Source organism: Hippopotamus amphibius, chromosome 8 (genome assembly GCF_030028045.1).
Source record: "Hippopotamus amphibius kiboko isolate mHipAmp2 chromosome 8, mHipAmp2.hap2, whole genome shotgun sequence".
NCBI classification, from domain to species: Eukaryota; Metazoa; Chordata; class Mammalia; order Artiodactyla; family Hippopotamidae; genus Hippopotamus; species Hippopotamus amphibius.
Genome location: NC_080193.1, coordinates 132410801 through 132656261, shown reverse-complemented (window position 1 = coordinate 132656261; position 245461 = coordinate 132410801). Strand labels below are relative to the sequence as shown.

The following is a 245461-nucleotide window of genomic DNA, read 5'->3' as shown; positions in this document are numbered from 1 at the left end:
ATCACAAAAAAGTTAGAGTCAGTTTTATAGTATGAGGTTGGAGAAAGAAATCCTATGACCATGAAAAAACAGCCTCTAATTCAAGATTCTCCTTTACCTAAACTGTTTTTTAATAGGCGCCAGGGCCAAAAGAAAAGAAAAAAAGTACTTTTACACCTCCCAACTCCTTGAAACACCACACTGAAGGAAAGCTAGCAGCCAGCAAGAGAGCAAACCCGGGCTCTACAGGAGTCGCTATACCTGGAGAATGAGAGCAGAGACTGTGCTTAAGACACAACACGATGGGCTTGAAGGGCTCAGATGCGGGTGGAACCAGCTGTACCACATGCCATGCTCTGCTATCCAAGTGAGACCCAATCCTCCTGTCTCTTCCACAGAAACGTGATATATTATCTACCACCTCAGGATACACACCCTAACCTACATAGTTTCAAGCAACCCCGGTGGGAATGTGGGGAACTAACTGGGAAGGATGGTAGCACTTGCTAAGGAATGCAATTTGATGATGCACGTGGAGAATGGAGCTAGCCCCAATGATTTTGCAAACGTGGTATTTTGCTTAGATCAAACAAATCTTACTATTCTGGTTCAAGCATTTAACAAAATGCAAAGGTATTTATTGATTTTTTGCCAAGGGCCCACCCCCTTCTTAGCACAGGACCTGCAGGACTATCTCTGGTGTCATCGTGGCTCACACACCTCATCTTACGTGCACGTATTTAACAAGTGTAGTAGCTAATTAGAGACCTAAAATACAAAGTACAGGCACAGAAGGCTCCTCAACTCCGTCTTCTGTATAGAAATTCTCTCGTCAAGAGGGTGCCATGACAATTTAAAACTTCTGTCGTTTGTTTCCTTCCTAAGTCACATGTCATCAGGTGAAATCTGCCACCGATGATAATGCGGTGTTGACCAAGACTGCAAAAGACGGGTGTGAGTATCTGTTTCTCTTGCTTTGATTACTGTAAATTTATTACCACCAATGTTGAAAACCGGGAGCTACGTATTTTGACAAATTTTATGTTGACAAATTTTAAAGTGCTATAAAATTTGATAAGCTAAACCAATGAACAATGTTTTGAGCCGCTATATATATATTTTTCTAGGCACTGATCAAACAGTTCATTGTTCCAAGTCTGTCTGGGGGCCAGTGCTCTGGATTATTCTATACAATTTCAGAGAACCTTCAGAAGCTCACACAGGCCTTTGAGCACACAAAACCGAGAGGCAGTGCTTCTAAACCACAAATGGGTGCTCCACATACCTGTGTAAAATGTATAAAATAACATAGGCATTATAAAATTTGTGTTAAAACTGGTAACAGCTTTACTGATTTACTGACAATGAAAATATATAGCATTTTTTCTATCAGAGCATTTATCAACACTTGGCAACCCTACACTAACTTGACATGTAAGATGATCAAAATGGATTATGTAATCTTTCCCATTCATTTCTATTGATTTTAGTTATGATAAAATTCATCAGTGTGCCTGGGAACGCTGAGGCTGAAAGTCTCTGGCTGACAAAAAAAAAAAAAAGAAAGAAAGAAAGAAAGGAAAAAAGATTCAACAGAGTTGTAATAGGATGAATGTAATTTTAGACTAGGATTGCACAGATACAGAAGTCGTGCCCTAAAGGCTCCAGCAACAAATTAATACAAATAAATCTGGCAGTCTCATAAAATTACATCGGTCTATGCAGGGATTCACTTTTGAGATAAAATTACAAAATTGCAAGCGAAAAGAATTAATGTGTGAGGACAATTAAGAATACAGTTCGTGAAAATATTTTCAAACTTTTTTAAACTTCAACAGTAATCAAAGTTATTTCTCTGACTGCAAGTAACATCAAAATGCCAGTAAATGGACCATTTTAATCAGTTTTATTGATTCATGCTTTCAGTTCTTATTCAGTTAAAAACAAGGCACATTAAATACATCCTCTTATTGCTCTATAAATGCATGCAGCTCATTCTGTATATCAAAAGTAATAAATAATGGTGATAAAACACCAAGACAGTTATAAAAATGACAACCCAGCCTCAAACACAGTATTTAACAGTCCAATCTAGAACAATAACCCAACACAATACATAAAAAATGCCATATATGAAAACATGCAGTGTGTATATCGACTCCAGTACTGGGCTTATACTTGATATTCTTTAAAAAGCACAGTAGGACTTTTTCACTCCCAAAAAAGGGTTGACATAATGCAAAACAGTGCAAGTTATTAGCTTCATTGCCATCAATGTTATTACATTCATATGCCAAAAATCTTTACAAATACATATAAATAGGAAATAAGATCAATGATCATTCTTACAGTATGTTTAGTAAAAGAATGAATTTTTTGTTGTTGTACAAAAGAGTAAGCTACATATTTTGAAAAAGACAAAACAAAGCTAGAAACTAAAGCAGAATAGGGAGCATGCATTTAGTAGTAGAAATCCTAAAGTGGCACTCAGTAAAAATTGATTGAAAGCAAGAATATTGCAAACAGCATGATGGATATGAGGCAGACAACCTTGGCTTAACAAATAATCCAGCCTTATCACTACTGTTATGACTGTGGAAAGGGCTATTGAAAGGAGCATCCAGCTCGCCACCACAGATGGAGGTTCCTTCACCTGAATCCCCTTAAAGGCTCTTTAAATAAATCACTTGATGATAAAAGACAATCTCTGCACACCCCACACCCACCCCAACAGAATCAGTTAATACCATGTTTATACAAAAAGAAAAAAAAATTCTTTTGCGCTTAGAATAGATTTTGAATCACACTCACACCCCTCCCCCTCCCCCCATTTCTTCTCTCCTTTTCTGAAATCAGGTGAAGAAGCTGCACAGGTTTAATTAAGAACTTACACAAAAATGCGGGGGTGCTTTATTCACAGTAAAGACTTGGAACCAGCTCATTTCCAAGACAAGTCTCTGGGATTGGTGAAGGAGCGTATGTTTTAGAATTAGCAGATTTTAAGCAAAAGCAGATATGCTTAAAAGAAGAAAAGTGCGTTTCTCTTTGTCCTTAAAGGAACTTGACTCATAACACAGCGTGCACAAACAAGGCCTTTTTTCAAATACAGCTCTGCCCAGGCCAGTCAGGTTATAAGCCCAGTGCCTACTGTAATGGATTCAGGGAGGATACAAGGCATCGTTATCTTGATTTAACTAGAAAAGGAGAGAAAGAGAGAGAGCACGAATGTACGGTTTTGTGGTACATCATCTCTGATGTTTTAAAGGACAGCTCTTCTATCTATTAAGGGTCACTGGGCTCTAAACAGTGAAAGTATTGTCTTGATAGAAAAACACTACATTACAAAGCCACATGTTTCTATTATTAAAAAAAAAAAGTGTAAAAAAATTCACACCTTAAAAGAAAAAAGTTCACAGTGATACCTGGGAGCGTCACTTTCGCTGTTTTAGGTCTTCCTTTAGGAAGTGGCGAGTCTAAACTTCATATAAAAGCAAAATGAGTTAAGGTGCTATCTTAATTGTTTATTTCCGAGGTGGGGGTAGGGGCTTACGTGAGTGAACCTCCAGTGTGTAATTATGGCAGACAGGCTCACACCCTGCTTGAATGAGGCATAAAGATATTTTACAGTGTTGACATATATAGAAATAATAGCACAAAAGTATTTTATGTACCAGTTTGAAAAATTAAGATCTCAAGTCTGGACGATGAAAACCCGACAGTAAGTAAAGGGTTATATTTCCCATTTCATACACGATATGATCTTTAAAAAAAAGTAGGTAATTAACTTCAGAAGAGGAAGTACAATGAATAAACATTCAGATGACCGGCTAAAATGCAACCAAAGTATTGCAAAATCATACCAAATTGGCCCTTTAAATTCAGTATGCTACATATTTACTAAATTCTGGGCGGTTGATTTTTGTTTTGTTTTGTTTTGTCTTTCTTTGAATGTGTATGTGTGTGATGGGGCAATGTGTATGTGTGTGTTGAGTGTGGTTTTCTTTTTTTCTTTTTGGTCGATTGCGAACTTTTCCATTGAGTACAGAGGGAGAAAGGCTTTAAGCAATTAAAATAACCTTGAACATTGCAATTTTATGCCTTTTTACAAATAATTATAACTAAAGTTAACTAAAGGCTACTTCTATCCCCTTTTACTACCTGTTTACAAATACTCCCCAAAATGATGCAATAACCTGAGTGAAATAGGTCATGTCTGACAGTATCACATGCTCCAAGATCTAGGATTTGGGGATTGAAAATTGTGCTATAATATATGGATATATAAACACAGGTTTTTAATCCTTAAATTTATGACTACTGTAAAGATCTGAGAAATTTAGTCTCATCCCACTGTATCCAACTTGCCACTTAAATGCTGGTTTGAAAGTAAGAAGAGCAAGGATCTTCCTGGCAACTGTAATAGTCAAAGAAAAACCAGCAGTCACTGGTGAAAAAAAATGAATTGCTGAGATGAAACTATCACTGCAACTCTCAGCAAATGTCAATGCTATCCTTATATCTTGTACCTGTGATTCTGGAAGCTTTCAGTTTCTCTTTGAGACTTGCTCTTATAACCAGATCTAAACTTTTTTCTTCCTTCTCCAATTTCGCCAGTCATGCTCTAGATATAAAGTTTGGATGAGGAAGGCAGACAAGCTGGAAGAAATAAAGGGCTGAGGGGTCTCCAGAGACACCATTGTTTTAATAGGTCCCACCCCACTCAATTTCTTTTGAGAATGAATACTATCAACAAGCTTAATGGCCAGAGCTTTGTGCAAATCATGAAATGTTCCCAGCTTCTTTTTTCAATCTCTGCCAAAATAGTCTGCCTCTAAATCTGACTTAGAATAAATGAATAAACAAACAAAAAGGGAGCATATCCAGTCTAACAGGTCACAAATGAATGCAAAACATTAAACCAGTGTGCACTGAAAGTGAGGGAAAAAAAAGATAAAATACACTCAAGAAGCTAGATTGAATGGCAAATACAAATAAAGCGTATATATGGACATCCTAAAGCTTTGGAATGTTTTCCAGTGTTAAAACGAGGCAGCTATTCGTGTCCACTATTTTGGAGTGGTGTAAGTCATCTCTGGTTTGTTACATGATGATTTCTTGTTCCTGTGTTTGTTGGCTGTGGATTTACTGCTCAGACTCACAATCCTCCACAACTTCGGTCCACGGGGATGGGGACTCGTCTGTCAAGGTTCTCTTCTGCAGTTTTCATGAGTATAGCAAGCCGGCTTCCAGACACCCTTCCTTTTTGAATAGCACTCATCAGCTTAAAGAGAAAATAGGCAACAGATTGAGAAGGGCGGCCAGCTTACTCCCTTCTTCACGGTGTTTTAATGGTTACCTCTGCAGCAGGCGGGGGGCGGGGGGGGGGGGTGAGGAGGTGGGGGTAGTGTTGGGGAATTAAGTTCCCTCATTGAAAACCATAGCAGGTACTACAGCTTACTTAAGAAGAGTACAACTTTCAAACATTTCAAAAAGGGGGAAAGGGACAGGTATTTTGCCACAGCTGCAAAAACTACACTGATCTAGCAAATCAGAGTGCCTTTAAATGCAAATCGAATGCATCACTTTTGGTCCCTGAATGTGCTCAGAGCATATATTTTTTTTGAGCAACTCAAATATTGAATCTTTAATTCCATTTTAAAATCTTAAAAAGGAATCTCAGGGATTGGACAAAGACAAACCGTGACCTATATTTAACTACTCTTTTTTGGTGTTACTGTACTTGACAACTTCAAGTCCCCCAAATCCAAATTCCTTAAAGACTTTTTAAAATAATTTACATTTAAGTCCTTGAAAATGGACCCAGAGATCTACCTTAAGAATTAAAAGCACTCCACAGCCCAGATTTTAGCTAATTCATTTTTATCCAGTGGATAAAGTCAGAATTAGTCTTGAAATTACATGCAGTCAGCGGGCAAAGGCCTTTAATCTGGAAGGCACTGTGCAATTATGAGCACGGGGATTTTTTTTTTTCCTTTTCAAGTTGATGTGGTTTTAACTATTTGCTTCTCTTGATCTCACTTCCTCAATCTTTTCTATCTATTTATTTTTTAAAGAACTGGTTTAGTCGTTCATCAGAAATATATATATATATGTAAATCCTCAAAATATTTTTAGGGTTATAGTTTTGAGGCTAAAGAGATACATTTCTTAAAAAAGACTCTGAGTAAGAGTCAGAGGCCTCTGCCAAGGGGCTGGATCAGAATTTCCTGACCTTATTAAAAGCTGTTTCACAAGCTATTGCTTATTAGAGATGGACTCCTACATGCAGAAGCGTCATTAGAGCCCAAACCTAAAAATAACGTCATGTAACCATACAGTATCTATAGAGAGCCTTCCATGAAGATTATTTAAAAATATCTACATTTAAAATGGTGTTTAATGGGATAAACATGGGCTCTTAATCCTCAGGGAAGGAAAATATTTTATTAAAAATAAAACAAAACCCTGAAAAGGTACTTTGCACCTAATGAATGGTTTAATAAAGGATGCCGACATCAAGACAGAACAATCTATTGTTTATTGTCTTGCCTCTGATTCCATGAAGACCTTCAACGTTTATCAGCACTAACAAAACGGAGAGAACTGGAGGTTTTTTTCTTTATCCATAAAGGTTGTAATGACGTACCTACCTTTAAAAACTCAAAGTTTTCTTCAAACATTACATATATCTTAAAACCATATTATTAAAAACAAAACAAAAAACAAAAAAACCACCACAGTATAAGCAAAAAAGAACATCTGGGTGTGAATATATTTCGTAAGAAATATGGGCAGCATTTTTTAAGTTGAAAATTATACTATGTATTTGTACTTAGTAGAAGCATGAATAGTCGCCTTCATTTAGAATTGGACAAGAAATACTCAATTATTAAAAAGATGCTACAAGAAAACCTGCAGATGGTTTAAATTATTTTCTATGTGTTTAACTCTACTGCACTCAAGAAAATTACTTAACACCCAAACCACATAGCGTATCCATAAAATTAGACTCATTGCTTCTAAGACCCTGGGTCTTTGAACCCTAAATGCTGTCATTTATTTACAATCTATATGAGATGAAGCATTAACTATTTACTTGAAGAAAAGTTTTCCAAAATCCTGAGATAGACACATTTTCTCAAGGAAAAAAACAGACAAAAAAATGTATGAAATGGTTTTTAATTCCCAAGCATACATTTTTAAACTCAATTTCAAAGGTCCACTTAGTTAAACACTAAGCTAAAGAACTAAACATTCTTTTTTGTAATGCTGGACACAACCTGTGAAAATTTTCTGCATTTAGATTCAACAATGCTCTTGTCTGCAGCTCATCTCCAGAGAGACAATTACCATTTCCTTTGCCTTGATCTTGTTTGTTTAACTTGACATAGTGAAGAAAGGGCTGACATTGACCAAAATCCCCAGCATTAATTTATTTCATGTTCAGCATTCATCATTGCCATGGTGCAAGCAAGACCGGGCATTCATTTGAAATACCTGCCCAAGAAGCACTACAGAAAAAACCCAGCTGCTTGAAAACCAATACACTCTCCATAAGAGCAGAGTCCTACGGACAGTTACAAATAACGTATGGGTTTGTTGAGTTTCTTTCTTATAAGGAACTTTTAAGGAATGATGTGTAACATCCCATTTGAAGGGAAAGTAACAAAATTTACTTCCCTTCTGGTTATGATTACACAACTGAGTCTCGAGTAAATGGTAAATTAGAACTAGAAATACTTGAATTACATGGTCTTCACCCCAGAATATAGATTTCCTTTCTTTTGCTTTTCAGGTTCATTATAATGTAAGAATATAAGCGTTTTATTTTGGGTTCTCAAGTGAATGTGATTCTCAAATGAATACAACTCTGATTTCTTTAAACTTCCTCGATTAAAAATATACTTTTCACGTAAGAAATAAAGAAGGGTCTGGCGGTGGTATCCCACAGCATACTCTTTATAAAGCACACTTCTGGTTTTAGCCCTTTAAGCCAGAATTAACTTAGACTTAATCCAAATTGCCCAACACAACAGAATGTGTCTTACAAAAAGCAAAAGAACATGCACCACGTAAAGCCTTATCCTCAAGGGCAGACATATCAACCTTTGCTGGCTTCAAACTTTCTTCTTTTTCCAAATGAGGTGACAACTGTGTGGACTTCAAAATCCATTCCTGAATATCCACTGATGACCAACAGATAAAAAGTAAATACACGTGTTTCCTTTCACCACAACTCACCTGCAAAAATTCATTGAGTTCAACCTGTCCATTTTTGTTCAAATCTACTTCATTCAGAATTTCATGTAGTGTATTTTCATCCATTTGGACACTGATACTCTAAGTAAAAGAAAAGCACAAAATAATGAAGTTTTGTTAAAATTTATGCACATCCTGGGACTTCCTAGGTGGCGCAGTGGTTAAGAATCTGCCTGCCAATACAGGGGACTGGGCCAGGATGATCCCATGTGCTGCGGAGCAACTAAGTCTGTGCTTAGTTGCTACAACTACTGAGCCTGCACTCTAGAGCCTGTGAGCCACAACTTTTGAGCCCATGTGCCACAACTACTGAAGCCCACACGCCTAGAGCCTGTGCTCCACAACAAGAGAGGCCACTGCCATGAGGAGCCTGCACCCCACGATGAAGAGTAGCCCCCATTTGCCACAACTAGAGAAAGCCCTGTGCAGCAATGAAGAACCAACGCAGCCAATAAATAAATGGATAGAGAAATAAAAATATTTTAAAAATTATGCATATCCTTTTATCAATGTTACCAGCCTTTCAAAACTTCAGAGAGAAATTTAACTTATAGAAAGCACTCGATGAGAAAAAAAATTATCTAGTACAATCTTTACATTCCTCTGCTATCAAAGATATTGAACCAAAAAATAAAATTACCTCTAATACACGCTGAACATCAACAATGGTAATAAAGCCTTTTTGGTCTGCATCAAACTTATGAAATCTCTTCTTATACCTGGAACACAACATTGAATAATGGAAAAATATACTTAGGTAAGAGAAGACAAAAAAGAGAGAGATATAGAAACTTATTAGATGTACCTGTCAATGTCTGAAGGCAGTAGGCTTATTTCAGAGCGATCTGTTAACTGTTCTGATCGAGATTTATAGCCCATTTCATAATATAGAAACTTCTTGGCTGTTTCAAGTTCTTCCTAAAACACAGACACACACAAAGTTCAAAGATTTATGGAAAGAATTATTGATTTTTTTCTCCCTTTGTTTTTTTCACTTGGTTTTCTAAAATGAAAGCTCATCCTTATTTTTCTGGTCAGGACAATTTTTTATTTCCTCCAATTTTATTGAAGTATAATTTCATTCAATAAAATTCACCTATTTGGGGCACACAGCTTGATGTATACTCCACAACGATCAAGATATAGAACATTTCTATCTCCCCAAAAAGCTTCCTCATTCCCATTTGCAACTGATTCCGTCCCCTGACCTCTAGCCCCAGGCCACCGATCTGATTTTGTCACCAGAGTTTTGCCTTTTCTAGAATTTCATATGGAAGGGTTCATATAGCATGTGGTCTTCTGTGTGTGACTCCTTTCATACAGCATGACAATTCTGAGATTCACTCACGTTGTTGCATGCTTTAATATTCTGTTTCTTTTTACTGCTGAATTTTCTTCCACAGTATTGACTAGCAAAATCTACAGGCCCAAAGCTTTATGGTTTGGTGACAAAAGAGCAATTAAAAGTGAAGGAGACATCCAGGACTTGAACAGCTATTATAATGTGGCATGTGGTACCAAGACAGACACCACGGGGTTAACTCACTCTAAAATTCTGTCATTAGGATGCTGGTAGTTGGGTAGAAATTATAGAGTCATGAAAAGAAACAAGTTATTCTATTGAATAGTTACTCTTCCTGTTTTCAATGTCCTCAGCTTTATCTGATACCACCTATTGCTGAGAACACTGTCTTTCTTAGATTTCATCACACCAGTCTCCCAACTAAGAACTTCCAAAATGACTCTACTGTGCTGTGTATCGTTCACAAATATCTCTTTCGTCTCGTACACACACACACACACACACTTCTCCCCACCATGAGTATACTTCTCAACCCCACTGATGTGATTTACTTTGGCCAATGAAACATGACTGGATATGACATATGTCACTTTTGAGTAAAAGCTTGAGACACCAGTGCACAGTTCTGCTTAGCCTCTCTTTCTCCTGTGCCACAAGAAAGGCATGAATCAGAGAGGTCTGAAGTCAATCTGAAACTTGAAGAAGAGCAGCCTTCAGGTAATATGAGTGAAAAGTAGTTCTGAAATTATTATATAGCATAACCTAGAAAATGCTTATTAATACAAGTTTTAAATTCCTCAGATGTCCCTCTGAAAGGATTTTAAGTCAATGTGTAGACCCAAATTCTGGTCCGCAGAACAGTGCCAGCGCAAAATGAATCTAGGAAAATAAAACAAGGGCACAGACTCTTGCATGAAATGTGTTTATATTTCTTTGCTTATGTCAGTGACAAGACCCTTCACTCCTTTTTCTTTGGGAGATAATTTTTTTTTCTGAGATTATGTCCTTCCTACTTTCCTTTCTCTTAGGAGACATATATATTTTAAAATATAAATATATGTATATAATACATATATTAGCTGAGAGAATTTTTTAGCATTTCTAACTTTTCATTTTGCTATGTAAGAATATTAGGAATTTAATTTTTATCATATATTATATGTTTATTATATTTTAACATATAATATATTTATTTTATTACATGCACACATACACATGATATATAAGGTATACCTAAAAGTTGTCTTTTAAGTCACCACAGGCATTCTGCACAGGCAGATTATTCTTTTCACACAAGAAAATCCAATAGTTATAAATAAAATTATTCTTCTATGGTGCCAATTTTGCCTCGTCTTTTTCTACAAAACTGGTTCAAGATTCGTCTTGGAAGTGGCATCTTTGATACGTCCCTCCAAGAACAAGCTCTTCCTCGAGTCATGTCCCTTTATTACCTATGTGATTTATCCATACTCTGTATCAAGCAAGGAATCACGGAACTTAAAGATGGAAGGGCTTTTTTCCTTGGAAGTCACGCAAAGGACCTCCGTAACCCCACACTTCCTCTACAACATTCCAGAAATAGAAGCATGAGGTCTCCATCTAAAGAAGAGCTCCAGCAATAGGGTGGTAACTCCATTCCACTGAGAGCAGCCCATAAAGGGAAGGCTCCAATTGCTAAAAATATTTATGCTGAGATTAAACCTATCTTTGCAATTCTTAAAATTTGTTCAGGATTAGTGCAACTTTTCTACAGTGAAGTTTTTTAAAGTCTAAGGTTTTGTTGTTTTTTTTTTTCCTGTATCACACCACAACGATTATCTAAGGATAGAGCTTTCCTCCTTAAGAATTTAAGTCTAGAATTACTCTCCTGCATAAGACATGATTTTAAATCCCTTCACCAAACCACAACTAGTCTGTCATATAATAAAATGATCTGAAGACAACGCAACACTCCAACAGAGATCTGGCAAGTACCTAGAAAGAAGTAACTATCAGCGTCATCAATCTACAGATACAATTTCTATTAGGCAGCTTAAGACTGTAATTGCATGTGGGGGCAGCCATGATCCACTGTTAGCGGCTATGCATTCACAGTTAACAAAAACCATATTTCTTTTTTGTATGTGCTTGTCAAATTCTATCATGCGTGGATGGAGTTTTTTTTTCTACCTAATGCAAGGTTTGCCATTCATCTCTATTAAATGATACCTAATGTAATTCCATCCATTACTTCAATTTGTCACCATTCACTCTCTCTCCAGTTTCTTATACGTAACCAGAGATGTATGCCATCAATGTCATTATCTAGGCACTCGAACCATGGTAGACTAGGTCAAGACCAAAGACAGAGTCCTCATGACCTGCTATCAAAGACCTCTTTTGGGGACAGTGATCCATTTGACTGGCTACAAATCCACCAATTTTAAAAGATATCACATGGGGCTTCATAAAATGCTTTCTGGACTCCAAATACATTATCTCTGTAACATTTCCTTGATCTAACAATCTTGTTCCTCTTCCTGAAAAGAAAATGTGTCTGAAATGATTTTTTCTAAATAATTCATTACTACCTTCCAGTGATCACTACTTCTTGCTAAATGCTGATAAAACAAACTTAAAATGCCACAACCTAGAAAACTGCTCACGACCAATGCCAGGACCACTAGTTTACAGGTTACAAACTATATTTCCCCCCCTTCTCCCTTTCTGGAATGTGGTACTACATTTGCCTACCTTTTGTCTTCTGGTGCTGTTCCTATTTCCCATAATATTTTAAAGCTCAACAGTAGTTAAATAAATCCCATCTGCAAATTCTCTGAGTACCCTGAGGTATAACATTTCTGGGTTGGCATACAAACTCATTTAGAGCAGCCTCCTATTTGAATGTCTATTTCCTCTTACCAATATTTATTTTGCTCTTCTCACAATGAAAATCATTCTCCTTGACAAAAAGGAAAAAGGAAAAAGGAAAAACAAACTGGTACTAAGCTATGAGTTGAAAGGTTCTCTCCCTTCTCTGGCGGTCAAGGATTTGGTGCTAGTCACCTTGAGCAACGATCTAGGTTAGGCCTTATTTGCATTCTTTTCCATTTTTAAAAGTTATTGTTGGTATTTCTAGCATTTTTGCCAATATTTGGCCAAATCCTGACACTATTCATAAACATTCTTATTAGTCCTGGATACCCTTTCATAGCTGAGTACCAATCTTCCATCTCTTTGATATTTGGTGCTTATTAGCTTGCTTTGTCCATAGCCACTCCATTTCTTCCCTTGCTTCCCCTTTACTCTCCTTGGTGGAATCAATTTTGAAGTAATTTCTTTTTGTGAGACACCCTCAATCTACTCAAGTGGTCTCCTCTTTAAAATCTCCCAATGAAATGTATGTTTTGTCTGAAGTTTATAAAATCTACCTTATCAAATAATACAGCAACATTTCCCAAAATACATCCTAAAGTAATACAAGCCTCCCTTTCTACCAGCCCTTCCAACAAGTGAGAGTTGGGTCTGTCTCCAAATAAAATGCCTTTTGGAAACTGACATGCACGTATACATTTTAAAGGCACCAAATAATCTGCATTAAAGAAAATGGTTTCATTTGTTTAACTCAGAATTTCCCAAACTCTCACTCCCAAACCATGTAGTCATCTTTTCACTGATATTAATTTATATATTGATATTTATAATTATGTATTAATTTATATAATTGTGTAAAACACAATTTGGCAATGTCACATTCGCTAAATGTCTTCACCAACTCCTGTATCAATCCCCAACTCCCCTAAATAATGCCTTCCTCCCTAATCAGTTCTTCCAAGTTGGTTGCCTTTGGTCTTGAGTAACAGTTCTCTAAATCTTTATATAAACTTTGGAAAATGCACACACATTTCTAAGATATATTATGTGCTGTAGCCACTCGATTAAATTTGAAGATCCTTGAAACCATGAGCTATTTATTATTCCCCTAAAATATTTGGCATAATGCTTAGTACACAAGTCACTCATTACGTATTGACTGGTAAAAACAACCACAATTCATCTACAGAGAGTTATTTATCACCTTGTTCCTCTTTCACTTTTGCAGGTTAAGTAATCCCAATGCTTTTAACCTTTTCTCAGAAGTCCAGTTTCTAACCTTTAATTCTTTTTTCCCCCTCCTTTGTTCTCTCCAGACTGTTCACAGTTATCATTAATACTCCTATATCTCAGATACTGAGTAATAACTTTAGGTCTTTTATTTCTGTTATTTTGTTTGTTAAGGGGGATGGGAGAATATTTCTGGGTACATAAATCTGCTCATAAAATCTAAACCGAAGTTAAATCTAATTTCCTCGGGAGGGCCGAACACAAGCGGTTTAGAATTTTCTTCCTCCTTCTTACCTCCTACAGCCTGAATTCCTGGCACACAGTACCTTCCTGCATATTCAAATCATTCCAACCATAATTTTTACAGGAACACGTTATCCCCAATCCTTCTACATGGTAAACATGACTGGCGGTAGCACAAGAGTAAGTTTCATTCTTGTGTTGCCTCTGTATACAGCTTTAATTGGCCAAACCAAAACTTAAAACCGGAAGAGTATAAACCAGTCCTGCCAATGCAGAGGCAACAGGGCGGCGTGGGAAAAGGCTACGGTCTGGGATCAGAACACCTGGTTTCAATCCTTTTCCACAAGCTACTGGTTGTATGAAATCTCCCTGGGACTTACTCCCTGAGCCTCTTTCCTCAGCTATAAAATGAGGGCAAAGGTTGTGCTTGACAGCAGTGTGATCAGGATTAAGGGCTCTTTTCCAACAGTGATTTCTACCATCACTACACAACATACATGGCATTAAAATTACTGCAGGAGGATATTTTAAATGTAGGGCCATGGTTTCACCCCTGAAGACTCTGACTCTGACAGGCAAGCCTTAAAATCTGCCTTTTTTCCCTACTGCTCCCAGTGACTGATATGTAACCATCTTCAGGAATCTCCACCACAATGAAAATGCTTTAAGGACAAGACCTACACCCAGTCCTTCCTATACCTTTAGCATATGACATACATGCTCAAGAATGTTCATTCACTCATTCAACAGACATTATTTAGGGCTTTTTATAAGCCAGGTACTGAGGGTACACAAACAAAACAGATCACGTCCCCTCCCTTGGAGAGCTTATTTCCGGGAGGAGAGGTTGACAGGAAATAAATAAAATGTGTGGTGTGTCAAATGAGAATTGATGCTAAAGAGAAAAATATTAAGGAAGGAGTAGAAAATGCCATTTGGATTGGGGGGTACTCTTTTATTCAGCCCAGGGAAGGGAGACGTCCCTGGAGTGGAGACCAGTAGGAAGTGAGGGAGTCGGCGATGAGGATATATCCAGGGAAGAGCATTCCAGGGAAAGGGACCAGTAGGGCTTGAAGAAAGAAAAGCAACTTGATCTGTGGGTTGGATGGAGTAAATAAATGGGAGGAAAACTGAGGGGGATCAGAAAGGTGGTGTCCAGATCACAGAGGGCCCCTATTAGAATAATCCACGTACGAGATGCTGGTAGCTTGAGTCACAGTCATAGCAGTTGAGTGTGTTAAGAAAGGGTTGCTTTTCTCTTTCTGACTTACTTCACTCTGTACGACAGACTCTAGGTCTATCCACCTCATGACATATAGTTCAATTTCATTCCTTTTATTCCAATAAAGAGCTTTAAAAAAAAAAAGAAAGGGTTGAACTCAAGCCATTATTTGAAGACAAGTATGATAAGGTTTGCTGATGGGTTTAGATCAAGTATGAACGTAAGATTTAGGCCCAAGCAACCAGAGAGTAGAACAGGTATTTATGACATGAAGAGGTCAGTAACAGCAGTAGTTTGAGGGAGGCAGGAGGAGACCTGGGAGAGATGGTGCCGTGGACTGAACTGTATCCCCCCAAACTCATATATGGACGGCTCAACCTCCAGAGAGATGGGATTTGGAGATAGGGCTTTGGGGAGGTAACTAGCTTTAGACAAACCTTGCTGGAATTAGCACCCTCAACAGAAGACACCAGAGTGTTTGCTCTCTCTCTCTGTCTCTCTCTCTCTCTCAGAAGGCAGCTGTTTCAAAGCCAGGAGGAAGGCTCTCACCAGAACCCAACCCTCTCACCCTGGCACCCTGATCTCGATTTCTAGCCTCCAGAATTGTGAAAAATAAACGTCTGTTATTAAAGCCACCCGCTCGGTGGCAGCCTGTTGTAGCAGCCTGAGTAGACGAGGACAGGTGGTGTTCAGGAAGCAGGGAGGGATCGACGGTGTCAGAGCCACTAACGGGTTGGGGAAGAGGATGACGAGAGCTGACAGCACGGAGGAGACCGGTGAGTGTGACCAGAGCCGCTACAGCAAAGTGGCCACAAAAGAGCCTGAATGGAATGGGCTCAAGACAGGCTGGGGGCAAGGAACTAAACCAGCGAACACAGGAAGTATTTTCTGAATAAATACATGAAAATGCCTCTGCATATCACAATACTTTGGTTTAACTAAAAGTCACGGCAATCTTCTGTTTATTACAAGACGCCCACGGCTGTATATGTGGGTACCTGAGCCTCACTGGCTTTCTTTTTTTAATTTGGATATAAATATAAAATTTCAAATGACACAAATCAATAAGCATTTGGTGGTCAGGCTATAAAACCACCATTTCCTACCAAAGGCAAACTTGCAGGAGTGTGAATTTCACTGTAGAATATAAACTAAGAATGTTTTCAATGAAAACCAGAAAAGGTTCTACCCACAATCATTATTATTGTACTTTTTCAGGAATTACAACCACAAATTTGAGAACATTTTTCTATAAGGGATTTTCCAAAAACCACCAAGAAGAATATTTGGTTACAAGGATATTTGTTACAAGAATTTGTTACAACAAGATATTTGTTACAAGAATATCTTTCCAGTTCCTAAGGCTTAACAATATTAAACACAGGCACACAGAAATTGGCAGGCAATCTAAAATCACCATCAAAAACTAAGCTGGCCTCTACTAACAGATTAAGACATTACATGTTTATAATGGAAACTGCAGTGTTCAAGATGTCTATATAATACCTCTTTTTTAGAATCACTCCAATTCAGTTCTCTGCCCATCAGTTCAACAATCCTGGGTAGGGCTTCCTCTGCTGCCTGGACATTTAGAAAGGCCAGGCGAGTACGACGGGAAATCATATCCACTGCAGTGCAGGCGTACTCCTTAATCCCATATTTCACCTGAGTTTGAATTAAAGTAAAATTATTAATGTAGGCCCTTTTTTAAAAAACGGGGAAACAAAGCTTCACTTAAAATCATGCCTAGGAAAAGTGACACTTTTCTTTACATACTCTGGTTTTCTAGCAGGCATGAAACATAGCGACATCATACAAGTTCCCCATCTGCCTGCCAAAGGAGATTTGGAAATTGGCACAATTTGGATAAGAGTTAATGCCTTCTCCTTGAATAGAACCTGGCCCAAACATGAAGAAGAACTGCCTCACTTCTCATTTACCATCCACAGTAATCACCTCTTTGTGTATACATGACATGGAAGTTGATTTACATAGCCGAGGAGGCAAAGAACAAGTATTTAAAAATTATGATCTCAGCTCTTTAGGCCGTCCAAAGTTTTCTGTCTCAGAGGAATCACAATCAGATCACAGAAGTTTTGCAAACAATCAACAACAAAATGTTACTGGACACTCATGCTTTTAAGGTGTAGTGAATTATAAATAAATATAAAGTGTCAAGTCAAGATATGTCATCAGGCAGAGCGTGAGTAGTACAAACTTGAGGAGCTACAAGTTCTCAAACAGGGCAGACAACCGTGAACCAGTAAGACCTGGGATAGCTCCATGGAGGAGAAAGAAGTCCGTATCTTCTATTATTATTGTCACCACTATCAACCTCACTTCAGAGGTGAAATCAAAATTTTGTAAATGAAAGATACTGTGCTGGGCAGGCATTTTACTCAGAGTTTTAGCTGATGTAGGTGCCCTAAAACTTAGATATGTATGATTTCTCAACAGGATGACAAGTGAACAGATGAAAGGTATCCCACAGCAGACAGAAAATTCCCACGTGGCCATTCACATACCTCTGCTTCAATGTACGGAAATTCTGATACAAGACGCACTCCAACAATGGGCCACCGTTTTCCCGTCACACTTGCCATTTTGGCCACCTCAAAAGCCTTGTCACCGTAGGTGGCGGCAAGATGCTGGGCCACCTAAGGAAATGAAACTGCATCAGGCAGGTCCTTTGAATATCAATAGCTTCTAGGTACAGAGCAAAAAATGTTCATGCTTATCTTGTCAGTATTTTTTACAGCCTGTAACTAATAATCCTAGGAGAGCATCAGATTTTGATTTTGTGGGAGGAAACCACTTGGGCTCTGAAGGTTTAGGCCAGCACTAGCTCTACTACACATGTATCACCGTATCGGTAACTGATGAAGCTTCAGCTTCATTCTGCTCCCAGCATCACTTCTGAAAAACAGCCTTCCTTGGGCCCTAGATAGAAAGAATTTGGGAGGTCCTGTCTGCTAGGAACAAGCCAAACAAACCCCAGATTCTAAAATAGAAACCAAAACATGCATTGCTTTTTAGGCAACTAAAGCAAAATATGATTTTTTCCCCCATTATTTCACTCCCACAGTACACAGACAGAAATAAACCCAGCAATAGGAAACTCGAAATCATAGAGGCCACGTGCTTGCCGATCCTATTACTGGCAACAGTGAGATCAGGTCAAGAGTAAGGTGATGTGGCAACGCACGCCCACCTCACTTTCAAGTCCGTAATCCTGAACAAGCCTGATGTAGAGTGTGGGGCTCCAATCTTTGCCCCCTTGAAGGAAAAGCCCAGCTGTTCTGCTTGGTCCTGCTTTCAAATTGTGGGTCTTGACCGCAGCATTTATGGTATCTTCTGCCATAGATCGATAGGTCGTCCACTTTCCACCTACAAATACATTGATAAATAATTCGTTAGGTTACCACCCCTTGTTTTTCTTATAATTAACCATTTATCAACTTATTAATAACAAAATTCACCTGTTGTTTATAACAAATGTGGTGAAGCAATGCATACGATTTTACTCAGAATCATAAAAAGAAAAAAAAAAGTCCCAGTTCATTAGCATTAAAAGAGATTCTGGTATGAGAATTTAACTCAAGCTGCTTTCTAAAGCACACCCAAACAACAAGGTAATATCCCATACCTGCTATAGTGATGAGGCCGCTCTCACTGACATCCACAACGTGATTTCGAGAGATAGACTGTGTATCTGCAGACTTGGGATCTGTAACAAGGGGGCGAATACCGCTCCACGCTGCCAGGACATCCCCTCTTCTTACTGGGAAGGATCAATGCCAAGGGTTAAGAGGATTACTGAAAGACATCTCAACAAAACTGAAATAATTACAAAGCAGAAAAGAGTTCTGTAAAAGGAACACACGAAGATGTACTTTTAAAGAGAGGAAAAGGCCTTAAATATTAAGAACTAAATGAGTGGGTAAGTTACAAGAAAAATTCAAAGAATTATTTTGTTATGAAGATAATCTGAATTGGAAAATCACTGACATGGGTCCCAAAGAGGAAACAAAAGAAACAAATGTTAGCAACCCTCAGCTGGGACAATCTGCACTAGTTACAAAGAACAACAAGTGACATTTCCTCCTAGAATATATCTTGCTATCTCTGCTCAGGGAAGACAAAGATACTTACTAGGAGCAGAGGGCAGTCTGGATTTCAGATCCCACTCACCCCTTGGTTGTGTGTTCTTGTACAGTGAACCACCTATATATTCAGACACAACAGACTTTGAAAAGTACTTATATACCTAGCAGACTCTGGTGTAAAGGGTTACAGAGACTCTTTGAAATAACTGGAATACTGGACTAGTCAAAAAAAAAAAAAAAAAAAAAAAAAAAAAAAAAGCACCTAAAATGTATAGGGGAAAGATCCTGAAAACAAATAACACTGCGTAAAAATCTCTCCATCTTGATCTCAAAAGGAAAACAGATTTCTGGTAAAGATAACTTCAACTAAGGTAATCTGACATATTTTAGTTTAGCTCCTTAAGGGCCACACTCTAAACATGGCTCTAATCCAAAAGAAGAGGTACCCATACACCTCTACAGGGGTGTTTAGTCAAACCCATATCCCAACAGTGAATCTGAAACAATGGGAGAATTAAACTCATAAACTGGTGAGGAAAGCCTAAGGCTTACAGTCCTGTTAACTGGTGACCACAAGGGTGTCTCCATGCTGGGCTTCCACCCCTAGGTCTCTTCCTCTGACGGGTGCATCCTCTTCAACAGGTTTAATCCTGATGGCTTCCATGGAATGGGGGTTAATTCCTGCTCCACGCAATTCCACAAAAGTCTTGTAAAACCTCAACATAAATCACGCAATATTTTAATCTTAAAAAAAAAAAAAGCTTAACTAGGAAATTACCACTATTTTCCATTAGAGTTCAAATTGCCCTCTGAGTCAAAAATAAAACTTAGCCAACCACTTAGAACGTCATTGTGGTCACTGCAAAGTCTGCAGAGTGTGTCTCTGAAATTCCTTAGGTAGCCACGCTGATCAGGAATTTGGTTTCAATTCTTGCAGCCTTCTGACTAATCTTAAAATTATTTGATGGAAAACTAGACTTTCTAAATTTAAAGCACATGCAAATAATCTTCGTGGCAAATGCTCTATCTTTTCTGGTATAACAGGCAAAAAAATACATCTATGCAACTGTATTTTCTGAAACAAAAAGACCGAACTAAAACATTTGAGTTTTTCATTCATGGAGAAAAATGAAATAAAACATTATGTATACTGGTATCATTTTTAATCCTTACTTCCTTACTTTTGAAATTGATATTCAAAAAAGAAAAGAAAACACTATCAGGAAGAGTTCATTACATGTCAGGAACCTTAATTTATTTTGCTTGATATCTTAGCATTCAGCTTTTTAGCCTGAGAATTATATCACATGAATGTTGGGATATTTATTTATTTAAAAAGATACTTTTAAGGATAATCAAATTTTAAATCATATTTCAAGTGTGAATCAGGCTTTATGGCCTGCAGCATTTTTATGTTAATAGACCAGAGTGTGGTTGGGTCAGGTGCTCTACCATCTATCAGTTTTCTCGCAACCTTGAGATGTAATGATTTTTATGGATTATTCAAAATGTCATTTGCTGCAGAAGAATAAAGCACTTTTTACCTCTCTACCATCCAAACTAAGTAATGACCAGTCAGGGCTATGGGTATAATCTAGGTCCACAGGGCACAGCATAGCTAAACACATGAAACATGAATTCTAACCTCTTGTAGAAACGACAGCAACAAACTGAACTAACAGGTTTCTCTCTTTATTACTTATTCACCCACAATGGAAACTTTGTACACTGCTAAACAAACTCTAACTAAAATTCTCTTTAGAAAGAGATTCAAAAGCAGTGGACAGATAGCATAGTGAACCTTCCAATATTGCCAGGAACTTCTACAGCCATATTGTAACCACGGGGGGAAACAACTGTAGGATGAAGCCCACCTGGAGGGTGGTGGAGCGGAGAGAAATAAGGGCCCTTTGCTGAAAACATTGCTCAATCACTACATTAATCACCTCTTGAGGCTTCTAATACCTGGAGATCTTCTTTTACGAGATAATACATTCTTTATTTTATAACAACAAAAAATACAAACTCAATGACCCTAATAAATTATTTGCTTCTCTAAATGTCTATGTAAATGCCTCTAGCTTCTGTAGAGTGGCACTGTCCCCTAGACATTTCTGCAGTAATGGAAGTGTTCTGTGTCTACACTGTCTAATTCACTAGCCACTAGCTGCACGAGGCTATTAAGCACTTGAAATGTGGTCCATGCAACTGAGAACCTGAATTTCAACTTTTATTTCATTTTAACTAATTTAAATTTAAATAGCTACACGATATGCACATGTACAGGCTATAATATTGCATAAGGCAGTTCTAGAGTAAAACTGCCAAGTAGTAGATCTCAGACTTGTCCTGGTTGGTCATCAAGCTGGGTATCTCCCCCATGGCCACCCTGCCCATGTCTCCAAAAGAGCATCCTTTCAGTGAAATTTGACTGTGAGAATATAATGTGCTGTCATAGTATGAGACCCCACCCCCACCACAATACTTCACTGTTGTAATATGTTCCATATTTATCATTTCAAAGTATCCTCCTTTCCTGCTAATCTCATCAATTCAAAGAAATGAAAATATGTTCACTAAATTAAGCACTCCTGCCCGCAAGTTCTTACCCAGAAATCAGTTCTATCATTTAGGTTGTCGCCAAGAGTGGATAGTGAACATCACCTACTTTAACTCTCCATGGTGTAACATGTGAAGAAAATAACTCAAGTCTTTTATGCTTCAGAGCTCAAAGATTCATCTTGATTTTCCTGGTCCTCAAACTGTCAGGCTAGCTAGACAAGATGGCATTACTGTTGCATCTTCCTTCCCATGTTGAAAGTCTTCTGCAATGTCAATTCTAGTACTTCTCGATACCTCAAACACTGTACCAAGTAGGAGTCATGTACAGTGATCAATAAATACGAAATGGCGTATTAAAATATTCTCTGTACTCTTTATACCAAACAAGAGCTGACAACACAAAATCCAAAGCAATACTTTGGCCTCTGAGCCAATATGCTAGACTTCAGGTTTCGAATGACTACATATTTAAACAATTGGATATCCTCTTTTAAAACAACTGAACATTTTAATAAAACAAGAGGACAGGAAACAACACTACTCTTAAAGTTGAGAAAAATTCTCATTCAACACCACTTATGAGAGAGGCTCACCCAGTTGACTTTTAAGTGCCGACTGCCCAGATGTCAAAAAACCCATGAGTACCTCCAGAGTATATAAAAGTACTTGTCAATATTTTCAGAAGGATAGTGAGGAAATAAAATAGTCCTTCTACCATCATGTTTAAAGAATTATTTTCATTGCAACCCTGATAAATAACTCATTCAGGTTTTAGTGTACAAAATATATAAAGAATAAAATATAAGTAGTAAAGCTGAATAGACATTTTTCACAGCTGGCTGAAAAGACTAAGTGCAGTGTAATTGTTTCCAATTATAAGTCATATTTTTATTCTTAAAAACTTGTCAAGATAAGTGTTGGTTTTAAGAGTTAACAGTAAATGGAGCCCACAGGAAGTGACAAGAGCTAAACGTGCGGCTTTGCCTCACATCAGCTATTCAGCCGTATGTTTTGGGGTACTCTTTCTCATGTGCGCCACTTTCAAAAAATCAATAAAAAGCATGTGACAATATCTAGATGAACACAGGGGAAACAGTGTCAGAAATCAATACTTCTCTACCAGCACGTTTAACCTGCGGAAATGAAGTGTTAATCACAGAAATAAGATACCATATTACATTTATAAACTAATGAAACTAGAAAAAGCAAAGCTTGTGACACTATAATTAAACAGCTGGAAGACATCCAAGCCTGTGTAAGTTGATAACCCTGGTACAATCTCTGGCAGTGAAAAGGCAGGTCTGCAGTGAGTTGATATGGCCAGCTCCGTTGTTAATTGAATAACAGGCCATCTATAAACACTACTAATTGCATATGTGAAAACCTGTGTACAACTAGAGAAGCTGCCTAGAGAAGCACTCCAGAAAAACTACATGGATAAAGCACTCTGCAAATCTTCTGTCTCCCTCAATCCCTTTAAGTCACAGCTTAGTTTCACCACTGCATCCTTCTGATTAACCTCTACACAGCAGACTTAATGATACATTTTTCAAAAGATCATTTTTCTTCCTAACCCAATACACACCACACAACTATCAATTACCCGTTTCAGAAAAGAACAAACAAGTAATCTAGAAAATTCAGCCTGTGAATGGAAAGCTTTCTAAATTGTAAAAGAAGACATGGTCTTATTCCCAACAGGCAAAATGCTTTTCAGAATTGTTCCGACGCATTTTGCAGAAGTGTGGCAGCTGCTGTGAACAGCATGGAGTGTTAAGATTTGACACTTTTTTTTTTTTCTTAAGGATATAGCCATTTGGGGAGGCTCGGAAACTGTTGTCAGAATTTTACTTATTCATCCATTTAATAAATCTTTTAAAAATGATTATTTCAACCCCAGTGAATATGAACCATTTCAAAAGTACTGCTCTAGGATCTTCACAAAGTTTTTATTTTTTAAATCTGTAGAGGAGACTGCTTGGCCCAAGGGATTGGTTATGACAAATGAAACCTCCTCTACTTTAACATTCAAATCCAGATAAGGCCAGCTGAGAGCAAAGGTGTCTAGCAGCTTCCATGAAATGAACTGAGAGACTTAATCTACTCCCTAGTGGATATAATATCACATCATGCAACAAACCCAGGACTACCAATTGGAATACAAGTATTAGAGCTAGACTGACTTGTTCACTACATCATGGTACCAACATGAATGAACTATGGGAAAGAAACTTAAAGTCACTGGGCCTCAGTTTCTTCATCTATAAAATGGGAATGACAAAATAAAACTAGCAAGGTTGTGAGGAATCAGAGATAGTATAAGCAATATGCTTGGCAGAATGTCTAGCATAAAAAGTGCTCAATAACAGTAGAGTTTTAAAAAATAAAGCATGCATTACCCACTGCAGACAAACAGAAAGATTAAAATATGTGTAGCAACAGCACGTAGTCAAAAAAACCTGAATGACGTCTGAAGCTGAGTTTCTCTTTCACATTTCATCAGTGTAGAAGAGAATATCGGATTTCACCAAAATTCCTTGGAAAAAATACAAATTTGAATGTCTTTACTTTAGATATAGACATCCTTTAGCTAACTAGCACTCTACCAAGACTGAGGGCAATTCCTTATCCACTCTGAGGCCTCATATACTCTTCAGTTCAGTAGAAATAAGACTGAAAAGAAACCATAAAGAATCATTGCTGGTTAATTGCTTTTAAAAGGATAAGTTGATAAGCAGGAAAGGTGTGATAGATGGTTAGCACAGGGAAATAAATGAAGTACATGAAAGAGCTGTCACTTCTGCTTTTACCCTGGATGTTTGCTACCTGGAGAATTCTTAATCTTAAGAGTCCTGAGACCACCAGGGGAAAGGCCTGATTTACAGTGTTCACATATTAATTTCAATCCACTTTTACAAAATTGACAAGAACTCTTTGTTAGTCTCACCAATTAACCTGACTACCAAAAGATATGCTAACTGAAAAGACCTCTATAGAGCAAGTAGGTCCCAGCAAGTATTACCAAGTCTTCTATCTACTAAAAAGCAGAATAAAAGTGAGGGTACAGGCTCAGTCTCTGTTCCAGCCCAAGGCTCATTTCACTGGTGGAAATCCCCACCCATGATATGGGCATGGTGGCCTTTTGGAACCTACACCTGTTTCCAGCACATTCAGCCTCTCAGCACGTATAAGCAGTTAGATTTCTTCTTAGTGCATTTGAACTTTAAGAACTTGGAAACTGTCAACTATAGCTCTCTGTTCTTGAATTAATTTTATTTTTTGCTCTAACAACCTAAACTTCCTGCTCTTGGGGCCCAATATAAACCCACTTTTTTTTTTTTTTTTTTGGGCACATGGGCTTAGTTGCTCCATGGCATGTGGGATCTTCCTGGAGCTGGGATCGAACCTGTGACCTCTGCGTTGGCAGGCGGATTCTTAACCACTGCACCACCTAGGAAGCCCAAACCCACTTTTAACAAACATTATTCCCAGGTAAATGTGAAATGAAACAGGATTCATTAACAATAATCAATACAGTAAAACACAATCATACCCAGATGAAGCTCCTCCTAGCTTGCAAAAGGCGGGGGGGAGGGAAGCACCACGCTGAAATTGCAATGTATTTTGCATGTATAACAGGATATTAAACAGGGCATGACTATTTCTTAAATAACCGTGAGAGAGAAAGAGTGTGTGTGTGCGTGGGAAAGACTATAAATTTGCCACACAGATTTCAATTACATGTCTTAAATACATTTACACTATTATTATAGATATCCAAAGAGACTCTACTCAAAATGAAATTACATCCATTACTTGAAATTAGAAGAAAAAAAACTATACAATATGGATCGATCAATTCAACTAGGAGAATCCCCTAAACCATTTTTAAAGCATTTTGTTTCGTTTGTTTGTAAACATGTGATCACATAATGAAAAACATTCTTCAGGGAAAAAGGATTCATAGATGCTGGTGAGTCACATGAAGACAAAAATTGTGCCTTTGCATGTCCTCCACTGAAGCCAACATTACAGGAGACTGCTGATATAAACAGATGAAGACTCTTTTTCAAAGATCTTAAACTTTCTATATTAATATAGAAAGTTTTCAAATTGCTATCAGCATCAAAACCCCTATTACTACTTCATTTTGACTTAAAACAAACATGAGTGGTGTACCAGATGTATAACAAGCTTTGTAGCTGAATAAAGAATTCTTACCCTTAAGGAGCTCCAAGTGAAAATATATCTTAGATTATTACCTATTGTATAATGTTGTGATATACTAGACCAATGTTCTAGGGGACTAAAAAAGATAGGTGGCTTCTGAAGTATAAGTAGTATTTTGCCAAAACGAGAAGCTAGGGGAAAGGACATTCCAGAGCAAGACTTCAACCTAAATAAACAAGGCATGAAGGTTTAAAAGTACATAACCTGATTGGGAAATATGTAAGTAATATAATATGATTAAACTACTGAATGCACAGAGGTAAAGTAGTTGAAAATAAACTTGCAAAGACAAGTTGTAAAAAGCCGTAGACTGCATATGAGACAGTTTAAAATTTTTCCTGAAGTTAATGATAAGACATCAAAGGGATATTTTTATGCAGGGAAGTGATGATCAGAACTGTGTTTTAGAGAGTTCTGATGGAAGGACCAGACTGGGTGGGGACAGAGACATATATTGAAGCCAATTAGGGGGCCGATGAAACTGTTTCAGTAAAAAATGACACAGATGTGAACCAGGGTAACGAAAGTGAGAGGCGATTTACAGGATACTTCAGATTGAGCATAGGTGGGAATTGGACTGGATGTGGAAAGAAAAGGATCAGCAAAGATAAGCATGCCATTTCTAGCTTGGGTGACTAGATGGATGGTGAGGCTATTAATTGAGATAACTAAATAATACTGGGAAACGTTTGAAACTAGCCTAGATTTAAAAAATGCATTATACCACATATGTCCACTGGAAAAAACTCTACGACATCCAAGTTAAAAAGAAAGCATGTTCAGGTTAGCACTGGTAAGAAGTAAACTTTGTTTTTCTCAATTAAAACACGTATACTTATCCTTCTTAGCTAAATCCACTGTTAATACTCCAGTTTCCACACAGTAACAGCTCACTAAATTTCTTAGAATACATATCTTTATCCTCTCATTTCTCTGATTAACTATTTCCTACGGATATCCTAGGTCTGTAAATCAGAGCTTCCCAAACTCTAGAAATTAAATAGTGATGCAAACATTTCATACTCTTCTGGAAGAGCATGGGTGTTTAGAGCTCCCGTTAATGGCCAGAAAAGGACAGTATGCACTTCATGTGAATGTAGCAAGCAGAGGGAAAAAAGGGCAACTTCTTCTTATTGTGTTATAACTTGGCCCTCATAAACCTTCTAGAAGAAGTGGTCAGCACGTTAAGAGTTAGAGTTGGCCAAGTGTGAAGATGAGTCAGACTGGACACACGGTAGTTACCCAGAGAGAGCTGGAATGGTTTGAGAGATACAAAAGAGGGAGGGTAAACTTAAAGAACTGTATCAGTTACCTTCAACGTCACAACTCAAGTAGTTACGCACTTCATTCAAAATGAAGTTGATGTCTTCTTCGGAAGGAATCGGATGGTGTGTGACATCAGTTGGAGTGTCGGTAGTGCCAGCTATAGTCATCTTTTGCCAGGGTAAGAAGAAAATAACTCTCCCATCACTGGTCGCTGGGTCAAGAAGTCCCATGCTCTCTGGGCTGGAGTAAAAAGAAAGGTGATATATTTCTGAAATTAGCTGAAGTTTGATCTTAATCCGCATTCTAAAAACATTTTATTCACTAATTCTCACATAAACAAACAGGAAACACGTGAATTATTATTTTTATTGCCACTACCCTAATCTAGAAATTCCTAAAAGAAAAAAAAAACATTCTGATAACACAAAAGGAATGCAACAAGTGTGATAATAATAATATGCCACAGCAGAACGAGGCACCCCACTCCGCAGTGCAAGGTGAGTTAAGTGGATTTCAATTTCCGGTTGTTTGGGTTTTTATATTCCTTGGACCATGCACATCAGATAATGTCAGCAGGATCAATGTCTATAATTTGTTTTATGATGGTCAGTTAAGGATAGCTCTTCAACCTTTTTTCAAGTCTATGAAAAGTATTTTCCTGGGACATTTGACATTTGGCATATCTTTCAGTATAAGGTCTCAGAAGTGAATAAGAAAAGTGAAGGGTCTAACTTTCTAGAAACTAAAATGTAATCAAAAAGGTCTTTATTCCTTTGTGTCTGAATAAGCTTGTACCACTTCACCAAATATGAGATTTCTTACTTTATTTCAATTTTACTGAAATCTCAGGAAGTGCATCCATGAGGAAAGGGCTCAGTTTTCGACTACTGCCTAAACAACAGTGTACTGGGGTAAGGTCAGAAAGGAGAGCCATATCTTAGCAATGCAGATCTTTAAATAGGCAGAAGACGCCAGTGTATTATGCTACTAAATCAAGGTTCAAACATGCCTCTTCTGACAGACTATGTAAAACCTTCAAAAATATAAATGAAGAATTTTTCTAATACCCACTTAATATTCTAAAACCGAACTGTAAAACACACCTGAAAGAACAGGCAACTATAAATAAACATTAACAAAACCTGTCCATTTGTGTTATTAAATCATTAGAAACTGTTGTTTTAATGGATCCATTAACCATTCTAAAATTTTGGAGCTGTTGTTAAAGTGGTAGGGGGAATCTGAAAAGCGTCCCTTTCAAATTGCTGGACACTACAAATCTTCAGATAGCTGTTTCGATTTGAATGAATTCTCATAAGGAGCCAATGTTAAAGGTATTTTCTGTAAATATATTTTCAGCTTCTATTAATAACATTTCTGAAATAGGAAACATAATTCTATTTGGTTTCAAGAAATTTCAAGAAATTCCTCTTATACTTACATATTGTAAAGGGCATACAGTCAACTATGTTTAACATTCCCTTAAAATCAAAAAAAAAAGAAATGAAATTCAGATTCAAATGTGTAAGGACGAGAGTCTAAATACCAAACCAAAAATGACTTTTTTATGAAAAAAATCTAGTCAGCTTAGCTAAGGCATCTTCTTCATTTGAACCACAAGGAGCACTAATATTTCTTTGCAAAGACCCATCAGCCCCATGAAATGCCTGCCATGTCCACACAGCCTTACAGAAAGAAATCACTGTCTGCAGCCTACATGAGACATAGGAGAGAACAGGCCTCAGTTCTTCTATTTAGCACATGGGAAAAACACCACAGAAGTATGTCAATCATTTAAACCTTCAGCTAAGATCTCATCTTCACTCAGGGTTACTTGCAGGAAATAATTTTACTTTTCAAAAATACATTGAAAACTACAAATATCAAGTATTTTCAGTCTCTATGTGTATAGTTTTTTCTGTGTATTTGCCATAAAACTCTCTAAAGATCTTAAAAGAAACTAGTTAAAGTATGTTTTTGTAAGCATGTAATTTGATCCTGGGTTGATATGCCCTTAGATTAAATCAGTTACTTCATGATTAGAAACTGACTCATGAGTTCAAACTTTCAATTTGGTAAATAGTACTATATTGAAACAAGAGGATAAGTTCTATATTCTAATATTTAAGGAACAAATTACATGTTGGTATATTTTATATATGATTGCAATATGGATCAGATATCATATGATGTGTCTAAATAACTCAATAAACTTGATCAACTTTAGCATAAAATTATAATATTCAGCAACCGAGATATGAAATGCTGTTAGAAAAGCACAACTACTGAATCCTTTAAAACCTTCCAGAGCAATAAAAGCAGTTTAAAGGGTGAACGTGATGGTTACCAACACACACATAACTGGAACCTGTAGAGAATCAACTGCTTAAGTGAAGACATATGTGTCAAACATAAAATTAACAAGCACAGAGGGAAGACAAAGCTATGAATGAATGGTATAAAAATTTAAGAATCCACTTGGAAATACCTCTCATCAGTTCTAAATTACCCAATTCATAACTCGTCCTTAGGGAAAAGTTTGTTTTCTTACGAAGGATTAATTCTGCAAGGTCGCACAAAAGTTCGAAAATGGCTATCAACTATAGTGATGGTATATACAATGTGGTGAGGCATAGGTCTTTTCTCAGTATGTATAATTCACTTGACATCAGCAGGAAAAGCTTGCTGCTAATTTATGTGTGTGTCTAGGATTAGGTGTAATGAACATTTTTCTCATGCAGACCACTGCTGTCCTGAAGTACCCTTATTTAAACTGAAATCAATTTATTAACTACTTAGCAATCAGTGTTGGAGCTGGCAGTATGCACACACATTATAGAAAAAAAAGTGACCTCTCGTCAGTAGTGAAAAAGCATCTGTAGGCTGAAAGGAGGAGATGATTATTTTCATGTATTTCAATCATTTGGTGTATTGTTGCTGCTTTTGTAAGAGCATCTACCCACAATTCTGATGAAAACTCCAGATTTGTTCTTAATGTAAAGAGTGCCTTCAAAAGTAAATGATTTCTGTGTGTTGAGTTTTCTGAAATTAAAACAATCCAGAGAGAAAGAGAGAGAGAGAGAGAGAAAGCTGCTACAAGATAATTCCACATGTGGAATATCAGTTAGGGTCATAACAAGCTTAATAAATGCCATAAAGATACTCTGAAAATAAGCCAGCAGGATACACGGCATACCTGGTCCTCACTCTCCACGTAGCCGCCTACGCTCAATAAACCAGTGGCTCCTGACCTTGCTGCATTGCCAAACTGACCAGGTTCTAGTTGAAACGCTATACCTGAAGTTATCATCAGCTGGTTTAGAGGGCAGCACCAGAAGGTCTGACTCATCTCTGAGGCCCTAGTAGAGCACTTGAGTTATAGCTGTTGAGGGAGATTGACGGAGAAATCCAGAGGACCATTTCAGTCTGAGATCTCCTGACCCCACCCACCCAAGAGAGTGACTTGATATGGAGAACAAAACATCCCTCTGACATGCCAGCGATACGGCTGCTCAATGTCAGTGCTGAAAGAGGGACCAAACGCTTAACACGGCTTGTAATCCCAAACCAAGGGACTCATCTGCAAGAGCCTGAACAGGAACTGGGCTGCCAGACCAATCCTCTAAGGTTTCCCACAGGATGTGTAGTGGTTGTGGTTCAAGGTGCTAAATATGGAGATACTAATTTCTCCCAAAGTAGAATGAGATCACTTACTGCATCTTAGACTGAAACAGACCCAGCTGTGACTAACACTTTCATGACTTATGGGCAGGGGCTCAAAGATAATGCCTAATTTTTAGGATTAAGGAAGGCATTCTATTTTGAAAATACTATTATACATGGAAGTGATATATATTTATATTTCTTAAAAACCACCTATCTGCTCTGTTATTAGCATATTATAAAGCATAATACAGAATGTATGTGTAGCACGACTTCCTTCATGAAAAAAAATTTAAAAGGATATACACCTGTGAAAATGTAAACATAAAATTTTATGAAAGGAGTCAGAAAGAAGTATTATCAAAAACTGAAGCTGGGGGCAGGAGGAAAAGAGGGAGGCTTTCACTTTTCATTTTATGTCTTTCTATTTTTCTATAGTGATTACTTTTGTTTATTTTTATCTACAGGGGTTATCTGGGCAGTAAAATGAAGAATCATATTTTGTTTCTATATTTTAATATCTATTTAAAATTTCCTTATAGGTATCATATTAAAATTTTAATTTAAAAAAGCAACAATCTCAATTTGGGCAAGTTAACACAAAAGTGTTTGAAGGATTCATTCAAAAAATATGTACTGGTCACTATTATGTGCCAGATTACGTACCAGGAGCTGGGGAAATAGCAGTTAAGAAAACAAGATAAAAAGTAAACAAAGGATCATTGTCAAAATGTATACAAATAGGTACTACCGTAAGATGAGGAACCAGAAGCTGAAATAAGCAGCTTCCCAAAGTCGCAGAGTTAGCGAGAGGTAAAGTGATGAACAAACCAGGAAGTTCTTTACCAAGGTATTACCTGAACTTACTCTTCATACTGCCTTTGTCTATGTACTAGAAAGAGCAGAATGCCTTCCCATTTTAATGACAGGCAAACTAAGGTTTGCAGAATAAAATGGCTTGTCCCAAACAATGTCATTATTAAATGGCAGAAATAACATAGGGAATAATACAGAATACTAATAAGTGTTCTCTGACATCATGGGACAATACTGAAGAAGACACGAAACACAATGCATAGGAAAATATGTTGACTCAAGTAAGATCTAAACAAATATAAGGATTATGGTGATGTGTGTGTCTACAGATTTAGGTATTACATCTGTACTCTAAGAAATGTTAAAAAAAAATAATAAAACGCCTCCAAAAAACTTACAAAGTAGCTGGCCTTGCATATTTTTATCCAACACAAAATAAATGTATATAACTGTGTCTGGAACTGTTTTTGAAAACTTCTCTATATACAAGAAACATCTGTAACATGTACATATATTTACTTCTCTCCTTTTCATTTGAACTAAACTTCTGCTTAGTAGTTTTTAAAACTCTATTAAACACCACTGCATAAGTTTTATTATTGAGACTGGAAGCACCTTGGCTTCTCCAGTCCTATGTTAAAATACTAATGACTGTCTACCAGCTACACATAGACATTTAGAAAATAGCAAAGAAACCTTGGAAGCTGGTGGATAAGAAATTTCATTAATATTCTTCTCAGTAGAAGTGTAATATCTTTATCATTAGAAGTGTGTTTGGTACAATTAAGTATATCTTGGACTCTTTTCAAGAAGATTTATGTACTGGAAAACTGATAATTAATAAGGCAGCATCATCTATTACATAGCGGGATAGCATTCTAGAAGAATGCAGATATTCAATGAAATATCATGGATCTGTACATCAGTTTTATCAAATATTAAAGATGTATATGTCTTTTATGGAAACTTATTAAAATATGGAAGAGACAGCTCTCATCCTAACCACATTACCTAGAAATTCTTACCTTTTACCCATAATCACATCACCTAGAGATAATCACCATTGGTATTTAATATATTTCTTTTAATCTCTTTTCTATTTACTTATATAATGTTTAGATCTTCCTACACATACAACCTTGTATCCTTCATTCTAAACTAATATTGCATCACTAATGTTTTCTTAGGAAACTAACGTTATTTATAATTATAATTTTTAATGACCATATAGTAACTCCCCCTTGCAGATACACCATAACTTACTTATCCATTCTTCTAAGGTTAGAAACTGAAGCGGTTTGTAATATTTCTTAACTACAAATAATGTCTTAATGAATACACTGAGCATAAATCATTATTTCACAAAATTATGCACTAGTTTGCCTATTAGGTTTACTACGTATGGAAATAAAAATGTTCCATATGCAGCATGGACACACGAATTTTCCCCCCAGATGTCTTGAAATGTATATGAGGGGGTAATCATTATCAATTTCTTAGGATCATATAAACATTTCTTTTCTAATTTACTAAAATAAAAAAATATTAAAAATTCAAACACAAAAATTGTGTAGTTTCATGTGCCTATCACCCAACTTAAATGATTTTCAATTAATAGCTGTTCTTATTTCATCTCTATCTTTATTTCTTTACCTTTAATTATCTGTGTTAACATAATAAATCAGAAATTATAACCAATTTTTACTTGCTATAATATTTTCAAACACATTTCAAAAGTTATAAACATAAGAATACTTGAGTGGTCCTCATTTTCAGATTCCTCATAAGCAAATCTGGGTATTTTACAAAATTAACTTTTTTAGTGTTTTACTGAAAATGTCCTTTATGGAAATTTTTGCAAAATTAATTTCAGGGTTCTAATGAAAATTAAAATTCAAAAATACTAAGGCTTAGCCTCTGATGGTTAAGTACACTGAAAAAGTACAAAAATAGATTCCAAATCACTTAACTCGTAGAAAGAAGTATTGCCATAAAAGCTAACAAATACACAAGACTGATGTGTACTCTGTGTTCTGGAAGAGGTTTTGTTTTGTTTTGTTTTTGGGGTTTTTTTTTTTTTTACTAATTTCTCCTCATCTTGAACAGTGAGCTAGACCATCTATTAGTAAGAAAGGTGTGCTACAAGAATAAATGTTGACAGTTTCTCGTGGCCCTCATTCCCTGGTAACAATGGCCGAGTGGGAACACGGGTACCTGTAATAACCAGGCATCACGATGTGGACGCCAGCACTTGGCTGGCAGATAGCGGCAGCGTCCTTATCATCCATTTTGCGCACAGTGTCTGTGAAAGGTCCTGTGGCATTGATAACACACTTGGCTCTTACATCAAATTCCTCCCCTGTGAAAGAAAAGCAGCGTCAATCACACACCCTGTTTGTTCCTCTGCTCACTGACACTTTGGATTATTAATTCATCTATGAACTTAACCTATGGCGGAGTATATTGTATGCCAAACTAAGTGACACGGGCAACCAGAGTCACTGAGAAGCCACACAAAAGGCTTGCATGTGAGTGAATTTACCGAAACCAAGTCCAAACTGCAGGAAGAAAAGCATGCTACTTTTTCATTTCAGCTTTTATTCTAGTTTGCAAAACGCCCAGCATTAAAGTGCCAAATAGGAAGAGAGTGAGTAAATTAGCCGCTTTCTCCTTAAAACTCAGATGTGTGAGCAGTGTTGCCGTGAGACGATATATTTCACAGGGCTGGTTTTGAAGGAAATGATGTAATTTTGAAATTTTGCCCACAAGGCCCTAGAACTGGACAGGCATGAAAATCTCACCAAAGTTAAGGTGATGGACTTTAACGACATGTAAAGACACTGCTTATGTGACTGAGAGGATACTTTGAAACTTGGCACACGCTGAAATTTCTTAATAACATGTTTTTGTAAAGAAAACAGGATGCATTCACAGCTGTGGGAATTTCCTGGGCATTTAGTATTATCACAATCATCATTATTGTTTAACACAAAGAGGAAGAACGGCCAGGTCCCATGAGGGAAAATTTTCATGTGAAACTAGTCACTGTTGATACTAAGGAATATAATTAATAGGACTCTGAAATCTGCCTTCGCTAAAAGAGAAGTGACAGAAAAATTATCATTCAGTCACTACACAGGCAAGGCAAGATGCTAAGAAATCCCTCCCTGCCAGAGCCTTTGCATACCTGTGAGGACATCCTTGCACCGCGCACCACTCACACGCTCCTTCCCTGTCTGGGGGTCTGTCTTCTTGAGCAAGCTCATGACCTCCATGTAATTGGCAGTGGCAGCCCCGTACCTGGCAGCAGTGAGAGCGATGGCTAGGTTCATCCGTGCGTCGTTGTGTTGTCCTGCAGCAGGGGAAAGCATCAGAGGAGGGACAGGAGTCACCTCGAGCCACGGACGGGTGGTACAGAAGTGTGTCACAACAGATATGTCACATCTGTCCCTGTCACCCAGAATATACATGATGGCTGGTCAGCTCTCTAGGGCATGATCTGAAAATACATGGTGGTTCTCGGTCAGGCATTTACCTGCCGCTTCTGCAAGTGCATTTTGCGTACCACAAAAGGACGAAAAATCTCCCTTTCCTACAGAGCTCACATCAATTATCTGAAAGTTAAGAAATAAGTAATTATTCTCTCAGTTTGGGAACATATGTGTATGTCAGACTTTTCCTGATACAGACAACCCGTATGCATGAAAGCGAAGCAATTCAAAACTTCAGAATCTCTGACACCCCAACTGGTGCTGAGTAACAGTTTTTATGAATACACGCTCTATCTAACATTCAAAATCAAGAGCTTAATCTTCCGTAGAGAATCTCTCAGTGTTCTATAAAAGGATTTTTCTGGGTTTGAATTCTGATCAGAGCTGCTTAAAACGTAACATTTTCTAAAACTGTACATAAAAGGTAAGAAATTAAGCAGGGCGAAATTTAATTACAGAACAATTCCTACCTGTACTGTTAAAGATTTATTGCTGAAAAATCCTAGTTAAAGAAAACGAAGGGGGAGGTGAAGGGGGGAAAGATGATTAATCACTTTAAAATACTGGCATCACTAGAGACTTTTTCTATTTATTATTGCCAGTGGAGTTAACGCTGACCAGGAAGAATGACTCTACAGTGCAGGGGCCAGGTTCTCTGTGCCCTGAATAATTAATTACCCAGGGCTAGATGTATTGAAGCAGGGTTCAAATTCCCACACACTGGGATCAGTTCTATCAAGATAATACTGATAAAGGGATGAATTTATAATGGATATTGTTGTTGATTTATGTTGCCAGCATACCAAACATTTAGTATAAATGGTTTATGTAAAGTTTCTTCCTTGTGATTCAGTCTGTGCAGGGCCAGAAGCACTACACAGGTAATCGGTTCCAGCTAAAAGGGCACAGTTATAACGAGAGAATCAATGACAGGATTCTGCCGCCCCTCCCCACAAACCTCTTATTCTAGAACCGCTGAACTAATGCAATCAGCCAAGAACCTTTCCCTCAAAATTAAAGCCTCTGTCAAGTACAGAACATACTTTAAACCTCAACATGCAAAATAAGGAGTTATTTTATCCAAAAATTAATAGAATGAAAGTAGAAGAAAGAAAACAGCAGCAGCAGCTCAACGATAAGTGGGAAGAAAGAAGGGTAGCATTTCTATCAATTTCAACTCGGCACGACCCTGAAGGTGCTAGGTACATTTAAAGTTTAAAGAGAAGATCTATAATGGAATTTTTATTTTGTTTCTTTGGACTGTTTGTATACATTTAACTTTGTGAAGCATATTCCAATATTAAGTGAGCCCTATGTTAATAAAAGTGAGTTTCTTAAACTTAACTTTAAAGAGATCACACATCTAAATTGAAGAAAGTATTCATCCCACCCAAACTTTCTAGTAGATTTATGTACATAACAATGAAACACCCTACAGGTAGTACAAGGAATCCAAGTCATGTTCCTATGGTAGGGAAACTCTCACCCATCCAAGTGTGCCTTGATTTATACACAGGAGGAGTCTCTGGAAAGTTACGTGAGAACCAAGTATTTTAAATCCTATTTGATGTCACTGTTCGAAAGGAAACAGGCAGAAATCCCATTTATTAAATGACAGATCCCTTTGTAAAGTGGTATATATATTTACACGATCATCTGGTAATGAAACTCTAACTTTTGAAAATATAAAATCTATACTTTTGTTTCTATACTAAGATATGCCTCGCTAATTAGCTTCCAAATCCCCATACTTTTGAAGGTAAATAAGATCAACTTCAGATAAGAGTGTGAGGTGGAAACAAGCTCCTTTGGTCCTTATTTTGCATGCCCACCCTGATACCCAGTAGCACTTGCCTTGACTCATCAAAAATGTTACTTATTTATGAAGGCCCTCTCCTGCCAAAATTCTTCTACTCCCTTTATTCTTGCTGTATAGGTTTGTCAAATTATCTACAACTCCCTGAACGTGCATGTCACTTCACACCTTCTTGCCTTTGTCCACACTTAATTCTTTTGGCTGGAAAAGCATTCTGGGAGCTCTGGACAACTCCTATTCCTCTCTCATGAGCTGATTCAAATATCTCCCCATGAAGACTCTCCTTATCTGAGTCGCTTCCCTCCAAGGTCAAGTTGTTCATTCCATCCTCTGCATCAACACTGTACCTTGCACATATCATTTTTATAGTCTTTATGAACTGGTCATACATGTATCCATAAACTTAAAAAAAAAAAAAAAAGGCCTGAGTATGAGTTCAGGCTCTGTGACAAATGCAAGGAAGCCAATGGTGAGAAAGATACAGGGAGACCTCTGTTCTGTAAGTAACATCTCACTGTAATTATTATATGATTTTCATGTCTCCTCAGCCCAGTCATAAAGTCTTACTTGTTGATCTTTTCTTTTCCTCGTTAATACCAAGCATAGAACAGGTATTCAATGAGTGTTAAGTTTAGTCAAATTCCATTTGATGTGTTAAATAAACAGGTTTATTTATAATCTTAGATTTACAGTCTTCTAGATTTATATAAATCTTACATAATTATATAAAATTTTATAGTCTTTATAGATTTATAGTATTATCTCTAACCATAGAATGGAATGCTTTGTCTCAAGTTAAAAAAAATTTCAGACATCAGTAAGTTGGTGGCAATAAACTTAAGGGGAGCAGGGAAACCCCAGAAACGTGTAAAATCTAAACTTAAACCCAAACCAGCCCTTATACTGAAGTTGAATACGTGAGACAGAAGGAGAAAGGGATGTGAATGATTCCCTCAAGGCTTAACCCGCAAGTTGCCCTTTGCTCTGCAGAGGAATGCAAACACAGTTATTATAAGCTCCTAAAAACTGAGGAGTTAAGTACTCTGACTTCCCTCTGGGTCCAGGAGCTCACACCTCCACCCAGAAGTCCCCTCTTCGCAGACATTCAGCTTAATTCATTGACCTGCTTGGATTCAGGGCAGACCTCCCCCTCCCCAACCCACAGTAAATTTACCCTTTACCCTGAGATACCCAGATGCTCGCAGTGCATGCTTCCTGTGATAAGTGGTATAATTTCACTACTCGTAACTAAATTCCCTCCAACTCCCTTTCCTGACATTTTGAAAGGTATCTATCTATATATGCCTCCTGTAATTTTATTCCTGGAGAAAAAAGTTTTTGACAACACTGCATATCATTAGAATGCAATACAATAATCTCAACGCCCCCACCCAATTGATCTGCTTATTAAGTTTGGATTTTCAAATCCTTTTCTTTAGAGCCAGGCAACACGATACTATTCACTGATCAGTGAATAGCTTTACATTGGCACTTACGCAAGGACCCAGACGGGGACTGTGAAAATCTGTTTCCTACTCTGTTCTCCTTTTGCACTTGAAATCTTACATATGTGCACATACTGAACTTACAACTCAGATGAGAGGAAGCACATAAGAGGTGGAACTGTAACTGTTTTCTCTTGTTTAGAAAAACAAAATATAAAATCTACCCACCAAAAAGATGAAGGTCAGTGGTGGCAGAGAAGGATTTTGCCTTAGTCCGCAATGGCCTTGCACCCAGAATAGTGAGAGATATTTTAAGTGAAAAACATTTTAAGATGTAATTTTCTATAAGATAGGCCTTAAATATAAATATTTTGGATACAGAGCAATATTGTTCTCCTCAGAGGGTGTCAAAGTTTGGCAACTAAGTTAACATGCAAAATAACTGAAAAAAAAGAGAAACAATCACTGAATGTGTAAAGGGTATGAAGAATGAGTAAACGTGAAAAAACCCCACATAACAAATTACCTGGCATTTTCCTGGTCCTTCAGATCTAAAATTCCAAGATGCTCTGAAATTCTACATACAATCTTCCTTTAATCCAGCCTACTGTTAAATGGCCATCTACACAGATAGCCACAGACCTATCTACGGACCCAGAAACCATATAGAAAGTCTAACTGTTAGCAAAAAAAAAAAAAAAAAAAAGTTCTTAATTAAAATAACACCGTCCATAACTTTAGCATCAATAAAAAACCACCACTGTGGAAATGCTCAGAGTATTTCCTTCCACCTCCCCGTGCCCCAACCTGGGTCTTATGCAGTCACGTGACTACTTCTAGCAGAGGGGAAAAGGATGCTTGTGTGAAAGAACACCTCCCTAAAGCTTCAATCCCATTTCTCACAAAATTCATAGGGCATGCTTTATCGTCTCAGACTGACAGTGAGTGACACAACGACTTCTGAGGAAGCTTCTTAACAGTCTGGCAAAGGTAATTCAAAGGCTTACACACCAAACTCAAGTTGATTTAATATAACCATTACACTTAAAATTTTCCTTTCTCATGGGAAGAGTATAGGTAGAGGAAGAGCAAAATTGGGGGGTGTGTGTGCGTGTAAGGGGATCACTAAATTCTGGTTTAAGCACATACGATGAGTAAGCTTAAAAAGCCAAAGGAGAACATTCTCTTCAGGTAAATTATAACACCAATGCAATTTCCCCTAAAAGTAAGTGATTTATAAAAATGATTATTTGTGTGGGGAATGCAGGGGATCAGGAAGATACATGAAGCAGTTTAGGGAGAATGTACCTTACAAGACACAGCCCTGGGCGCAGGATGATGAGGTCATAAGTTTTGAGTGAGTTACTAACCTGGCTGGGGGAATGTAGGTGATGCACTGCATTCCTATGGGTTTCAGTGTCCTATAAACAGAGAGGAGCTGGGTGGGCACCTCTGAAATGATACAAGGTAGGTAATGGCTACTCTTCAATAGCCACCTATCTCTTTCATGATTTCACTTCAATCTTTTCCTCATCTCTGATTTCTCTGACTTTGGCCCAGCATGTTTAAAAAAAAAAAAGACTGAGATTAATGAAGACCCAAATATAGGTGTTTTATAAAGGAAATCAGAAAAATAAAATGAGAAATCATATTCTTCCATTAGATCTAGAATTATAAGGAAATACTGATTTGATTAGCTTTATGAGTCACATATTATATTGCAAAAGTTGTCCCAGTTCTTCACCCCTCCCTGTATCCATGCCCAATGCCAAGAGTCCTCACAGTGTCGGTTCCCACTTTGCCTCTGGACCCAGCCACGTGAAATTGTTTTGGTCGAGGGAATGTGCGTAGGTACGATTTAAAAAGGAGGCTCTGCCAATGCTATGAAAATGACACACCCAGGCTAGCCTGCTGGTACCAGGAGGACAATGAGAGGCCTGTGGTGAGTTGCCCCAGCCATCCCAGCCCAGGCCATCCTACATCAGCTGACAGGCAGTGAGTCTCCGCTGAACCTCCAAACATGCCTGCAAGTCCAGTGGAGACCGGAAGAATCGCTGAGCCAACCCCAGACAAGATCCGAAGAACAAGCTGGATGAATACTCCAATGCAGGAGCAATAAATCCTAATTGTTTTTATACTACTGAGGTTTTATGGCTGTTATGCGGAACTGTGGCAACAGATAACGTATATAGGCAAAGTAGCCAATTTTCTAATAAAGTCAGTCTCAGCTTAAAAACAGGTTCTGTCTTCGAGCCTGCATTCTAAGATGGCTATTTAGAACACAATTTTCCTACAGAAATGCTATAAATAGATGGTGGTAGGTGATTAAATTGTGGCATAAAAGCTATTTGGTGCATAGGGTACCTGAATAAGGAACTTCATAACAGTCTCGATGCCCACCACCCCTTACACTCGCCCTAAATCTCCAGGCTGGCCAAAGTGCTCAGCCTTGAATAAAACTCAGCTCTGTCACACCTCTGACTTTTCACTCATGGTCTCCCTACTCCATAGAACATCTTACCCTTCCTGGTAAACTCTTTAAATGTTCACCTTTCTTTCATGAAACCTCCCCTGACTCCTCTCAGACACGACAGCCTTCTCTCCTCTGTGCTTCTGTGGCACTATGTACATATCCTCATTACAGCACCAACTATTTTCCAAATAGTTGCATTCAACATTCACTCATTTATTGAGCATATACGTACTACATGCTTTTAAATGTGCCAAGGATTAAGCTAGGGGCTGGATTTACAACAGACACCCAAACAGATATAGTTCCAGGCCTAGGGCACCTTGATTCTAATAATACGTTCCTAGAGGACAGAGTACATCCTATCCAATTTTGCTTTACCAGTACCTACCATAGCATTTGCTACTTGGTGGACATTCAGATATCTGTTGAATGAATGAATAAATGAATGAACATGATTATAGAACATAATCACAGGTCAGAGATTGTTCAAATATAGGAAATGTGCTCAAGCCTTAAAGATTCTAGGAAGAGCCCCTAACCCCTAACCCCACCCCCACTATAGCTGTGGTCTCCACTGAAACAAGGAACTATTTATTGTCTCTCTACCTAGCTACTCGGCAGACGATAGAAGCAGGATGTCTTCTACCACACAATTTTTGGTGAAAGTACAAGCAAAAGAAAAAGGCCAGTGATAAAGCAAGCAAGGGCTTGCTGTATGGTCAGCTTCCTTTAACAAATATTGACTGAGGACATGTGATGAGCCAGGCATGATGACAGGCATTAGGGACCCACTGAGTAGTGAAAATAAGCCAACTCTGGTCTCTACTCTATGGAATCCCATCCTAATGGGGAAGACAGGTAAAATCAAGTAAAACAAATTAATAAGACAATTCAAATTGCAATAATGGCAACAGAAGGGGAAACAGGAGTAGGGAGAGCAACTCCCTGGGGAGTTAGGAAAGGCAGGGCAGTTACAAAAAGTGGTCAAGATAAGCGAGAAGTAGAGAAAATGCAGGGAAGGAGAAGAAGTCCTAACAGCAGGGCCTATAAACTTTAATCACTGCTGATATGCAGTTATATCCAAAGCTTATACGAAGCATAAACTATCAGAAATGTGACTATGGTACTAGCACAACCACATTTGATTAAATAGTGTCTTCAAAGTGAATTTTTGTCATTCATACCTTGAAGTAGTCACCTATATTTTATACAGATCAATACTTATCAAGAATTAGGTTTAAAAATCTTCCTGGGCTGATGTATATTTTTGCAGGAAATGTCTTCTAATATAGACTGGTGAAACTCAAAATAAAAGCATAATATTCAAAGTTTATGAATTGGAGTAATTTGCTGTCACTTATCCATACTACAGTTCTCTGGAAGGGACACCTGTAAGCCCTGAGCATGTAATCATTTTTATTATTAAATACAAAGGTACAATTAAATACAGGCACAGAATGTGACCTGCATCATAATTCTGCCCAGCCCTTCTCTTCACAATATCCTTCTCATTATCGCGGGCCTTTTGTTCCTTCATCTTTCTTTTGTCTCACCCTAAGTTCTCGAATAAGCTATTTACAATCTGAATAATTAGCAATCAGCATGGATCTGTGGTCTCTGGCCCCATGTAAACGAAACACTGTGAAGTGCCTTAACGTGACATATTTAAGCACATAAAGTTTCCATACCCTCAGGGCTTTGCTTTCTTGAAAAAGTTTTAAATGAATCTAATGAAGAGTAAGTTTTCTACTCTTCAGATACTTAGGAGTCTAGCTAGATTTGAATGAAAATAAAACCACATTTAAACTGCAAACAACAGAATGCTTTGGGTATTCACTTGCTCTCATCTGTGCAAAAATGTCTATACATCAGTTTATGGTGAAGACCCCCTCCCCTCCCATAAAGAACAATTAATTCTCTCTCTAGCACAAGTCAAAAATAGGTTTTTATACTTTTAAGAAAGAAAAAAGAAAAAGGAGCAATGTGACAAAATTTAAATGCAATGAAGTTGAAAAATCAGGAAGCATGACACACTATAGAGACTCTTTTACAGACCATACAATTATGCGGCCTAAAGCCACAGGTCATCCTCCTTGGTTGGTTGTGAGATGCACCAAAGTCACTGATAAGCACCTTTGAGAGCAGCAGTCTGGAACGCTTAGCATCTTAACCCAAGATAACTGACCTGAGGATGCTTGAGATTCATTTCTTTAACAAATACTAACTAAACACCTACTATGTGCCAGGCAGTGAGCTAAGTATCACTGTGGAGAGCAGACTGAAACGGATTGGCCCAGCTACCCCAGGACTCTGAGAACAAGTTTACAGTCTAACTTGGAAAAGTCACAAGTCCCAAAAAGTCTCTCCATTTCTTACCACTTTTCCTTTCTCTTTCCTCTGCAGTTTTCTTAAAATATCACCAAGCATAGTGCTCCAGACATACCTCCTTTTCTCTCTTATGTTACAGGAAGATTTGCAAGGCTTCGTTTATAGGAGTGTGGGCTTAAGTTCAAGCCCCATCTCTACCAACTGTGAAATCTCACGCTGTTTGCTTCATCTAAGGTTCTAGTCACTCATCTCTATGGGGAAATGACAGTGGGATTGACAGACGGTGAGGAGTGAGATAGGGAATGTATATTATGACATTATAGCTCTCAATAAATATTAATTATTATTATTAAAAGATTAAAAAACTTACTGAAAAGTCAAGACCACTTTGTACCTTAATTAAGGATATTGCTACTGCCCAAAATAGTTTAAAAATAAAAACAAAAAAAGCTCTGTATATTTTCTAGTTCTAAATGGTTTCTTGCTCATCAATTTGGCAAACTTTTCCTGAAACCTGTAACAACTACTCTCTAATCTCTGCACTTCCTGAACTCTGTCTGCTCTTTTTGTTTCTCTTTCTCTCTCTCTTCATGTTTTACCACCAACGAGCAAGGTATTCTTTCCCATGTGCTACAAAGGATAGGAAGACAGGAGAATGGTTTTCAATTCAGAAGAAAAATAGCGTTGACAGGATAACAGAGTGTTTCAAAATATTAGAATTGCCAAGTCTTCATCCAGAGGACTTCATTTTCTTTTAAAAATGGGGAGCTTCTGCCAGTTTTTACAAAGGAAATCAACACTTGCTATAAACTGAGAAAAGTCAAAAGACCCAAGTTCTAATGCCTCAAATAGCCACTAACTGGATACGTGTCTGAAACAGATAACAGTTGTCTGTCTGGGTTTTGCTTGTTTGTTTTTGCTTCCCAGCATCCAGCCCCCTTCTCCCCATCATATAAGCCTTGCAAGAGAAGAGGCAGAGGCGACCCCTTCCCCCAGGACACGGACCTCTAACCCCGCTCTGCCAATCAGATGCTCTCCACATAGACTTCAACCTACAGCTAGTGACCCAGAGAACCGAACGTGGAGAATTCAAAGGTGGTGGCAAAACAGCAGCAGTGCCATCCCATTCTAGGGGTGCAGGGACAGAGATGTGAACAGCGATGGCAGACCAAGACACGAGGGGGAGTAATCAGCATTAACGTCTTCAGTGCACCAGTTCTAGGATAGGATTTCACCTGTAGCTTTGGTTGCTGCAATCATTTATAGTTTCAGCAGCTTTCCTAGCCTCTCCGCCTGTTGTTCAAGGTCCTCTCGAAAAGTTCTTTTCTCCTGAAGTCAGCCCAATTTCTTTTGCCTGTGATTAAAAATCTGCACCAGTCCCAAGCCCTGTGCCTCAGTTTCCTCACTGCTGGAGCCACAGAGGGGAACTTCATGATCTCTCTGGTTCTTTCCAGCTCTACCAATTTTATAAGCTGCCATCCCAAAATATCTAATAAGCCAACTGAGAACTGAATTCTATAACAAAGGGAAAGAAAGCCTTCAATGGCAAACAATCAACCTCTCACAAAGGACTGGCGAAAGTGAGTAAGTGAATCTTTTCGCTTACCAGAACCACCTTCCAGGCCTGTCTCCTCATTTGTGTGTGAGTACATGCACACAACTTTTTACAAACCTGCTGGAATGGCTCCACTTGCCCCAGAGGTGATTCTGAGTGTGAGCTACATAATAAACACATCGAAACATGTCCTAAGGACCAGCTGGGGAATTCTAACTGGAAGCAGCCTTTTGAGAAGCTTTATCTGTTGTAAGTGAGTCCTGTATCTTATCAGATTTCTCTCTCTAATCACAGGAAGATTCCACACCTTATCAAGCTGTTATCAAATCAGTCTGACCAGAGCTGAATGTCCTGATTGAAAAGAATGTGTACTATCACATGAACAAGAAAAGCAGGCTCTCAGCCCAGAGAGAGCACTGGACCTGGAGACAGAACACCTGAGTCCAGGACACAGCGACCTGATGCCGGGCACATCCCTGTATCCGTCAGAGCCTGTTTCTTCACCTGCAAAGCAGAGTTAATACCAACTTCTTTGCCACTGAAATGATCACGTTAGAGCATACGTGGAAGCATTTATAAACTGGGAAGCACTGTGAGAATGAAGCTATTATTGTTAATAAAGATTTTCCTTCTACTAAGTTTACCTTCCCTCTCCTTTTGTTTGAGATAATCTTTTACTTGTTATCCAAATCGCAAGCGTTTCTCAGTTTTCAGAATAATACTTCTCGGCAACCCAGATTCAATGTTTATTGAGAAACTTAATTTGGGGCTTGAAGTCCAAAAAAGGAAGAAAAATAAGAATTTAATTCTCTTTTTAACTACAAAAACAAAACTTTCAGACTTCTTTGACAAATATATTTTTAACAGATATTTCAAACTATAGTTAAAAAAAAAAATATCCAATTGCTTCTGCTTGAACTTGCTCCATACTAAAGCAAAATCCTGATCTTAATTTGCTCATTTAAAAAGATTTGCCCTGCCGGAATTTTTTTTTTTTTTTTATGACAGCAATCATGAGTCATCTGATTCACAAGGATGTTTTGTTTCTCACAGGAATTAATAAATTAAGGGCAGGGACTTAGTTCTACCCACCCCAACCATCACCACCACCGATTTACCTCCAGGAAGGACAATAGTGCCAGGCATGTAGGAAGGCGCTAAAATATTTGTTGTCTAAAGTAATCAATTTATAATTCAATAGTCTGTGGGTTCGGTTAGTGCCCATCAATTCAGCAGAGCCTATCACCCTGAGAGAAGTGAAAAAATAGATATTGTGAATCTTTACAGCCAAGATCAAGTGATGAGGCAGAAGACTAAGGTGCAAATACTGTGAGAACCAGCTTAACAGGGCTCTTCCTTTAATGTCACTGCCTATCTCAGAACAGCTAGTAGAATATCTGACATCTCCCAGATAACAAAACATGAACAGGAAGTTTATACTCAATGTAGTTATCAATGAAATTATGTCAATATTGCAACCACAATACCCTGTCAGATGCTCTAGCCATATTTTGAAAGCCAACAGACTTGTTCTTCTGGAAAGAGGAACACAACGGAGAACAAAAAAAGACTAGACATAGTAAGAAAAAAAGATCTTCTACTTTGAGACAGTAGCTTGAGTTGTAACTTACTGATGACTCAGTATGACTGTTCATACTATTCAAAAAATTAGAAAATAAACTAGATAACTGCATTCTATTATCTAATTTGAAAATGTTTGTTTCTAAGTAAAAGAAAACAATCCAGTTCCTGACACATACGTAAAAAAGTTTTGTTTCATTGCTCTAACCTTCAATGAAACTTTAACTTCTAGCTGGCCAACATACATCTCATATAAAATTTGAATATGGACAATGTATTAGATTATATTGAAAATTCTCTTTAATTTAGTTGGGTATAATAATGGCATGGTAGCTTTAAACTGTTAAAAAAATACACAATAATGCTTATCATTAAATATGCTTTAAAATGCTCTAGGTGTGGGGATGGCTCACTTTTTCTGTAAAGGCCATTTGATCTTTATTGACCAACTCGACTCTGCTGTTGGCAACACCTAAATGAATTAGCATGCCTGTGTTCCAATAAAACTCTATTTTATGGACACTGAAATTTAAATTTTATATAATTTTGTGCCACAAGATTTAACCATTTAAAAATGTAAAAACCATTCTTGGCATACAAAATAAGAAGCAGGTAGGGATTTGACCTCTGCTCTAGGAGGAAAAAAAAAAGAGAGAGAGAGGGGAGGGAGAGAGAGGGAGGGAGGGAATAAATAAAATAAGAGAACCTGTGAGCTGATAATTGTTACAGCTGGAGATGGTACATATTGGTTCAAAATCCTACTTTCCTTTGTGTATGTTTGCACGTTTTGATAATAAAAAGTAAAAATTTTATAAATCAATGAAGGGAATCCTTTCACAACATATATGTATATCAAATCATCATTGTATACTTTTAAATATCTTACAACTTTATTTTTCAATTATACCTAAATAAAGCTGGGGGTGGGGATTAAAGCTTTAAAATGGAAAAGAGGAAGGAAGGAAGGATGGAGGGAAGGAAAGGAAGACTTTTTTTTAAGCTCTTTATTGGAATATAATGGCTTTACACTCTTGTGCCAGTTTTTGAGGTACACCAAAGTGAATCAGCTGTATTTACACATATATCCCCATATCCCCTTCCCTCCCGCGACTCCCTCCCACCCTCCCTGTCCTGGCCCTCTAAGGCATCACCCATCATCAAGTTGATCTCCCTATGCTATGCAGCAACTTCCCACTAGCTATCTATTTTACATTTGGTAGTGTATATATGAGGAAGACTGTTTTTGCTGCCACCATCACCATTACGCTAATGGGGTTCCCCATGACAAATCTGTAGTTAACTGGTTCACGTGAAGCTTCCTCTACCTGCCACGTGTTGTCAAACTTTCCACACCAACAAAACATGGTTGTTTAGAACTCTCTCTCGGGGGCAAAAAAATAAACTGACTATAGATCTAATCAATGCCCCTGTACTTGAGAAAGACATTTCCAATATTCTACACAGTTTGATTCAAATATGCACTCAATAAATATTTAAGAGCTTAAACAAGAAAATATTCAGTAAATAGGCCATAGACTCATTTCTGATAAACTCTTACATAAATTAAAATGAAATAGTACCATTAAAACAACTTTTTCACCAAAAAGGTTTCAATGAAGGTCAAAAAGTTTTCCCTTTGTCTCCGAAATTCTGGACACACAGCAAGACTCAAATGTAAAAAACTAACTAAAAACAAATAAAAACTAACCACGTCCTCACATTTCTAATCATTTCCTATAATACAAAAAAAAAATACAGCTAGATATTATACAATGCCACAATGAACTGAAAATACATTTATTAATTTTACTTTCAACTTTTAAATACAAGGCTGGGACATACCATAACTATTACTAATATTTTCACTTTTGCTTTAAAATTGAAAAGTAAAAAAAATACCATGCTCCAGCAAGTAGAGTTTCTTGCCCATATTCCCAGCAATTCTCAAAGTATTCCTGGAAATGCCAGTCAGTGGTTACTGTCAAAGAAGGGTCATACTAGTTTCCATCTGAGATGGTCAAGGTACCCCTCACCCAGCTATAATTACTGACAACCTTCAACTTGCAGGCTCAGCCCTAAGCAGTCCCTGAGTGAATCCTGATGGCACCTGGCAATATTCGAGGAGTCCCAGCCCTCCAGAATTAGAATCTGCCCGCAAACGCTTATCTGCCTACCGAGACTCCCTAGTCAAGGGAATCCCTGGTGTTTACCAGGCTGCAGTCTCTCCTACCATATACACCAAGCGTAAGAGTCCCCGCCCAATATCAGACTTGTGCTCTATGTTCCTACTTGGAGTAGACCTCTACTCTCATCTCAGATTGGTTGGCGGGAGCTCTGACATTCTGCCTAGTTCTTCCTTCAAGGACTGGCCCCTCTCTCTGTTCATTTCAAGGAAATGCCTAGTTTCCTCCACAGATCTTCCTTTTCCCAAAGAATCCCCAAAATGCTGCCATGCCCTTGACTCCACGGCACATCACTTCCCTGCTCAGAGCCACTGTCAGTCTCCTGCACGCTGATGAGGACTGGGCTGAGGAGTCCTGGGGTTGCCAAGTCAGCTGAGACGGGGGTTAGGACCGCTAGCCACTCCCCTTAGAAGACTGCTCATAGCCAGGCTAGACCTTGAGCCTGCCTGTTCCTGGTTCACGTCTCTGCTTCTATCAACCTGCCTTGGGAGAGACCTGCCCTCAAAAGTTATTGAAGGGCCTCCATATTTTATGGATGAAAAACAGTTTAGCAGATATAGCCAAGGTTTAGTGCTGCCACACATAGCTACCTATAAAAGTAGATTCTGCGAACTTAGAAAATAAGAAAAAGAATCACTCATCTACTCTTTATCAATACCATAGTTCAGGATACAAATTTAAAGTCTATTTTAATTATGAGCTTTAAGTTCACCTGGTCACAAATAAAAAATTTAAATGTCAAAAATACTGAATTCTAATTAAAAACCTAAGCCTAAGAATCAAAGACCCAAATAGATTATTCACCTTAAGGAGAGGCCAAATTACAATACATTACTCCATTAAAATACAACTTAAAATGCAGCATTTTAGTCTTCAACTTAACATACGTCTCAAAACTTCTGAGGAGCACTGCACAAAGACGCTTTTGTAAAACAACCTCACAGAACTTTGATGTGACCGTATGTTCATTAAAAGGAAGTATTACTACTTACATACATAAGGTACATAATGAATTCAGTATGTGTCTAGAGTTGGCTAATGCCATTAAAGCACACGCCAACAGCACAGACTATAAATCAGAATGCGATTTGTCAAAGTAAGATCTTAATATGATACAGGTTAGAAATAAATAAGGAAACCACTGACATTCTGATATGGAATTAGTGAGGAGAGCTAAGCCCAAACTGAGACCAGGTTGCAGTTGACATCCTTTTGTTCTATCTATAGCTTTGGCTATTCCTCTCTCTCTTCCACCTGGATAAGTACAAAATTAGCATGCACCAGGCATTCTTCACTCCCCCAAGGCTTTATATCTCTAACACTGCTTTAAAGACTGATATTCTTTCCAAAATGTTGACATAAGCCAGTTGGGCAATTACAGATTTTTTAAAGCCCACATTACTGAAATTTTTAAAAATCTAGATTTTTCTTCAAACAGAATTTGTAAAACACTTGACATTAGTTTACTGTCACTTCCAGATTGAGGACAATTTAACAAAAGACCAGAAAGAGCTGACATATATAGTAAATAAAAAGGCCAAGCCACAAAGACAACTATCAAAAAAATATAAGAAAATCTAGTTAGTGAATACTGGAGTTGTCCAGAAACTGTGAGCAAAGAGATGGGTACTGCTCCATGTATTATACCTTCTTTTTCTTACCTCTTCACCTCTCTTTCACCGCCTGGGTTCCTTCAAATCACATCCAAGACCCTCCTGTTAACCACCCAAATATGGCCCCTAGATTCTGAGTTTCCAGCATCAAATGCTGTTTTTATTCACTGGATGCCCACTGCCTACAGAATTCAAACTTGACTCCTTAGCGTGCCACACCTGGTCCTCCAGCGTACGGGCCCTGTGTGCCACTCCACACTGCTACACCTGATGCTTCCTGTACTCTGCGTGCCTTCATGCCTTTGGCCACAATGTTCCTCCACATCTTCCCCCACTGACTGCACCTGTTATACTCCTCCTCCTTAAATTCAGTTAAGTATCACTTCCTTATGGAAGCTTTTCTAGATCCCCACAACCACCTTAGGTATATGCCTCTTACAGAGTTTCTCATATGCACTACAAACCATTGATTTCATTGTCTGTATCCTCCAAAGAGCTTTTGTGTGTGTGTGTGTGTGTGTGTGTGTGTGTCCTTGTTTTATTTATTTTATTTTATTTTTTTGGGGGGGTACACCAGGTTCAATCATCTGTTTTTATACACATATCCCCGTATTCCCTCCCTTCCTTGACTCCCCCACCTCGAGTCCCCGCCACCCTCCCTGCCCCAGTCCTCTAAGGCATCTTCCATCCTCGAGTTGGACTCCCTTTGTTATACAACAACTTCCCACTGACTATTTTACAGTTGGTAGTATATATATGTCTGTGCTACTCTCTCGCTTCATCTCAGCTTCCCCTTCACCCCCCACCCCCTCCCATACCTAGAGTTCTCCAGTCCATTCTCTGTATCTGCATCCTTATTCTTGTCACTGAGTTCATCAGTACCATTTTTAGATTCCGTATATGTGAGTTAGCATACAATATTTGTCCTTCTCTTTCTGACTTACTTCACTATGTATGACAGATTGTAGTTCTATCCACCTCATTACATATAGCTCCATCTCATCCCTTTTTATAGCTGAGTAATATTCCATTGTATATATATGCCACATCTTCTGTATCCATTCATTTGTTGATGGGCATTTAGGTTGCTTCCATGTCCTCACTATTGTAAATAGTGCTGCAATACACATTATGGTACATGTTTCTTTTGGGATTATGGTTTTCTTTGGGTATATGCCCAGGAGTGGGATTACTGGATCATATGGTAGTTCTATTTGTAGTTTTTTAAGGAACCTCCAAATTGTTTTCCATAGTGGCTGTACCAACTTACAGTCCCACCAACAGTGCAGGAGAGTTCCCTTTTCTCCACACCCTCTCCAACATTTGTGGTTTCCAGACTTTGTGATGATGGCCATTCTGATTGGTGTGAGGTGATACCTCATTGTGGCTTTGACTTGCATTTCTCTGATGATGAGTGATGTTGAGCATCTTTTCATGTGTTTGTTGGCCATCTGTATGTCTTCTTTGGAGAAATGTCTATTTAGGCCTTCTGCCCATTTGTGGATTGGGTTATTTGCTTTTTTGGTGTTAAGCTTCATGAGCTGCTTGTATATTTTGGAGGTTAATCCTTTGTCCGTTGTTTCATAGGCAATTATTTTTTCCCATTCTGAGGGTTGCCTTTTAGTCTTGTTTATGGTTTCTTTTGCTGTGCAAAAGCTTTTAAGTTTCATGAGGTCCCATTCGTTTATTCTTGATTTTATTTCCATGATTCTAGGAGGTGGGTCAAAAAGGATGTTGCTTTGATGTATGTCAAAGAGTGTTCTGCCTATGTTTTCCTCTAGGAGTTTTATGTGTCTGGCCTTACATGTAGGTCTTTAATCCATTTGGAGTTTATTTTTGTGTATGGTGTTAGGAAGTGTTCTAATTTCATTCTTTTACATGTTGCTGTCCAATTTTCCCAGCACCACTTATTGAAGAGGCTGTCTTTTTTCCATTGTATACTCGTGCCTCCTTTGTCAAAGATAAGGTGCCCATATGTGTTTGGGCTTACTCCAAAGAGCTTTTGAAGAAAAAGAAACGTTTTGCATTATTCTGTATATCTCCAGGAGGTTTCAAATTGCCTGGCTTTTACATGGTGCTAATATATGGTTACTCAATAGATACATAAATAAATAAAATTGCTAGTCATAGAAAAAAAAAAAAAACTACCAATAGTATCCTAACTAGAAAGATATGAATCTACACATTATTTCAACTTGCTGCGCAAATGCTTTCTTTGCACTCCTTCCAAACATCCAAAGACTAATTTAAGGCCATATCTTGAGGAAGAAAGTCAGAATTAACAAAAAGAAAATCTTGGAAAGTGCCGACGGATATTCATTTTTACAGTCTACACATACACGGCAATCATACAGCTTAAGCCTAGACCTACAGTAGGCACGCTTCAATTCAGAAGCGACACATGTCAACGTTCAGTCAACCTCTTCCCAAGAGTCAGAAGGCAGAAAGTTCATCAGTGTTTATGTGGAAACTTTTTTGCCTGTTTTTTGTTTTGTTTTGTTTTCTTTTGTTTTTCACATCTGAGTCCTGGATGGACTCAAAGGCTATGAGGTGAAACGTAGGCTGGTCAAAAAGCCCTGCAGTTCTGGGTGCTCCAAATTCCTGCGACTTGGTTTCTGGGTGGCACTGTCCTCTGCTTTGTAAACTGCTGTTGTAGCCAGAAGAACAATCTCAATAAGAGCTGACAGGATCTGGCCCTTGTGTTGTCTCTAAAATTTCAAGGTCAGTATCTGTGAAAAATGGTTACAATGCCATAATTCAAACAGAATTAAGAGGAGGAAATAGTCTGAAATTTGTAGCTCAAAAAGTACACACAGTGAGGGAAGACCACCTACTCAAAATCTGATGGTGGGGGAACACTGGGGGAGGGAGGCGTGTTGGGAGTCAGCCCCCAACACAGAGGGCCCTCAGGAACACCACATGCAGGCAAAGCCTTGAAGATACTTAATAACAACAAGGGAAGAAGACACGTTTTATACAAAAAGTCTAAATCAAAAGGTATGGGGTGAATTAATTCTATTCACGTTTGGGGGGGATAGGGAGAAGAAAAGGACCAAAGATACATTAAGCAGCAAATGCAGCAAATTAAAATAATTAAACTTCAGCAAATAAGGTATTTAACTGCATCTAGGTATTTATATACTTTAAATACTACTCTAAATTGTATGTTTGTTTCATTATGTTTGTGTTAATAACGTTTACACTTGGCTCCTTTTAAATAGGATCTTTTGCTACTTAAAAAATAGACATAATTTTCTCTCTTTATTCATATACTGAAGGATCATGAAGACATGAGGTTTACACAAAAGAGACGAGAAAAACAAATATACAAATAGAAGAGGGAATAGGTAAAAATATATACTAATATTGCTTTACTCAAAACATATATAACTCCCATGTAATGTTATTTATTTTTTTAAATGTTTTTTGAATAGGCAACTATTGAAAAAGATAATTTGGGTGTATATTATTCCCTAAGCAGACAGGTGTAGTGAATTTGTCTGATTTGTAGATCTTAACTGTATTCAGATTACTTTTTAAGTAATAAGGTATTGATACCCCTTCTTTTGCCAACACAGATTTGAGGTAACTAGTGAGGTACAATGCTTTGGACACAAAAAATTATTGAGAGAGAGAGAAAGAGAACTCTCTGGAGCCTCTTCTCAGCTGTCCTTCAGTCAGAATTTGTCCTCTGTAAGGAAAAGAAAAACTGCATGAATTCCTAAGTCCACTCATTATTGTACTTCCCAGCTTAAAAGTGAGAAGAATTTAAAACACCTGGGAAATAGGAAGTTTCTGGTTTACTGAGAGGCTTCGGAGCTACCTATCTCAAGTTAATTCAGTTACATATTAATCATCTTTGACATAAAGACATTAAGTACAAGTTATTTGATTTGTTCTTTTTTTTTATTTTTTTTTTATTTTTTTTTATTTTTTGGGGGGTACACCAGGTTCAATCATCTGATTTGTTCTTAACCTGATAGTTGTTCATTTAATCCTTGTGTTCTTTTATCATTTTCTCATCAAAGGCTTATTCTTCTGAATAGACAGTAAATTACACACTGGTAATACTTTTCCAGTGAATGCAAGAATATCTCTGGTTTGGGATAGTAGACAAGCAGTAGTTACATAATGGGGTGTGTGTGTGTGTGCGCGCGCGCGCGCGTTTAACGTGCAGAGCTGAGTTTTTTTTTCAAAGAAACTGGTAGTGTGGCTCATATTTTCTGTGGGTGGATATAACGATCTAAGGAGTGTTTTACTTATATAAAGTGTGATATGAGTAAGTATTAATAGTAACAATGAAACCAGTTTGAAATTCACATTCTAAAATAGTGGTCTATTTGGCACCAGAGAATATAGTCTACCAAGGTGTTAGTTTCATTTATAAGAACTACGTACCGATGACTTTTTTCAGTTTTCCTATATTATATTACCAGGGCTTGGCTGTAGAATTTCTAGTTGAAACTAACAGGGGGGGCGTTAATTGAAGAGATATTTTTATTACTGCTATTTCGCGTGAGGGTAGATACCAGCCTGGCATTCCGTTACACTAAGAAAGCCGCTGTGTGTCATGTGCAGAGCAATTAAAAATGGATTTGACTATTGTTTTCTTCTTTCTTCCTTTTTCTAAACATTTATCTGGGCAAATGCTCTTGATCCCCTTGAAAGAATTCTAGAAAACACATTAGAGTGGGTAGATCAGTGGGGACTCTGCCAATAGATACGCAAGAGTGGGTAGATCAGTGGGGACTCTGCCAACAGATACTTTATTAATAAAGTAGCAAGAAAAACAGTTCCTAAAGATCAATCGCTACAGCTTTTTTATTTCCTATTTATTTCCCCATATTCCAATGGCAATTATTTCCTTCTCCCTTTCTTTCCAAATATGATCTAAGAGACTATATTTATGAAGGAGAACTACTTTGAGACAAATGCACTAGATAGTTACTTTAAGCTTCAATATGCAGTACATTTAAATATGGCTCCTATTTCTTGGGAGTGTGTTTTCCCAATGTCTCTAAAACAAAAGTAGAAAAATCCCTCAAACTTTTAAGTCTTAACCATAAACTACGATTAATTAGTTTCATGTCTAAAATGTTTTAATGCACCATTAATACAAAGAATATAAAAATAAAATTATACTAAGAAGTGTGTAATTTCATGTATTAGTATAAAACAGATTCATCTATATAAAAGACTATAATTAACATGAATATTTAGTCTGAAGACTGGCTTTCAACACAAGCAGATGATATGTACTTGGTTTTAGCAAATTTAAACAGATCAGAGAATAATGACAATAATAGCATTTGAGACTCACAGCCTAATTTTAATCTTCCTATACAGATAAAACTAGTATTTGCGCCATTGTTTTGTGGTGTCCAAAGAAATAAAATAAAATTTCATTTTCACTTACAAAAAGAAAAATAACTTGAACATATGGTTTATTGATGGCCAAAGCTGTACAATGAACATATTTTGATCTAAGCAGCTAACATAACTATAAAATTTAATTCTATGAAATTTGGTTCCCGGATCCTTTTTAAATTCACCTTTTCAAAACTCTGTGGCTCCTTATGTTACTATGGAATGAAATACCCATTACATTAGGGGAAAAGAGCAAAGCATTACTATTACCTAAGAAATGGAAGGGGGAGCAAAGAAAAGTGTACATAAAACATATACACATGCACACACAATAAAAGGATATGCCAAAATTCCATTTTAAAAAATGTTATCTTTAAGGAAAAGGAGGAAATGATGTGGAGTGAACAGGGAGAGAAGCTAGCCTTATTTGAATAGTCTTTGTTTTTATTTTGACTTTGAAGTCCTGTATTTTAAATATTTTTTTAAAAAAGCACAGCTTTTAAAAAAAGGAAATCCCTGAAGATCTAAAACAAAATTAAAATGATTTTATGTACTGAGTTGATGGCATAACCACACTGATAGAAACTATGTAAAGTAGCTTTAAAAGACAGTAATTTATATATTCCCACTGGCATGCACTCTGAGAGCAATAATAACAACAACAAAACGGCAACAACAACAAAACAGCAACAACAACAACAACAAAATCTTAAACTGGTTTCAGTAATAATATTTTTAGAGGTATGGTTGATGAGATTAAATAAAAGCTGTGTACTCATGAATTTAAAGTATGATTATGTCTGAGAATTCATCATATTTTTCTTCTTTAAACAAAAGACTTTTCCTAACTCTTTTACAGAAAAGCCTAGAAATGACCAATCAGTAGCAATGAACATCTGCAGCAAACAGATTATGGTCTCTAATTACCATTTCCCACAGGAAGGAATCAAAGCTTATTGGAGAAACGGCTACTTCCAGGTCTAGGTCAGGAAAGTTACAAGATTAGCCTGGAATATCCTGTCATATCAGATAGCACAGCAGTCATCATACACCACTGACCACCTACCAAAAGGGCTCAGGAGTCAACTTGAGAAGGTGCCCCGCGGCCAGAAAAAGAGTAGTTTGAACATCAATAACTCTATCAGACTGACACAAATCAAATACATTTAAAATCATGAGTTTAACTGATAACCCAAAAAATCTCATCACATGTGAAGGATACTAGAAAACTAACTTATTATTATTGAAAACTAGCATATAAATGGAAAGAATCAAGCACTTATCCAGCAATTTTATACAAAAATGTACCTCAAGGCAGGCAAAGAGTTGATGCAGGGAAATTATAACCATTTCAACTAATAAATGAAGTAGGAATGGCAGAGTTAGAAAAGCACCATTTTAATCCCTTAACCCTAATGACATACTGAAATTGATCTATGCAATAATTATGACTTATTAAAAAAAAAAGAGGCAAGAAGACTTGTAACGGAGATGCACACCACCACCTGTAAAATATTTTTGACAAAACAATTTGACCCAGCCTCCTTGTAGCTAATCACTAAAGATGTCCCACCCCAGCCCCCGAAATAAACTATGCTTCCTATTTTTCTTGCTTTTGTAATGTCCCATCTCTTAAACCTGGGATGCCCCCGTGATTCACTTTAATTAACAAAATGTGGTAGAAATGATATTGTGTGACTTCCAAGGCTAGGTGAAAAGAAGCCCTGCATTTAAGACTTGGTCTCTTGGTACTCATTGGGGTAAGCCAGCCACCACATAAGAAGTCTATGGAAAAGTCCAACACAGTCATGTGGAAAAGCCACAGTGAGAGAGAGATGCAGGATCAGCCCCCAGCTGTTCTAGCCTTCTCAGCCCAGGAGCCAGACGTGTTAAGTAAGAAAGCTTTCAGAAGGCTCCAGCCTCAGCCACCACCTCACTGCAAACCATAGGAGGAATCCCAGGTGAGAAACACCCAGCTAACCCCATCCATCCTCAAAACTCTGAGAGTCCACTGGTGTTAATTCTAAGCCACTGTTTGGGTGTTGTTTCTTTTGTAGCAACAGATGAATGGGACAAGCCTAACAACCACTATACAGGAAATACAGGGGAACTGTTAAACAAAACCATGAGGAAACAAGGGAAGGGATGTGAAACCTATTAGTTAAAAAGAATAAATTGGTATATGTAAATTTGAATTAGGATTTTGTTTGTCTTATGGGTTTATTTATTTATTTATTTTTGACTATTCAGTCTTTGGCTTTAATCAATGTTTTAGAGAAATAAAAAGTTAAAGCATTTTATTTTAAGATGAAGTTATGAACTGCTCCCTATTATGGGTTTATTTTTTAATCATGAGCCAATTAAGGTGATGACACTATAGGTGACATGTGGTCATGACCAGATATTTGATCTGGAATTATTGTTAAACATTTTAAGTGTGGTTGGTATTTTAAAGAAAGTTCTTAACTTTAAAGATACAGACTGAAATATCCATGGATGAAACATTTGTTACCTGGGGGCTGGGGGGTAGCAAATAGGAGTATAGATGAAGTTAGGCCATGAGTTTAAGTGTTGAAACTAGAAGTTCACTTTATTATTCTCATTACTTCTGCATATGTCTAAAGTTTCCCTTAGTAAAAATGCATATACTTTGTTGAACTATCAATATTTGACTGTTTTGTTAAAGCGTATAACGGACTTAAAACCTAATGTTAGCTGAAAGAAGCCATGATGTTATAATCTTTATTTGGTAAATTTCTTTTTTTTTTAATCAAGGAAAAAAATTACTTTCACATCCCTGCATGTCCAAAATATTGATCCAGATATTTAACTTTGCTTCTGCTTCTCCTGGGAAATAGGGATCATGATATCCCATTCCAGTGTATACGCTCAGTTTGATCAAATAAGATAATTTATGAGGAAAAAATGTTTAGAAAACCATACTCTGCTACACAAATGTAAAACATTATTGGCAGTAGGGACCACATGTTTGGCCCAATATTTGGAATATATGCAGTGAACTCTCTCAAGCCTTGAAAGCTCAGAACTCTGTCCTTAATCTGTCTGGCCCTAATACCAGGTACAGTGCTTAGAAAATAGAACCTCCATAAAGATTTTTTGAAAAAAGAAAAAGATTTTTTGGATGAAGGAGTAAACTGGAGGAAAGAGGGCATGGAGATTTTTGATACACTTGCTTTTGGCTTTGATTCTGCATCTTTTCAAAAAGGGTCAGTTGAGCAACAGAGTGTGAGAGGTAGTATCTTACTGTGAACCCACCAGAACTACTCATATTTGTTCAAACAACATATACACATTCATACCCTTCTACTGGTGTATTTTAGCACTGTTTTTAAGCTTTTATATGCAGAATACAACATGAATTACTATCTCAGTATGCTACACCTGATCAAATCTACTTTTGTGTGCTTTTGATTTTCTTAAAAAAAAAAACTAATTATAAGAGAATAAAAGCCTGGTATTTAATACATGCTGGTCAAGTGAGCAATAAACAATTGCAAACTTTCCTAAGGGGCTATTTTGCTCTGGCTCATCACCAGGAAGCTAAAGCATATGTTGGATGTTAGCCTGGACAGACACAAATGTGTCCTATTTATTCAAGGTTTCCTTTGAAGCCACAATTTATATGTTTTGTTTCTTAGGGGTACATGTCAAACTTCATTTAGCATTAGTTGGTATCCAGATACACTGAATAGCAAAAAGGCAGCATTCGGGGGCAAAATATATGCCTGCTATATGAACAATAATGTCAGTTTCATTTATGTAACTCACAGAAAACAAGAGGAGAAATACAATGGAAAGCTGACTGTAGGAAATCAAGATAAAAATTATTCGCTTAAGTGTAAAACTGCATATGGACAGGGAAAATATTAAAACAAATAGGTTTCAAATCCATGTCTAAGAGGTAAGTTCTTTTAAAATGTGCTCTTTAACCCTTAAATTTCAAAGATTATATACTTGTATGAAGCATGTTTGTATTTGTATGCACAGTATTTTCCTTTTTTCCCGAGAATGTTTGCAAATTTTCTGGAAGAATCTGAAAATTTTAAATATACAAGGGAACATTTGTGGAACTGATGCTTCACTTTAGAACATTTTGTGAAAAGTTGAAATTTGATGATGATACGACATGCATAAAATTGGCCCAAATAAAACAATTAAAATTTAAATAATTCTATAGTTATAAAGTTATTTTACCTTTATTATTCATTTGAAGCTCAAAACACTTTATGAGCAAAACATTATAAGCCTAAATTCATAGATATGTAATGTGGGGTTCAAAACTCAATAAAGTTTGTAAACCTAAGTCAGCTACTTCCATATTTTTGACTGCTTCGACTACACTACAGTACTCTGGAAAGCAGTTTTCAAGTATGATCGTGATGCTTACAACCATGAGACAAGTTGTCATGCCACTTTCAACATATCTTTTCTAAGACTCATCCCTGTTGTTCAGCTCAGCTTAATTCATTCACTTTCAATGCTCTATTTTACTCCATTATATGAATACACTATAAGTTACTTATCCATTTGTCTCTTGATAGGTATTTGAATTATTTCCCTTTTTGAAGTTATTCCCAGTGCTGCAATAAACCTTTTTTGTACATATCTCCTGGTTGCCACATGTAAGAGTTTCTCTGGGACATATACTTAAAATGATGACAGATTACTGACCCAGTGGTTCAAAAAAGAAAAATCAAGTTGAGTATTCCAGAAGTAGAGTAAATGTCAGCATATAACTCCAATATGGATATTTATTTATAAATTACATACCTGTACTATTGTACTTACGTATATTACAGACATTTAAACCATATGTAAAAACAGACAGTTCTAAGGAATTTGATGGAAACAGGTCTAAGTAAAAGTTCTGTTATGTTCTTCCTACCCCCAGTGGATGGTCTTGTGCAACCCAGGAGGCTCACACAACCACTTTAGAGTCACCATAATAACCTCACAAGAACTGCATTAAGGAGCACAGAGACAAACCCGCATAATGGCACTGCTATTTTGTTTGTAAACCCATACTATTCGGCTATTTACTCAATCTATTTCTGTTCTGGAGAAATCAACGTGTCTGTCAGATGTAAAGCAGGTAACACCCAATTATAGTTCAACAGTTGTGTTTGCAAATAATGTAAATGAGGATTAAAGGCACCATCTTTAGATCTGACTTATGTTCCAAGAACTCAATGGAAAAACAAAACCGAAAACACAAGACCAAAAAAAACATCACCTTTGTGTTATTGGGTAATTGATTTTTTTTTTTTTTTTTTTTTTTAGCTTTCAAAGGAGATAAAATCAACTCCTTAAAAGACGAGTCTTTAACCCAGGCTTTCTTTTATTAAAGTATACAATTGCGGATGCATGCCTAGAGGAATAATAGTTTGTTCCTAACAAAAGAGGCTGGATTCCACGATATGCCTTTTGCCAAAGGCATCGTTCCCCAAAGCACACAGCTAACTGCATCTCCTGCTGTACCTGTAACAATTTAATTGTATAAGTCAGCCTAGTCAAGCATCTCCAGCTCATGACTGGGAGACATGAAATTCATTGTCATTATTGTCCCTGTCATTTTGGATCATTATATCCTGCTGCAGAATTTTCCTCACTTCAGTGCATTTTTACCTCCAGGAGCCAGGGATTATAGCTGAGGTTGGGGTGGGGGCAGGACCGTGAACTACATTTACCTCAGGGGAGCCAGAGATTAAATTGGCTTTGCTCTCTCACGAGCTGAATTCATCTATTTGTATGCTGTGAGTTTTAGGTTGGAATAAAAATGAATATTCTAGTGAAACCTGGGCTTTAATTCCCCCTTTGAAACAGGGCTGTAACCAACTTTTATTTACATTAGGAAAGCCAGTGTAATTTCTCGTAGGTTGCTATTTTCACATGTGCGTAAGGAATACTTAAGGGCATCATCGGGTATGAAATAACAGACATCTCTCTCTGTCACCGCCTGGACTCTCAGAAGGAAGAATTTAGAGCTGTAATTTTGTTCTCCAGTTTCATCTTACAGAAGCTTAATGGGGGGATCTCATGGTTTTAAATATTTAATGATTTTTAATTATATCTCATTTTCTGTGCACTGGATTGGATGACTGAAATCCAACTAGAATGGCACCAAAGATTTTCTCTGGGAGCAGGGAGACTGAAGTAAAGTTCACAGAGGAAGATGAAGTAAGTTTCTGAGGAAACTGGCTCCCCCAACCACAGCAGGCTCACATAACCTCACAGCCTGTCCAGTCACCCGAGCCTGTCGTGCCTTAAATACTTCTTGCTGAGGTGGGAGAGTTGCACCAGCCAGGGCACTCTCTATGTGGAAACTCCCTGATCAGAGGTAATGGCCACGGACAGGGTCCAGCTGGTGGATCTCGGGTAGGACATGGAGAGGACCAGAGAGGAAACACTAGGACATGTCTCAGGCAGAAAACCAATGAGGTTAACGGTACTGTTTTCTCTAGCAGAATATAAAAAGAAAATATAACCTGGTATGTCACTTCCTATCCCAACTTTCACTTCATATGGATTTTACTGAGAAATTTGACATTAACTTTGTCTATACTGAAAAAGGTGGTAGTTACTCCTCCACCTATGTGAGTTTGTTTTTCAGAGGTTAACAAAATATGGCAACGGACCGTACCCATGCCAAGCACAGAACAGCCACTATAATTAGTACATTTAAAAGTAGTGGTCAAAGATATAAACTTCTAGTTATAAGATAAATAACTTCTGGGGATGTAATATACAGCACAGTGATATAATACTGTGACAGTGATACTATAGTTAATAATACTGTATTGTATATTTGAAACATGCTAAGAGAGTGAATCTTAAAAGCCCTCATCATATGAAACAAAAGTTTGTAACGATATATGGTGATAGATATTAACTAGACTTACTATAGTGACCATTTGGCAATATACACAAATATTGACTCATTATGTTGTACACGCAAAACCAAGATAATGTTATATGTCAATTATACCTCAATATAAAAAGATGAGGAGAAAAAAATGTATGTGGAATTTATTTCACCCCCTTTATGGACTTTTGTGGAGGAAAAAATTTTACCTTAATGCTACGCAATGATCATCACTATTTATTTAAGAGAAACTGTTTGCAGGAATAATTAAGAAAAAATTTTTGACCTTCGTATATTTTGTACTTCAGAGGGAATATCTTACAGCCTTCACATCTCTGTGTTGAAAAAATCTTAAAGATTTTCTCAGTCACTTAATGGTGATGTTTAGTAGTCTGTCTGACTATATTTTAACACCATTATATTTCATTTTTCATTGTTGCTGAATAACTGTGTGATGGATAACTAATTAGAGTTTTTAGTTAGCAAAACTTCCCGTAGATTTTAAAAGTTCATTTAGTTACCTGTGCCACTTTTTCATTATGATCAAGATTCTCCAAAGGTGGGAGTTATAAAAATTGTTATTTCTGTTCACATTAAAATGGTTAATTTTATGTTATGTAAATTTCACCTCAACAAATTATTTTTTAAGTTTAAAAAAAGTTATTTTACATAGCCCAAATGCATTTTGAAATCATTTGGGACACTGTTACTACATTCTCATAATGATTATTTAAGAAGAAGAATATTTTGTTGATGTTGTTAAGAAAGGTTTATCTTATAAATTACAATGTTTAGACTTCAACTGCAATGGTATAAGCTTAGGAAGAGTTTTTTCCCCTCTAAGTACTTTGGTAGCAGGATGATAATGTTATTTTTCTGGTTGAAGGGTTAGTCATCCCTTCCTTTCTCTGAGCATACATTTATCACATTTAATTCCATTACTATCTGCTCCTTTCCACCTTATTTCCATGTTGGTACTTAATTTGCTCATTACACCATTAGGTTTAACAAGAGTTGCCCTATCTGTGAATACAACTGTGAAACCCTAGAACTACGCAGTTTCACATCGTTGTTTTGTCTTGCCTCACGCATGACATAGTTGGACCTGCATCATTTCAGAACAAGATTAAAAAAGAAATTATTTCCAGTGACTACAATTATTTTTACTCTTTCAAGACTTGGGTTTCATGGTCAATTTTCAAATGTCAATTTGAAATTATTTTAAATAATAATTTTTAAACTTTTCAATAATCTTTGCTGAACTCATAATTTTGCAACCTATAACAAGCTAATGCTAGAGAAAAGAAATTCTTCTTCCTTTTGATTCTTATAGGATAATGTTTCTCCTGCAGTATATGACATAGATTTCCCTTAGTTTCTCCATGTAGAATCGATAAGAATCTATAACTCATAACATCAAACCAACGTAAGACAGGATGGCACAAATTCAGATATGACATCCACTAACATTCCTCTCAAGGAGATTCAGGTCTGCACAAGCTGAAAAAATAAAAGTAACAAATAAGAGCAGTTTGTGTTCAGTATATCACCTGGTAGAGAAAATAGCCAAGTACTTGAGAGAGTTCACACAGGAGGGATTAAAATTAAAGAGGCAAAGGGCACAAACACTGCTATGTCAGGATGGGCAGGGGGCCATTTGCAGAATGCCTTCTTATTCCTCCTGCACCAAAAACCTCTTTAATACAATCACCCAACAGACTACAATGGATTAACGTTAAGGGTCTGAGGCAGAGAAAGAAAATTCATAGTTAAGATTGTCCTTTAACATGTAGGCTCAATCAGGGGCACCAAAAAAGTAGTCAAGTGCCCCCTGCCTGCGGTGTTTAGATGCTGGAAGGCACTGTAAACTGTGAATTTTCTAGCTTTTAATGTTTGTCCAAGACCCTTAGCATTTTTCTAATATTGTTGCTCCTAACACACCTTCTTGAGTTTGTCCCCGCTGCCCCATGTGCACATTCACATTTTGCATTCATACGTGAAAGCCTGAAAGACAGCTCAATTGATTTAGAAACCTGAGAAGAAGGAAAAAAGGTGGGGGTAGCCTTAAGGATATCCCATATTATGAAGCATAAACATCAAAGTCTCCTGGAAGAACAAAAACCAAAAACATTTCTTCAGGTTGAAAGTTTAGATATCTAACACTAAATACAAAAGATCACATAGTGGGGGTAAAAAAAACCTCTCTAACCTATAGGGCCTAAGCTGTCCTTCCTGTCACAAAACTTCTAAGACTTTTTGAACACATACAATTATCTGTGTCCAGCTATATCTTTATAAATAGACATCCTTGGACTATTTTCCAATTCCATTCACCCTTTAAAACTATAGTAAAATTTCACAAATGGCTTTTCCTGTGTTGTTTTGTATTGTATTGTGGTCCATCAAGAGATATATTAAGTGGTTAGTTCCTTCAAATAAAAGTGTACAAAATTGTATTGTTCACACACACAAAGAATGAATACTGAACACATGGCAAATGGGTACTAGATAATATCACTGTTAGAAAACATCTAACAACAAAAAATAAGCATTAAAAACTGAGGGACTGGTTTAACAGATGCAATATTCATCTACCTTCATCACATAAATTATATGTTAAAGAATTGTGTCCTGTGCAAAATACAAACATGTCAATTTCAGCCCAGGGGGCATTCTTCTCTAGGTTTATAACCCCTTGAAAATAGAGGTTTCATCTAGAAAACCTAACAGATCCTCAGCTGCTTTCAACATTATAATATATTCATAAGGCAAGTGTTCACTGGCAAACACATAACAAATTAAATGGCATGAAGGTGGGGTCCAAATTCACAATGATGGAAAATGGACCAAACCAACCATGAGATACAAAGTTGAAATCAAAGAAGAAAAGGAATATTCAAAAACAAGCAATATTAAAAGCAAAACACTACTTGGAGTGTGGGCATGTGTGTTTGTGTGTTGTGTAAGATTAACATTAATTAGAATGCAAAACTATCCCATTAAGAGTATGCTGTAAGGGTCATGAGTGGGAGAAAAATATCTTGTAAAAAAAAAAAAAATCACGTACCATCATAGTAGACAATTGCTCCTACCAGTCTGTCCTTCTGAAGCATTGGGAAATGCTCAAGAGCTCTTGATTTGCTGAGGACATAACTGCTTTTCAGGCAGTTACTTCCAGCAACCAGATCATATAGCTTGATTCCTACCCAGTAGTAAGGTAACTGCCACCACCTACAGCATAAATAGGGGACAAGGTTTCTTTAGAAACAGAGTATAAGATATAGAATGTCACTTTAAGATATGACACTTTTTATGAAGGAAAGCAAAGTATATCTAGAAGTGTACTGAAAAAGAAACAAGAGAAGTACCTGACTGTTCTGACACCAGCCCAACTGAACTATGTATGTAAATGAATCATCTCTAAGGTAGTGGTTCTGGGCTTGACTGCATATTAGATTTCCTGGGGAACATCAAAAATAAATATAGATGCCAGGGCCTCATATTTCTAGAGATCAATTTAACTAGACTAGGGCAAAGATCAGAGTGACCCTAATGTACACCCAGGGCAGAGAATCATTGGCTTAATATGTCCTAAGCAATCTATGACAAAATATAGAAAAAAATTATAAAATCTGCTTCTAAGCCCCGCACCACTCATGCTGCTAACAGAGTTACGTAACCCTGTATCTCCTATCACCTGTATTCCAACTCAAGTCAACTTGATGGATGGCTCTAACAACATTCAGAAAATTGGGTTTAATAATTTATGATAATTTGACACCTCCGAACCAAACTTCAGTTTTGGTTAACTCGGAAATTTAAAATGACACAAAATGGCTTAGGGTTTGGAGTTGATGTATGTCAGGTTCCGATTTTGCAGCAGGATTCTTTCTGGCTCTGCATTTTTCCCTGCAAATGACCCTCTTATGTTCCGCAGTGCTAATGTAGCTGCTCGTCTATATATGCTCAGAAACTGAAGTAAAAAAACTACTAATTATAAATGCAGAACACAACCTCCTTTGCCTTCAAGATCTAGCCCTTAGGAGGGGGTCAGCAGAGAGTAATTTAGGAAAAGTCACACTTTTTAAAATACAACAAGGGAAAATATTTTAAAAGGATTAAAGATTAGGATCAATTAAAATTATATTAAGAAATACACACTGAGGAACTATTTCCAGTAAAACTGTGTTGTTCTATTGACCTCAGATAAGCAAAGAGTATACAGATGATACCAAAAGGCTTACTTGTAAATTGGAAGCATTATAGGCAACGGAGCTGATAAATGGGGAGCAATTTCTAGTAGGTTGGCTCGCTCATGAAGGGCTTCTTTTACCATCCTGTACTGAAAAGCAAAACAGAGAAAATTAGTTTGGCAGTAACAGATCATAATATTTTCAAATGGCAAATAGACACCCTGCCAACTGATTGATACACAAAAACCTCTCTATCTCTGAGCGAGGATAGCTCCCTCCTCATCAAATTTCTAATAATACATCATGCTGTCAACCTGAAAGATTTTTTAGAAACCTTAACTGTATTTGCATAGGAGAAAAACATGCTGCCAGAGTTCCCAGGTGTAAGATATTTTCCTGACTTGAGTTACAAGATTATTGTAACAATTTATCTTGCATTCTCTGTATTGTCCCTTTTCTCAGTCCCCCATAATATTTTCTCATGTAAGAGATAACAGATTGTTCAAATTCATGTTAAACGTTTTCCTTCTTGTCTGCACTAGCCCAAGCGCAGATGACACTTAGGAGCTGCACAGTATTTTATAAATTATCATTAAAAAGCTTTTGTCTTTAGTTCTCATTACGCCTCTCTGAAGACCCAGCATTGCTATCATAATACTAATCTTACCAATGAGAAAACTGAGGCTCAGAGAAATTAAATAAATAAGCTGAAACACATCACAAGTCATCTGATTCTAAACCCTATGCTCTTTTCTTCACGTCCATCATGCTGCTAAACAGACACGTAAGAAAAGGAGACAGATTCAAAACTGACAATGTCAAGTAAGTGCTGCTGTGTTTTTCATGTACGAAAAGCAGATAGGGAGTTCAGCTGATTTTTTTTTACCCCTCTGGGAAATGTCATCTTCCACACTGCCTTGGCAGTTTTCAAATGGTGGCAGACTGGACACAACAAAGTGTGACATAAAAAAAAAGCATGACTCAGATCATCTTTTCCTTAAGAATATGTCAGTGACAATATGCAGTATGACTGCATCTGCAGTTAAGAGGATCAGTTTAATATTCCTCCTGTATTACAACACAGTTTCCATGAAAGTGCTTGGGAAGCAACAACAAACAACAACAACAACAACAAAACCCACAATTGTTAAAAGGTAACACACCCAAAAATGATTTTCTAAATCTGCTACTTTGACATGCCTATGTAGAAAAAGTCCCTGATTACCCATAAACATAATGCTACAGCAAAAAAACTGTCACACCTCTCCTGAAAGACACTCCAGCAGAATACACTAAATAGGTATTTTCAATAGGAAGAAATGTTAAAAGCCATAAAAAAAAAAAACTGATTTAATTGGGTAGAAAAAAGCATCGTCGCAATTTTTGTTTAACAACCAGCATACACAATTACCTGCTCAATATCCAACTTCATGATAGCCTTCTGAAGATATCTCACACCACCATGGATCAATTTAGTGCTTCTGCTGCTGGTCCCTGATGAGAAATCATCTCTTTCTACAAGGGCTGTTTTTAGTCCTGTGTAACCAGAAAACCAAATTAACTTCTTAAATTACACAATTTGTATGTAATTCATTAAAGGCACTCCTCCAGGGTAGAGACAATCACAAGAAAAATTACCCTGAACATGGATAAATTTGTATTCAAAGTGCAGTACACTGTCTATATTATAATGAAGAGATTTTAGTCTCTTCCTGGGGGAAAAGTCAAACCAGAACTAGGAGCATATTAAACTGTGAATGAATCACAACTAGAAAATATTACAGTGCAATTTCATGGCAGTAACATACTCTGGTGTGTTCTGAGGGTCGAAGGGGAGGCTGGCACCCATCTTTACCCATGTAGAGTTAACTCAGTATTGTTAGGATGCCTTCTGGAACTCACATTCATCCCTCAAGAGGCCAGACGTGTGCCAGCCTCTCAACTCCAATCAACTCTAATGCGTGAACCGTGAAGCTGGACTAGCCCTCTACGTGCCAGTTCCTTTTTCTGGAGTGGCGTGAGAGCGGGTATAAAATGGGAAAAGCGATCAAAGACATCAAAACAGAAGAAGAAAGAAGAGAATAACCTCTGATGTTGAGGAGTTTATAGTCTAATTGAAGACATGCAACACAATATTGTAGAATTACAAAGAAAAACACAAGCCAGGACAAATGAACCCAGTACAGAGCATCCATGAGTAAAGAAAAGACAATATTCTTGGTAAAGGTGAGGCTGAACAAAGACAAGTCATTTCTAGACATCATCCCTCCCAATCGGGCTTTCTTTGAGGGTTACAATAAATCTCTTTGGAATGAAGTAAGTTTTGTTTTGTTCAGTTCTGTTTTCTTGCAGAGACATCCCTGCCTCTTTAGGACTGGGAGGACCAATAGTACTGTGAGTCCCATACACTAGTTAGAGATGAAATCCAAAACTTCAAAAGACCCCAAGTATACATCAACACCAAGCCAGGAGGAATTTTCATGGCCTGGCATACTCTTGGGGGAATAAGAGAATGTCATAGAATCCAATTACAATGAGAATATGCAACTGGAGCAGTTTGGGCTCACAAAGCTCATATAAAAGAACTTGTGCATGTATTCAATTCAGAGCCATTTATTACATTTAATACCAAAGGGTCGTTTTTATAACTTTTAACAGTTTAAATATCGTACCCAAATGTCATCATAAAATCAGGGCAATTCCCTTGACTCAAAAGGACAAAATATTTGGAAACTATGGAGAGAAAAGTAGAGAACTTTGACTCAAGGGCAAAAACTGCTAATGCTCTAATGAACTAGCAAAATAACACAGAAATTACAGGTATCATAGACCCAAGTCACTCTTTTTAAGCATTTATGCCAGAAAAAAGATCTGTAAAATTCTCAGCTATGAAAACTCTAGCAATGCTTAGTAAACTTAGTGCAGGATGTATTACACACAGAAAAATACATCATGTTAGTACATATTTTTTGAGAGCCTAAGTGCCAGGTAAAGTACTAGTGTTCGAAATGAAATAGACATGGACCAAGCTGTCAAGTAGCTCCCAACCCAAAGAGAGGCAAGTGAACAAAATGAAGCAAAGTTTCATAGGTGTTACATTTGAAAATGCAGAGGACTCTTTATCCTAAAGCGGGTCAAAAATTAAATTCAGGATATAAATCCAAAATTGCTTAGTCGAGATTATATTCGCAATCTCTTAAGAAAGCACTGTCTTGGTGAGTTCTATCACCTTTTCTTAGTAAGTCCAACACAGAGAGTTCTTCCAGCACTAAAATATACCATTTCTCTTCAGTTGAAGATCAGATGAGGGAGTTGACTTTCAAATGGCATTCAAGAGCTGAATTATTTAAAACACACCTCTCTTCCAGTCTTGTAATCAGTCATGGCATTGAGATGCCCACACCATGGGAGGCAGGGACATAAAACTGAGAGAGGATAAGCAGCCTCCCATCCAGCCCATGGCTCCCACCTGCCTGTGGGAGAGGATGCCTTAGTCCCCAGTGAGCCCCATTTCCTAGTATGTAATCCCCTACCCTGGAGTGTGGGCTGGACCTAGCTGCCTTGCTTCTAACCAACAGAATACAGCCACGATGATGGCAGATCACTTCTGCGGTTAGGTTACAAGAGACTGTGACTTCCTCCCAGACGAAGTAGCCTGTCTTGTTCTGAGTCAAGGAACCAACAGAGCCCTTGGTCAACAGGTCACAAGGAACTGAGGCCTCGGACTAATAACTTGTGAGGATCTGATTCCTGCCAACCTCTGTGTGAGCTGCTAGGAAGCACTGCCGCTTGTGAGAGACTGAGAGTCAGAGGGTCTTGGGCTAGGACCCAGGCAGATTCCTGACCTACCGACACTGGGTGGGAATAAATGTTCTTGTTTGAAGTCACAAAATTTGGGGGGTAGTTTATCAATGACACCATTCCCTGTGTGAACAAGAACTACAGCCAAGGTAGGGGTTTTTTAATTGCATCTGTGGATGAGGTCTTAGAGAAAGGCTGAGTCTACAGAGGAGGATGTGTTCAAATTGGTGGAGGGGAGGAGGAAGGGAGTTATCACTGGCAAAGATCAGCTTAAGCAAGAGAAGCAAAGGACTGAAATGGCCCAACTTATTTAGGGTCTGCTTGTCACCCGGGGCTGAAGTGCAGGGAGACCATCTAGGGGACCACACAGTGTGAGGGAGGCATCCAGCCTCACAAGGCCAAGGACGGTAACTGGAGAGTGATTTGAAGAGAGAATTCTATGGGAATGTGGTATCAGGGTGGATGTTTTTTTCTTTCCCAAACTGACACAGTGTAAGGCAGGGAACTGCTCTAGGAATTAGCAAGCCATCTCAGGAGGATATTTCAGGATATTTAAGTGAGAGCTGACACTTTAAAGCCTCAAAACCGCTTTTGCAAGAATTGGACATTTAAAAAAGTTATTCACATGTACTTATGTGAGAAACCCTAGTGAATACCAACAAAAGTTAAAATGAGCTTCTCTGTCAAACCAGGCTGTTTTCTCTTGTCCCATTATTTCCAGTGGCATATCGTGAAGCTACCCACCAGAATTTCTGAAGAGAAATGATACTGCTTCTAGAGCAATATAAAAAATAAAAATTTAGTCTCTTAAGTTATAGCTAAATTGGCATATTAAAGCACCACGTAATCTAAAAGGTTTTGGAATCTCAAAAAAAAAAAAAAGAAAGAAAGAAAGAAAGAAAGAAAAGAAAAAGAAGGAAGAAAATAAAAGAAACTAAGAAAAAAACATTTAAAAACTTCCAACTGCTTTTATGCTACATGTTCTGGATTTCTCGATTTTGTTGGATGAGAACAATGGAACGAAGAAGAAGGAAAGTAAGGCAAAATCAAGACATTATTAGAAGTTACAACCACTTCTTCCTTAACTGATTAACTGACTACAGCAAAGACAATGAAATCGTTTAAAGCCTTACAATTCTCTCACATGGTTCCGTTTCCTAAGATGTTCCTTTCTGTTTCACCTCTCAAAAATCCAAACTTTTTTCCACTTCCAATCTGAAAATAAGAGTTTAGGGTTTTGTTTTGTTTTTCAGTATAAAGCAAGGAAGTGAAGAGAGTGCTGTTTTATCTTCTCAGAGAGAATGAACAGTATTTTTTTTTTAATTTTTATTACAGTACAGTTGATTTCCAATGTTGTGTTAGTTTCAGGTGTACAGCAAAGTGAATCAGTTATACATATATGTATATTCACTCTTTTTTAGATTATTTTCCCATATAGGCCACTACAGAATACTCAGTAGAGTTCCCTGTGCTATACAGTAGGTCCTTATTAGTCATCTATTTTATATATACTACTGTGTATATGTCAATCCCAATCTACCAATTTACCCCCCCTCCTCTCTTTCCCCCCTGGTAACCATGAGTTTGTTTTCTACATCTGGCACTCTCCTTCTGTTTCGTAAATAAGTTCATTTGTACCATTTTTTTAGATTCCACATATAGGTGATATCATATGGATATCTGTCTTTGAACAGTATTTTTAGGAGACATTCAATGCTAACATTTTGCATCTTAGGTAAAATAATTAAATTTGAAGGAGACCAAAAATAATGCATCCAGGCTTCCAGCAACTGTGACTGGCTGCATGTGAGGCATTGAGGAAGATCCTTCCTCAGAGTGGAAAGAATGACCTCCCCACATGTCCACCAGTGAAGGGCTTGCCTCTGTACATTTCTGATAATTCACTAAACTTGTTCAAGATTTTATGAGGAATAGCTTTTGTTTGTTTCTTTTCTTTTCAGGCGTTACTTTTTATGGAAAGCAATATGTTCTATCACTGCTGAGATGAACCAGAACATTTGGGAGTGGTATGCCTATTTGATTTTTTGTTTTTATAAATGATTGCTTTTAGTAGTTATTCTCATGAATTTCACTGCAGTAGTAAAGTATTAATATTTGGAGTGAGATTACTCTGAAATTCTTAGGTGGAATAACAAGATTAGTTATAGCAAAAGAAGTAAGTCAACTTGAAATCTACCTTTCAGTCATACACAGCACATCTCTGAAGTTAAAGTTGTATCTTCTGGGTGGGGCCAAGGATGTGAACTAAATACAGCTCTTTAGAGATTTGCCTTTTCTGTCCTGAGTGAGAATGTCTAGCTACCAGGCACTTCTAACTAAACCAATTCATGGATCAAGACAGTTGGATGAACACAGAGAGATAATTACCATCTAAGGGGAGGAATGGTACGACATTTAACTTTCACAACATGAAAGAGAACAGAAGCATATTTTAATACCTTTTACTGATTATCTTATTATGCATGCAAACATGCTCAATATAATAAATGCAGAGAAGTAAAGAGAACAAAATAAAACTCTCCTGTAATCACACCACTCAAGAGATAACCACAGTTGACATTTGGGTGTTTAAATGTTCACATTTTCTGTGCATGTATATAATCACATATGCACATTTTACCAAAATAGGATCATATGATAATTCCATTCTTTTCATTTAACATTATTTACTGTAAACATCTCTCCATGTCAATACATATTTTTTCTATAATTTAATTTTTAATGTGTGAATAGTAATACATTAAATATTTACAATGACTTATTTATTCAATTCTCTATTTTTGAACATTTGGGTTATTTCCGACCTTCACCATCACAGTACTGCAATATTATATTTTCATTTAAACTCTCTGCATCTTTATTTCATTATAATAAATTTTCAGATATGACATTATTGAACTATTTTTAAATAGAAAGGGCAGAGTAATAGCTATGAAATAACTAACAGAGGTATCCAGGTACTAACACACAAATCAACATGTTTAGATACTGTATACATTAGTACCATAAGCATAGGTATTAAAGCCACATGCCCTATGAAGGAAAAATGATGTAGTTTAAGGAAAGGGAAGTTTATCTTCCTTTACAAAAGCTTTGGGCACTTTCTTTTGGATTTCAGAAAGCCATTGCCATTACTTAGAAAAGGGACTAAAACCCAAAGGCTGAGCATTTTATAGGAAGGATCAATTTCTCTAAAAAACAGCACTCCTGCAAAGCTGCAAAGCAATCCTGGCTTGTTAATCCTCATGATCAGGGTTCTATGCTTTAAGCCTAGTTATTTCCTAACAGTGAATGTTAACATTTTACAGAACTATATAATATTGGATTAGTTATTATAACTATTTCTATTTTTACATTAGAAACAGATAAACCATCAATGGAGATACTATGTTTAGTGAGAACATATCAAGTGAGAACATAACATTAATTACAGTAATACAGTTTCGGGGGAATACGGAAGTTGCTGCTGTTGCTTTCTCTTTTTACTTTTATCATAAAAACTGCGAGTGTTCAAAGAGAGAAGGAATATCCAAACAATATAAAATGATGAAAAGAGAAAATAATACACCGCTGGCTTCCTAGTTACAAAATCCAGACATAACCAACTTTAACTATCAAAAAATGTCCCATATATTCTACCAGAAACCTTTTACGCTTATAAACCTGTGTACTTTTTTGCTTCAAAAACAAATACAATTAACAAACTCATTCTTCACAACTTGTTTTTCAATTTACAATACATTTTAGCCATTTTCCCTGTAAATACTTACAGACCTCTTTTTGGATAACTGAATGGGCCTAATTTATTAAACCAGGCCACACTCTTTTTGCTATTATAAATACTGCTATAAGTAAACTTTTGACAAATATGGCACTGTAAGTTCAGCTTTAAACTCTTCTTCTCCAAACACAGAGAAAATTATATGTGTGTGTGTATATATTTTACATGTATGTATATATGTATACACATATATACACACACACACATATATATACACACATATTTTAAGGCATGATTGACTTAAAATTAAACACCTCATGGACCAGAAGTGTAGCAGAAACTCAGAGCAGAGTAGTTAGGCCCAAGGCCTCTGTCCTGTGGAATTTGGGACTAGAAACAGGCAAAGGTAACCCAAGATTTCAGTTCCTGAAAGGGAAGAGGTACAGAGAAGTGAAGAAGGCAGACCAGTGCTGGAATGCCAGGATTGAAGAAGGTTGGAAAAACTTCTGCTGACCACCGTCTGGGGCTGTGGACTATCTGCTGGGACATTCCCAGGAGGCAGGAAGAAGGACCCAGCCTGGAGTGCAGCAGCTGGCCAGGCATCACCAGCTGGCTAAGAGTCAGTTTGCAGGATGCCGAGATCAACACAGGGCAGGAGCCTCGATTTGGTTTTGAGAGATGTCTCTGATGGGACTCGAAGGTGGCAGCAACTACATCTATAGAGTTTAATGTAGGGAAACAGAGAGTGATACAAATCTGATTTAATATGGAGGAAAGGAAGAAGGAAATGGAGCAAAGTAAAAAAAAAGATGTAAGGTAAAAAATACAAAATAAAAGCACAAGGCATCCAAATAAATGGAGATGGACCAAACATCTACTGAAAGACAGAGTCTATCTATCAATAGTTTTAAAAAAAGAAAAAAAGGAGGATCCAGCTACACGCGTTTTATTATAGACACACTAAAACAAAAGGATACAGAAAAGCTGAAAACAATATGAAACAAATCTTGTCTGATATGTTGTTTTTCCAATTTAACAGGTGTTTATTATATTTCTGACAGATAAATTTTAATTTTTATGAAATCAAATTTTTTTAATTTATTTATTTTATTTAATTTTTGGCTGCGTTGGGTCTTCGCTGCTGCACACGGGCTTTCTCTAGTTGCTGTGAGTGGGGGCTACTCTTCATTGTGGTGCACAGGCTCCTTATTGCAGTGGCTTCTTCTGTTGTGGAGCACGGGCCCTAGGCGCATGGGCTTCAATAGTTGCGGCACATGGGCTCAACGGTTGTGGCTCACGGGCTCTAGAGCACAGGCGCAACAGTTGTGGCGCACAGGCTTAGCTGCTCCGTGGCATGCGGGATCTTCCCAGGGCAGGGCTCGAACCCGTGTCCCCGGCATTGGCAGGCGGATTCTTTACCACTGAGCCACCTAGGAAGTCCTGAAATCATATTTAACATGATTTTCCACAAGGAAAATGACTTTATTTATGTCATGCTTAAAAACACCTTTATTACTCCATTTTTTTAAATTTCCATATACTTTCTTTTAATAGGTTTGTGGAGTTTTATTAAATCCTTGATCCACAGGGCACATGATAAACAGAATATAAATATACATAAATATATATGTAAATATAAATATAAATTTGGGGAAGTGGCTACTTCAACATCGCTTATTAAATAACCAATAATGACAAATATGAAATGCTTTTACGATATCCTAAATTTTACATATTCAGATCTATTTTTAGCCTCTTACTTTTGTTCCACTGATCTCTCTATTCCTTTAGCAAACTATTTTAATTAAAGTAGCTTCAGAATACACTTCAATATTGATAGAGCTCTATCTCCTTTATCATTACTCCTTTTTGTAATTCATCTAGTAAATCTCAAAGGCTGATTTTTCCAGATAACTTCGGCACAGTTTCTCTAATCCTCCCCACCCCACTCCTGCCAAAGACAGTCACTATGACATAAACACTAAATTGCATCAAATTTCCAGATTAATTTTAGTAGCAGCTGCAACCTAGTATAATTAGCAGTGTCCAGCAAATAGCAAACTTTCATCTGCTGCAATTCTGCTGTCCTGGAATAGGCTTTTCTCTACCCTCATGGCGGGAGAGGGGTGGCGGTGGAAGAGGGTGAGGGGTGGAGACGTGTAACTCCCTCTTCTGCATTTTTAAGTGCAATGCTTACACCTCCTCCTTTTCGCAAACCTTATTTATGCAGAAGTGTTGTGGTTGTCCTGCATTTATGTCTGAGAACCTTGAGGCTCCCTCTCTGTAAGGTTAAGACAGTTACTAAAGGTCGTGGAGCTAGTAAATGATGAAGCTGACTGATCCCATTTGGTTCTACCTTCATAACTTGTGTCCTCACTGGCTATGCTATACTGTCTCAGATGTGAAGGAGCTGTAGTGAGAATTCAGGAATGACTAGCCAGGCAGCGTTCATAAACTAGAAGTCTATATACATTTTTAAACAAGAAAACTACAATTAATGTTTTCTTTTAGCAAGAGGCAAGACAGTCTTCTCTGGAATTTGAATCTAAGCCATAAAGTTTAAGTTTATAAATAAGATTTTAAACCAAAAATGTACTAGTTGACCCCTGATACATAGAAAGTCACATAAAAGAACAAAAAGAGCTGAAGAAAACACCTTGAAGCCCCCTAAGGGAGTGCCTATATGTATGGGATTCTCTTTATTCCAGCTCTCTTTGGGGGACAAAGTGCCTATATCATTGTGTTCCAAGGCTGTGCTGCCGCCCAGGGACTGGCCGCAGAGGTGTTAAACAGAGAAGCAACTTCTATCGATCCTAGAGACGCGCAGGAGAACGTGAGGAGAACTGTACGTATTATGTTTATAACATAATATTCCCAAAGGAAACAAATGAAAATGGATTCCCAAGAAAGTGCAGATGGTAAGAATGCAAATAAATGTTCATTATGAAAACTTCATGACTTTTCCTCTTCCTTCTATGGTCTTTGTTTATCCATTACCAACACTGCATTTGGGCACAGCATTTCATCGAAAAGCTTGTGCAAACATTTTTACACAAGCCCTCTAACATCTAGTGGTTCTCCCAAAACTTTGATGCCCTGAAAAATCTAATTATTACTGGTAACTTTAAAAGATCACAGTAATTTATTTTTGTCAAATGTGACGAAAGATTAATGGATACAATCAGGAATAATTTGGCAAAAACACATCAAATGCAGAGAAAGCAAAATTTGTTGTTAAGTGAAGCATCAAATATAATAAAAGAGCAAATTCCATGAATGAACAGCAACAACGCACAATTCATTAACCAAATGCCCATGATTATTTCACACTTCAGAGGGCTACTGGTATGATCAGAAATTGTAGTAAAAGGATAGATATAGATTAACTTCAGCATCTCTATCTATTTTAATTACAGATGCTACCCTCAGAGGGCTACCAGCATCATAAAGGAAATACAAACTACGGTTTATCCATCCCTTTTATAAGCTGTAATTCCATATACATAAAATAAGACATTCAGTCAATTATTTTAAAAGACGGCGATCAATACGCCAGGAGATAGTAAAATTGCATCATTTCCTTAGCTGTCACAAACTGGAAGTATTAAAAGTCTTGTCAACTTTCCGGCTCTGAAAACTCTTATCTTTTAAAATCATCCCTGTCGCCATCACCCCCCATAATCGTCTAATGTGCTAGTTAACGTCCTTCGCTGCCCGAAGAAAAAATGTTCGTTCAGCAAATATTAATAAACTGTAAGCTCCTCAAGGGCAAGGCCACATCCTTCTAGTCTTCATATTCCCAGAGCTGGTTCAGCAGTTGACTCACAAATAGTATTATTTTAAATAGCAGAACAAAACAAAAAATTGGAAATAGCCTAAAGAATCATTAATAAGAACATCTTTGGGATGAAATGTTCAGCCATGAAAAACAATGAGTACCATATACATGTAAAGACTGATTAAATATACTGTTATTTGAAAGTAACACACTGCGAAGTAACAACGACAGTATGATCCTGTCTATATTTTAAAAAGAAACAAATCTAGAAAATGCACAAAAGCAAATATAGGTGAGATTTTCAAAGGAGAAAAGGAATAAAAAGGCACTTAGTTAGTGGTCGCCTTTTTACTACTGCACTTACAGTCCCGTAACCCACTCTAACTCTTTGAGGGAAGCTGGCTTTCCAACTCCCCTTACCTTCCCCTAGCAGTCCTAGGTCTCTATTTAAACAATTTCATGCCTTCATAGAATCTTTTCTCATTTTCTCCTTCTATCCTTGATACCCAGTCAGTTGTCAATTTGGGACTCTACCATATCGTATATTTTGTCTGCCCCAGCTCTGAGCAGTATTAGACACAGATGGGGACACACACACACACACACACACACACACATCCTTTTCTAATCAAAGCAAAACAACCCCTATTCCTATCACATTCTCTAAACCTTTTCTACATCCAAGTCCCTTTTTCTATCCATAAGCAGCACATCTCACTTCGTTTTTGAGTGTTTAAGCACTTCATAGTCACAGAGATCCCCTCTTTTATACTGTAGAATCTTTACACTTTGTTTCTGTCTCTGAGAAATGTCTCTTACTGCCCTGCCAAAGCTAAGCTACATCTTTGATATCCCATGCCTTGTATTTTCCCGACATCTTGTTCCACAATCAGCCTTCCATTATTTGCATATTAAGGTTCTCCTCTTGAGTCTACAGAAATATTCAGATTCCTCCTATCTTTAAAAAAAAAGAAAGAAAAAACAATTCTTGCACACACTGGCTCCCTTATGCATATCCTACTACACCTGCAAATTACATCCTTTCTGTTTTGTCTCCAGATCTCTTAAAAGTTTATACCCATGCCTGCTTCTTCCTTATTGCCTGCCCTTTCCTCACCACCAATGCTCTTCAGTGTCTCAAAGTGGCCTATACAGTAAAGTTCAAAGGCCTGTCCCTGGTATCCCACGCTCAGCCCTGCCTTTCTACTCTGCTCTCATGTCCTCCCCTGAACAGCCTGGGTGCTGCCAATTGAAACACAGGCTGTTTCCCACACACACTGTTCCTCCTGCATGTTCCTTCATACTGGCACACTTCCAGCAAGCAATGTTTGACTCTTAAATTTCTACCTTTCCTGAACAGCAGCTTTCTTTCTCCAGACCACTCTATGCAGATATAACAAGGCCCCCAAACTTTCTGAAAAGCACATATTCTCTATAGAGTAACTCAGTCTACACAAACAAGAACTACGGAACTTGGAGCAACCTAAGGGTGCTGCCTGGATCAATCACCTTTGCATTCTCATGTAAGCACTTTGAATACTGCCATGCATAAAGTGGGCACTCAGCCAATATTTGTTGAAATGAAAGAAAAAGAATTGCTATATGCTTCACCACAAAGCATGAACACAGTGGAGAGACCAAGAATTATATTTTTCTGAATCCTACTGGGGAAATGATCCTCTTGGACATAAGAAAGTGTCATCTGGTAACTTCTAACCCCTGGGGTAGTCCGAGGACAACTGGGGCAGTCCCAAACAAGACCCACGATTACAATGCCAACGTGTCTTCTCTCGACACTCTTTTTCCTAGGATACCAGGGGAGAGAGTTGAATTCAAATGCCTTGAGGTAACTTCAACTCTTCTTTCCATCTGACTTAGTATGACCCAGGATAATCAGGCTTAAATTATAAACCATGGATGGAGACAGAATCATATAAAAATTAGGGTCTGCCAGGAAACAGAATATGCTCCAGGACTTATATTGTGAATTTCCTATTATTTGGAATTGACAAAAAGAACCTAGGCTGTGATGTCTACATGGATCAAAACTCAAGTGGGGGTCCTATGAAATCACAGTAAATCTAGGATACTCTTTTGCTTATGTGTGCCTAATCTCATGAACTTATTTCATTTCTGTAAGACTAAAGTATGCAAAGTAACTAAATCTAGGGTAGGTGTGGTAATAACTTAATCTGAAAAAAATTATTCCATGTAATAAATTACTATCATTAAGTATGAAAAGGCAATGAACACTGAACCTTATATAGTAACTAAAATAATCCAGAGTCAAAATTCCTTGCAGCCGTACCCAGCCCAATTTGATACGGCTAAGAATACCACAAAGGATTATTTCTCCAGGACAACTGGCCCTAAAAGTCTTTTGCCTTCATGTTATTAATGGCAGCTATAACACTACCTACAATTTACTGAGTTTCTACTTTGTGTGACAAGCACTGTTTCAAATCCTCTGTGTGATTACGCATTTAATCCTTAGAGCAATCATTAACAGAAGGTATTTTTTCCTTATTTGAAAGATGTGGAAACTTAGAGAAACTAAGTAACTTGCTTAAGTGTATATGCATGTGTGTGTATGTGTGTGCATGTGTATGCATGCGTGTGTGTGCACACGTGTATGTGTGTGTGTTGCATGAATGTGTGCATGTGCGCGTGTGTGTACGTGTGTGTGCATGTGTGTGCGCGCATGTGTGTGCATGTGTGTGCGCGTGTGTGTGTGTGTACACATACATACATATGTCTGATAAAGCAGCTGGGCCAGGATATGTACTCAGATTTCTTTTATTCCAAACTCCACACTAATACCCACAGGCAAAAGAGGCAAATCATTAAATACATCATGTGTAAGAGTGCTGGTGTTCCATACTAAAATTTCTTTCTTTGTATATCCTGTTGCCATTTTGAAAGAACTTCTCACAATGCCTTTCCTGAAGCGGACTAACAGAGTGAGACAGAACTACAGGTTAGCAAGTCTTTTCCATTATTCAGTCACATAAACTAGAGTTTCCCAAACTGTAGTCTGTATTTCACTGGAAGAGATGATTTGAATAGATCAAGAAACAAAAAGAATTATTTTAATAGATGAATTCATTTTAATAAATCTTTTTATTAAAGGTAAATCACTGACAAAATGTGATTTTAGGTGATACACAAATAATTTTATTTCACATAAATGTACTTTGCTATGTATTAAAAAGCTAACCAGAACATCAAATCAATGAATTCACAAGAATATAAAGTTTTCTTTTTAAATAAATTCATTTTGGTGTAAAAGACAAACTATATTTAATTTTAAAATTGTGTAAGTACCTATATTTTAAAAATGAGAAGATGCTTCACAAAGAATGGAAAATTAAGAAATGCAACAGAAACACGACTTTCCTGTACACAGTGCACACCGTGTGTTTATATCGGAGGACAGATGAAGCCTTTACCTGTGTTACATCCACCACACCAGGACTCACCTCTGGTGACCGCGTCTAGGGCACAGCCGCTTCCTGTTGCTCCTCCTCCAATGACAAGTACATCGAATTCAGATGTGTTTTTCAAAGTCAGTATCTGAGCTTCTCTGGAAGGAGGCTCCCTGTTAACAGGTTCTGAAACATAGTCCGCTGCTTCAACAAAGGCCAGGTTCACCTGAGGTAAAAGACTATTTTCAGATGTTTGTCTGGAATGTCAATTTAATAAATTTTACAATATACTAAAAAAGATATTTGTAATGGAGATAAGGATAACCAGAGCTAGACCAGAGTCCATAGTCCACGTGGACTGAGAGAACTAACTGCCTTGGAGAAGGAAAAAAGTCCTTAAAATTCTGTGTTTTGTTTTTTGTTTTTTTTCCCCCATGAATCATAACTATTTAACCATGGAACACCTGGTTTCAGATTCAATATCTCAACTGATTGTTTTGGTTTCATACATAGCCAAGTTCAATCACTTCCCACACTGTACAGCAATTCCCAAATACCTTGTCTAAGACAATTTATAGGAGAACATAAGGAAATGTTTTACCCAGTAGCAGCCATTCATTCAGATAACATTTAAAAGTGTGGAAAGGAAAAGGAAGAAGCACTTCATGCCTTTCTGAAATTTCTTAATCGTATATGTTCTTCATTTCTAATTCCCCTGACAAAAATATATTCCAGAGTTCGGGGATCTGTAAAGTTTAAGTCAGTACAATTAAAAAGAATCTGTTCAAAAGAAGTTACTATGCAGTTTAATAACCAGCTCTGGCCAATGGGAGTAATATTATATAAAGATTTCAGTCAGAGGCTTCCCCATTAAATGTTTTAACATAAAATTATAATTCTATATATTTAACACACATTATTTCAATTTGTGAAAGCTTTAGCAATAATACAAGTAAAGCCTGCCATAGTCCCCCTAAAGGATAATTTCTTTTTTCTTATTTCTTGTTCTTTCATTAGAATGTAACTTATCATCCTCAATCAAAAATGATGTGAGTCTTAAAAAAAAAATAGTTGCCATAAGTCGAAGTCAAAAGCTTAGAAAAACAGCTATGTATCTGTTTTTTCTCCAAAATGCTATTATACTAGGTTCATTCCCTGTACTGAACAGTGCTGGCCACTGCTGCCCTAGCAGTTAGTTATCCACAGATATGTGGCTTCTATTTTCTTTTCCTTCAATCACAGCGTCAGCACAACCCATAAAGGCAGCGCTCTTCCCGTTCTGCCGAAGGGCCACGGATGAAGCTCTGAACCACAAGGCCAAGCTTCTTCCAGAAAAGGTGGTCTTCGCTCTGACCAAGAGACTGTTCTGAGAAGTGACTTTTTATTCGTTTAAATGAAATAGACCAAAGTACTCCTTACAGTTGGGATTAATTATTATCAGGCCAATTGGACTTCTATTTTAAAAAATCTAGAAGCCATAGATTACATTGAAAGAAACCTGGATAAGAATCGAGGGTCCTGGCTTACATCTTAGCCCTTGTGTTTACTAGTAAAGGGACTTCTGGCTGATTATCTCTCTGGCCTTGGTTTCTTCATTTGCAACATGGGATGAAACCCCTGTGATGTTTCTATCTCTATATCTCTTAGTTACCCTCAGTCTGAGTGGATAAAGATACAAAAGTAGGTAGTAAACTATTAATTACACCAAAGAGGAGCTGTATTATTGTTAAGTAATTTGATTCCTTAATAGCAGGGAACAGGAAACTTTCAGAACGTATTTTACTAAGTATCATAAATACAAAAGGGTGTAATCAGATACCATAATTTTTCAGGCTATTAATTCAGATTCCAAACCAAAAATCTTATGCTTCCTTATATAACTCCTAATTGTCTGCTAATAACCATTTCCCCATGTTTATATTCACATGCATTCAAGGTAACAAGCTAAATAAATGTAACTGGCCAGGTGCTGTGGAGCAGGGGTCCCCAATCCCCAGGCCACAGACCGCTACCAGTCTGCGTCCTGCTAGGAACTGGGCCGCACAGCAGGAGGTGAGCGGCAGGCAAGTGAGCACAGCTTCATCTGTATTGATAGCCACTCCGCACTGCTCGCGTTACCATCTGAGCTCCACCTCCTGTCACCATTATGGTGAGTGGTATAATTATTACAATGTAATAATAATAGAAATAAAATGCACAATAAATGTAATGCACCTGAATCATCCCAAAACCATCACCACCACCCCCCGCCCCAGGTCCATGGAAAAATTGTATTCCACAAAACCAGTCCCTGGTGCCAAAAAGGTTAGGGACCGATGCTGTTGAGTACATAACACCTTTCAGTCGTGGTCTTTGTTTTCCATCATCGAAAGAGAAGAATGAAGAAAACTATATATATATATATATACACACACACACATGTATACACACACACACACACACACACATGGTAAATACATACAAGAACAAATGCCAAAATATAGAAAGAGAGAAAAAAAAAAAAAGCACCAGGCTATGACCATTCAGATTAGGGAGGGAGAGTCTTTCATTTGAGGCTTTCAACTGGGCCATGACAGATGGATAAGACTTGGGCATGAGACTGACAAGTAACTAAACCGCCAGAGTATTTTCACACATCAAAAGAGTTGTGTTGACATTTGCTGCTTGGTAAGTTTTCTAGAAATAGTTGAAAAATAAATGTAGGACTGTACTATGCTAGAGTTCATTAGAACTTGGTAAAACTAAAAGCCCCCATTCTACTCTGCTCACAGGTCACAACAGTGAAGATTAAACTCAGCTGAATCTCTTCTTCAGCAAGTACACTAGATCTGATGGGCATTTCTCATGGCTTTTGCACATCTCTCCACCGACTACGCTGTTTCTCCTGTCCTCATCCCCTGCCTCATCCTCATCAGTACACTCTAACCTGTCGCATTCTAACAAACAGTAAAAAATGTCTCTTACATATGTTTATAACAATCAGCCTAAAACTTCTTGGAATATCTGTATACCCTTACTTTTTTACTGCCTCGCCTCCTATTCACCCTCCAACTCAATTTTAATGTGGGTTTTCACATATACACCGGCACCACCACCACGACCACCACCACCAACACTGACCATTGTCCACTATGCTGCAAAACCCAATGAGCACTCTTCACCCTCATTTCAGTTGTCATCTCAACACATTCACGCACCTCAGCATCTGCAAGATGACTGTTTGAAATGGCATCTCTCTCTTGCTCTCTTTCTCTTTCTCTATCCAGCCCCTTGAACCACTCTCTCTTAATTTCCTTTGGATGTCTGTCTACTGTCCAACATTAATCACTGAGATTTCTCTTGGGTCTGTCCTATTCACTCTTCTCAGTTCACTGAAAACTCTCTCCAGGGAACCTCATCTTCCTCCATATAATCAGGTATCTTCTCTGCCACACTGACCCTCAATTGTGTTCCCCTATTCCAGAATCTGGATATCAAACTACCTACTTGGCTCCTCCATTTCGATGTCTCACATATATCTCAAAATTCTACTGATGACTTTATCTCCCCAAACCTTTTTCCCTGTCAATTTTCCTTATCTCAGTAAATTATATATCTAGTTGCTTGTACCACACTCTTGTCTCATATCTGATCAATCATTGAGTTCTATAAATTCCACCTCCTAAAAAATTCTCACATCTAGTCACATTATCTTCACTGCCCCCTTTCAAGTCCAGGTATCTTCCCTCTCTTCTATACTGAAATGATATCCTCCTACACTTCTTTACACAGTTACCGTTCCTCCTTCCAAGTCATTCTCCATACCACAGCTGGCGTAATCATTTAAAAACCCAAATAATGCCATTTCCATGTGTAAAACCCTTCAAGAGCTTTCAACTTAAGATACAAGGTAAGCATCTTTAGTTTCTAAGATTCTTCATAGTTTTTCAGAGTAGCTTAAATTTAAGAAAGAAATGAACAATACCAAGTGCTGGTGGTAATATAACACAATTAGAACTCTCATATTGCTGATGGAAGTGCAAAATAATCCAGCCATTTTCCATTCCTCAAATAGGAAAACAATCTGAGAGTTTCTAAAAAGGTAAACATACACTTATCATACAACCCTCCTGCCCCCCACCAGATGATTTACTCAAGAGAAATCAGAACCTGTGCTCACACAAAAACATGCAGGCAAATCTTTACAGTGGTTTTATTTATAATTGCCAAAACATTAGTAAAAACTCAAACAGCCTTCAACTGGTGAATGACTAAACAAACACTGGTACATCCATGCACTGGAATAATAACAGGCAATAAAAAGAACAAATTACTGACAATCACAACAACACGAATGGATCTCGAAAGCATTATGCTAATAAGTCATAGGTTGGGAAGTTATGGCTTTCCACTCAAAGCTGGCTGCTACCTCTTTTAATAAACAAAGCTTTATTGCAACACGGCCACACCCAATCATTCATGCCTAGTACAAGACTGCAATAGCAGAGTGGAGTAGCTGCAACAGAGAAGGTACGGCCTGCAAGCCTAAAACGTGTACTGCCTGGCCCTTTACGGAAAAGTTTGCCAATCCCTGTGCCAAGTGGAAGAGGAAAGACTCAGAAGTCTACATAGGGCATGATTCCACTTACATGATATTCTGTGAACACCAGAGTACAGCGTCAGAAAACAGATCAGTGATTGTCAGGGTCTGGAGATGTGGTGGGGAGGACTGACTGCAAAGAATATGAGAGCTTTTGAGGATGATAGAAATGTTCTGTATCTTGACTTGGTGGTGGTTATATGACCGTAAGCTCTTGTCAAAACTCACAGAACTGTAAGTTATAAAGGGTGAACTTCATTGCATGTAAATTACACCCCAAATTATACCTCAATAAATTTAACTTTAAAAATAATAAGTAACCATGTACACAGCAATTATGTGCCAGGCATTATTATTAGGGTTTCACTTCTTTCACTCACTTAATCCTCACAATGACTCTGAGTTAGGTACTACTATGATTTCCATTTTACAGAGGAGTAACTGAGACACAGAAGGTAAGTACTTTGGCCTATGATTATACGGCTGGTAGATGGTAGAGCTAGGAATTGAACTTATTCAGCCTGGAGACACAGACTAAGTTTTATATCACTACAACATACTGATTCTACGTATAATTTGAGGAAAAATAAAGAAACCAGACTAAATAGTTATAATAGGATGAGATACCACCAATTGCTAAATGCAGAAAGTTTTGGGGTATTGTTTTTTTTTTTTTTTTTTTGGTATGGTTCTGTTGTGGAGGTTTTGCTGAACAGTCCTTCCAAAAATATATTTTTTAAAATACACGGCACTATTGAGGGTAATTTATTTAATTTCTGACACTACATTTAAAATAACATTTTATTTTTCATAAAAGCTGGAAAGTGCTGCAACTGAGAAGCTAAGCATCAAGTTTATTTTAGAGGCAGTAAACACAGCCTAAGGCCCTCCTTATAATTATGACAAGAGAAAGACTCATTTCGACTTCATATGGCTTTGAGTCACAAAAACACATCTGCACTCTACCTTCTCTAGAATCTGTTGATTGAGGAGAAATAAGAGAAAAGCAGTAGGAATAGAATGGTAGTGGTAAGTAACAGCACGCTTTAAGAGGCCTTTGTGCTTCAAGTCTTCCCAGACCTGCTAATCAAACTCCCCAGAAAAACTAATCAAGGCAGTTTGATTAAACAAGAAACTGGGAGAAAGTCTCCATTATAGGACTAATCCAGAAATTCTGGGAGAAGCCTTGGAAAGGCAACATGCCCTGAGAAGACACCTCACCACCTCATCCAATCACTGTGTATTGGAGGCCCTCAAGGATTCTACAGACTGGAGGACAAAACAAAAAGATAAAGAGGAAATTATAATATTGCTTAACAGGTAGATTAAAGATAGAGAAGAAGCTATAAGAGCCATGGGAGGCATGATCCAGACCTGAGAAGGTTTCCTGGAAACCACAGCTAATCAGGGCAAGAAAGACGAATAGACATTAGCTGGGTGAAAATACCAGGAAAGGAAATAGGCACAGCATGTATTAAAACCAGAAGTCATTGTAGTGAATTGGTCAGTATACTACTTTCTTAAAAACATGACTTACACATCCAATATTTAAAAAGCATCCTCCGTATCTGTGAGTCTATTTCTGTTTTGTTACATTCATTTACGTTTTTCAGATTTCATATATAACTGAAAATATGCAGTATTTGTCTTTCTCTATCTGACTAATTTCACTCAGTATAATACCCTCCAGGTCTATCCATGTTGTCACAAACGGGAAGATTTCATTCTTTTTTTATGGCTAAGATTTCACTGCATATACATACCACAACTTTATCTATTCATCTGTCTGTGGACACAGGTTGCTTCCATATCTTGGCAATTGTAAATAATGCAGCAATGAACACTGGGGCGCATGTATCTTTTTGAATCAGTGTTTTTGTTTTCTTCAAATAAATACCCAGGTCACCAGAGGGGAGAGGGTGGGAGCAGGGGAGAAACAGGTGAAGGAAATTAAGAAGTCCGAACCACCAATTATAACATAAATAAGTCACAGGGATGTAATGTACACCACAGGGAATATAGTCATTAATAGTATAACAACTTTGGTGCATAATCTATAAAAATATCAAATCACTATGCTGTACACCTGCAACGAATATAACACTGTGAGTCCACTCTACTTCAATTTAAAAACAATATAAATAAATAACAAAAATTACTATATTTCACATAAAAATTAGGATTTCTATCTGGGATCAATATGCTGAAACTGAACAGCAGCCGCTGCCCCTAGGCAGGGCTTGTGCACCCTTGTTAGCCCAGGATTCCCACTCACTGGCTTCACACGTGCATTGCAGCAGTCTGGCCCCTCTAGGCACGTAAGTTTGCCAAGCCTGGCCTAAAGACAGGACAAGCCCAGCACTATCAGATTCAGGATCTAATACCTAATTCAGCCACTGATGTTGGAAGAAACGAGAGCCCAAGATACAAAGCAAACTGCCCTGAGCCTGGCATTAAGTCCAAGCACGGCTCCAAAACAAAAAATTCTTACCTAACATTTAATATCACTTTGATGGTACTTCTGATTATATTTAATTATGATGGCCTGTGGGGAAGTAGGTGGGTTTTTTTTAACTTGTAAGCAAAGGTTCCGCTACAGTTTAAAAGGGTAAAATTCCTCCAGCATTCTGAGAGCAAACATACAGCTTTTGTCAAAAGACTGGCACATAAAACACCTACATAGAATCGAAAGCCAAGTTCATAATCTTTGAGAGTTTACATCCCAGAGAACAGAATGGGATTCAGAATGAGATCAGTTTTACTCTGTCTGTACACCATTAGACTTGCAAATTAAAAAAAAAAAAAATATCCTAGACATTTGCAACTTCGGGTGAGACCGAATACAAGATATAATAATTAGTGTCTATTTCTGAAAGAAGTGCATATTTAAAGAACACAGGCAATTAACAACCAGGTTGTCCTGTAATCATGTATAGTAATATCTGGAGAATAAAGTAGGGTTTCATGCAAATCACTTCTTACTGCAACTATCACTCTTACTCGCTCATAGTATGTGACTGAATCATATATTGATAATGGAATCATTAGATTTAAGGGGAATTGCTTCATGTTTTGTTGTCACTGAAAAATAATATATTTCCATATTCCTGGAAAGGAAATGCAATAAGCATCTCCTTAGAATGAATCTCAAGATGTTTCAGTGACCTTTCACCTCCTGAATCACTTTGTGATTCTAAACAATGGTGTTTCCTCTTATACTCACAGGACAGTAAGCAACATTTCTCAGTGTAAATGTGCTGGGTGAGGGATTCATGATTACTCTGTAGGAAGAGTGGCTAACAGGTGCCAAATCATTACATGATAAAACTTTTTTATAGCTGAAAAAATAGGGAAAACCCTTTGGCTTTGTCTGAATCTATTTCAAATAAAATCACATCACTACATGATCTGAGGTTTGAGGCATATGTTTCATCAGTTTTCAAATATGTGTTTTAAAGACACAGAATACGTGTTTGGAGGTGTCCAAACTTGATACTGCTCTTCAATTCCAACAGTGTGCTGAGAATGAAAGGATCTGCAGTGGAGCCTGAGAGCAGGGAGTGCAGAGAGGGAAGAAGAGCTGCTGTTAGCCCACATACTAACAAGTTGGGTCCCTTGGGTCTCACAATGACACAGAAGGGAGGCATCCTTTGACCAATGAGGACACTGAGTTTTGTTATTCCCTGGGCAAGTAACTGAGACACTCAGAATCTGATCCCAGGTTTGACTCCAAATCCCATGTCCTCAGCTCTGCTAGGTTATGTTTCCCTATATGTGTGGGTTACCTAGGGCCCCAGACCCGCCAGCCTCACTGACACCAGCAAATGAGCAAGCTGCTGACGGTAGCCAGTGGAGTCGGAAATCCTAGGGAACCTGCTTTGCCCATGGCCAGCCACAACAGGCAGTGACACCCAGGGTTCCATGGAACAACACTTTTCGTTAAAAACCTCTCTAACACACACATTTGGAAAGAGATATAGAACAGAAATGGGGCTCACTCTCTCCCCATCCCTCTCAGGTGAATAAAACGCTGACCCAACGAGCCAAAGGACCATTTCCAAGCTTCACAATCCAGATGGCCCTTCGCTGCATTTTAATTCTATGTTCAAAAGAGTTTGGGGTATAATTTGTGATGCACGCTTTCCATTTCTCTGTGAATTATTTCATCAAATATATACATATTTATAATTTTTCTAGTTCACACTCACGAGCATGTAATTGGATCTCAGAACTTCTTTGTTGAAAAATCACACATTAGGAAATAAAGCAAGTAAAATTATTTTGCCTAACATTGCCTAACTTCTTAAAGCATCTATTTTCTTAATTTGCAAACTCTACCTAAAGGAGGCCTACCTAGCATTAACACAATTTAACTATTAAGCTGGAGAAGGCAACTAGTGGACTTTTCCCAAAGCACTTATAGAAAGTTTCCTCAGTCCCACAAAATCCCTGAAAAGTTTCTTAAAGAGGCCTTAAAATGGATAAATAGTTGAAAGTGAAATGCAAAGTCAAATCAAAATGAATGTCAATGTTGCTCAGTTAGCAACAGCCTAGAAGCTCACCAGCTGTCAACGCTAATCATAGCTCAGTCGTTGACTCACTGTGTGACCTATCGCAGCACAGTTAACCTCGCAGATTCCGTATGCCAGCAATAAAATAGCATCACAAACTCCTCGAAGGCCTGATGTGAGTTATAACTCAAAGATATTGCCATGGCCCCACTTTGGGAGCTAAGTGTTAAATAAAAACCAAAATTATAAGGAAGATGATAGGATGCACTTCAAAGAACATTTCCAACTCTGTCTGCATAATTTCAGTGCTTTAATGAAATATGCCTCTGAGAAATGGTTAACCATATAGAGTTAGTTAAGAATAGTTTCAACTGGTCTTCTGGAAAATACAGTGTATTCAGAATCCTCATCAAGCTTTAGATATCAGACACAGGCCCAACATATTCAGTTGTGTTTTTAGGAGAAAAACAGTTCTTCCAGGAATCTATGCACAAAGTTCTAAACAAGAGAAGAAATGAATGATACAATCTTTGGCACAAACTCTAATGATAAAACTCTCATCAAAAAAAAAAATACAGCTTATTTGTCAAAATATATTAGACATTAAAGTCAGGACACAGGTTTAAGGGCTGGATGCTTAGCACTTTTTCTCTTCTTCCAGAGAACACTCCTGGATTACACTTTCCACTCTCCCCTACATTTGGCTGGAAATGATCCAGTGGGTCAAACAGCCATATAACGTGGCAAAGCCACTAGAATAAAGGGACACAGGTCCCTGAATAACTGCAAGAAACAATTCCCAACCTATCCACACTGAAGTGTAATGGGAGCAAGAAAGAAACCTTCACCGTGAAGAGCCACTGAGCTTTGGGAGCTGCTTATTACACCAACGAGCTTACGACACTTAATACACAAATATGAGACATGTTTAGCATTACAATCCAAGATTTGCAACTCCCATACTTTGTACACAGTCCAGAATCTTCCTCTGACAGGTGAGGCCCCACCATTGATAGAAAAATGAAGCCACAGAGATAAAACTCCAAAAGGACAGATAAACAAATGCAAGCCCTAGCAAACCATGGTGCAGAGACACTTCCACCTTCATGTTTGATGTAATGCTGAGGCTGACAGCTCGCTAAGCAGGCAGATGAACCTTGAAGCCTATTCTTCAACCACCAGTCCCTTCTCCTCCTAAATATACACTCTTCATATGGTATCTAACACTACAGTTCCCACCTAAACATTAAAATCAACAAAAATGAAGACTGTTTAAGAACAGTTGCTGTTATAGCACTTTGTAAGATTTTTTTTTTAAGAGAAAGGCTGTTTATGACCTACGAAAAATGCCTCTGGAGATGGAAGACTATTTACTCAGAGAGAACAAACAAGTCTGGTAGCCAGAACTGCCTCACAAAGTTAAAAGCAATCTGGTGAGCAGAAAGCCAATGTGTCATGTGATAATTTCAGCTACATCAGTGCTCAGGAAGATTGCTACTGATCTCAAACCCACAGATACTCTTTAGCTTAGGAGCCAAAAGAATGTTTACAACTGAGATTAAATTCTTAAAGATACTTAGCGCATTCAAAAAACAGTTATATTCAATCAAAGATACTATTGAACAGTGATACTTAAGTAGAACTTTTACAATTGAAATTTTCTCAGTTGACATCATGTCCTAGAGGCTATGCTTATGATTTTAAGCATAATTTTTTTAAAAAAAATTTAGAGCACTTAGTTTTACAAAGAAAATTCCAGAGATTTTCCACATACCTCCTGCCCCTACGTGCACAATAGCCTTCCCCATTATCAACATCATTCATCAGAGTGGCACATTTTTTACCAAAGGTGAACCTACATTGATACACCATAATCACCTAAAGTCAGAAGTTTACTTAAGGGTTCACTCTTGGTGTTGTACATTCTATGGTCTTGGACAATATATAACACATGTATCCATCATCATAGTGTCACACAGAGTATTTTCATTGCCCTAAAAATCCTCTGTGATCTGCCTATTCATCTCCTTGCACACATCCCTGGCAGCCATGGATCTTTTGACTGTCTCCATAGTTTTGCCTTTTCTGGAATGCCATATGGTTGGATTCATACAGTATGTAGCCCTTTCAGATTGGCTTCTTCTACTGAGTAACATGCATTAAGGGTCTTCCATGTCTCTTCATGGCTTGATGGCGCATTTCTTTTTAGTGCTGAATAATGTTCCATTGTCTGGATGGACCACAGTTTATTGATTCATTCATCTACTGAAGGCCATCTTGATTGCTTCCAAGTTTTGGCAGTTACGAATAAAGCTGCTATAAATATCCATGTACAGGTTTTGGTGCGGACATAAGTTTTCAGCTTCTTTGGGTAAATATCAATTAGTGTGATTGCTGGACCATATGGTGAGAATATGTTTAGTTTTGTAAGAAACCACCCAACTGTGGTGTTCCAAAGTGGCTGTGTCATTTTGCATTCCCATCGATAATGACTGAGAGTTCCTGTTGCTCCACATCTTCACTAGTATTTAGTTGTGCTTATGACTTTGATTGGTTGTATTTATAATCTTGATTTCTCTTTGATTGGTTGTATTTATAATCTTGATTTCTCTTTGATTGATATTCATCTTAACTTCAAGCTTCTCTAACCTCTACCAGTTTCTCTGGCCAGTGGTTAACATAAGCAGCATTATACCAATCAAGAGCTTAGCTATTCTGGACTTCCCTGGTAGCGCAGTGGTTAAGAATCCGCCTGCCAATGCAGGGGACGCGGGTTAGATCCCTGGGCCAGGAAGATCCCACATGCCATGGAGCAACTAAGTCCCCGTGCCACAACTACTGAGCCTGTGCTCTAGAGCCCATGAGCCACAACTACTGAGCCTACGTGCCAAAACCACTGAGCCTACGTGCCACAACCACTGAGCCTATGCACCACAACTACTGAAGCCCACACGCCTAGAGCCCATGCTCTGCAACAAGAGAAGGCACTGCAATGAGAAGCCCGTGCACCGCATTGAAGAGTAGCCCCCGCTCTCCACGACTAGTGAAAGTCCACGTGCAGCAATGAAGACCCAACACAGCCAAAAATAAAATAAATAAATAATAAAATATATCTTAAAAAAAAAAAAAGAGAGAGCTTGGCTATTTAAAGAAACCTGATGTTGTAATTTTTTTTATTACACCAAACAAGGCTAGGTCTATTTCAAAATTTTTATATCCTATATCAGGGGAAAAGAAAGAAGTATAGTAGATACTAAAGACCTGCTAACGTGTCAGGTACTGTGACCATTATCTTGTATACTCTGAGTTGGTTAGTGCTTGGCAGGGGGAAAAGCCTGGGAGTAAAGTGACAGTGTCCTTACCTTATAAAGTAACGATTTCTGGAAACTTTCATAACCTGTGCACAATAACAAGCTCACCAAAACCCGGCCACATTTGTTTAACAGACACATTCAGGGAGCTAAATATCTTTTCATTTGAGGATCCATTAAAATAACCCCCAAAGTAGACTGTACTTTGACTAGATATGATCATTCCATTTTTTTTGCTGCTGCACCAATCTTATCTTTTGAATTTTGAGTCATTGGTACTTCCAATCAAAAAACCCTGGTTTATTAGAATCTCTTAAAAATAATGTATTGAGAGGGAGAAACTGAGATTAAAACAATGTTCTCAAAATTCCTATGGATTTTAACTTTCATGCATCAGTTTGCCTGTCATTAGCATAAGTACTTTTCCTCACAAAGGTAGTATGTTTACCTATAATTAAACTCACCTGACACTATCAACAACATTGCCACTACCATTTTTTTCATGTTCCCCTAATTACCATGCATAACAAAGTAAACTATAGCTTTTAGTAATCCACTCAAAGTATAATGAATTGCTGTCTCTTACAAAGTGAGAGGCTATTTTGCAAAGCATGAAGCTCCTGTCATTAACAAATATTACTACATCATCGGCTTTGGAAAGAACAAGTTTAATTGTATTTCTCTTCAAGCTAAATTCTGATTTACCCCCAAAAAACTAACTCACCACCCCCCTAAAAAGAGCTTTTTAAATTATTTCACCATTGAATTACAACAAATAGCACTGTACTATACATTTATTAATTTATCAAAAAGACTACTATATTTACATAACTTCTTAGAACATATCACCATATAAATCAAATCTGCCATAACTTATATAAGCTTAAATAGAAAAAAGAAAGAAAGAAAGAAACATTGGAAACTTCAAGGAATTTATTACAGCAGGAAGACAGTTCAAGCCAATAACTGAGGTTGTCTACCTTGTTACTGGCTCATCTTCAGATTAGGAACCAAGGAGAGGAGAAAACAGAAGGGTGTTTGTGTGACTGTAACCACTCTCCTGCAAGCTCAGATGAAGGACGTGCCATTTGCTACTAAACCTCAGTCTTAACACAGTGTCCCTGAACCCAAGGACCTCCAATGATGTGAGCAACTTTCTAACTACAACCACACTATTTTATATTCATATCACCTGGGAATAACACTTTTGGCAACTTTACTATATTCCAGGAATCCTCCCAGGCTTTCCTGCTCACCAACAGCCCTACAAGGGAAGTACCACTGGTCTCCCCATCTTGCAGACGGGGTAGAAAAGAGGCCCAGAAAATTTAAGAAAACTGCCCACAGTCACTCAGCTGTTCAGGAGCAGAGCTGGGTGTCAGAGGCAGACAGCCTGCAAAGACCTCCAAAGATCGTGTTCTTGTCCTTTCTGCTACATTTGCTGATGAACAGAACATCAGTGAGAATCACTCATTTCTTTGATTCTAATAATGTCACTCCTCACACTGAAAAGAGACTCCCTCCCTACGCATGGTGCAGAAAAAAAGAAAAAAAAAAAAAGGTTCACATCCGGGCTTTGAGAAAGCTCTCTGTGGTTCTCAGGCTTCACCTCAGAGCTGGCTCACAAAGCCCAGCACACCTCCAGAGTAGGTAATGGAAGGAACACGCCGAGCGCGTGGTACGTGAGAAGGCCACCCTCAGACCTAAATAGATCTTTGTTACATCAACCACACCACTGGGGTTGAAAAGAAGCCCACACTGTCACACCAGTTTCTAGCTAGGACCTAGAAGGTATGAAAGAAATGTGGAGTTTAAAATGTTTTTTTACGTTTCCAGAAAAAGGCCCTCTTAATGAAAAGACAAAAGCCGGAGGTGGCCCTCAGTTAAAACTTTGCAATCCTACCCTATTTTTGCCCCCATTCTTCCCGTCCCCTCTGAGGAACCCTCCTGCAGCCCTGACTGTAACGCTCTTCACCGCTGTTCCTCACTAAGGTTTACTGCCTCTGAAGCTACCCAAGGCCCTCTGTACTAATTTAAACTGTATTCTCCTACCAGCTTGGAATTAGAAAAGGAAGCCGTGGGGGGCAAAGGGGAAGCTGGGACAAAGTGAGAGAGTAGCACTGACATATATATACACTACCAAATGTAAGACAGATAGCTAGTGGGAAGCTGTTGCATAACACAGGGAGATCAACTCGATGATGGGTGATGCCTTAGAAGGGTGGGATAGGGAGGGCGGGAGGGAGTCACGGGAGGGAGGGGATATGGGGATATATGTATAAATACAGATGATTCACTTTGTTGTACAGCAGAAACTGGCACAACAGTGTAAAGAAATTATACTCCAATAGGGAGCTTAAAAAATAAAAGAAAGAAAGAAAAGAAAGGGAAGCTGTCCCACGAAGTGACACTTCCCTTTCACTAAAAAGGAAGGAAACTCTAGAAGAGCAAACTGTCCTGAAAGGAAGACTGGATGTCTTCTAGGTCCCTTCCAATTAAAAGTTTATTATTAAACAGACATACACTAAACAGTGAGTAGCAAATACCTCACTCCTGAAAATCTGTGCATCTGTGCAGGGGCGTTTGCTTGCTACATCCCTGGTGGGATTTACAATAGTGCTGGGAAGTTTACATCCCACTACTCAGCCCCCTGTTCCATGCCATATGGCTGGTCTGGGGAGAGGAAAAATCAAGACGGCTTTGTGGAAACTTAAGTCACCTACATGTGGGTAAGGAAATGAAAAGAGAGGGGAAACGGAATGAATAGGGAGCCTCTCCAAGACGACTCAAAAAAATCCTAGCATCACTGGAGGGAGCCTGGAGTGTGGATGCCATCTGTGGTCACAACCTCCTGCAAGTAGACACAGTCAAAAGCGGCCAACATTCCTTTCATCTTCTCTCCTCCATCAGCTTCCTCACTGGAACTGAAGATTTAGGTTGCCTAGCTCTAAATTTAATAATAATAACAACAACAGCTCTCTCCCTAGGCCATACTCTCCATCCTTTCTAAACCTGACCTTATTTATCTCAAAAGAAAAAAAACCTCTAGGCTTCATTCAGGTCCACAGTGGAGACTGTTCGCCACCGAAAAATGTAACATAAGTGTTAATAATATGCTTGCTTGAAGAAAAGCCACGCCACGAAGTAAAGTGGAACAAAAACATCCTTGCTATCGCCTCTAACCTCCAATCTGCCCCAAGAAATGCCAGAGTCTTCACAAATGTCTCTATTTCCTCACCTACAGTAGCTTTTATTCAAGCAAATGAGTAAAAGGTAAGTGGACCACATCTCAGTGGATTTCATCATGTTTTCCATTTAATCCAAAAGAAGTATATATAATAGTTTTCTTTCTGTTCTTTTCCTTGCAAATACAAGCTAATTTAAAAGGGTTTTGTGAGCTGACCTGGCAGCTAAACATTTACAGCACTATCCCGTCACCAAAGGTGCTGAAACAATTGACCAACTTTCAGAATCAACCCGTCTGTATTTAGAATACAACCTCTGCCTGTATTTTATGAAGGAAGATAGGCACCAGGAATATCAAATGAGCACAAGCTAGGGGACAGAGGAGGCAGAGCTTCGAGTGCAGGAATGCCAGTAAAATGTGCCTGAACTTCAAAGTCGGCAGACAGCTTCCTCAGCCATCAGTGCCTTGGACTTTCAACACCAACTTACTCTTAAAGGAGGACGAGTTATCGGTTGGAATCATCTCATAAAACTGGAAAAAAGATAAAAACACAACCCAATACTTTAAGCATTCTCTCTAGAAAAATAGAGCATGCCTAGTCACATGTAAGGTCACAGCTTCTATAAAATGTAGCCAAATAATGGGTATCAGGAGGCAGTTTTTTCTTGACTATTGAAGTCAGGAAAATTTCCTCCCCTAGAATGGCTCTGATTGGCAGGTATTCTCTGAGAGAGGACAGCTGAGGCCTGTGGTCATTTTATGTCAATGGCTCAATTCTGTTGGTCTACTCTCTCTCCTCACACACCACTCTCTCTTTTTTTTTGCCAATCCCTATGGCTACATCCAAAGCTGCTACCCACGGCAGTGGCTTAAAGGGACAGGAATCACCACAAAAGAATACACACACTTGGGCATATGTCTTATGCAACTCATTGATTGAATATGCCTATGGTGATTTTTCTCAAAAGAACTTGTCAGATTAAAATTATAAATGACTTGAAACTGCTGGTATCTGTTTCATTTGGCTATTAGGGTGGTGAGGATGTCTAACTTAGGAAGGAGAAAATGACAAAATGTCCCAGGAATCAATACACCCTTGTTTTGCTTGATTTTACTGACTAAAATTAACCCCTAACTTGATGGACTGGAGGCAGTATCGCTTATTCTATTCTGTGAAATAAAAGAGAAGTCAAACAACAGCAACAACAAAAAAATATCAGTATTCCCTAGGTACCCAGTTAAGTTATAAACTCTGAAATAGAACATGCTTACTATGGTTAACAGACATGAACCATGAACAAATTTAGCAACAACTCAACATATTAGATATCGTGACCTTTGGCACTGGTATTTTCCAGTCTCATTTCAGATAGCACTGGTAAAGATGGCAGAAGTAATCTAATCTGTTAAAGTCCATGTCCCAAACAGAATTGCATTTCTGAAATAGCCTGAGCAGAAACAACATCTTCTCACACTTACTTTTAAGGAACCAAGGAAACATTTTAAAAGAAATAGTGCACCAAGCATGTTCTGTGGGTGAGATTGAGCTTCAATAGCAAGTCAGTAATACCTGCAACATGTATACCTAGGGAACCCTTAAGAGTAATGTACTCACAGTTAAGAATGAAAAAAAAAGCGGCATTATCTAGTCAATACCGTCTATCTTTAGGAGGTAACACTAAAAATTAGCTTCTTTTTTATTTATAAGCCAGCAAGTTGATTCTTCCTAACATGTGTTTTTAACGTGGTATTTCCCATTCAGGACATGAGGCTCCAAGCAACATGGCTGGCTCCACCACACAGTAGCGCAAAGAAACAGAACAAGTACAAGAGAACCCAGGCAGGGCTTAAAGGTTCTCACAAATATGCAGGATGTGGGTAGTTCATAGATAGCCCAGCTACAAATAGCTTCCCAAATTCTTTCACCTCCGTCTCTGAATCGGGAATGTACCAACCAGCTGGTATCTCAAAATGCCCTAATGACATGGGGAAGAGGGAACAGGAGATTAGTACTAACCACTGAGGTTAGTATTTCAAGCCTGAAAAGAACAAAACCATTCACCAAAGTTATTTCCTGGCATCGATTTGAACTATGGGAAGGCACAGTTGTAGTACAAAGGGTAAAAAAAAAACAATGAAAATAAACTGAACACTTGAATTATTTGGAAACTTCATGCCAATCTCATTTTCATAGCTTTCTCCCACTAAGAATTTTTACCCACTATAAAGTAATAACACTACATAAACCTTTCAGAAATAAACCCAAGATTCCAAGTTGGGCCTTTTGTATAGGCTCTTTCTTTTCCATTTCCTTTCTCCGCTGCCTGCCTTCTAATAAGACAAACTCTTGGCAGGAACATAGAAGGTATCCAGACATTTGGATGAATTAGACAAGGAAAGTCTAAATGAATAAACCCTGGCACTCGGAAATGAAGCAGTCTTTTAAAACCAAAGAGCCAAACAGAGGCTAAATAATATAATGCTTTCTGATAAAGAAATTTACTTTTTAAAAAATGAGATATACACAGTTCTCAAGGATCATTAAGGCAGTATTCTAAATTAGTGTCTTTCAGATCAGGCTGAGACAGTAATTTCTAAACAATACCATTAGTCTACACATGCCCCATACACAGTTCTGTAACAGATGTAAGTTTCATATAATCAATACATGTACAATTACTTACTTGCTTCCTTCTGTAATGAGCAAACTGAGAAAGGCCTAGAACAGTTGCAAGAGCACCTCCTCCAACAAGAATAGTCCCTTTCACTGCCTTTTGAAATGCCATTTCTTAGCCTACAAAGACAAAAAAAAAAAGAAACAAGAAAGTTAATTGGGATTTTTATCACATAATAATCCAATAATAAAAAGAGACTGTCTAGATTATGAAATTATGTTAAACTAGAAAAGGAAACACACAAGAAGGAATTTATTAACATACCAATTTGTGTACCACAATTCAAAAACAATATACAAAACACCCTAGGAAACTGACTATATAAAAGTTACAGTCCAATAAGAATTAAAGAAACAAAAATTCAGAGACAACTGAGGTTATTTACATAGTATAAAGTCAAGAGAGCTGTGAAAAGAAATGTCATTGTGTATCTGACAAAACTGCATGCTGTACTTGCAAATTTGTTCAACCACTAATCCCCTCTACACAAAGAACGAGTTGCAGTCTTCTGTCACTCAACAGGACAATGACCCTCATGCCTCCTTCGGGTTCTTTGGCAAGTGTTTAATTCCATTCTGGTACAACTCCCTTCCTGAGTTCTCCCCTTCTGAATAAAGTTCTCACTAAAACAGAAAGCCAACACACTTACATTTCAATCCCTGGAGGAGTTCTAAACTTTACAGAAAAAGTAAAAGAAAACCATGCCATGATCCTTCTGTAAAATGACATACATAATACTGCTATAATTGCTTTCATTAAGGGGGCTTTAAAGAAAAAAAAAAGTTTCTTCTAGCCAGACTTTCATGGTACCATAATTTCAAGGGGAAACCCTCCAGATCAAGCACTCCTTAGTGCTCGCTGTATATTTCTAAATAAAGTTTTGCACTGTGTTAGCTATTGACTTTCTTCTCATTTGTTTAAAAAAAAATTTCCACTACTGGACTGATGGAATTTCTTAATTTTTTTTTTGAGGCCTTAAATAGTCTTTTTCAGAACCCCAAAAAAATAAAAATAAAAAATAAAAATGAAAATTCCAGTGAAAAACTTCTTACTTCCTTTTAGTCTGCTAAGCAAACAAAAACAAAAAAGATAACACTGTGTGATCACCTAAAAACAATTCTAACTTAGAGTTGATCTTGAGCAATTTGACCGGCCTAAGACTTTCACTTACAACAGCGGCTGGCACACCCACATCTTACAGGGAAACCACTACCCTATTTTTCTGAATGGGTGGAGTTCTGACCTGTCTGGACAACACACCTTATACTTTACAGATATCTCACGACTCAAAGTATTTACTTTGAAGTCAATTTTAACCTAGGATAGTAAAGAACATATAGTATCTCAACGTAGTATCTCAACGTAAACTATGTTACAGTTAAAATGTTTGGGTTCATGTTGAATGAATAGAATCTATTAGCATAACCATCCTAAATCAAAGAATTTCAGTGCAGTTGGTAACTATGACTCTGCAGAAAATCCATTTTAGACTACTATAAATTATATACTAAAAGTTGGCATTTCTTAAAATTTTATTTTCCCTCTGCTCTCATTTTTTTTTCCTGACAAACTCCTAAATTCTAAGACTCATCTTTATTTTTAAGATTCTCACCAGAAAAATATTTCACATGCATACGTTCTCTGCTGCTGGAGGTCTCTCCTTTCCCATCCCTTCTCTGCAACAACCATCCCTTCTCTCCCAAGTCATGCAAAAGAGTTGGTGTCGCTGGTGGGGCCTTCCACTCGTCATTCAGTCAACCCTAAGCAAAACCTAACGTCCACAATTGTTCTGATAGTGAAAACCACAATTTAGCCAACTTAGAAGGCACTCATTTGTCAGAGCTCAGCATCACCACTCCTCACACTGCTGTACCTGTTCATAGGGGTGCTTACGGCACAACAGCAACCCTAGCAGCCCAGGGAGAGAGCATGCTATCCCCTGGCTAACTGGGCTTCCCAACAATTAGAGACAGAGAATAGAAACCCAGTTCTATTTACCTAAACCATGCTGGTGCCCACCCCATACAGATAGCAGCCTGGCAGTCCCTTGGATGTGAGTCTGGTAGGTAGCTGACTTTAGCTCAGTATCATTACTTCGGTCTTGTTGATAATGTCACTAATGACCTCACAAAGGACACCACACATCAATATAGCCAACTGAGGGATATAACACAACACAGTCGTAAAGTGTCCCAGCAGACGTGTTCACTCAGCCATTTAAGTGTGGAGCTAGTTTTTCCAATGGTGTAGTTCCCTACACTCCCTGCTCACCTTATGATACTGCCTCAATTTGATGTTCCTGAAACCAAAACTCACGAAGGAGGATATCCTCATGGATTTTCTCAATGAGCCACAAATACAACAGAAAAACTGTATTAACATATGATTTTGTGGAGTTAGTGATAATACTGGCTATAATAAAGATTCTTCTTTCAGTATTTTCATAAGATAACCCATGCTTAAGCAATATTATTATTTCTATTGTGATCAAATTTATCCATACGATAACCTACTTTGTAATGAATAAATCACTCTTACAGATAACTCAAAAACAAAAGCACAGAGCCAGTCGATTTCACCTGCCCTCCTCGGATGGCGGTGACGACGCTGACCGTCGTCGTCATTATGATTAATGGTATAATGAAAACAGTTGCCACTTATTGAGTTATTTGCTAGGTGACAGGTACCACGCTTTTAATTCTTTACATATATAGGTATATATATACATATATCAGCTCATATCACCCTCACAACATTCTAATTTCATAAAAGAGGCACTTGCAGTTCAAAGAGTTGCGGATTTGTCCTCGGTCACTCCCTAGTAAGTGACAAAACCACAGCTTCGTCTCTGCTCTTAATCGCTAGGTGGTTCTGCCCCGCCTTTGCTCTGAAACACCAAACGCTCCCCAAAAGCCACACCACAATTTGCTATTACTCCCAAAAGAAGACCCTATTCACAAGCATTCGGCCAAAGTGTACAGTCCCTCGGCATTAGGTGTCTCTAAGGCAATGAGACAAAATATCTACTAGTAACCTTCTGCCAGGTAACGTAAAAATTTTGTTTTGATGTTGATGGAAAGAAATGTGATGTAAACCATGTGCTGTGAACTACTTGTACCCACTTACATAAGGAAAAATGTTTTCGCAATGATGACAAAGAGGAAAAGATTGCTCCCTTCTACATAAAAGCTGCAACCAGGGAGTTAGCAAAGACTGGGAACAAAAATGTCAATAAATATTTACCTTTTGCAGCTAAAAGTATGAGAAAGTTAGAAGTAGAAAAGAAAACTGGAGGTAGAAAAACGACCCCAAAATAAAATTATTAATAGCTTAGTTATCATTGCCTGATATCCATGTTTAATAGCCTGTGAATAAATCACATATACATTGACTCAGGACTGACTCTTGCATTTGCACAGACCAATGCCAGCCCTCTGATTCTTACAAGAATACCGGACCAACTAAAAAAGCCCTAAACAAAGTTACTCAACTAAATATATCTGTGAGTTTATCAACTGCCCTCAAGGGGCTTACAATCAATTTGGAGGATTAAATATCAAAGTCTGTTTTATAACTGTCTTATAACTAGTTGTGCTACATTGAGTGTTACTAATACTCTAATAGACAAAAGACCCTGAGTAGCCAAAGCAATCTTGAAAAAGAAGAACAAAGCTGAAGGTACGTCAATTCCTGATTTCAAACTATATTACAAAGCTATCGTAATTAAAACAATATGGTACTGGCATAAAAACAGATATACAGAAATAGGTAACAGAATCAAGAGCCCAGAAATAAACCCATGAATACATGGTCAATTAATTTTCAACAAAGGAGCCAACAATATACAATGGGAAAATGACAGTCTTTTCAATACATGGTGATGGGAAAACTGGACTAGCCACACTCAAAGGAATGAAACTGGACCACTATCTTACTCCATACCAAAAAATCAACTCAACATGGATTAAAGACTTAAATGTTAAGACCTGAAACCATAAAACTCCTAGAGTGAAACACAGACGGTAAGCTCCTTAACATTGGTTTTGGCGATGATATTTTTTAAATTTGATACCACAAGCAAAGGCAACAAAAGCAAAAATAAATGAGTAGAACTACATCAAACTAAAAAGCTTCTGTACAGTGAAGGAAGCCATTAATAAAATGAAAAGGCAACCTAATGAATGGAAGAAAATATTTGCAAATCATATATTTGATAAAGGGTTAATATCCAAAATATATAAAGAACTCATACTATTTAAAAGCAAAAAAAAAAATCAATCAATCGATCAATTTAAAAACAGGCAGAGGGACCAAGTAGACGTTTTTCCAAAGAAGACATACAAATAGCCAACAGGTACATGAAAAGATGCTCAACATCAATAATCATCAGGGAAATGCACATCAAAATCACGAGATACCACCACACATACACACACAAAAATGAGGTAAGTGTTGGCAAGGATGTAGAGAAAAGGGAACCCTTGTGCACTGTTGGTGGGGATATAAATTAATGTAGCCACTATGTGAAAACAGTATGGAGGTTCCTCAAAAAATTAAAAATAGAACCACCATATAATCTAGCAATTCCACTTCTGGGTACATATACAAAAGAAACAAGATCACTATCTCAAAGAATTATCTGCACCCCATGTTCATTCCAGCATTATTTACAACAGCCAAAACATGGAGACAATCTAAGTGTCCATCAATGGATGAATGGATAAAGAAAATGTGATACACACACACAAATATTATACAACCATTAAAAAAAAAAAAAAAGGAAACCCTGCCATTTGCAATAACATGGATGAAACTTGAGGGCATTATGCTAAGTGAAATAAGCCAGACAGGGAAAGACAAATATAGTATGATCTCACTTACATGTAGAATCTAAAAAACCCCAACTCATAGAAACAGAGAAGAGATTGGTGGTTGCCAGAGACAGGGGACAGGAAGTGAGAAATGGGTGAAGGTGGTCAGAATGCACAAACTTTCAGTTATAATTTCTGGGGATGTAATGTACAGCATAGTGACTAGTTAATATTGAATTGTATATCTGAAAGTTGCTAAGAGAAGAAATCTTAAAAGTGCTCAACACAACAGAAAAAAATTGTAATTGTCAGGTGATGGCTATTAACTAAATGTCAGTTTTATCTCAATAAAACTGGAAGAAAAAAAAAACATTTAAATTACAGCCAAAAGAAAGGAGTAGCTCAAAGTGGAGGTGGGGAATCATGGTAAAACACTTATCTGATATCATTTTCATCAACCAGAAGATATAGCACAGAATAAAACTAAGATGCTTTGTTCTGTTCTAACTCAAGCACGGAGTTATGATGCCCTCAAAGAAGTATGGAATCACTAAATGGACAGTGACTATACTTCACCTGAATTTCTGTGATTTGGGGTCTCTCAAAATGACCAGAAAGGCTGGAAGAGTGTATAAATAAAGCAGGCTGTTAAATTACATTATTTGTAAACCATGACAATATCAAATAAAAAAAATAATCAGTGACTATCCAGTCAAGATGGGACAGTGAATTTACGCTTCCGCGCATCCTGTATGCTCTAAACACATGATGATGACAAACAAAATAGAAAAAAAATACATACATACAACATATATACACATACATACTCCAATAGAAAAGAAAGCAAGGTGCTATATCATTGCAGTGAAAAGAGATTAATTCTAACTAAAAGAATTAAAGAAGGCTTCAGAAATCACGCTACTTGAAAAGGCTCTTGAAGAAAAAAGGATTTGGAGGGGAGTGAGTATGGGCAGGTCTGGATGGAGAAAGATTTGGAAGAGAAAGAGAAACATCACAGTCGTGTTCAGGAGGCATGCTAGTTGTTATCTGGTTTGGCTGGAGATGATGTTTATTTGAAAATGAAGATTAAAAAGAAGTCTAGGGCAAGAGATAAGAACACTGTACATGTGAAATAAGATATGTTTCTATGATATTCTGTTGGCCATGAGAGCTGAGACTGCAGGTGAAGGAAGCAAGCTGCTTCATCTCATGACTTATGAACAATGTTCAAGCAGATTTTTGTGTTGAAGCTTACGATGAAGACTGAGGGACCAACTGGAAGGCAATAAAATAGTCCCCACATGAGAAGAAGAAAGCCTGGTTTAGGACAACAGTGAAAACTACAAATGCAGAGACTGATGCTTTTGCAGAAATGAGTGGTCAATGACAGCACTCAATTAGAGACCATTACAGAATCTGACAAGCGATTACAGAAGGAAAGAGAAAGAGGCGCAATGCCATAAGGGGCTTTAGCCTGGGTAACTGGGGACTTGCCCCAACATTACAACATTAAGAATCAGCAAGAAAAGCAAGTTTAAGGGAGAGAGGAGTTATTTGGAATCAAAGATATTTAAGATCTTGACAGAACACCTACAGAGAGAAAACAGCAAACAGCTAGATAGGTGGGTCTCAAACTCCCAAGAGTCATCAGAGTTAACGCTAAGGTGTGGGGAATCTTCTAAACTTCTAAAACGGACAGATATACCTGCTCACAATAAAATGTACTTACTGCCAGCAAAACAAAAACTGGACTTGCCACTTCTCAGTTTGCTGACCCATGCTTCTAGCTAACCCTGCAACTTATCTGGCATCACAGGAATTCGTGGCTGTCCTTTCAGGACTCCCATTATAGATAAAGTGACTTCAACAATGAAGACAACCGCTCAGATCCTATCTTAAATAGTCCCTGAAGGCTCACCACTTCTGCCTCCTCCTGTTCAGAGGTAAGGCTACTCTACCAGCTAAATCATGCATTTAAATGACTCAACCACACACTTGACACTTAAAAACAAGAAATAACCACCCACTGAAAAAAGGTTGGGGTTCCCCTTGGCAACTGCTCACAAGCAAATTTATTCCAGAACAAAAGCACACTTCCTGGCCCCTGAATTCTTAAAATAGAGTCCTCAAACTCCTCTCCCTGTCTTACAGTTCTAGCTTCTCTCTTAATGTAGCATAAATAAAAATCTATCCAAATAGATTTATCAGTCCTCTACAGACAGAGCCCTGAGTCCCTTCACTTCCACAGAAACTCTCCTATCCTCTCATTTCTTGCATAGAAACAGCAATTTCCTTTCTAATCTCCATGCTCCCCATTAATTTAATAAAAATTGAGACTTCTCAGGGTTTTGAGTCTTATGCCAGCACAGATGCAAGCATATGTCTCTCGATCCCTCACAAGAGTGATCAGTGTGGGTGCTGGGAGGGGGGAGGAAACTCAAAGATCATTTTCAGAAGAGTCATTTCAACCACAAAGCCTTGTGGTCCCTGGAACATGTGTTCTCTAGCAAGATATAAAGGCATTCCACGCCCCTCTGATCACCTGCGCTGGGAACCCCAGATGAACAAGGTATTTAAAACAAAAAATAAAACTCCTGGTATGTAACCTAGATGTAGCACGCGCTACGTCACTCAGCCCTTTACCTAAGCAGATGTAGGTCCAAAGGCAGCAAGCAGCTCCTTACACTTCAGCTGTGCAGCCACCCCCCTTGTAGCTGTGCATGGAAAGCCACCCCCTCATCTATTTTGAGTCATGACACTCTGTCAAACCCACAGATGGCACAAGTCAGAGGGCCAAGCCTCAAGGTCCCTCTGCACACAAACGCAGTGAGTTAAGGGGAAAAGGTGTATGAATCTTACTAAATAAGGGTTCAGGGCCTCATCAGAGGAAGTCCTACCCAGCAAGTCTATATTCATGGAACTTGACAGCAAGTCCACAGCAAAATGGAAGAAGAGGGAGTGAGAGCAAAAGCACCTTCCCACCCAAGCAGTTTTAACTATAAAAGTCAAGATTTGGGGGGTGCTTTGAACCAGGCATGTTTTAACAAAGCAAACACACTTTATTCTTCCAGTTGATGTGATAGCAAATGTTGTGCATACTTTCCTGTAAGAAAGAACATCCCGGCTTAGGCACACCAAGCGTCAGCGTGACAAAGTGCCTACACAGACACATACCAGTTAAAGCACACCATGTCCTACCGCCTCCTTCCCCAAGGTGGACGTCACACAGGGGAGGATGGTTAGCGCTCTGCCTACAGATGAATCCTCTCCGGCCAAGCAGAGGCGCACTTCTGCACACATACATCTTACACAGCAACGTGTGGTCCCTACAGAAAAACACAGCGAGCCCTCAAGCGTGCTTTTTGAAAGCTGTCAGACATAAATGGACAAAACAGTCAACATCAGAGGCCCATCAGCCTGTTCTCTGCAAAAAGAGAGGAGCCCTAGTCCATAAACTGAAAATGAGTTGTTCTTTTCCAGTTGCTTTCAGCACTTCTGAAAGGGATTTAGGCCGTCTGGATAGAAAATGGACCCAAGGGTTATCCACAAAAGATTATCGCAATGCAAGTGAATGCATCAAATCCTAAAAAAACAGTAGACACGTAAAGCTGTCTTCACCTTCTTCCCTAGCCCTTCCTCTATTTTGTGCATATATATATATAAACACACATATATTTTTTCCCTAAGCCACAAACACAGTAATAACATTGACAACCTATAGTTGTAAAAAATACATACACTGAACAGGATATCAAAGGACGAACAAAAAGATTTTTCTGAAATCATTGAGAAAAGCATTCTGATGAAAAACAAGATAAATGAAAGAATCATGTAAAAGTCAGCAGAAAACTTAGAAATATACAGAATCCTCAGACTCTGGATGTCCAAAATGTTGGCCTGTGGCTGATGAGGAAGCTCAGGCAACGTAATCACAGATGGCTGGCACAGCACCCAAACCCCAGCTTGGTCCCCGTCTTTCACACCCTCTCCGAAGGCCAGACTGCTTTAGGGAAGGACACGTTCCATTTCCAATCAATTTCCCCAAGAAATTCCTTGCCAGAAGAGCCCAACCCAAAACATGGAAAAAAAAATCTTAACAAAGGGAGACTATTTTAAGAAAGACAAAAGAGAAACAGAATCGGGTAACAAAGAGAAAATTAAAGAAGACAAACACTGTGTTTGTACTGGTCCACATAGCTTCAAGCCGTAAGGTACTTTGGAGATGATTCCTATTAGCCTCTTTGGGGCAACTTTAGGTCAATTATATCATTTTAGAACAAATACAACACACAGCTACAGATGACTGAGAAAGAGGTTAGCCCAGGACTATCCCTCAGGCTCAAAGGAGGGCAGGCGCCTGGAAGCTTGACAGAAGGAGCTGGCACAGAAAAGGCCTGAGCTGGTTTCAGAGGTTCAAATCAGACTTTAAGAAATGTAAGCAAAAGGCACTCCTCCCCCCAAAAAAGAGGAGAAAATAAGGCCAACCATTTAAAATGAGCCAGTTAGAAGCCTTTATCCATTTATAAAAATTCAACTCAAACATTATCACAAGAATTCTTTTGGTGTAATTTTTGGTTTTTTAATTTAATATGCAATGCCACAACCAATTAAAGCATTTATTTAACAAAGTCCTCTAAAACAAAAACATATCAAAAGGGAAGAGGGCCCCAGAGGAACAAGAGGATACATGCTCACACTCTAGCTGTCATTTATTATGTAAGACTCAATTTTAAAAAAATAAATAGGGTTTCCAAGGCAACTTCCATATTATGTATTTATGTTTTCTGCCATTTCTAAAATGCATACCAATACTATAGAGTCACAAATTTGACCCTTTCCTCTTGTTTTCATAAGGTTCACTGTAGAATTACAAGAAATCAATGAAGCCCATCTCAGCTAATAATAGATTTATATTCATTAAATGCAAATGATCCTAGTTTAACTCATAATGGAATGATTTCTATTGTATTTACTTTCCATAGAATTGCTATTAAAAATCATAAAGGACTATAGTTAGTTCATGCAGGTGAACGTGTTTTCCATTTTAAATTCATTTTCAAGTTGAAATTAATATATATTCTTTATCATCCTAGATATGTTAATGGATTTTTTTGTTTAAAGTTGTAAAATCCTATCATTGATTTTCCATAAAAATATATGTCAGCCTTCTCTGTTTACCACACAGGTAATTTAAGGTAATTCTGAGAGGCATAAAATAAAATGCCTCTTATAAGAGAAATTCTGCCGCATCCCTTCCCCAAAATGCCCACCCTTTAAAAAGACAAGAGTAAGGTTAAGGAATTGAGTGGATAGCATGCTTACTATGAAATAACAAACTCGCATTTATTATTGCCTCACTTCAAAAGAATACAGCAGACAATGAAAAAAGCTTTAATTCAGTCTTGAGGAAGAAGAAATGTTATCAATGAATCACACACAAAAAAGTTCTTTAAGCAAGCAAACCACACTGGTCCTGAACTTCCTGCAGCCTTTCTGCCCCTTTACTAACCCTATTTTTGGGTTAGGAAAATGGTTCACATTCCTCTAGTAGCAAACCCCCTTTTTTTTTAGATTTTACGTGCTGTTACAGAGTCTACTTCCGTAATTAAGACAAGAAAAAAGCCTTTACTTCATTATAGAATAAACTGCAAATCAAACAACAGAGCTCAAAATATCTGCCTTTACGCTAAAATACATCAAGCCTCTCATCCAGATTTATTATAAACATAACAAACCCTTATAAAGTAATCACAATCATGGCTATTGACTACACACCCTAAAATGTTTCTTAAGAAAACGTCTACTTCACCATATAAATAAGTGTACTTTATTAAAAAGGGCTTAGGTGTTATAAAATAGTGAGCAGGCACTGTGAATCAAATGAAAAGGTTTTTAACACATATAGGTGATAATGAACTTTAGTCAAAAGAAATACACCCTAAGAAAACTTCAATTAATTTAGCATGTTCGTGCTTAAGATAATTAAGCTTCTATTTGCCTGGATCTTAATCAGAGATCTGTTTTGTTGTTATCCAGTATCATATATTTCTAAGAAATAAAGCATTATGAATTAGGAAAAACTACCTACTAAATGTAGGCATTTCTCTAAGACTCAAAAAAATCTTAAAGAGACTTAAGATCATTATTCCAAAATCTCTTTTTTTGAATAGCACAGATGTAGTAGGTTTGAGAATCTGCCTTCAAGTGCTATAAGCACAAACAAAACTTTGAAAAACTGGCCTTTTTTTTTTTTACTACAAAATGCTGATGCTAATTGAGTTAACAGCTTAATTCATTATTTTTATCACCAAACACAAGGAAAATGCACCAATTCTTTCAAAAGTTCCAGTAGCAACTGCATTATATATGTTATTAAAAATGCATTTTAGGAAATACTTGAAGATAGTTTATGAAATCCTGAGCTCACAAAAAACTATGACATAATTTTTATGATAATTAGTTATAGCATAATAATTTCAGTTAACTTAATTTCGTTACATTGTAAAAAAAAAAAAAGTTCTAAATTTAATTACAGCTTTATTACAGCTCTGTTAATGCATAAGCCATGGCTGAGAGTTGTAACAGAGACCAAAAAATACATGGGGTGGGGAGACCGGTTATTCTGCTTCCTTGAGCTGGAAAAGATCCCCAGGAAATAAAGCTAACCACTTTTACATCCTGTAGCCTTTTTTTCCCCTACAGGCTGCTGAAATTTGCATTTAAAATTCACTCCCCTTCATGTCTAGTAATCCACTGCATGTATAAATCTAACTATCAACAAAGGGTCAAATTACACACAAAAAGCATAGATGCAAAGAAAATCTAAGATGTACTACATCAAAATAATTATATACTATTTAGCTTAGTGATGACACTCCCTTAAAAATGTCTCACCCTTAAGGAAGTAAGAATCAGACAACAAAAGAGACAGACTGCAGTAATTCATATTTCTAACAAAAATTTCTTTCAAAAGTATGGAATACAAATCATACAATATTTTATAAATGCTTCATCCCCTGACCCCTCAAAAAGAAGAAAAGATAGTAGGTCTTCTTTCACCTATGCAAAAATAATAAACAAAGCTGTATTTCCATCTCAGTCATCTTGGCTAGAACAGTCTTGGTCATAAGATCTTATTCTTCCCCCTTGAATGAGGCATCCTCTCCAAGCCTCTCCTTTTAGATTTTTCTTTTCTTTAAAAGGACTGGCACACACCCTAAGTGGAAAGCTTTCAAGTACTAGACTATAAACAAGTCTAGTCACTGTGCATGAAATACTGTGTACCAACATTACACAGCTAATAACCTAGCATCTGACAGTCTAAAATTTAAATAGCATGCGCGAGAGAAAATCAGGGGTTCTACTCAATATTCTTGCTAAAACCGCCACCCCTCCAAAAAAAGTACACACACACCAAAACTCTCCATATTTTTTTAATTCTTGAAACACGAGATTAAAAAAGAAAATCACCAGTGAGTATTTTAGGAGGGGAGATTAAGGAGACTCATCTTGTAATTCTGTCTATACCACTAACTCGCTTTGTGATTTCAGGCAAATTATCTGAATTTGCTGATCTTCACTTCACCTATAAATGAAGCATCTTTGAAAATGTCCAGATCTACTTTAACTTTAAATTTGTATTATTTTATGGTTTTTCTTCATTCAATAAGTGCAGGGGGGAAAATAACTTTCTACATTAAAGTTGGTACTCTCTTAATGCCCTACTTATTTAGCACTGTTGGATGATTAAGCCTTGAATTCATTCTTTCATGCAATAATTATTTACTGATCATTTAACATATGCCAGGCACTAAACGTACAACTGAGGACAAAATCCCTGCCTTCTAAGAGCTTACATTTGAATGGAGTTTACAGTTTTGGGGTTTTTTTTAAATGTCTGAACTATTTTGAATTTAAATATTTCAAAAATACAAATCCCACTTTGTCTTCTTAAAAATATTAACCAGGAATTCAATAATTGATGACTTAGAGCCATCCTTATGTACATTAGACTGTGCTGCTAGGGCAATGTCCTCAGGAACAGCTGAATACTATTACCTCTTTACTCAGTGGCTCCAAACCACACAGTGCCCATTTGAATTCTTCCTGTATCTGCTTTACAAAGTTTTCCTCTTTCTTCCAAACTATTGGCCTGACAGTAATTTTCCCTTCTGATCTTTGAGCCCTCCAGCTCACTCCTAACTTGTTGCCACTGTGGTCAGAAAAATGAGAGCCAAGTTAGCTAAAACTGTGTTTAAAATACAAATAAATAACCCTGAGCAAGGCAAAAGAAGCAACTTATTAGCATTCTAGTATTTGGATTTTCAACATTCTGGCTCTATCTATTCAAGGGCCATTTTCCCCCTTCCTTTCTTTGTTCTAGGTCATCGGACCTTACCAGATCATGTCTAAAGTTTGCGGTACACAGTGTGGATGAAATAAACTACACGTCTCTGATGAAGATTAAGAATTTCAAACCAGATACAAGCACACAGTCCAAGATATGAAAAAGAAAATTCTTATTTCAGGGCTTCCTAGGTGGCACAGTGGTTAAGAATCCGCCTGCCAATGCAGGGACACGGGTTCGATCCCTGGTCCAGGAAGATCCCACATGGCACAGAGCAACTAAGCCTGTGAGCCACAACTATTGAGCCCATGTGCTGCAACTACTGAAGCCCACGCACCTAGAGCCCGTGCTCCTCAACAAGAGAAGCCACAGCAATGAGGAGCCTGCACACCACAACGAAGAGTAGCCCGCACTCACTGCAACTAAAAGCCCACGCACAGCAAAAAAAGACCCAACGCAGCCAATAAAATAAATTTTTAAAAAATTTCTTATTTCAATTCTGCCCCATCTGAACAAATTCACATTATGTATATGAAAAGAAAATAAGGCAAAGCTGTATGCTTCTGCTCTAGAAGCAACTAGAACCTTTTCCTGTGCTCTCTTGGGTTTAAAGAAATGTTTACAAATAAGCGGACCCAAAAAAGCAGCTATCTGCCGCTCCTAAAAAACTTCAAAATTTGTTGTTGGAAACTGGCTTATGAAAAACTCACTTACCATTGGTGGGGGAAAGATAAAAATTATACACTCTAAGAAAATAACAAAAGCAAACTGTTCAACAAAACTCAGGAAAGTATCACTGAAGGAACTACCCAACCAAGGAAGATGAAAAGAGGGGCTACATTCATTCCTACAACATGGATTCAACTGGGATTGACTGAAGGTCTGCTATATCCTCAGCAGTGCTCTAGGGGCTGGCAATTTCTCTGTTCTCATAGATTGGAGGAAACAAAAAATAATTCTACAAACAAATTTAAAAATTGAGTATTTTGAAACTGACCAGGGCCATGAAGAAAATAATTAGGTTGGACAGTGACCGGGGGTAGGGAGGATCTACTTTAGAAAGTCCATGCAGGTTATTTGGCGCAAACATAATTGAGGAGGAAGAGCCAGCCACGTGGGGATCTAAGAGAAGGGCCTTCCACACAGAGGGGACAGGCATGCAAAGACACACAGTGTGTGTACACTTGGCCTCTACTGGACACTGAGAGGCCACTGCAGGGGCAGCACAGTGAATGATGTGCGCAGTGTGTTCCAGATCAGGTCAGAGAGCCAGACAGGCGCCGAGTCACCTATGACTTCCTTCTAGCAAGGTGTTTATCCTGACAAGACAGAAACAAAAAATCTGTGGAAGGTCCTCATCAGTGCAATGATACGGTGGTATTTATACAGAGGGAGGGAAGAAAGAAGATTGACCCTAGCTACAGCACAGGGGATACTTTCCAAGGAAATAAGAGTAAAAGCAGTTGCTTTTTCTTAAGGACACCATTAGCCCTGTTCATAATAAGTAGATGAAAGTATGAAAAAAGGACATAATGGGAACAGAGAGAGGAATTATTTTCACATGAGAAAATAGTAAAAAATGTAAACCACAATCAAAAACAGGATTCTATAATAGGAAAACAAACGCTTCAGGAATAATCTTGAATATAAATATCTGTTGAACTTACACACCTGAAAGACTGTTCCAGGCCATTCTGTCTAACAAGCTGGTGACAAAGAAGAGAAAGTGTCAACTGAGGGAGCCTCTCAAATGCCAACAGCAGAAGTCTTTTTTATACTTCTATTCCCCAGGGTATGTTGCAGGTGCCCTCCCCCCCCCCCCCCCACAACTCATTATATCTTGAACTGATTTTGAACTCATATTGGAAAAGAACCCTAGGTCATATCTCAACAAGCTGAGGCACTCGGAACACTCCCCACCAACCACACAGACAGGGCGCTAAAGAGCTGTGTGAAACTTACTGACACACTGGGTATAGATGTAACAGACAAGAGAGACTGCATATGATTAATTACAGTTATTTATATTTATGGGTTTGAATCTTGAGGATGCCTGGCCTCTCCCCATTTTATTTCATAATTTTCCCCCTGCTGGAGACTGAAGAGCAAAAGTCAATTGCCTGAGTGTTGGCATCACACTGGAAACTAAAGAGCCATGCATTTCAATTCCAGCTCAAGAAACACTCTGGCTGAGCAGATGTAATTCACCAGACCCCAGTGGGCTAGGCTTGCACTGTTGTCAGTCAAAGCACATAGCTGATGGAAATCAGCAGAGCACATTAGTAATTTATACTCAACAGTCTCTTCTCAACCATAAATTTTGAGATAATGTTAAGTGAAACCCAAAGTTAATCCAAAAAATTTAGCCCCTAGTTTGAGCCTGTGATCTTACAAAAATGACTGACAAAATGACATTTCCAATAGGACTCCTGTCAAAATGCCAGTTTCCAACATCAACACAGCAACATTCGGGCATGACCTCACCCAGTGCACTTGCACCTACCCCACTGGTCATTAGTTGGCAGCAGCCAAAGCATGGTTGGTTTCTCAGGCTTTATCCTGAGTCTCTGCAGCAATCACAGGACAGGCAGGCAGCAACCAGAGCCAGACCTACCCTGTGACAATCTCAGCCTCAACAAAGCACCTGACTTTTCTGGACTTCAGATTCCCATGTAAAAGACTGCGATCATCTGGACATTTCCTTTTGCATGGCATTGCTAGATCCCACAACCCCGGCTTTTGCTCTCCAGAGCCTCCTGCCATTTTTCCCATTCAAACTGGACCACAAGGGTAGGTTACTCACCAGGCCAAAAGAGGACTGACATCCTCTTACCCCACTTCAACTTGAAAAAGTGACATTATTATGCTGGTAATAATTATAAAGGTCTAGAAATACGCAGACAGCCTTAAATATGTTACACATTCCAGAATCTCTTGACTGCTTAGGAATTAATTCTTTCTGGGTTAATTACACTCTGGATTGAAATGGGGTGATGGGCAATAGAAAATTAATTATTAAGAGAATAAAAGTAAACAAAATAGTATTTGTGTGTGTTTCTGTTTTAAAGTATATGTGCACACACACCCACACAAATATAAAAGCTAGAAGGACATACCCAAAAATGTTTAAAATCTCATCTTTGAATGACAGGGTTGAAAGTCATTTTTATTATCTTCCTTGTGTGTATCATTTTTTAAATTTCTAGAATGAGAATCTGTTATTCTTGTGATAAGAAAAAAAAATCTATGTGTGTGTATGTGTGAGTGAGAGAAAGTGAAAAAAAAAAGTAAGTGTGCTAAAGAGCACCGTGCAGACAGATAGCTGACATCTGGCTAAATCCCATATCATTTGACCACTGCTTGAGTGATTTTCCTGTTATACAACTTTTCTCATCTTTAATGAACTAGACAGAGTAAAAGATCCACACAGAGAAAGGATAGGGACAGCTTGCCTTTAGAATTTATCAGGACTCTTAGAACAAGAACTAGAAAATGTCACAGAATTATCTACCTTTTTCTGAAGAACAGTCCCTACCCTATCTGGGATGAGTTTGTCTTGAGCATCTGACACAATAACTATTTAAGCCTGAGTTAAACTACCCCTAAACTACTCTTCGAACTTCTAGTATTTCATCTTACATCGTCTCAAGGATTTAAAGTTTAACACAACATTAGAAATCCCAACAACTAATTAAACCAGTGACTGCAAAGCTGATCGAACTTACTGGAATTTAGTGTTCCCTAGGGTTCGAACTCCATAAACATAGAAACTCTTGAGCCAACAACACACCCAGGGGACCCCTTCACTGTGCCAATGCTGAAGGAAGCCCACAGTTATGCGGAGAAAGGACAGACCATTCCTGGATGAAGGCCAACACTCTCCCCCGTCCCCGCCCTGTTAGCGCTGACACGCAGGAACACAGCTACTCCCCCAGGCACAGCTGGACTCCTTCTAGTCATAGGGTGCTGTCCTTGGCATATTCAAATCACACCACTGACCAGTCAATAGAACATTCTCTGCAGGAGGCAGCCCGTGTAGAGATCATCAGAGAAGCCCCCTGAATTGAATTCCAACTCTGTGTGACTGACTGTAAGCTTTCGTCTTCTCATGCATAAAATCTCATCTATTTCACAACTTATACTGAAAATTTGAGATAATGTAAATAAGGCATAAGAGTATTATCTGCTGTCAGCAACTCCCTTTGCTCATACATAACCTACAATGGGCCCCCATGTGTGCAGTGCTCAATGGGGCAATACAGGCTGTGGTTAGAGAGAACAAAGGCAGCCATAACCCTGCTTTAGTCCAGACAGCACTTGGCTCTGACCAAGCAAGTGCACTTAAGGCTCCCAGGTTGGGGAAATGAATCCTGTCATTTCCATTGAAAAAAAATAGTAAGCAGGCCTCTTCCAGCGTTTCTCTAGCATCTCTCCCCAAAATAAACATTCTCTTCCACAGAACGGATACTGTTATTTGTGGAGCGTTCTATCAAAAATAAAAACCCTGTCAAGGCCAGCATCTAACACAGATCTGACTCCAGGCCACAGGTTATCTGTTCCAGAGGTCACAGGAGGCAGCAGGCTCTTTTGCTTTACCTCAGACTCTGATCACATGGAATCCAATGTTTACAGTCTATCTCTCGTAGCTCAATTAGTCAGCGGATTTAAAACAGTCCCCGTAAGAGGCTTCATCTAACGTGTGTGTCCTGAGTTAACTCAAGTCGCCGGGACAACTCTGAACCATAAGAACGGTTTTTTGTCCTCTATTCAGAGTATTACCTGGTACTTATTTTTGTTCAGATAGTTCTTGCTCAATCACAAACCCTAAACACCATCCACCTTGGGAAAAAAATACTAATATAAAACCAAAATACCACCAAAACAGTCAACTCTATGAGTCAATGTTTTTTTTAAAGAAATTGAGATATTTCTCAAGAATGTGTCCCTTCTTAGGATCATGCCCTGATTTTAAGACGTAAAAACATATACCATGACTTTGACAAACCACACAGCAAGAACTTGGAAACAAGAGTCATCTTAAGTGCCCAAAGGGTCTTGTTTGGCCATTCATTCAGTGCATGCCAACCATCAGTCAACAGTCTATTATGTCCCCCAAACCACCTGTACCCACGTCCACACAATCCCCTCCGCTCCCCACAGATGCCTCCACCACCCCTCAGCCCACCTTGCTCTCTTACCACCACTCCTAATCCACCGACCACACGGAGGGACTCATTCCTGCCACCTCATCTCACGTGTGCTCTTCCCACCCTTCTCTGACTAGACTCTGGTTGCTGATGTCTGATGTACATTATCTCATTTCTTTGTTATATATAATTAGTCAGTTCATCCATGTAAGATCAAGGGAACCAAGGTTCGAAGAGACCTAAAAGAAATGGAACATTCTAACCAAGGTTTCAAAAGGCTCCACACACCAATCCTGCAATTGTAAGCAGGCACAGGAAACTGCCCGGTCAAGCATACCTAACCAGTACCGGAAACCCACATTTGTTTGATGTTTGTATTCCTTTGGGGGTATAACTGAAAAAGTTAATGATTACAACTCAGCATAAAACAATTACGATGGTGAAAAAAGTCACTGGCTAACCCAAATAAATACAAGCCACTCGGTAAAAGAAAAAGAACACAGGACTAAGTCTGCCTCCCATACTAACTACATGGTCACCAATTTTCTTCTCCTTTCATCCTCTGCTTCATCAGAAAATTTGCCTCCACTATTAAAGAAAAAGAGGGTATACAAAAATCATTTAGATTTCATAACAGAAAGGTGATATGTAAAACTAAATATGTATTGAATTTTCACTTATTCAACAGATTCATTCGGCACCTACTGTGTTATACTGTGAGTAAACAAAGATGAACAATTTATAGTTTTAGTCTTTAAGGAACTCATAAGGTGGAGAAGAAGATTCTACAACAAATATGAGTGATACAAATAAGGTTTGTGCTAGGGGCCCTGTCAGGGAGTAGTTACCCAGGGGCTTAAGGAGAGGTAGGAGATATCATCAGGGCAGATCTGTAGAAAGAGCAACAATTAAATCAATGTTGAAGGTTCAACAGATACAAGGGAACATGAGCAAAGACAGGACTGCATGAATGAATGCTGCATCTTCAAGGACAAGGGGGTGCGATGTGTGTGGCTAGAGAGCAGGATGGTACACAGCAGTCACAAGGGAGGAGGTGAGGAGGCTGAACGGACAAGAAAGGGTAAACCTCTGGAGATTTTAAGTGCCATTCAAAGGACTTTCATCTGTGTCCAGTAAGCAATAAATCACTAACAAAGGCTTTTAAGCATATTCCTGGGCTATATACTGTGTTACAAGGACCTTGCTAGTCAGTTGATACATGTTATATTAACTGTCACAACCTTCCTAGTAGGACTGATAGAATCACATTTGAATTTAGAAGACCATCCTCCCATTTCCCAGTCCCAGAAGCAGTGCTGGGAGATAAACTAAAAGCACAGGCATCTGGGAGAAGGGAAGTCAGGAGACTGGTTGTAAATATCCCAGCACAAACTCCTAAGGGTCCATCTAAGTCAATGACCGTTAACAACAGAGTGGAGAACACACAGTCTAAACACATTTGACTCCGATGATGGTCCCCAGAAGCAGCACTCCTCAGCTTCTGCCAAACAGGAGAAAGCACCTCCCCCAGGGCTTGCACCACCATCTTGGCTGAGAAAGAGGCCCTCAGAGCACCTGGCGCTCCTGGCCACTTGAGAGCCGTCCCCAAAGAGGCCTTTACACTCCAATTGGCCACCAAGCCATCAGGAGGTGCCCTAGGTCTACAGATACGCTGAGGAGGCTTCTGCTCACCCTTGGCCACCACGTCAACAGGAGCTGCCAGGGGTCTGCATCCAGCTTCCTCCAGGACACCTCCGGCACTAATCCCTGCACGCTCCATAATCCTCCTTACCTCAATCGTCACCAGAAGCCCGACCTGCCCCATTTCTCACCTCAGCCCTCCTCCTTCTAAGTCAAGCCCCCTAGAACTCAAAATCTATCCTTTCCTTCTCTCGATATTCCTTTCACCTGAAAACACGGAGAAAGCAAGATTTAATCTGGATTTCGAAGGCTGAAGCCTACCTACGCTGTTTTCACAGCATCCCACCAAGGGGAAGCCGTTTACGTTCTTATATTTAAGTCTAACGTTCAGCCAGTATAAACAGGGATGGTTGTACCGGTTGCTGAAATATCAAAACATCTCTAAACCAGATGATAACTAGCCCCTTTCCTGGGACCTTCCTATGATTAAATGATTAAAGAGTTAATACCTAGCTTCACAGAGGGCTCCCAGGACCCCACTCCAGATTAAAGATCTATATCTACAGTACCCATTCCATTTTAGTTGTAAATACTTTGAGTTAAACTCCTGCTTCCATTCCACAAATCTTCCAGCCTGGAGATCATTAACTGTCTCTTCATTTCACCTTCCAATCTCTCCGCTATCCTCTTTCAAAAATCTTACCTGTTTTGAAATTCATGTCATTAGGCTTACCATCCATCATCCCTTCTTGCTGTCATCTACCCATCTACTGCTGTTTCCCCTCATTCGCTGATGACCTAAACACCTGGCTGTTTCCCTCTCCAAACTCATAACTGCCTTCACTTCTGCTGCCTTCTACATCCACATGGAGGCCCCAGTTCCTAAAGCACCTCACCTCTGATGGTCTTCTCTTTGACCCTGCCCCAGCCACCTGCTCTCATTGTCATAACCTCTGATTTTAGCATCATGACTACTTGCACCAGCTCTGAGACTTCAGCTTCAAGCATCTTACACATGAACAACATCTTCTCTTTTTCTAGCTCATGTACTCTGCTATTTTCATTGCAACAGCTTCTTGGCATTATCTGGTTTTCCATTCCATTGGCAATTTCCACTATCAGTTACACACTCACTTCCCTTTCTGTTCAGGTTATGGTCAAGGTCCATGATTGTAAACTCTCCCCTGCAAACACCCTTAACTCCCTTGCTCCTCTCTTCCTGCTTCTTACTTACTTGGAAAATCCTCAAGTTAATTAAGCCCAAGTATCTGCCTGCTCCACACCTCTACCTAAATAGCTAAAGAAACTGCCTAGAGAAAAAAAAACACACCCACAACTCACCTCAATTAAATTCATGGCTACAAGTTTCTAATGGGCAATCCACATTGACCAGCAATCCTATTACATTTCCCAGGATGTTTCAAAATAGCCAATTCAAATGTCCTCTTTTCTCAAACCTGTTTCACCCTGTTCTACCCCAACATCACCGCACATCATTGGGGAAGAAGAAACAGGAGGTAAGAATGCCATCTTCCCACCACCCGAACCAGGATCTTCAGCCTCTGTGCCCACTCTCTCTGCAGAGCTTCCTCTTACTGTGAATAAAATGTCCCTGACCCTAGTGGAGACCAATCTCTTCATCTGCCCCTACATCTCCCTTCCTGCCTCTTTAGGAATTGTACTCCGACAGTTATCCATCACTCTCTCCTGCCTTCATCAGTTTTTCCTCTCTAGCTAATCATTTTAACCTCTCCTCTCTACTTAAAATCATTCTATTACCCTCTGGTTCTAAGAAACCCTCCCTTAACCAGTAACTCCTTCTAGGAAAGTTTCCATTTCTCTGCTTCTCTTCACAACACAATTACTTGAAAGAGTTGTCTCTAAGCACTGTCTCTACTTCTACAACTCAATCCAATAAGCTTTTAAAAACATTTTAATGTCTCCTTTTAAATATATTTTGAACTCTTAACTTCAGGGATGCCGCACTCTCCTGGTTTCCCTCCTATCTCAGTGACAACTCCTCCCACTCTTCAACATAACACAGTGCTCCAGTGGCCCCCACACTCTCCACAGGTGAGTCCACCCAGGATCAAATACAACCTATACACAAATAACTGCTAGCTCCATATCTTCAGCGAAAACCCCTCCCAGCATTTCCAGACTCCGTTTATCCAACTGTCTAAATGACATCTCCAAAGGAAACGTCTAAGAAGCACCTCAAACTTAACCTAGCCAAAACAGAACATAAATTACTTCTCTCCCAATTCTCCCCTTCTTGGTTTATGGCCCAAGCTGCTCAGGTAAAAAAATGTAAGCCTTTGTCTTGATTCTTGTTTCTTCTCCCCAGATAATTAATTTATCGGAAAGTTCAGTCAACTAACTCGGTTGCAAACACAAATCCTAAATCCATCCACTTCTTTCCATTGTTAACACCTGCTTGTCCTTACAACTATAATGCCTTAGTTGGGCAACTAAAAGAGACTAAACTGGAGTCCTGCTTCCAGTCTTCCCTCGCCCACCCACCATAATCCAGTCCACTTTATGCAAAGCCAGGTCAGTGTTTGACAGCACACACACTCAATGGAAAAGCAACACTCGCAAGGGGACAAAGTAGGTTCTTGGGGCAGGACGGTGAAAAATCTTACATATTATAATAAGCTGTGGTCCTCCGAAGCTCAACTCTACCCAACAAAAATCTTACTTTTTAATATTTAAGGAATACACTCTTGCTAGGGAAACATTAATTTAAATGTTTAATTAATTAATTTCAACTTAATTTTTCTTCTTGGAAAGACATAATGAAAAAAAAAAGTTGAGAGACGGTGTTTTACAGCAAAACCATATCATTTCATTTACCAGCACATAATGCTCCAATGGCTTATATAACCTTAGAATGAAATCTAAAAGCCTTATCCTGGCTTGTACAGCTCGACAGGATCTGTCCCTTGTCTACTTTTTCAAGATTCTCTTGGACACTGTGGTAGGTTGAATAGTGGCATTGAAAAGATATCCACATCCTAAATCCTGGTACCCATGAGTGTTATCTAACATAACAACAACAAAATAAACTTTGCAAGTGTGATTAAATAAAGGCTCTTGAGTGGAGAGATTATCCTGAATTTCAGAGTGGGCCCCAAATGCAATCACATGTATCTTTATAAGAGGGAAGCAAAAGAGAGATTTGACACACACGGAAGAGAAGAAGGCAATGTGACCACAGAAGCAAAGACTGGAGTGATGTGGCCAAAAGCTAACGAATGCCAGGAGCCACCAGCAGCTGAAAGAAGCAAGGAACAGATTCTCCCCTAGGGCCTCAGAAGGGAACGTGGCCTACCATCACCTTGATTTTGGCCCAGTAATACTGATTTTGGACTTCTGGCCTCCTGAACTAAGAGAGAATAAATTTTTGTTGTTTTAAGCCATCAAGTTTGTGGTAATTTGTTTAACAACCACGGGAAACTAATAAAGATATCTCTGACTCTCACTATGTTCTGCTTTATTTACCTTCTTCTGCCGATCAGATTCATCAAGAATACAGTTAGGGCTTTGGCCTCCTCTGTCTCCTCTGCCTGGAATGCTCTGCTTATCTCTGTACAGCTAGCTCCTGCTCTCTCAGGACCCAGCTCAAATGTCAGCTCCTCAGAGAGGCCTTCTCAAACCGTCCAAATCCAAAATAATCACACAGCTCTCATCAGCTCATACATCTCACCTTTATTTAATCATTATTATTTCTTTTCTCCACCCCTAGAATAGGGTTGGGGCGCAGGGCGGGCCACCCCAAAATATGCACAATGGCATATTGATTATTTTGGATTCAAGTTCCTAAAGAAATGGTGAATGCAAGAGGGACAGTCTGACCCTCCTTTCTGTCTCCCTAAAAGCTGGAAATAAATCTGTCATGTGAAAGGTACACTCCATGCATCTGGAAGTAGTAAACCCTTCAGGCCAGAGATAGGGAATTTGGGCAGAGATGCCTATATAAACAAACTTCGGTACTTCTTTAATTTAATACCTTAAGCCCAAATCCTGTTTAGGTTCCTTACTAATTGAGCACCAAAACCTAAATTTCTTTTGTCCTGTCAATTCCTCACAAATGTACTGTTTCTTTGTCTAAAAATATAAAAGCTGCTTGCTTTGGCCATTTCTTATGTCCCATTTCAATAAGACCTTTGTGTGCACAAATTAAAATTTGTTTTTCTCCTGTTAATGTCTTATGTCAATTTTATTACTAGTCCAGCCACAAGAACTCAAGAAGTGTAGAGGGGGAAATTTCCCCCTCCCTGACACTGGAAACTTTACAATAGAAGAGCCTGTATCTGCTTTGTACACCACTATAATTTTAATTTGTGGAAAAATGCCTGGCACATATTAGGTGACGGATAAACTTAACAAATGAGTGGATGATGTAGATGGCAGAAAGGATGGTGGTGCTCTTCAATGAGAGGAAAAACAGCATGGGGGAGGGGATGAAGGGGGATTTGTGAAGAGTCCTATCTTGACTGTGGAACATCCAAGTGGAAATATCCACTAAGTATGAAATCTGGTAAGAGGTGTGGTTGGGGGTGTTGATTTGAAATCACTGAAACCAAAGATGCAGAGGTACCTGATGGTGCAGAGAGCATCTGCAATGAGAAGACAGTGAGCTAAGAATAGACCCTGGGAACTACAACATCAAGGGGAAGAAGCTGCAAAGAGGCCCATGAGGAGTAGTCCAAAGTGTCATGGTGTCATGGTAGCCTAGTACAAGTTCAATTTCACAAAGGAGGGAATCAACAGAATCACAGAAATGTCAAGCAATAAGATCCTATGGATTTGCCAGTCAGGGAGACACCAATAATCATAACAAGAACAGATTCATCTAAGGTAGAAGCCAAATTGTCAAAAGTTATGGGGTGAATGGAAGGTAAGGAAGTAGAAACAAAACATATAAAAAACTTTTAGGAAGCGTAGCTTGAAAGAAAGGAGAGAATGAGTATGTAGCTAGAGGGGAGTGCATAGAGGAGGAATAATTTGGGGTTTTGGTCTTGTTTGTCATTGTGATGCAAGAATCCTAAACATTCTTGTAAATATGTAAAATGCAGGTGAACATGGAGAAACTTCATAGAGTAAGTTAGCTGAAGAAACGGGGGATTTAGCACGTGGGGGAAACCATAAACTCTGGATAACTCTACATCTAAGTTGGTAGTTAATGATAGAGTTAATAGATTCAGATAAAGCAAAGACGCGGAAAGGAGAACAAAATATTAAGATGTCAAGATACTGACACGATAACTCTGTTTTCTCAGTATAACAGGAGGCAAGGTCACTGTGAAGAGGACAGCTAACTCTTCAGCAAAAACCCATAATCTCTTCCTTTCCCAGCCAGACTAGTTTCCAATCTCCCTTTCTTGATAAGTGTGACTGTGCACCTAATTTCTGGCTGATGCTATGTGAGTGGAATTGTTACATTCACTTCAAGACTAAGTATTTAGAAACTGGATATGGCTTCTTCTCTTTCAGAGAAGCTGAAGACAGCTGAAAACAAAGTCCTAAGGGACAGCAGAATCACAAAATGAAAGGTTCCAGGATGCCTGAAGTCATCAATTAGAGGAAAGCCATCCACCAACCAAGACTCTGACACGATCAAGAAATAGCCGTCTGTTGTGTTCGTGCGTTTATCTATTTTCCGATCTTTCTGTTGGAACAGTTGAGTCTGCTCTAACCACGAACAATCATCTTCTGGTAAAGAAATGCACAGTGGGCTAAAAGGCTCAAAGAAAATGCGGAAGGTTTGGAAAAACTATGGGGAGAAACAAGAAAAGGTGCTGTCTAGAAACAGGTAAAGATAAAAGAACTGCCCTGTGGCTAAAGCTGGAGAACATAAACTTGTAGGTGCCTCCAGTTTGCATGACTGGGTTCACTTCCTCACTAGTATTCACACACCCCGGTGTAGGGGTGGAAAAGGCAGATTGATACCAAGTTGCAGGTTGTTTACACATTCATTAAGACTAAAGAGGATTTTAACAATGTCATGGTTCCTAGAAGTCAAATCAAAAGGAATATTATTTCAAGCAGTCATACTGTGTTATGCATTCAATAGCTGAACAAGTTCAGCATCACTGGCAGAAACTGCTGAACCACACAGCATCAAGTACTAGGAAGTGGAAGCATTAAAAGGCAAAGTTCAATGAGTCCAGCAGGGGAATCCAAAAGTAGCAAAAAAGCAGGAAATACATTACAGAAATGTAAGCAGGATTATCTCTTGAGTCCATTATTTCTTTACACAGTTTTCAAGGGGATTTCTGTCATAGCGGAACATAACTGTGGCTCTGAGTGACTCAGTTCTTTGGAACTCAGTGTCCTCACTGATATAACAGGGTTCGCTGCTGATACATGAAATAGTGTGTCAAAGAGCTTAGCACAGGGCCTAGAAAAAGGTGACTGCTCTCAATGATACTTATCATTACGATTTATTATCAATAATAAAAAGATAGGGTTGGGTTAGATCTTTAACCCCATTCCTATGTTGAAATTCTGTGAATCTATATTGTTTAGATAAATATCCCTGCTGCTTAATGGTGGGTTGGGATAGGGGAAAGGGCAACATAATTAAAGAGAAAAGTGAAAAGGTATTTGTTGTAACAGATCCTATGAGCACCAGCCAGGAGGGAGATGCAGGGAACCCAGCATCCTCCCAATGTGAATGCCACATCTGGAGAGTCTGAGAGAAAGGACACCCTAGACTTGGGGAAGTAGAAGGAAAAGTTAGGGCAGGTCCAGTGCTGAACAGAGCCCACTGACCAAGACTGGCTTTCCTTTGGAAGACACAGCAAGATCAATAAAACACCTTGTGCGTGTAGGTCTTTAAATTCATGCAATCCTGCCACCTTATTTTAGAGAAGAAACTGACAGGTGCAGAGACTGACCAAAGCCATAGGTAGGTGGCTATAATGTGACTTCAGGCATGCACAGAAGTAAACACTGCCCCCACCAAAGCTCCTTGTACCTAGCCTACATAAATGGTCCCCAAGGTTTTTGTCCCTTTAGAATCCAGAGACCTTCGAGAAAGTGACGAGCTGATTTTATCAGTCATCTTGTTATGGATTAATTTTCTGGGTTCTTTCTTAAGAGACTGGATTAGGTGGGCAGGTGGGAAAAAAGGGAGAAGTTAGTGAAGAGAAGGGAGCCCTAAGAGCCCTGATGAAGGTGATCCCTTAGTGGATATTAAATGACCTCATTTGCAGATTCCTCCACTGATTTTCTTCACAGATGGCTTTTATAACTTTGGTTCAAAGGCAGCAATTTCCTTTTCTCCTAAAACAAATTATCTTTTAGATATAAAACCTGCCAAATGTGTAGGGAGAAAGGGAAGGCCTGAAAACAGATAAAGATTCAGTTTAACTGATTATCTGAAATGCAACTGCCTGTGTGTTACCTGCTGTCCAATCACACCCACCCATTTAAATCATTTATTCTTGGTAATTAAGGGGTGAGTGAGTTATGAGTCAACCATTCATTCAACAACTATTTACTAGGTGTCCCCACATGCAGGAACCTGGGTTGGGCACGTGACATCAATAAAATTGTGTAAGATCCAGCCCTTGTTCTGCATAATCTTCTGCAGGAAAAGAAATGATGCATGTTTTCGAATAATCACCATACACAGGAGTAAATGAGACACTTAACAGTGGCATAAAAAGAGTAGTTGAAGGATTCAGGAAATGTACAGAACACTTCTGACTGGGGCAGTAAGGGAAAGCGTCCCAAAACTGGTAGCCTTGTGGTCAGGACTTTGGATTGGCAGGATTTCAAAGAGGTGAAGTAGAAGGAAGAACATTAGCATAGGGGCAGCAGTAGGAATAAAACAGATCTAGGGAATTTCACATAGTCCAGTTTGACTGGATCACAGGGAAAAGAAGGGCAGAAGTTTAGTATCGGGGCAAGACCAGAAAGGTCCACGATTCGAAGACAAATATTTAGAATTTAATGCAATAGGGCAGAGTGACCCATGAAAGGGTAGAGCAAAGAGTGATATGATCAAAGCAGTCTTCATATTACCACAGCAAAACAAAACATCCTTTCTTTCTTCAGTTTAAACAAAAGGAAAACAAATTTTGAGAACCAAGTACTCTAAGACGTACTATTTTCATCTCTTTTCAGATACATTTAGAAGTGTATTGTGTTTTATTGAAACTCATAAAATCCTAATAAACATTTTCCTAAAATGTTTACCTTGAACATCACTTTTGTTCCTAGTGTGAATAACCAGACTTAGTGGTCACTGTGCATATGAAGTAAGTAACAAAGCTTTTATAAGCATGTGTCACCAAGTCAAAGGTGACCATGACCAAGTTGGAGGCCACGTCATTTGACAGTAGCAGCTTCAGAAAACAGCCTCTCTGTTATAATTTGTGGGGTCTGAAGGATATAGGTAGATAATCAAATATGAAATTCCACAGAGGACATGTCACTATTTAAAGAATCTGAGGCTAGAAAAATCTAAATGAAGCAGTCATTGCTCACGCTTTAATAGCATCTAACTGTTACAGAATAAAGTATATTAGTAATCATTTCATTTTGCCAGAAAAAGTAAAAGATATCCCCAAGTAATGTTTAGAGTTTTGTTAATACATTTTGTCACAATAAATTCTTACTTAAGAGAGCAACATTCCCTATTAGTTAATTTTTTCCCACTGATTTTGGTGAACTAGTAGAATCAGAGCTTGACCTAATTAAAATCAGAAACTGGGCTTACCTGGTGGTGCAGCGGTTAAGAATCCGCCTGCCAGTGCAGGGGACAAGGGTTCAATCCCTGGCCTGGGAAGAGCCCACATGCTGCAGAGCAACTAAGCCCAGGAACCACAACTACTGAGCCTGCACTCTAGAGCCTACGAGCCACAACCGTTGAGCCCACGCACAACAACTACTGAAGCCCGAGCACCTAGAGCCTGGTGCTCTGAAACAAGAGAAGCCACCGCAATAAGAAGCCCACGCACTACAATGAAGAGTAGCCCCTGCTCACCACAACTAGAGAAAGCCGCATGCAGCAGCAAAGACCCAATACAGCCAATAAATTTAAAAAAAATTTTTTTAATAAATAAAATCAGAAACTATGTTTTGTCTGCTGCACGAATCAGAAATCTTATTTTGAAAGAATCAACATAAAATTTTCAACTGAAAAATGGAAAACAAGAACACAGATATGATATAGGAAGAAATATTTAACCCAAAGAACTAGTAAGAACTGCCAATAAAAGATGAAAATCCTGGAAAACAAGAAAAAAAAATGGTTGCATTCACATCAGGACACAAAATCACAGTTCTAGACAAACTCTGACCACAGTCATTACCTAAACATCCTCAGGTATTCAAACCATCAGCTCCTCATGCTTCCTTTTCCTGAAATGCTCCTGAGATCAACCCCTGGTTAGGGAATACAGGAAGAGGTCTAAAGTTGTTAGAGATCTCCTGGCTTGAAGCCATGTTGGCCCTTGTCTTTCTCACTTGCAGTTGAATCTGATCATCTCTCCCTCCTACATTTCTTTCCCCCATCATGTCAACAATTCTAAAACAAAGGAACATACAACACACCTTTTATTAGTTGCTTCTTCCTCTATAAAACAACTTCCAAGTTTTCTTCTTATCTCAAAGGTGATGAGTCCTGATGGAATTTCCTGAGTATTCTGAAGGATATCTACAACTGCTTTTATAACACCATCCGTTCAGTCCTTCCGTTCAGTCCTTCCATTCAGTCCTTCCCTATCTTTCAAAATAACAATCCTAAAATTAACCAGTTGTGGAGGTCCCAAACTTAATGACTAGTAATTTTCCCCCGAAATTTCAGACAAAAATGGTATCCTATTATACACAATTAGATAGAGTAACAGGCAGGCCATCTGACACTTTTTTTTAAGCAAGGGTGTTAAAAGTGGCAAGAAAGAAGAGTTACAATTTTTAACTCCAATCCTGGGCTTTAAAACTTAAGAGACACAGTGAAAAGTATTATTTAGTTCACATACAGAATTGTACTGTAGGTTTCTATTATGCTTTTCCACAGAAAGTTTATTTTTGAAAGTATATGATTGTGCTGACTTTTTAATACACTTAAGTACAAAATGGCAAACATTCCTGAAATAAAAATGATCTGCTGTAATCTTCAGGAAACTTCAAGTCTCTCTGTTGCTGAAGTGACATTCTCTTCACCACAAAATTGTCTCCAACTACTGGAGCCCATGTTAACCTCTCCCTTCCATAACCACAACAATTATAGCCAATGTTCTACCACTGGGTACGAGACTATGCAAGATTTTATGCTGGTCTCTAACTGTTTCACATCTATACGTTTTACCTTGTTAAATGAACTCTTACCTTCTCAAAAGCAGGATAACCATACTTTTTCTTTACCTAGCACTTGTTACTATATAATGCTGCACAAGCATACAGAAAATTTCATTTAAGAAGTCAAGTGTTACAGATATCTGATTCTTGATGCTCTTTCTGAAGTGTTGCTTATGTATTTAGGAAAATCTAGTGAGTCTAGCTGTCAACAAGTAGAAAGAATCAAGTTTTGGAAAACCTAAGCAGAAACTTCATCACATTAAAAAAAATAAAGAGGAGAAATTAGATAATGATCTGGAAATTGTTTCTCGTCTTTAATAACCACAGCTGCCACTAACCTCCCTTTCCCCCACCTCGATCACACACACCAAATTAACAGAGAAAAAGTCTGGGTAATTGATTCATAACATGCAAGAGCTAAATTACCCAACTATCTGCATTCTTTGCCCAAGTCTTCCCTTTTTGAATATAAAAAGTAAAATATATAAGAAAGAAGAAAGCTAATATTTTGAAGTCTACTACCTGACAGGAACATCACTAGTGATTTTACACGTGTGATATCATATATTATGATCTAAATGTTGTCAATGAGACAACCAAGGCCCAGTGAGGTTGAATAGTTTACCTAAAGCCAAAGTCTTTGGTTTTCTTCCCCCCACTACACCCAGCTAGAGTATGTCCCACAGTTCAGTCACTCACTGAGAAAACATTTATTGAGCCCTTATCACAAGCTAGCCACCACTGTAGGTACCAGAAATACAGAAGTGTGTGACGCAGACCACGCCCTCTCACAGAATTTATATTCTAGTGATGAAAGCGGAAAACTAATACCCAAACAGGATAATGTGAGAATTATAACTGTTTACCAGTATGACTTATGTACAATGATAGTCAAATATTTCTAAGTAGCTATGAGATTAAATAGTTACGAAAACAAAGGGGAGGGGGCACTGACAATTGGTAGCTCTGTGGTCCTCTTGTCAATTACTGAGCTAAGCCATTGCATCTTTTAATAAATCGGAGGGAGAGAGAAGGAAGCCGAGTATTAACTGTGCTCAGAATGTCTTTATAAAATAAAGCGACTATATGAGATATCAGAATGGACAGCCCCAACACTGCTGGTTCTCAAACCCCAAATTCCTCTCTACCCAGTATTACTAAGGTACTATTGCATTATTTGAAGAGTTGATTTGGAAAAACCAAGGGAGTGTTGTAACTTGACATAATCGCCCTGTAAGAAACACAGGAGGGTTTCAACATCCTTATCATAAGCTTCGCCTCGCTGCACATGGTATCCGTTGAGCAATGGCATCCTGCACTCCGACCGCGGCCAGCAAGAGCTGTGGCACTCAGACTAGAGCAGTCAGTAGCTACCAGGAAGTGCATGGCCCCAGTGTGGTGGTTCCCATCACCCTCCACACTCCAAAATGAAACTTCACATCTATTAAACCTGGGAACATATGCAAAACACTAAGTTTTGTTTTAAGCAATGAAGACTCAGTGGAACTTACCCTCCCACCCCCCACCTATTTATACAAGTATAAAAGTTGACCAAATTAGCTGTTAGCTATTTCTATAGGGGACCCCACCCGCTCCCATGATATTTATAAAGTGCTGTGTAATTTGGGTTGGCCCCTGTCACTAAGACTTAGTGTGAGAACGTGTGAATTTGTAAATTACTTTGGAACTCCTGAGGAGGGCAGTTCCTGGAGTGAATACTCCCCTGCAGAAGGTGGAAGGCAGTCTAGAGACCAAGGGCTAAGATCCGCACTTCATTCACAGGGGTACACCTTCCTGCCAAAAGCACTCTGCAAATCTGTTTTTGCTCGCAGAAGTTGCTATGTGGGGTATGGGGGCTGTTTTAAGTTCATCAGTGTACACCTTCCATTTCCTCTTACAACTGTCACACTCCTGCAGCTAAGATCTCAAAGAAGCCACAGTTCCCTTCTAGAATCTTTCCCTCCCTTGCTTTGGAAGGGAGCAACAGTCCTTCCTCTCAGACGAGCGGCATCCACAAGCCAAAAGTTTGCAGCAAACTTTCATTTAGATAGCAGCCCTCACCCCAAAGTCCTGCCCCTTAACCAAGGAGGCTATTATACCCCACCGACCTCCAAAATGTAAACAGCTAAATCCTGTAAGAACAAGCCCACGTTCCGTCGGTGGGGAAACATTTTAAATCTCTCCTCAGATTCCGCCACCACCCACCCCAACGGCGGACTCCACCCAGTCAGAGAGAGACCACTCCCCCCTACACCCCAGGGGGCGGCGGCACGGGGGGTCTCCCAGGGAGCACACACCTGAGATCGATCCTCTGGCGCGAGGGGAGCGAGGGCAGGAGCACCCAGTTCCTCCGGCCGGGGCGGAGTCTGCCTCCCCCGAGTCAGCGCCTCGGCCCCGGGACGCGCGGCGAGGAGCGCGTGGGTGTCACCCCCGGGCAGGCAGGGCGAGTGTAACCCGACGCACCGGCGCCGCCGCGCCCCCGCCTCCCCGGCTCCTTGCTCCGCCCGCTCCTCCTCCCGCTCGCCTCCCCGAGGGCCGACCCAGGCGGCGCGGCCGCCACATCCAGCCGGATACCTCCGGCCCAGGCTCCTCCGACCCAGCGGGGAAACGCGGAAGTGGAGGCGGGGGACTCGGCCAGGAAGGGGGGGGGAGGGGGCGGGGAAGCGCTGCGAACCCGCCGGCCGAGGGCCAACGTAACGAGACGCCGACAGGGGGATGCGGGGCCTGCCGGGTTGGGCCGCAGCGCGCCGATGCGCGGCCCTGGCCCCGGGCTGCGGGTCCTGCCCCGCGGCCTCGCCCCGCCGCCCTGCACACCCTCCGCCGCGCCTGGCCGGGAAGCTCGGCGGGGCTCGGCCGGGGAAAGACGGCGGAGGTGTCGGATTTCCTCCGCCCTCCCCATTGCGGGCCGCCCTCGCCACCTGCCTGGGAGAGAGGAGACACTGGGCCGCCTGCACGCCGGCGGGACTGGCTTACCTGGTTTCCCGTTACTCGCCCCGGAGTCTGGCTTCCCCTACTCGGCAGACGGGCTTCCCTGGGCCTGGAAACGCGCCTGCGAGGCGGGCGGACCCCTGGCTCCCCACCGTCAGAGGCCACAGCCCTCGCCCGGGCTCCCCCCGCGCGCTCTGGAGGCGCGCCCAGCCTCCTGACCCCAGCCTGAATGTCAGTGAGAAGACCCGCAGGGAAGACCAAGCCCGAGCCTCAGGGGGTGGGACGCGGAGCGCGGGCTCCTCGGGCCCAGCCTCGTACAGGTGGGGGGAGGGGAGAGCCGGGGCGGCAGAGCCGCAGCCTTCACAGCTGCACCCCCAAAACCCACCCTGCCCACTGAGCATGCCCAGCTCACTTGGAACTACAAGTGCTAGGCGAGGCCAAGGGGGTCCAAGGAGGGCGCAGATGGGGTTCAAATGGACCCATTTCGTTAAGGTCTTTCCTCCCCGAAGATCTCTGGGAGCTTTACACATAACGTTTGTACCGTGGTATTGGAAAATGCCAGGAAATGATTGGAAAGGCCTTCCAGAAAAAAAAGGGCAGCCAAATTAGTTTGAAACAAAGTCGCGGGGGTGGCTTTTTCAGCCAATTATTTATTAAGTCACTAATTTCTTTAAATACCAAATAATTATTATAAGTGACCCACCCGAATATGTTGTGTTCTTGGGTCCCAAACTCACAGTAACAAGAAACCAGCCTCTCCAATGGGTAGTCTATCCAGTGGAACTGTGGTTCTCAGCCTTGGATACACATTACCAGGGGGGTGGGGGGTTGTTAAATGATCAATGCTAGGTTCCCATCCCCACACCAGTTGAATCAGCCTGTGGATGGAACCTGGAAATCTTTATATTTTAAAACTGTGGGTCTCAAAATGTAACTGGGGGATCCAGCATCACCAGAGAACTTGATAGAAAGCTAGAAATGCAGATTCTCGGCTTTACTCCAGGCTACCTGATTCTTATACTCTGGAGCCAGGGACTTAGCTGATTGAACAAGCCCTTCAGGCGATTCAGATGCACACTACAGCTTAAGAACCACTGCTGAGGGAATGTGGATTGGTGCAGGTGCTGTGGAGGGCAGTTTGGAGGTTCCTCAAAGAGCTAAACATACAGTTGCCATGTGATTCAGCAATCTCATTCCTGGGCATATATCTGGAGAAAACTATAATTTGATGGGATACATACACCTCTATATTCGTGGCAGCACTGTTCACGGTGACTGGGGCACAGGGTGGGCCTGGGTGTCCATCGAGGGATGAATACATAGAGATGTGGTACATGTATACAATGGAATATTGGCCATGGGAAGGAGTGAAATATTGCCATTTGCACCAACATGGATGGACCTAAAGATTATCATACTAAGTGAAGTAAATCAGAAACAGACAAACACCATGATATCACTTATGTGTGGAATCTAAAATATGACACAAATGAACTTATCTATGAAACAGAAACAGACTCACAGACATAGAGAACAAACTTGTGGATGCCAAGGGGGAAGGAGGTGGGGAAGGGATGCATTGGGAGTTTGTGACCACCATATGCAAACTATTATATATAGAATGAATAAAAAAGAAGGTCCTGCTGTACAGCACAGGGAACTATATTCAATACTTTGTGATAAATCATAACAAAAGAATATGAAAAAGAATGTATGTGTATACATATATATATAACTGAATCAGTTTGCTGTATGGCAGAAATTAATACAACATTGTAAATCAACTATAATTCAATAAAATAAATTTTGAAAAAAGCAAAAAAAAAAAAACTACCATTGAAACCCTCCCCCCTCACACACCAATGATTCACAGGACCACCCAGGCAGGGTTGAGAACCACTACCCTGTAATAAATCATTGCTTTCACATTTTTTCAAATCCTAAACACTTGTCTAGAAGAGCAACGTTACACAGAAAAGGAATAATCTGGTTGAACTGAGGTGCCAGTCCTGGATTTTCTTCCCACTAATTCTCCCAGGACAATTCAGTGCTTGGAAAATGAAGACACCATATTATTCACTTTCGTACCTAGCACAATGCCTATAACACAGTAGATGTTTGATAACTGTTCATTAATATGACATGAATACTCAGGTGAACAATTTGTTCTGAGCCCTATTATGTCTATTGTTTATTTTCCCCACAAGTTCTGGTCATCTTGCTAGCTAACAAGCCAGCAGGGATTCAGTTCTCATCAATAACCCATGACCATCCATTATGGTCCAATCCAAGTCAGACCTTAATAGAAAAGGACATGGGAGGAGGTAGAGAATTCTGAGGTGAGAAAACTCAGAAGCACTGGACATGTTTTCACTTGACAAGACTGGGGCCCAAAGCAACCAAAGGAGGACCCTAGGCATCAGTGGAATTCAAGAAAGGTATCTTTATTCTTGCCCTGTCACTGGGTTCATCAGTACCATTTTTTTACTGGGTTCATCAGTACCATTTTTTTTAAAGATGAATGGACTTGAGGACATGGGGTGGGGGGGCAGGGGGCGGCAAAGGGGAAGCTGGGACGAAGTGAGAGAGTAGCATTGACACATATACACTACCAAATGTAAAATACATAGCTAGTGGGAAGCTGCTGCACAACACAGGGAGATCACTTGATGATGGGTGATGACTTAGAGGGGTGGGATAGGGAGAGTGGGAAGGAGTCACAGGAGGGAGGGGATATGGGGATATATATAAATACAGCTGATTCATTTTGTTGTACAGCAGAAACTGGCACAACAGTGTAAAGCAATTATACTCCAATAAAGAGCTTAAAAAGAAAGGTATCAAATGAAAAAGGTGTGTCTGGGAGGGTTTAAGAGAGGACAGATAAGAAAGCTTAACATATAAGCATACAGCTTACTCTGGATCTTCTTTTTCTAAACAACCCACCTGAGCCCTCCTCTTCCTTATGCTCCATACACATCTAATCTCAACTACAGCCTTGAAAAAAAATTTAATTAGAAATTGTTGTAAAATAGTTACTTCCAATTACCGCATAAAAACAACTGATTTGTAGTTATTCAACATAAATTAGACATCCACTTTCATTCATGGCAAAAGTGGTAAAAAAAAAACCACACATTAATTTTTAAAGATATACAATAGATAATTTCAAAATGCAGAGGCTTATGCCCCTTCTGCTTTAAGACCAACAGAAGCTTCCAGAATCAAAAACTATTCCCTATTTATTCACATCAGTATCTTCTAGAAGGAATAAAGTATAAAAATATTTTTTTCCTTTTAGCCTAAACATAGTGTCTTAAAACTTAGGTTACTATTTATGAGTACCTAAAGTAGCTTTCCACCTCTCTATCTCTGCCCCTGTGTCTTACTTATTATAAGAATTCCACTGAAAGAATTGATTGCTGATTGATGTAACGAACAGTAATGTACTTTCCCATGTGCCTAAGCAATTTCTTTTCATTGTTAAGATAATTTTGTGGGGTGGGGAGAAATAATCATTCACTGAGGAGTTACTCTTCAGAATTAAGTATTACACTAGATACACAAACAATATTAAAACAAAACAAACAAAAAACTTGCCTACACACACATGCACTTACTATAGCTTCTCATGGAATTAAAACCAAACAAGGTGTTGAGGACTAAAAAGGGAGAAAACTGAGTGAGGGATTAGGAGGGGAAGTACTTATCATAACTAAATTTAAAAACATGAAGTAATCATTTCAGCAGAAAGCGATCTACTGACCCCACCAGTACCTCAGGGAAGTTAGAGTCTTAAGTGTTTCTCCTTGTCATCACAAGCATGACTCAGCACTTGGAATGAAACTATGTTTACTGTGTTTCAGATTGAGGGTGTCAAATAACTTTGGTGCCACCTAACTCTTTTCTCCTAGGCCTATGTACAAAAACTTCAGGACTATCCTAGGTTTTCAGGCTCACATGACTACCGAAATCTGAAAAGCTTTCCCCTTTTCATTCATTCCTATCTAAACAAAGCCTAAATTCACCTGTCATTAATTTATCTTGCTTTTGTAGGTAAATGTGGGTTCTTTTCTGCAGTCTAGTGTAACAATACAAGCAAGAAGTTCTTCCTTTCCCAGGCCTGGAGAGTAGGTTCCCTGCTGCTTCGACATCTTAAACCCAGCTGCTGGGGGTGACCATTCCCCAACATGGGAACCTTCCATTGGTGATTCTATTACACACCTGTTAAGTCCGTTCACCACCTGCCTAAGGTCAGCTGTTTTAGTCCCTGCCCACTTACAGAGAGGAACACATTTTCCCCAAGTGTTCATTGGTTATCAAAGCTCATAATACAATTTATGGAATATAAGGATTGAAAGGGGCCATAAATGTTATTAACCTCCCTTTTGTTTTACAAATGATGAAACCAAGGCCCAGAATTATTAAGTACTTTATCTAAAGTTACAGAATTAGCCTAACATAGAGTCAAGACTAAAGTGAGAAACTGCTTGGTACAGAGAACAGTGTGTGGGCTTCAAATCCATCCTCTTCTAAGTTCTTTAACCTCTAGCCTCTCAGAGCCTCAGTTTCCTTATCAGTGAGAATGTATTGAGAATAGCAAACATTCAATACTACTTACTGTGTGTCAGGCACTAGTCTTAACAAAGTACTTGTAATCTTTAATCCTATGAGTCTTTTTGTTTCTTGGCTTTGTTTTTACAAACGGGGAAATTGAGGCTCGAAGTTGTTAAGTAACATGCCCAAGATGATACAGCTAGCAACAGCCAAACTGGAAATGAATGGGATAATATATGTAAAATCCCTGACATGTAGGTTGTCAATAAAGATATCACCAATGTCATGTCCCTTCCCTGAACCCCACACATTCTGACTCATGGTCCAATACTGAACCAAGACACCTTTGTTCTGAGCTTTTGATTGCTGTGGATGCGCACATCTTTCTTCCACTCTATTATTTTAGCAGTTTACATAATTTAGGAAGTACTGTATGTACCTACAATCTTATCCATTGTTAACAACAGTGACAACATTAAGAAGATAGCCAAACGTTAAAGACTTCAAGTTTACTACTTGCAAAAAAAAAAACCCCACAAAAAAAAACACAAAAAACTAATACAGAGTTTCCAGAAGATTACCAATGCTGTCCAGAAAAATCTTAAAACAAATCCTTGAACAGGACTGGACCAGTACCTTTGGGGCTTGGAGAGTAGAGCAGGTCATTTACCATTTAGTGGGCCTCCACCTCCTTGTTACTTGAATTCTTAAAAGCAGAATTATAGACATCTAAAAATAGCCAACGGAAAATCTTCCCACGTCAGTGATTTTCAAAGAGTTAGGACCAAGAATGAGATAAAAAATACAGTATATGATTCTTGAAAAGATGAAATGAAAATACTAAATATATTTTTAATAGGTTCTTTATGTTTTATTTCTGCTTTATAAGAATCTGGGAAAGTATTTTTTAAATAAATTTTTAAGGCATCAATATAAAGTGACACCAGGAAACTTACTCAGATGTAAAGATCTCTAGAGTAAAGGAAATGTGAACTCCTTCTTTGGGCAGGCATCCACTCTGTTCCTAGGACAAGGCAGCCCTGAAAACAAATGTTGGTGATGTAAACTGAGTAATGTTGTCTCTGGAACATAGCCTTCTATTTAATAGCAGGAGGAAGGTTGTGGGCAAGCAGATATGTCCCAAATAACTCATGCAGAGAACATGAATAAGTATTAGGTTCCGATGTGGGAGCCGAAACAAAATGGACATTTGGGTTCTTCAGAGTAATCCTGTTTATGGATTCAGTGAAAGAGGCAACTGAGCCAAGAGTAAACAGCCCAAGAAACTGGAGATTTGTTCAGTTCCGTGTCTGAATACCTGTTACGTAACCTGGAGATGACTTCAATCTCTGCAGTAAATGCTTAAAATAAACTTAACCTACAGTTTGTAATGTTATAATATGATTTTTTTTTGAATGAATGAATCTGAAGAGCAAAAAATCGAGCAACAATAGCAAAGGACAGGGTTTATGGCTGTGCCTGATTAGCTTTAAAATAAGAACGTTGGGTCTTAAGTCAGCAGCCTTGAAGCACGTAGGCATTGACCTAATTTCTGCCAAGCCAAGAGGAAGCCCTTCACACACAGAGGTATGGGCCAGAGAGTAACAGATGCTGTTCCCTCAGCAAATACCTTGGACTCAAAAGGGAATTTCCTTCATTTCTCCTCTAAAAGCAAAAGCATCATGCAAAGCCGAAAACTGAACCATGGAAAAGTAGAGAATCTTTGTTCTGTTATCTCTGAGTTACACATTGAAGTTTATTTTTTAAATAGCTCTTTTGAAGAAGAGAGTAGTTCAATATAACCTTCATCAAAGAGAAATTCAAAAATTTAATGAAAATATTAACATTCTCTAGACCATACTGTAAATAGATAATGCCATTTCCTTCTTGCCTAACTTTTAACCCTGATCAAGTTTCTGAGAACTAAGACAACTTGACGTGTGATAAAAAGCTAGAAACTGGTGTCAGGGCATCGGAAAAAAGGTTTTATTCCTAGTAAATTTAGAGCATGTGTGTTCTAAAACTATCTTTCCATGGTCAAATGTGGAGGAAGGCATTTTTTTCCTGAGCACGTGCTCTTCACTTTCAAACTGATGCTCTTAGAGTTTTGAAATAGCGTAAAAGTCCAGCCCTCACAAAGATGGCCTTACTACTGTGTGTCTCAAAGTGCCGCAGGGTGGAATTCTAGATTTTCCATCATTTTCCTCACCTTAGACACAATCTACATTCCTGCCTTGGAGCTATGTGAAAGCAAATTGTCATGAGGCTTAAGGAGGTAAAGTGAAGACTTAAAAGCTATCTTATAGGCAGAACAGTGGCCTCCCTGGACCCTTTAAATGTCACCTTATTTGAGGGGTGGGGAGTATTAACAGACATGATTTAATTCAGGAGCCTGAGATGGAGAGGGTATCCTGAATGAGCAGGGTGGACCCTCAATGCAATCACATGTATCCTTTTAAGAAAGAAGGATAATAGGGAGGGTTTACACAGACAGAAAAGTAGAAGACAATGTCATCATGGACACAGAGTGGAGTTATGCAGACACAAGGAATGCCAGCAGCTGGAAGAAGCAAGGAGTGGCTTTTCCCCCAGATCTTCTAGAGAGAGTGCAGCCCTGCTGACCCCAATTTTAGTCCAATGATACTGATTTTGGACTTCTGGCCTCCAGAACTATGGGAGACTTTATCTCTTGTTTTAAACCACCAAGTATTGCTGTTACAGCAGCAATAGGAAACTAATACAGCTTTCTTCACTTATCTCCCTTTGACACCAACATTCATCTATCTCTGTAGAGCTAGCCCTCCAGTACATCATTGACATTTGTAAGGTATTCTTCACTCAAGATGCCAAAGCAATTTACAGCCATGCAAATGGGCTCAATTTTCTGCCTTGTGGGACATTCAAGCAATACCAGAACCTTCCAAAATTTGAGAGATGCCTGGATCTTTTTTTTTTTTTAAGCTTTCTAACAAGTGAAGAAATACCAAAACAAGGTTGAAGAAATTATGATGTAATTTGAAAGTTACAATTAGCCAACTAATGCTTAGCAGAAGGAATATGTCAATAATTGTCCCTATAGCTTCATTTAGAGATAAGAGCAAAATGTTTAATTTGAGGTCTATGGTAGATGAATTGATGCAACACCCAGATCCTCCTTCAAGCAGAAATTCTTTCACCAGCTGCCAGAAGCATCTTCAGCTGCCAACTCAATGAGAGAGCAGCCTCATTCAAGGTCATCCCTTTCCTGGACTGGTCCTTACCTTGTGAATGAATGAAGCAGGGGTATAAAGGCTCAGCTGAATGACTGGGAGATAACTCTAATGGGCTGTGTATGCTCCAGAACTCCCTCAGGGGGTGAATGAGGCTTTGCTGAGCTTGCATCGCAATTCTGCTTCTCCCTTTGCCCACTTCTGCTTCTGTGCTCTTCTTTTCACAAGTATCCCTAAAAATAACCTGCATGTCACATTTTTTCTCAGTATCTGCTTCCAGAAAACCGAGGCTGCATCCGGGTCCTTCATAAATGGGAAGCCCAGGTAACCAAAATCCTTGAATTCCACAGAATTTAAGATTCATTCTTTCTCCTTGTTCTGATTTCTCCACTGGGCTTATACATTTCTGTCCAGCTCAAATAAAGAACCATTCCCTAGAGGCAGGAGCCTTTGCAATCTGCTCTATATATCCAAGGGCACAAGGCTTCCCTGAACCACATATAGTTCAGGAGTATGAGTTGCTAAATTTTTCCCCAAACCCTACTTCCTTGCAAGCTTCTCTAACTTATGTGCTTCTAATTTTACTCAATCTATAGATATTTGTTGAGCATCACCTATGCATCAGGCACTGTTCTATTGCTCCAGGGATACAGTGGTATGTGCCCTTATCACACAGCCCAGATTGCAGCATGTCATAGGCTCTTGGTTGACCTTCACGTATGCCTTCCAGGCAAGGTAAAATGAATTAATTAGGCTAGATGTAAGACAAGGAGTGGTGGGTCTAAGGCAAATTGGAGAGAGCATACCATGGTTAAAAAGATTAACACTCTACCTAAACCTGGTGATCAAACTTTGTGCTACCAGCTAGGACAACAGATATTATGTGCTTCCTTATGTGATGTAATATGAAGTCTGCATTATCACCTCGGAATTATTTTTGCCCCAAATGTTTAACCTAAATTAATCAAGCCTTTAGATCTGAATCCCAGTCCACAAGATAACTGACCCCCTTCAACAAGGCAATGTCATAGAAAAAAAGGGGCAAGTGGGGGAGAGCCTCATCTAGAGTAAAAGTGACTTATGTGACATAACTAAATGCAATGCATATGTTTTCATTGGATCCTGACTTGAAGAGAAAATGAAGGTGAAAGGAACTTTGGGACAATGGGGAAATTTGAATATAGACTGAAATTATGATTGGTTTTTACTTCCTTGTGATAATAAGATTGCAGTTATGTAGGAAACTGTCCTTAATTTTAGAAATGCATGATAAGTATTTAGGGATAAGGTAATATAACCACTTTAAGATGGTTCAGCAAAAATATAAATGTATAGATATAGGTATTTAATTTTATAATAAATATGGAAAAATATTAACAATTATTGACTCTAGAGGTAGATGAATAGATATTTATTTCTATTTCTACTCCTCAGTTAGCCTTAAGATTTTCATAATCAAAATCGTGAGAGAAAATAAATGGGGCAGCCTTTACACAGCTCTTGTCCATTGCTGTCATGTAGGAATTAGGCCCAGTGTTACTTAGATACTCGGAATTTTCAAAAGAAGCTAGAAATCTGGAATTTTTATATAAAATGCTTCTAACACTTAAGAAAATATTAGCAACCAAATAATTAAAAAAAAAAATCGGGCTTCCCAGGTGGCACAGTGGTTAAGAATCCGCCTGCCAATGCAGGGGACATGAATTCGATCCCTGGTCCGGGAAGATGCCACATACCATGGCACAAACTAAGCCCGTGCACCACAACTACTAAGCCTGTGCTCTAGAGCCTGTAAGCCACAACTATTGAGCCCAGGTGCCACAACTACTGAAGCCTGTGCACCTACAGCCTGTACTCCACAACAACAGAAGCCACCATAATGAGAAACCTGCGCACGGCAACGAAGAGTAGCCCCCGTTCTCCGCAACTAGAGAAAGCCTGCTCACAGCAACGAAGACCCAATGCAGCAAATAAAATAATAAAATAAGTAAATAAATAAAATTTATTTAAAAAAATCAACAACAACAACAAAACCTCTGTGCAGGCCTGATACAATGCATTTGGATGCTGAAGCTCTAGGCTCTAATCAGCGTCTCTGATTCAGATCCTTTGCACCTTAACCCTTTTTCCTTACACACTGGCTCTGACCCTCCCTCCCTGATTTTCTTCTTTCTCAAAGTGACATCTGGCTAACTTAGTCTTTTTCTCACACTTGCTCTTCTTTTTTCCCAACTGGCCTCTACCACTTTGCAGTTTCATTGAGCAGTTGGCAGATAATGTGAGAATTAATCAGGCTATGGACTTCTCTGGAGTATCAGATGATTTAGCAAACTGAGAATTGTTTAATAATTATCCTAGGGCACTAAACATTATCCTAATGATCTAAAGTAGTTATTAAACCTTCCCACTTAAGATTATTAAATTGCAACATCTGTCTTCAGGAAGCATTTCTATTGCATGTAATATTTGTAAAGCATTTACAACTGCTTTTAGTTATATCTCAGACCCTATGATAAGTTTATAGTTTTTTTTCCTTATTTAATGGCTAAAAACACTGGGCATGGAGTCCTAAAGGTAACCTGAGTCCTCTGTAGGAGAAGGTATTAGACCTAGGCAAGCTTCCTGGATGACAGGCTGCTGTTTATCCAACTGCACTACGTTCTCTCCAGGCCTCGTTTGCTTTATTAGCTAATTACCAGGCTGCATATTCAACCCAGGTTTCAACTATATTAAGGGCTATTTACTAGCTAAAATCAATACTGTTTCGATTAGACACCTGGCGTGGCTTTTGGTAACTAAGCATTATTTGGGCTTCACTGCTTTTATTCCATCAGGGAGATGGGAAAGTGCTTTGTTTTGATTTTTTACACTTACTGGCTACTGCTTTTAGCAGTAGGAGATAAATGGGCAGTAGAGACTTGCTTTGCCAAGGCAGAGAATAGAAACAAATACACCATATTTACTGCACAAGGAGAGGAGCAAAGAAAAATAGAATGATGAACAATGATTTTACTATTTTAAGGCTCTTTTTTCATTAGATAAATCTCTTTCGATATATGTCTGGCACACCAAGCACCATATTAACCCTAAAAATAAAAAGATAAATAAAATGCACTCTCCAACTTGCTTAAGTTGGAAACAAAATTGAAACAATAATAAACTATAAAAGAGCGAAAAGAGCAAAAAGTAGATGTGGAATTGGGTTTTGACATAGCATAGGAAAGGGAATGACTTATTCTTTCTGGAAAGAAAAATGCCAAAAAAAAAAGAAAAGGCCTTTTTTGTTAGTGATGAGGGTGAAATGAATGAAAAAGGCCCTTTTTAATACAGATATTTTATTATGAAAGTGTGGTAGTTCACCTTTATCAGTGGGGGAGCATTCCAAGACCCCCAGTGGATACCTGAAACAACAGATATATTGCTGAACCCTATATATACTATGTTTTTTCCTAGGCATGTATATACCTATGATAAAGTTGAATTTATAAATTAGGCACAATGGGAGATTAACAAAAGTAACTAATAATAAAATAGAACAATTATAAAAATACACTGTAATAAAAGTTATGTGAACGTGGTCTCTCTCTTTCTCAAAATATCTTATCGTATAAATTTAATGTCTTCTCCGTCTTAACTAAGCACTTACCATACACTGTGGCCATAGTTTTTTGCAGTTTGAGGTGCAACAACAAAACCAGCTTGAAAATTCCTTCTTACTGTAGATCTTAGCAACCTCAGCACACAATTTTTTTTCTTTCCATATTAGGTAGAGAACTTTCAACTTCTCACTTTATGGCTTCTCTTTGGCATATCTGAGTTGCCACCATCACTACTCTTGAGCTTTGGGGCCATTATTAAGTAAAATAAGGGTTACTTGAACACAAGCATGCAACAGCCTGTCTGATCTGATAACCTAGACAGCCACTAAGTGACTAGTGGGCAGGCAGGACACACTAGACAAAGGGATGATTCACACCCTGGGGAAGGACTGAGCAGGACGGCTTGAGATTTCATCACACTACTCAGAACAGTGCACAATTTAAAACTTATGAATTGTTAATTTCTGGAATTTCCCATTTAATATTTTATGACAGCAATTTACCACAGGTAACTGAAACTGTGAAAAGCAAAACTGGGAATAAGGGGGACTACTACTGTAATCCATGGTCATTTTGTAAACATGAAAATAGACAGACAGGGCTTCCCTGGTGGCGCAGTGGTTAAGAATCCTCCTGCCAGTGCAGGGGACATGGGTTCGATCCTTGGGCCGAGAAGATCCCACATGCCTCAAAGCAATTAAGCCCGTGCACCACAACTACTGAGCCTGTGCTCCAGAGCCTGCAAGCCACAACTGTTGAGCCCAAATGCCACAACTACTGAAGTCCGCGCGCCTAGAGCCCGTGCTCCGCAACAAAAGAAGCCACTGCAATAAGCCCGCGCATCGCAATGAAGAGTGGCCCCTGCTCGCCACAACTAGAGAAAACCCGTACGCAGCAACAAAGACTCGACGCAGCCAATAAATAAATAAATATTTTTTAAAAAGAAGAAAGGAAAACATACAGACAAAAAAGAGAAAGAAATCCCTATGATTCCACCACTCAGATCGCAACCATAGTTAATAGTTTGCTATAAACATATTACAAATGTTTTCTATTATATATACGTACAACTTTCTAAAATAATAAAAACCAAGAAATATGTGAAGATAGAGGCTTTGAGTCAGATTGTTCCAGACCAAGGTCTTGCCACTTATTACATTCATGACTTTGGGCAGTCTGCTTGATCTCTCTGAGATTCAGTTTTCTCATCTAAAATATCCGGGTAATTATACCTACCTCACTGGATTGTTACAAAGATAAATAAGATGACAGAAAGACAATTCTTAGAACAATTGCTGAGGCATGTAAAGCACAACATATTCATTCACCCAACAGATATTTATTAAGAACTCTCCACATTAAGCACTTAGACCACATCAATGAACTAAATATCGTTATTTATTTTAAATATTATCATGTCCTGTAAATCCTCTTTCATTTAACAATACGTAGAGAACATCTTTCTATGAAAATAAATATTTACATATGGATCCATATCATCAATTTTACTGGCTGCATAGCATTTCAATGGGAAGATAAAACATAATCTATTCAGCCAATCTCCTATTCAAGGGCCTGCAAAAATGGCTTCCCACCTGTTTTATAGACAACACTGCTTTGAGTATCTTTGTATTCATGTCCAAATGATACTTAAGGATATATTCTTTAAGTGAAAGTATGGAGCCAGATCTGATGAACTTTTTTTTTTTTTTTTTGCTTGCCTTCTTTTGCTGCCGGGACCCCTTCTGCTACCATGAAAACAAGCTTGGCCAGCCGCTTAGACCTCTAGCACCATCTGACTGCCAGCATCAACCACCAGAGTGATGAACACTTCTAAGAAACGTTTTAACACCTATTATTAGCTTGCCCAAGAAAAGCTTTCAGGTGGAAGGGATACTGGAACTGGGTATTAAAGGATAAGCAGAAGAGACGTGGGAAGAAAAGTGAGAGAAAGACATCAACAGGAGTGAGCTTATTATCTTCAAGTTGTTCTGAGGTCATACTCTAAACCCATGCATCTAAATAAGTCATAAGGAACAGCAGTTTTAAAGAGAACTCTGAGGTAAAAGATATAAAGGATAAGGGTTTTTTTTTTTTTTTTCTTTCAACGCTCAAGACTATGCGAAGGAGTTGGAGCACCTTCTGGAATGCTAACATGAACATTTTCATGGTCCACAACAGAACTTTCAAGGAAGGCAAACCACTGTTACCTCTTAGCCCACTCTTCCAATGCCCAGTCAACCCTTTCTCTGCTCCCAGGAAAGGTACAGAACTACAGGGCTGCTTGATACAAACTGTTGATTGTTTGTTTGTTTTTTTAATTTAATGTATGTAAAAATAACCTGGACCACTTATATGAAAATGCTTGTCTCTAGAAGTAAAAGGTACCTACATAGATTTTGTCTCTGTAAAAACAGACTGGAGACTAAGGATTTGCATTCTAATGAGCATCCCAAGCTACCTTGGACGTAGGTAGTCCTCGGATTACGCCATGTTGAACAGCTCTGCTATAGTAGTCCCTTGCTACTCAGAAGGCAGTTCCAGTATAAGCAGCAAAAGCATTATCTGAATGTTTGTTAGAAATGCAGAATCTCAGACCTCACCCCAGACCTACTAGACAGAATCTGCACTTTAAAAATTTTCCTGGATGATTTGCATGCACATTAAATTTTAATAAACTCTATTCTGTATGTTAACTGTCAATAAATAAACTGAGTAGATCCAACATGGAAAAATTTACCCATGAAAAGTAGAAGTCCCATCTATTTGGTTTTTGGGGAGACCTAGAATTCATATACCACTGGATACTGAGATAATGTATCAAGAAGCCTTGTGTCTCACATTCTTTCTAGCATCACTTGAATAATCTCGGGGGGGGAAAAGATCCCAGAAGGATAAACCAGTGACATTCCAGGAAAAGTGATGAGGAAAAATGAGATCTAAGTGATCTATTTGCAGTTCTCTAGTTATCCCCTCTTCGTGTATATCACAGTAACATTCCAGGAAAAGTGATGAGGAAAAATGAAATCTAAGTGATCTATTCGCAGTTCTCTAGTTATCCCCTCTTGGCATATATCAATTTCTCTTTTCTAGGTATGAATCACTTTATGGGAGGTTGCAGCAAGAAAGATTTAAACGGATCATATTAAAGTATGATCAATAGTTGCTAAATGAAATAAAATATTTCTCTTGTCAGTCGCTATTGACAAATCTTTCAAATTATAAAATTATGCAGCTGAAACCAAAAGCAAATATGGAAAATGATGGAACTTTTATTTAGTGTTACTAGCGGATATTTTAAGACTTTCAAAATTGGTAGAAATGCATCTTTTTGAGTCACAAATTTCATTGTATTAGTCTCTTATAGTAATCTGGTTGAAGACAACCATCTTGTAATCAAATCTGAACATTTATAAGGATGTTGAAAGTTTCACTATATAATTAAATAATTATTTCAGATAGGTATGGTGAGATTTGGAATAAACCCAAAGGGAAAAATAATGTATGTTGGATCCAGTAACAACTTTGTATCCCACAATTTCTTGTGTTTCACATATACAGTAAAACCTTGGTTTGTGAGCATAATTCGTTCCAGAAACAGGCTTGTAACCCAAAGCACTTTTATATCAAAGCGAATTTCCCCATAAGAAATAATGGAAACTCAGATGATTCGTTCCACAACCCAAAAATATTCATATAAAAATGATTACAATACAGTAATATACTACAAAATAATCAAGAAAATACAAAATATAAAGAAAAATAAATTAACCTGCACTTACCTTTTAAAACCTTTGTGGCTGGTGTGAGGGAGACAAGAGAGAGGAGGGTTATTGTGTAGGACGACTTTCACTATCACTAATGGAATCACTGCTATCTATTGGCTCAATGGAATCCTTTTCTTTTCATGCAGCTTTAACAAGGAACCTATCCAATGACATTTGCTTTTCCCTCCTTTTGAGGCTTTTGTGGAAATGTGACATTCATTGTCGTTAAACAGATTCATTGTTCGCACTGCTACAGCCTTATTCGGGTGGTGATTTTCTACAAAATTTTGCACTGTTTCCCACATTTTCCACATCTCCCTAATCTCATTTGAAGTGAGGGATTCCTCCACCTTTTTCTCCTCCTCCTCTGCAGATGAGATCTCCTCCATAACCTCTTGTTGCTCAGATGCAAATCCATCAGTTCGTGGGTGGTCAGCTCCATTGGCTCAGTTGTAATTATGTGACATTTGGCGTCCGTACTACTCATATTGCAAGACATTGCAATTTTATCAAGTTAAAATTTATCAGAAATGTTTGCTTGTCTCGCGTAACACTCGCAGAACAAGTTACTCGCAATCCAAGGTTTTACTGTACTTAGAAAAAGTTTCAAAATTTGTTAGACCTTAAAGGTGCAATATAACTTTGGTTGTCCTCATCTTCAAAGTTTATTTGAAATAAGGAAATGTTTGGTTTTGATTAACGAAAAAAAAAAAAAAGAGAGAGAGAGGCAGACAGACAGAATTAACCATAGAGCCACAGGGCACTTACTTATAAGTTTTTGATTAGTACTCAAAAGTATGTCATTTCACCATAGAAAATACTCACATAAAATATCTCTGATGCAAATTTAACCACATTCTGTCTCTTCAAACTTGTTCTCATTGATGATAAGGAGGAGAAGACTGATTTAAAAAGACAAAAGAAGTCAAGGAAAAAAGAAAAGCAGAATGGAAGTGGGAGAGATCCAGATGAGATCAGTCAGTGAGGCGGCTCTATGTCACTTAGGTATATAAATTTAAAGCCAGCGGTAACAAGAAGAGAAAGAGCTGAAGTGCTAATTCTTTTCTCATTAAAACTGGAAAAAAAACGCTATTTCTTCCTGAAACTAAACTTCATTATCAGGTATAATACCTCATGGTCCAATTGACTGGTCTCTGGAAATCTCTTGGTTGTCACTTTATGGTTCATGGTACCCTATTTCTCAAACTTTTAATGTTTACACATGTCCCTCACTATTTTTGCATACCTTGTTAACGTTTTTATTCAAATCAACTTACTTTTAAAAAAATTTAACTTCTTCCTAAGAAATAATTTCCATGAATTACACATTAATATAAACAAGTTAAAATAAATGAAAAAACTTAAATGTCCACATGCACCTAAAAACATTGCCTGAACCCACAGCATTTGGCAAATCCTGATGTAATAGGTGCCCAATAACTATGTGGTAAATTAAGGAACAAACCTTATTTTTAGTAGCTTGTTTATGAGCTTGAATACAGAAGCTACAAATAGAAAATCATTGCCTGTTCATCAAGGTTTTGCTCCAAATCATCAAATCAATCGTAATTTTCATCTTCTGGCATACGTTTAATTTTATACAACCATTCACAGAGTTTACCTAATTACTGGTATTAATCAAATTCTATTTTGTAACTTTTCAGTCTTCGTTTTTATTGATCACTCGCCTTGCAAAGAATGAGACCTAAGGAAAAAAGAAAGAAAGAAAGAAAGAAAGAAAGAAAGAAAGAAAGAAAGGAAGGAAGGAAGGAAGGAAGGAAGGAAGGAAGGAAGGAAGAAAAAGAAAGAGAAAGTGATCCCACACCAAATTTTGAGTAAAATTGATTGATTCATCCTTCAGTGAACACCTACTATGTGTGAGGCACTGTTCTAGAAAATGCAAAGATAAGCAAGACTTAATCCTGAATTCAAACTGCTTAAAATTTCATGAGAAAACAAGTCAGACAGATAAATGTCATTTGGGGCAATAAATGTTACAAGAGAGGTATGTGTCAGTGCCTCAGGAGTACAGTGGAGCTGACCAACAGTGCCTGAGGACAGCCACGGTGAGGCTTCAGTGGAACTGGGTATCAGCTAAGCTCTGGGATCGGGCACCACACAAGGCACTCAAGAGTCATTCATAAAACTCATGAATAGTGAAGGAATAGAGTCAGATGTTAACCACTTGCCTAAACAGGAAAAAATCAGTCCAGATCTAAGCTGTCCAGTATGCCAGACAAATTAGTGTGAACTTCAAAGAAGTGATATAAAACATGTGGAGACTTTGAAACAGTCTGTTTAATTTTAAACAATGAATCCTAACACATGTAATCCAAATTATGCTTAAGAAATATTTTTCATTTTCCAATATGATTTCAAAGGATGAGTTATTTTCACTCTTATACAAGTGAGATTATTGGGAAAAGTATAAAATGGGGTGGAAGAAGACCTGTAATCTGATAACAGCTCTACTAGTAACTGGCTCCTGTTCAGAGTCAAACTACAGCCTCTTTGCACCTGAATTCTTCTCAGCTTTGGAAGCATCTAATGTTGGGTTGTAGTTGCGAAACACATTCAGAGTCTAATGACTACTTCTCACCATTGTCATTGCTACCATCTCTCCCAGCCTCCACCATCTTTTGCGTCGATTATTGAAATAACCTCCTACTTGACTCATTGCTGCCTTTCTTGCCCCCATTCACTCTATTCTCAACTCAGCAGCCAGACTACTTCGGTTAAGTAGTATCAGTTAAGTTAAACCATTCCTCTGCTTAAAACCTCCCAGTGGCGTTCCATATCATTGAGAGCAAAAGGCAGATTCCTCGCCATGGCCACCACCTACCCACCTATCTCCCTAATCTCATCTCCCATCATTTTTATCTGCCTTCGTTTCATTCCAACCACAGAATCTCCTTGTCGCCTCTTAAAAAAAGCACTTTCCACCTCAGGGACTTTGGAATTTACACTTTATATTTTCTCTGCAAGAATACACTGCCCCCTTGACACACCTTCCCTTGAATGTCACTTTCTCAGTGGGGCCTTCCCTCACCACCCTATTTACAATTTTAGTCCCTTAACAACATTAAATAACCCTTTTCCCTGGTTTATTGTTTCCCACAACCCTTATCACTATTTAGAGAACTATACATTGTGTCTTATTTATTGCATCTTTTTTTAATCTTCCCATTTAGAATGTTGGTGCCAGGAAGGTAGGGATTTTTGTCTGTTTTATTCAAGGATGTATCCTCAGTGACTTGAAGAGAATCTGGTACATAAAGGTCTCAAAAAATATCTCATGAATGACTAATTAAGGAAAAGTAAAGACTCTGAATTAGACTTCCTTCTTGTTCTATTCTTCAATAGTTGAATAATAGCACGTGTGGTCACTACATTGTCTAAAAAATGGAGGAAATGGGAGCACATTAACTTATCATCATAATCATGTAATTTCTGAATCTAGTTAGATATGTAATAACTTTATGTTTGCATTTAACAACATAAAGACCTATTGATCCCTTCTGGGACCGTCATTGTTATTTAGAATATATATGAAATAATTGCTGATATCCCGTTTTTAAAAATACAAATGGCATTGAAATTATGATCATTTAAAGAGTAAGTACTCATTAAAGTAATGCTGGTATTAAATAACCTTCGAAAAAGTTTTTAGATCTCATCCACTTTGAATGTAAAAGGTTGATTTCTTTTTTAATAAAGTTCACCAATAATATGATGTTGATAAAGCCACTGAAATGCCACAGAGCTACAGAGCTGGAAAGTAACTTGAGATCATTCAGTTCACACACTTTCCATAAGGCATGTGAATAGCTAGACTATTCAGGACCCACGTATTCCTTAGGATAGAAACACACTTAGATATACCTATAAGAAACATTATAAATACTTTCAAATAATAGGTCTTTTCCATAAATTTTAATGTGAATGTTTGACCTCACATGTTGATTCTCTCTCCTTGTGCTTTAGGATCAATTATTACAGAACTGTTGGGTTTAACTTTCAGTTTACATACAATTTGAAGAATTAGAAACATAGTAAGCAGTAAATTGTTGTTTTAGTCCGCTTTAAAATATCAGTTTTGGAAGCAGTATCACTTAGAATGCTAAAATGAGAGTAGATTCGTGACATATGTTCTCTTTATTTTTATTACCATTTTAAAATTTAAGTAACAGCAAGAATGACATTAATACTCTATCCTTCAATTATAAGGAAAATCAAGCTTTGTCTCCAAGTGATTTGTGCATTTGCATCAAAACTTTTAAATTTAACGTTGTAAATTATTTAAACCAAAGTGACTGACGTTTTGAGGCAAACTAAATCCAATTGAATGCTTCCTGCTGATTCACTAATTATGTTAAATATATAAATCACTATATCTACATTCTCCACACTCCCATGGAAGAAAATTCAGGAATTTAGAATGAAAGAAAGCTTCTGCCTCTTTAAAATGCTAGTTTTATCTTCTAACCTTCAGTTTCTACACTATTAAAACAAGGAAATGTTAGCTATCACAGGGTTGTTGCAAAGCAAAATGCCTGTGAAAGTACTTCATGACATAAGTATACTATAAATATAAAAAGTCATCACGATTATTAGTTTTGACATCGTCCCTGCCAAACTAGCCGCAAAAAGTATAAGCAAAAATTATGAAATATTGATGAAATAAAGAACTGCCTTTTTTGCTAACTCAGCAAAAAATACATTTTGGCTACTATGTAGTTTCTTCTCTCACATTTGTATTTATTAGTTCTTGTAAATATGCTGCTCACGTTTATACTGATTATGAGCAGCTTTTACAATATTGGTTCCCATGTATTATTATTAATACTAACATTTATTGAGCTAAGTTTATTATTTGCAAGATGCTGTGGGAGAATTTTTTATGTGTTGGCCCACTTACTTCTCACAATAACCCTAAGAGGTAAGTCCAATTGTGTGCCCATTTTACCAAGGGAAAAACTGAGGTAGAGAGGTAAATGCCTTGCCTAAGTTCAGAGAGCTTGAGATGGAAATGGGATTTAAAACACGGAGCCTGACCTGATCCTAAACTTTTAACTATTGTACCATGCCACAAGGGTTCCCTACAACAGTGTACCAGTACTTACTAAGGGTGACTGATAGAGCCTCCCTCTTTGTTACTCAACACTGCCAGGAGAGGCTTTGGGTGTTCTGTTTTACCAGTGCTCTCAACGGACCTGGGCAAGCACTTTTACCCAGGATGGTAAACTGAGCCAAGGAAAGTACTTAGTATCGGAGCAGACTTAGCTTTTCTGGCCAGGCATAATATTTCTCAAGACCATGAAGGATCCTATTGGAAGAATTCCTATCAGTGATTCAAACATTTGAACGTTATTTTAATAGTATGTATTAGTTCTATAATACGGGATCATGAAGTCAGAATATGGCGATTATATTTGGAATTCTTTACCCTTCTGAGGAACAACTGCAGGTTTAATGACCCTTAAGGTCATAGTAGAAGACATCTGATTATCTGATTAGCTTGATGTCTTCCATCTACTTGGTGCTAAAGGAAAAACTGCTTGTAATGTCCATTGGTGCAATTGTCTAACATATAGAACTTAAAATAACTGGAAAGTTGTACAAATCAAATACAGAGTAAATCTGTCATGGGTCTGTTATAGACCAGTTGTCAAGAGTATAAGCTCTGGAATCATACTTTCAACCCTCCACTTATTTTTTGAAGGATTTTAAGCAAGTTACTTAAACCTTAATTTTTTCCATCTGTTAACTAAAAGTCTTCTAATTTATGGTAATTATTTTGCTGTTAGTTCAAGCTGAACAAAGACTAATTTCTTAAAAATACTGTATGCAGTTTTGCTTATTTTCACCAACTCCACTACATAGGATTAGTCTTAGAAGTGTTAAAAAAAAGTCACATTAAATTCTAAATAATTTGTCTGTTAGACTTTCAGTTAATTGACCAAATGGAATATTCCTTTCATCAGTGCAATATCCCTTTTGGGTAAATATTGTATAAACATAACAGAGGAAAGGGGAAGAGTGAAGAGGTCTCCAAGTAACTAATAGCAGTGTTAACCTTTTAAGCATAAACTCAAGATAAGATGGTCATGAATGCTAAGGAGCAAGACAAAGTCAAATGGTATATGACTTTGCAATACATCCCTTTGCAGTAAATGAAGGTAAAGAAAAATTAAAGACAAATGTGTTAATGGTTCTTAGTGTTCAACCAAAGTTAATCCTGTAAGTTTCTGTTAAGATATCTTACTCACTTCCACAGCTTCTGTGCTGGGATGACTCAGTCCTGCATGGAAAAAGCTCAGTGCATTTACAAACAACTCAAAAGATGGATTTGTCCACTGTATTAGCACACACTGACAGAAAACTAACTCTGTGCAAAACGCTGAGGGGACACAAAATTATTTAAGACATCACCTTGGCCCTATCCACTAGTCCGATGGCATCCAATCTGGGGCCTTAGGAACTGAGCTGAACTGAACCTTTGGAGCACTGGGTTAAAGGAGATAAATACCCCAAACAGAAAGTCCCAGGAAGCAAGGAAGTTGGGAATCATTTCCGAGAGCATGTCTGGGAGCCATAAGGATGAGGAAACAACAGAATACACACCAAAAAAAGCCAGAATTTGGGAGCAGAGTCTTCGTGGTGTGCCAGCACTAGCAGGGCTGATACAGGATGTGCTGGTTCAAACACAGGGAAATCAGATCTCTCTATGATCTACTGTACTGTAATTTGTCATGAATACTTTCTAGTTTTGAACAAACAAAGATGTTTGGAAGATAATTCACCCCTGGTCAGAGAGGCTTCCTTGTCCCTTCATGCTATTTAGCATGCACTGTATATTCTAAATGTAACCTAGAAACCTTCTCATCCTTGGATGAGTTACATATAGCTAGAGTGTGCCTCCCTATTCCAAGCCAAGTATCCCCAACCCCTTCCCAGAGACACATTTTTTTCTTTTGATATATTAATAGCCTTGATAAAATTACAGCTGGTTGTAGCGCTTCTGTTGCTTGCTTAGGAGATAGTTTCTGCTGCCTATAACACATCTTCCTTATTATTTAAATCCATTACATGGCCAGACATCTTTGTTCAAAACTAGAGAGTAGGTTACATCGCACATGCAATTCCCAATATCAATCAGAATATCTAAACACTGACTTTATATCAACGTTGCATTAGGGACTGCTGAAAAGCAACCATGCAAACAAAAGAGCTGTTTAAAACTTTCCCTGACCACAAGCATAATGTAATAGGAAGATATGAGTAACAGTAAAAAATATAAATATTTTTTGTAAATATTTGAGAGCTAAATTTTGACAAGGACTAGAAATACTGAAGGAGCTCAGTAAAGGAAAATACAATTGAGGTTTGTTTATATACAAATACTCTGAAAAATCAATTTAAAAATGAGAAACATTCCAGTAAACAGAATCCATCAGTAGAGGATTGATTATGTTATGTTCTCTCTCTCGGTTTCTCTCTAATATGGAGGACTTGGCCATTATTATAGTAAGGGCAGATCTGCTTATGCTGAAATGGATACACAAAAAGATAGGTTCAATAAGAAGTTATTAGGGGGTGAAAACTTTAAGAATTGGATTCAGGAAATGGGGAAGAGAAGGAATACTAGAATGGAGGAAAAATTGTACTTTTGATTTTATACCTTTCTGTGTTGTTTGCATTTTTATAACATCTATGCTTTACTTTTCCCTCCTCATCATTTTTTGTGCTGGGGAGTGCTCATCTATCTAGAGTTGAGCTACTTACACTTTCCGTTCATGATGCATTATCATCATTGGATCACACCTCTTTGTTGTTTTGTTCATGTATTTATTCACTTTTATCACCATATCCCTAGTCCATTTCCTTTGCCTCCCCATAAGCCATCACTATATTGTACTTAATATACATCTTTTTGTTTATAGGTGACCTTACAGGACATGTATTGTTTTGCATACATTATTTTAAACTTATGTACATTATATAATGTCATATCTCATTTTGTAGCCTACATTATTCACTAGGTACCATGTCTTGGAGAGCATCTATGCTGCCCTGTTATACATCTAACCCACTCCTTCTACATGCTGCATACAAGGCACGGTGTATGCCATCACCCTCCAAGTGCAAGGCTCTACACGACTGCACAGGACGCACCTCTATGAAGCTGGCCCTGCATCTAGCAAGGTTTAGAAAATGTGGTTGCAGCTGGAGGTTGGTGAGCAAAACAATGATATAATGAAATCAGTGTTTAAAAAAATATGGACATCTCTTGGGAGTAATTCCGCAATTTGTATTGAAATTTTAAATGCCTTTACCCTTTGACTTAGCAGTTGCACCTCTAGAAATTTATCCTGTACATGTCTCATACATGCGCAAAATGGCATTTGTTCAAGGATATTCACTATAGTGTTGTTTCCAATAGCAAAAGATCGGAGACAGACTAATCATCCTCTGCTAAGGAATTGGCTAAGATAACGATGGCACCTTCATGCAATGGACATTCTCATCATCTTCATTATTCTTAGCATTACAGCTGCAGTTTTCATTTCCCTGCCTTGACTCTAAATCCTTCGGAAACTTGGCCTTGGGGCACTATTTGTGATTGTGAGATGGAATAAGTAATGTTTAATTCCTAGCCAGTAAAGGGCAGTTAAAAATGATAGAGCCATGAAAAAGAAAGAGGTAGCTCTACATGTACTTATAAGGAAAATTTTCTGAGATCTATTTTTTCTGAAAAAAAAAAAAAAAAAAAGAAAGAAGAAAGAAAAGGCAATGAGCATAACAGTGTGTATGGTATATACCATTTGTGCATAAAAGTAGAATGCTATATGTGTATCTACATAGAATATCTGTGGAGGGAAACACAAAAAACAAACGATTGTAGGTTGCCTGTAGGAAAGGGAACCCAGGAACTGGACTGCGGTGGAGTGAAGACTTACTCTTATTTTTTTAAGACTTACTTTTTAATGCATATTCTTACACCTTTTGAATCTTTTACCATATGCACGGGTTACTTCTGAAAAAAAATATGTTTTAAGAGACCAAATGACTTGAGAGGAAGAAGAGAAAGCCCTTGGGAAAGGGGAGGAAAGCCACTTCTGCCATTAGATGGTGGGTATCAAGTGACGCAGCTCAGGAGTATTTGAATAAATGCTGCATCCAGAGATGGGTGTCAAGAGAAAAGTATAAAGAATTCACACCCATATAATGTAATGAAACCAGTGTTAAAAAAAATATGGACTTCTCTTGGGAGTAATTCTGCAATTTATATCGCAGAGTACTCTGTATGGATTTGAAATTAATCCAATTTTTGAACCAGCAACAAAGGAATGATTGTATTTTCAAAAATTAAGGAAATAAAAAAACAGAGGGAGGATGGGTGTGAGGGAGGAAGTAGGAGAGGGAGGGAGAAAAATTCAACTAGTAACAGCAGGTAGGATGGCAAAGGAAACCAGGGGTTTCCGAGGTAACCCAGGGGGAGTGAGCTGATAAGAGTCTGCACTAGGTAGGAGGGAGGGATGGACATGAGGAGGAAGAGCAACATTCAATGCCATTTTAAAAGGGGGAAAGCGGATGTGCTGGCTAACTGGGCATGCTGGAGAACGAGGAATGAGCACATCGTGAGTGGGAGAATTTTGCAGTGACAGCCTTCCAGGAAAAACTGCTGCGTTCTCAACATCTGCATGCATCCGAGAATTACACCTGGATTCTTCATTTCCATGCCTTGATTTTAATCCTTAGGAAAGTAGGCCTTGGGGTACTACTTGTGATTCTAAAATGGAATAAGTAATGATTTAATTCCCAGCCAGTAAAGGGCAATCCAAATGACTGGCTCCACCATTTCCCCAGGGCTAGTTTGTGACCTGGGACAGAAATAAGCTGTGTGTATTAAATCAATACAATCACTCACAAGTTAAAAAAAAAAAAAAAAAAAAAAAAGAGTCATTGCTTTAGTGGTTATGCATTCTATGAACTATTTCTGTTTCTCAATGGTGTGCTTTCTTCAACTATAAGCCTGGTCACATTTCCACGGTGAGCCAACACCAACCAGGGACTAGGTACCTTGAACGTGTCCCAAGGTGCTATGATGCGAATTGCAAACTTGTCCCATGGGGCTGTCACAAAGACCAGGTTTCCTAAGAGACATGACTGTGTAAACTTACAGGAAGAAAGTACTCCCTGCTTTCTTCCTCTCTTGGCCAGCCTCAGCGGGGCCATTCATCAGAGTCTGGGACCCCGGCCAACTAGGGAAAGTGTTTGTGTGTTCCATCTAGTGATCTTTTCACATTTGACCATACCAAGGGTGAAATCACTGCCTGCCACAGCATCTCTGGTGTGAAACAGGGTTAATACAGAGTATATCCCAGAAACACAATAATACCTGTATTTGTTATGATGTGCCACTCAAAATTAGCAAAGAAGTCATGTCTCCACAGATTCCAGACACCCCACTCCCTGCTTCTCTCCCTTTGTCCCCTCAACTCCTGCCACTCTGTAAAATAGACCTTCTCAAGGCTCTGCCCTCAGCTCTCTGCTCTCTCTGTGATTTCCTCCACATCTACATTCTTACCTTTCACTTCTGTGCGGCTGACGCCCTACTCTGTCTTGGAGCCTTGATTTCTCCAGATTGAGATGTCAGCTGCCCAGTAAGGGTCTCCTCCTACTTACCTCAGGCAGTATCTCCAGAAGTGAACACTTTACTCCACCCTTTTCTTCCCATCCTTTCTCCTCCTGACTTCCCTACACTATACCACTATTCTCCCAGTCACTTAAGCTAGATTCCTAGATTCATTTTTCTTCTTCCACCTGCCTTGCCTCATGCTAGAGACCTCAGGCTGATTCAGGACCTCATTGCCTCTCCACTCCAATTGTAACCACTTCTTGAGTGAATATCCCTACTTTAGTTTCTCTTACTGGCATTTCTCTGACACACTGTTGCCAGGTCATCTCTTCACATGCTCTGATCCTTCCCCTGCTCAAAAAATCTTGGGTGGCTTCCCTTGCTATAGAATTAATACTAATCCAACACACCAAGGATGGGTCCTTCAAACTGTTTGTATGGCTTTTATTGTCTCTTGGTAATTCAATCACTGATGGTGAATTTCTTTAAACTTTTCCTAAACTTTCATATTTTCAACCTATAGCACATTCTGGAGTAATGAGTTCTCTAAACTTACTGTTTGCGGTAAAATAGTTTCTCAATTTGTGTTGTTCAGATGCAAGCCATACAAATGCGACTCAAACTGACTTAAAAACAAAAGACAACTTATTGTATAAGGACAACTTACTGACTCACATACACACAAAATCCAGAATTTGTTCTAGTTCGGCATGGCTGCTTCTAGGGTCTCAGGGTCAAACCAGGGATGCATAGGTCTCTTTCTCTCCCAGGGGCAAGCATGATGGCCGCCAGCAATCCCAGCTATACATTCGACCTGTTTGCCTATTCCAGCAGAAAGAGACTTTGCTTATAGCTCTGGCAAGAAAGTTCTGGTAAGGACTCTGATGATCCCTGCTGTGGTCACGTACCACCTCTAATCAGGCACAGTGGCAAGGGGAAATATTTGGGGAGATCTATCACTGTGACAGAAAAATAGAGATCAAAGGGCAAGTCAGCCTTACCAAAATCTCAAGGTATTGATTCTCTACAGGATAGAAGACTTGCACCAGAAAGTATATGAACTTCTGGAGACACACACACACACACACACACACACCCACTGCGTGCCTTCGGCTGCATGTAACAAAATACCCAACTCCAAGGGGTTCAAACAATAAAGATCCTTAATTATCTTATCTAACCTAAAATCTGGGTGGAGAAAATTCCAGGATGGTGCAATGTCTCTTTCTTTTCTGCTGGGTCATCCTCTGTCTCCCTGCAAGTCACAAGATGACTGAGGCAGCTCTAAGCATTATACCGCACATGGTGGTGTAAATAAGCAGTAAAGAAAGGGCAAATGAAATCTTCCATACCATCTTTCCCAGAAGCCCCTAGCTGACCATTCTTTTCTCTCATTGACAGAAAATGGCAAAAACCCATCCCAGCTCAGTCCTTGGAAAAGAAAATGGGATAATTGGCTTAATGCACCACATTTGTCCCTGGAGATAGGTGAAAGTAAAATAGCCTTTGGTAGGTCACTAGTAATGTTTGCCATTCGATCACACTTCTTATTTGATTCCTTCCACCTGTTTAACATTTTTGTATTCTCATCCTGAGATTTTTTTTTTCATTTACTTTTTTATTTTGAATCATAACATTTCAGAGTTCAAATGAACTTAGGTCACTTAGCTGAGGGCTTTTCAACGTTTTTTATTCCAGACTTGTAACCCATCAAACAAATGCAGATACATGGGAGAGTTTACAAATGAGCTGGTGAAGTGAGGCGGCAAGGAAGGGGAGGCTGCACTAGCTAGTGGCCCCGAGGCACTTCTGGAGAGCTAGAGCTCTTCCGAATGAATTTTAAAACCTCATCTCTCCTCTAGTTCTCTTATTTTAAGGAGCTGACGTTCTGAGATGTACAACGATTTGAACTTGTTCTTCCATGGGTTGCTAAGACTGTAGTCTAGATTTCTTGATTCTCTAATCTATTCATATATTTTACATCTTTATAATTCTGTAATGTATTTGTCTTCAAGTTTTGCTTTGTATGCACACACTAAAGAAAAGAAAAAGTTCTTAAAAATAAATTTTGATGTAGAAGTTCTCACATTATTTCAGCAGTGTGCTATGATCTTTCTTTAACTCCACTCTTGATATACAGTGTTCCTGAGCTATACATGCAGTATTTCTGGTGCAACTACACAGTGATGTATTCTGTTGGAAGTAGAACAGGACAGTGGTTAAGCAACCAATTGTTAAACATGATACCACTTGTGTTCCAATCTTGCCCCTAAGAGCCTCAATTGTCTTATTTGTTAAGTTGGGGTGATTATAATACCTACTTCATTGGGTTGAAGTCCATATGTAATGTTATTTACATAGCCCGGCACATAATAACTGCTCCGAGGTTTCTGTTATTTTCTCACGTGCACAACCCCCACCCCCCACCCCCCATTCTTCTTGGCCATCAAAGGCCCTGCAAATTGCTGGCAATTTCCCTATTGGAGATAAAGGGCCAATAATGCCTAAATCCAGAGCCTTCTCTCTTAAATTTAGATTCATTTCATGAATGAATTTCTTTCACTTTACTTTCTCCCCCTTATATGTCTTTGGTGTATGGTTTGCACCTTTACTTTCCATGGAAACTAAGGGTAAATGATCAGACTCATACTATTGGAGTAGAAAAGGGTCCAAGGATCAAGTGTCTCACTATGAAGAAAGGGACACTTTAGAGAATTCAGGTCACTTGTCAAGAATCACCAATGTGCCAAAGTCCTCTGTTCAGATCTCATAGTTCCAATATACTCTTATAACTTGGTGCTCCGTCATCCCCACTCCCAAAACCTCACAAATACCTTCATGTATTTGTCTGAAGAGCTAAGAAAAGTAAGAAGGGAGTGGTTGTTCTAAATTATCTAAATATCTGAAGATACAGCTAAGTAATTGTGTAATCTTGCGTATACACAAGAAAATTTTGCCTCCTTCACCAAGGACTACTTCAGAGGAATCTTCTCATAAAGTTCAACAGAAGTAAAAAGAGATTTTTTTATAAATGTTAACTCAATATTTTATTACAGTTATTTAATTTTAAAAATCCATTGCTTCCTCTGATGTTGAATACATGAATTTATGATTTCTAATGGAAAAGGATCATTGCACATGGAAACATCTATTCTAGTAAGGCACGGAAATCCCTGGTGCCCCAAAGCATTGGTGGTTCAGTGGTAGAATTCTCGCCTGCCACGCGGGAGGCCCGGGTTCGATTCCCGGCCAATGCAGTACTTTTCTGTTTTTCCTATCCTCTTTTCCACACACCTCGGATCCCCAAAAGAAGATCAATAAAAATATGGAAACATTGATTTTATGCAAATGAAGAAAGGCGAATCAATGATAATTTCTCGTTTCACTTTTTTTCTCTAGCAAATGAAACTCTGATTCCCTGAGATTCACCGTAATTTTCGGGCTTTACTTTCAGATTTTTGGGGGGCGCCCTAGAGTATCTGAGCAAAATGTAATGGGACGATGTTGTGTTCTAAGATTCAAAAAGCGAGACCGGCTGTTTGGAGATGCCGGGGATTGAACCCGGGACCTCACACATGCGAAGCGCGCGCTCTACCACTGAGCTACATCCCCCAGCCGAGAAAAGTTTTTCTGGTATAGGTATTCATTCAGTCCAGCGCTGGTCCAATTGCTACATTAAGTTTCAAGACTTTATTTTGGTAAGTGCTTCTGCGACTCCCTGTCTCTACCCTTCCTACCCCAGCCTTCAACTGCTTCTAGGGTGTATCGGAACTCCGTGCAGCCAGCGACGTGGGACACTAACCTGACCAGCTCTCGAGCACTCCTGCCGGACGCCAGGGGCTCGATCCCAGATCCGGCACCGGGCTCAGCGAGCGGGGCGGGACTCCGGCCGAGGGGTGCCGGGCGGAGCGGGACGCCTCTGCGGGCTTACTGCGCAGGCGCCGCAGGACGTGGAGGCCGGGGGGCGTTCCGCCGCGGGCGTCGCGCGGGCGTGGGACCCCCGCCTGCGGCCCCGACCGCCGGGCCGGCAGGAGGAGAGCGCAGCCAGCGCGGCCCGAGTGCCGCCGGAGACCTGCCCCTGAGGCAGAGCGGTGGGGACGTTCTATGCGCACCCAAAAACCTACCGGATTTACCTGTACACCACCCAGCCCCCCCACCCCCGCAGCGAAATAAACCCACGTCTCAGGAAAACGACGTGTTCACGCCAAAGCCACATAAACTTGGTTTTGTAGGGATAACAGCCAACCCTTAGAGGTGAAGATGACTTCACAGTATGTTCTTTGAGTGGGGCCCAAACTGAAAGAAAATAACACCGATGCCCTCTTTGTAGCTTAATCTTGTATAAATGATGATAAAGTCGAGACGAAGTACCTGCTCAAGATGAATTTTTCTCTCTGACACTCACACCTTGGCCCCCTCTCACTGATATGTCGTGACAGGAATGTAAGTCACTTGACACCTACTTTATTGTCTTCTGAACCCTTCCTAACTAACAGCTAATCGTACTCCCAGCCCCAGATGAAGAAGTGTACCTCGAGTTCTGTTTGCTTGGAAGCTGCCTCTCTCCAGCTGCGTGAGTGCTAGGTAGTAGGGTGAGCTAACTTACATATAATGAGATGATGTGTGCTTGACCCTTCCCAGTGCAGTTTAAACTGATGCCACCCCAGGGAAGTGAAGGCTGATTGAGAGAAGCCTCAGACACCCTGATGGGAAAGAGCGGCGGAGAGATTTGGTGTCAGGGGAGCTGGGCTGCCTTCACTTCCAGCCGACCTCTGAGGCTGACCCAACAAGCGTCCGGCGAGGGCCTGGAATTTCCACTGCTTTCCGTCGCAGCAGAGCACCGCTCGTAAATGGAATAGCCAGCAGGCCAAAAGCCAGAGCAGAAAAGCAGAAGTTTCAAAATAACTCTGGGTAAACCACAAGTTTCATAATCAAGTCCTAAATTAAAAATAAATAAGTTACTGTGTTTGCTTACAGTAATTTCAACAAATAATGGCTCATAATCAGATTTTGTTTTTAATGAGAACAAGCCACATACTGATCTAATACAGCTATAATGCAGAATGTTTAAAAAAAAAAAAAAAAGCCACGTCAGTGGACAGTCATTAAGGAGCTCCACTCCAAACCAAAACATTTCCAAACCAACCCCTGCTTTCCATCCAGAGGCACTAGAACATGAACATCTTCAGTTGACTTGGAGTCGGGAAACAGAGACAGAACCATTTGTCACTAGGGTTTTCACCAGAGCAAGTGACAACTGTAGTATTTAATTGTAAAGGAAGCATGTTTGTCTTTGGTGACCTCGTCTTGACATCCTCTTTAGGACCCCTTCCTCATGTTATGGCTTATTTCCCCATCACCTGAGGCACTTCCTTTCTGGGACTTCATTCTCAGGCAAGAACCTTTGTTCTTAAGGTTCAGAGCTAAGCCTAGAGAAGGCTTTTTTAAAATTGTTCATTCTTCCTATTCTACCAGTTCAGGGCCTAACTTGGTGCATTTGATGAAGAAAATGAAGCCAAGCTCTAAAGCCAACAGAGGATGTGAAATTGGTTTACTGGCCTAGCGTAACCCAAGAGAAAGAGAGCTTTTTTTAGCCATTGTGGTTGATGGGAAAGATGAAAGAAAAGGCACATTTTTGGAATCGGGAATACTTCTTGGATCCCATAATTCTGTACACAAATAGTCCTAGCTCTGCTTGCAGACGAAGAGAGGCCGACCAAATGTCCACAATTATGAAGTATTAAAAAATTCAGCTCTGTCTTCCACCCATGGCACATCTTTCTTGGCTGGGGAAAAATTTCCCCCATTCTCAGTCTCTTTTTGTCACATACATGGTGCACATGTGCATGTGTACGTGGGCGTGCGCACACACACACACCCCCACCCACCCACCCACAATGATTGATCTTACCTCCCCACTTTGAGGCAGGTGACTTTTATTTCTGGTACTGCTTCCACATTTCCTTTCACATTCTTGCTTCAGCTTATGGCAATCTTCGCCCAGCAGGCATAGAGCATCTTTCCCTCCAAGTTGGCAACGAGTTAAGATGTTTATTCCCAGTTCAAGCAGTAGTTCTTAATCCTGTCTGTAGATTAGAATTACTGAGAGAGCCTCTGAAAAATGCTGATACTTGCTTGAGCCCACTCCCGAACCAAGTAAGTCAGAATCGCTAGGAGTGGGTCTAGCCTCAGTATCTTTTTAAACTCCCAGGTTATTCCAGTGTGCAGCTGAGCCTGAGAGCCACTGCTTGAGAGCTATTTTCATGACAATAACAGATGTCTAGGGATGGTTGTTAACTACCCTTATCGTGTTAGTCATTTTACAGAATACACATATATCAAATCATGTTATATTATATGTTAATTATATTGCAATAAAACTGGGAAAAAAAAACCCCAAGAGATGCCTATCACCAGTCCAGTGGTTCTCAAACTTGGCTGCACATTGGAAACACCTGGAAAGCTTTAAAAAAAATTCTGATGCGTGAATCCCATCCCTAAATATACCTAGTTAATTGGTCTGAGGGTAGTCTGGGCAGAGGAATTTTAAAAGGCTTCCCAGATGATTCCAATATGCAGCCGAGGTAGAGAACCATAGCATTCGAGTACATACTTTCTCAAGCTCTTTCCCCAGTTACATGAGCAGCCAAGCCTGCCAAAATTCTGACAGTAGAGGACTCATTGCCCAGGGACCCTCACACTGGGAAACTGGCATTGCTAGAGGATGAAAGAAGCTAACCCATTCCAACTTCTCCTCCCTATTTTTCTTCAGAAAAAATAAAACTGGTGGAGGCAGGTGTTCAAGTGCTAAAAGCAAACCTTTCTTAACTTCACACATCCTGTCCCCCTCTACCCCATCCCCACGTTACATGAAGGAGCTCCTCCAGTGAGCTGTCCCTGCCCATTTGCTGGCCGTTAGAAGGGCTCAAGATGAGACTAGGAAAGGGTAGAAGCAGAGTAATCGGCACTTGGCACCTGGGAATGCCCTGTGCTCGTGGCTTCCTGGGTGAAAAAGGACTGAATTACTTTACTCAACACTTAAAGGAACAGGCAGCTCTTTGAAATACATTATTTTGCTCCTCAGGGTCATAACTATTAGTAATTCTTCATCACCACAGTTAATTATCATTAATAACAACCCAAGGGGCAAAAAAGCTACTGGTTACATTTAATTCAGAGAAAGTTAATAAACATTACTCTTTTCAATAAGTACCCCAAAGTGAAAAATTATAGTGATCATAATTTGCATTTAGAATTAGAAGTATTTATTGAACAGTGTTAGATTCTACTTGGAAAGATGCAAATTCTATAATTTAGATTCTGGTTACAAATAGATGGAAACAGAAGGAAGTACATATTTAAGATGACATTTAAGAGAGAAAAGATGTTACAAAAAGCCCATACTTTTGGAAACTATCAATGGTCAGTTTAAGAAAGAGTGTTGTAAAGCTTCAAGGAGAAAAAAAAAATCTATCTGTATGGGGTATGAAAGATTTTTCCAAATTTAGATTATCTGCTCAATGACAGGAGGCTCTGTAGTCTTATATTGGCCCATTCACAAAAGCTGGAAATAGGATATAATTCTCTTGTGGAGGTCTCTGACTGAGGTCTTATTTTACCAACTAGCTAGCCCCCTTGAGATTAGGTATTGTATTTTACTCTATATAAATTCCCCATAGCACCAAGCACTCACTGAGTTCTACTGAGACATGTAATACATCCTGGCTTTACAATTTCAAGTGGGAAACTGGCAAAAAGGGTGTTTAAGGGTAAATGGACACAAAGTGATGAAGATATTCTGAAAGATATTCTAAAACTGGATTATGGTGATGGTTGTACAACTCAGTAAAATTACCCCAAATTACTTAATTTGATAGTTAAAATAGGTCAGTTTTATGATCTGCAAATTACACCTCAATAAAACTTCAAAAGAGCAGGATGTAAGGGAATGGAATGTGCTAGTGATGGATTAGGATTAATGTGACACTGAGAAGTTACATACAGTTACATACAGATTGCATAACTGATCTAAAAAAGAAAACAAGATGATGCACAAAAGAGGAAAAAGTGGAGAATGAAAGGCGATGATTTTCTGTGAACGTAAAAAGGAGCAAACAGTTGTCACATAGGGAAACCGCTGTTTCCAATAACTGTTACAAGGATGGGGAATGAATAGCATTTAGATAAATGTGTGGAACTTCAGAAAAAATTCCATAGCCCTGCAAATATAGATGTATATATTGCATAAATACAATAATAATATATAACATATAATATATATATGTGTAAATGACTGTGCATATTTGTTAATGTAAAGCATCTCTGATATTAATTCACTAACTTTTGATTGACTTATGGAAATAGGGATTACGAAAGAAGGAGGTCTCCAAGATGATTCCTGGTAGTCTAGCTTAAACAATTACATGCACTGTTGTATCATTCAATGAAACAGAAAACATTGGAGGGAGAGTGAGCTTTATAGGTAGTCATTAATTCCACTTTTATTCTGTTCAATTTAGGGTGCATTCATCTCTCCAAATGGAGATCTTAAGTAGATAATTAGATGATGAGTTTGGAGACAACAAGAGAGATGTGGTGTTGAAATGTATATATTTGAGAAACGCTGGTATAGAGAAAACAAAGTCATGGATTGGATGAGACTATTTAGGGAGAGAACAGAGAATAAGCCAAAAAGGGACTGAGGGTCTAGCTTTGAGGAACTCTAATATTTAAAGAGTGAGAAAGGAGAATGAAAAGGAACAGCCAGGGAGACAGAAGGAAAGCCAGAATAAGATTTCAGGGATCCCAACTGGAAAAGAATGTTTCAATAGGGAGATAAGTTTAAAATACTGGCACCTGAGAAATCAGGTACAATTTCAAAGACTTAAAATGTCCCTTAGATTTAGTGACATGGAATTCATTGTTTAACTTTAATAACAGTTATTTCACTACAAAATCAAATGTTAATTCTTCTAATATATGCCATGCAATTCACAGTTATTCTCTCTAGGAAGTTGTCCTGTCTTTCTTCTAGTGAAAGAGCTCTTTTGTGCTCTTTACCTTTTAATACCTATCTTAAAGAAACTATTTTTTTTTGAAGCAAATTCATCTGGAAATTAGTGAGATCCAAGGAACTGAGAAAGGAAAAGAGACACAACTACCTTTAATCACCGGAGAATTTGCAAATAGGAAAGATTCTTCTTTTTTTCTTTTCTTGTCTTAAAAAAAGATCACATTTATTCGTTTACTCATTTATTTACTCAGTGAACATCTATTGATCACCTACCATATGTTAGACACTATGCTTGGAACTGGGGATAAAAAAGTGACAAGTTAGCACTGCCCCAACCCTGACCAGATTTAGGGGTAAAGAAGGAAGCAGCAAATATAAAGAAAGCATTGATAGTACAGTAAACGCTATGGTAGAAGGAGCTAATTGTTCTACGTAGCACACAGAGGAACATATAATCCAGACTAGGGGATCAGGGACAGTTTCTGCGGAGACTTGAAGTGTGAGTACCAGTTATTTAGCCTATTAAGGATGAGTAGGGACAAGGATGAAGAAGAACCAACTAAGCAGCAGGAACAGAATATGCAATGACCTCAAAGCCAAGAAGACCACAAAACTTTCAGGAATAAGGTATGTTTAGTGCGGTGTGTGTGCTGTGTTGTGGAATATGACAAGAAAGAGAGGAAGCTGGAAAGTAGACGAGGTCCAGCTTACACAGGGCCTTGTAAATATCATAAAAGCATACAGAGCTGTGAGAAACCATGCAGAGTTCTCCAGAGGAAAGGAATGTAAGATTTTATTTTTAGAAAAAGCATTCTGGCTGAAACTTACAGAACATATGGAAGTGGGTCCCAACAGGAAACAAGGAGACCACTGGAAGCTTCCTTCTGGCATCAAGCAGAGAAATGATGGACTCAAGCAAGAGATGATGATCTAGAGTTGCACTATCCAATATGGCAGCCACTAGCAACATATGTCTATTGAAATATGGCTAATCCAAATTGAGAAGGTAAAATATCTCATTAGTAATTTTTCTCATGATGACTACATGTTGAAATGATAATATTTTAATATATTCGATTAAATGAAATATATCATTAAAATTAATTTTCACTTTCTTTTTACTTTTTGCCGTTAATTGAAAATTATAAATTTTACACGTGTGGCTCACATTATAGTTCCATTGGACAACACTGACTTTGCATTGGAAATGGAGAAGGAGAAAATTGAGTGAATAAAGAGATATTAACAAAATGGGTTTGGCAGAGCTTTCATATCAATTGGATATGGGAGATAAGGAAAAGAAAGGAATAAATGATTCCAAAGCTTCTGACTTGAGCAACTAAATGAAAGAATGGTAGATTGAAGAGAGTCTAGGGATAAGAAAGGTTTTCTGCTTTGTTTTTATGTTAAGGTAGAAAAGATTCTGTATGTTTGAATAAAAATATGGAGTCAGAAAGGAGAGAGACAACAAAGATATGAAGAGTATCTTAAGAATCTCCCTTAAAGAAGATACATCTACCTTCTTGAAGCGAAAGAAAAGCAGGAACAGATGGGTTCTTGGATATAGTTAATTTTATAGATTTGGAGGTAGTAAATTTAAGACATTTCCATGAAACAATTTTCTATTTCCTTTGCAAAGAAGAGTGTTCATCCACCTGGCCTTATTAGCCAAGTTACTGTGTCTAAAGAGTTAATGAAAATGGAAAAAGTCTAAAGGAGCTGGAAGGATTTCCAGGCAGCACTGAAACGCAGATGAGGTTAGAGAGAGGAATGTGGAGAGCCATTGGTCAGCAGTAGGCACAGAGAAAGGGGAATGCCAGATTGCCTGGGTAGAGATTCTGAAGGTGCCTATGGTGAAAGGACAATGGGCCCAGGAATTTGGGAACTGACAACGTTACAACGGAAGAGATGAACATAGAATCTAAGATTTTCCTAAAAGGTGATAAAGAGAGGAATGGGTTGACCAGATGCTTGAAGAATTCCTTGAGATCAAATGAGAGGGCTATGGTCAGTGGGATCTTTGGAACAAATATTTCAAAGATGGGGAAGTTCAGGGTGATGACATCGCCCTGGGAATGGATACCTAAGGTAAAGTGGAGGTGGTTAATAAAGATGAGACGATCAAGGAACTGAAAGGCTTGAGATATTCACAGGGACATTAATTCACCTCAGGAAGATGGTGGGGTCTGGGTGAAGCAGCCCATGAGCCCAATGCAGGTCTTTAAGGAATTGAGAAGGGGGTGGAGGTTGGTGACAGGAGGGCAGTAGATTTATAGCACAGTAATTATCCAATAAATGTTAGTTTCTTTTCACAGTCCACATACAAATTAATAATTCTATTTTGTAATTTCACATTAGAATAATATCCCATTCTTCCTTCCACAAACATATAGAAACACAATATATATCTACTCTCTTTCTCTCTTTCTCAACACACACACACACACACACACACACACACACACACTCACATATGCTCCCCACTGCTGGTATACATTAATCCAGTTTTTTAGACAAAGCTGTTATAGAAACTGGGGGTAAATGTGTTAAATTGTGCATTTTCTTTTTGTGATACACATAGAAAAAAAGATGTACAATTTCTTAGCATCATTAATAATAGAAACTTCATAAATGTGCTCAAACAATAGCTTCTAAAGGTTAGAGGTAGGCCATGCTGCTATATGCTGAGGAAGCATCTTTAGACAGATTTTTATAGTGAAAAGAGTGCTGAACTAGGAGTCAGAAGACCTGGTATCCAAAAAGATTGGTCAGTTATCGGTAAGGTGTTTGGGGTAAAATATTTAACCTTGCTAAATCTCTGCCTTCTCATCTGTAGAAGACAGGTGGCTTTTACAGCTCCTACAACTCAATAGGGTCTTTGTGAGGATTCAGGAAGAAAATGTACAGAAAATTCCTTTGTGGCCTAATACTCATATAAGTTATCTGAGGGGATTCCTGACCTAGTTCAGTAAAAATTTAGTACTGATAATATTCACACTCATAATGGGGAATTATGACTTGAATCAAATTTATGATTGCTGAAGGATGGTTACGCTACTTGTTTACTGATATTGATTATTCTGAACTTCTGTGGGATTTCTTTTCTTGTTTAGAGGAAGTACCGAAATACATCACCTCTTTTAGATTTCCCTAACAGTGTGGACCTTGGGTAATCTCACTGGAGTCACTGAAATGTTTGTTTAAAACAAGGTAGCCTGGACTGAGCATCTATAGATTCAGCCTTTTGGGCTAAGACACAAGAACCTGTATCCAAGTGTGACTCTATACACTATGAAATTTTTTTAAAGAACTTTTATTGAGATATAATTGATATACAATAAACTGCATATATTTAAAGTGTACAATTTGATATATTTTTTTCTTATTAGTAAGGTATATATGGCAATCCCAATCTCCCAATTCATCCTCCCAAACCCCCTGCCTTCCCTCCTTGGTCACACTATAAAATTTTTATAACAACTTTGTTGAAATATAATTCACCCATTTACTGTATACAATTCATTGGTTTTTTGGTATATTCACAAAGTTGTGCAACCATCATCACAAAATTTGAAGTGTGCTGCGTTAGTTAAAAGTTTCATGGAGGTGGCTGCTCTGTGGTCCAGGTATAAAGAACCCTGCCCCACTTTCAAGTATAAAGACAGATAAAAGACAGAATCATTGCATGCTTTCTGAGCACCGGTGCCCTCTGCTAAACAAATGTTCTGCATTTTACAAAAGGGTTAGGAGACAGTATAGAGAGAGTGCAACTGCTGCATGGCCAAGTTACTGAGTCTGTGGATCAGAAAGCGTTCACAAGGCGAAAGAATCATGATTAGGCTAAGGTTCCTCGGCTGCTCTTAAGGCGTGCTTTCTGATCTAAAGGTCTTTTTCTCTTCTTAAGGATTCAGGATCAATGCAACTTCCTAGTATCTTTAGACAGAGCATGTCTTTAATAGCTTATTGACATTTTCAGTTTGTCAGCCTCTAGAACTCCATTGTTGACTCAGTTCCATCTCTGGTTAATTACAGGGGACAGACTTTTAAACAAAAACACTTCATTGTCCTGGTATACAGTAACCTAAATGGTAAAGTGTGAGCCAAAAACACCCACGGCTTTAGAAGAAATCACAACTCTATTTAGGCTGATGTTTTAAGAATTTTGCAAAGTACTTTTCTCACTCTATGGGGAGAAAAATGTTCTGTAGAAGCGTCTTGGGAAAGCTAGATAAGTTTCTTTTCTGGTTTTTGCAGAGCGGGCTTCTTATTTATTTTACAATGTGGTAAATTTCTTGAGCATCATACTCACTTCTGAGTGTTATATATACATATATACCACGTATGTATGTGTGGATATGTCTGATACCTCCCCCTGCCAGGTCTCTCTTCTCTGCTGTTGGAGCTGATAGTCACTCTAGGGAGGTCATAGCAACAGCATCTGAACTTGATTATGAGGATTAAAAACAAGAACAACAAAACCCCACAAACTGTCATACAGGGTTTAGACAAAACCTTCCTTTTTACACCTGAGAAAACTCATCATTTCCTTGGAGTAGGTAGTTATACCTCTAGAGGAAGTTTTCTTGAATTAAAATTAAGTACTCAATGAAATGTGATTTTTAGGGTAAACTCTTAAAGCTGTAATGAAGTAAGCCCGTCTCCGTTAATAGCCAAGTATTATATTTTCAAGATTATAACATTAAAGTAAAAGCAGAGTGGAAGTTATGTTTTAAAATTGGGTATTTTCCTCTGCTGTATGCAAAGATTGTCAATTCAGTATAAAGCTCAGCTCAAACTATCTATGAATGGTTTCCAAATTCCAGAGACCTCTCTGGGAACATTGTTCAAACAGCTGGTGATATTGCCACATATAGATCCCATATTGGTTTAAAGCGTGGGCCCCCACAACATTACCCTTGTTTACATGTCTTGAAGCAGCCCCTAGTTCCAGGAAATTCTTTGTCATCATGCACTTGACAATTTTTGGTTGCCATCAACCACGTCACAAACTTAACACTCAGTTTTCCCAGTCAGTCTTTCCAGGGACCAAACTCACCTCTGTCTGTTTGGGTTTCCATGCTGACATTTAGAAAAACAACAGTCACTCGACTCATAAAGCCCTTTCTCTATATTCGTGTTAATTTTAATATTGACTTTCTCCTAAAAGCTCCAAAATATTTTAAGGGTTTTTTTCCCATTTTTTTTTTTTACAAGATTGAGCTTCCAACTTGTATTTTTTAAGTGCTTCCAACTTTTTTCTTAACATATGTTGCATAAAGTCTGTCCTATTAACAGAACCCACTCCTCTTCCAAATAGTATAAAAATCCAAAGATTTAGCCTTTCAGCAAGCATTTCTAGGTTGTACCATTAATTTGAGCTTTGTGTTTAGCTCAAATCAATTTGTTTAAATTAGGTTCTCCCAAGTCTCTTATCTATGATCATCAAAGATTCGGAGTTCACATCCATTTCTGGAACACCCAGTTTGGTGTTGTATCTGGATGGGGGTGCATTTCTTTGTACTCATGAGGGCAGTGAAAGATTTTTAAAAAATGAACACAGCAGGATAACATTTGTTTCTAACATTTTTGAAAAGCTCTCCTTTGCTTCCTCCTTCCACTCAGAAAACTCTATTTAAAATCATAGGATTTGATAAATATGTAACAAAGTAAGAATTTTAGAGAGGTATTATTGTGTGTGATTAAGCACTTTAATGCTGGAATCAAATTGCCCTTCCTACATGAACAACCTTGAGACAGTTGCTATCATTCCTGTGCCTCAGTTTCTAAACAGGAATAACAAAAGCTAAGTGGAGATTGATTAATAAATACATGCAAAGCACTTAGAACTGGACCAATGTAGAAGTAGTGATATGAAAGAACTTGCATAGTTTTTTTTTATATAGTGTGGCCTTCTTTCATTAACCCAGTTGAAAATGTGATAGATGAATTCTGCGGTTTTGGAACAATCTTAACCTTCACTGCTTCCCTAATCTGTTCTTTCCTCTTTCTTCTTTCTCTTTTCAAATTACCTGAACATGAATGTTTATTTACAAATCTGTACCTCTCAATTTATAATGAACCTCTCTCCATGTTTAGTGACAACTTAAAATAATATCTGTTGTTCTCTAGTTTTATCACTTGTTTAAAAATGGTAAACAACTTCTGGTTAATGATTATATGTTTATCTCTGATCCTTCCAAAATCTCTCACTAAAATAAACATAAAGGAATTAAAAAGGTAAAAATTCACAGGAGAAAAAATAACGTGAGAAGAAATTAGTGAAAAGAGGAGGTCAACAAATTTGAAAGAAGGAAAGCAGATGGATGAATCCTGAGAAGACTTAGGAATACACCAGGTACCTAAAGAGGTGGGAGTAGTGGCTGCAACTGAAAATGGAAAAACCCGCCATTAGCCTCTCACGTCTTCATGCCACACTGCCCAGCGACACAGCTACCCACACATGTGACCACCCCATCTAGGGAACTGTCACATTCCCAGGCAGTTTCCAGGCTTATGGACAGATTTCTTTCTATATTTGACAAGAACCAGAGATCCATTTTCCATGCAATTTAAACTATAGGGAACCCACACTAAGACAGCATAGAATGGGAAGTGAGCCCCTGCAGAAAACAGAAAACAGAAAATGGGGAATATAAGAAATTCCCATAAAATATCAGCTCTATTCCCTGTTCTGTACCTAGAAGAGACCATCAGACAGGAAACTGGAATGTGTGGTAGGCAGAATAGTGATCCCCCCCCCCCCAAAAAAAGGATCCTCAAAGCTGTGAATATATTATGTTCCATGGCTGGGGGTAGATTGTTACAGATGGAATCCAAGGATGACAGCTATGCAGAGGACCTAGAAAGCAGTCAGTCTATGTCCCTGGAACAGGAGGACAGATAGGGCGAAGTGATAGCACAAAAAAAGTAAGCAAGCCAGCAAGCAAGAGGAACTTGATATGTTTGACTCTATTGATATGTTTTTCACTTCAGTGGGAAAGTTTGATTTTTAAAAATTAATATTAAAAACTTTGGGGGGGTTAAATAATGTTAGGTGTAGAGAAAATAAAGAAAAGATAATAACAACCAAATCAGACAGTAAGTAACTCTGGAAGCCAAAGTTATAGAAGAAAGGAAGTATAATGATAATAAACTGGATATTCATCTATAAACAATATTATATGGATATAGCAATGCAAACAATTTATGTTGAGTTAACCAAAAATTGTGATATAATATTTGGAAGATGAGAAGGGAGTGGAAGATTGATAAACACTCATATTCTAGAGTTGAGAGATTTAATTATGTTTTAAATCAGTAACTATAAATGGCACTAAAAGCATTAACACACAGGACAGTAGAGTCTGGCAGATATAGGGAAAAGAACTCAAAGTAGTTATCTCTGGGGAGATGGACTAGAAGTGGATCCACTAGGAGAGGTAGAGCAGAGAACTTCTGTGTTTGTATTTATCTTTTAAAATTATGTGCATATACTACTTTGATTTTAAAAATTAAAATAAAAAGTGGCTAAACTATTTACTAGGTTGTGAGCCACATTGAGAGAACTGTTATATGTAAGCCCCTACCCTCCCTTCTGTAAAACAGAGCTACACAGAGCAATAGTGGTCATTTTAATTGCTAGGAAGTTTGAGTTATGAGTTTCCACATCTTTAAAACTCATATTGATTACCTGAGTCCTTTTTTTTAATTGGGAAAGACTAATAAACCATCCACTGGTAAATATTAGATGTCATCTAAGACAAATGAGCATTTCTTTGTTAATTATGCTTAAAACACAAGTAAAAATAGCTTTACTTCAACTACATGAAGCAAAAATTTGATGCATACTAAAAATTAGAGATGGTATTTCAATGAGATTTCTATTATTTTCCCTTCCGTCCATTCATCCTTTCTTTTTACTTTACACTTCTGTATTTCCCATTTTAAAAACTTGACTAGATACTTCTCTTGTAATCAAGAAAGGCATATATTCATTTAAACTCAATTTAAAATAACATACAAAATGTTGTATATAACATAATATACACACACATGAGAAAGACAATGATAAAAATACTAAATTTTAATGACAATTGTCTTTGCTGGTGGGATAAGAGTCTTTTCTCCCTTCTAATTTTCTATATTTTTCAGTCTTCAGTAACAACATTTTAGTACTTTTAAATATTAAGTAAACAACATAAGTAAATAACACTTAATGCTGGAAGCTTCTTTATTTTAACCTAAACTACTTTAATGCAGGCAGTCAGGGTATGTATAGGAGACTGCTGCATGCAAGTAGCCAACAATAAGTATATCCAGGAATAAGCCTATAGAGGGGACTTATAATTCCTCCAACTCAATTCTCCTCCAGCCCATTGCGTGGCAGCCTTTTGGTTTTAATGGGATTTATAGCATCTCTAGCTGGTCCTGGTGTGTTAAATTGATTAGGGTAATCCCACTTCCCTCAGCACCGGCATTGGTTCAGGAACAGATGAATCATGGCTAAGCCAGTCAATACAAGGCATTCCCTGGCCATAGTCACTGGCTCAGGGATGGTCCAATCTCCTCAGGACTGGAATTTGGTTCCTGGTTTCAGGAACTGCATTCTCTCTCACTCTGTGGATGCTGGCAGCCACGTTGAAAAGCTAGCCCAGAGGCAAAACCAAAACACAGAGGAGGGTAGAACAGAAAGAATCATAGAAAAATTGAGCCAAGTCCTGTTTAAATAATACCCTATGCTCACCACAAGATCTAGACTTTTCATTTACCTGTAACAATAAATATCCTTTATTGTCTAAGCAGGAGTTATTAAACTTTGCAAACTAAAGTATTTTACCTGACAGCATTGGAAGAGAAAATTTTGAGAGTTTCTTATGGACCAGGCATATTATCCATGTTATCTAATTTAATCTGCACAAAACTGTTACATTTTAAGATCAGGAAGCTAGTGATAGCGATGGTGGTAAATTACCCAAGGTCAAAACCCAGCAATAGTCTTTCTAATTTTTATTTTGTTAAGAACATTGTTTAAAAGTACCTTGATTTAGCACAAAAATTTCATAAAAGGAAGAATATTCCAAGAAAAAATTAAGGTAGTCTTGGTCTGAGAACAAAAGACGGTCCTTCTCAAGAAAGCACTGCTGCCATCATGACACGAATATTTTCACTGCGGCAGCTAAAAGCTCCATCATGGGTAAGTGCTGGGCCAGCAGCATAAAATGTCATATTCAGATTCAGCAGGATTTAAGATCTGGAAATGGGGTTTTTTGATAGTACTCCAGGTAATTCTGATGAGTAGCCTCTGCTACTGATATTTCTGGCATCTGTCCCTCACTCTGCTAACCTTCCCAAAGTGAGAAGATCTGATTGTGTTTGTCTGTCATCACCTTATTAAGGTGCATTCCTATTTGGCGGCTTTCGGCTCAGGTACTGATCCCTTGGTCTAATCAATAATGATTACAGTAGCAGGACTGGTTTCATTCTAAGCACTCAGCTTCTTTTCCCCAAAGGTTTTAGTAGAGGAAGTGTAGCTGGCAAGTCCTCTGAGGCTCCATAACCCACCGAGTACTGTCTGGCTTAGCAAACACCTGAAACTTCACAGCAAGATTTGGTTAAGGAGAGAAACAGGGAGAGCAAGTAATCATGCGTAATGACTACTCTTTCTTCTTTAAAGCAGGGAAATGACAGTATTGTCTAGATCTTCTCAGCCACATGTGGGGGTGAGGGGGGATAGCCCTGACAGGTATTTATTTGCAAATTTAACAACCTCAGAATGAATGCCTGCAGGTGTGAGAACTTGACTCCCTGCTTTCACGCTGTCTTCATAGCATGACTCCTGACAACATCTGCAGTCTCTTCCCTCACTCTTCCTCACATACATAATGCCCAACTCTAATTATCTGCAGTTCTCTGATTGTTCCATACACTTGCAGAAGCAGCTCCCTCTGCCTTTTCAACCTTTCCAAACTTTATTCACCTGGCTAACTTCTACTTGAATTCCAGATTCAACATAAGCATGATCTCCATGAAGTCTCATGAGTGTTCTTGGTAGCTTCTGTGGGAGACACCATTTCTTGCCAACAAAAAGGTCATTCCTCTTTTTATTCTTTCAAATGGAGCCCCAAATTTGTTCAGAAATCAGGCAACAATCTCTAGTTCTCAGGAAATGTGGCTTTAGCAGCTGGTCCAAAGACTGTCGTGGGACAAATTTGGAGCCAAGAAGATGTAAAGAGAAGTATGTTGAAGAGTTTTCTCTCCTTGATGAGAAGACAATATCCAAGGAGAAAGCCACTTGCCCACATACCTCCTGCTTCCTGCATTTGAAACATGCTTTTTCTGGGACAAGGGTGCCAGTACACTTTTATGCTGCAGTCATCGTTTGACGTTGAGGCAAAGCCCAGTAGCATTGCAGAGATAGCAGCCTTAATGTCATTAAGCCACTGAGCCAAAATTTGTTGAAGCCACTGCTAGTTGATTCTTCTGTTGCTTGCAGCTGAGAGCGTTCCTAACTGCTAACTCCTCTGTGTGCCTATATGCGATCACTGAAGTTTCCCGTCATCTCCTTAAAATCAGTTCTGCCTGAGAATGAAAAAACCTTCACTCTCAAGTAGTACTATATCAATGATGACAGGAAAGCATCTGCAGTTGGTTGTATTTGGACACATAATTACCATGCCAACAAAAATAAGGCAGCTACACTGGCAAAAAGATTTCATGTAATCATTAAGTGGTAGAGTTTCATATAAACCCATATTGACCAGGCAAATTATCTTTGCAGTCTGCCTGCATACAGAAATGCAAGAAAGAAAATTTTTAGCTTAGTAGAAATAAAAAAAAATATCTCTAGTCTAATGATTTTCAAAGTCTCACAATAAGACCGAACCTCATATTATGGGAGCCAAAAATCATCCATCATCAGCTATATATGTTTCTTGGTCTATATTATTTCTGTCCCAGACACTGGAAGTCTGGACTTCTCCCAGAGAAGAGAACTGTCATCCTGTCACATGATTGCAATTGGCAAGTCTTACCAAGAAAGTTTGGCAGATTCTTAGAACAGGACTAACATATGTTTTATATATGTGTGGGTAGGTGTATATATAGCCACCCATCTACATACATATATGTACACTTATTTATTTATATCTTAGTTAAAGTTAGAAAAATTAATTTAGATGCATATGGGTAAGTCACACAAATTAGCACTAGTTTAAAAGGAATTAGTATAAACCTTAAAGAAATCATTCTGATTTTTTTAAGTAAAAATGCCAGTGCAAATTTTAAAAGTAGAACATTATGTTAATAACTTTTATCTTTAGGTTATTGCTCATTTTATATCAATGATTCATTCACTCATTCAACAAGTGTTTATAAAATCAACTGCAAAGATATATATAAGACGTAAAGTCCTTGCCCTTGAGAATCCTATGGTCTAGCAATAGCAATCATTTGAGAAATCATTATTGAGGATCCTCTATGTCTGTCACACGTGCTGATAATATGAAAGTGAAAAGACAGGGAAGATACCTGCTTTCACAGAGCTTATGTAATACTGGCGGGAGAAAAACAATAAACACACACCATCAACATATACATACATAACGGAGTGATAAATGCAATACAGGGACTTCAAATAGAATAAGATAGAGAGCAACCGTGAGACAACTTTTAATGTGTGGACAGGGAAGACTCCTGTTAGAAAACATTTTAGTGGAAGACCAACAGACCACTGGAAGAGGATGTAAGGTGAAGTGAGGGTCTTTTTGCTGCTGTTGTTGCTACTGTTGTTGTTATAGTAGTTTTTGGGGGGTGTGTGTGTGTGTGTGTTTGAGAAAGGAGTTACTAGAGGCAGTTTATGACAATGGGAGTAACTGAGCAAAGACTGATGATTCAGGAGAAGATAGGACATAATTGAAAAATCAAGCTCCTGATAAGGAGAGGGGAATGGGATCAGAGCACAATTAGAGGGGTGTTGCAGTTATGGCAGCAGAGATGACGGCTCTGTCATAAAACAAAGCAGGCAGCGGACAGGCACAGAATGAGGTGAGAGAACAATGAGGTTGGAAAGGTGAAGGAATTCATACACAATTACTTCCATTTTCTTAATGATTTATGAAGCAGGGTTATACTCTGAGAATATGGAGAGTAAAAGTGGTTAGGAGACTTAAGGAGTAAAGACAAAATATTTAATTATCATTTTGAAAAGTAGGAATGCAGAAGTCCTATAAAAGTAATAAGATGGATCTTGACTACCGCAATGGTTAGTTTTATGTGTCAACTTGACTGGGCCATGAGGTGCTCAGATATTTGGTTAAACATTATTCTGGGTGCATCTGTGAGAGGGCTTCTGGATAAAACTAACATTTGAATCCGTAGACTGAGTAAAGCAGACTGTCCTTCAGTCATCCAATCCACTGAAGGCCTGAATAGAACAAAAAGGCTGAGGAAAGGAGAATTCACTCCCTCTGCCTTACTGCCTTGGAGCTGGGACATTGGTCTTCTGTCTTTAGACTCTGGACTTGGACTTGGACTGAAACTTATATCATTGACTTTCCTGGTTCTCAGGCCTCTGGACATGGATTGGAACTACACCATTCATTCTCCAGGGTTTCCAGCCTGCCAACTATAGGTCTTGGGACTTCTCAGACTCCACAATCATATGAGTCAATTCCTTATTATCTCTTTATCTATCTGTCTCTCTATCTATCATTGGTCTCTTTCTCTGGAAAATCCTAATACAACTACCCATTTGAGATTTATAGCCAGTATTTAAAGTGATACTGGCCAACATAAGTATTGGGTCTTCATCAATGTTCAGTAGTTTAGGTACATGGGAACTATTGGGTGTGACTAGGGTTGCAGCTCAGCCAGGTGAGAGAGGGTGGCAGAAAGGAGTGAAGAGTGTTGTCAAAGAATGGCTTAATATTGCATTATATGAATGTATTATAGAATTTAAGCTGGGTACAAAGGGAAGAGAGGACCTGGGGAGGGCAGATTGATAGTGATATAGTCACAAACCCAACAGACTGGAACATCTTAATGAAGTAAAAATGTTGCTTGTGTATGTGTACTTGGTTTAATGAGCTGTTTAGTTTAGGAGACAGCAGCATGTTTGAACTTGAAATTTTGGAGATGATGGATTTATTGATGACCACAGGAGAAAGTGGCTGAGGATTGCCAAAGAATAACGCCATTCTGTCATTAAGTGGGGAGGTCCAGAAACTGAGAGTTGAAGGTAATAGATGTATCATCCTGTGGGCACTGAAGTCAGTAAGAGGAAAGTCTATGAGAATAATGGCAGAATAATAAAAAGACTGATCCAGGTGCTAATGGTATCAAATAATGAAGGCAACTGAGTTCTCTAGAACTCAGCAAAGAGGGGGTGAAGGTGACAAAGTCTGATGGCACAAACTTCAAAGAGGTGAGGGTTTGGAAGGATGAGGCAAGGAGAACACTAACTCCAGAGTCAGACCTGTAGTTAGGTAGAATGTAAAAGAAAAGCAGCCCACGCTGACTACAGTGCATCAGAAGTGGTTTCAACAGAGCACATCCAGGTTTTACGCCAAGTAAGAAAGCAAAGATATGAAGCTGAGGATGCACACAAGTCTGTTGATGATGAACTGTTAGCTCAAGGTGGCGGAGCAGATGTGATGCCAGCAAAAGTGAAACAGCAGGTCAGATGAGTGGATGTACAGAGTTGGATAAGGATGAAGCTCTAGGCTAAGGGTCAGCAAACTTTTTCTATAAGAAGCCATCTAGTAAATATTTTAAGCTTTGCAGGCCAGATAGCCTCTGTCACAACCACTCAACTCTGCCTTTTTCGTGTGAAAGAAGCCATAGACAACATGTAAAGAAATGGGCATAGTTGTGTTCCAATAAAACTCTATTCACAAAAACAGGCAGTGGGCTGGATTTAACCCATGGATAATAAAAAGAGCAGGTAATAAAGTGAGCTTGAGCTCCCGATGATGTTTGAGGTAAGAGGTAGAAATGTGGGTCAAAGTAGGTGTTTGACACCTTCTTAGAGAAGGAGGATAGGCACTTTAAGATGGAAGCTATGAAGCTATCAAGCATCTGTTGGCACCTGCAGCTCCCAGGTGCAGGATAAGAGAAGACCTTGACATGGAACTGCTGAGATGGGCAAGAAGCATTAGTTTTGGTGGGGAATCAGCTCTTGAGTGGCTCCAGTGCAATTCAGGATGGTGAAAGGGTCTGGAGCTAGAAGCTTGAGACTACCTCTTCTCCAGTATGTTCAGTGCTGTTGACTCCACTGAGCTGACTCCAATTCAAGAAGGAAGGGCAGGCAAGGCTTCATATAGGTAGAAACACATTGAGTTTCTAAAGAAAGAAGATACAATCATTGGTAAATATGGGAATGGGCAAAATTTGCTTATTCCACTCATGCCTGTATCCCCAAACTCAATCACTGAGTAGGTCAATTCGGGTTCTCCAGTGTTTAAAGATGATCCAGCGGCTTCCAATCAACCAAGCTTTTAGATTTTGTTAGACATCAAATTGTATTTTTTGAGGGCCTGGTGTTTTGCATCAGACTCACTTAGAGTCATTCACCAGTCACTCATTATGACAGCATCTTCAAATCAATCTACAGAAAAAATTTTAAAAGATATCTGGCCTGATAAAAAAGAATGAAATATTTGTAGCAACAGGGATGGACCTAGAGAATATCGTACGAAGTGAAGTAAGACAGAGAAAGACTAATGTTATATGATATCACTTATATGTGGAATCTAAAAAATAGCACAAATGAATTTATTTACAAAACAAGAATAGACTCACAGAATAGAAAACAAACTTATGGTTACCAAAGAGGAAAGTGGGGGCAGGGGACAGGAATAAATTAGGACTATGGATTAACAGATAGACACTACTATATACAAAATATATAATCAACAAGGATTTACTGTATAGCATAGGGAACTATATTTAATATCTTGTAATAACCTCTAATGGAAAAATATCTGAAAAAAAAGTATGTATATATACTGACTCACTTTGTTGTACACCTGAAATTAATACAATATTGTAAGTCAAATCTACTTCAGAAAAAAAAAATCCCTAGACTGAAGTTCACTGCAAATACTAAGTAAACGCTACCTAGAGATGGTATCTTGGATGCTCATTTTTAATGATTCTTGAACAAGGGGTTTTCACTCCTGCTTCTAAAAGATTTTTTTTAAACTCCCAGCCCACCAATTATACCCTACAGAATTAGACCAAACATTATTGATGCTGTTGTTTTTTTGTTGATATTGTTAAAACAGATTCTCCTGTTTAAATTATTCCCTGATAATAAACCAGGTAGCACTTTATAGGGAGATATTAATTCTTTAGGACCTCAGAGTGTAATTTGTTGTACTCTGCTAGTAATCTAAAGTTATCTTAACAACGGACACTGCAGAAATACAAAAGATCATGAGAGACTACTACAAGCAACTATTTGCCAATAAATTGGATAACGTGGAAGAAATGGATAAATTCTTAGAAAAATACAATCCTCCAAGACTGAACCAGGAAGAAATAGAAAATAAGAGCAGACCAATCACAAGTATGGAAATACAGACTGTGATTAAGAATCTCCCAATAAACAAAAGCCTGGGGCCAGATGGATTCACAGGCGAATTCTATCAAACATTTATAGGAGAGCTAACACCTATCCTTCTCAAACTCTTCCAAAAGATAGCAGAAGGAGGAACACTCCCAAACTCATTCTATGAGGCCACCATCATCCTGATACCAAAACCAGGCAAAGATGTCACCAAAAAAGAAAATTACAGACCAATATCACTGATGAATATAGATGCAAAAATCCTCAACAAAATACTAGCTAACAGAATCCAACAGCACATTAAAAAGATCATATACCATGATCAAGTGGGGTTTATCCCTGGAGTGCAAGGATTCTTCAATATACACAAATCAATCAATGTGATACATCATATCAACAAATTGAAGGATAAAAACCATATGATCATCTCAATAGATATGGAAAAAGCTTTTGACAAAATTCAACATCCATTTATGATAAAAACTCTCCAGAAAATGGGCATAGAAGGAAATTACCTCAACATTATAAAAGCCATATAAGAGAAACCAAAAGCCAATATCGTTCTAAATGGCGAAAAACTAAAAGAATTCCCTCTAAGAACAGGAATAAGACAAGGGTGCCCACTCTCACCATTATTATTCAACAGAGTTTTGGAAGTGTTAGCCACAGCAATCAGAGAAGAAAATGAAATAAAAGGAATCCAGATTGGAAAAGAAGAAGTAAAATTGTCACTCTTTGCAGATGGCATGATATTATCCATAGAAAACCCTAAATACTCTACCAGAAAACTACTAGCATTAATCGATGAATTTAGTAAAGTAGCAGGATATAAAATTAATGCGCAGAAATCTCTTGAATTCCTATACACTAACAACGAAAGAGCAGAAAGAGAAATTAAGGAAACTCTCCCATTTACCATTGCAACAAAAAGAATAAAATACCTAGGAATAAACCTGCCTAAGGAGGCAAAAACCTGTGTGCAGAAAACTTTAGGACACTGATGAAAGAAATCAAAGACGATACAAACAGATAGAGAGACATACCATGTTCTTGGATTGGAAGAATCAACATTGTGAAAATGACTATCCTACCCAAAGCAATTTACAGATTCAATGCAATCCCTATGAAATTACCAATGGCATTTTTCACAGATCTAGAGCAAAAAATCTTACGATTTGTATGGTAATGCAAAAGACCCCAAATAGCCAAAGCAATCTTGAGAAGGAAAGACGGAGTTCGGCGAATTAGGCTTCCTGACTTCAAACTATACTACAAGGCCATAGTGATCAAGACAGTACGGTACTGGCACAAAAACAGAAAGGAAGATCAATGGAATAGAATAGAGAACCCAGAGGTAAACCCAAGCACATACGAGCACCTCGTCTTTGACAAAGGAGGCAAGAATATACAATGGAAAAAAGCCTCTTCAATAAGTGGTGCTGGGAAAATTGGACAGCAACATGTAAAAGAATGAAATTAGAACACTTCCTAACACCATACACAAAAATAAACTCAAAATGGATTAAAGACCTAAATGTAAAAAAAAAAAAAAAAAAAAGACCTAAATGTAAGGCCCGACACTATAAAACTCCTAGAGGAAAACATAGGCAGAACACTCTGTGACATACATCAAAGCAAGATCCTTTCTGACCCACCTCCTAGAATAATGGAAATAAAATCAAGAATAAACAAATGGGGACTTCCTAGGTGGTGCAGTGGTTAAGAATCTGCCCACCAATGCAGAGGATACAGGTTCGAGCCCTGCTCTGGGAAGATTCCACATGCCATGGAGCAACCAAGCCCGTGTGCCACAACTATTGAACCTGTGCTCTAGAGCCTGTGAGCCACAACTATTGAGCCCGTGTGCCACAACTATTGAAGCCCATGCGCCTAGAGCCTGCTCTTTGCAACAAGAGAAGGCACTACAATGAGGAGCCTGCACACTACATTGAAGAGTAGCCCCCGCTCGCAGCAACTAGAAAGCCCATGTGCAGCAACAAAGACACAATGCAGCCAATAAATAAAATAAAAAAATAAATTTATTAAAAAAAATAAAAAGAATAAACAAATGGGACCTAACATACAGATGGCCAACAAACACATGAAAAGATGCTCAACATCACTAATCACTAGAGAAATGCAAGTCAAAGCCACAATGAAGTATCACCTCACACTGGTCAGAAAGGCCATCATTAAAACATCTAGAAACAATAAATGTTGGAGAGGGTGTGGAGAAAAGGGAACCCTCCTGCACTGTTGGTGGGAATGTAAGTTGGTACAGCCACTATGGAAAACAGTTTGGAGATTCCTTAAAAAACTAAAGATGGAACTACCATATGATCCAGTAATCCCACTCCTGGGCATATACCCAAAGAAAACCATAATCCCAAAAGAAACATGTACCATAATGTTTATTGCAGCACTATTTACAATAGCCAGGACATGGAAGCAACCTAAATGCCCATCAACAGATGAATGGACAAAGAAGATGTGGCACATGTATACAATGGAATATTACTCAGCCATAAAAAGGAATGAAATGGAGCTATACATAATGAGGTTGATAGACCTAGAGACTGTCATACAGAGTGAAGTAAGCCAGAATAGAAAGAGAAAAACAAATACCATATGCTAACTCATATATACAGAATCTAAAAAAAAGATACTGATGAACCCAGTGACAGGGCAAGAATAAAGATGCAGATGCAGAGAATGGACTGGAGGACATGGGGCTGGGGGTGGGTGGTGAAGGGGAACCTGGGATGAAGTGAGAGAGTAGCATAGACATAGATACACTACCAACTGTAAAACAGATAGCTAGTGGGAAGTTGCTGTATAACAAAGGGAGATCAACTTGATGATGGGCGATGCCTTAGAGGACCAGGACAGGGAGGGTGGGAGGGAGTCGTGGGAGGGAGGGGATATGGGGATATATGTATAAATACAGCTGATTCACTTTGGTGTACCTCAAAAGCTGGTATAAGAGTGTAAAGCCATTATATTCCAATAAAAAGCTTAAAAAAAAAAAGGTATCTAATGTGCTTCTTAATAGTAAATTAGGCCCTGGGATACTAGTTTATTACTTATAAGTTGTAAGGTTTCTGTTTTACTAATGACAAAAGAGATGGGACTGTCTTTTAAGAGCATACTTCATTTGAGCTTACTGAAGAAAACCACAAAAAATGGTTTGATTCAATTAAAGTACATTAATGTGAAAACCTATCTTTTTCCTTTAAGTCATTTCTTCCTTTTTTTTTTTGTTTTTTTGTTTTTTTAATTTTTGTCATTTCTTCCTTATAGGAAATATATATTGTAATCAAAGACATTTCATGGTGGATTAAATAAAATTTGATATTCATTTAGCAATTATTATATGCAGAATCTCAGGGAAACAAAGCCTTACATATTCTTCATTTACTTAGGTATATTTATATAGAACCTATATTTGAGACCAAGAAAAGTCAACAATTTAGAAAGAATATTTGAATATATATTGATATAAATTATGTAAATAATAATAGCAGGTCCCAATTACTGAACCTTTACTATTTCTCAACATTACAGTAATAATTTTACATGCATTCATTTAATTACTTCTCACCACAACCCTATGGGGTGGGTACTGGTATCCCATCTTAAAGATAAGTAAATTGGGACCAACAGCTAGTGTCAGAGCTGAGTTCCAAAACTAGATACATTTGACTGCAAAGCCCTTGATCTTAATCTGTATCTCATTATACTTCAGAAACACACATTTTAAGCTGGGTAGAATCAATAAGTAAAAGCCGGTTACTGTAGGATATGGATTTTTGCCACTCCTGACAGACAGAAAGATATGACATTTCTACTGCTGGCAATAGGTCTTCAAGAGTTCCTCTTAAAAATGCAAATCTGTACTACTAGGAGGATACCATATTAAAAAAATAAACATTTTTAAGCTCTTAACATATGCGTCCTTGCAAAATCTTAAAGGAATGAGACAAAGGGCAGATAAGTTTTGATAAGGTTAAGGAGCGATAGTTATGGAATAAGCGAGGAGCAACCCCAAGCAGGAGGTAGGGAGCACTACCTCCAGGAAACAGGCAGCATGAAAGAATGTGTAGTGGGACTCCTAACTAGGGAAAAGATGAGAGAAGATCTAAGACAAGATTTTATAGCTCCATAATTTTCACAAGGCCAATATTGCTGCATCTATTAAAAAATTCAATGGTATGCAATTAGCAAGTATGATACAATTGACTTGTATGAATTCAAAAACTATAGTAGCTGCTCTAAGCAATGACTGAGTGATAATTGCTATAGTCAAAGAGCTTATAATCAAAGAAACATTTTTTCCCTCTTTCACACCTATTTGCTCCACTATTCTTTACATAATGTCAGATTTTAGCCGTCATCTCTTGCAACATGATTCTGAATTAGCCTTATACCCAGAACAGGGATGCTAAGAGAATGATTGCTAATTAGTTCTGTTGCTCCTTTTCATTGCAGTCACATTCTTAAGTTAGTATACTTGTCGATATACGACTCATTCACAAAACCTAAGTGTAATTTTAAATACTTAGTTACCACCATTGTAATGCTAATAATTATAAGGCTGCTGCTGCTGGTAATAATAATAAACTGAAGTGGTTTCAGGGTTAGAAATGTGAGTCTAAAAATGCTATCTTCATGATCTGCGTTTATCCCACATCAATAATTCTGCACCAAATTTGCTCAATTTACAAATCAAAAATAGATTTTCCTGTCAGCAAAGACTAGTCTTGTATCTGAAAATCAAGCACAGCTTGTACATCATCATTAACCATAAAGGCTCTGAAATCAGAACTTAGCTGCCAATTTTGTTGATGATGCATAAGACGAAATCGAGTACAGCTGGCTCTTCTGTCCTATGCTAGCTCTGCAGTACTGACATTAGTGAAAAATCTGTTTGTGTTTTGTTTCAGGAAATTAAATAGCTATGACTAAAATGAAGCAGAGGGAACAGATATATCTGGGTAATAAACAGGTGCTATTTTTATTTTTTTCCCTTGCAAGTTCACTTCGATTACTGCAACACTAATTTGACCAACTGCAATGACCTGAAAGAAAATATGTGAAACTTAAAAAAAAACAACAACACACCTAGAGGAGTCCTTTTTTTGATAAATGGGAACCAAATTACACAAATCATTTATAATTTAAAATCCATTGAGTAAATATAATTTTCTCAATGATTATTCCTCCTAATAGAGTGTCTACAGGAATATTATGCCTTAAAAAATAGATTTAATCGCTGACATGTCAACTGCCTTATCACAACAGGCACTTCATATGATTTAGGCCCAAATTTAGTACCTTAGTGGTAGAGAAATAAACCAATTTCTAAATATTTCCTTAAAATGAGGAAATAGAGAATTTCTGATAAGGCAGTATTAAGTTAATGGCATAAAATTAAATTTATAAATCCCTAAACTTATTGGAAGTTTGTTGAATCAAGGAGATCCTTATCCTCTTTTTCCAGGCAAGCATTAAATATGCCGTGCCTGCGTGGGGTTGAAGTAAGAACTGAACACACACACGTTAACTGGCTCCACTTCAGGAAATCCTGTGAAAGAAATCTTAAGGACATATTTTTAAGACACAAAAAAAAAAAATGAGGAAGAGAGGAGATAACAGCAACATACTTTTGAAAATTGGAAAATAAGTGAATGAACTTATTAACAGACCTCAGAGGGGGAAACTAAGCTAGTGATGGGAAAAGTTGAGTAACATCTCCATTAATACAACAGGATCTTCCAAAGGTTCAGGAAATAATAGCCCTAGGTACTTCTGAAACTGAAAGTGAAGGAGGGAAGGTCGGTGCTACAGGAGGATTGGGTGAAAACTGACTGAGAAGCAGTTATCTCCTTAGATCTCCTTCCCAACCCCATGCCAGTGGGAGACTGACACTCTCCACCTTGGAATAAGGCCCTGGTGTTATTTTGGACTAACAGAGGCCATGCACAGTTGAAGACCTGAATATTCTATTGAAAACACCACCTCAAGCACCTTCCCTACTCAGCTCCTAGGACACTGGCAGCCAAATCCTGACCCTCCACGAAGAAGAGAAGTGGACTTTTCTCTAGTACCTGGCCATCCCACCCGGAAAGACCAAAAAGTATTGCTAACAAGCATGCCCAACAAACAGCCTTCCCCGATCACCTTGCAGTAAGCTCAAGATCAGTGAGTTCCACGTGTGTGTATGCATTCAGAGCTCCCCATCAGCTTTTAATCTTTCATTGTTAATCGAAAGCAGAAAATCAAGAATTCTAAGAGATTTGGGGAAACCTCGAATAAGGAGGGGCTGGGGGCTTGGGGAAAGAAGGAATAGGAGTTGTTATTTAATGGATACAGAGTTTTAATTTAGGAAGATGAAAAAGTGCTGGAGGTGGATGGTGGTGATGGTCGCACAACAATGTAAACGTACTTGATGCCATTGCACTGTACATCAAAATTGGTTAAAATGGTAAATTTATGTTATATATATTTTGCCACCATAAAAATAAGTAGAAAGAAGGGAGGGAATATGGGGATATGTGTATAAAAACAGATGATTGAACCTGGTGTACCCCCAAAAAAATAATAAAATAAAAAAAAAAATAAGTAGAAAAATAAAATATATAAGAATGTCAGTTGGAAAATAAAGGTGAGGAATTTTCTCAAAAAATACAGCAGAAACAAAATGAAATGAAAACGAATAGAAAAGCAATAGGATATTGAAAGAGCAATCCGGGAGCCCTAATATATATAATGAATATATTTCCAGAAATGGAGAAAAAAGAAAGCATACAAGAGGAAATCATCAGTGAAATAATACAAAAATAATCTCCATAACTGTAAGACATTAATTTCCAAATTGAAAGGCCTATTCAGTGCTCAATATAATGGATAAAAATAAAATCACACCAAGACATATCACTGGAAAATTTTAGAACAATGAGGACAAAGAGACGATCACCAAAGTTTCCAGAGAGGAAAAAACTGGGTCAGAAATCACAACGGCACTGTATTTCTTAACAGTAAGACTGGAGCAATGTCTTTAAATGTCTGAAAAAAAATATTTCCCACCTAAAACTGTATTATCAGCCAACTGTTAATTAGATTAAAGGGAAGAATAAAGAGATTTCAGAAATGTGAGATCTTTAAAAATCTACCTCCTAGACTCTCTTGCTCTGGGGCTACTGGAAGATATATTTTAAGAGAAAGAGACTTTGTTGGTGGGGGAGGAGGAGTTGGGAGAGAACACTAAGAGAAAGAAGATTACAAGGGCGAATAGGGAACAAGGAATCCAACATAAGAGAAAGGGGAAGAGAAGCCCTAGGTAAAGAGGATAGGATTACAGGGCAACTGTGGTTCACCATGCATACATGCCAAACTCCATACTGGATGTCCCTAAACAATTTTTGGCTGAGGACAGCACAAGGCTCTGTCCATAGACTTCCTTCCTTCCTTCCACACAGAACAGCTGTGCATAAAGAAATGTGGTAGAATTACTTTAAATGATGATGGTATATGAGGCAATAAAAGAGTATATTCCTGACTTAAATGGTTACACAATGCTGTCAGCCACATCTGCAAGAGCCCTCTGATCCCTGCAGACTACAATGCCGAAGAAAATACAAATCTGCCTAAATACGTTAAATTCTCTCATATGGACATTCTCCTGCATAGGAGTCTGTATGCATGCTTGGTGTGTGTGTAAAATCTCTGAAAGGATATAAAAGAAGCTGATGAAATATTTGCTTCTGGGAAAAGGCAGTGTGCGGTTGGCCAAAAGGGGGATGAGGAAAGCTTACTTTTCAAGATTTATCCTTTTGTTCCTTTTGAATTTTTATCACAATTCAAAAATGAATAAATTATATTCTTTAAAAAAAGTATAGTTTTAAGTAAGAAATTCAATTTCTAGGTGTTTATACTAAAGAAATAGCTATCCTTAAACCAAATGACGTAGGTGCAGAGATATCTTTGTGTTAGCAAAACTTTAGAAACAAATATTCATTCACTTGGTAGCGATGAAATAAACTAAATAGTTCCCTGCAAGGGAATAGTATGCAACCAGAAAAAATAATTTAAAAGCCTTTTATATACTGATATAAAACTATCTCCGAAATAAGTTGTTAAGGGAAAATAGACAAGAAACATACTTAAAAATGTGTGTGAGCTCACATTTGCTTGTATACATGTAGACTACCTCTGGAAGAAAGTATTTTATATTTTATAACATTAGTTTAGCCTGAACCGCACAGCAGGGGAACAGGGATATGAAAGAAATTATTCTCTGTACATAATTTTGTACCTTTTGAATTTTGAGCTATTTGAATATGTTACCTTCGAAAACCAAATTGAATTACAATTTTGAAAATGTGGGGCATTTTTAGGTAGCCTCGATTATTTTCATCTCGATTCTTTCTTTTTTCTCTTTTGCAAAGCCAGTATGAGATCTTTCATCTAATAATAACACTCTGGTTGTAGTTGTGCAATGCTTAAGAAATAAAATCTGTTACTCCTGCTGGGATCAGAACAGTTGTCAGCATATGTGGGCAGCAGTGGGTGAAGAGCTTTTGGATTTAAGGCATATAAACTAAATACCAAAGTTGAATGTATTATAACAACATTGTTGATATAGGAGAAATCTAATACCACCGGCACTTACAAAGACATCAGTGATGTACTTCTCTATGATACAGGTGAGGACAAGACTATATATCTCAGCTTTATGCTATCCATTCAATCAAGATGGACCAAAGATATGAAAAGAGAGGGATAATGGGAGCTGCAGACTGGATTCCAAAGCTATATCTTGGTCCCTTTTCAATAGCATGACTTACTGGGATAGAGAAGCATGTTTTCTGTTTCCTCCTTTTTCTTCTACTTGTTTACCAACCACCATGCATATTAGAAATGTGGGTGTGAACTTAACTCCGTAGAAGACTTTTGAAAATTCTACAAATAACTTTCAGGAAATTAAGCGAGCTTTGTGTGTAAAAAAGCTCCCCCCCCCCCACCTGATGTAATGTGATAAAGTCAAGGTGCAGTGGTAAAGATCCTTGCCCAAGAATTGGTCAATTTGTATCCAAACTCTGTGTTCAGAGACTCCACCGTGCTCTCTATCACATCCCATATTACCATCTCTAGATTCATCTAGGATCAAAAATATTTGGTGAGATTATGGAATTATTAAAAAAACATATCCCACTGACTATAAGAACGTTTACTTTCCCAAATAAAACTGACAGATTTTACAGGACATCTCTGCTTCTACTGTGTTGCCATCTGTCTCAATACTGAAAACTTGAGTAATCTTTAAGTGGGTAAATCTTTAAATGGAATCCTCTTAGCATGACAAACGACTTTAATGGCACCTCTTAATGAACAAATGGCTGCTAGCTTTGAATACCCAGTCTCCAAATGAAAGGTGCAACTTTCAATATAAATCCCAAGGACAGTAAACAAGCAGAAAGTAGGTTTTTACAGGAGGTATTGGCCAAGCACTGGGGAACATCAAGGGCCAGCACTCTTCAGAAAGACAACCTCGGCAGTCGTGTGGAGTGGAACCAGGCCAGGGCAAGGAAGCAACTGGTGACAGGAGACGACACAGGCAGCTGTTTCCAAAATCCAAGTAAAAAATGATGAAAGGTGAAGGAAGAGGGAGGAAATAGATTTTGAGGGGATACAGTGTTTAGAGTTAGAGTGGACAGAAAGCTCTGAGACCTTTGGCAAAGAAAGTTTTTGACCCCCTCTCCTGAGTCATCTGCACGTCCATAGCTCTTTCAGGGCCTTGTTCTCCAGGCAACTTCAGATGCCACCACTCACTTCCCCGCTACTTGCCAGAAGTCAGGACCCCTGGCCCCCAGGAGGTGTGATGTGCAGAAGCTTATACTTCCCGATGCTCTTCTTTTCCTTGATTATCCCATACCCCTACCACTCAGGTCTGTGCAAGTGTTAATAAGGACTGAAGGTTAGAAACAAATAGAGGAAATTACAACGTAGAGGACAGATTACAAACGGTTCACTAAATAAAACTTCCCAACAGGTCAAAGGAAAAGAGCAACAACTTACTGCTTACACAGAGATCTCCTTAAGAGCATATCCCAGCTCCTAGCCTTGCTTCCCTGTCTCAAGTCCCCTGTCTCAAGGTCCACTGTTATTGACTCTCCTCTTAGAGAATACTTTTCTTCACATCTCCACATTACATATCTTTACCACCTTATGTCCTACTCAGCGTAGTTTAATCTCATGGAGGGTTCAGCCCCTTTCCCAAACAGTGCAGCCCACAGGATACTATTTGCAACCCACCTTTCCCAAAGCCTGAGTTAGGCAGTATGAAATAACACCACAGAGGGTCTCTAACAGCACAGCCCCCATGGAGTTTGCAGTTCAGTTTGCGCCTGTTAGTAGCAGTGGAGATTTGCCACCTTCACGCTTGTTGATCATCCACTGGATTCTGTACATGCATCTCTCCCAAAGGCAAATAATAATTGCCAAAGACAATCCACATAAAGAAAGAAAAATTTCGCTAAACACAGCATAATCTGCACTGAGTCTACCCTAAATGGAGATAACTGGCTGCATTTTTATTCAGAGTCAAGTCGATGCCCACTTTGTTCATCTTCCTGCTTCTAACCATGCCCAGATTCCTACAGGTCTGTAAGAAACAGGATGCATTACAGTAACCTTTTCAAGTGACAGCAACTCCCTTCCCACACAAAGATGTTGAAATCACAGAATTATTAAAGAGTATAGATATGAATGTCTTGTCTGTGTGTGTGTGTGTGTGTGTGTGTGTGTGTGTGTGTGTATGTGTATGTGTGTATGTGTGTGTGTGTATAAGTGGGTGGAGGGTCTTTTTCCAATTATAATTAGCTTGTCTGATTTCATTTGCTATTTGAACTAGTGTTTTGGTTCTTGGCTATAATAAAATATTCTGTAACCACAAACATTGCACAGTTCTTGGGAGCAGACTTGCACAGGAAATAAAATACTTAAAGGAAAAGAAGGTCTTAAATTTAAAAAAGAGAAAGAAGGTAGCCAAAATAAAAAAATGAGAATTCTAAAACTTTGTAATATATGGTTATACTTTGTGCAAGAATAAAATAAAGAATGCTATCATATGATGCATTCTGGTAAAATTTAACCTTCCACTCTCTTAGAATTTATAACTTTGCTATTCCTGTTACTGTGGCAAATATTTTAACTCACAAGGATTGGATGGACTCTAAGATCCCAGCTATAAAAATGTATGACTCTTTCTGCATCCACATTCATTTCATGTATTCAATAATTTCCACTATTCACAAATAACTGTAGATAGCCTAATGGCCAGGTCATAAAAATTCCAGCATAAATTAGAGAGAATTCCTGCCCTCGTGGAGCTTGGTTTAATAGGGGAGATAAGAGAAATAAACAAAAACTTGCATATAGGTCACAACAGAAGGATGTACAAAGTGTGACAAGTAAGTGATCAGTTTTAGAGTATGTGGGTAGGAGGTGTAAGAACGAGAGAAGTTTGGTGTCAGGCAAAATTCACAGAAACTGAAGCCCCTGAACTGAGTATTGAAGGTAGACGGTATGGGAAGTTCATTCTAGCCTGAGGAAAGAGCTAGTGCAAAGGCACTAATACATGAACCAACACAGGCAATTTGAGGAACCACCGTTAGTCGACTAGGAGTGGAAGCTGAGGCTGAGTGAATCAAGAAATAAAGAGGTGAGAGATGTGCAGGGACCAAAAATCCTGCTTTGTTTCATGTCTCCAGCTTTTACCACTAAACTCTCTGTTGTGGTGGTAGAAGGGTTTAATGTCTTTGTGGCAAGAAGAGTCTCATCCTCCCTGAAGGTTTAACCCAAAATGAGTATTTGCATTTGATTTTGACATGCCACTTCCTATGTGAAAATATGAAATGCGTCCTCCCCCCTGCCCGGAGCAGTAGCATATTAAATTATATCCTATGTGGATGCATCAATATTAGTCTTCAGGTAAGTTCTGTACTTACTATGCTTCAGCACTAAGGCCTTGAACAGGTAGGTATCAGGGATAAGTGTATCCGTTAGCACTCCTTCCAATGCAAATGACAGAAAATTTAATCCCAATTGACTTTGGCTAAAAGAGAACTGATTTACTTACACAACTTGAGAGTCTGATAGGTTTTGCTCCAGGAACAGCTTGATCCAGGCTCAAATGTCTTCAATACCCAATTCCCCTCTACCTCTTGGATCCATTTTCTCTGTGTCGACTGCATTCTCTAGGAGACTCTTGCCTGTGGTGGCAGTTTACATCTTTCCATGCTCAAGCACAAAGAACAAAAAAAAAGGAGCGATCTTTCCTGGTGGCTCCCACACATGTCCTGACCAGTCACTGTGGCTACTTGGGGTGCTGATCGGTTAATGGAAGGAAGAGCTAATGCAATCGCTGGTACTGATGGATGAGGTCCAGGTAGCATTTGCGCGATGATTCATCTGCCATGACACACCTGGATGCTAGAACCATAACCTCAGGGGACTACTTTGCCAAGTCTACCCTGGATTCTGTACTTCAGCAACTGCTCCAGTATGAGCTCTCAGCTCCTTGCTTCTTCCTCCCTCAGGAAACATTGATCATGTTCTGTTTCTTTCTCCCCTTCTATGTGCCTGTGGGTCTCCTCTTCCCAGTTTCAGGGAAACCCTTTTCCCTCTGAAGCTCCTTCAAGATACTCAGTCTGTGTCCTGAAACCTTATCCCTGAGAATTCAGGATTCTATAAAACAAAGCCAGAAATACACGTAGATTACTTTCGTTTGCCTTTCTGTTTCCTTTTCTTGGGACGATGAATACCTAGCAGGAGACCTGCTTGCAGAGGTGGGAAGGGAGGAGAGCAGCAATAGCAGAAGATACAGGGAGAAAAAAAAGTGTAGATATAACTTAGATTTCAAAATATTATCTCAAGGACTCACACACATGGCATTTCAAATTGGTAATACAGAAAGTTGTTTTTTTTTTCTTTTCTTCTCTGTTTTCCCTTTCCCTCTCTCTCTTTCTCTCTAGCTCTCTGATATGAGAAAACAGAGAGACCACTGGCAAATAAGCTGGTGAATGAGTAGCCCTTATACAGGATGTGTGATATAATTGTCTTGACAGGTACTATATGCCACCTTTCTTTTAGTATGGAATTTATATATCAGTCACAGCTAAGTATAGCCCTGTTCTGACTAATGAACAGTAAAGCTTATAATACTTTACGATTATAGTTTTGAATATTATAACCACGGAAAATTGATTTTTTAAAAAATGGTTTCCTTCTGCTTTTTTAAGGACTGAACCCTTTATTAGCACTTCTAAATAGCACATTTAAAAATTTCTAGCAAAGAAAAGCAAGGCATAATAGAGTTCTCCATGTATATCATCCAATAACACCTTTCAATAGGATGTACAGAGTCAGGCTCCAAACAGAAAAGCAGAAACTGCTCTAAGTGGTCAACACAGGGAGAATTTAATTCAAGGAATTTGTAAAAGCAGGTGATAGAAGGGATAAGAGAACCCCAAAAGAGGACAGTGATTCTGGATAGGATAAATCCACTGCAACTCTTACGAGGGAGGAATAAAGGGAAAAGGCAATATTACTGGAGCCCAGGTCAAGAGTCACGGGGCATTTGGCAGCAGCTAGAGCAGGGCGGCAGACTGAGGAATATCCTGACTTTTCCCATCCTCCGAGCTCTCTCCTTTCCTGCTCTTGCTTCCGACTGGTCACACCCAGCTGGCAGCCAGCTCCTATGGGAAGGCAGGGCAACGCCAGAAAGGGGGAGAGAAGAGCTGGGAATGGATCAGAGAGCAAAGAGGCCTGAGATCCTGAACCTTCACAAAGAAGTTTTAAAAATTCACTGTTAACAAATCCTGGTTTGATGTTATAATTTGTACACGAAGAACAACACTGTCTATAATAGATCTCATCAAGGAGTTACCAAACGCTGTACAGCTTGGGGATAAACCATTAAAATTAGGAAGAAAAACAGAGGGCCAGTTATGTAGGTACGTTCATGTTTTGAACTGATGTTGGAAGCCCTGTTAATTTTGCTGAATTTAGGCAACTTCTTTTTAACAACACTGCCTGCCTTAATTTCTTGGCTTTTTAAATGCAGAAAGCTCCTAGCTCTATAACCTTGGCGGCCCCTTTCTTTTCATTTGGAATCCTGAGGATGTGTTATCACTTTATTGTTAGCCTTCTGTTTATCCATTGAAAGGTTCCTGAATTTGCTTATACTATAACTTCAATGATATTTTCCAAAATGAATTTTCTATCACCAAAACTACTGCCCAGGAAATGGCAAATGTTTGGGCTCATTTCTTTGAAGCCGCGACCTGGCTGGCACAACTCTCTAAACGTACATCAGGATTAACTGAGTAATAAAGCAAGAGTGCACAATAGTTTCTTTAATACATCCTTCAATAATGTTACCATAGAGAGGTCTTTTCAAAAGATTTAACTTCAGGTAGACAGAAACTTTGGAAATATTGAGAAATATCCACATTCTGAAACATTCACTGTTTAAAAAAGTTGTAACAAGCTTTATGGTGTCAAGGAGATCCAAATAAAAGATTTTCATATTTTCAGTCTCCTGTTTTCACAAATTTCAGCATGACTGTTCTGGATTTTTTTTTCTTTTCTTTTCTTTTTTTTTTTTTGCTTTTGCTTTGAGAAAACTTGTTGTTTCACTGTACTTCTACTGGTCCTAGAACTAAGCTTTTTTTCACCACTCTAAAATTGGGCATGTTTCAATTTTAGCCTGGATACCCTAATTCTCCATAATGGAGAATGGAACTGGCCACATGAAAAAAGGACAAGAAATAAGCAAAAGAGTTTCAATTTAAAACTATGTGAGAAGGTGGAAGTTTCAGCAAAGTAGGCGTGAAAGAAAAATACCTCTCTATGAGCTGCAGAAGAAAGAACTTTAAGATGAAACTGAATCAGAGATACAGAACATTTTATGGGAAAGGGAAACAGATGTGCTTTTGGAACCGGGAAAATACTGGTTAACTTTTAGTTGTGATCACACTTTGGTGGTGTCTACGTGAAGCAAATGCTTTGGCTCTAAACTTGTTTCTGCTGCTTTCATGTTTTCTGCCTTCACCAACCTGGAGACAGGAGAAGAAGGCAAATTCTGACTCCCTGGTGAGGGTCAATCAGATGACTTTTGCTTGTCTCATAAATACTGCCCACTGATAATTTAGTGTCTTTCAGCTGAAAACTTACTCTTAAAGACAATACAAGCCAAGTTTGGGGGCAAAACTGGAAAAAGGGGTCCTAGTACATTTTTCTACTCAATTTATTCACTCACATGGTGAAAATGATGTTGCAAAGGGCCTAAGACATCATCAGACTGTAATTGTGTTTGCTATCATGTGAATGAAGTAAGTAGTGACAACTATTTTTTCTTCTTAATATAGTTTTAATGGTACACGTGAATTCATTCTTTTTTCTGAAAGGACCCTAATATATTTTCTTTCTGAAAAAAAGGTACAAAATAATAAATGGCAAGAAGACTGAATTATTCTACATTTGGTTATCTTTTTCGTATGAGACACTGGGTATTCACATTAGTAACTTTATACCTGAACACAGTTATAACCTCTAGAGTCCTAGAATGCTACTCTTGAGAGGGGCTTAGTAACTGCTGCTCCTTCATTTTGAAGATGAGGAAACTAAAGCAGAAGCAGACTGTGATTTCTGCAAGGTGGCACAGAGAGATACAATGACAATAGAACTGAAATCTGAAAACTGGCCCAGTGAACTCTTCACTATACTATTTTGTCTTGATTGTGAACCAAGAACCACTTCCTCAGCTCTATTAACTCACTCTATCCATGCCTGGTCACTTAAAAACTTCGCTTGCTTCTGCAAATTATATATCGGCATTCCAGAAAATGTGGAGTTCATATATCTGAGATCTTTTGCTCAAGAGGAACTACTGTCTTACTAGTCTATTAACGGATGGTTCCAGGAAGACAGACCGCCTCCAGTTGTATATGGGCACCTTAATAGGGAGGAGGGTGTCCGGGTGTGGGACAGAATGGCCTAAATACAGAAGCTAGTACAGAAAGTCCCCAGAAAAAAATTTACCTATAGAGAAAGCCCCTTTTAAATGGCAGCCCTGATGAAAGTCTAGAATGTTGAAAGATTATAGACTTTGGAAAATTCAAATGGTCTCTGTTCAAGGCTTATGGTATGTTCAAGGCCAAACAGACACGCAGAAATGTTCTGGAACTGAGAGCATGAGTCCTGGAACCTATGCCCAAGCTGCTTCTACTGGGCACCCTTTATACAACTCGCCAAGTGAAAACAGCACCGTAGGCCTGGGCCGACAAAAACCAAGATAATCATTCCAGTGGAGTAGGAAAGGAAGGATACTATCCAGATACGGAGTAGGATGCAGGCAGAACCCCATGAGATGCAAACAGGCGTATACTTTAAAATACGCTAGATGAGAACGTTCCAGAGAGAAGTGTTTTGTTTTGCTCTCAACGAGGATTGACTGCCATAAACACATCCGACCTGTACTAGAATGGGTGTGGGGAAGCAGCGGAGCAAGCATCAAGTTGTTTAAATCAATCTGGGAGTAAGGAACACTGCGACCCGTTCGCTAAACTCGCCAAGTTCCCTCCCCCGGTGTGTAAGTGGCCCCCCTCCCGCCCCAGGGGAGAGCGACCGTCCCGACCCCCGGGTCTCCCCGCGGGCTGGGGGGACGCGGGCTCTGCTAGGTCCTTCCCGCACGCGCCCGCTTCTCCAGGCTGGGCGGGCCGGGGCGGGGACTGGGGAGCGCGGCGGGCAGGGCCGAGGGCGGCCGGGGAGGCGGAGGGCGGCCGGGGCAGGGGGCGGCGGGCGGCGGGCGGTTTTATTGTTTCCTCTCGCCCCCCTCCTCCCGCGCCTCGCCCCGGCGTCACTGGAAAGGGGCCCGAGCCGCCCGGCGGCGGGTTATTTATAGCGCGGGCTGCGCGCGCGTCACGGAGCCCGGCCCGGCTCGGCTGACGGGGCCGCTGACGCGCTTGGCCGCGGGGCCGAGTCCGTCGGGCTGCGCGCCGGCCGCCGGCGACAATGGGCTTCTGTGTGTGCAGCTGCCGTCGCCGCTGGGGGCCGGGGGAGGGGGGCGGGCGGCCGCTCCCCGACCCCCCTCCCTCTCACCAGCGACCCCCCGAAAGGTAACCGGCCTCTTCTGTCCCTGGCCGTGCCCCGCCAGCGACTGCTTTTTTTCTTTTCTTTTTTAAAAAAACATTTTATCAGTAAGTTCCCCTTGCCCCAACCTCCGCTTCCACCTCCCCCGCTTCCCTTTCTTGCCCCCCACCATGCCGAGAGAGAGAGATGTAGCGGGCCGGGGGCGACCCCTGTGTGCGTCCCGGGGAGCGGGACCCGCCCAAGGCGCGCCCAGCGGGGGACGCGGTGACCGAGGGGCCGGGAGCGCCGGGCAGGTAACGTATCCCGGACCTGGGGCGGGGGCTGTGTGGGGGGGAGGGGGAGGGGAGCTGGGGTGGGTGTGGACGCCGGGCAGCCCTTCCAGGACTCCTGTCTACCCCCTCCCCCCCGCTCTCCGTCCCCCCAGGCCTGCCCGCAGGAAGCCAACCTGGGTATGTAGCGCGAAGAGCGGAAGAGAAACTTCTGCGTGACTAGCTGAGGCTCCTCGGGAGAGGCCGGGACACTAGGGGACCCCCGCCCCCCTCCCGCGCAGGCTCCCCCCCCCCCACCGCCTCTCCCCCGCCCGCTCCCACCCCTCGCCTCCCTCTTCGACGCCGGGGATGTGGGCGCGCCCCCCCACCTCGCCCCCTGCCCGCGGGTTCGGTCCTCGCACGCCCCCGCCCCGCGGAAGGAGGCGCCGGCGAGGATTTTAGGGACTTCCTGGGATGCGGAGACCAGCTCTGGACCGTCCCCTTGCCGCAGCCGGTAGCTGGGGAAGCTTGCTCCGGAGCCTCTCACACGTGGCAGGCAGGCAGGCAGAGAACTTGCTGTGCCTTCTAGGAAATTGCAATCGATTTGTAATGCAGTTTCGCTAATTGGGAGTTCAAAATTAAACTTTAATAAAGCATTTGTGTCGTCTCGTCTAATTGTGAAAGCTTCCATTCGCCCTGGTAGATAGACTCTAAGTCTCAAGTTAATGGCGCTAAGCTAGATTTCCCCCCCAAGTACAATTCCGTCAGCCGGCGTCGGCGCAGCTGGATTTCCGTTGGGTACAGATGTTGCTAATGGCAGCTTAAGCACGGATGGGCAGATAGCAGACGGAATGCAACATGTTGCCATATGGTTCCTTTAGCCTTTCACCTCCAGGGATATCAATCACGTATATTCTGGGAGGAACTTAATGACTCTCTGAAAGGCAAAATGAATTACCTGGTACAATTTATATCCCTTGACCTGAGACGTTATAACAACAGGAAGATAGCATCTCACAGTTTCTGTGGTATAAATTGAACCACAGAACTACATTTCAAATTGTATAACATCTATTTGTAGTTTGAGAGGCTGTCAAACCATTCTGACTGTAAACTCCATTTCTGTATTGCCCCCCTTGCACCCACCTCTGGCTGATAAAGTTTATAAAGTTTAACAAAACTGTTGTCTTGGTAATTGCCAATCAGCTGACCGAATACTAATCCATGAGGGTATGGGGAAATGGAAAAGATGATTTCCCGAGCTAGTCGCTTAAGAGCAATCTTTAGGAACACCATACTTTCTGAACCCAGAAAATTAGAGCACTCCTAAGAAAAATATGTATTCTGTGAGTCGTTTCAATATAACTCCTCAATCCAAATCCATTTAATGACTATTTGAAGTTCTGGGTTGTTTTATTTATTTATTTTTTTTGTACTTCGATCATTCTTAAACTTAGGAAAGTAACTTACAGAAAGTACTCAGAAATATGAAATATAAGAAATATAAGAAGGACCTCCTTAGCAAACTAGTTTCTATACTACCCCCCCCCCCCCCCATGCACTCAACTATGTGTGTACTTTAGCTTGAATCTTGTATGTGATGGTACTGGTCATTTGTTTTCTCCACCCCAATATGTCAGTGACAGCACACTGAAGTCACTGTTAGATCCTAGTGGAATGATTCTGTAATATTTCACAGGCCTTTAAAAAAAATACCCTGGTGATTAATAAAATGTTTAATTGATTGGCTCTAATTTCAGATTATAGACGTGGTTGTCTTTCACTGTATGCCTTCCTTTTCCCTTCATTAATGCAGAGAGGAAACACTGAAAAACAAGAAATAACTTACGGGTGAAAAAAGTAAAATAATTTACTATAATGTTTTTTAACTTTTACCTATTGAGGGATATCTGAAAGCTATAGATATACTATCTTTTAAAAGATTTTGCGTCCAACAATACATGAACCACATTAATTTACGTGAACTGAGAAACTAGTGAAATACGTAAAATAGTCTGAAAACATACATATTTTCAGTCATGCAAGTTTCATATTCCTTTTTAAATTACAAGATATTTCTCCATTTTTCTCTTTTTGTAATGGCTGATGGTTTGTTACCCAGTGCTTGAGTTAGGGCAATAATTTTGATAATGATTATCAAATTATATAAGATCTTTTGTGTATGTAAATAGAAAATTTTATACAGAACAAAGTAAGATATATCTGAGTTATAGCAAATCTTACTGGAGACTGTTTTTGGTAATCTTTTAATGGCTGAGATTGTATTTCTCTCTGTAGCGTCAGCATTCAATGAGTTTTAACCTTGATCAGTAGTGAGGTTGTCAATAATGACTCCATCTCCATGACTTCTGAATAGGCAGTGAGTGTGTCCTTTAATCAGTCACACAGAACTCGCCTTATAAAGCTGTTATTGTCATGAGCAGATATTGCAGGCTTTTGTCAAGCCCCATGATTATTAACGTGTTCTTTCTTCAAAAGCCAGGCTGAAAGTCCTGCTGTGCTTTATTTCAGAATTCAAGTCCATTAGTACATAAAATCCTAAGCAGCGATATTTGCTTTTTCTCAAGTTTTAATATTACATACATTGTGAATAATTTCGGGCCCATTTGTAGACAAAAATTATGTGTATATTTGGTATACATACATAGTAACAAAAACAAGATATGTATCTTGCATCAAGACTTATTTTAAATGAAGTTTTGATGGATGTCCATTGTTACCCTAGATGAGGTGGCTGGCTGCCAAGGCGATCCCTATAGCTGGAAAATACTGGCATTGTTAGTGTCTACCAGGGAATCACTTTCTATTTTTTGAGCTTCCAACTTCACCTCCCTCTTTTCAATATGGCCCTTCCGCATTGCTAATCTGAGAATTTGTTTGAATATGAAAACTTTTGAAAATGTGTTTGTATTGGCCATGATTTTCACCAGTGTTTCTGGTTGCCTGCTTGGTTTACAGTCTTATCTTGAGCTGGCAAGTATATTTTAATTGAAAATGAAGAAATACTTTTAGGACAAGGTATACTCCCCATGCTCTAAATAATTTTAATTGTGATATAATCTTAGGTGCTTTCTTATTTTTTTTTACTCATGAATGTATTTTAAAATATTTAAGATAGGACAGATTTATGTCCTTCTCAAGGTAATATGGGACAAGTTATGGACAGGCATTAGGCCTCTGACTGTACACTGCATTTGAGTGAGTGGGGGTGGGGAGGAGAGCCATCAGGAAAGAGAATATAGTCCCACTGCACTGGCCCTGTTTGCTTTTCAAATTTAAAACCCACATTGCTGCATTAGAAACTTGTTTCTCTCTTTTATAGCCTTTCATTTTAAAATTTTTTTAAAAACTGTCAATCTGTAAATATTTAACCAGCCAAGCAGGAAACAGTCTTTTATTCTCGACTATATGCAGCTTTGTTTTTATCTGGGTTCATGTGAGGGCCATGTAAATACCACATAAAATTTTGATTTGGTGTTCCTTACTTTGACTGAAGATTGACAGAGGCTTCTTTAATTAATCTTGTTCTATTTCATGTTCTTTATACAGATATTGAAATACAGTATTTTTATACATTTATAAGATTGTGTTTGCATGTATTTAATTTATGTTTCTTTTTTTAAAGCATGTAGCCTTGAATGTTTGTTCTACTTTTTTTTTCTTCACATCATTACTCTGGTACTGCTTGATGTAACTTGATTAGCTCCCTCCCCAGTCATGATTGGTAATTAAAATAGGCATTAAAATTAGTCACTTAGCAATTTTGCTGTTCAATTGGCAATTAAATTACTTAATTGCAATTAAAGTCCTAATTTTAATTGGCAAAATGATAGATGTAGATTTAAGATAATATGTATAAATACTTTAATAAGTGTCTATATAAGGATTACTTAATTACTCAACTTCAAGTTTATGCCGTTAACTTCAGAACTTTTAAGTGAGCAATGAAATTTATATTACATCTATTCAAAGGATATGGTAATTAGATTTATTACTTATCACTATAAGGGTCCTTGCTATAAGTTACTTTTGTAGTGTTAAAATTGTAGGCTTGATAATTGCAGAATTATGATGAAGAAAAGGGCATATATATCTTTGTCATAATATATCAATAACATTTCTTCATCTTTATTAAACTGAGAAGTTCCTATACACCAGTTAGTCTGAGGGAGAAAATCAAAAGTGGTTATTTTATCATTAAAGGTAAAACAACTAGCCAGCTATGATATACATATGAAAACTGTTGCAAAGTGTATGTATTTCATCTACTAAAAGAAAATCCTATGTAATGCTGTGATGGTTACTAATGTTATTAGCTACTTTTAGAATTTCAAGTGTCCTTGATATTTTCTTAGCATGTAGCAACTTATTTTCAGACTCTTTAAAGTGTCTTTCAGGACTTTGTACATTGTAATGACCCCCCATATTTAGTGAAATTAGCAATGAAATCTAAAACCAAAGTAACCCTTCCTTGCTTAATCCAAAAGAATTCTTAACATAAGAAAATATTGGTGATTGCCAGGGGCTGGGAGGAGGGGAGAAGGGAGAGTTATTATTTAATGGTTATAGACTTAGAGTTTTATAAGATGAAGGGCTATGGGGGTGGAGGGTGATGATTGGTGCACAACAGTGTGATTGCATTTAATACCACTGAACTGTACACTTAAAAATGTAAGGTGGTAAATTTTATATGTGTATTTTATCTCAACAACAAAAGGAAAATATTAAGTGGTTAATTTAAAAGCAAGTATTTAGGTTATAGTTACTGAGTCAAGAATTAGAGAAAAGATGAAGGATTTTTATTATGCAAAGTACTTTTTGAGTGGCATGAGGTTTTACCATATGTTCAGTTTTATAATTTTAATTTACAAGTAGATGCTTCTAGAAAAAAAAAGTGCTGTTTTCTTCTGCACATCTTTACACATTTCTAGAACTGGGTTCTGAATCAAAGTAAGAAACAATTTTTAAAGTCTTTGCATTAGGTGGTTTGGGGTGGAAGATGGGCTGGGTAAAACTGAGTAAAAGCCACAACTACCCAAAATGTGAATTGTCAGCTGAGCATTTGACTTATTCTCTAGGCATCTCATAGAAAAGGAACAAATGATTGGTTGATTAATATCTTATTAATGCAAGTGAAATGGCAAAGCAAATAACCCAAAACTTCCACGTTAAAAAATGATTTGGCATTTTCAGAAATTGAACTTTTTGTTAAGTGAAAATTTCTTTCTTCTGTTACTAATGTAAAACTTCCTGCTGAATGGCAACAATGCCATGAAATTTGTCCAAATATAACTTAAAATATATCTCATTGTTATGCTTAACATAGGTTCCGTTAACTAATGTTATTATGAAATATCTTCAAGTTACCTTGATTCTTATAGCATAACAGTTATGTCTGGTTACTATATTTGAATTGTAAGAGCTAAGGGCTACTCTGAAGACATTTTGGGAGAAGAGTGAAATAAATCCCTAAAGACCTCTTTCCCATGCATTAAGATAGAAAATCCTATGGAATTAAATCCATGTTTGCTTTCTAAATTACACCGAAATCTCAATTTTATTAGGTATAGCCTTTATCTGCCTAGCCTTGCCTAAAATAAAATACTTTGGTTTAGATGTGAGTGTGTGTTATTTACTTTTTTTTTATGAAAACATATTTTTCTATATATGTAGCAATATGTTCTGCTTAATATTGGCTAATATCATAAAAGATAATATAGTAACATTATTTTCCTATATGCTTTTTCTGAGGTCATCTAATACTGTATATTGATAGAAATAATAATTTAGTAACTTATTTTGGTTTCAAAATAAGGAGTTATGGATAGGATCAATTTTTATTCCCATTTATATTAAATTAAGAACAATGACCTTCATTTGGGGTAACTTTATGTATTTATACATGGCAATAATTTAAAGTTATATTCTGGGCCCTGAAAGAAACATTATTGTCATTTTAGTCGAGGTATAAAATAGTTTATATTCAAGAATCTATTTATGTTCAAGAATCTTGCAGGATTGCAGTCATATAAATGCAGAATTTCAGTTGCTTTTAGCCTAGAGCATCATTTGAACATTTTCTAAAAGGTTGTTCAATTCTACATTTTGATTCCATTATATGTGTAATTAAACCTCTATGCACAAAAGCATTCTCTTATGTACTAGCAAATACACCCACAGGAATCCTCTTCTAAACTATAATTTATTTAAACATGTAATCATAGGATTTTAAAACATGCTTTCATTTTTCCAAACTATATGCCAATTTTAACTGCTTGATGATAAAATGAGAGATTTTTTTACCATTTTGATTTTTTTTCCTCCCTGTGACCTAATAGTGAGTTAAACATGGACAGGAGGAAATAAAGAAAATCTGTTGTGACCCTAATTCCAGTGTTAAACTGTTTCCCTTTTTGAGAAACATAGAAGAGAATCAAAGATTTGTAGTTTTTTATGAATTCCAGCAGAATATGAATATTTGGGCCTGCAGCAAGCTCTCCTGGGGCTTGGCCTAAGTAGTAAATAGCTAGTTGTGTATGTGCTTGTGTGTGTGTTTGTGTGTGATGTATCTTCCTGAACGTTGTGGAGTCAGGCCCCCTACTGACAGGATCAGTCAATTACAGACATTGGCCCTTCTACTGAGACTGTGTTCCATCAGAATCTGGTGGGGACACAGGAGTCTGGAGTTTTGAGCGTGGTCGTTCTTTACCCTTTCTAATGTCTGCTGGATCCTCTCCATCCCCAGCACATCTGAGCCCTACCAAAAACACCAACCCAAGAAGTAGCTTAGCCAATAATTGGTTTAAGTGAGTTTTATCAGTCTCGAATCCGGTGTGTCTTCCTAAGAAGACACACTTCGTAGCAGCTAGAATAAGAATTTGAGGAGAGAGAAAACTCATACGGATTGTAGAATAGAAGGTAAAAAAGCCACTTTTTCCCCTCATTTTCATGTTATATTTATTCAGTGCATTTCCAGTTACTAATAATTGTTATAATAAGCTGCTGTAAAAACTGTGTCTCGATCTGGGATGCATTAAGACTTGAGCAAAAGCTCTGTTATCAAGAAGTCAGACTCGACAGGTTGCTGTTATAGGATAACGCATCACATAACAATGTTTGTCTTCCTTGGAACTCACTTTAAGAACTCCAGCACATTTTCCACTCACTGGGAGAGAATTTTCAAATTGTCCGCAGACTCAACCCAGGCTAAAGCCAAGTGTTTTCTAAAATGGGTTAAGGGAGGTGGAGCACGTGAAGGGAATGTACCTACTTAGATCTGCGTATTTGTGTTTGGAGAGTGATGGTTGTAACCTTAAAGTTCTCCTGGCCCTCGCCTTCCTAGGAATATATTAAAAAATAATAACTGCCACCCCAGCATGGCCGCGGCTGAGTTTCCGACTGCCTGAAAATAGCTGCCGGGAGCCTGGCCCACCGCTGGGATCAAGGAAAGCTCCCCCAGGCCGCGCCCTGCTCCCGTGCGGAAGGGGAAGGGAACCCGGGAGGGCGCCACAGAGCTAGAGCTGCTGCTATTTTGGGCCCAGCCCCGCGGGTGCGTCAATGCCTGCGCCCCTGCGTCACCGCCACCCCCACCCCTTTCCTTCTCCCCTGCTCTCCAAACTCTCACTTTTTCCCTTTCGTTCGCGGGGAATCGCTTCTGCCCACAGGGCGCTGACGCTACCCAGCTCATGCTAATAAGCTATTCTTCGCCCTCCTCCCCTCATCCCCCTACTCACACACCCTCACCCGCCACCACAACATCCCCCCCCCCCGAGCACGCGCGCGCGCATACACACACACACACACACACACACACACACACACGCTCTCACACACACTTCCTGGTTTTTATTTTTTCTCGCGCCCGCTAGGGCACCGCTGAGCCGCAGCAGCAGCGGCGGCGGCGGCAGCGGCAGTCGCAACATCTGGGGGAAACTTAAGGTGGTCACGTAGGTTTTCCCGAGGACGCGGCGCAGAAGAGCCTGCGGCTTCTCGGGGCAGCCTCGGGGCACCTGACGGCAACGCCTCTCCCGCCGCCGGGGAGCAGCAGGCGGCGGGAGCGGGCAAAGGCGAGGGTGCAGATTAGAGCCGAGCAGCTCCGGAACGCGGAGAGCTCCAAGGCGCTTGCGGCCGGCCCGCACTGGGAACACCAGGACGGGGGCGTGCAAAGGGGCCCCGAGGCTGCAAGCGCGCCACGCCGAGGGGGAGGGGCGGCTGGAAGTGTTCGCGGGAGGAGGAGGGGGCCGCCTCCGAACCCACCTGCCCCCGGTAACTCCCCCAGCCCCAGGCGAGAAGCCCCGAAGCCCGTCCAGCTCGGGCCCAGGGACCGGGAAGGGGACTTGCTCCCGGGAGAAGCGGCGTTTCTTTGCTAGAAAGAGCCTTGCGCCCTCAGCTCGGAGGGTGGATTGACTTGCAAAGCGAAGTCGGCGGTGCCTGGGGCGGCTGCGGGGGTCCGATTAGCTCCCGCCGCCCGCCGGGCCCCTCTCCAGGGAAGACTGAATGCACACACCGTTCGCTTCGCAGAGATCTAGCCAGCCCCCCACCCTATCCCCCCGCGTCCCCCAAGTTTTGTTTTTCCCTCTTGGCTCTCCGATTGAGGCTTGGAGAGCACTTGTGCTTCAGAGGAGGGTCGATTTATTTCCCTAAAGCTCGTGGAAAGGCCCGAGTTGATGGGCACCCAGGAGTGTCAAAGTATGAGTTGGTAAAAGGTGAGACTGGGGCACCTTTCTGCAGAACACACCTGTTGCACGCCGCTCGGCTGCATTGTCTGCTAAAGGAAAGTGGGAGACACCTCAGTTTGACTTTTTGGGGTCCCTGAAGGGCTGGGTCACTGTTAACTCTCTTTTCCCCTTCCCTCCCCACGCACCACGTCCTCTCTCGCACGTGAGCACTGCAAGCAAAGAAGGGAACATAAAAAATAGGCCCTACGCGCTCTCTTCCACCTTGGAGAGAGGGAGAGGGAGAGAGAGTGTGTGTGTGTGTGTGTGTGTGTGTGTCAAAGAGAGAGAGGGAGGGAGAGAAGGAGGGAGGGAGGGAGAGATAGAAAGAGGGCATATGCCAGAGAAGAAGGCCAGGGACAGGAAAAGAAAGAAAAGGGGGATGCACTGGACCAGGGAAATCCCACCCCAATTGCCTGAGCCCTCTGAGCGTCTCATGTCATGGGACATCTGTACTCGCTTCCGCTAATGGGGGTGGCAACTGTGGGTGGGTGAGGTTAGGGCTCTGCCAGGCACACCCCATCTCGTGAGATTCCAGGTGCTGGCTACCTGGCCCACGCCTGGGTTCCCTTCCACTAGGGCTTTTGTTGCACCCTCCCCCACGTGTGAGCTGCCAGGCGGCAGCGGTGGCGCAGGGGTTGGCGGGGGGAAGGTGAGGTGAGATGTCGAGGCGCTGCGGGCTGCGCGGACCTGAGTGGAGAGGTCACACCTCTTTCGGAAAAAGAAAAGAAAAAAAAAAACAAAAAAACAAAAAAAAAACCCTAGCTGGCTACCAAGGTGAACCCTGAACGGTTCCCACCTTAAAATCGGCCCTGCTCGTGACGTCAGGTCGGAAATATACCAAAGCGAGCGTCGGCCAGGAGTCTGGGGAGCGCGGCGGCGCGGCGATTGGGCGGCGGGCCGCTGACGCGCGCTGACGCGCGGAGACTTTAGGTGAATGTTGGCAGCGGCAGCGCGAGCCACATAAACAAAGGCACATTGGCGGCCAGGGCCAGTCCGCCCGGTGGCTCGCGCTAGGCTCCGCGGTCCCGCTCGCCCGCCCAGCCGGCCGCCTTCCCCTGCTCCCTCCCCGCTCTCGGCGCCGCGGCTCTCTTCGCCCCTCTCGCCCACCCCGCCCCGACCCTGCCACCCAGACTCCGGGAGGGAACTACACTTCGGCCGAGTTGAATGAATGAAGAGAGACGCGGAGAACTCCTAAGTGAGTAGGTGCAGCCGGCACAACTCGCGTTCTTTTATCCTCCTTTCTCCTTTTGCACGTCTCTTCTTTCCGCTCGTGTGGTGCAGGGTCTCTGGAAGTGGGCGCCGAAGGCCGGGAGCGCGAGTGGGGCCGGAGGATGGGGAGTGGGTGTGCGCAGCTACAGAGGGCATTTGTCGGAACTCCTGCTCTGCCACCCAGCAGAGGCTTCCAGGCTCCTCATTGGTGGACGTGGAAGGGAGGCTTGCACAGTTTGGGGAGCTGCGGATTTAGCCGCGGAAATGTGCGCAAAGTTTGCTCTTCGTGCGGAATTGATTGTGGTCTTTGGACACGTAGACTCCAAGTCTTGTGTATATGAGGGGCCTGGATGCTGCCCACAAAGTGACAGGGAGAAGAAAGTTCTTCAGTTTATGTGTTGCTTGGAAACTGTGTCACCGCGGCTGGCCAGCGTGCCGGTGTTTCCTGGGTATTGCTGAGTAAGGAGGGGCGGTTGGTAGAGTGACCTGTTACTAAGTTGCTTGAAATTTCTGGTTTTGACACATGCTGCGCTTATGTTTGTGAGTTTGTCAGAAAGAGACAGAGACAGAGAGATAGAATATTTAGAGTAGTTATGAAGCTCCGAAGTTATCAGAGGGTTAATATCCAGCACAGGCATGTCTGTCAAGGGCTGTGGGGGTCAATAGTCTCCTTTCTTGCTACTTTTTCTGGTTACCCTCCCACCTCCGCGAGGCAAGATTATGAAGGGGGTGGGGGTGGGGAGGAGAACAGAATTGGATGTTTGGCTTTCTTTTTCATTAGGAATAAAATTGTCTATGCTCTGGAATGCCTTCCAAGTGGGAACATCTGAAAATTTCTAGGACACAAGAAAGCCTTGTTCCAGTAAGTAGGCAGATTGTGGAAGGCTGGATAGGGAAGGTGCTCAATTGCTATGTTGAGAGGTGCTTCTAACACTGATGCCAATATTGGATAAGAAGTATTTCCTTCTCTCTGCAACTGACCTAAGATGCTCCTGAAAAAAGAGAGTTCCCTCTTTCCACCCCTTGGCCATTAAAGATGAAAGACAAATTTCCTGGAAATGTGAATGCCAATTCACCTGTATCCCTAAACCCAGTGCTCTGTCTAAAGCTCTTAGGAAATCCAGATGCTTCCATTCAGATTGCCTTGAGGGCTACCCAGGACTTGCTAACATTTTGTAACTCCTAGGGAGTGGAGGAAGAGATTGTTTTCACATTTTATATTCTCGACTTCTACTTTCTTCCCCCCTCCTAGATTAAAAGCCAATCTCACCACAGGAAAAAAATTCAAGAGAAGGTTCCAATGCTGTGTATTGCTAAACCCTAGTTTTTTCTTATTTAGTTCTGAATTAAACTAAAATGGAAATGACACTCCCCTCGCACCATTCCCCAAACACCCAGCAAAGGGGTCAATTTATTTCATCATAACTATTAAATAAGTACATGGAATATCTTTCCTCCTTCAGAATCTTCTCTCTGCAAGGATTAACACAGTCAATGGGTGACATATTCTGTTGTTTCTAGCCATCTCCTTTACACATTCATTTTAACTGCTAAGTTTGATAAAGGCTACACACTAATTTGCAATTAAACAATCAAGCAGGGCATAGAAGGGCCTGCCTGGTGATACAGATGCCCAGCCAAATCTGTCCCTAAGGAAAGTCACCCTAAGGCTTCCTGTGTCTTTATTTCAGGGAGGAGATCTGACAGGCTGGGCTCTCCACTGCTTTCCTAAAAATCTTGGAAACTGTCCTTCATTGAATTACGACACTGTCCACCTTTAATTTTTTCGAAAACGCCTGTAACTCGGCTGAAGGTTAGTGCAACTTCATTTTTTTTCCTAGTTCTGTCCCCCTGAGTTCCTGAAACCTCAAGGAACAGGGCAATGCGATGTCTCCCAGCAAACCCTGTAACTTAAGTTTTTCCCCCGACCCATCGCCTTCGGGAACAAGTTTCTCATTGTGCAACTTGATTTCTGGATTAAGCTTGCTGAACCCGAGCGTCAGAGGAAAGGCTCACTGGAGCGGGATTGCCCATGAAAGGGGGTGAAGGGGGAGGCGTTGGAAATATCCGGGAATGGAGACCTTAATAGCGTTCTCGTTCTGGGTCTTTATTGGATCAGCCTTTCCTTGTCCTGCATCGTTTCACCCCGCAGTATTCGCGCTCTCCGCCCTTGCTCTCGCGCCCCTACGCGCTCTCTGCTCCCTGACCGCCGCGGGCTGCCGGTGTAGCTCCAGGTGTACCCGAGCCCGGGAGAAAGTGTTCAGTTGACCAGGCTGAGTGTATATTACCCTGTTTCATTTCCAGCCATGCCTTGTGTTCAGGCGCAGTATGGGTCCTCGCCTCAAGGAGCCAGCCCCGCTTCTCAGAGCTACAGTTACCACTCTTCGGGAGAATACAGCTCCGATTTCTTAACTCCAGAGTTTGTCAAGTTTAGCATGGACCTCACCAACACTGAAATCACTGCCACCACTTCTCTCCCCAGCTTCAGTACCTTTATGGACAACTACAGCACAGGCTACGACGTCAAGCCACCTTGCTTGTACCAAATGCCCCTGTCCGGACAGCAGTCCTCCATTAAGGTAGAAGACATTCAGATGCACAACTACCAGCAACACAGCCACCTGCCCCCCCAGTCCGAGGAGATGATGCCGCACTCCGGGTCGGTTTACTACAAGCCCTCCTCGCCCCCGACGCCCACCACCCCGGGCTTCCAGGTGCAGCACAGCCCCATGTGGGACGACCCAGGCTCCCTCCACAACTTCCACCAGAACTACGTGGCTACCACGCACATGATCGAGCAGAGGAAAACGCCGGTCTCCCGCCTCTCCCTCTTCTCCTTTAAGCAGTCACCCCCCGGCACCCCCGTGTCTAGCTGCCAGATGCGCTTCGACGGGCCCCTGCACGTCCCCATGAACCCAGAGCCGGCAGGCAGCCACCACGTGGTGGACGGGCAGACCTTCGCTGTGCCCAACCCCATCCGAAAGCCTGCGTCCATGGGCTTCCCCGGCCTGCAGATCGGCCACGCGTCGCAGCTGCTCGACACGCAGGTGCCCTCGCCGCCGTCGCGGGGCTCCCCTTCCAACGAGGGGCTGTGCGCCGTGTGCGGCGACAACGCGGCCTGCCAGCACTACGGCGTGCGCACCTGTGAGGGCTGCAAAGGGTTCTTTAAGGTGAGCCAGGATCGGGGCGGAGGAGGCAGGTAGGGGCCCCCTAGTGCCCGGAGCCTCGGAGTGCGCGCTCTGGCGGGGTGCAGGCGCCCGGCCCCAACTGGTCCCCGACCGTCGGAATCCCGGGGTCCCCGGAGGCTGCCCTGCAGCCGTCTCTGGGCTGCGGCGGGGGCTTCTGGGTGTCGGAGAAAGGGAAGTAGGAAGACTGGGAGACCCGGGGTCGCATCCCCCTCCTCCCCCCGCACGCAACCGACCGGGCGGGCCCCCGCCCCAAGTTGCCGGAGCTGAGTTGGAAGAGGGTTATTTGCATGTGCTAGGAGCTGTCTTCGCTGTTCAGATTGAAATTGGTTAGGACAGAGAACCGTGTCTGAGCTAACCAAGTGGAACAGAATTCCCTATGGTCAAATTAAGTGATCTCTTTATTTCGCCATCCTGATTGAATAATCTTATCATTTTAAATAGAGAAGGTCTCTAAGGATGTAAATAATATGAATGCCCACGGATTTGTATTTACCGAGCATCTCCTTCTCCTTCTCTTGGCATATAAAACACAGCAAGGAGCGGCAAGGTTAGCTCAAATGTTAACGCTATCAATTTTCTTCTGTTAAATGCCCTGGGGGAGGCAAAAGAAAAGAGAGAGAAAGAAAAAGAAAAGAATAAAAAGGAGCTGTGTATGTGTTTGTTTATGGGGAGGGAGTGTGGATCCCGGCCGTTCAGAAATTGTCTCTGGATTCCCTGAGTTATTGAATTTTCAAGAGAAAAAAAATTTTTTTTCCGGCCTATATTGTCTCCCTTTGCAGCGCACGGTGCAAAAGAACGCGAAATACGTGTGTTTAGCAAATAAAAACTGCCCAGTGGACAAGCGGCGCCGGAATCGCTGTCAGTACTGCCGATTTCAGAAGTGCCTGGCTGTTGGGATGGTCAAAGAAGGTAGGTCGGGGCAAGCAGCCCGCTCCCCAGTCCGCGCCGGTCCTGCCCCAACCCGGCTTTCCACTTCCCAGAGCCCGGCGGGGGTGGGGGGTGTCTCCGGCTTCCCTCCACCGGCCTCCGGCCTCTACCACCCGGCAGCTGCCTGCTGGCCCATCCGGCCCTAGAGAAAGCCGCCAGGCTCTTCTCTCCTTTAACTATACGACCCATTTGGAAGAAGACATAAAACCACCCCGCATTTTTTATGCCTCTCGTCGGTAAAGGCTTTACAAGCAGTGGGGCCCTGCGCGGCCCCGCCGGGCGTCCCGGGGCTGTGGCCTTCCCCGGGGAGGGGCCCAGGCAGCAGCTGGGTCCCGCTTGGGGGAGCCGTGCTCACCCGGCTATTCCTTTGCAGTGGTTCGCACGGACAGTTTAAAAGGCCGGAGAGGTCGTTTACCTTCGAAACCGAAGAGCCCACAGGAGCCCTCTCCCCCCTCGCCCCCGGTGAGTCTGATCAGTGCCCTCGTCAGGGCCCATGTCGACTCCAACCCGGCTATGACCAGCCTGGACTATTCCAGGGTAAGAAGCTGGCGGGGGTATCATTCGGACCAACCGACAGATGGGCAGGACCCCTTCCCCACACCCATCACTAACCCCCAGGCCCAAGGGATAAAGGAGGCATGAAAGGCTGTGGCTTCACAGCTCTGGGCAGGGCTGCAAGAAGACAGATCATGTTGCTGGGGGTGTAGACATGCGGCCAGGGCAGAGGAAGCAAGAGAGGATAGGCCACAGTGGTCAAATCTCTGTGAGGCCCCTTCCCGGTACCACACTACACACGTACCAATGCCTCTGATGCCCAAAGCAGAGGCAGTGCAAAAGCCCCCACTTGGGTTCTATCCTCAGTCCTCCGTGGAGATGCTTTAATCCTCTTCCTCTCTGGTGCTGTCAGGGTGAGGGATGCCTGCTCAGGGGTTGGGAACCGGAAGAGAGAGGGGCTAAGGAATGGCAGTGGGTGGGGGAATCAAGTGGTCAGATTCCTCTTTTACCCCAGCTGTGAGAAATGTGTGGGCTTTAATTGGAGGAAGTATGTCGGGCAAACCTAGAAGGCACTGCAATTTTATTAAGATTTGCAAAGGGCATCTCTGCTCCGAGACCCACTCTGGGACTGGCATGAATACTAACGTGTCAATTGTTTTGAGGAGATAAGAGTGAACGTTTCCCAGGGCTGGTTGGCACTGTATTTAGTCTGTATGGAAATGGTAATTTACATATTTAAAGCAGCGACCTCATAGCACCATCCCTAATTGAATTAATTGCCCCGGAACATCTAATTTCCTTACTGGTCAGAGAGAGGTTTAATTGTTATAAAAACCTGGCTCCCCTACTAGAAACGAGGTTAGCAATTTCACGGGTTATATATTTTAGAGAACCTCATTAAGTGCTTTTTAAAATGAAATTCCAGTTCCAGGCGAACCCTGACTATCAGATGAGTGGAGATGACACCCAACACATCCAGCAATTCTATGATCTCCTGACTGGCTCCATGGAGATCATCAGGGGCTGGGCTGAGAAGATCCCGGGCTTCGCTGACCTGCCCAAAGCCGACCAGGACCTGCTTTTCGAATCGGCTTTCTTAGAACTGTTTGTGCTGCGATTAGCATACAGGTAATGGAGAGGGCAATCCAGGAAGGCTGGGGTTGGAGGAAGAGAGGAATCAAGAAGGGAAAAGCAAGAGGAAGAGGAAAGTAAAAGGGCAAAGAGAGGAGAACAGAATGGGAAATCAAAGAGGGGGAAAGGAAGGAAAGGAGAGTAAATGAAAGGAAGAGAAGGGAAGGAGTGAGCACAGAAGGCTTGGATGAATGGAATGGAGGTGGGATGGGGGCGTTCTTGATTGTTATGAAATTAAACCCTTTCAAGGTCCACTGGTCTACGTTTTATTAACTCTTCGGTAATTAGGTGCCTCTTAAATCCCTCATTTATTGCTCTTCAAGTAATTAGTTGTTTAGCTTTTTTCTCTCTCTCTTTTTCTCCCCTCTCTCTCTTTGGTATTAATTGCAGGTCCAACCCAGTGGAGGGTAAACTCATCTTTTGCAATGGGGTGGTCTTGCACAGGTTGCAATGCGTTCGTGGCTTTGGGGAATGGATTGATTCCATTGTTGAATTCTCCTCCAACTTGCAGAATATGAACATCGACATTTCTGCCTTCTCCTGCATTGCTGCCCTGGCTATGGTCACAGGTTAGTACCACAGGCACAGGGCACTTCTCCTCCAGAACTGCCCAGCGGGATTTGTTCTAGTTTTCCCTTGCTGCTGAACCCTCCCTGGTCCTGTCCGCTAGCTAACTGCTTGGTGCATTCCTCTTTTGTTTCTGATTGTGTTTTCTGCAGAGAGACATGGTCTCAAGGAACCCAAGAGAGTGGAGGAGCTGCAAAACAAGATTGTAAATTGTCTCAAAGACCATGTGACTTTCAATAATGGGGGCTTGAACCGCCCCAACTATTTGTCCAAACTGTTGGGGAAGCTCCCAGAACTCCGTACGCTTTGCACACAGGGGCTACAGCGCATTTTCTACCTGAAACTGGAAGACTTGGTACCACCACCAGCAATAATTGACAAACTTTTCCTGGACACTTTACCTTTCTAAGACCTCCTTCCATGCACTTCAAAGAAACTGGAAAGAAATCTTAAACTGTCCAGAGGGGCAAGTCACAAGGGCAGAGAGATCCCTCTGAGCTGCCTCAGCTCTAGCTGGCCCCGACCCCTTCCATACACCCTGGCCCTTGATCCCTAAAGAAACAAAACAAAACAAAACAAAACAAACAAACAAAAAACCAAAAACTGTTGCTATTTCCTAACCTGCAGGCAGAACCTGAAAGGGCATTTTGGCTCCGGGGCATCCTGGATTTAGAACATGGACTACACACAATACAGTGGTATTAACTTTTTATTATCAGTTTAAAAATCATTTTATTGTTCAGAAGGAAGATTCCTAATGTATGACGGAAAACATGTGGCCATGTTTGCTTGTTGCAGTGAAGACAAATGTAATACACATACACACATATACACACACACCCACATTGTAAGGGGACCCACAAGTATTGCCCTTTAAAAGACTTCAAAGTTTTCTGCTGTAAAGAAAGCTGTAATATATAGTAAAACTAAATGTTGCGTGGGTGGCATGAGTTGAAGAAGGCAAAGGCTTGTAAATTTACCCAATGCGGTTTGGCTTTTTAAATTATTTTGTGCCTATTTATGAATAAATATTACAAATTCTAAAAGATAAGTGTGTTTGCAAAAACAAACAAAAAAAAGAAATAACTACACAAAAAAGGGACAAGCATGTTGATTCTAGGTTGAAAATGTTATAGGCACTTGCTACTTCAGTAATGTCTATATTATATAAATAGTATTTCAGACACTATGTAGTCTGTTAGATTTTATAAAGATTGGTAGTTATCTGAGCTTAAACATTTTCTCAATTGTAAAATAGGTGGGCACAAGTATTACACATCAGAAAATCCTGACAAAAGGGACACATAGTGTTTGTAACACCGTCCAACATTCCTTGTTTGTAAGTGTTGTATGTACCGTTGATGTTGATAAAAGAAAGTTTATATCTTGATTATTTTGTTGTCTAAAGCTAAACAAAACTTGCATGCAGCAGCTTTTGACTGTTTCCAGAGTGCTTATAATATACATAACTCCCTGGAAATTACTGAGCACTTTGAATTTTTTTGTTTTTTTTTTAATGTCTAAGATTGTCACTTAATATATTATTTTGTTTGAGTAAGAATTTTAATATTGCCATATTCTGTAGTATTTTTCTTTGTATATTTCCAGTATGGCACATGAAATGAGTCACTGCCTTTTTTTCTATGGTGTATGACAGTTAGAGACGCTGATTTTTTTTCCTGATAAATTCTTTCTTTGAGAAAGACAATTTTAATGTTTACAACAATAAACTATGTAAATGAACAGAATTTTGTCTTCTTTCTGGGTTAGGTAAAAATGATGACTAAACAGTAATATACAATAGAGTTGGAGATTGATTTGGGATAGGTCACTTCTTCAACATGTGAGTTTCAAACTGACAACCTAGACCTATTCTGGCAAAAGGAACTGGAAAATTGAACTAATTATCCAGAGAATTCAGTACAACATTTTCCCTTAACCAGAATTTTCCAGTGTGGCAAGCTACATTTATCAGAATCAGGTGAGAATATCTCAGCTCTCCTGTTAAATTTGCTTGTAGGTGCACCTTTCAGAAGGGAAGTTCAGGAGACCTAACTTTTGCAAGATTCGAAGTCCTGTCAAGTTTTTGTCTTGCACAATGTTTAGGAAGTATCTTTTTAAGACTCAGAAGGTAAATATGGATTTGAAGTGTATTGCATATAATCACTGATTTTTCCATTTCTTGTAAAGGAGGAAGAGCCAAGCATTTTGGTCCCTTTGGGCCTTGGGTCAGTGGTCTTTAGCATAGACCAGAACTCAGTAGAGGCATTTCTTACAACTTTTGGTTTTCCTCATTCAGTGATTAGGTTCAAATTGCAGTTTTAGAATATTTCTGTCTTAAAAGTTTCTCAGATAAAGAGTAAAATATCTATTTGTCAGATCTTGGGTCTTGTCATGTACAAACCAATTATATCACAGTCTCTAGGATTCCACCCATCACCAACTTTTAGTGAAGAAAGTAACAAAAGCTGTAGAAGACACTTCTGCTTCTAGCTTCCTCTCAGCGACCTGGTCCTTGGGGGGTGGAGGTCCAGCCAGTTTCAACTCCAGCCAGCTGTGAGTTCTAGAAAGTGCAGGATGGGGGTGGTTTTCTTCATTGACCCTGGTGAATTAGAGATGGCCTCTGGGGCACTGAAATTTATAGAAAGTGTTATTGTTTTTAAAATGCAGAGTTAGAACAGTAAATTGCTAGGAAAGTACTCAGGTTATTTTTACCTTGCCTTTTCTTCCTTTTTTTTTTTTTTTAGACGTGTTTTGCGGGTCGGGCAATAGAGAGAAGGCAGGTCTCCATGGTAATTTAAGGTTATTTTCACGAGATGCATTTCTCTGCAGGTAACTCTGAGGGGCAAAAGTGAGTGGTCACATAAGAGATTAAGTAATAGGCGAAATGTCCTCACTTTCTTGAAAAGATGGGGCTTGGCATTTCCTTTTATTTTCACAACTTCTGCCCAACCAAAGCCGCAAGCTAATAAGCAGAAAGAAAGAGAAAGCTCTTTTAGAAATGCTGGGAGTCTGCAGAGCCGTCTGCAGTCGTCTCCCAGGTGTCTGCAGCCCGGAGACAATTACATTCCGACTCAGAATCCTCGAGAGTTGAACCCAGAAACGAACTCTGTTGCAGGTTCTCCCTTAAGGAAGCGGCTCCGCAGCACCCGAGGCCAATGGGGTGTCAGGTAGTGCGCCTCCCGAGAATTTGGGGTGAAAGGAGGGAGGGATGACTCTCTCCCATGCCTGCACGCAGACTGCACCGGCCCCGCGTACATTTAGCTGCAATTCCTAAATTGAAAAGTGTCTAGTGCTTTTTCTGCTTCAAGTTACCGAGTCAGTTAACCAACTCCTGGCTGCGCACCGGGTCGTGCGGGAAAGGAGCCTCTCATGCATCTCTCCTGCAGCTTCCGGGATCCGTGAGGCTGAGGACTTTTCTTGTCCTGGTCTTTCTAGGAATAAAGCCCAAGGAAAGCAACAGACACGCTGGGTTCCAAAAGAGACGTTGCACTTTTCTAGAAAGAGATTAAAACTTTATAATGGGGGCTTCATATTGCCCTCCACTCCCCAAGTCCTCTTAAGGATTTCAGTTATTGTGTGCCGTTCCAGTAATGGAAATATTTTATCATTGGTTCAGAAGACATAACCATACACATCTCCGCTCTGAAAGAAGGTCTAATTTTAAGTCTTCACGGTGTCTAGACCCACGTTGAGTGGTTGCTTAGAACGCTCTGAATTCATGGAGAGGTGCCCTTAATACAAAGCACCGGTGAGCAGCGCTACCGTCTGTTATTTGGTGGGCTCCGCTTCTTTACGGTCCAGGCGACTGCCGCCGTCTCTCCAAGAGCCCAGGCTGTCCTCACACCGACCTTCCGCTTTCGGAAAGAGAGCGAGAGAGCAAGAGAGTATTTGAATTTCTGGTCCTGATTCTAACAAGAGAGGCAGCCTAGTCTAGGGAGCTTATAGCACCCTGCGATGACAGCGGCACCCAACGACCTTATCTTGCGTATTTCTTTTTGGTACTCATCTCCATCCCTGGAGAGTTGGTGTGCCCTCTCCACTAAAAATACCAGTCACAAGTCTTATGGGACACTGGTTCTCAGAGTGCAAGAACCCAGACAAGGAAAAGCAGATATCCCTGCCAACTTAAGAATGTCCCTTGAAGGTTCAATTTCACTTTGCCATGAAAGTCTTTTGGCTTTGTCGGCGCTGCTATGCAAATAGTCAATTATCTAATTGTATTTTAAACCCAGGCGTCAGCAGTGAATACTTCCAAGATACAAACAGGTCTGTAAGAGAAAAGTTTTATTTCATTGTAATACTTTGATCTCAGAGTTTTCCGGTACAGGATACATTTCCATCCCGCCAGGCCCTATCCAGGGTAAGATACCAGGGTTGCGCATCTCTGCGCCACCACCTCTCTGCCTAGCTCCGCGCTTGCGTCCGTTTCCTTTTTTATCCGCGGCGCGGCAGCTCGGAGGTGGCTGCGGAGAGTGAGGGCTGGGGGTCTCCTCCGGCAGGCCTCTCTTCTCTCGGCAAGAGAGGCACCTGTTTCTGTCTCGAAGCCGTGTTGCCCACTGCCACCTCAAACACGGAGACAGGTTCTATCAAGGTGAGAGGGAAAAAGAAGGGATCTAGTCCTGCGTGTTTAAAAACTTTTTTTGCAGTATTATTTTGACGGCCGCACAAGAGGTCTGGGAGTGAGTATCTCTAAAACATCCTCCTCCAAAAGGGATTTTAAGTCACCCCCCCCCCCACCCACCTGTACCAGCTATTCGGGAACAGGAACTATCGCTATGTGGGAGCGCCCAGAAATTTCTCAGCAATCCAAGCCTCTTGTGCACCGCGTGAGCCGGGGCTTTACTCAGTTTTAGAATCCCACCGGGGAGGGATGGAGTTTGGGGTCCCAGCCGACGCCCAGTCAACAGATCCTCCCCATGGCTCTCAGCCATGACTATGAAAAGGGCGCACCAGGTTGCAGCAGTCTTCGGGAAAGGTTCTGCACAGATCTGTGCATCTGGCACAACTCAACCAGGGGATCGCGTTTGGCAAAGCTGCATTTTGCGGGGTCAGTCGATACTGGCTGACATTACTAATAAGGCAAGATAAGAATTCCAAACACTGCTTTCATTTTTTTGTAATTCGTTTTTAATAATAAAACACACACGCGCACACACACACACACACACACAAATCCGCTTTTAATTTTTACTTTTGAATTTTACTAGAAACTCCAAATTGGATATTACGCATAACCATTTAGGACGGTGAAGCTGTCATTTAAGTCCATTTTCCCTCAGTCTGTCTGTTTCCTGAGCACGACTGGAGACGACCACTGGGGTCCACAGTGTCTTTGCTCTGACTGATTTTGCGCTTCGTTAGGTTGAAAGTCCTTCTTCCGTCGGAGGGCGCTTCCGGGAGCAGGACAGCGGGGCCCCACCCCACGCCAGGGGCGTAAGAAGGTGGCCGCACCCCTGGTTCCTAGCCGCGACGTGCGCTCCCTGCCCAACAGACAGAAGCTGGAGAATTCGGCTCAGCGGCTTACTCCCCACCCCACGTCTTCTCACTAGGTCCCCCTCCCCGCGTGGTCTGATTTTGGGGCCTCAGGATTAGTGGAGAGGACGTGTGTCTGTTTGTGGTTTGGGGGTGCGAATGTGGGGACGCACGCGCTCCAGCTCTGCCCGCTGCGTTTTGGAGACTTAGAATTTCACTCTGCAGGTTGCACCAGGAGACTTTGCCCGGGGAGCCCTGGACCAATTAGGACGAACTCGCCGGGTTAACTGTTTCCTCCGTTTCCTGCCCTGCCCTCTCCAGCTGCCCCCCGCTTCTTTCTCGGCTGTTCTACGTCCCCCAGGGCCGGAGGCCGCAACAAGCTCCAGGCGCCGCGTGGCCAGGTCCGGTGCGACGGGGCGCAAGCACGTGTGGTCGAGCGCGCCCCCGGCTTCCCCCTGCACCCACCGATCAGTGGTCAGTCTTTGGTCTCCCCTAGTTGTGAGCAGGACTGGAGCGTCCATCCAACCTACACTGGGAAAATTTTTTTTTTTTTCCCCTAGTTCTGTGGCGCACAAATAGGCGGGGCAGAGGCGCCAGGGCGCGAGTCGGAGGCGCATCCGCACTGCGAGAAGGGCCGGGAGAGGGGCCCAGGCACGTTTGCTGTCAACCCCGAAGCTCCGAGGAGACATCTTGTGCATCCGGCTTTGCTTTCAGGTCTCCTCGCACCACAGGTTATGAGCCCTAGGCCCGCGCGCTAGGGGATGCGACTCGTCAGGTGGCCAGTTGGGTGCGGCGCCCGGAGGGGCCTCAGGGCAGCTAGTCCGCTTATCTGCCTGCCGCGAGCGCGCTCCTTCCTCCCTTGAAGACGCCGCCGACCGCGGGCTGCTGGCAGCCCTCTTCTCGGCTTTGCCGAGCTCTGTCGTGCTCAGCTGGACCTGACATAGCACCGAGCAGGGACCCGGATCCTTGGAGAGATCGGCTTCCAGGCTTTCCTCCGCGTTTCGTCTTGCCCCAGTTGATCTCTAGTACTCCTATTTCTCTATATTTGTATCTAAAGTTGTGTTTAGAGAAATTAGGTTTTCCAGGACACGTGCCGCCTGTCCTAACAGACAGAGTGCCCAAGTTTCTGTTAGCGACTTCCCTGGGGCAGTAGAGGGTGGTCGAGGGGCAGCTTGCGCGTGTGAGAACTCCATCGGATACTAGAAGGGCTTCCAGAGGGACTGCTCCTGCTAAGAGAGGATGGTGTTAACTATCTCAAATTAAATCGGACTTTGGAAAAAGTTACAAGGTAGAGGGAGAGAGGACTCTTCATCAGTAAGCTGCAAGTAGGCCGATGTTTTTCAAACTGAGGGTCCTGACCCATTAGTGGTTTGTAATATCAACATAATGGGTTGCGATCAGAATATTCTTTCAAAGAAATAAAAGACTATCAGAATAAAAACCACGAGTGCTTTGCACAGAATAGCCAAAGGATAATAAGTCTAAGCATTGTTGGCTGAAATTTGCCTGTACCACAGTATAGAATATATTTATGAGTGTGGGTCTCAGGCAAAAGGTTTGAGAACCATTGCTGATGGACCAGACTGTGCGGGAAGTGAAGGAGGGAGTTGCCTGTACTGAGAGATGCTGATAAGGGAATTTCAGCACTGTGGTTTTGTGGTCAGTCTTCTCTTTTCTGTATGTTTTATTTATTTTTTGTCCCCCATCTGCTCCGTGCCCCTCCCCAACTCCAACGAAATTCCACTCCTCTTTATCCTCTGGCCTGCTGAGTCCTTGGAGCCCTGCTGGGCATTGTAAGGACCAGGGGACAGGCACACAAAGCCACTCCCTTTTCCTTTCCCTCAGCAACCTAGCACATGGGAAGAGAGTGAACAGTGAAGACAGTGGTGGGGGAAGCTAGAGAGAGGGTGGGGGAGTGACCATCACCTTGTTATTCACCATGTGCCAGGCCTTTTCATTCATTGCCCAACACTGGGAAAGAAGCAAAAGCTTTTGAGGAAAACAGGTAGAGATAGGGATGGGTAAAGATAATGAACTATGCTGAGAAAGATCAGAGGAGTAGGGACTGAGGAGGTGGAAGAGGAAGGGGACATTTGAGGATTTATTTAATCAGAGTGCTAGAATTGGAGGCAAATAGAGATTGGAAGGAGAGGGCTAAAATACCCTAGAAATACAGGATGCTAGGATTCCAACAATAATGTGGATGGGCTTCAAGAAAAAAGAAGAGATTAATAAGAGCAAACAGAAGGGACACATAAAGGATGCTGGGGGTAGGTGGGCAGATGGAAGAAGAAGGTTGGATGTGGAGTCCATAGTAAAAGGATTATGTAAGGAAAGAGTGCCTTTAGGTGTGGGAAACCTTGGGTTAATGGGGACCGCACAGAAGTTTCAAGTTATGTCATAAAGGAATTAAAAGGAGCAAAACCACTGGCATGGAAAAGTACTTTGCTGGTCATTCCATTCTAACTAAGGGGCATTGAAAGCAGGCTTGTTTCCTAGGGGGGTGCTGCAATCTCCAGGCTGGGGTAATGTGAATTCCTTTGAAGATTCCAGCCAATGTGAAAGGCAGTACCCAATGGCAGATGAGGCCATTGTTTCTGAGATTCCACCATCACAGTAACCTACCTGCCATGCTGCAAGGCTAGATCTCATCTCATGTGATCCTCTCAACTCTAACCTGTAAGGTTCACACTGTTGCTTCCATTTTACAAATGAGATGAGGCTCAGAGGTACTGTTAAGTATCTTGGCTTCTAAGTACATGGAATAGCTGGAATTTGAACTCAGAACCAGGACTACAATTCCAACTGCCTTGCTTTTATGCTACCTGGAGCAGAAGGATGTACATTTTTTCCCCCACAACTTCTGCCAAAACTGATTATGAGTTTCTGCTGAGAGTTGAGGATGTTGTATTCAGACTTGTAGAGGGGAGAACTAACATGAAATCATAGTGGGTAGTGATAATAGTATGTTGGTCTTCTCTCTTGTTTATGAGAATAATCTCTTCTCTCAGAAGGGATTATTTTGATTGTGTTTTGATTGATTTCATAGTTAATGCGTGAAGGAGTTTTGAGTTGCTTGCTTTGCTGCCCAAGAAAAGAATGGGAATGATTGCTGTATTTGTTTATGTCACTGAGAAAGTCATATTAAAGGTAGTATGAGGAAAAATGTTTTTCCTCCTCAAGCTGTTTGAATTTCCTTTGATTAATCATTTGATTTTTAGCCAGCTTCTACATTTCCTATCAGGAAAACCAAATTGCACATCAGTAAGTTCACTTTAGTCACAGCCCCGAGCAGACCACTTTGTAAAAACTGGCTGTGCACGAGGCATTCATGATTTCTCCTACTTCTCCTGTATTTGTGGTCTGCAATGTTTAACTGTTATGAACATTTTCTTAAAAGCTACTCTCACAATCCACCAAATGGCATAAATGGATTTTGCTTAGAGTGTCAAGTGGAGAGTAATATTTCTCCAGAAGCCTATCTGCATCCAAGTTGGCATGGTCAGAGGGCGGCAAAAATGGTCTTATTATATTACACAATTTACTAGACTATAGCACTTGACAAACAAAATATGGTGGATTTAGGTCAGCTGTTAGCCTATACAATAGATTTTGTTCGTCGTTGACATTTAATTTAAGCTTCACTTATCTGAGGGCCGGGAATAGGATAAGTATCTTCTGCATACATTATGCTTCTTGTTTTAGAAAACTTACTTGTCTGCAACTATCCGGAAATAATTCACAATCAGTGACTTAGGACAAGGAAGCCTTGTGACATGTTCTGAAAGTGCCTTTCTGAAGTGAAGTTCTGAAAAGTTGAATTATGGAAACTGTAACAGGGGTTTTTATTTTTGAGGAATGAAGATAGCTACGTTTGCTTTCTTGGTATTTTGCTGAATTATCCTCCCTGTATAGTGAATTGATACAACTAAAAACAGGCTTCCAGAAGTCCATAATGAATCTATTTGATGCCAAGAATCTGTGTTCTGTGTAATCGTCCTGCTCTCAGCAGTGCTGGGCAGAATGTGCCTGGGCCACATGTGTGGAAACAACATCAAAAACATTTGACACATCAGTGACTTATTTTTAATATATCTGAGAAAAGTAAAGTCTGTTGCTGTAAAATCTGCACTTGCAGATGTGTTAGCCCTAAATAACCTTTAAAACTGGTGGTGGTGTGGTGGGAGATCTTGGTATTCATGAGTGCTTTGACATGTTTGACATTTTATGTATGGTGTACTGCTCTGTCTGTCTTGCATTTTTTTTCCCCCAATAGTGCATGTTTTCCTACTAAAATGCAGCTCTTGGTGTTTATATTTGTGGTCTATAAGTCTCCTTGTTATTATTTATGGAAATAATGTTTTAAATGAATTAGATTATTACTGGTTTTATGCTATGGCCATAAAAAGAGAGCTATATAAAGAAGTGATAATTTGATTTTTAGTTTTTAAAGAAAATTATATTTAATATATGTCAAATATACCAAATTTGCTATAGTCCTGGATTAGCACATAAGGAAAAGCAATTCTATGGTATGATTATGCTTTCAGAAGCTGAGGAATTTGTGTGCCAGAATCTGGTGTAATGAATAGAGGTTTTGAGATCTGTCTGCGTAGCATTTAAAATTGTCCTCTATTCATTTATTTTTGGAAGGGATGTAAAGGATCCCTAGCAGGGAATTGCCAATTGAACTGAGAAATTTACGTGGCCTTGGGGTAAGTATACTGTAAAAAATCTACGTACCTAAATATAGATAGGATCAGAGATTTTGACAGCATTCTCTGCATGACATAGGTTTGATACTGTGGTCATCTTTCCCTTGTATCATCTTTTATGTTAGTTCTACAGGTAGAGCTGAGTAAATGAGTTCAAAAGATTCAGCTAGTCTTTGGTGAGGCATTTTTCAAATTTATGAATCCCGTGTTACAAAAAAGATTACCATTTGTTTTCTGAGTGTTGGAAAAGGTAACAACTTTGATTAAAAGCTTTTGCTACCACTTTTACCTTGTGTGATAAACATGGGCGCTACACAAAGTCTGTTCTAATGTCTACTCAGACCTGTCTAAGGATGGATGGAGTTGGCTGAAAGTTTTGTAAGTCAGAACTAATAAGTTGCTAATTACCTTTTCCCCTTTAAAGCTGATGTTGCTAATAGTGTGACTTCCCTTTAAATGTTATTCTCTTTAAGCCTGTAACTGACTCTAAGGCTTTGACATTTTTTGTCCCAGATATTTCTCCTGTTTTTAATCTCCACCCGTTGTCACATGCCAGAACTGCACTGTACCTCCAGGTGGGAGGACAAAGGGGCAACTTTCTCTGTCCAGGGTGTCAGTGCTGCTTTTCCTCTGGAGTGGAAGTTTTATGTGCACTTTCCTATGTACCTTCTCCCCGAGGACTAATACATCACCTCCATGACACACACAGCAGTTGTGGCCTGGGGTTTGAGAAGAATACCATAAGTTTACTTTCAGTTAGCACAAGTATTTAATGTCGCATCGTGCAATTCAGATGGTATCAAGAGACCCACTTGCATGCTATCTGCTATCTACTGGTATCCTCCAGTTTCTCTTCTGGACTCGCAAAGACTTACACCTTTCACATCCCTTTAAGGATCTTTCTGAGCAAAATTTCTTTCATAAAACACAAAACAACAGAAAACTTTAATGTGGAAGGTGCAGTGCTGTCCTTTTAAAAATAGTATTTTGTTTTGTAGAGCAATGTGAATGATTAGAGTGTAACACTAATGAGATTGTGAATCTCATTTCCAATGTTATGAGTTAGGAAAAAATGTGAAGTTTCTCTTCGATGTGCAGTGTTTTGTATGCTTAACATTGCTTTCATCAAAATATGTACTGTTGATTCATTCATTACATACCTTGTATGTACTTAACAGAAAAGCAAGAAAAAGAAAATCAAGTGCTTGTCTTTTCTTGAGTTAATTTCCTCTAACATGTATTCAAAATAAGCATTCCAATGTAGTGTAATATAAAATAGTTATGGAATTTGATGACTATAGGAAAGTTGGTGTGGGTGAGAAATGCATCATTCATTAGATTTCGAGTAGCAATGTATGATACAGAAAAGGCAAGGTACTATAAACAGGAAGCTGTAAATAAGCATCTTTTTCCTTTCTGTAACTAGAATACAAATACTTGCATTATGTAGACATATTCATAAATTTTGATGATAACTTAGTGGAAAAGGACCATAAATATGGAAACTAGGCATATTATTAAACATATACGATTTTGCAATGAATGCTTATTATTTTTAAAAGTCTATATTCCTATGGCTTTCACTTAGAGAAATCAATCTCCCACTACTATGAACAACCTAATCATTTTTTTTTTCCTCCAGCTAATAGCGGTAAATTCCAAAATTGAAGACTGACTGCAGCAGTCAAACTTAACAACCCTATGATCAAATTACAAAACTGGTGACTAAAAAGAACATGAAACCTGTGATACGTTTCAGAAAATCTTTTTTGAAATCTTATTCAGATTAACATGAGCACTGCCACATGTCCTGAAAATTGGTTGAAAGAGCATAAATAAAAAGAACTGTTGTCTGGCAGTAAACCTGGCTTGTGTGGAGTGATTCAGTGGGGGTGCTCCTATAAGGTTTGCATTTAACCTTTTTATTAATAATCCTTATAATGGGCAAAGATCACATTAATTACACTCACAAATGGTACTGAATGGAGAACTTGAGAGTGAGACCAGAGAAATACAGAGGCACAAAGAGAGGTCAGGCATACATGGAGAAAATAAAGCACTTCTCAGCTGAGAAAGATGAAAGCAAATATATCTAATACATGTCTCAGCATAACAGATTTGAAATACAGAGTATGAGTGCAAGGAAAATATTTGTAAAATGCTCAGAGTGAAGGCTACATAAAAAGTTCGGTAGAAATAGACCACGTAAAATTAGAGCCAAAAAGAAAAAAGCTTGTATGCTTTTAAAGCTGCATGCCCAGGGACTTCTCACCATCAGAACAAGAGAGGTGCTAATCCTTTTCTGAAGAAAGCATTGAGGAGGCAGTGCCAGAATCCTGCTTGCAGTCCTGAACTTCCCAGCACCAGAGGGATGTTGACAAATTGGACAGATTTCAGAGAACCACAACAAAAATGATTAAGGGCTGGAGAAATTGACTTAGGAGAAAAGATTGAAAGAACCAATTATGTTATTGCTTATCCAAACAAGACAAACAGTAGAATGGGGAGGACACACAAGAAAACCATGTATGATTATTTGAAGAGTATAAATACCAAGGTAGGAAATGAATTGTTTAGATTGGTCCAAGGTGGTGATAACTTTGCGGTCAGGGGAAGAAAATAAGTAAAGAGGGATTTAGTAGATTATCGGAAAAAATAATTTGCGTGATGTTACTTGTAAAATAATGGAAGCAATTTTGAGGAATTAGTAAACTGTATTGAATTATTATTATTTTAATGCAAAAAGGACCACTTAGTCACTACTATGAAAACTTTGAGATGAGAAGGAAGAAAATGAAGAAAAAACAGTAGTTCCATTTAGAGTGTGAAGAATTTTATATGTAGTTTAAATTAAATATGACACATTTGAATAAAGGTCAGAGTGAATCTTAAATGAAGCTATCCTAAGAATAGGATCTTTCCTGCTTTCAAAGGTCTTTGCAGTAGATCTACTCTTGACCATGTATTCTATAGTAGGCTAATCTTACCTTGGTCAGTGTCATAAGAGGATTTTAACGTTTTCCTTTAGTAAAATATTCCTCTCATGGAATTGTTCTTCCATTATGAGGAGTGGAAGTGATGTTGATGGAACACAGCCTAGTATCAAAAATATAAAAGAAGCAAGAAGTGCTTTCATTTGTCTTTTATTAGTATTTTTTCTGGCATGTCCTTCTGAAACTTGGAGCAGCTTGGAAGGGAAAAGTACAAATGGAATAAAGTGGCCACTTTAAATTATAATAAGCAAGGAAGTGAGGGAAAAGATATTACAGAGTATCCTGCTGCTCTAGAAGCCAAGCAAAGGAAAATATTTCTTCCAGTGTCAATGAGAAATAGAAATAGATCTAAAAACATTAATGGCAAAAAGAAAAAAAACAGAAGTAAGTGAATTCAAGACTCACAAGGATCTCCTGATTTCCCTGCTGTAGTAAGGGAGAGATTTTTCTGTGCTAGAAGATGCAGCATGTGAGGTAGAGAGATGCAGAAGGAGAATCTCATTAACATGAGCTCTCCACTCCCCATGCACTTTGAAACTGCCTGCTGTCAGGCTGCTGAGAAGCCAACATATGCAGGCTTCTAGGGCGTGCCTGCTGCAGAAGGCTGCGTGTAATTATTTCTGGATAGGATCCTATATATGATTCCATGATAATACTGACTTATAGTCTGTCTTTATTTGAACTGATATTTCCTATATGCCTAATTTAAGCTTCTAACAGTAAGGTATCATTTTGGGAGCACACAGGTATTTTCTCTTAAGCTGCATAGTAAACGTTGATGTCTGAACTCTGGTGGATTTACTGAGCTGCTGAGAGAAAAAAAAAAAAACCCGCCATTTGTTTGTACCTTTTTTTTTTTGAGATGTTGTTTATAGCCAGTACATAACAGCTTGTATCAATTATAGGCAACTGGTTTTATCTAGAGTATCTTTACGTTTCTAATGGGTGTGTTTTATACCGAAACTCACCACATAATTTTAGTTTCAAGATGGCATATAAAGTGTCTGTGTGGTACCTTCTAAGTGTGCTGCAGGAGTTCCCAACTGTTTTTCTTTATTATTATTATTTGTTAAAAAATGTTTTTAAAAATGCATTACCCTAATAAAAGTCAGTGAACTATATTTATTAGACAGTATTATTAAGTGAAAAGGATGCTATAAGATTTCAGTAGATTTTTTTTTTCATTTTGTAAATGGTTATAATTTGTTTTTATTTTTGCAAAATCTTCAGCCTGGAGATTTAATTTAATCATTTTTGCCTTGAAAAGCGATAGAAAAGCGATTACACAGGTAGACTATGCTGTAAGCAAACATTTATGATTACTAAAATGCTTTACTTTTGTTGCTTTGTTAATGATTTAGTGGAAAAATGACCTTACTTTTGCACAAAAAATTAATTAAAGTAAACAAAGCTGCTATCATTGACTTTTTCTTGTAAAACTAATGACAAACTTTTCTAACAAGGAACATTTCTGCTGTAACTGTGCATTTAAAAATACCACTGTGGATAAAGGAGGGGTTGATTTTTATTTTCAGTTTTATGATTAGCTTATTTCAAACACTCTTAATTCTTCTGATCATTTAAAGGAATGTTGGATTTTAGATTATTCAATTTGACCTAGGTTCTACAACTAATGGCAAAGTCTTTTTATTATTCTAATTTATTTAATAACCAGGAATTTGTTGTAAGTGACATCAGGGTTTTTTTAATTAATCACTTCTTTCTCCTTTTTAATCTTTTCATGGCTCCACAGTGGAATCTTAGTCCTAACCCTTCCATTTGTGTGCTAAATCTTTTATTTAATTTAATTTTTACATTATTTTGAGCTCAGGGTTTTGACTACAGAACTTCCTGATTTGACTATGCATTGTTTTTTTCTTTCTGTGCTATTTGAGATTCCTTTCAGTCTGTCATTTGAAAGCATAGGACAAATTCAATCAAGGCGGAGGGGTCATCTTAAGGAAGCTGAGAGCTGGGCAATGGCACTGTGTAAATGAGTTGTCTAGATCCTTGCAAAGTCACCAGATCATTGCACAGCACATGGATTTTCTTTGGATACACGAACATTATTATTAGCTATGACATAACTTGTGTAGTCTTTGTAATGTCTACTTTGTGAATTAGATTGATTTTTGAGGCAGTTAACATTTGTTGTCTTCTTAGGAAGATAAGCACTTGTCTGTTCATAGAATTGTCAAATGAACTTAAAGTGGTCTCCAGTGTTGTCTAAGGCCATTTTTCTTTCACTTGGTCAATCTTGCCTTGCTTCCCTTGCATGTCAAAGACATTACCCCAGTTTATCTTCAAGTGCACAAAGGGAATTGTGTCATGGAATGGGGGTTTGAAAAAAATTTTTATGAGCACTTTAATATTAGATGCTAACTACTTTTGAATATGCCATTAAAAGAAATGAAAGATTTATCTTTCGATAAATTTCTGGGACCTAGTGAAAATCCTTAGGCACTCAAGTGTTTTACCCCCTAGTGCATTAACACATTTATATTCCAGATAAACGTCTCAGAAATGACTGTTTTTAGGCCCACTTTAGGAAGGGCATATTTTGCATATAAAATATTATGATACAGTGACAGAATATTATAGCATTTAGTGAATGATTTCGTGAATACTCTCCCAAGTGTTTTTAGGATGCCAAGTGTATCTAAATTACATTATGTACATTTGGCTTACTTATACAAAATGTATTTATTTATAGAAAAAGTAGTTTTTTGAGATGATTCTTTAACATATGTGAATAACTTCCACTGATTTTTTTCCAAGGAATGAGATGTCTTTGAGTTGGTATGAACATGAGAGTTTTTGACAATGGTAAGCTTTGTTGCTTAACACTTTCTTTGTGGATTTATAAATAATGACATGTTCTAAAGATGTGCACAGTGCAGAGGAAATGCTTGAGGCAATAGACATATATTATTAGATATATAGATACCAAATTGTTCTGACACTAATTAGGGCGTAAATAATGGCATACCTAACCAAAGGCAAGCAAAACATTGGTTCAGTCATTAAAGTAAAACTTACTGCTTTGCAGGTTCAGAGTTCATGTGTAAAGCAGTCTAGGTCAGATAGATAAAACATGAGCAAGTAGACCTATACACAGTGCCCAGTCTTTTGTCGTACTGAGTGCACTGAACTCCCATTGACAGTGTAGGCTTTGGAGGCTTGTGGAACTCGGGAGTGTTGACATATTTAATAGGGCAAAGCCTTGTCTTAGAGCTTTTTATTTTCCGTAGGTGTATACAAGACTCTGTGTACCTATCCTGCTCCCCTTGTTCTTTTCTATTTGGAGTTTTTTTAGGGAATAATGAACCCACTTTGTGCTGATATCAGGAGCCCTTCAGGAATTAGATTAGTTGCTTAGTTCAAAGCTCTATGTTTCAGAAAAATAAAGGGAAGAAGCAGCTTCCAATGGAATGATGGCTTTAGAATCTTTTAGGAGTACCCTGGGGAATAGTTCTGAACAGTTGGATGATAAATGTGGGAGCTGACTAAATGCAAGATTATAGTTCTTCCATAACTCAAGAATCCAATGCATTGTATCATGTGCAAGATAGAGTGAGATTCCTGGCACTTCCTGTGAGCATTGAAATAAAAAGTAGCAATCATTGTAGCCAACTGAACACTTAAATTTGCTGAGCATTGCCAGCTACTAGCTGTGTTACCTTGAGCAATTTACCTAGCCTATCTATGCCTCAGTTTCCTCATCTGTAAATGAGATAAAAACAGTCCAGCACATGATGAATCCCCAGGAAGGTGTGGTTATTTCTACTGCCACCATCTCATTAGGCTCTGAGAATAGAAGCCCTTTTAATTTCAATTCTACCTGCTGCTCTTATTAATTTTGTAGTTGTATTTGGTGGATTATAATACTGTTCAATGTGGAGGGCCTCTTTTGCATTCATTTAATTGACCAATCTTGACTGCAGATTCTCTATGTGCTAGTGTAGGAATGCTGAGAATATAAGAAAATCCATACGCTGCTCTCAAGTCTCTTTTAGTCATATGAGAAGGACATACATGAAAACCGATACAGCACAGTGTGTTAATAACTTTACACAGGGACCTCTACGCCATGTGTTGGGATGGACAACCCAAGAATTCCTGGGAGCATCTCCTGCAGAGAAAGTAGGAGTTTACTTCTAAGACAAAAGGGAATGTAAGATTAAAGGCTTAGAAATATGAAAAAGCCTAGGGTTTTCCGAGAAATGCTGGCAAATAAAATCTGAGGGAGAAGGTATTGGCAGATGAGGTTAGACTGATAATCAGAACCTGGATTCTGCAAAGCCATACAAAGGAATTTATATTTTATATTTTGGCTAATTGGCAATTAATGAAATTTCAACTGGGAGGTGAAATCATCTGATTAAATTTTTATAAAGATCACTCTGGCTAGACATGGAGGATGGACTGAGGGTGAGAAGTTGCTTTAAGAAATAGCGAGTGTTCTAGATGTCTAGAGAAAACATGGGTCCCTAAATTAAAGCAGTGGCAAGGGACATAGAGGGAAGGAGACTGCATCCAGTCTGTCTTGGTCCCTGAGGTACAGGGGTGCTTCAGCCTCACCCCTCTGTTCTAGGATTCTCTCAGTGGTGTCTTGCTCTTGAATAGTTGTTAGTTATTCTTGTGAGGGGCAGAGCAAAGTCAGGAAGGGTCTATGTCTCCATCTTGGTAATGTCACTCTCCTCACTCATTTGAGTGTTGTTACCTATGGGGAGGTGAATAGGACTGCAAGAGGGTGAAGAAAACTTTTCCATTTTATTATACAGACTTCCGCATTGGTAATTTTCCCCCCAGGGTCCATGTACTCATAGATGAGTTTTATAAATTAAAAAAATTACTAAATTTTTCTCACCATCAAATAAAATTAATCTAGAGGCACCCACTCCTCGTTGTAACCCTGTGGGTTTAGAATATTTTCTGTCACTGCAATTTATACCTTGAAAGTTGTGCCTATCTTAACTTGAGAAGTAATTTTATAATAATGCAACAAGCTGTGTTTTATTTCTGATTGTTTTATATTTTAGTAACTGGAGACATATTTGTCACTTACTATTTCCTAAGATTTTTTGCTTTTCTTGAAGAATGCATAGAGTATAGAAATGCAAAGGAAATCATCTATCAAGTTTGGCTCAACAGCCTTTGGCTGTGAGAATCTCGCGGAATGACTGATAATTAGTTTTCATTAGTGAGAAGAGAGGAGCAAAGAAGAATAAATCAGTTACCACATATGTGAGTCAACCTAGAATCAAGAGTTCCATTTTTTCTTCCATGTGAATGACTTTATTTTTTAAAAAAATTTATTCTACTGTAAATGGTATGTGAATACTTCAGATTTGTAACATACTTGAAAACTTTATAAAAAGGAGAAGATTTGCTCATTTAATGAGGAGCAATATTTAAATTAAAAACATATACTGCTGCAAAGAATATAAATTTGTTCAATAATGGGTCATGGAAAAAATACTTGTTCTTTGTAACTTACATGTATCAAAAAGACAAGAATTTTAATGGATCTTGGTGTCCTTTGTTGTTGTTTTAAACATTATTAGTTTCAGGTGTACAACATAATTATTTGATATATGAATATACTGCAAAATAAATACATATTGGTATTCTTTCCTCTCATCACAAATTGCTTGTGGATAATACTTGGTTCTCTGACAATATTCTAATGTTGCCTGGTTTCTCCAAGAAAAGACCTATTCAGGGTTCTCTGTATCACCTCTCAGCTTCATACTCTTAAGTTCAGAGTCAGGTTTGTCATATATCTTGTTGCTGAAAAATCTTATGCAAACGTAACCCCAAAATCACAAGTGATGATGTGTTCTGTTTTTAAAGGCAGCTTCTGTGTGTCCAGGTCACACTTCAGAGCATCAGATTGCATAGTCCACTCGAAGGCTATGAATTCTTCTGTGGACAGATGTTTGTGGAATATGACCTCTTTTTTATTTTTGCTGTGAATGTCCCTTTGAATTTTCTATAAAGGTAAGCAAAAAATCAGGGTTGTAGACTGTTGGGGGAGAAAAGTCATTGTTATTCCAAAGATATTTTATTTATACATCAAGAAATGTCTACTTTATACCATTCGTCTTTTTCAAGTGAAGTAACATAAATGCTCAATCTTTTTGAAAGAAAAGAAAAATACACATGCTCTAAGAAAAAAATTTGTATATTTAAGTTATGATCTTTTATGTTAAGGGAAGGGTATGTAAATGTTGATGCACATGAAAATATAACATATTAAAAATGAGCATTTGTTTTTTTCAAAGAATTAATGCAATAGATTCAGGAAAAATAAGGATTTCATCCTTTAAAACAATAGGTCTCTATAAATCATCATTTCATAGAGAGGTGTAAAGCAAGCATGTATTGTTATAAAGATGCAAGTATGTCTATGAAAAAAGAATACTTTGATATTTTATTTACATTTTATTTATATTTTATTGAAAGCATGGTAAAAACAAATGTGTTGCTTATTGTTAAAAAAATCATGCTTGTAGCCTCCCAAGTATCTATGTCAAGGTTATAAATATTTACTAAAGAAAGACTCAATCTCTAATCAAAATAAATTATAATTCAAGGACAAGATAATATCATGTTTAGAACTTAACAATCAAAAATCAGAGAAAAGAGCCATTACTGCAGATGCCCTTGTAGAGTAACCTGTATTCTTTCTCATTGATCCCAACCAGGCAAAGAATTTTTACCTAAAATTATTTTTTTGAATTATAGGTTAGCTAGAATCCTGAAGTTTTTCTTTTTAATCCTTGTGAGGATTTCCTGGTTAGCCAATTCATAAAATGCAGCTCACTTACAGCTCAAGGGACATTGTGAAGTAGACAATGACAGAATGTGGATCTGGAGACAAAAGCAGGAGCTGGGTCACCCAGGATCTTCTAAGTGGAGTTAACGTTACCCTGAGGGCAATGGGTCACCAGTGACACAAATTACCAGGAGACATTATCATTCTTATTGGAAGATGATGGCTTCTGTAAGGAAGACTTTACTCTGAGGTCAAACATGCCTAAAGAAGAAATTCACTTTGAAAATGAGGTATTCATTCATTAATTAAATACTTATTAGGTTTCTATTATGTGCCAGATAGCATGGAGGATATAAAAATGAAAGACACAAATGCTTAGCCTAATGGACTATTTACAGAAACCAACAGATACACTAGTGAGCAGTGCTGGAATAGAAGTATGCACATTGTGGTATGGGAACACAAGAAGCATGTTTATTTCACTTTGTTAGGAAATGAAAAAAACTATGTATTGTATATGTATTTGTTCTGTACAAGTAAATTGTAGAAGTTATTTAAAAATACTTTTAGTATTTGTGTGACTGTATCAAATCTTCACAAGGTATATAATACCTTTCTTACTTAGAAAAAATGTTACACACATGAACTTGATGTGAACTTCACATGTTCATTGTTCTGAGTTGGCCTAAAACATTTTAGACCTTAATAGAATTTGATGTATAGAATGACTATGTTGTAAATCCCCCCACAGAACAAATTACTGAGATTTATTGTTTTATACAATGTACTCTGCTGCTCAAGACGCTTAGTGTTAATTCATTTAAAAATATATTGAGCACCTAGAATGTATCAGGCAATATGCTAGAGCTGGGAATTAAAATGAAAAAGCCAAGACATAGTCCTGGCTCCTCCAGAAAATGTGATCTAGTGGAAAATACAGATAACTAAACAGTCCCACATTGTTGTGTTTTTCTAGTTGGTGAATGTTTTCTTCTTTTTCACTGGTAGCTGTCATTTCTCAGTATTGTGTTGTTTCAAAATCTGATTTGAGATGATACTAATTAGTAGTTGTGGATGAGTAACACTGTTTTTTCTTGTTCAGGAGCGACCTGCTTTGTTTATTATTCCTAAAAAGATAACATCATAAATATGGAATTGGTTTACATATATAATGTCTTATTTATTCAGTTGGCTTGTTTAAACCTTTTGGGAACAAGCCAGTTACAAATGAATGAATAATTATTTACAGCTGTCATTGATGGAGTGCTTACTGTGTGTCCTTTACATGAAGTAACTCATTTAATCATCAGAACAACTCTGTTAATAGGATCTTATAGTCCCCATTTCATAGAAAAGGGAAAAGAAGCACTGAGAGGGTAAGTAACTTGCCCAAAGTCACACAGCCAACAAATTGGAGCCAGAATTTAAGCCCTGGTAGCCAGGCCCTAGAGCCATTGCTCTTAATCAATATACTATACTGACTCCAGAATGAATTTATACATAAATATTCTGTTGTATATAAATGAAAATTTTAATACCCAGAGTTCTAAACTATAAAGCTTCGATTGTCATTGATCATGATATAATCTGATTGTCACAAAAAGACCATTACCCTAACAGACCTGCTGTGGAGCATGACAATTCTACCAGAAGAATTATTCCTTTGATAGGAGGCAGATATTCCAGAGGGTCCCTCTAAAGCAAATGGTTATCTTGCTATGAAAACATTAACCTTGTGGAATGCACCATCATGTGACCATGGATTACATCGCTAAATAATTCAGCTATCTCTTAAATAAGTTTGAGGGCCTAGGGGGATAGCACCTGGGAAGAGTATATTTTTAAGAAGAAGAAACCTGGAGCATTACCTACTTCTTGTGGAGGCTGACACCAGTGCTGAAATTCACTCTCAGCCTAGTAGGGCTCAGCACAAGGATGGTGAATCCTTTGAGGAGGAAATTGGTGCTGGTGACATGCTCAGCTCTCTGGGAAATCTGCTCTAGTCTATTCTGGAAAAAGTCTCCTATACTCTTATTTGCAAACATGATTCAGCCTAGTATTTTATCTTGGAAATGAAATACATTTTGTACTCATCTAGCTCAGATTATGTTTAAGAATTTGAAGAATCACTGAAACCCTTCTGATCACTTATTTAAATGTAATAACTTTGTTCTAGTATTTATCAGCTGGAGTATTCTGAAGCTGTCATAAGTGGGCTGCCTAATATTGATAAAATACTTACTATAATGTTATAGTGCTTTTATAGTGCTATTTGTCAGAGCTGTGGTGTTTTTGTTGTTGTTGTTGTTTGTTTTTGTTTTTTAACCAGACTTTGTTTTCTTAGAGCAACTTTAGGTTCACAGCAAAATTGAGAGGAATGTACAGAGATTTCCCATATACCCCCATTTCTACACATCCATAGACCCTCCTATTATGAACAGCCCCCATTAGTGTGATACATTTGTTATAATTGATAAACCTGTATTAACACATCAATATCATCCAAAATCTGTAGTTTGTATTATAGTTCATTCTTGGTGGTGCACGTTCTATAGGTTTGGGCAAATGTTTAATGACATGTGTCCATCATTATGGTATCATAAAGAGTATTTTCACTGCCTTAAAAATCCTGTTTTTTGCCTATTCATCTCTCCTCCTTCACCTCAACCCCTTGTGACCACTGATCTTTTTATTGTCTCCATAGTTTTTCCTTTTCCAGAATGTCATATAGTTAGAATCATAGAGTATATATAGCTTTCTAATATTGGCTTCTTTTCTTAGTCCATATTTTTTCATGGCTTGATAGTGCATTTCTTTTCAGCACTGAATAATTTCCCTTTACCTGGATATACCATAGTTTTTTAATCCATTTGACTAAAGGACATCTTGGTTGCTTTCAAGTTTTGGCAATTATGAATAAAGCTGGTATAAACATCTGTGTGCAGGTTTTTGTGTGGGCATAAGTTTTCAGCTCTTTTGGGTACATACAAGGTCTGCAGTTGCTGTATTATATAGTAAGTATATGTTTAGGTTCATAAGAAACCATCAAACTGTCTTCCAAGTGGCTGTACCAACACTTTTGCATTCCCACCAGCAAGAAAGCGAGTCCTTGTTTCTCCACATCCTTGCCAACAATTGATGTCGTTAGTGTTTCAGATTTTGGCCATTCTAATAGGTGTGTAATGGTATCTTGTTGCTATTTTACTTTGCATTTTCCTGATGCTACATTATGTGGAGCATCTTATTGTATGTTTATTTGCCACCTATATGTCTTCTTTGGTGAGATGTCTGTTCAAGTCTTTGGTTCATTAATTAATTGGGTTATTTTCTTATTGTTGTGTTTTACAAGTTCTTCGTATCAGAATTGGTTTTAGGATTCAATGCCAAGTAGGGTCTAATATTATGTTAATAAGAAGGGGCATAATATAATATGAAACAGGGACTAAAGAAATGTTTGTGTTTATAGGAGCACCATTAGTATACAAGAGATGAATTGTTGCTACTAGAAAATGCTTGAAGTCAACCATGGATAGCCATGTTGTAAGAAAGCCCAAGCTAGCTGTGCAGAAAGAATGTGTGGAGAAAGAGCAACATAGACCAGCTCTCAGTTGCTTCAACGATCCCAGCTCAGGTACCAGACATGTCAGTGAAGGGACTATCTTAGACATTGCAGCCCAGCATATGCCAAGTTAAGAATATCTGAGGCCCCAGACATATGGCATCAGTTGAGCTGTCCATCTATCTATAGCTACTTGAATGACCCTAGCTGAGATTTTAGCAATGTGGAGCAATGGCAAACCACCCCTGCTGTGTCCTGCTCAGGCTTTCTAATGCTCAGAATCATAAGCATAATAAAATGGTTGTTAAGTAATTTGCTCTGTGTAGTAGAGAGGACAGGCTCCTTATATCTCCTCTATAGACTGGATTAAGCTTGAAGCGTGGGTTGGGCATGAGCCTTAACATGAGCTGGAACAACCTAAGCTGCTGTGTCAAGTACACAACTGTTTCTGTTTGTAATTTGTCTTCAAGAATTTCCTTTGAAAGTGCACATCATTGATGGTTAACTAACCTTTAATAACAAACACTCTTGTTGGCATCTTCTGACTGAGTACGACCCTATAGGAAGAGGACATAAGAAAACACTTCTCCAGCTGTACATTTAAAGACCACAAGGGTCTTTTCACCTTGAAAATTTTATGGTTAGAATTATGAGGACCCCATAAAACAAATGTTTGTGGACCATTTTAGCCTCTAGAATTGAGAAGGCTGGGGGAAATTCTCTAAATGGTAGAGAATCAGGAACTGGAAAGTAACTAGTTTGGGTGGAAAAACTAACAAAATGTTGATATCGTCATGCAAAATAAAAATAGGTATTATTATTCTTGTTTTACAAATGATTAAAAGAGAGCTCAACAGCTTAAATAATTTGTTTAAGATTGCAGAGTTGGAGGCAGGGTTAGAATCCAAGTCTATTTGCAAAGAAGTCTCTCTCTTTATAAAACAAAAATAACAAGAACAACAGAAAACCAAACCATAAAACCAAACCAGGACTATAGACAGAGACAATAAAGTGTAGCATCAGGGGAATGGAGATTTTCATGTGACAATGGAGTCTGAGTGGACTATATATTGATTGAAGTGCAATGGCCATTCTTGCCAGTTTGTAGGATTTGAGAATGCATATTTATATTTTAGAGACAGCAAGAGGCATGTGATTACCTAGGGAACTGATTCTCAAAGTGGGGTCCCCAAACCAGCTTCATTAGCCTTACCTAGGAACTTGTTAGAAATGCAAATTTTCTGGCCCCAGACCTACTGAATTAGAAACTTTGGGGATAGAGTCCAGAAATCTGTTTTAACAAACCCTATGCATAGTTCTGATGGGCAGTAAATTCTGAGAACCATTAGTACCCAAGTGGAAACCTTATTTTGAGTAGTATATGAAAGCAAACATTTGAAGACTTTCAGTGGCCAAAAGTGGTGATCCTATGTTTGAGGGAATTTCTTAGGAACTGCCCTTCCTCCTCTGCCCCTTGATTCTGATCTCCACTGACTTCAAATTTTAGTATCTTTGGCCTTGATTCCTACCTCTGGAATCTACTATTCTCTGAATTTGACTCAGAATTACCTCTGGTAGAGATACCAGCCCTGGGTGTTTTGGGGGGATAAGAGAATCTAATGTGGTATGAATTTTTGGTGAAATGTAAGTTTTTCCAAACTGGGAAGCTTAAACTATTATTTTTTAGCTATTGGATATCCATAAAAGACTTTCAGCAGAGGAATGACATGATAAAATTGTATTTTTGGAAACAGTTTGGAAGCAATTTTAAGAATATATCGAGTGGAAGTGATTTATGAAGCTCATGCAATAAACTAAGCATGAAATAGCCAGAGCATTGATGTTGGATGGGAATGACGGGGAAGGGAATAGAATGTGAGAAGCAAAGAGAAAATACAATGTAACTTGGGCACTAATTGGGAACAAATAAGAGACAAGAAAGAGCAGCTAACAAATTAAGAGACTTGATAAATGGGAAAATGATTCTATTGTCAGAAATGTGAAACAATTTCAATTCAGGTATCTTGTTAATCATATAATTTGAATGTATTCAATGTGAGATAATGGTGAAACACCTGAGTGTTACTATTCATTAGATAAATGTATGCTTTTTCCAAGGATCAAATGATAGAGTTGGGTTGTCTAGGGAAAACTGTGATTGTCTGCTTTGAATTTTATTTATCCCAACATGACTAAATATATCTGTGACTTTGAAGGCAAGTTATTCCAGACAGACCATCCTAGAAACAGCAGCAACTGAACAAGACAAAACCAACTCTGAAAAAGCATGGCCTCAGCACAGTGGTTTCTTGGTAAGAGGGATAGTGGTAGTGGTGATCATGATGGGGCTTTGATGGTACAGGGAGTGGGTGTGGATATTGGAGAGGATGGTGGTGGTTTATTAAATGAAGAATGGATCTATATGGGATATTACTCCTTATTTCAATAGTCTGCTGCTCAATCAGTCTTGCTGATCTTGCATGCCTAGAATAATGCACAACTGAAATGGAGATATGAAAACAAATGGCATATGACTGTGGTCTTGTAAAACAACCAGTTAGAGGTTCCTTGCTTGCTTAGAAGTTGATGATAACTAAAAGAAGCCACCTACTTTGAGATGGAAAAAGATTCCCAAGGTCCATTTTCTTATCTTGCCAAATCATGATAGAATTTAGAGTTTGGAAAATAACACTATGGACATTATTTAATTACATGGAAAGTATATGAAAGGGAACATATTTTTTCTTTAGCAGATATACTGTGCCTTACTATACTCTTTACCTGACAAGTCATATTTTTCTTTTTTAATTCCTTGGAGTTTATAATAAGCTTTAAAACAATATATGAAATAGAGCCCAAGGACCCCAAAACACTGAAACGAGGGTTCATAAAGCATTTATAAGAAAATGCTGATACAGCTCTTGAGGCCATCCCTGCTAACCCTCTGTTACTATAGATGTCTGGGGAGCATATTAATATGCTTATTAGCAATGTAAGTCTATTTCATCTTTGGGTCAAACAGCCAAAAGAATATTTCTTTTTTTCTTTTCTTATTCTGATTGCCCTACCTGGGTTGTAACTAGCTGAACATTTACAACTCTGAATGATATAATGCAATTAAGACTCTCTATAACATTCTAATTTGCATACCTCATTATATAGATTGACACCATTAGAAGACATGTGTTGAAGCTTTCAAAATGATTATGATATGTGAATGTATTATGGGACGAATATGCTTTGCTGAAACAAGATTGTGCAGTATTCACGGGCATACTTAGGCGAGCAGGTGCTTCTTAAGGAAGTGGTTTCTATGAGCAAGCGCCAATCACGTTCTTTATATTGCTTTTCTTCTTTATGAACACAAACACAAAAGCTGCAAATAAGGTATAAATACTGTAAAATAGAAATTTTAGAAGACAGGAGTTACTCAAACACAATTAGCTGGGCTTCTTATACTGTTTGTCCCTCCAGATCTGCCCTTCCATTTGGGTTTGGCCAATTGGAGGCACCAGCAGTAGAGAAAGACTAAGTTTCCTGGCTGCTTCTGTGGTGGACCAAGATTTAGAAGTGACTGCATTTGGAGAAAGAGTTCTAAGAAATGAATGAAGCTTAAGCTTCAGAACCTTGCACAAATACAGGCTCTTTCCAAGGCCTAGAGAGGGGCTCCAACAATACTTGCATGGTCATATGTTTTTGTTAAAAGGAAAAAGAATGTTCTGACATTAAAAGGTATACTTGAAAAGAAATTTTAGAATATTTTGATAATGCTTCACAAATTTTAAAAATCCAAGCAAGAAATTTGAGATTCCTGATTAGGAGATAAATGAAGGATACTTTCTTTTATCATTTCTAAATATATTTTTTTTAAAAAACTGAGAGATAAATTAAACAATGAAATATGAAACAAAAATAATAGAGTGATTAAATCACTAGAAATTATTCTGATAATGATAAAACAAAATTTTGTCTTATCGTGCTAAAAGTTGTAATTCATTCAGAGGAAGAAATAAATTATGAATTGAAAGAATGAATAGGCTCTTGAATTGTTTGATAATCTAATTTGCAAAGAGGAATGAATCATACAGGCACATTGGAGAAAGATATAAATTTGTCGATGCTTTGACATGAATTACTGACATTGATAAAGATAATAGAAAACTCACAATAAGACATGATAACAAGGACAGTTAGGACAAACTGGTTAATGACTATTGTTAACTCAAATAGTATTTAATACTAGTTTCTACACAAGAAAACTTGAAATGATCTGAAATCATATAGCTTATATATGACAGACACTTGATGGAGGGTTTCCAAAATTTGAATACAAAACAAAAAAATTACATGACATTAACAATAGGAATTGTGAAGCTATACATTGTAATAGTTGATTCTAAATTAACAATGATGGAAAATAAATTTCAATCCATCATGTTAGAGAAAATACTGACATTTTATTTTCTCCTTATAAAAATCGATCTTAAAAATTATTATATGAAGAAGCAATCAGAATATACAACCAAAAGAAGTCAGATAAAAGATGTTAAAAACTGTTTCTGTTAGTTAATAAATAAAAGAATTACTTTCTAAATATTATGTTTGTGGTATTTATTCTATTTTAAAACTTTGAGATTTTTTATTTTAAAATATTCACATTCATGCCTAATCACATATTTGGAATTTTGCTTAATTTTTTCTTAAAGAAGGTACTTTAAATTATATAAACTTAAGCCCTATAAAACCAGAAGCATGACCTCTCGCCACACTATAGCTCTAACTGAGATCTGGTGACAGCTCTCTCACTTTGAACCTTTGGGCCTAAGGGTAGTAACCCCTTCCTGATTTTATGATTCCCTGAGGAATTCATTCTCTTTTGTTGGTTTCCTTAAACCATGATTTCTCAACCTTGGCAAATTGACATTTTGGCTGAATAAGTCTTTGTTATGGGGGCTCTCCTGTGTGGTGTAAAACAGTACCACAAGCACTTCAGTAGCACTTCCCAAGTTGTGACAACCAAAAATGTCTCCAGACATTGCCAAATATCTCCTAAGGGGAAAAATCCACCA

General features: G+C 39.2%; 2 protein-coding genes and 2 non-coding genes across 14 annotated transcripts; 2 read left to right on the top strand and 2 right to left on the bottom strand.

Moving 5' to 3' along the window:
• Window positions 1–1869: 1869 nt before the first annotated feature.
• GPD2 (glycerol-3-phosphate dehydrogenase 2) lies at window positions 1870–133009 on the bottom strand. Of its 5 annotated transcripts, none has more exons than XM_057745034.1 (18): window positions 132230–132416; window positions 99679–99788; window positions 81461–81632; window positions 68072–68196; window positions 66712–66809; window positions 65535–65698; window positions 34920–35084; window positions 33947–34091; window positions 27300–27493; window positions 18736–18870; window positions 18301–18476; window positions 17615–17746; window positions 16596–16754; window positions 9044–9156; window positions 8879–8957; window positions 8221–8319; window positions 5139–5260; window positions 1870–3173 (listed from the first exon to the last, which is right to left on the bottom strand). In XM_057745034.1, exons 2-18 carry the CDS (start codon window positions 99778–99780, stop codon window positions 3170–3172), a joined length of 2184 nt encoding a protein of 727 aa, XP_057601017.1. In that variant the 5' UTR covers window positions 99781–99788; window positions 132230–132416; the 3' UTR covers window positions 1870–3169. The 5 variants fall into 5 exon arrangements, with proteins under 5 accessions (XP_057601017.1, XP_057601018.1, XP_057601019.1 ...); XM_057745035.1 differs by adding an exon at window positions 129186–129357 and having other exon boundaries at window positions 1870–5260; window positions 132230–132415; XM_057745036.1 differs by lacking the exon at window positions 132230–132416 and adding an exon at window positions 132906–133009 and having other exon boundaries at window positions 1870–5260.
• A 28811-nt stretch (window positions 133010–161820) lies between these two features.
• On the top strand, window positions 161821–161891 carry TRNAG-GCC (transfer RNA glycine (anticodon GCC)). The gene has a single exon. It is a non-coding gene; the product is annotated as a tRNA-Gly (tRNA).
• Window positions 161892–162174: 283 nt separating this feature from the next.
• On the bottom strand, window positions 162175–162246 carry TRNAA-CGC (transfer RNA alanine (anticodon CGC)). Its single transcript has one exon. It is a non-coding gene; the product is annotated as a tRNA-Ala (tRNA).
• A 46284-nt stretch (window positions 162247–208530) lies between these two features.
• Window positions 208531–217935, top strand: NR4A2 (nuclear receptor subfamily 4 group A member 2). 7 transcript variants are annotated; one of them, XM_057746610.1, is made up of 9 exons: window positions 208531–210547; window positions 211343–211423; window positions 212253–212374; window positions 213044–213731; window positions 214529–214658; window positions 215050–215213; window positions 216097–216299; window positions 216693–216871; window positions 217022–217935. In XM_057746610.1, the coding sequence occupies exons 4-9, from the start codon at window positions 213057–213059 to the stop codon at window positions 217276–217278; spliced, it is 1608 nt and encodes a 535-aa protein (XP_057602593.1). In that variant the 5' UTR covers window positions 208531–210547; window positions 211343–211423; window positions 212253–212374; window positions 213044–213056; the 3' UTR covers window positions 217279–217935. The 7 variants fall into 7 exon arrangements, 6 of the variants coding, with proteins under 6 accessions (XP_057602593.1, XP_057602590.1, XP_057602591.1 ...); XM_057746607.1 differs by having other exon boundaries at window positions 212866–213731; XM_057746608.1 differs by lacking the exon at window positions 211343–211423 and having other exon boundaries at window positions 212866–213731.
• Window positions 217936–245461: the final 27526 nt, after the last annotated feature.

Excerpts from the sequence above, each read along its gene's own strand:
- GPD2 (XM_057745036.1), bottom strand. The coding sequence starts at position 99,780 with ATGGCATTTCAAAAGGCAGTGAAAGGGACTATTCTTGTTGGAGGAGGT. Across the intron at positions 66,810-68,071 it reads TGAAGTTGGATATTGAGCAG|TACAGGATGGTAAAAGAAGC; the intron begins GTAATTGTGTAT and ends TTTGCTTTTCAG. Across the intron at positions 27,494-33,946 it reads GTGATGCCTGGTTATTACAG|CCCAGAGAGCATGGGACTTC; the intron begins GTACCCGTGTTC and ends TTTTTACTCCAG.
- NR4A2 (XM_057746606.1), top strand. The coding sequence starts at position 210,517 with ATGAATGAAGAGAGACGCGGAGAACTCCTAA. Across the intron at positions 213,732-214,528 it reads GCTGCAAAGGGTTCTTTAAG|CGCACGGTGCAAAAGAACGC; the intron begins GTGAGCCAGGAT and ends CTCCCTTTGCAG. Across the intron at positions 215,214-216,096 it reads CCAGCCTGGACTATTCCAGG|TTCCAGGCGAACCCTGACTA; the intron begins GTAAGAAGCTGG and ends ATGAAATTCCAG.